Raw genomic sequence first — 288,358 nt, 5'->3', positions numbered from 1 at the left:
TCTTAGTAAATCAAGTACAACTTATGTACATTTTTTAGTTATGTGTTGTGCATTGAACCACATCACTAGGACACTATATTGAACATCTCCATGACCACACACCACTAGACAAGCAACACGTTGTCCATACAACTAAGATCTCTGTCTTCTACTTTTCTAGTCTTCACAGACTTACTGCTATGTTGACATCAATGACAAACATAGTCATGAATGCAACATGTCAATACTCTACAATGCTTGAGATACTCCCCCAATGTAATATCATTACCATGCATGCTAACATGCACATGTACATGTGTGTCTTTTATGTAAGTTACAGGTACCAAGCATCAAATTTAATGAAATTCTAGGATAAGTGTGCCTTATGGCAATAACTTAATGGTAAAAATAAGGAGATAATGTTCAATTCCAATCCTAGAAAAAGCCTAATCATGTGTCTTGAGAAGGAGGACATTTATCTAACTATTTACCATTTAGTAACTCGTGAGTTTTTCTTAGGGTGTGTTATTTGACTTTGACTTTGGTCAATTTTTCTTATGTTACTTTTTTTGTGGGATTGACTATGTGGTTTGCTTGATAAATGTTATAATTGTGATGCTTGGATTAATCTTATGATATTCAAATTATTAAATACTACTTGATTAAAAATAGAATTATTAAAATATGATAATATTTAATTAGTTGAAAATAAATAAAATATGTTCTTTAATTTAAAAGATCTGAATTAAAGTATAAATTAGAAAATTGAGTAAAAAGAGCATTAAAATAATAAAGACTAAATATTGATTTATAATAGGCAAGAGCCTACACTATAATGCTAAATTGTGAGCCTCTTAATTGAGAGTCTTGGGTTTGAATCTACTCGAGAATAACTAATAATCAAAATAATTAATCACAACACATAGTAATAATTAACCTTGGCTTCGACCTCTTACTGGTCAATTTTTTTTATTGATTTATAATAATCATTAAATTAATAATAGTTAAATTAGAGTTACATTTAAATAATGGGCTTTATTTAAATTATTAATTAAAATAATAAATTATACTTCTATGTAAGTGTCATGCAAAATAAATAAAGTGGAGAAAAGAAAATAATTTTTTTTTAAAAATAGAAAGTGATTTGAGTGTGCATGAAAATATTTATTAAATTAAGTTATTTAGTTTAAAGTAAATGGTTTTTTTATTAAAAAATAGGAAACCTTAGTTAGGGTTATGACTCTTTAATTATAGATTTTTTGGTCATTTTAGAGATAGACAGGTTTTTGAGAGAGTAATTGGATGGAGAGATAGAATTAACAGGTTTACACAGAGGTTCATGGTGATTTAACATTGAAGTTAAAGAGTAAATTCAAAGCTTATGAGTATTTTGGATCATGTATTTCTGGTTTGTATTATCTTTGAAATTTTGCTGGCAGATTTGAGGTAGGGTTTGAGAACCTTGAGAATCTTTCCTTTAAATTGATTATCTTCATCGTGCCTGTCAAATTGTGTTGTAGTGATTGTTAAAATTTATGAATAATTTCTATTTGTGAAATTTAAAAGAGAAATTACTTTTGGGTTACATTATTTTTAAGAAAGTAGAAAGAAGAAAAATATTTTTCTTATGTAGAAAATTATGATAAAACCTAAATCTAGAAACTTTTGTTTTAAAATTAGCAAAATTAAGTTGCATGAAATCTATCAAAACCCTAGGTTCTTCTTGAGAAAACATACATGCAAAATAATTAGAAAATATGATTATTCATTCAATTTATAATTTGATTAAGTGTCTTTGTAGATTATAAAAGTAAAGAGTGAAAGTCAAAGATTAACTAGACATTATCATTCAAATTATAAATTAAATCTAACATCTGAAAAATAAATAAAATTGAGAAAAAATATATGTTAAAATATATTTATATCTTATATAAATAAAGTAGAATCTATTTATTGTGAAAAGAATTATGTAAAAAAATATGTATAAAGGTATACCTGCAAATTCATGTAGTTATACGTGTGAAGGAAAATTTACAACTGAATATATTTATGTATGTGAAAATGAATAAATGCATGTTAGAAAAAATCATATAATAATCATGCATGCTTAAGAGTAAATATGCATGTGAAAATAATGACTGCAAGCTTGTTTTTATTTATTTTTTATTAATTTTAAAATTATAAAAAAATTATTAATTTCATATTTTAAAAATAAAAATAAATTATTATTTATTTATTTTTAAAAATTAAAAATTTTTTAAATTACTATTTTGATATGTGAGTTTTAAAATAGTAATAATAATGCTTTTACTTATATAACTAAGTTCACTAAACTCTTCGTAGAATATAATCTTATTACATGTAAATATAAATGCATGTGTAATTATAAGTTTGTAAGTATTTAATTATAATTTAGTTATATTTTAAGTGAAGTTAACTAGATGATCATTTATTTATGGTGAGTAGATATAATAGGTGAACTTATATTTTATTTACTTATAATTATAATTCATGTTGGACTATTTATAATAGAACTATGAGTTCAATGGGAATTAAATATTAATTTTAGACTTCAATGAAAGTTAAAGTAATACTTTAAGAATGATATTGATATCTTTATGATATTAACTAAGACATTTATAGTCTAATATCATTTAAATTAATAATATGATAAAATGTTATGCTCGAAATTGATAAAATATTAATGTAGTTGATATTTAATTAAGAGATAATTTTTGAGTTGAATATTAAGCTATTCAATAAATAATATCATTATAATATTGATTAATCATGGTGATTATATATATATATATATATATATGAAGTATTTATTTACACTTACACCATAGGTATTCATGCATGTTTTGAATATAAACTCTTAAGCCAAACTAAACATTAGAATATAAATTAACTTAGTTGCAAAATTGAACTTGTATTATTATCGTGATTTCTTAGTATATGGTTTTGTTGGAATTTCTTTTACGATGTTTTGGGGGTTATGTAGTTGGTCAAATAGTATTGCACACTAGAGGCTATGAGATTCTATTTTCTATGTGATAACCATTTTATATCTCAGTTAGTTTGTGTATGGTTTAAAGTGTAAGTGTTAGTGATCATCCTTGATCTGATCATTATGTCTTTTAACCAAAAGGGGTGATGACCATTATTTTAATAAGTCTGATTTACCAAGTCACGTTATGTTATTGTTTATTTTGATCTATGTTCTAGATGGTTGTGTTGTGAAGTGTGTTATTTTATGATTTATTCAATAATTTGATTGGTTACCTTTATGGGTGATGTACTCTATCATGGAGATGGATGTTATTGATATTGGTTTATTGTTCTTGTGATTATGAGACTTTATTGATTATTGCTATGATTATGAGATGAATGATTTTTTGAGATGTTATGCTGATACGGAAAATGAATTCTTGTGTAGATGTGATATTCTTTCTCAAGCTCCATTATTTTCCTTTGGTCACTTTCATGACTATGATTTATGAGTATTTTTTCAGTATTATTTGAATTATTTTGAATAGATTATTAGGGTAGGTTATCTAGGTGTATAGGGGGAAAGTGGCTTGCAATGGGGGTTGGGGCCGTAAGTGGTTACCAAGGTAACTCATTGTAAGTAACCTAATTAAGTGATAATACAACACCATAATGGGGTTTTTTAAAAAGAACTAAAAAGATTAAGTTTTCCTCACCCATGTCTTGAGTGCTAGTATAGGCTAAGATGGGAGTGGTTGAAGATGCTTTATTGTGATCTTGCATAGTTAGTTTCCTTGTCTATATGAAAGGATTACTGATGCTGCATAGAGTCACTAGGGGTTCCTAATCCAAAAAGATGGTTAGGATAACTTTAAATTTGACTCGTATGATGACACTTCCCTATATGCATCTTAGGTTTCTAATAAATTCATATTTATATGTATATGTATATTTATTATTTTGTTTTGGGTTGCTTCTAGGATCATCTTTTCGTGTGACTTGTACCACTTTTTGAAGAGAGATTTTAGGATCCTTTCCTAGGATTTGTGTTATTGATTTTGTGGTTTGATTATTCGTGTGTGGATCATACATTATCTCCCTTACACTGTGGGAGTGCGAGCATGATTAAGTGACCATGCGGTTGGGAGGTAGTGACTTCTTACCATTTGGGTTCCTTCTAAGATTGGCAACAATATTGGATGTTTGTTGATGCATTTGTACCATTATCATTCTTATTCTTATCTTACAGATTTTAATTCACATGTTGTATCTATGTATTCATGTATCTTGTGTCGTAAGATCCTATGGGATGATGTATTGTGTTTTGATGTACTTGTATTTATTACTACATAACTTGTGACATGTGCAGTAGATGTGGTTATTTAGATGTGCTTCATTGTATCAGTTGTACTTGTGTATCTTCTTATGAGATTATGTATATGTTATTGCTTTATGATTATGGACATTGTGCTTAAGATTAAAACTAATTAATAAAACTTTCTTGAATGTGACTAAACATGAAGAAACCCTTGAGGAATGGAGATTGTGTTTGAAATTGCATATGTGTAATTGATGTGTGTGTGTGTGTGTGTATTGCTTCTACATTTTTATCTTGATGTTGTATAAACTTTTAAAACTTCTAAGGAAAAAAAATGATCGATAGAATATTTTAACATAGTAGGTTAATTTCTCTTGGGTTCTCAAGTGGGGCATGATGTTTTATCTTTGTTTTTGGAATTTAATATCAATTTCCTCCTCATAAAAATAGAAATTACACATTATCAACTACCTAGAACTCCTCAAAATAGAACAATCATATTGATAGTAGGAATAATGAGGAATATCCTTTATGAATCATAAACATTCTTGATCTTCTCAAATAAGAATTTTTCTCATAATCAAATATTCCAAAATATCCTACATTTTGAAATAACCCTTAATGTGTTTGAATACTAGAGTCAATCCTAAAATTATTGTTTTTATACCTAGAAATTTAAGATGTGTATATAAATGGTCATGACTCTTGGAAGATAGAATTGGATGAAAATCAAATTATGCAATTGTAGAGTGTGAAAAATCAATCTCTATGAATAGTAATCAAAATGCTCAAGAATTTTATTACTAACTATCCATTCAAGATAAACCCTCAAATGACTACAAGCTCTAAGACTATTCACGATTTTAGAGAATGAGTTTTTGATTAATTATATAAATTAACTAAACTATTTAATCTTTAGAGCCTAGAATTGTATATTTTAGAGATCTTTTAGTAGCCCGACAAGCCCTTTGTCTAGAAGAAATGGTGGCTCAAGGACATGTTTTGTATGAACAAACTAAAAATACTACAAAAAGAAATAATATGTAAAAATATAGAATATAATTAAAGTGATAAAATGATAAACAAGAGGTAAAGGAATATTAAGAAGAACTGTGATTAAAGCTCCAATGAGTGGGAAGAACTTCCCCACTTTAATCTGCACACGCAAGACTGATACAAAATGTTTGTGAAAATGTGATAAGATGTTTACCTTATTAAATTTATATTTTGGTGTTTTCAAAGCCTTTAGATAAGATTATTGATAAATAGCTAGAAGAAAGTAATAAATAACGTGTTGATAAGAAGAAAATAGATTAAACGTAGAACCCAAAGGGTCACCCTCCCTTTAAATTAGAATCAATGGAGCTTTCTCGAATGAAGAAGAACAATGACCTTTGAAAATGTAGACTTTTACTAGGTGTCTTAGTAATGGTGGATAACAAGGTGATGAATCTATAATGAGAGAAAATAAATAACATATGTTGAGAATGGTGAAAGAATAAGTTCAAAGACTGCAAGAGATGTCTAGAGAATACAAGTTAAATTAATAAAGAAAAAGGGTATGTTTTTATTGAACATTGTCCTCAAAATCAATACAATTCCAAATTAGTGTTACACTGCCAAATTCAGAAAGTGTAATGTCATCCTACCCAACCCAAACATAGATATTTTTGAAATTCTACCATGGGATACATATGTCTCTACAACACACACACATCTAGTTTTCATCCAAAATTAATGGTTAAGGATTCATCTACTAAAGATGCAAAGGATGGAATTTTAGATCAAAGATTAAGGTTTAAGGTTCATAGTTGTCTCAATTATGACTAAAGGAAAGGCTCAAGTAATATGATATTTCATTATGTGCAATTTCAAATGTTGCACTTTCCCTTTATTTTAGCTAGCATATATGTTCATATAGAAGTTCCAACTAAAGTAGAGAGAAATAGTTTAGAGTATTATCTCTAAGATACAAAGGAGAGTAGAGTATTTTATCTATGAGGGTTTCCCCACAAAAGTGACCTAAGTCAATCCTTCTTGAATAGATGTGTCACCTTTAACATGTTAGTTGTAGACAAAGTCATTAAGTTGAAATTAGAAAATTAGATTATATAGACCTCAAACAATATCAATATGCCTGGGTAGAAAGTTTTTCTATGTTAGGGATGGTATGAAAATGTAGTCATCTCAAGGCTAATTCAAAATCTCTTGTAGGGTCTATTAGAAGTCTAAATGGGAAATGAGATACTAAGAGTGGGGGGGGGGGGGGGGGTGTGGGGAGTGAGGGGTGAATCGAGATCTATAAAACTTTCTCTTTAAACAAAATAACTACTTAACTGCATTCACTCCTAATTCATTTCATAACTTTACTGCTATAACAACAAAGTTCTCATGTTAGGGCTACAATTTTATCACTTTTGATGATCTACCCTGTGAGAGGTCTACTTGGTTAAAAGCAATACAAGACTGTTAAGTCTACCTTGATTAAAGGATTTAGAATTACAATGAAGTAAGCACTTTGTTAGGAGATTTAACAAGGTCTATAAAACCATTCTATTAAGAGATTTTCCCTTATCAACTACTTAGAATGTCTCAATATTTGATTCTTCACTTTTCTCTTACAAAGACAATTACAGATCTTCTCTCTTTAATGTCTAAATCTGGTCTCCTTATCTAATTTGCTCTATTTTTTCCTTCACTGCTAGGTTGCTCTATCTAATCTCTGTATCAAACTTAGCCTTCCTTGCTTTGTCCATAGCCTTTTTGCACATTCATGATCTTCCTTCATATCCCTTCACACTCTTTATCCCATACTTATGATTTAGGGTTGGATCCCTTCTTAAATAGATAATCATGGAAGGTTCTAGATCATAATCAAAGATCCAAAAGAAATTACTTTGTCATTTTATCCTTCTAACTTTCTGATTGGTTAATCTTTCTTTCTTGGGATTAATGCCTTTTGACAAAATGTGTAATTAGCTCCTTAGTTGTCTCTACAATTTATAAATATAGCATAGAAGTTGGCCAAAATGATGTAGATAAGTGTTTGTCTCATTACAAACACATATGTCAAAACTGGTTTACTCAGCAATTGAATGTTCTGATGCTCAATCATAACTAACATTCATGTTGTCTCTCAACTTTTGTAGGCTCGAGAAATACTGACTCACTCAACATAAGCTAACTTTACATTTCTAGGTCTCCATATGTTTTACTCGACATGTATAGTAGCTTAGTCTCTACTGGGGTCCTCAACAACCTTTGACTTTCCCAACATGTAGTGAATTATAAACAAGTCCATGCAGCTCAACTTTCTTAGGATGGTTTGGTTGTAGTGATGACCGACCAATGTTTCCTAGAAAATGACTAAGTGTTAGACACTGGTAGGAAACAAGGCTTAGAGATCAACATGGTCTACCCACCAAAAGGAAACTTTGATAGTTGTAAAGGAAAAGTCATCTGGGTTATACCCATGCTAGACAATGGATAAGAAACTAGATGGACACATATGTTGAGAATTATTCTAAGACAAGAGATATATAATATAAATAGTAATATAGCCCTTACAATGATTTGTGTTATGTAGAGTTGTATGTGTAGAAATGGTGATCATCTAAAAGCTTAGTTTCTCAAATCCTTGAGAACATTTGTATTTGAAACCACCTAAAGATGAATATTATAAACACTACCTGATTAGGAGGATGTCAATGCAATATCTCTGCTTCAAGAGTTTCTAACTACAACCTCTAAATGTGTTTCTTTCTTTCAATCAACTATTTAAATTAACTAAGATTTTCATATCTCAACTCTTATCACTCTAAATGGATCTTCCCATCCCATTCTTTCAAATTTTCATGGGATTTCAACCATATCTAGGGTTGATACATCTTTGCATAATGGATAGATTATTTATGATGTGGGGGATTATTTTTTTGGGTCTCTTCAAGTTGTGATTTTTTTATCATCTTCTCCTAAATATGTCATTTATTTTGTGTCATCTTTCCCTGATTCTATTAGAAGTAGTGTGGAGGTTGATTTTTGAAAGCCTCACAAGAGAGGCTTGAACAGTGATGTCTCACAGGTTTTTTTCGTGTGTGCGTATGTGACAATTTTTAGAATGGGAAATAACAAGGGTTGAAGAGATGACATGTTGATAGGAGGTTTATTCATATCTCATGTCTCATTTCCATTCAGTTGACTAATATGGAGATGGTGGGGGGGGGGGGGGGGGGGGGGGATGTGGGGGGGAATAGATCAAATATCTCTTTTTCCTCCACTCATTGTGTGATCTATCAGTTTAGGGGTCTTTGGCCTCTTGGAGCCACATGCTTCAATCTCACAACAGTGGAAGCCTCTCCTTTTTGGTATAGTTTAAATTTACTCTATGACATAAGGATTTTTTATTGTAAATTTTGAGAATGCTCAAGAAATAAATAAAATTTTGTTTGGTTATTTTTTTAGTTCAAAAGACATTTTTTTATTAATGGTGAAACTATGGAACTCTAATTTCAACCCTTATTTACAAACACTTAATAAGATTTTGATTTAGATTCAATTTTCTTATCTCCTTAATTTATGGGTTAAATATATTTTAGAGGAAGTGAGAGATGCATCTAGAGATTTTCTAATGGTGGATGAAAAATCATCTGATATTCTTCATTCCATTTTTTCTTGTATCCTGGTCGATATGGATGTTTCTAATGGGCTACCTACTAAGATTTTAATCATATCTTCTAGGGGAATACCATGAAGGGATTCCTTTTAGGTGTAGAAAATATTTTAAGACTAGCCATGTGGCAGCTCAATGTAGATTAGAGAAAATGAAAATGACTTCTTTGTGGTTGAAAGGTTCTTTGGAACAACATTATATGATTGAGAAGAAATATAAACCTCATAAGAGTTTTTCCTATGTGATAGAAATTTATTCTTAGTTTCTTGCAACTTTTCTTTTGCTAATTGGGTTATAGACCATGGGATTGTTGAAACTAGACTGGAAATGTGATCTACAATCGTTTCCCCTTTTTACTTAGTCTTGGTGTATGTATCTCGGTGTGCTCCTTTTGAGTGGATATAACTTGTTGAATAGGTGTAACAATTAGTGCATTAGTAGAAATAGCACTCAACAACTAAATAAGAGCTTGGATAGCCTCTTGCTCCTTAGGCCTCTTGGTCTCTTTCTTCTCTATCTTCTTTTCTCCTTCTATGGTGTCTTATGCAGATTGATCTCCTTCACCTTTTTTATCTAATTTCTCACTAATAGCATATGTAGACTATGAGGGAACAATAATTTCCCCTCCCTATTGCTTGGCACTCATGTCAGATGAAACTTGAAAACCATCAGTTGTTGCACTATCAATCTGGGGATAGTCTTGTATGTGTAACAAAATTGGATTGGTGCATAGAGGAGAAGTGTCTAAGGTGTTAGATTTGAAATTTTTCACATCTTCCTCAATTAATGTATTGTGATTCTATGGTGATGAATCAAGAATATCCTCTATGGTGATAATATCATGTTGTTTTCTCACTTCGAACTTCTCTACTGCTTTTTCAATCCTCTCAAGTTCATCATCATCTTGACCTTCCAAATCTATAACATCTCTATCCTCTTCCTCTTTTTCTTCTCCAATCAATGGAACTAGCAATCCAAATTTTTTCTTCCATATTACAATGCTCTTCTTATCAACTTCATCATCTTTATTCTTCAAAATTGTGTATGCCCTCTCTTTAGGTGCAAATTTCTTTGTAAAATCTTTTAGGGTAGTAGACATATGTGTCTTTCCTAAATTAGACATAGTTTGGGCCAATGTAATCTCTCTTATTTTCCTCTCAATGAATAATTCTCACTTCTATTTTGCATCTAATTTATTATATAAATCCTTAGAAATACCTTCACCTAACTGTATAGGTGTATATCTAAATTTTATCATCATATCCATGATTGCTTTTTCAATCTTTTCTTTATCATCTTTATTTAAAGAATCATACTGAATCTTCTTAAAGTCTACTAAGCCAGCTGAATTTCTAATCTTTTCACATACTTGATCAATGGTCATGGGAGGTAGTCTCGATACAATTTGAAATTTTCTTGAATCATCAGGCTTAGTTTCCCCTTCATCTTCCTGCTCCTCATCAGGTGTAACAACTATTTTCTTCTTGACCTCTTGGTAGGCTTTGTTTCCTCTTTGTTGGGATTTTTTTGTCTTTGCAACTAGGGGTTGAGATGCCTTGGGTCTAGTTATTATCCTCCTCTTTGGCTCAAGTTCAAGACGTGTGACTACCTTCTTCACATTTTTTCTTTAGATCCTCCTTCACCTTAGGATCAACAATGATTATTTTCTTTTGTTTTGTTTCCTTGGGCTCGACAACAACTAATTCTTTACCTTTGGATTCTTTGTCATCTTTTTCTTCTTCTTCTTGACCAAATTCTTCATCCTCCCCTTTTCCCTCAATTATCTAGAGTTGTCCTATGCCAAGCTTGCCCTTAAGATCTTCTATCATCCTCTTCCATTTTCTATCCATCTTGGGCACTTTTTTTTACATTAGAGTTTTAATCTTGGTTGAATCATAATTATCAAAGGGCTTGACATTCTTGTCAATTTCCTCATATAAAAATGCAGTGACAACTGCAATGACTTCATCTACATTGACTTCACATTGCATTGGCCTTAACTATGCAACCCTTGGTAACACTTCTAAGCATAGGTAAAATTAGTGTCTACCATGAAACATATATTATCAAAATAGTGATCTACGAGTGATTTTGGAATCCTCATTCTATTTTCATCTTGTTCTTAAATTCATCAAAATAATTTTCCATAATAGCCTCAAAATTTTCTCCCAATTGTGTAAATGAGAACATTATTTTTTCAGTAATAGATCTATTCCTATCCCATACAACTATGCCAATAGTAGGGAATGAACTATGTACATAGAAAAATATACAAACTAACAATTATCAAAACTTACATGAAGTGTTCTTGGCCTTCTGAATCGCTCCAAGATTTTCTAACAATTGTTGTAGTTGCAACTTGGCAAGGGCATAACTGTGATCTTTCTTTAAAATCTTATAACCTAGGTCAATTGCAATACACAACACTATTCAATTGGCTTGACTTATATAGTTTGTGTGTAATTACACACACAAAAAACTCAATAACTATATCTTCAATCCCATCTATTGACATTCATCGGCCTTTCCACTTGGCCTTCATTTGTTCCTCAACAATGTTCTTCATTGCATATCTTATTGTCTTTGCTCTGTCTGAGGTGGGATTACTAGTAACTCAGCGAATGAATGCCTCATTTATCTTTATTAGTCCACCTTCCAACCAAATTTTTATGTCATGTACTTGGCTTAGTATAACTTTTATCAATTCTGCTCTAAATACTTTTGGAAATGATAGGGCACAAGAAATCGATTTCTTAGAAACAATCTTTTTCCCATCCTTAAGAACTCCATTATCACACAACTTTTCATAAGTTTCTCACAATTCATAATCTCCAATTTTTGTAAGCTTGCATATATAGCACCATCAAACATCGTGAACCATCAATACTCTTAGTGGAATTGATGACAGGGTACCAAATGCATCTCCAGTCATCGTAATGTTAGGGTACACCATGAATTTGGGTGGAGGACATTGATCATTCCTCACGATCTTTGCATTTCTCTCTCTAAATATTTCCTTTCCATAAATAGATGCAATGGATGTCATTTTTGCAAGTAGGGTTTAATCAAATTCACTTCAAAAATTTTGATATCAATTTAAATCAGCACTGTAAACCTTACCTACTCAATTCTCCAAATCTTGCCAATGACATATTGTGATTCGCTTGTTCTTTTGCTAAAATTGCCTCTGTGCACTAAAATCACTTGGTAAATGAATATAAAAATTTGATATACACCTTCAATTCATTGTTTTAGATCTACAATAAATGCACTATATTTAAGTAGGTGCATTACAATTGTCTTGGTCTTTACATGTTGTGTTCACACTTCTTTCCTTTCAATACTCGATCTTCATTACTTAGCTTGGTCAATACCATTTAGTTCAGCCATCACATTAGCTTGGTCATTGTAAACTTTTGGTCCATATTGCAATGCAATACAAATAGTAGTACTAATGCTCGACACTTGATAGCATACTTGATTCTATTGCCCAATTATTCTCTCAAATTTTTCCTAGTGCACTTGATTCATGTTGATACAGACTTTTAATCACATCTCTTGTTAGGAACTAGTGTGTAATATATCATTCAAGTGTATAGTTCCTTACATTCCTTCTTTGCTTAGTTAGATGTAGTGTGATCACCTGATCCATTAGATTGAGTGATCTCAACTTTGCTTCATCCACTACCTCTAGGTTCCACTATCTTTTTCTAGGTTGGATTCATGTTCTTCTTTGTTTGTTCCATGTCAATTTTTATTTTTCCTTTGATGTGTTCATTGCTTGGTGCTGGTGCTCGGGTCTTGTATTTCTTACTAACATGTCCAACCTTGTGACAACTAAAACAAACTAAGCTTCCATTCAACCATATATTGTAATTGCCTTTGAAATGTTTTCTAATGCAAATTTTTGGAATGTGACCATACTCTCCATAATAATGATAATTATACCATGTGTTATAATCCTAGTTGTAAGAGTTGCCCTTCTTAGGTACATGTGTTTTCCTTTCCAATGTCCAATTAGATTTTTCTTTGGATCTGCATTCTTGAGCTCTATGTCCATAATTCTGACAGATGTAGAAATGTCCCTCAGATATAGGTATAGTAGGTATACCACTTTCCTTTGACCTTCATCCATGTGCTTTGTGTCCTTATTTCTTGCAATTAAAACAATTTCAAATAAACTTTGGTTTAGGATTTTGCATACCATGCTTGCTTCTACAAATTTTTGTTGTGTATCATGTTAGCATAAATGTTGATGGTATTCCTTTAAGGGAGTATCCTACGAATTCATAAGAATGTAACATGATTGACATGTTGCATTCATGATTGTGTTTGTCATTGGTGACAACATAGTATGGTTTCTATGAAGACTAGCATAGTATCAGACATAGATCATGGTTGTATAGAAAAACTTTTGATGTTTAGGTGATGCACAATTAAGGACATGTTCTAGACTATGTCCTAATGATAAGATCAAGTGTGTGCATAACATAAGTCAAAAATGTACAGAAGATATATGTGATTTAAAAATATTATTACAGAGATAGAGTACCTAATAAGTAGTTTATCATGATTGGATTGTATCATCTAATAGAGACAGAATTAGGATATGAAAATTTACATAGAGAAAGAGAAAAATCTAATCATGGTCTCAGTGATTGTGCAAGTCCTAGAGTCATGTGTGTGATAAGTTGCATAGACTGTGAGTCAAAAATGTTGTGTAGTTGTGAAATAATGAATTATCTTATTGTGATCCTATTATAACTAATTTGAAAAGCATCAAGGCTAACTCAACAAAAAAATTTGAGGTCTTAGTATAAAAGAAAGTATTTTCCTTGGTTGTAAAGTGTGATTGTGGATGTGAATGAAGTGTGAAGTGTGTGAACAAGAGAAGATTATTTTGTAAATGAAAGTAAGGGATCAGAGGGATTATTGGATGTAAAGTTGGTGATCTGGTATCGAGATCTGAAGGAGTAGAAGTCTAGCTAATAGGATAGAAGAAAAGAAAGGAGAAGTACAATTCTATTCTATTATTCTACAAGGAATAATATAGAGATCATTTGGATAGTGGGTTTATTGGTGTTTTTTAGACAATGGGTCCATCTACCTTCTACAACTCCTAACATGGTTGGAATATCCTAATAGGGATTCAAAGTCTCTTAACAGGGACTAATATGCATTGAATGTTTTCATAGACTCCTATTAGGGTTCATCCTCTAACAAAGAATATTTATATTAGTACATCATCTTTGGGTACCATACCCACTAGGGTTTTCCCTTTGATCAAAGGTTTCCCTACTTAATATATCTGGTGTTATTGTGTATGAGTATCTTGTTATAGTTGTTGCTTATATTTCTCATATGGTTAAGGTTTAATAAGGTTGATAATTATTATAATAGTTGGATAAATAATTCACCGCACCCCCCCCCCCCCCCCTTTCCCCCTCTTAGTTATATTAGTGGACTATATATTCTAACAATTGGTATTAGAGCTTCAAGTCCTTGAAGACAAAGCTTAACAACTTTGGGAGATCGATAACAAGTCACTTCAGAAAATATAGTCCTAAGTTTGATGAGATTAACTATGATAGTTGGAAAGAAAAGATGAAGACTCATCTACTATGTATGGGTCCATGATATTGGCTTTTGACAAAGGATGACAAAGAAATTGTGGAAGAAGGCAAGCTTGAAGAATGCAATGAAGTACAAAGAGATATTTTTATGTGTAATATGCAAGCCATAGAAGCTTTAATGTCATATTTTCCTAAGAATAAATATAGTCAGGTAAAGTCACTAGAAACATATCATAAGATTTGGAAAGATTCAGAATCTACTTTTGAAGGGGATACACATACAAAAAGGATAAGATTACAGAATTGGATATGCTTGTTTCAAGATGCTAAAATGATGAAAGATGAATATGTAAGAAGTTATGTTGGTAAGATATCTGAGATTGTTGTAGGAATCAAGTCATATGTTGGATCCAAGAAAGAAGATGATATTGTATGGAAGAACTTGAAAACTTTGACAACACCATTCAAGAGGGTACTGTAAATTATTGAGCTTTTGATACCCTATACTGAGAAGTCCACCAAGGAAACTTTGCTTGGAAGATTGGATGCATGAGAAGCTAGTTTAAGATAGTCAGGGAATGTACAAGAGTGGAGATAGTTTTTAGTGCCTTAAGTATTCATCCATGCTTATCCAGAAGTGAAAGCACTCTTGTAGATTTTGCTAGTAGTAGTAGAACTAGATCTAAAGAAGATAGAAAGATTGAAGAAGGTATAGCCCTACTTGTAAGAAGAGAAACATATGGTAAGAAAATATTTAAATGTTGTATTTGTAATGAATTTGGCAGTTTCCTAAAAGAGAGAAAAAGTATAAAGGAAATCTTAAGCCTAGAAGACCTAGAAATTGTTTGTATGCAAATGAAGATGATGAATCTAACGAAAGAGTTCAGATTGAGCATGATGATGAGCTAGGATTTGATGCCATAAAAGAAGATGATCTTGACATAGAAATTAGAGAAGAAAAAGCTCTAGTTTCCCAAGTCAAAAAAAATTCTAATTGGATAATAGAAAGTGGATGTTCACATCATATGACTGGTGATATGAACAATTTTTTAAAATTTAGGAATCATGATGGGGGTATTGTTAGAGTTGTTAACAATAAAACCTATCACATCATAGGGATAAGATCTATTACTCTTGATGGAAAGACTAACACTGATGATGTTTAATTTTTTGATGGTTTAAAGCAGAACTTGTTGAGTGTTGGACAGTTCGTTGATAAAGGTTACCAGTTGCAATTCACAGAAAAGACTTGTATTGTCAAAGATAAAGATGGTAAGCTGATTGGAACAAGTACAAGATCTAGAAGTAATGTATTTCATTTCAATCCTATTGAGATGCCATGTTTGGTTGCTAAAGTGGATAATAGTTTGTTATTGCATAGAAGGTTTTGTCACATAAACTTTGATAACATAGTGAAGGTTAGTAGCACATTTACAGCTAGAGATTTTCCAAAGATAAGGAAGCCTACTAATGTTGTTTGCAAAGAATGTATCATGGCTAAGAAAAAGAAGGTATATTTTCCTAGCAAGAAGTTCACTACTATAGAGAAGCTAGAGATTGTTCATACAGATTTAAGTCCAGCCCTACCAAAACAAGAGGATTCCATGGAGAAAGGTATTTTATAATTTTTGTTGATGATTTCACTAGAATGATGTGGGTAGCATTTCTTAAAGAGAAATATGAAGCATTTGAGAAGTTTATGATATTTAAGAATAGAGTTGAGAATAAACCTGGTGTTAAGACTAAATGTTCGAGGTCAAATAGAGGAGGAGAGTTTACTTCTAGAGAGTTTAACATGTTTTTAAAAGAGAATGGAATTAAGAGACAATTATCATCACCTAAGACCCCTAAGCAGAATGGGATAGTAGAAAGGAGAAACAGATCAGTATCAGAGGCAGCAAGAGAAATGATATTTGAGAATGGTGTATCCAAGACATTTTGGAGAGAAGTAGTCAATACAACAGTGTACACCATGAATAGAGTATAGATTAGAAAAGGTATGAATAAGACTCCTTATGAATTATGGTTTGGTCATACACCTTCAGTAAAGTATTTGAAATTTTTTGGAACCAAGTGTTATATAAAGAGAGATGACAATGTTGGTAAGTTTGATCCAAGAAGTGTTAAAGGTATGTTTCTTGGTTATTCATTGAAAAGGAAAGCTTGCAAAAGTTTTAATCATAGAACCAAGACAATAGTTGAGTGCACAAATATAAAATTTGATTAGAAGTTTAGAATTAAGGAAAAGATGATGGATCATAATTCTAATGAGGAAGAAGAAAATCCTAGAATGGTTAAAGAGAATGTAGAAATTTTCTTTGAGACTAAAAATAACTTATAGAATGATATACAAATTGTCGAGCAAAGAGGAGAATGAAGATTTGAACCAAGAGATGAGATAAGAGTTGAGTTAGAAAATCTTACCTCTAACAAAAACCTGACAAAGAATCACCCTCCAAAGTAGATAATTGGAAGAAAAGACAAGGGATTGATGACAAGAAATAGGATAAATGAGGAATTATGATTGATTTCTCAAGTTGAACCTAAGAGTGAAGATGAGGCATGAAAATATGATCAGTGGATTCAAGCAATGAAGGAAGAACTAGATCAAATTGTGAAGAATGACACATGGGAATTGGTTCCTAGACCTAAACACAAGATTGTTATAGGAATTAAATGGGTATTCAAAAACAAGATGAATGAACAAGGTGAAGTTGTAAGAAACAAAGCTAGACTAGTGTGCAAAGGTTATTCACAGCAAGAAGGAATAGATTATGAGGAAACATGTGCCCCTATAGCCAGAATGGAAGCAATGATAATATTTTTGGCTTATGCAGAAATAAGAAGTTCAAAGTGTATTAGATGGATGTCAAATTATCTTTTTTGAATAGAGAAATTGAAGAAGAGGTTTATATTGAGTAGTCTGAAGGGTTCCTTTGATAGAAGTCAAGGATATGGTATGTAGATCGAAGAAATCTCTATATTTTCTAAAGCAAGCACCTATTACCTGGTATGCAAGGTTGGGCAGTATTTGGCAAAGAGTGGATTTTCTAAAGGTATGATAAATAGTAACTTGTATTTGAAAAAAAATGAGAATGGTTTGCTGATAATAGTAATATTTGTTGATGACATAATTTTTGGAGGCAATGATGAAGCAAATGACAAGTTTTATGAAGAAATGAAGAATGAGTTTGAGATGAGCATAATTGGTGAGATGAAGTTCTTTTTGGGTTTGCAAATTTTGCAAAAGAGTGATGGCATTTTCATTTCACAAACTAAGTATTTGAAATACTTGTTGAAAATATTTAGCTTAGAAAATTGTTAGCCTATTAGCACACCAATGATAACTGGTCATAAGTTATCTGGTAACAATTAGACACCTACAATTGAGAAGAAGAATTACATATCCATGATTGGAAGTTTGCAATATTTGACTCACATTAGACCAGATATAGAAAATGCAGTTGGGATTGTAGCTAGATTTTAAGTTGATCCTAAGGAGTACCATTATGCAACAGTAAAAATGATATTCAAATATTTGAAGGGAACATCTTATTATGGGATATGGTATGACAGATCAATTATTTCACTTTATGTTCTTATACTGATGCAGATTGGGCAAGTAGTATGGATGAAAGAAAAAGAACTAGTAGTGGAGCATTTCTTCTTGGAGGAAGATTGGTTTCTTGGTTAAGAGAGAAACAATATTGTAATTCACAAAGTACAACTAAGACAAAGTATGTAGTAGTAGCAAATAATTTTAATTAGGTCATGTGGGTGAAGCAAATGTTGAAGTACATTGGGATAGAATTTTCAAAACCTATTATCATATATTGTGATAACACAAGTACAATGAGTATGTCTAAGAATCTTGTATTGCATTCTAAGACTAAGAATATATCTATTAAGTGTCATGTTTTGAGAGATAAGGTTGCAGAGAAAGAGATCAGACTAGAGTAAGTTAGTACTAAAGATCATAATATAGGTATCTTTACAAATCCCTTGCCTAAAGATACATTTGATTACTTGAGAAGTATTCTTGGGGTTATGCCCATGCCTACTTCAGAGTAGATGATGTAGAGATTGCATCAGTCTAGTGGTACAAAGCACTATTGTTTGACTAGACTGAATGTTGATGTTTCTTATATGGGGGAGTATCTATGATGAGCAGAATCACTAATGACTCATGGTAATTGATCTTGAATAGTGTCTTTGGACACTTGAGCTTGTTGAAGACTTAGAGGAGATGATTGACATAATGAGACCTTTGTCATTGATGTCAATGGGAGAGATGTGTACTTGAAAAACATCTTTTCTTTATTAGAGAGATTTAGAAAGATTCATGTAAATAAGGAGAAGGAATATCTCTATGGGGGAGACACACAACATGAAGAGTTATTAATGCCTAAAGGGGAAGATAAGTACAGATTGATGTATGAGGGAGAAGCTAAGATTCTTTTAACATGTGAACAACTAATGCCAATCCTAAGATTTGTTGAATAGAGAAGTGTTCCGGAGGATTTCAAATTTGATTGATGAAGAGGATTTGAAGAAATAAAAATAGCAATAGTTGTAGCAAAGTATTATTTGGTATTCTTGGAAATTAGATTTTTTTCATCTATGTTGCTATCAATGCCAAAAGGGGAGATTTTTAGCATGAATGTTGATGGTATTCCTTTGGGGGAGTATCCTAAGCATTGGTAAGCATGTAGCATGGTTGACATGTTGCATTTATGACTGTGTTTGTTATTGATGACAACATAGTATGGTTTTTGTAGAAGACTGGCAGAGTAGTAGACAGAGATCGTGGTCATACCAACATAGTTTTGATGTTCAGGTGACACACGGTTAAGGACATGTTCTACACTGTATCTTAATTATAAGGATAAGTGTGTGTAACATAAGTCAAATATGTACAAAATATATATGTGATTTACAGAGAGCAATACAGAGACATAGTACCTAATAAGAAGTTTTTTATGATTGGATTGTATCTCCTAACATAGATAGAATCAAGATATGAAAAGTTACACAAAGAAAGAGGATAGTCTAATGATGATGTCAGTGAGTGTGAAAGTCCTAGAATCATACGTGTTAGAAGTTGCATAGACTGTGAGCTGACAATGTTGTTTAGTTGTGAAATAATTAACTATCTTATTGTGGTCCTATTATAATTAATTGGGAAAGCCTCAAGGTTGACTCAAGAAATTTTTTCAGGACTTAGTATAAAGGAAAGTATTTTCCTTTGTTGTAAAGTGTGATTGTGGATTTGAATGAAGTGTGAAGTGTGGGAACAAGAGAAAAGTTTTTGGTAAATGTGAGTAAGTGATCCAAGGAATTTTTAGATGCAAAGTTGGTGATCTAGTATTGAGCTCAGAAGGAGCAAAAGTCTAGCTGACATGACAGAAGAAATGGAAAGAGAAGTATAGTTCAATTCTATTGTTCTGCAAAGAAAAATACAAAGATAATTTGGATAGTGGGTTCATTGGTTTTTCCCTTGAAGTTGTTTAAATAGTGGGTCCATCTTCCTTCTACAACTCCTAACAGGGTGGACACAACTCCTAATAGGGTTGGAATCTCTTAACAAGGATTCAAAGTCTCCTAACAAGGAATAATATGTACTGAATGTTTTCATAGACCGCTATTAGGGTCCATCCTCTAACAAGGAATATTTATATTATTACATCATCTTGTGGGTACCATCCCCACTAGGATTTTCTCTCTGATTCAAGGGTTTCCCTAGTTAACATGTCTATTGTAATTGTGTATGAGTATCTTGTTATGGTTGTTGATTATATTGTTCATACAATTAATATGGTTGATAATTGTTATAATAGTTGGATAACTGATTCACCACACACACCCCCCCACTCCTAGTTATATTTGTGGACTATATATTCTAATATGTACTACTTTTTTACATTTTTACTTTGTATTTCTTTTCTCTCCACTCTTGGATGATTCTCCTTCCTTAGTAGATGAAGTATATTGGATATGTCCTAGACTAGAAGTATCACTGGATGACCTTAATCTCATCAGTTTTTCAAAGTATCTTATAACTTCACTTGGTTTATTCAACATTATTTCCAAAAGTTCTTTTTCAAATCTCAACTCATTCCTTAGTTGGTCACTCTGTGATCTTAGGTTTATAATTAATATCCATGTCCTTTCTATTCAACTCATGATTTAAAAGTAATAATTAATTCATCATGTCAAGTTGATTGTTTGTAAGCTAATGCAGATCATATGACCTTTCTTCAAGTCTAGTAGCCATTTTTCTTTTGTCTTCCTCAACCATGATCTTTTCTTCTTCAAATTTCTTCTTTTGTTTAATTACTTCACATAATCTTACTGATTAGATTTCATCCTCTCTCTTCAATACTCTAACTTCTTTACTTAGAATGTTGATCTTCTCCAATAGATTTTCTATGGTTGCATCATTTTCACTGGAATTTTCACTATTTAGCAATCCTTTGGTATCTACTTCCTTATAAAGCATATCATTCTATTAAATGGCCATATCTTTCCTTTTCTTTAAAGATTTCCTTAGCTCATATTTTGTTGCTTCAAGTTGTTGTTGTATGATATGGATGTCATGTTGGAAATACAATAGGGAAAGTAAACTCTAGTGGGGCGGGGGGGTGCGGGGTAGTGGTGTTTGGTGAATCAAAACTTAAACTTCAACCTTAAAATAATTCACCACACATCCATCTCACAATCTATATATGCAAACTGAAATACCAAATTAAGCATATACATCCATAGCATGAAAGTGAATAAACATTCAGCATGTATGATGACACAAGATATTTGGTTACCCAAAAACCCTCCAAGGAGAAAGTAAAATTGGGGTGGGGATGACACCCACAACTCTTGACTACTACAGTATTAAAGTGTATCCAATGAAGGTTAGAGTGTTTTGATCATGAAACATGATCTACCCTATGAAAAGTCTGCCCTGTTAAAGGCTTACAATATTGTTAGATCTTACCCTATTAAAGGATTTCAACACCTTGTTAGAAGTGTGTTTGGTAAAAGGACTTTGAATTACAATGAAGTAAGCACCCTATTAAAGGATTTATAATAGCCTGTTAAGACTACTTTGTTAAGATATTTAACTGATTCACTTGTTAGAATGTCTCAGCAATCATCCTTTGGTTAGCACTCTATTGCTTGATGACATATCACCTCTTTCCTCATATGTACTTGATCCTTCATGATTAGATGTATCTATATTATCTTCTAATTCCTTTCCTCTATTCTCTTCTAACTGATTATGTAATTTATCTCAATTCACAATTCCTTAGTCACCATGAATGCTCTATTTGTGCATGAAAACTTCTCTCTTTTCTCCTTATCACACACACAAAAATTTTAGGGTTTCTCCTCCTTAAGAAGACCTAGGTGACTTAGGGTTAGGTATGAATCAACGATTGCAATTCACCCATAATGTTGCTTAATTCTTCTCTTTTTCTGATTGGTTACATGTAATGCATAGGGATTCTCAATAAAGATTCATCCTTATCATCTAAGATCATAAAACAATCCTTAAGTCAGCTATAAAATGGTTAACATAGTAGTTCGTGCCATTACAAAAAATTATGTCAAAACTGTATTACTTGGCACTTGAAGTCCCTAATGCTCAACATCAAATGCAACTTCAATGTTGTAATTTGACCTCTAAATGACTTGGCATCCATTGATCACTTGGCATCTAAATAACTTAGCACTTACTATCTGCTCATCACTTGAGTGACTCCACACTCACTAATTACTCGGCACATACTCAATATCTCTCACTTGACATATACTATTTGACAACTTATTCTTGGCATGTATTTTTTTTTGGCACAAACTAAGTAAATGACTTAAGTATATTGTCATTCATATGTCAAAACCAATTTGAGATTAACAATCTCGCTCTTTGACATGAGTACCAAAAATACTTGGTCATGCATGAATAACCTTAGCCTTTCATGCATAACTCAGATATTATCCATTTACATACAAAATTCACAAAATTCAAAACTTCAAAATTTTGCAAAACTTGTGACTCATCAGTCATACCTTAAAATGTAATAACTCCCCTTGAGTTGATTGTACCATTCTGAACTAAAAAACTAAATACTCATTTTGAGTAGATTTTGCATATGCTAACTTGTTGACTCAATTTCTTCTTGATCTTCAAAACTCATCTCTCCTTATCATGCATTACTCCCCCTTTTGACACTTAATGTCATGGGTTGTACACTTATAGTGTGTTTGTCCAAGAAAGTTTTGTGGACCTCAAGTATTATCTTTAGAGCTACATCCCAATTATCACAAGCTACCTCTAATGATTTAATTTGGATGGCTAACTTGGTATAAAGATGAACTAAGCCTTCATGTGTTGAAATATGGGGATCTCTTTGCATTAATGTCTCAGCAAAGGCTAGCTCTTTGTGAAGTATTTCCATGTATGGGGTCAACATTGATTGGATGTTGATCAATGTAGCTTGAATATTTGCATCTTGAGCATGCAAAGCTACCAATTGACCTTGAGAATTCATCAAATTCCTAAAGTGCCTATGACTCTAAGTTGGAGAATGAGGTAGATATGTATCTATTTTCTTCATATTTCCCTCCAAATTATTAGTATGGCACTATAAATCTTGTGTGAACAAAGTTGTATAACACAACTTAGTGTAAAGTGAGAAAATGTTTTCTAATACTTTCTTTACATTGTCAGTCTTGGTTGCTAACTCAACTTGACTAAGTGCAATAGCACTTGATATCTTTTCATTTACCTTTCCTTAAAATTTTCTCTTAGACCATTCAAGTAATTTTACATTGGAATCCAGATCTGCATCGTTTATTTGTTCTAAAATGTTTCCTAACTACTCCATGATAGGCTTGTCTTCTTCAGGTGTTGGCAAGCTGAATGTATCAAGAAATATATCCTTGATGTCTTGAAATTCTTGCTTCTACCTAAGCTCCCTTCTAAGCAGTTCTTGTTCCTTTTTCCTCAGAAGTGCATCCTGTAGTATACCCATTTTTTCAATAGTGATAGTTGCAAGGTCAAACTTTGGTAGAACAATCACTTCATCCAAGTTTATATCACCAAATGATGTAACTACATCTATCTTGGATGAACTAGGAGTAGGTCTTGATGATTACAATGGTGTAGCTTCTACACTCGTCCTATGATGTGTTTGACTTGGAGGAGTAGCAGTTCCTGGCAAAGTAACTTGTGATTATATTGCTAATTGTTCCTCAAGTTGTGGAGTCAAGTCTGACTCTTTAGTCCTCTTCTCTTCTTTCCTTTCAACTACAATTGCACCTTGAACTTGTATTGTAGGTGTAGGATTATCTACCTAACCTATTGAAACTTGTGTTGAGTTTTGTGCTTCTGTAGAAACTTCTGGTACTGATGCAATGTCTACCAATTTGCTGATGTTGGTCATGGATGGCTCTTTTCTTTGATACACTACAAGGGGTAATGTAGGTTGTATCATAGTGAATTTAGGGTTTTGTAATATGCCTTGTGTTTCCACCTTTGTAGATGTCTTCTCTACCTTTGTAAGTTCATCTACACTCACCAATATAGGATTACTACACAATTGTGCTTTGGTGGTGGTGTCTTGCAATATTTTTTACATGTCCTCCTCTATTAGGGGATTGATGTTCTGAGGCACATCATCATACACATCCTTGATCTTTATAGTTTCAATGTTTTCTTGTGTCACATGTTGTGGACTGGCACTCGGCATAGGTATATCTTGTATACTATGTTTTGTTTACTGCTCATCTTTAGTTGTAGCCTGTGCATTTTCATTTATCTTAGTACCTTCCACATGTGCAATTGTCTCAATGTCAACTGTAGTAAGCTCAGTTACTTCTTGTTTATATTTTTTATCATCTACCTCAATAGGTGTATGTTTAATTTCCTTGGGCGTTGTCAAACCATAAATTTCCTTCCATATTTGGGTACTTTTTTGAACATCTTCAATCTTATTTTGCAAAATATGGAGCACTCAGTACTTTGGAGAAAATCTTCTTGCATACTTCTTGATAGCCTTTGTCATCTCAGATTTATCTAAATCTGGCATCACTCTTGCAAGTGTAGTCTCTCTTATATTCCTCTCTATTGTAAGACTATATTATGATATAAATTCCTTGGTAGTGAGTTGGAAATCACAGTTGGAGTCATCTTGAATGTTTCCATCATGCCATATATTGACTCTTCTACCTTATCCATATCTAACTTTCCAAGCTTATCAAATTCAATATGTAAAAATCCATTCAAATCTGCATTATTCTTTATGTTTTCACATAGATTATCCAAATCAATAGAAGAACTATGACTTACCACTTTGAATTGGCTAATATCATCAGCTTTTGTTCTCTCCTCATCTGATTTGGCTAGAGAAACATACTCTCTCCTTGGTCTCTTCTCAGACTCATCATCTTGTGTAGCTTTCCTGGTCTTCATTTCTTTTGGCTTTGCCACTTCTTGAGCTTTCTTAGTCGTAGCTCTTGTGCTAGTTTGAGTAGTTAAAACTACAGGCTTAGGTTTTACAATAGATTTTACAACCTTCTTTAGCTTGCTAACTATTGGAGCTTTGGATTTCCTCTTCTTCTTCTCTATGGTTATAGGTGCTCCGCTAGCTTCCTCTCCCTCGACACCTTCTTCAAGCTTGACTTCCTCTTCATCTTGATCTTCTCCTTGACCTTGAGTTAGGGCCAAGGGTGCTTGAGTAGGAACATTGTTTATTCTACTTGATTAAAATAAGGTACATTGTTTATTCTACTTGATTAAAATAATTTGTGTGATATAATCCTCACTACAAAAGAAATTAGGGGATCTATGATGGTATCAATTTTCATTCCTCTTTTGTTCCACACTGCCCTTGTGTTTTTCTCAATCACCTCTTTTACATCACTTCCCATGGTTTTGGGCATGTCTAGGGTTGGATACCTAGTTACCCTCTACACAATCTTCTTAGTGATCTTGATTGGTCCATTCTCTAACCATAAAGAATTGTCATGAATTATGCTCAAGACAATCTTAATCCATTCTATCTTAAAGATGTTTGGAAATTCTAGGGCACGGGTTAACCCTTTTCTCTCTAAAATCTTGAATTCCTCCTTTAGTACTCTATTTCCATACAATTTTCCATATATGTCTTTAATTTCCATATCTCCTATGCTATCCACCTTGCATATGTAACAACATCTCACATCTTGAATCATTAAGACTTGTGGTGGTATCATGGATAATGCACCAAACAGGTCTTGTTTATAAGCAATGTCAGGAATTGGCTTGAAATTTGGTTGTCTAATCTCATTGCTGATAAGTTGAACATTTAAAATTTCATTTCCCTCTTTGAACTTAGTAGTAGAAGAACTAGATGCCATTTTAATACCTAGGGTTTACACAAATTAAAAACACCACAACTTGGCACACAATAAATACCTTCTCAAATATGATGAATGGTGTCGAACGGTGATTGAATTCACTTTGAAAATATTTGGAATGATCTCTTCAATTTTCCTTTAGCTCCTCATGCTCTTTCCAATTTTGAATAATGTCAAATGAGTCAAAAATTGCTCAAATAGACCTTTAAAATCACATTTAATGCTCAATTCTTACACAATTGTAAGCTCAGCTTGAATAGAATTTTTAACTCACTCAGCTTCCATGAAGTTTCCTTTACATTCAAAAACCACTACGAGCTCAGTCAACACTATTACTTGTGATAGCAAAGCACTAACTATATTTCACTTAGCAACCACAAAGAAACTTTTCATGCTCGACAGTAATATGAAAACTGACAAAACTTAAAGACTTCTTCCAGATTCTAAACAACACTTTTCATCTTTCTTCATGCAAATATAATATTTTTAGAACTAAATCCTTGGAACTAATGTATAATATGTCTTTTAAATATCAATCCCCCACATACCTCTTGATTTCTTAATTGGAGGTTGTGTGATCACCTGACCCATTGGGTGAAGTGATCCCTTCTGAACTTGATGTGCTACAATCTTCCTTCCTCTTCCATGGCTTGTTCATCTAATATTTCACATTTTCAACATCTTCCTTAAATAGCTAAAACATGTGGTTTAACTCAACCATCTTTTGTAATCACTTTTGAAATGTGTTCTTGTGATTTTTTCAACAACATGTCCATACTCTTGACAATAGTGACAACTATACCAAGTATTGTAATCCCAATCATAAGAGTTTCCATTATGCTTTACCTTTGTCTACTTGTTTGATGACCATTTAGGCTTGGATTTGCGTTCATATGTTCCATGTCCATACTTCTGATAGTTGTAGTATTAGCCTTCAAATCTTTTTGTGCTTATGGTCTTGGTTCTACATTCATGTGCTCGATGTCCTTGTTTGTTGCATTTATGGCAGTGACCCATGAACTTCTTATTAGGATTCTGATTTGCAGCTTTGCTCCTACAAACATTGGCAGAATGACCTATCTTACCACAATTATGACAAGTAGGTTTGGGGTTCTTACCTTTGTTACTTCTTTCTTCACCACTTTTAGATGACTCTCCTTTTGTACTAGTATAACCCAATCTAGTAGTATCACTATTGAATCTAGGAGATCTCATCAATTGCTCAAAATACTTGATGGCTTCACTAGATTTTTTCAAACTTTCAACAAACTCTTTTTCTCTTTTCAAATTTTTTCTCAATTGTGTTGAAATTTACAAGTGGGAAGATTTACTTCTAAGCGGGGGGGGTGAATCAGAAGTTCCAAACTTTAACCTCTAAAACTTTTAACTAAGATTATTCACATGCATCTAACATCTTCTAATAAACATGAAAGTAAAGACATGCATAAAAATAGACAACACAAGATTTTGGTCACCCAGAAACCCTCCAAAATTAGAAGGTAAACCTGGGGTGGGGATGACACCTCCAAATTATTACTACAGCAATATGTAACTAATTAAGGTTACAAAATTTGACCACCATCAATGGTCTACCCTATGAAAGGCCTGCCTTGTTAAAGGCTTTACACCTTGTTAAAAGTGACCTGTCTAAAGGATTTACAAACACTCACTTGGAATGTCACCCTGTTAAAGGTTCTACAAAATAGCTGTAAAGCCAACCTATCTTCATATGGTTTTGATTCTCTTAATACAATGGTTAGAAAGTATAGTAGAATGTGTTGATCTAATGACTTACAATCTTCAATTGCTGATTCTAGATCCTTGTTCTGCTCAATCTGTTCTGATCCTTCCTAATCTGATATATCTCTATTAGAAGTGTTGATGCTCTGTTTTAACTATCTTGATTTTGTAAGGTTTCTCTTTTGTTAAGTCTTTACACCCCTTCAAAACTTCACTAGCATTCTCTCATGCATTCCATACAATCCACACGACTCTCTTACTCTTCCACTCACACTCAATTATGGGGTTTTGACCTCCTTATAAAGACTTTGAGACTTAGGGTTAGGTATGAATCCACGAACGATATTCATCAATCTTTTCTCACTCAATTCTTTACACTTTTCTTATTGGTTGCATGCTTTCTCCATTTTTCTTATTGGTTGCATGTTGATTACATAGGGAATGTAAAAGATTCAATCTTATCTTGTGGATCCTTAGAGATTCATCTTAAGTCAACTCAAAAATGATTTACATCTAAGTTTGTGAAGACACAAACTCATATGTTGATTCTATGTTACTCGACACTTACTGATTGTTGATGCTCGACACATATAAGAATTTTGACTTGCTCGACTCCTATAGTAATTGGCCCATCTTCTAACCACAAACTACCATCATGAATCCTACTCAACACAATTCTAATCCATTTGGTCTTAAAGACAATAGGGAACTCTAGGGCATCAGTTAAGCCTTTCCTCTCAATGATTTGATATTCTTCTTTCAAGACTCTATTTTCACACAATCTATCATATGCTTCCCTAATTTCCATGTCTCCTGCAGTACCAATTTTGCAATTGTAGCACCTCCTAACATCTTGCACCATTACTACCTTAGGAGGAATTATAGATAGAGCTCCAACTGGGTCATTCTTATAGGCAACTTCAGGGATAGGTCAAAAATTAGGTTGCTTAACTTCATTTGACACTAACTCAATTTCAAATGGCTCTTTCTCCTAAGGTTTCCTAGGATTGGAGGCCATTTCTTCAAACTAGGGTTTCAACATGAAGAAATTTTGAAACTGCATAGCTCGACACTAGTATAAATACCTTGAAATCAATGAAATTGTGTTGAATCTTTGTAGAAATCTGCTCAAATGCTTCAAACTCTACTTGGAAATCATTCTGCACTCTTCTTCATCTTTGCTCTTTTCTTGTGATGGTGAAAAATGATTCAAAATGCGATCATATACCATTGTTTCATAACATTTAATGATTAGTGCATTTACAACTGTCCACTTAGCTCCTTAAGCATTTCTGCTTTACTCAGCTTCCATTGTCTTCCCAAACACTCGACATGTACTGGAGTTTCTCTTACTCAGCTTCAATACAAATTTCCCTTCACTAGGCATCCACTACTAACTATTGCAACTAACCACTCAGCTTCTACTAACTTTCATAGACAACGTGGCATGTACTATGTTTTCACTCAAAAAACTTGTAATTTTAACTTTCCATCTACGTTCATGTTGATCTTTCCCTTTCAGTACTGACTTAGTATTGGAACTGATGTATGATAAAGCATTGAGTATCAATTCCACATACCTTCTTTTGCTTAGTTGGATGAAGTGTGACCACTTGACCCTTTAGGTGAAGTGATCTCTCCATTGGATGTGTTGCCTTCATCTTTCTTCTTCCATGTTTTATTCATCTCTCCTCTGATATGTTCAACATCAACCTTTTCATTCCCTTTGTTGAACTCTAAGTTGGGTGCCTTTGACCTTGTTGGAAAATTTTTGCTAATGTGTCCAGTCTTCAAACAACTGAAGCATGTAGTTTGGCTCAACCATCTGCTATAGTTTCCTCTAAAATGTGTTCTTATGCAATTTTTAGGAATGTGTCCATATTCTTGACAGTAGTGACAACTTTGCCTAGTGTTGTAGTCCCAATTGTAGTGATGTCCATAACTATTTTCCCTTGCTGGCTAATTAGGTGTCCACATAGGCTTTGATCTGCACTCAAAAGTTCTATTTCCATACTTCTTGCAATTGTAGCAATGACTTTAAAATCTTGGTGTCTTGATAGTTCTAGTCCTACAGTCATGTGCTTGATGTCATTGCTTGTTGCACTTGTGACAGTGACCCATATTCTTAGGTTTGTCATGTTGATGGGTGTTCTTACTCCTGCATACATTAGAGGTATGTCCTTTTTTACCACAAAAATGACAAGTAGGTTTAGTGTTCTTACCCATGTTACTTATTTCTTTTGTAGTCTTGGATGACTCTCCTTTTTCAGTGCTAATGTATCCTAGTCCTGAAGTATCATTGTTGGCTCTTGTTCAAAATACTTGATAGCCTCATTAGGTTTGTTGAAGCTTTCTACAATCTCATTTTCTCTTTTCAAGTCATTTTGCAATTGTTCATTTTGCATCTTCAGTGTGGAGATCTCAATGTCCTTGATATTCAGCTCATGATGTGCATTCATCATCTAGCTTAGGGTGTCTAGCTACATGTTGGAAATTCTTGCAAGCTCAATTGACTTTTCCTCCAATCTATTGGCAAGGTTTCCCTTGTCTTCTTCTATCATAGCCTTATCTTAAATGGCTCTTTTCTTTTGTTCAATTACTTCACAAAGCATCATGGCTTGTGATTCTTGTTCAATTTTGAGAGTTCTGATTTCTTCTACTTGAACTCTATTCTTCTCCATCATGTCTGCTATTGCTACATCAAACTCTTTGGAATCTTCATTTACAAACACTTTTGAGGTGTCAATCTCCTTGTACTATGTATCATTCTCAGCTATTGCAATCTCTCTTCTTCTCTTTAAGGATTTCCTCAATTCTTCCCTGGCTTCTTCCAAAGAATGTAGAATGAGCTATATCTCAATCTCCTGGTCTTCTATGATCTTCCCAAGTTTGTAGACTTCCTTTTCCAAATCTTTTCTCCAAGCTGTAAGGCTTCTCCTTGTGAGAACTTGGCTCCAATACCAATTTTTGGAATTCACAAGTGTGAAGATTTACTTCTAAAGGGGGGGTGGGCTAAATCAGAAGTTCCAAACTTTAACCTCTAAAACTTTTAACTAAGATTATTCACATGCATCTAACATCTTCTAATAATAAACATGAAAGTAAAGACATGCATAAAAATAGACAACACAAAATTTTGGTCACCCAGAAACCCTCCAAAATGAGAAGGTAAAACTACGGTGGGGATGACACCCACAAATTATCACTACAGCAATATGTAATTGATTAAGGTTACAAAATTTGACCACCATCAATGGGCTGCTCTATGAAAAGCCTTCCTTGTTAAAGACATTACACCCTATTAAAAGTGACCTATCTAAAGGATTTACAAACATTCACTTGGAATGTCACCCTAATAAAGGATTTATCATGTTGTTAAAGGTTCCACAAAATAGTTGTTAAGCCAACCTATCTTCATAGGGTTTTCATTCTCCTAATACAATGGTTAGAAAGTATAGTAGAATGTGTTGATCTAATGACTTACAATCTTCAATTGTTGATTCTAGATCCTTGTTCTGTTCAATCTATTCTAATCCTTCTTGATCTAATATATATATGTTTGAAGTGTCGATGTTCTATTCTAACCAACTTGATTTTGCAATGCTGCTCTTCCTCTAAGTCTTTACACCCCTTCAAAACTTCACTAGCATTCTCTCATGCATTCCATACAATCCACACATCTCTCTTATTTTTCCAATCACACTCAATTATGGGGTTAGGTATGAATCCATGATTAGTATTCATCCATCTTTTCCCATTCAATCCTTTACACTTTTCTTATTGGTTGTATTCTTTCTCCATTTTTTTGATTAGTTTCATGTTGATTACATAGGGAATGTAAAAGATTCAATCTTATCTTTTAGATCCTTCGAGATTCATCTTGAGTTGGCTCAAAAATGGTTTACATTTGAGTTTGTGAAGACAAAAACTCATATGTTGATTATATGTTACTTGGCCCTTACTAATTGCCGATGCTTGACACATATAGGAATTCTAACTTGCTCGGCTCTTATAGTAACTCTGTTTCACTCAGCACCTATAGTGACTCGAAATCACTTGTCACTCAGCACTTGAAACTTGCTTGGCATCTGAAGTTCACTCGGCACCTGTTGAATTTTTGGCTCGGCACATACTATAGCTTGGCATCTATATTATACTCAATATCAACTTTAAAATTTTCTTAAGTGTGTTGACACTCAATTGTCAAAACCATTCTTAGACCAACAAATGGTTCATTCTACAACTTGAGTGTTGTGATCTTAATATCTTTACCATTCAATTCATGATTTACAATCATCATTTGATTCAATATTTCCAATTGCATGTGAGCAATCCTATTCACCTCTGATTTTTTCTCTTCTAGTCTATTGGTAAATATCCTTTGGTCATCTTCAATCATGACTTTTTCCTCTTTAGCTTTCTTTTTTAGCGCAGTCACCTCACACAGCAATATTTATTGGACTTCTTGTTCTCTCTTGAGATTTATGACCTCTTTAGTTAGGCTCCATTCTTTTCCATCAGATCCACAACTACTGCATCAAATTCACTTTTTTTTTTTTATCTACAAACAATTCATTAGTGTTAATCTCTTGGTAATGTGTGTCATTCTCTTCAATAGCTATCTCTTTCCTTAAAATCAACACTTAAAACTTCAACCTTAAAATCATTCACCACACATCCATCTCATTATCTATATATGTAAACTAAAATACCAAATTAAGCATATACATCCATAGCATAAAATTAAATAAACATTCAACACATGTATAACACAAGATATTTGGTTACCTAGAAACCCTCCAAGAATAAGGTAAAGTTGGGGTGGGGATGACACCCACAAATCTCCACTACTATAGTAATAAATTGTATCTAATGAAGGTTACAATATTTTGATCAAAAAACACAATCTACCCTATTAAAGGCTTACAAGATTGTAAGATCTTACCATGTTGAAGGATTTCAAAACCCTATTAGAAGTTTTCCTAATAAAAGGACTTTGACTTACAATGAAGTAAGCACCTTGTTAAAGGATTTACAACAGCCTATTAAGACTACTCTGTTAAGACTACTAATTGATTCACCTATTTGAATGTCTGAGCAATGATCCTTTGGTTAGCACTCTATTGCTTGATGATAGATCACCTCTTTCTTGATGTGTACTTGATCCTTCCTGATCAAATGTATCTCTATTGTCTTATAATTCCTTTCCTTTGTTCTCTTCTAACTAATTTTACAATGTATCTCAATTCAAACTTTCTTAGTCACCATGAATTCTCTATTTTTGCATGCAAACTTCTCTCTTTTCTCCTTATCACACACAAATTTTTTAGGGTTTTTCCTCCTTAAGAATACCTAGGTGACTCAGGGTTAGGTATGAATCAATGATTGTGATTGACCCATATTGTTACTTAATCCTTCCCTTTTTTTGATTAGCTACATGTAATGCATAGGGATTCTCAATAAATGTCTATTCTTATCATCTAAGATCACAAAACAATCCTTAAGTTGGCTAAAAGATGGTTTACATAGTAGTTTGTGCCATTACAAACATCTATGTCAAAATTGTATTACTCAGCACTAGAAGTTCCTGATGCTTGGCATCAACTACAACTTCAATGTTGTAACTCAGCCTCTAAATGACTCAACATCCACTAATCACTCAGCATCTGAATAAGTTGGCACTTACTATCTGCTTGACACTTGAGTGACTCGGCACTTACTAGTTACTCAACACATACTGAATATATCTCACTCGACATATACTATCTGACAACTTATGCTCAACATGTATTACTTTTTTGGCATGAACTATGTGAATGACTTAAGTATATTGTCACTCATATGTCAAAATCAATCTGAGACTAAAATGTCAATCATCTGATTCTAAATGATTTGTCCCAATTTGTAAGCCTCCATCTCCAAGATCTGAACTCTCAAGTTTTTAGACTTCTTTCAATATGAATTAGCTCTGATATTGATTGTTGGAAGTCTTATTGGGAAACAAGATACTAAGAGGGGGGTGAGTTAGGATCTATAAAACTTTATCTCTTTAAACAAAATAATTGTTTGACTACATTCACTCCTAATTCATTTCATATCTAGATCTCATACCATATAGCCATGAACTGTAAAACCCAAATAAATTCTAATTATATTTAGCATTCATCAACATGAAAATGTAAATTCATAACACAAAGATTTTGGTAACCCAAAAACCTTACAAGGTGAAGGTGAAATTGGGGTGGTGATGACACCCACAAATCTTTACTGCTACAACAAAAAAAAAAATTGTTAGGGCTACAATTTGATCACTTTTGACGATCTACCATGTGAGGGGTCTGCTTGGTTAAAAGAAATAAAAGACTGTTAAGTCTACCTTGATTAAATAATTTAAACTTACAATGAAGTAAGCACTTTTTTAGGACATTTATCACGGTCTGTTAAAACCACTCTGATAAGAGATTTGCCCTGATACACTAGTTAGAATGTCTCAGTACCTGATCCTTCAATTTTCTCTCACAAAGATGATTACGAATCTTCTCTCTTCAATGTCTAAATCTAATCTCCTTATGTAATTTTCTCTTTGTTTCCCTTCACTCCTAGGTTTCTCTATTTGATCTCTTTATCAAACTTAGTCATCCTTGCTTTGTCCTTAGTCTTTTCACACATTCACAATCTTCCTTCGTATCCCTTTGCACACTCTCTCACATACTTATGATTTAGGGTTAGATCCCTTCTTAAATAGATAATTGTGGAAGGTTCTAGATAATAAGCAATGATCCAAAATACATTCTTTTTTCATTTTACCCTTTTGATGTTATGGTTGGTTAATCTACCTTTCTTGGGATTAATGCCTTGCGAAAAAATGTGTAATTAGCTCCTTAGTTGTCTCTACAATTTATAAATGTCACATAGAAGTTGGCCAAAATGATGTACATAAGTGCTTGTTCCATTACAAACACATCTGCCAAAACTGGTTTACTCAAAAATTGAATGTTCTGATGCTCAATCATAACTAACATTCATGTTGTCTCTCAGCTTCTATAGGCTTGACATATACTGACTCATTCAGCATGCGCTAACTTTACATCTCTTGGTCTCCATATGTTTTACATGGCATGTATAGTAGCTTGGTCTCTACTAGGGTGCTCAACAAGCTTTGACTTGCTCGACATGTAGTGAAATATAAACAAGTCCATGCAACTCGATTGTAGTGATGACTGACCAAAACTACCTAGAAAATGACTAAGTGTTAGACACTAATAGGAAACAAGGCTTACATATCAATAGGGTCTACCCACCAAAAGGAAACTTAATACTTGTAAAAGAAAATTCATGAGGGTAATACCCATGCTAGACAATGGATAAGAAACTAGATGGACACATATTTTGAGAATTATTTAAAGACAAGTGATATATAATAACTATAATAATGTATAGCCCTTATAATGATTTGTGTTATGTAGAGTTGTATGTGTAGATATGGTGATCATCTAAAAGCCTAGTTTCTCAAATCTTTGAGAACATTAGTATATGAAACCACCTCAAGATGAATCTTATAAACACTATATGATTAGGATGATGTCAATGCAATATCTATGCTTTAAGGGTTTCTAACTACGACCTCTAAATGTATTTCATTCTTTCAATCAATTGTTTAAATTAACTAATATTTTCATATGTCAACTCTTATTGCTCTAATTGGCTCTCCTGGTCCCATTCTGTCAAATTTTCATGGGATTCCAACCACATCTAGGGTTGGTATGTCTTTGCATAATGGATAGATTATTTTTGATGCGAGGGATTATGTTTTTGGGTCTCTACAAGTTGTGATGTTTTTCTCATCTTCTCCTAAATATATCATCTATTTTGTGTCATCTTTCACTGGAGATTCTATTAGTGGTAGCATGGAGGTTGATTTTTAAAAGCCTCACAAGAGAGGCTAGAACAATGGGGACCTCCCTAGTGATGTGTCATAGGTTTTTTGTGTGTGTATATGTGAAGATTTTTGGAATAGGAGGAAATAAGTTGAATAATGTGGAGACAAGGGAGGAAATAGATCAAATATTTCTTTTTTCTCCACTCATTGTGTGATCTATTAGTTTAGGGATCTTTGGCCTCTTGGAGCTGCATGCTTCAATCTCACAACAATAGGAGCCTCTCCTTTTTAGTATAGTTCAAATTTATTCTATGACAAAGGGATTTTTTATTACAAATTTTGAGAATTCTCCAGAAATAAAGAAAATTTTGTCCGATTATTTTTTAATTCAAAGGACAATTTTTTATTAATGGTGAAACTATGGCTCTCTAATTTCAACCCTTCTTTAGAAACACTTAATAATATTTTGATTTAGGTTCAACTTCCTTGTCCCCTCCTTTATTTATGGGTTAATACTTTTTCAAAGGAAGTGAGATGCATTTATGGATTTTCTAATGGTGGATGAAAAATCATCTGATATTCTTCATTCTGACTTTTCCTCTATTCTGGTCAATATGGATGTTTCTAATGGGCTGCCTACTAATATTGTAACCAAATATTTTGGGGGAGTACCATGAAGAGATCCCTTTTAGGTGTAGAAGATGTTTTAAGACTAGCCAATATAAACCTCAAAGGAGTTTCTCCTATGTGATAGAAATGAATTCTCAATGTCTTGCAACTTTTCTCTGGCTAATTGGGTTATAGACTATGGGATTGTTGAAATAAGAGTGCAAATGTGAGAATGAATGTGTCTCAGAATGATTTTCTATTATAGTGTTATGGCTACCGATCCTCGTGGAAGTAGTGATATTACTTTACCTATAGGGATAAATTCTGACATAGCCCCTAAGATAGTGAGCATTCTATCTTAGTATGATGGTGGTCCAATTATGGGTTTATTGGCTTTCAATGATGAGGCAATGAAAGTGGAAGATGGTTGCATAACTATTAAGGGAAAGAAAACTAAGATTTTTAAGCCCTCTTTTGACACTACATGTTGTTCCCACATGGGTGGTGTTAACATTAAATCTTGATGTTCTTGATTGTGGGTGGTTGGGTTGTATTTTTTCTAGCCTTTTCATTGATTTTTGGGTTTCTTGTTCTTGTATGCTTTCATCCATATTTAAGTTGTTGGAGCCTACTTGCAAGACTCATATTTTTCATATTAAAAGCCTTTAAATATCATGGTTGTCTAGTGTTCTTAATTTCTTATCATTTGACAATGTTTTGGTTGTGAGTTTTAGATTCATTCAAAATCTTATTATAAAGGGTTTGGATTCCCTTCAAAACCTAATTTTATCTTAATTAAAACCTACATAGATTAACTACAATTTTTAGACTTCAAATACTAAAAGCACAAGCTAGAGAGATCCTTCAGCTAGCTTAACAAACACTCTATCCAAGATTAACATGTGGATCAAAGAATACAGTATGCATGTGAAATCCAAGCATCATGTATAGACATATTATGAAGATTGTTGTAGAAAAATACTAAATAACCTCTATCTTATTCTAAATTATTGATTTTCTCTACAACGAGCTAGTAAATTTGTGTTCCTAAAGTAATTCAAACTCTCAATAATACAAACTATAAATAGTATTATTAACATTGGGGGCATCTCTCAATGGAGGTATCTCAAATGTGAAGCAACATCACACTAGATTATTTTAAATGAACATTTCTCAAACCCATTGTTCTTAATAGATTGACTTAAATATATTGTTTTCAAGTATGTAGATACTTAAAAATCACCAAACTCTATTGTATTGCAATGTTTTTGTCTCCCAACCACAAGAAATACTACATTTGAGTGCTTGAAATTACATAATTTGTCATCCCACTTGTGAAGCAATGAGATTTTCCTAAAAATGTTATGTTTTTTTTTTCTCTTTCATTTTCTGTTTATGTTATTAAGTGTTCATTCATAGGTAAAGTTTCAGTTCAAGACAATATCTAACCATTTACGTTTAGGTATCCACCCAGACACCATTTATACATGTGATAGGTATGTTCTCTAACTAGAGTCTTATGATGCATCAACAACTTTTGGGTCCTAGTGGCATTACTCAATAGTACACTTCCTATTAGCAATGCACAAATGTTGTACTGCCTCTCATGTTTGCATTCTATTCCATGGTTTATTTTGACCCAAGATATACTTCGATTGATTTCCATGTGTATTTGCATATTGAGATTCTTTAGTGCCTATACGCTATTTCGATTACTAGTATCATAGATGATATATGTGTTACTATTCAGTTTGATCATATATTCATGATGATACTAGTGATGTGACATGATGTCTGGTGTATTTTGTATGCAAACATGGATTATGATTTCTGAGTTATCAAATGGATATGTACTAGTATTCCTCTTTGTTTTCATGTGTTAGTTTGACCCAGTTCGATGGGAACAAACGTTTTATGATTTATATGTTTTAATTTGAAATTTTTTGTTAAGTCATGTTGTCAAAATTCACATGTGAGCTTGTAGCTCAAATTTTATTTGGATTTTGGGTGTTTTACCTCATTTTGGAGGTGTGTTTTCAATTTTGTCAAATTCCAAAGTGTTTGATTTTTGGGTGTTTTTCTTATCCCCTCATTTTGTGTTGCTCAAATCTTCTAGGCATTTTGTGACATGTGTTTAGTTCATAGAAATGGAATTTATGTTCGGTTTCCAACACTTCTATGGTTTTACTTGTGGTCATCAATATGTGTCGAATTCGTACTCCTGACAAGATGCCCAATTGAGTTATTTTCATTTGCTTAATATATTGCATTTCTCATATCCAACCCTTGCATTGGAATTTATTGATTGTTGTCATGGAATTGGTTATGAGCACCCACGAGCATGTGTGCATTCATAAGGTAGGATCTTGTGATACACGAACTCCTAGATTTGCATTGGTTGAGTGATTGTTCATCTGGGGGTTGGGTTGGGAACTTGCATTGTCTACAAATACTCATGATGTGGTGAGCATGGGTATGTAGGGTAGACATGTGGAGTGGCTTATCTCATACACCCTAGCTCAGAAGTGGCCGACAAGGTAATGTGAAGAGGTTCTAACAAATGATAACCAAATTAAACAAATGGGATATGAAACTTAATGCAAGATAAGAGAAAACATGGATGGTAGTTGAGTAACTTGAGGGAACCACTGTGGTGGTCTAGTGCTTGGACAGTAGCCAATCTTTTGCAGAAGTTTGTGTGAGGCCTCCTATTGGAGTTGAATTACCACACCAAGTATGAGACCTCCCAAGGGAGTTGAGCCATACCATATACAACTTGGACTTGTTGATGCCAAGTGAATCACACTCCACTAGAATCCCTACATAGTTATCCTTTAGTGTGTCTAGCTAGTGACATGGTGTATTGCACAATCTTCATGATAATTAAGTTGTTGTCTTGCACTAATTGGATGCATGTGTTTCATCATGATGTTGTATTATCTTTGTGATGTAGTAGAGTTGTATTTGGTAGATTAGCATCTTAGAGGAAAATGTTATATTACTTTGATGCATTGATGCTATCGAGTGCCTATTCCTTGAAATGTGTGTATCAAGTACTCCCTGGTGTGGAGGTTTGATTTATACAATTGTTTTAGATTGGTTTCATGTATGCAATATGGATACTTAGTTGTACCTAGTATAGACAACAAATTGTATAATGAAATGATGAGTGGACATTTCATTGCATGTAGTTGGGAGTTGTATCACACATCTCTTGGAATTGTATCGTGCAATACAGAAGGTCATTGCTCCCAATTCAAAGTTTCATCACACAGTTGTCGCAAGTCATTCATTAATTTATCGCATGGCTTATGGAATTCTATCTGATGAAGGGTGTTCCCCTTAATACCATGAACAGATAACAGAAACAAAGAAACAACAACAAATGTGAGAACAAATTATGGACTTCTTATTTTCACCGCAAATGTGGAATTACACAATTCACAAGTATAATATGCTAATCCACATGGGTGCCTTCATTACAGTAATTTGAAAGACAAGCTACGAACTATCACCCAGAGCCATCCTAGACAATGTTTGGGTCTTTCTTAAATAAGCAATTTTATGCTGCCCAGGAAGGTTCTAGACAATGAAACTTAATACCTAGGGCCACAGACCCTAAAAATACATATAGAGTCAAGAAAATACATCTTTGACAATTATTTTAGATATTTTAGGTAGCCCAACTTTGGAAGGCCATAGCTCTCAAACCGTTGCTTTGATTGGCTATTATAACCACTTCTTGGAAACACCAACTATTGATCTATAGGTTCAGAATGGTGCAAGTTCCCTTCCATCGAATTTTTAAACCTCATTCGGGCACTCTAAGGCCTCCAACAATGAGCCTGCAGATTTTTCTGCAAATTTTTCCACCGAAAAGACATAATAAATTCTTTGATACTAAAAAGTAACCACCCTATCTACTAGTCCTTATTAAAATAGAAAATACTGAAAAGAAAATATTTTTGGGTGATGCAAGATTACTCTTACACCCAGGATGCTCCTGCATTAGACACCCAGAGTAATTTGAGAAGTGACCCCATCATGTCTCAAGTGTTCAAAGTGTTGGTGTTTTGAAAACTACCAAGCAACAAAATGCTCAACACCAAAATGACATCACTCATATAATCTAAGGACTAGTCAATTCCTATCAACAATTATTAAGTGCAAACCATTTGGACCCAACTTCAACAAAACCAAGGGTGGTTTTCTACTCTCTAGGCTCTACAAAACCATGGTGGTATACCCAGGGATGATTCAAGACTGGAAAATACTGTATGAGGATTATTTTAGTTTCATTATGATTCTCATCTCAAATCCCTAAATACATGTATAATTCATGACAATTTGATAAACACATCCCATATGACAGATCTGGCCAAAATTATTCTATAGGTCTGCATGTGTTCTTAGTAATAGTGGCTAACTGAAGCTAAAACATTCCATGCAAAAAAGTACAGGCCAACTTTGAAAATCTTCAAGAAATAAAAGTAAAATTGATTATAATTATGCATTTGAAAACCATTTATGACACATATCTCTTCCAGCTGAATCAATTTGACTAGTGCCTAATCCATTGGGGTTCAGAGTCTACTACAAATTCTTAGATCTAATTTGTTGCCTTACAACAAATATTATCAGCAATTCTTATCAGAATTCATCATTCAAAAATCCTTTCCACTACTATAGAAACCTTATCAAATTCATCAAAGCTTTTACTTAATCCATTGAACTAATAGCAGTGATGAACAGATATACAACCTAACTAGATTGCATTCAATTGCACAAGCCTTTACTCATACAATATCAAGATAACCAATTAATCAAAAGGAGACAAAATTCAGAAAGAACTGATACAGGGACAACTCATAATTTGTATTCATTTTCTTTGAAAATTGTATACATTTACAGTAAACTCAAAATGACCTTAGGAAGAAACACAAAGATCATTATATTATTCATCTATTCTTAGGAACTAACAAAGAAAATACACCATAAACTTGCTCCAAACATTGGACCAAAAATAGACTAAGTATATCACTTAGAAAAAATAGAATTCAGACTTTTTCTCTAGTCTTGGAATCTCACTTATATAGTGTGAGATCCAACAAGCTTTAGGCTAAGAGAAAATGATAGGTGTCCTTTACAAGAAATATTTACATACACCTATCACAAAATGAAAAAAATGTGGGTAACAGAACATGTCCAAATCAAAACATTCTTTTTGGTGGGTCAGCTTCTGTCACATCTTTTAACACTGGTGAGTTGACTGCTATTCTAATCCCTCTTTGTATGCAACATCCAAATTAGCCAACGATGAAGCTTGTTCTAATGATGGCACACTAATCTCCACTTGTGGGCTTTCAACGTCTTTACCCTGTATGGTGGGAGTAACTTCTACCTTTGTCTTTTCTTCAATTGTATCAGCATTATGTGGGCCTGGGTCTACAACTAAAGGTGACTGATTATTCTTGTCTTCTTCTTCTAGTTGGGCTTGTGTAGTGATGGTGTCAATGATTTGGATCTCTCCACCCTGCACCTCATCACTGTCAGTTTCATCTTCATCAAACTGTTCACCAAGAACTATTTCTGCCATACACTTGTCAAAAAGTGTGTCATCTGGCCAATTGAATTGCAAAATATCCCTCTGTCTTTTTAATATATACTCAGCCTCATTATCAATAGCAACAAATTCCTATTTTAAAGAATCAAAGAATATTTTTTCCTTCACCATTTCTTTCGTTGTGGTAGCCCACCATGCATGCCCTGTTTCATTTATAACTTGATTCATTCTTAAACAGAATAAATCCTCAAGTTCCTTTGCCCATTCATCTTTGTTTTTTTAATTATTTTTCTTGTTTTGGGCATGAGGAAACAAACTAAATTTTTGGCTCTTGTATTTCTTCAAGTAGCCTACTATTATTCTCTATAAATGAATCCTTTTGTTGTCAAAATTAGCAAGATTAGAAACAATATCAAAGGTTTTTTCAATTTGATCACAAGAATTATTTATAACAGAGAAACACAAAAATGTCATTTCTTTCTCCCTTCTTACCCATTTATTCACGATAGGCTTTAAAACCTCATCATTGGCTTTCAAATCCTCCCAGATATTGATCACCCTGGCCAATTGATCACGAATTAGTGGCCATTCAACTTTGTCCCCCAAATATGTGAGAGCTTTTCTTAGTTTATCTTCATATTATGATTCCAACTCTACATGTAAGGCCCACAGTTTACCCTTTTCTTCTTCAAAATCCTTAGCAATGTAGTACTGTGGCCTTTGGGATGTATCTGGTATTTCTATGAGTGGGGTGGATTTAAAAGGTTCAACTGGGGGACGAGGGTATGTTATTCTAGGCCTAGTGGATTTTTCCAATAGCTTGTTCTCAAGCTCAATTCTCTTTTTTACCTCTTTATTGTAGGCATCCACAATTGCCTCATATTTATTTTGTAACTCAAACATAGCTTGTTCCTCCTTCTTAACAGTGGCCAAAAGAAACTTGGAAGAATCCACATTCCAATGTGTTGCCTGCACATGTGAGGTATCAGCAACCCTTCTTACAAGTATGTTTTCCATCAATCCAGACTCATCTAGTTGCGATGATGTGGCTCTAGATCCTCTTCTCAATGACCAATTGACCAATGCATCTTGATCTTCAATGAATGAAGCACCTTGGAAATTCCCTTTATTTGGGTCTTGCAACTCCAATTTATTAGAAATAGAATTAAAAATCAATGCATCTACAATATCACAATTGGGCAACAATAAAATGTTAGATGTCTTTACCATTTTCCTTCCCTCTTTAGGGGTAATGTTCTGGAACTCTTGCATCATTTGTTCCTTCTTCTTTTTTGGATGGAGGCTTCATCCATTTTTGGATTCTCTATTTTCAACTTTTTACATTTTTTCTCAAACATATTCATGTTTGCCCTCCAGGCAAACTGTTGAAAAGCCCTAGATTTCACAAAACTGTCATCAACCAAAAATTGATGACTTGCCTATTCTAACACAGGGTCCAATTCCCTACCTCTATAGTCAACTATTGTTAGGTCTAGACTTGGGAGGGGAGGTTATGGAGGGTTACCTTCATCCAATTCTGCTCGAGTAATAAAGATGCCTCCTTTTGATCCCATCTACTCAATTTGTTCACCTGTGAGCTGTTCTTCTCCAATCCTCAAAGGGGATTGAGTGGGCGAATATTCCTTAACTTGAGGCCTCTCTTCTCTCATTACCTTTTGCTTCTTGGGACTAGGCTCATCAGGTCTCTCCTCTAGGGTTCTACTAGTGGATCCCATTATTTGTTTGCCCTTATCTACAAGAGCCCTTTTATTTTGAATTATAGTGTAACCAGGCTTCTTCTAAACAATTATTTGACCAACTCCTATATTTGGAGTGAAAGCCAACCTCCTCATGACTTCTTTGGCCTTATCAGGATAAGAATCAATAAAAAATTGTTTCTTCTCATTCATAGCTTCCATTATTTTAGGGAAGTTACTCATGAGCTTATTTATTCTGTCAACCTCTATATTAGCATTATCTAAAGGACTATATTTCTGATCAAAACAATGAATGAATTCTAGGACCCAGGAGTAAACTCTCCATTTTTCTTTTTTAGTTTCTTGTTCCTGTAATGAGAATTCATTCCTTATAATGTCCTCTGGATAATATGAATCATGTTTGACCTATCCGAGTTTAATCCTATGCCTCAAGGTCTGATTGAAAAATCCCTCAGAATCACAAAAACGGGGATGGGAGATAACCATCATATATTGATCCAATTCTTTTGCAAAAAGAGCCAACCCCCTTTGGTAATCACAAACTGATGGGCCACTGTGTAGGTAGGGAAAATTGACCCTAGTTGCCTCTTCAATAGAAACATTTTTTCTACTCTCCTAGTTGCCACAAAACTTCAGTCATTCCCACCTTGAAAGGTACTTGGTAAGGCAAGACATGAGGACTCCCTTTAAAACCATAAATTTTGAAAACAATAGAAATAGAGTAAGGGATGATATCTCTCCAATTATGTGAAACTTTCAAATTATGGGGGCTATCCATAGGCCTGATGAGACTCATTAGTACCTTAGGGTTTCTAGGATTGTCATTCAATATGAGGCATCTCAATTTAGAAGCAAAATACCTATCAAATCTGACAAAACTACCATTATTTGCATCTTAGGTCATATCTGCACTCCCCAACTGGACTGGTAGTACTTCCCCATTTTCCTCTCTATTCAATTACATCTCATTACCAAAATATATAACCCCCTCGAACAAGAACATATGCATTAATAGAGAATAGTGGCCAAAAGTTTTCTCCACTTTGCCTTTCACAATTCTAACTAAACCAATGTGAATTTCTTCAACCAAAAAGGAGGCAAAATCAAAGATAACATCTACACCAAAAGAAGCAATTTGAACCATCATATACATAAGGCCAATGGGCATGAAGTCATGCTCATCTTCACCAAAAACATGGCATAGGGTCCTGTATATCTTTACAGCCCAAGAAGTGAAAAGACTCTTCTTGAAAGGTTCTCTAGAGGCTGCAGTGATTACTGGCAAAGTTCCTATAGTACCAATGTGTGCCCTCAGTGCACCTCGCCTAATTACATCTCTCTTTTCTTTGTATTCATTCTCTAATTCTGACAAATTGATTAGCACATGGTAATTTGACAATGGTTCTAGGTGAAAAACCTCTCTAATTTCTTCAGGGCTAATTAAGACCAAAGGCACACCATCATTTCTTCTCACAACCCTAATAGCTTGGTCATAATTCTTGGCAATGGCTTCTAGCAAATCATAATCCATGAAAATACTTGGAACTACTAGCTTTCCCAAATCAAAATTCTAGATATTAGCATGAGGGGCAAACAACTTCCTTTCTAAAAACCACTTTTTAAAAAAAAACAAGGGTAGTTTGAGTAGTTATTGCATCCCTAACCCAATTCCCCTTGTCATATAAGCCATCAGTGATTTTCAGCTTAGGATTTAAGGAAATTAACCTTTTAACTTGTGTAGGCTCTATAGTGGATTCTAGGAGTAATTCTAATAAATCATCGTGGACATTCCTGTCCATATAATTAATTTTCCCAGAGAATGCTTTCTTAGGAGGCATCTTGATCATAATAATAGGAACTGGAATTTCACAGAGGTTATATATGAGTACTTACTTGACTTGCTAGACTTATTTTTCTTCAAACTTTTGCAGTTTCTTTCGAACAAATGAGGAATCGCTTCACGTCTTTACCAGGCTTAACACAATGTGATCAACAGGTTCTTGTGCTCAGAAAACATGAAATCTTTGTTTGCGTGGGACTAGAATGAATGAAAATCTTCTGTATTATACTTTGTTTCTCCCACACGCGAAGCTTTCATTCATCATAAATGCGTAGAATAGAAAAATAGAGTAGCATCGCACTTCCTTTGAAATTTGTGTCGTTGATCCTTGAAAAATCCTACGATCCAGGAATGAAAACTAGGCTGACTCAATGTTCTTCTTAGCACATTGGCAGTCAAACCAATAAACTACCTCCATCTGTACCTTTCCTTCAAGGCTGGCGTTTCAAATTGGGCCCATGGATGACCAAGGACATGTGTCATCAACTTGCTAACTCGCTATACATAACTTTCGAGCACCTTTCCATAGCGAGCTAGCAATAACCACTAATTTTGCTTTGATCATGTGGCAGATATTTCAAATGACTTTTAAGAAAACAATGGTGGGTCCCTCGCTCGCTACCTCGCTATACATAATCTTCGCACATCTTTCCATAGAGAATTAATGAGCATTGTTGATCTGCACTTGATCTTGTGGATAACACATTACTACAATATTGGTGGGCCTCTATTCACTAACTCGTTATACATAACTTCCAAGCACTTTTCCATAGCGAGATAATGATGGCCGTTGATCCTGGTTTGATCTAACGATCAGAATTCTTTGCAGGTTTTATACATGGGGCATGGGTCCAGGATACTATTGTCACTAAGCTTGCTCAACATGTTGACACACATATATATTTTTTAATCTCTTAATGACATCACATTTTTTTGGCCTTGCCACATTCGTGACTTTCAAGCAAGTCACTACATCGCTACCGGTGAAAATACCAACTATCTGGCTAGCGATATGGTGAGTTCTAACAAATCCAAATTTTTTGGCTTATAGATGCTTAGTAGGATTTTTGGGGCCCACCTTTGAGGATTTTCTGTTACATCACCACTTTTCGACCAATCGCTACATCACTACCGGCGAAATTACCAACTATCCGACTAGCGATACAATGACCTCCCGATAAACATCAAAATCGACGCTAGGAAATAAAACACAACTTGCACAGAAATAAAAGCAAAGCTTGCACAATATTTTCTTCGGGATCCTCACAATCATTTTCTAATTTTTAAAAGAACGTCATTTTTTGCAATGATCGAGCCCTCGCTATGTCACTACTGGAAAGGTGGTGTTATTTTGGCTAGCGATATAGCGACCTTTGACAGATTCTCAATTCTGGTGATGGAGAACAAAAAACACATTGATTGAAAACCTACCAATTAATGTTGATGCCAGAGAAGGTGGCCATGCACATTTAAAAGACTGCACAAGAATTTTCTGCAGTCACATCAACCTTTAAGAGAGCACCACCTTTTGCAAAATTTGGGCATTCGCTATGTCGCCACCGACAAGTCGCATGAATTTTTCGATAGCGACTTAGCAAATTGCTGAAGAAACTTGGACGCTGGTGACACCACTTATGAGTTTCTTCACATGTGTTTATTCTTAACACTGACAAGTCTGGGACACAACACGTGCCATAATGTATTCATGTTAACACAATTCTCGATGCCAGACTTCATTTTTCAAACACAGTCATAGTTATCTGATGGTCGCTACCTCGCTAGGCGTAACATTCGAGCTTCTTGCTTTAGTGAATATGCAACAATCATAGATTCAAATAAGATCTGACGGTGGGATAAAACTTCTTTCACAAGGACTGAACAACAACCTCAACACGGGTGGGAAAAGAATATTCTCTTATCCTTTTTTTAAAAAAAAACTTTTGCGCCAAGGAAATTTTAAAAGGAATGAGACATAGGGTTTTAACAAAGATTTTTCAAAGGCTAACAAAAGGATGACTTAGCTAGAAACCCTATTCACCACTAATGGATCCCAATCTAAATTTTTATACCTAGACAAAGGAATTTTATTATACAAAAATTCAAACCAACACAAAGGAAACCCATGACGGTTAACTTCCTCCCTTGCTAGCCATGATGAATCCTCTATTGGCCTCCCTTTCCATTTGACTAGTTATTCCTCATAAGTTTTTTTCTTGGTACTCTTTCTAACACGATTATCCAGTACCTTCTCAATCTCCTTTGCAGCCGAACTAGCTATTGGAATACTACGGTGCAGTTCTGCAACTTCATCTCCATCACCTCCTTCATAATACTCTATCAAGTCTCAAATATTCAATACTGGTGAAATATTCAATTCAGTAGGCAACTCCACTTCATAAGCATTTCTAGAATCATGCCTTTTCACTATGTTGCATCATCCAAACTTCTTCACTTTTAGCTTATTATATGTACCCATTGGAAAACGCTCCTTTCTCAAATGAACCATGACATCGTCTCCAATCTAAAATTCCTTATACCTCCTTTTCACATCTACCTTAGGCTTATATTGTGTATTCATCTTTATGATGTGCTTCCTCACCTCCTCATGGATGTTCTTCAAATGTTCAACAAATTCTTCTCCTTCAACACTACTTATCTCTCCTCTATCCAATTGCCTCAATTCAGAAACATTTCTGGGACTACTTCCATATACAATTTGGAATGGTGATTTACTAGTTCTACTGATAGAATTATTATATGCAAATTCCATCTATGGTAAAATCATATCCCATCCTTTTGGCTTGTCTCCAACGAAACATCTTAGCAAGTTTCCCAAACTGTGATTCACAACTTCTGTCTATCCATCAGTTGGTGGATGATGTGATGAATTGAATTTCAAATTTGTCTTCAACTTCTTCCACAATGTACACCATAAATAGCCAACAAATTTAGTATCTTGATTTGAAACTATACTCTTTGGTAGACCATGTAGTCTCACCACTTCTCTGAAAAACAACTCTGTCATATGAACAACATCACTAGTCTTCTTGCAAGGAATAAAATGTGTCATCTTTGAAAACTTGTCAACCACCACAAAAATAGAATCATGCTCGTGTGGTGTCCTCGGTAATCCAAGAACAAAATCCATACTAACATCCTCCCACAGCTTCTCTATGGCTAATACAACCCTATATTCTACTTCACTCCTTTCACCATCTGACATACTTTGCAACTCTATACAAACTTCTTTACATCTTGCTGCAACTGTGCCCAGTAATAATTCTCAGCAACCAAAGCTATGGTTTTATCTCTGCTAAAATGTCTAGCCAATCCTCCACTTTGCTTCTTCTTGATGATATTCTCCCTCACTAAACTTCTTGGAATGCACAACTGGCTTCCTTTGAACAACATATTATCTTGGATCATGAAATCCAACCACTTTGTCCTTTCAAGTTTAACAGGTTTTGTACAAGCCTTCCATGCTTCACTAAAATTCAGATCATCTAGATACAAAGTACTAAGTTCCTTGAACCCAACCACCTCTACCTACATTTCTGTTAGCAAAATTTGTCTTCTACTAAGAGCATCTACAACTTTGTTAGACTTCCCACTTCTATGTTTCAAAAAAAATGTATAACTCTGCAAAAACTCAACCCACTTCAAAAGCCTTTGGTTCAATTTTTCTTGACCATTCAAATATTGCAAAGCTTGATGATCAGTGTACAAAACAAACTCCTTAGGAAGAAGACAATGTGTCTAGTTCTTCAATTCTTGAGCTATAGCATAAAATTCCTAATCATAAATAGAATATGTTCTTTTTGCATCATTCAATTTCTCACTGAAATAAGCAACAAGTCTACCTTCTTGGCTCATAACAGCTCCTATTGCAGTACCACTAGCATCACAGTCTACTTGAAACACCTTGTTAAAATCAAGAAGTGCTAAAATCGGTTGCTAGGTAACTTTATGTTTCAATAGATTAAAACTCTTATCTGCTCCTAGAATCCACTAAAATTATTTCCTATCCCCTCTCATTGTTTTGGTCAAGGGTCCACAAATACTACTAAAACCTCTTATGAACTTTTTGTAAAAACTAGGCAGTCCATGAAAAGATCTTACCTCAGTCGCACTCCTTGGAGTAGGCCATTCAAGGATAGCCTTAACTTTTTCTGGCTTCGTTTTCAAACCTTCTACTAAGACTACAAATCTCAGGTACACCAACTCCTTTACAAAACTACACTTCTTTAGGTTTATCAACAAATTTCCTTCCCTCAACATATCAAACACCTTGCAAATATAAATCAAATCATCCTCCAATGTCTTACTAAAGATCAAAATATCATCTAGGTAAACAATGACAAACTTACCCAGAAACTCCTTCAGTATCTCATTCATGAGCCTCATGAAAGTGCTCGGAGTATTGGTTAGCCCGAAAGACATGAGTAACCACTCATACAGTCCTTCTTTGGTCTTGAAAGTAGTCTTCCACTCATCACCTTCTTTGATATGAATCTGATGGTACCCACTCTTTAGATCTATCTTAGTGAAATACTTAGCTCCACTCAAGCACTCCATGATATCATCCATCCTCGGCAATGGAAATATGTACTTGATCGTGATCTTGTTGATAGGGTGAGAATCTGTGCACATCCTCTGTTCTTCTTTGGTGCTAATGTAGATGGTACACAAGATGGACTCAGACTCTCTCGAATCAACCCCTTCTACAACAACTCAAACTCTTCACTTTATGTTGGTGTTACTCTGTGTGTTGCCTTGTTTGGAAAACTAGCTCATGGAGCCAAATCCATCTAGTGACCGATCTTCCTAATCGGGGGTAATCCATCAAGTACATTATCTGATACAATATTAGAAAACTCTCCCAACATATCTGCAACTTCTGCAGGTACCTCCTCTACTTCTTATTTAATATCTTTTGGAATTATAGAAAAATGCATATGCTCATGCTTCATACCTTTAAGAAACTCTTTTCCAACAACAAAAAATATTCTGGTGGCACTATATACCTTTTCGTGTTTCTCCTTTAATGGCTTCAACTTATGTTTCACTCCATCCTTGGTCAGAGTGTAGGTATTTTCTCGTCCACCGTGTATAGAATGTTTGTCAAACTACCATGTGCTACCCAAAAAAATATGACATATGTCCATAGGTATGATATCACATGGTACCTCATCTTGGTAGCTTCCAATCTTGAACTTCACTAAGCATTGCTTATTAACCATGACCTTGTGGTCATCTTGCACCCAAGCAATACGATATGAATGCGGATGTTTTTGTCTCTTCATCTTCAACTTGGTGACCATCGTTTCGAACACTAGATTGTCAGTACTTCCACCATCAATGATCACATCACAACAGTTATCTTCACATTTGCACCTTGTGCAAAACAAGCTCCTTCTTTGATCAAGTTCATTCTCACCACTCAGCAAGACTCTTCTGTTAACTAGGACTTCTCCTCTTTCAGCATCTTCAGAATGTGAGGATCCGGCATCTTCATCAACATATGCAACTCTGGCTTGACCTTCTATTCTTTGATCTATCCTTCCTTGGTGCTGGGAACATTCAAATGCTCTATGCCCTTCTTCTTCGTAGTGAAAACATTTCCAACAGAAGCCTCCTCTTCTAAATCCTTGTCCTCTACCTCTTCCTCTTTGATCTCTATTGTTCTGATCATGAAAATGATTGGAATTGTTTCCCCTCTTGTTATGACTATTACTCCAAGCCTCATCCTTGTTCTTTTGATCATCATTACCGCCACCATAATATCGTCTGCCAGATCTTCCACCACGACCTCTTCCACTATTCTTTGTCAAACTTATTGCTCAGTATCTACTCAATTCTTAGGGCAAACTAGTATGCCTCCTCAATACTGTTCATTTGAACTAGACTCAACTTTTCCTAAACACTTGGCCTTAACCCATTAAGATAATGAGCCACTTTCTCCTCATTAGCTTCTGCATGGGAACTCAGTAGAACTCTTTGGTGTACTCTTGAACAGATTTTCCCACTTGCTTCAACCCTTGCATTTTCTTCAATAGATCAAGCTCATAATCCATGGGAATGAATTGTCACTTCATTTTAGCTATCATCTGATCCCATCTGGTGATTTTGTCCTTTCCCTTTCTATTTCACTCCAACTGAACCTCCTATCACCATATCTTTGCATGTCCCTTCAATTTCACCTTCGCAAAGTTGACCCTATTAGGATCCTCAATATCTTCATACTCAAAGTACTTCTCCAATTCATTGATCCAATCAATCAGCTCCTATGGGTTAAGATTTCTCAAAAATGTGGGAACTTCAAACTTAGGCCTTTTTCCAATCTTGGAGATGGCCCTAAAAAGCCTCTCTTCCTCTAGGTTTAGAATTGTCTCTACCTCAGCATTTTCTTCTACTTCATCCTCATCCTCGCTTTCATCTCTTACGAGAAGATTTATTCCTCTGTACATTTGTTCTTCTAATGCTTGCATTTGTCCTTGGAGGGCTCAGAAATCTTCGGGTGTAACACCTATAGCTCTTTTTCCATGCTCTCTTCATGGAGACGTTTCTCGTGCTTTCACTGAAACCCTAGTGCAAACTGCCTCACAATCAGCAATCTATCCACACGCTCAGCCCAAACCATGGTCCTAGTGCGAACTGCCTCACAGTCAGCGATCTATACACACACTCAAGAACTTTAGCTCTGATACCACTTGATGAAGGGTGCTCCCCTTAATATCATGAACACATAACAAAAACAAAGAAACAACAGCAAATGCGAGAACAAATTATGGACTTCTTATTTGCATCGCAAATGCAAAAACATAGAATTCACAAGTACAATACACTAACCCACATGGGCACCTTTATTATAGTAATATGCAAGACAAGCTATGAACTATCACCCAAAGTTATCTTAGACAATGTTCGAGTCTTTCTTAAATGGGCAATTTTATGCCACCCGAGAAGGTTGTAGACAATGAAACTTAATACCTAGGGCCAACAAACCATAACAATACATATAGAGTCAACCAAATACATCTTTAACAATTATTTTTAATATTTTGGGTAGCTCAACTTCAAAAGCCATAATTCTCGAATCATTGCTTCGATTAACTATTATAACCACTTTTTGGAAATGCCAGCTCTTGATCTACAAGCTCAAAACGACACAAGTGCCCTTCCATTGAGTTTTGGACCTCATTCAGGCACTCTAAGGCCTCCAACGGTGAGCCTAAAGATTTTTCTGTCGAAAATCCACAATAACTTCTCTAATACTTAAGCTGGAGCAATGAGATTTTTATGGTAGGCTAATAACTCGAAAATGAACTTTCATGTAGAAAATGAGAACATTCTAAGCTCATATGAAAAATTTACTAAAAATAACACATTCTCGTAAATAGTAACCACCCTATCTACTAGTCCTTATTGAAATAGAAAAGACTAAAAAGAAAATATTTGTGGGTGATGCAAGATTGCTCTTACACCCAAGATGCTCATGCATCAATGTCATACCATGTTGATAAACAACTATTGTTCCTCAAACAACGAGCATTTCCCAACTTGTTCAGAAGATGTGACCTAGTGTTTTGAGTACCCTTATGGGAGTTGCTTCTTCCCAAATTGGTATAGATTTCTCTTGGGGTGTTTTACAATCATTTTTGAATGTTTTCATATTCCTTCTACGATTTAGACTAAAAATGATTTTGTATGGCTTAATCACTTAGGATCTTATATTTGGGCTTTAAAATGAATATTGTATCAAATGTTAGTATGTTTAATGGAATGAACATTGTTTTGTTAGTTCACTTAGATGAAATATATGCATTGGTAAGTAGTGAACTCTTGGGGATCTTTGGTTGGTCGGTTTATATCTTTTGTTGTGATCTTGTGTGTGTGTGTGTGTGTGTGTGTGTGTGTGTGTGTGTCCTTGTTTCCAAGGATCTTTGGGTGGGGCATTATAAATGTCCTCATCCTCAAAGGTATTTATTATAAATTCAAAGATTGAAACCTGCCTTAAAGTTCAACTTATGGCCTCAGGGTGTTAATCCCTTGAGATCCTTCTGAGTATAACAATGTGAATATGTTTATCTTATTATTCATATTATGGAATTTTAATCCAAACCCCTTGAACAATATATCTTTAATTTATTAATTTTTAAAACTCAACCTTCCTAAAACCATGTCCTCAATTGTTTGCATACCATTGACATACTTCATCCGTGCACTACATACATACACTACTCCAGAGGGGATCAAAACATCTATGGTTTTGTTTATAACTAGGCTTGGTCTAAAATGTACAATGAGTATCCAATCCTTTCCATGGTCCTTGTCACAAACAATTTCTTTGTGGTTGTTACTCATGGTAGAAAGCTCATAAAGAAAAAAAGCTTCATGATGGCTCGTGTTTGCATATTTTCATTTGAGTCTTAATCTTATAATCACCCTTGACGCATGCATCAATATAAATGACCATAGCATACCAATAGAATATATTCAAATAATAACACGTACCCAAAACACTATTTGTGTTTTTTACAATTACACTTGCATATGTCAAATCGTTTAAAAATATCTTGTTATATTATCCAAGGGGAGTTCCCGCCTCTTGGAGTTTGTCACTAGAGTGTCCCTTGTTAATCCTCGGTAGCTCATAAGGATGATGTCACAAACCTCATTATTACATACTTACTAGGATTTTGTATAGAAGCTCAATTGTGATGGCATTACCCATAGATTTGGGTGTGAGTCACCATTTATACCCTATGGTATTAGGTTTTCTAAGTTTTATCTGAGGTTTGCTAACCAACATAAAAAGAAAGAGAGAAAACAAAATGACTTTAACACATGAATCATAGTAAATAGGATTTTGTTGTTTATATTTATGTTGTTGATTACAATGCATTTCACAAAGCATACATCATAGTGCATAAATAAAAGGCTAGATGGTTACAACTAAAAAAAGCTCAATTACAATATAGATTGTACAAAGACAAACTATAAACTAAGTATGCTAGAGGGGTGCAAATCATGGTGAGGCTCCTAGTTCAGAGCCTCTACTAAGTGAAAGAAACAAAATACCTTTCAAGATGGGTTGAAGCACGAACTCTTCTGAATAACTCAACCTTGAGTACTGTGAGGTTCGTATATGAAAAAATAATCACAAGATACAGTATACACATCCAAATTACAAGTGATCAGGGGGGACATTTTTTCAACCAAGTAATCAAGCTACTCAACACAAAATTTAAGATTTTTCATTGCTTGAGTCCGTACTACCCAAGAGCAAATGGTCGAGTCAAAGCCACCAACAAGATTTTGGTGTTGATGATGTACAAGTCATATGGAGTGGAGGAGGACTAGGAAGAGAAGTTGTCATCAATTTTGTGGGCTTATCGTACTACTTACAAGGTCACTACGGGGCATATGACATTTTAGTTGATGTAGAAACAGAGGGTTGGTGTACCAACAAAATTCATGGCCACTAGTCTCGAGATTGCTATTGGGAATAAGTTAGGTGATATGGAAAACCTGGGAGAAAGATTGTATAATCTGAACAAATTAGGCAAGTAGTGTCTCACAATACAATGGGCAACAAAAATAGCACAACTTTGGTGAAAAGTGTGGGATGACAAACATCTTAAGTGAATGAAATTCACACTTGGACACTTAGGCAAGGTTAAGGTGAAGTTGCTAGGGCCTTACAAGGTGTGTGAATTTGGTGACAATGGAGCAATTAAGTTATGGACTCTAGATGGAAAAGAGATAGCATAACCAATTAATGGTTAGAAGTTGAAGATTTATCATCAAAGGCACGAGAGTCCAAGAGGTAATGGCCCACAACCCAAAAGATGAAATAATTTAGACTTTGGTAAAAAAAATTGAAAATAATGAAAAAAAAAATGGAAAAAAAGATACTACCATATAGTATGACACTCGAGGAGCAATAAAAACCACATCATACATTCTCTAAGGAGGGTATAAGTGTTTCATACTACACCATACTGTGATAGGAGGGAGAGTATGTGCGGATAAAGACTATGTAAATCTCAGCGAAGGTAAACACCCCAAGCAAAACACATTGAAGACAACACACGTCTAAAGGCACGAGAGAGCTATCGTACGGTCAGGAGAGGAACAGAATGACACACCGTACAGTTATGACTTTTGGCTGCACCATGCAGCAATGAAAAATATCCAAAGAGAAGCAACTACACCATATGGTCTTGCATGGGTGAATATCGCCCAACAATCCTAGGCAAGTGACAACCGAAGGTTGTAGGCATATTTACCATATGGCAATAGGAAGAGGTAACCAACAAAGTGTTGGAAATATATAAGATAGGCTAAGTTACTAAGAGGGGAGGGGTGAATTAGTAACTAAGAAAACTTAATCCTTATTTACCAATTTAATCCTTCATGTGTTTTCTGATCTAATTGCATGAAAAATTGAAACCATTAAACATTCATAACATTTTGACACACAATTTGGTGACCCGAAAACCTTCCAGATAGAAAGTAAAACTGGGGTGGGCATGATACCCACAAGCTTTAGTATTGCAGTATAAAGTTGGCCTATTAAGACTTACAATGATCACTTCTCATAATTTGCCATGTTAAGAGCAATAAGGATTGCTAGGTCCACCTTGCAAAAGGATTTACAAACATACAATAAAGTATGCACTTGGTAAAGAGATTTACAAAAGATTGTTAAGTCTACCATGTGAAAGGATTTAACCGATCCACCTGTTAGGATGAAATAGTGGTTGATCTCTGATCTGCAACTTGGTTTGCTGAATGAGATTCCTTGAGTGTAATGATCACCTTGTTGTAATAGATAAATCTTTGTTGCTCCTTATACTGCTGTAGCCTTGTATTTCACACTTTTTCTCTTCTTTGCTTGATATCTTACTTCATATCTATATTTTGGATGTGATACAATACATTACATATATACCAATCCAATTTACAAATCAACAAAGTCAACTAAAATACAAGTTTACAAAATACACAAAGTGAGCTCAAACTGTAGGGACTCGAGTTCTGAAGACTAGCTCAGTGAGGTTCTGATACTCAGCATCCATAGTCAATGCTTGACATCGTCATGCATTCGATAGACATAGAAGCTCGGTCCATACTAATTACTTCCAAGTAGTCTGAACTCAGTCTGCACTGGTGACTTGGTGAGTATTATGAAGCTCGACATATAAACTAAATCACTTGATTCATATGGCATGGCTCAATAAATGCTATCACTACGAGCTCAGTAAAAATTGAATCATTTGGTTAACACTGAGTGGCTCGGTCAACACTAGATTCACATCATTGTAATTGCGAACTCAGTAAGCACTGCACAACTCGGTTTGCACTGAGGAACTTGATAAACCTTATGAAGCTAGGTTTACACTGTTGATCATCATTATGGTAGAAACTGCTCAGCACAAACTAAATATTGTCCCTTGGATTCGGTAGCAACTGTAGAACTCAATAGAGATTGAAATGCTTGGTTAACTCTATTAATTGTATAATACACTCGATAGATACTTACAATCTGAATAAGTGTGTGTCACTAATAACAAACATGACTGTAATGTCAACACTAAGATGGTAACTACAATCTTGTATGACCAAGAGAGAGTAAAAGATATTGTAAGGCAAAAAAAGTCCAACAGCACATGACCATTCCTGAAAACAATAGAGAAACATCGCACAACCCTAAGAAAACAAAAAGGGGGGAAATAATACAATACGAAGATGGACACACCATAAGGCAACCCTAGGAAAGTAATAGAAGACACAAAGTGAAATAAAAATAAAGGTGTGGTCTGCATTGATATCAGAAAGAAGTAAGACTAAAAGTTGCAATAACACCTGCCATTTCTTCCAAGGATTATGTGACACCACAATCTATACATTGATTCAAACTCATGACTATCCAAGTTGGCCTTTAGGATCTCAAAACCCTCAAGCTCAAGAAAGTCATAAAAAATATAGTTTTCCTTTGTTGAGTAGCCATCATAAATTATAAAATAGAAATTAACTAATTCATATTTATCGTTGAATAGTAATTGCAATTTTTGTTACAGTGTAAAAAAAATCATATTAAGAATGTGAGGCAAATTATGACAAATCAAGCAAATGCAAAGTTCAAATTAATATGTTTTGAATCAAATAAATCAAAAGAGTACTAAAAATGTTTTTAAGACAATATATTACGAAAATGATGTTGCATTGTTTACAATAGAGGAAGTTGTTGGAAGTATAGGAGTAACTAAGAGGGGGGTGAATCAGTTACCACTAAAATAAATCTCAGATCCCTTAGATGTCAACAATAAACTTTAGACTGAGAAAACTAATTACTGTTGTTACTTGATAAATGCAGAGTGAGAATTACTCTTAGCAAATCTTAAAACATTAATAGTAATTACTTTGCAAGCATAAGAAAAATAACATGAATACATGAGACACCAGGATTAACGTGGAAACCCAATTTGAAAAAAATCACCAATGTAACTAGTTATTGTTTTTCACTCTTCTGAAGTGAGCCTTGTTAGGAGCCAACCCGGTTAAAGGTTACAAAACACATTGTTAGGTGTGACCCTGTTAGAAGATTTAATCACCCTGTTAGGAGTGGCCTTGTAAGAGGTCTTAAAACAATTCAATGGAATTGCTACCTTGTTAGAGGATTTACAACTAGTTGTTAAACCAACTCTATTAAGAGATTTTAGATCATTGCTACAATGGTTAGAGAGTAACAATGAAATAACATGATTGTGATGCAACTAAATTGCTGAATCCAAATCCCTTTTCTACTAAAACTTGATCCTTCCTGATCGAATATTACTTTTCTGCTCCACAAGGATACCTGCTTATCCTTCAATTTCACTCCCTCTCTTTTCTTTTCAATTCAATGAATACACTTGCACACACACTAGAAATCTCAACTTGACCTTTTATTTATACCTTCCAAATTGTCAAGTCGGCCCAAATTCAAATTACAATAACCAATATTCATCATCATAGTCGGCTAGAATCAATACATAAAGTAATTAAGCTTCATATGCAAGAAAAATCCTTCGTAAGTCGACCCTACTCGGTAGAAACTTTGGAACGATTTCCTGTGTTAACCAACAAAAACTCAATTAACACTACGAACTTGCAGAAATCCTTTGGCAACCGAGTGAACCCGATGAATACTAACTCTGTCCAACTTTCCCTTCATTAACCGAGTGAGCTCGATTAACACTCTTTTTCTGCCTCAATTCTTTCAACGCCCAAGTGAGCTCGGTAGATACTGACATATGTTCAGAGTAACCCTGTGAATGCTTAGTAGACAAGGAAAACTATCTTCACTAACCAAGTAAGCTCAGTAAGCATTGTCTGTCAATTGATATGACATTTGTGTAACATCAAAGACAAAACACAATTAATCAATTGTATCCAACAGAAGTGTCAAATATGTTTCCATTATATAATAAAGATCTGCGAGTACAAAAGAAGAAAACAACTATTTGAGCCACTATTTTAGTTATTATTATTCAAGTAGATTATCTTTGATTTTGAGTCTAAGTGAGCAATGGGGTGAATAATATTAGTACACTTTGAGTTGATAATTTGGTAGATTATAGATACAAATTTCAATAAAAATTTATGGCACAAGGAATAATCCCTTTCAATGGGGCAGTTGTTCCTTATATCTATTTGAATCGTTTTAAGGTAAAAAATATGAGCCTTGCTTCAACAAGGATTAGGATAAGCCCTCAAGACTAGGGCGAGACCTATTTCAAGGTATGTATTAATTTGTTTAATACCTATTTAACATGCATGGAATGTTGTACTATATGTCAAAAGCATTAATGTACTATTATTGTACACCTTAAAGACCTAAACCTTCATGCTTATGACTAGCCTAAACGGAATGTAGAACAATTGCATGGCATGCATTTAAGCAATCAGCTTCACCAATTGACAATACATTGAGCCTATAAAGGATATAGGAAATTCAAATATAAACAAAAGAATCCTTCATTTTGATATAAAATATCACTACACTTCATGTTTTTTTACAGCATTGGGAACTGATTTTTATCTTTCCAACATGAATCACTCCACTTCCGATTCCACAATGTCTATATACTATTATGTATATATTTCTACTTCTCACTTGATTACAATTGCCTCCCTTCCTGCTAGTCATTCAACCATGTCAAATCGAAGCTCCAAATTATCACACATTATTAGCATTTGAAAATAAATTTTGTCCCAACCACTAGACTGCCTTTGTATTATTGTTGACAATTAAAATGCTAAAATTCTTTTGAATAATTGGGATTACAAGAATTCCGAGGAAACAAACCTCTTTAGATTTACTTAGTATTTATCATATTGTCTACTATTGTTTCCCCACTAAATTGTGTCTTTCGATTTATATACATAGAAAGCATTGCAAGGAGCCCATGGAAAATTATAGTGTAGAATACAAAATAAACACGTCCCTTAACCATACAATATTAGTGTCAACCTCTTTAGATTTACTTAGTATTTATCATATTGTCTACTATTGTTTCCCCACTAAATTGTGTCTTTCGATTTATATACATAGAAAGCATTGCAAGGAGCCCATGGAAAATTGTAGTAGTGTAGAATACAAAATAAACACGTCCCTTAGCCATACAATATTAGTGTCCTTAACATCAAATGTAGAAGCTATCATAGAACATCTCTAGTTGAATTTCTCTAACAGTTATTAGAAATATATGTCCATTCAAGGTCACCTACCTGCAATTTTGTCTCAGCAACCTGATGAAATATGGAAAATCTTTGATAGTGAACCATGTCCCAGTGGCTAGTGCTCAGTTGCCAGCTAAAAATCAGCAAAAGAACCTGATCAAATAGTGATTTCACCTAGTTGGATTGTCATGACAGGTTGGTGAATCAAATGTGTTTCTTGGGTGATTGGTTTGCAATTTAAACCTTTCATTGAACACTTAAAATTTGTAGCTAGTTCAATCCAGAATTTTTAGAGATAAAATTGTTTGCAGTAGGGGATATTTAATAAATTGCAAGAATCAGGATTTTTTGAAGATTTATGCTTCTCTGGAACTTTGATATGCTGATTGAAATTCACAATGCACCATTGACATTCAAAGCAAAAGAGAAAAGCATTTACTAGCATATTACTAAGCAAAATGTGTTCATCGTATGAGTTCCATTATAGTTACTTTCTAAATAGGCTCTATAGCATACACATTCTTCATGCAACAACAATGACAAAGAACTCCATATAAGAAAATTGTCCAAACTATTGACCATACAAAAACTGCTACAGAAGGAAACATTGATGGGACAAACATGGTAACAAAGTAATCTTCTAGGTGGCCTTTGACATTTCACAGGGCAAGCCTTGCCGTTGAGTTTAAGAAGATAAATAACTCTCGATGAGAGTATCTTACAGTATATAATGCTCCTAACCGACTATTTTCAATATAATTGATCATGCTTTGATGTAAAAGAATTATCGGTTTGCCTTCCAGAGTAGTTTACAAATCATGACATAGCCATTAAAAAAACATATCAGTAGTGCTACTGATTACAAACTAAAAAGCCTGGATTCCCTCCTCAATTCCAAGACCAGAAAAAAATTAATACATTACAGAAATGAATGCCCAAACATCAGACCTTCAATCAAGAAAATGGATCTTCATGCCCTGACTGCTGCAGCTGCTTCCCTAATTTGCTCAATGGTGAAAACACCAAAAAATGAATCATCAGTGACGGCTTTGATGACTGCATTGGCCACATCATCAACACTAACTGGAGGAGCAAAGAACAGGTCTGAGGCTGGTAAAGATTTCAAAGGCCTGACAAAATTTTCATTTGCAAGGAGAAACTTCTCTAGTGGCTCACCAATAGAATCAAGAGGTATTTCAAATCCATCAACTTTTCTCTTTCCATATATAAACCCTGGTCTTAACACAGTGCCTGGACAAATTTGTAATCTCATCATTGAAAAATGTTTTAAGAACCCAAGACAGTGACTGCAACTTACAAAGCATAAAAGGAGCATGAAAGTTGAACTAAAGTAAAGAATACATTGTTCAACCTGAATTAGGAAATTTTGATAGCACCTCTGATTCTGCTCGTCTCTTTCCAGTAAAGTATCCCAAAGTCAGTAAGAATGATGGAAGGTTGTAATCATGAACCGAGATTAATATAAATTTTGGGATTCCTGCATTGGACAAAGATGAAACATGCAGTATGCTTATAACTTGAATGGTAAAAATAACATTAAAAAGGAAGCTGAGTATGGTATGAGATCATCTTCAGAACCTACGAACTTTGAAATGTAGGAAAAATTATTGAGAGCAAAGAAAGGAGGTCATCTATCATTCACCAAGTACATCAATCCAGTCTGCTATCACACAAAATCTAATAAGCTTGGTCTTTGTTTTTTTTTTAAATTATCAATAGTTGGGAAGCATAAGTTGAATAACAAATTGTAAGGCAGATTGTTTTCAACCACGCTGTATTTAACTTAACGTTTTCCCTTAGATTATCATGTGAGAATTAACCCTTTAGTTTTCAGGTACAATCCAAAAATTCGAAGATACCGCTGTTTTATTATTTGTGTTTGAAATTTGTTTATTTGCAATGGACCTCAATTAAGATAAGAATGTAATATAGCTATGGGTTTAATCAACTCTATCAACACCAATATGTCAAGATAAACCATATTATGAACATTATTAATTAATCAATTAATATTAATTCATATGTGAAGATCACATGATTACCTATTTCTTGTAAGTCAACATGCAATAATATTGAAGGAACTGCTCAATTAATTAATAATTAACTACTAATTAATAGCAAGGATGGAAAATCAATTAATAAATAGATATTAAATAACCACTTTTATAAGTGGCAAATAAGGGCAACCCTTAAGGGTCACGATGTGGCAAGATCCGCCATATATAAGAATGTGGTTGAGCACAAAACAATAAGGGGAGATAAGAAGAAAAAGGAATAATTCTAACAGAGAGCATTACACTATAAAAAAATCCATTTAGAAGAACTGCACAATGCATGGGACAGATATAAACGGCAATCAAACCAAAATTAGGAGGATGAAGTGGTCCCAAGGTGGTAAAGACATTTTTTAGCTTCATCCAATAATGAAGGAATGAGAATTCACACATTGTGGGTGAAAGAGTTACACAAATAAATAAAAGCTGACATGGAAGGGAAGAACATATCCTTACCAAGAACATGCAAAAGGACCATCAGGAAAAAAAAAAGTGGAAGTGGGCAAGGTAAGAATCCAATTTACAAACCAAACATTGGAATAAGAAGGAATAGTTCACATAAAACACCATCAAAAGTAAAGGAGAATTAAATCTCCATCCAAACCACCAAATAAGGAGCAATAAGACCCGAAACTATAGGGGTTAAATCACAAGAGGTATGTTATATTAAAAGTAACATGTTTTATTAATTAGAAAAGCTATCCTTATTAGTTAAAGAGGTTTATTATATAGTTTTCCATTCATATTATTAATTAGGATATATCTATATATATATTGGAATTTTCTAGAAGATGTTTAAGTTTTGATGTTATGAATATTGGAAAACTATTTTAATTCAAAGAATAATTAGATATTATAAAGAGTTAATTGTGCTATAAGATATTCATATAACTTCTTATGGGAGAAGTAACATTCCAATTTCTATAGTGCCAATGTAGAGACTATGCTCATCTATAGATGAATGGCTATGTGTCAATGTAGGGTTTGGAGTTGTCTCTATATGAATGGCTAAGATAGGATAACTATAATCTCAGTGTCAGTGTGGATGGTTAGTACAATCCTCGTATGAATAGCTATTGTGCCAGTGCAAGAGATTTGTACAACCCCAAATGAATGGCTAGATGAATGATAAATGGAATCCCATAATGCCAGTACAAGAGGTTAGTGCAATCCTTAAATGAATGGTTATTGTGCCAATGTGGGAGATTAGTACAACCCCATATGAATGGCTAGGTGAGTGATAAATAGAATCTCAAAATGTCAGTGCAAGAGGTTAGATCTGTTAAGTTTTATGCCTAGAAATTAGATAAACACAGAAGAGCAAACCAATACACAAAAGACTCAATACATTTATCCTAGGAGAATCCTTCCACTTGAAGTGAAAAACCCAGCCACACCAACAAAATATCTCTTTTATTGATAAAAAATGTTTAAGTACAGGACTTTCCACTTCATTGATTACAATACACCAAGCAATCACATAAATAGATTGCATTTAAACTCACACGAAGGTCTCTTTGAGTCCCAAAAATAAGACCCTTCATATTTCCACATATTCAACAATTCACATTTTCATATGCATGCCTCTTTGCATGACGTATGACATGTCTTTTTTTATTTTTTTCATAATATTAACTTAAATATAATCACAAATATCTCTTTTAGCTGAAGATGACCATAACAATCATAGCAAACATATCTCATAAAATCAGAGATGAAGATACTCTATCGCAGCTACAAACTTCAACACTCCCTCTTAGCAAGAGAGATATTTAGTCAGGGATGCACACATAGCTGCAACCAAAGATAATAAATTCACATAACATATGTTATCTCAGCATAACATAATCCACTATAGTTACTTCATAAGCACATAGAATGGAGTCACAGACATGACTTTCACCATGCTTGCTTGCAGATGGTAGAACAAAGACTTCATCTCAAAACTTCTCCCAAATAAGGATACATTTCCACCACGCCTACTTGCAGAGAGTGGTCCACCATACCTACTCGCAGAGAGTGGAACGAGGGCTTTCACCTCAAACTTCTCCCAAAGAAGAATGCATTTCCACCATGCCTAGTTGCAGAGGGTGGTCCAGCATACCTACTCGCAGAGGGTGGAATGAGGGCTTTCACCTCAAACTTCTCTCAAAGAAGAATGCATTAATAACTGAGATTTTCTCTTAACAAAGACTCCCTCTTAGCATGGACAGCTTTAATCACCACAATAAGATGGCTAACTATTGCATAAACTTGCAAAGGTTGGACATCTCGCATCTGTCACGTAATCTCACTATGAAGCTGAATCGTCTCTCTCTAAATATGATCTTCCCCTAATAATAATGTTGTGTCGTCAATTTAGTATCAAGACTGCAAACAACATTGCATAATCTCTCACCATCTTACTGCATCCTGCAACCATGTGAGATATTAATAACTCATGACTATCAATGCTAAAATCAATATTTAAAAACCAATATTCAAGAGATATAATCATTAATACTTAGCTAGACCTCCCGTAATTGATCGTCATCGCCCTCCCTGTGCGTGCTTCCCGTGGCCCTCCTCCTTCTCTGTTACCTATTTGTTCCGTGGTCGCAACCATGTTTTTCTGCCGTGGCCGAGTCTCAGTAAAGGGTGTTTTCTTGTCGCGGCCGAGCCCATTTACACGTCACATGATTACAGGTTGCAGACAGGTGTTGGTGCCGTGATTGGGGGTGTTCGTGCCATGGTTTTTCAAGTTTTCAGGCATCAATTTGATTTCCTTTCCTTTCTTGTCGCGGCTGAGCTTCATTCCATTTAAGGGTTACATGTTTGCGGGTTGTAGATGGGTGTTTTGCTACAAGTGTTTCATTTACTGCTACAAGAGAGATTTATGATCGTTGGTTTTGTGATTCCACGGCTGTGGGCCACCCGTGTATTGCAGAAGGGTATTTCTTTTACTGCGTTTTGTTGTGCCTCCTCTGTACCTATACGACTCCAAACCTCGGTTTATACTAGAGGTTACAATGACTACAGGCGACCAAAATCAAACCATCACATATCAGCACTTGTGCGATCGTGTCTTGAAGCTGGAGAATGATAACACCTTACTGAAAGAACGAGTGTCTGAATTGACAACTGAAATTGCAAATCTAAAACAATCCACAAAATCAAATACCTTGAATATTCGACATTTTTCATATACTTTCATCTCTGAAACAGCAAGATTAAAATCCAACATAGAGGCTGTCATTGAACAACTGGACAGACTAGACAAAATCAAAGAATAGCAGACCAAAATGGCAACAATACACTCTTCTGTGATTGCGGAAACTAAGCAGAAGGTGAAATCATGGGCTTTGCTTTGCACCAATACAGATGCTACTACCCCGAGGCTGAGTTTAGACAAGATTGTCCAAGGTAAGATTGATGACAAGTGTGTGTGGCGTGCACGCAAGCTTAACTTGCGTATTCATGGTCTTACACCCACTTTCAACCCTGCTGCTGTTGGACATTCCTTTCTCTCTAATAAACTTGGTATCTCGGATATTAACTTGGATAGATGCTAGTTTGGTACGAGGGACACCCTCTTCATCAAATTCTTCTCTTTTTCAGATAGGCTTCGTGCCCTTAGAGCGAAGAGAAAGTTGTTTTCTCTCCCCTTTAAGATCTATCTGGACGAAGATCTTACTAAGGCACAGGTTACAGAACTCAAACATGCTCGAGGAATTGTGGCAAATGCTAGGCGTGCTGGGAAATGGGTTGTTATCAAAAATTTAAGGGCAGTGGTTTGTGATTCTCCTACTAGTTGGGTAGAGAGGACAACCCCCAAATCGGCATGACGGTCCCGACAGCAGTCTGACAAGAGGAAGCCCCTTTCTCTTCTTGTCAACTGCTGGAATGGTAATGGCTCTTTATGGTCATTACCTGGTCTTTTTCAGGATGCGATGGGGTCCTCAGATATTTTGGCCGTTACTAAGACTCACGAGAGCCCCATGCACCCTCTTCCAGGTTATCCTAGTTATCAGTGGTTGTCAATTTCTAGAGATGAGGTTCGTACTTCTAGTGGGGTCCAGGGGTTTGGAGGAATTGCTTGCTTGGTTCATGATGATATTTTCATTTTTACTTCAGCAGTTCACTCTTATGTCTATGCTAGATTTATGTGGGTCCAGATTGGTCGGCGAAAATACCGACAGAGATATTTTTATTGTTGTTTTTTATTTTCCTCCAACCTCCTCTTCTTATGCCATTCATGACCCGGAGAATGGAGATCCTTTTTGTGACCTTCAGGAGAGCATTTCACGGTTTAAGGCTTTGGGTGATATTATTATTCTTGGAGACTTCAATACTCAACCCAGGGATCTTCAGACTCCTTTGCATGATCGTGGTTCTGACTTGAATTGCACTTCTGAGTTAGACCCGACTAGTATGGGCTTGCAGCACACCTCAGAGGATGTTCTTAGACCGCTCTCAGTTTATGGCTGTCACCTCCTCCAACTCTGTGAGTTTTCTAGATTGTTGATTCTGAACAGTTTATCCTTCCTGGATCGGACCTCTTTACCTGTTGGCCACACTGTGGTGGTGCGAATGTTGTTGACTATATCATTTCCTCTCATTCCTTCATTTCTTCCATTCACATTTTCACCATTTCATGTCTCCCCTCGGCTGATCATGCTCTTCTTAGCATTTCTATTTGTGCTTCATCCCACCCGTCGCACTCCTTACAGTCTTCTCACTTCCCGGATAATACCATCTCCTTTTTTACTCGCTTTTACTACCCTGAGAGTGATGGTGAGCTCTTTACTTATCACCTTAGGAGATTTCTTACACCTACTTGTTTTAGTGAGTCACTTGCTGCCTTTGACATGTTTGATTCACTTGCATCTACCATTTGGGATTCTGCTCTCCTTTCTATTCCTCATTGTTCCCCTCCCTCTCTTAGGGCTAAGCGTCAAAATACTTGTCTTATGAATAAATGGTTTGATACTGATTGCAAAGCTTTCCATCCCTCTATTCGCATCACCTTTGAGACTCAGCCTCTTGCCTTCACCCATTGTTATTTTGCATCCCTTCAGTGCAGAACCCTTTGCTCCACGCTTATTCAGAATCCCCAGATCTTTTGGCGTACCCTTTCCCTGATGCTCCCCCCCGTCCTCCACTCTCGACTACCACTCTCTGACTTCCCATATCATTACGCTTTACAACATTCCTGGGCAGCCACCTCTTCACCCCACTTCACCTCCTTATTGCCATTTGTTCACCTACTCCAGTATTATTGAAGCCATCAGATCTTTGAGATGCAAAAAAGCAATAGATGAAGAGGGTTTCCAAGCAAAACTTTTCGAACTTGGTGCTTTGGTTCTTGGATCTTACCTTCCTACACTCTTTAATAGAGTGGTTTGCACTGGGTTTCCTGGTTTGCACTGGGTTTCCTGAGTCCTGGTCTAGACATGTGGTTTACCCTATTCACAAGTCTGGGCCTACTTCCGATCCAAGTAACTATAGAATTATTATGATTGGACAGACTTTTGCCAAACTGTATGCCACTACTCTGAACACCATGTTATCTAGTGAGCTTGATAGAAGAGGTTGTAGAATTAAAGGGCTGGCTGGTTTTCGGGCAAACTATCAGACTATGGATCATGTTTTTATGCTGCGGGCTATCATTGAGGAGGCTAAGCACCACTCTCAGAAGGTCTATTGTTGTTTTGTTGACTTCCATAAGGCTTTCGATTATGTTCCTAGGTTGGCCTTATTTTAGAGACTTCAAGAGATGGGAATCTCAGATATATTATAGACTGCTATTATGAGGCTTTATGAGAGGGTAACCGGTAGGCTCAAGACTTCGGATGGCTTTTCGGATCTGATTCAGAGCACCATTGGGGTAAAGCAAAGTTGTCCCCTTTCTCCGACACTGTTTGGTTTGTATATTGATGAGTTGGAGGATTTCCTTGTGAATTCTTCTCAATCGAGAGACGAGTGCTATTTGCATCAGGTTTTGATTTCCATTCTCCCTTTTGTTGATGATGTGGTTCTCTTGGCCTCATCTCCCGATAGCTTGTAGAGACTCCTAGATCGTCTGGCTTCTTTTTGTGTTCAGCAGCAGCTTCTGGTTAATCTATCTCAAACTCGGGTTATGGTCTTTAACTGTTTAAAGACCTCTCATCTTCATTTCTTCTTTCAAGGTTAGAAGGTTGAGATTACTTCCTCTTACATATACCTTGGTGTGAAGTTCTCAGGACCGCGCTTTACCTTGAGGCCAGCTATTCAATCCAAAGTTAGTAAGGGCATGGGTTCCCTGGCTTTGCTAGAAAGATAGTGCTTCAGGCATCATTTCCAAGATATTTCATCCAAGTTGTCCCTTTTGGACTCCTTGGTTCGTCCGACAGTTCTCTATGGCTCGGTGATTTGGAGGCCTTCTCTTATTGCTTCTGATTGGGCTTCTATAAAGAGGGTTCAGACGTTGATGTTATGGCACATCATAAGATGTCATAGATTCACCCCTCATAACATTGTCTTAGCTGAGTTTGGAGCTCATCCTTTCAAACTTGCCTCCATTTTTTACTTGATTTGGTTTCTTCATCGGCTTTGTGGTTTTATGGTGTCAAGTATTGACCAGCACAGATACTCTCATCTGGCATACTGTTCTTCTGTTGAGATTTTGAGATCTGACACCTCTACTAGGTCTCGTTGTTGGTATGCCCAAGCCACCTCTTTATTGGGTTCAATCGGTATTGAGATAGATCGTCTTCCTCCTTACCAGTTTTCACTTGATGCTCCTGCTCATCTTCTCCCCTCATGCCAGGAGTTGAACGAGCATGTCAAACAAGATATTTACAGACAAACATTACCACTACCTGGAGTAATCCCCAAGAGGTCTGCAACCTAGGATGGCCTTCTATGCTGAGCATTTTCTTGAGATTCAAGATGGTATTATTGTTTGCCCTGCTTATCTCTATCGGCGCTAGAATCATGCCTTACGATTTCCTTTAGGCTCATTCAGAGTTGGTTCCCACCGCCTCATGGCTCGAGCTGATCACCATATGGATCAGGCTAATAGGATATGTCAGTTATGTACTTTGGTTGAGGTTGAGACTGAGATTCACTTCATATTTCGATGCCCTCTTTACTATGAGATCAGAGGGAGATTTTACTACTTTTTCAGAAAGTGTTCTTCTCTTTTGATGTTCTTCAGCTATATTGATCAGTGGTGTCTTGCACTTTATCTTCAGGAGACCACCCATCTTCGAGAGATTACCCTGTAGTCTTTTATACCTCAGTCGCGTACTTCAAACCAGCGCATTACAGCCTTTTTCTCTCCCTTATCTCTTTCACGGAGTTTGAAGAGACCCTCTAGTACTTCTCATTCCAAATCAGTTAGACACTACACCAGTCTCTCCAGGCAGCGACAGTCCTACGGGGGTTCTACACGGCATTCTCAAACTAGAGCTTGTTCACAGGTCTAACCCCTCTATTACTGATTTCTTTGTGGCAAGGACCCTTAATCCTTACCTTGTCTTCTTTCTTGTTTATGTCTTGTTTTTGTTTCTTCTTAGTCACCGTTTGGTGCTTCTACTTTGGCCGACTCTTCTGTTTGTATGCTCAGTCCCATAAACCTTGTTGGTTTTTCATGGACATTAATATTATTATCTTATCTCTTTATAGTCTAGATGTATAAGAACTCAATTCTATAGCAAAATTTTCTCATGCTAAAGGATGGAAGAATCTTTCATTCTCTTCATCCTCAATTTGTTCAGAAATCTTTCTTGAATAGATTGACAATGTTTGCATTATAAACACTAGTCACAAAAGCATGCCAGGACATGAATAAATAAACTCTTCACTTCTACATTATTTGGTAACTGCATAAATCTTTTCTTGGTTCACCAAATAGACACACCCCGAAGATGATTCATTACTCAACCAACATCAATGCAAAGAGACCACCATATCATGCAAAGAAACATCAGATGAAAGATTTTGGCCACTTCTGCATACATAAAATATCTAATAACCTTCAAAATAAGCAAAAATTGGCCTTCACACATTTGATTTAAACTCTAATTTTGAAAGATTTGAACACCAAGAATGTAAGTTACTGAAAATTAACAAATACAATAACATAGTCTACTAACATAATGGTCTACTAATTCACATAGCTTAGACAAGAATTTCACAACGAACCCAAAAGAACTATTTCATTCCTTTATGGCAAATATGTCTAAGAACAACTATCAAAGCTTATACACTGATTAGGATAAAGAGAGACAAAACTTAGATGCTACTTCAAAACTCTGACCAATAATTGTCGATAACCATTCATATATTGTGATGCCAGAAAACTAGATCATAATGCAAAAATATATCACTTTGAATGCCCAGACGGGAAGAAGAATACAAAAGAATGAATATCGATTAGCAAATTATAATCCACACCCAAAATAGATTCTCAAACCAATAAGGGAAGTTTTGCTTTATTTTCCCAATTTCAGATAAAGAACATATAATAATGTTTACCAATATAGTGTAGACTAAGAATATTAGAGAAATGACCACAACCCAAGTCTATAGCTTATCTGAATACAAGATTCAAGCCCTAAGATTTGAATTTGTAAATAAATATTCCAATAAAAATCATGAATCCCACAATTTGCACCAGTGCTACAACAATGTGACACTCATAATGATCACACCAAGAAGAGAGAATGACTCACAAGCAATAATGTTAGATGCAACCAAACGAAGGGACCCTAAGATACGAAAGCACGAGCTGGCATGAAACACAACAGATGAAAAAATCCCTAATGCTTTAATCTCTACGCAAGCAAACCCACCCCATCTCTGAACCTTGGGAAGACTTCCCTTGATGAAATGGTTTGCCTACTTGGTGCGACTACAAAATCTTTAAACATGGCACTAAAAACAACAAGCATCCTAAAAGAATGAAGAGCGGTGCAAACTTTTGACTTAACAAAAAAATGGAAAAGACCAACCAGCAATATGTAGATGACTCTAATCTTAAGGCAAAGAGAGCTGACAACACTGGAAACCCTTATCAAAGAAGAAAAATGAAGGGATATAAAAAAACTGACAAAAATAATATGAAAGAATCACTATTGAAACAACGCATAATAATAATGAATAATGACTTCTGCCAACTCTTGCGAGAAGAGACTTAAATGGTGCATTCCAACATTATGTTGGCATGAACGCATGAAACAAAACATGCAGTCCATAACAATTATCGTGGACAAAGTTAAAACTAAGAAAGAAAAGGCAACATAGACCTAAAGAAAGAAGAGATTGAATCCACACACAAAGCCAATAACCACAACCCAACATGCATTAGGCATTTCAGAGAAAGAATCATGACATACAAACAACAAAACTTCGCATATAACAAATTCTCATAAAATGAGAAGCGTCACCCATAAAAAAATCAGAGCCTAAAATAGCGATGATGTCCGATAATAATAAAAAGAGCATATGAAATAAATAACTAAATATTGTACGAATGAGAAAGAGGCAAACTCAACAATGAAGGCATAATCCACAAAAGCCAACATGATAAAATGAGCCACAATAAATATATACGATCATATGACCGAGAATGAACTGTAAACATAAGAGGTAGATTTCCTCATTGCCGATATCAGAACCTGGCTCTGATACCATGTTAAGTTTTATGGCCAGAAATTAGATAAACAAGGAAGAGCAAAAACAATACACAAAAGACTCAATACATTTATCCTGAGAAAATCCTTCCACTTGATGGGAAAAACCCAACCACACCAACAAAATATCTCTTTTATTGATAAAAGAATGTTTGAGTACAAGGCTTTCCACTTCATTGATTACAATACACCAAGCAATCACATAAATAGATTGCATTTAGCCTCACAAGAAGGTCTCTTTGAGTCCCAAATATAAGACCCTTCATATTTCAAAATATTCAACACTTCACATTTTCATACACATGCCTCTTCGCATGATGTATGACATGCCTTTTTTTTTATTTTTTTGCATAATATTAACTTAAATATAATCACAAATATCTCTTGCAGCTGAAGATGACCACAACGGTCATAACAAACATATTTCTATCTATAAAGATCTCTATCGCAGCTACAAACTTCCACAAGATCCTTATATGAATGGCTACCGTGCCAATGCAAGAGATTAGTACAATTGTATGAATGTCTAGGTGAGAATTAGATAATGACCAAAATATTCCAATGAGTCAACATATGCATATGTGATTGGCATTGGATAGAGGATGTCCCAACCAAGAAGAACCTTAAGGGGTGCACTCCAAAAAAGATGATGGGGTAAGGGTCAGGAAACCCGATTTGGAGATGTCTTTAAGGTTGGAGATATGATAGAGGGTAAAACAGTTTAGCTAGACTTATTATTGTTTAAATTTTGACATTTATTGTGCAAGGGTTACTTGTCCCAAGTCAACCCTAATAGTGGGGACATTATATTTTTCATTTTTCAATTGCTTTTTAGTTTAATAAAAGTGTTCTTTTTTTGCTTGAAATGTGCGACAGTGCCTTTCAAGTCTATTCTACTATTTTGCACTTGCAATGCCTTAAAAAGATTCAAAACATACCGTCGTCTTTTTTTCACTTGAAAAAACTACAATACATAAATAAATTCTTCTTTCTGCAATTGCAATGACCTCAAAGATTTAAATCACTGCTATATTTTTTGGCTTGCAATTTGCTAAAAATCATAAAAAACTATCAATACGATCCTATTCTGCTAGACATGCTCTATGGGAGGTGAAATGTCACCTCATCTTCCTCCGAGCTTGTGCCTAGTTATCACTAGTGAAGTCATCTCATCTTCCATCCTTACAATAAAACCTAGGAAAACACTTGAGACATTTGGATGAAGTCCTAGGAATCATGGAGGCTCAGTCTTTGTTCGCCAAGATATCCAAGTGTGAATTTAGAATGACAAAAATATTATACCTAGGGCACTTTGTCAGTAAATGTGGAGTACAAGTCCACCAAGAAAAGATTCAAGCTATCTTTGATTGGCCCCTCCAAAATCGCTCTTTGAGTTGTGAGGTTCTTTGGGCTATGCAGCTATTATCGAAGGTTTGTAAACGGATTCTCTTAGCTCAGTTTACCGGTCACAGATCTAACTAAGAAAGGCTCCCTCGAGTGGAATGAAAAGGCACAACACACTTTTGATAAGTTAAAAGAAGCAATGAGCACTTGCCCAGTTCTCGCCTTACCGAACTTCACTCAACCATTCATTCGGGAGTGTGATGCATCCGAAGGGGGCATTGGCACAGTATTGATGTAGGAAAGACACCCCATAGCATATGAGAGTCGAAAGCTTACACAAGTTGAGCACCTATATTCCATTTATGACAAAGAGATGTTGGCCATTGTGCATGACCTGACCAAGTTTTGGCAATATCTGGTTGGTGCCGAGTTTTTTTCTGTATTGATCATAATAGTTTGAGATATTTTTCTAGAGCAACGGGATCGCAACGAGAGGCGACAAAAATGGGTAAGATTCAGGCTTCTGATTTCGACATTGAATATGTGAAGAGAAAGAACAATGTGGTTGTAGATGCTTTGTCAAGAAAACTCACCATCTGCTTACTATCTCAGATTTCAGTTGAGTGTAAAGCACACTTATTGGTGGAATATTCGAAAAACACATTTGGATGTAAGCTAATGGACGACAACACTCAGGACAACTGATACAAGGTGGTGGATGACATCGTTTACCATAAGGATCGGATATACTTAGTGCCTGAATCCAAATTGAAGTAGAAAATCCTAAAGGAAATACATGCCTCACCCTTGGCTGAACACTCGGGGTTCCCAAAACCTATAGACAGCTTAGGGAGAGGTTCTCATGGAAGGGACTTAAAGATGATGTTTTGCAGGACGTACGGGAACATGCACTCTGCAAGCAAAATAAATCCAAACACACCTTACCTGCAAGACTATTGCAACCCTTGCTGATACCAAAACAAAAGTAGGAAAGTATCTCTATGGACTTCATCACCGGACTTCCTAAGGTAAATGGAAGGGATTGTACCTTTGTGGTGGTTGACAGGTTGACGAAGTATGCACACTTCTTCGCCATCTCCTCAAATTTCTAGGTCGTACAAGTAGCCGACTTATTTTTCAGAGAAGATTTTCATCTACACGGGTTGCCCTAAAACATTGTTAGTGAAAGGAATGGTCGGTTTCTTAGTATTTTGTGGGCAGAATTGTTTCCATTGGCAGGAACAGAATTGTCACCAAATACTAGCTACCGCCCTCAGACAAATGGACAGACAGAGATCGTGAACAAGTGGTTGGAAGGCTACCTCTGGAACTAAGTTTCACCACAACAACGGGCATGGGTCAAATGGCTACATCTGGGGGAATATTGTTACAATACAACTAAAACATGTCTATTAGGATGGCACCCTTCAAAGCACTGTACAGGTATGAACCCCATTCATTTATGGACATGGTTTTGGGTGACAGTTGTGCACCTAGGGCAAAGGACTAGCTTCAGAAAGGGCAAGACATTTTTTAGATTCTTGAAGGAAAAATTACAAAGGGCACAAAATCAACAAAAAATCTACACTGATAGACACCGAATCTAGAGAAGTTTTGAAGTGGGTGACTTGGTCTATCTCAAGCTCCAGTCGTACAGGCAATCCCCATTGAAGGAAAAAGGGAAAGAAAATTGAAGCCACGTTTTTATGGTCCTTATCCTGTAACTCGCCACATCAGTGAAGTTGCCTATGAACTAGAACTGCCATAAGGGAGCCGCATCCATAACTTCTTTCACGTCTCCTGTCTAAAGAAAGTTGTGGGCCAGACCATCGCAATAACCACAGATCTTCCGCCACTCAATGAAGAAGAGAAGATCGTGTTGGAACTGGCAAGATCATTGATGTACGAGCGAAGACATTGTGGAACCGTACCCTGAAGGAATACTTGGTACATTGGAAACACTTGCCGTTGGACAACGCAACTTGGGAAAGTGAACACATTCTTCAGCATCCGACATTGCATTTGCTTGAGGACAAGCAAATTTTGGGATAGGAGGACTGTAATGTTCCCATCATAAAATAAATAAATAATCAAAGCTTTGTTTATGGGCCGATTGACTTAGTATATCTCAGACCCATTTTTATTTTTGTTTTTGTTTCCTTAGGTGTTGCCGTCGGCTATCTTTGTAAACCCTTGGGAGTTCCTCCAAAGGGTATTTAAGTAGGGAATGTAGCTAGTAGTTATGCGATTTTGGATTATTTCTTTTATATTGTGAATTCCTACTAGATTTCAGTATTGTTTGCCATTTCGGAAGTGAAAGATCTTCCCTACCTGGCTTCTCGGTTTTGGTGGGATTCAACCCTCACCCTATTCCGTTGTGTTCTACTTTGCTTTGCATCTAACACATCTAGAGCGCCATCTTGTTGGAATATATTTTTGATTGGAATTGCAATTATATCTATCAATTCATTCCAAATCTTTCCAATTTAATAACATTGTTTGCTCTGGCATAGAAGGAAGTTAATGTCTCCACCTCACACCCACAGACATCCTGTATGGCCACCAAATACTCCACCCATCCGGTCTTGACACCCTGTATGGCCCCGACACTCCCAACCTACAGCCAGCATCCATACGGCCTCTAAGTACTTCATCTATACGATCTTGGCATTCCATACGACCCCCAACAAAACCACCGTACGACCAGCATCTATATATGGTCTCCCAGTCTAACAGACCATACAGTCATTCCTCATACCATGCGTTTGCCTCCTAACACTATACAGCCCAAATTTGCGTACAACAAACATGGGAAAAAGGCATTACGCAAAGTCCAGCCTCCAATAGGGGTTCGAAACATTACACGTTGAAATGGAGGCAACCTCGCAGATGGAGACCCCAAAGGGGAAAGAAATAGTGAGTCCCCTCCTCGTGGCCCGAAAATCCTCTCATTGTCTCAAATATGATTAAAGCCATTGGAAAGGAGCTGTCAAGATTAAGAAACATGGCTAATCTTTTTTGTTTGTATGGATTATAATTCTCTTCCTTCTCGTAAACTAATTATGACTAGTTGAGCAATGTATGGGGGAAGAAATTAGGCATATATTTTAGTTTCTATCACATGATGTAGAAAGGGCTTTTTGTGGTGTTCCTCAAAACTCATCATATGCAAGAAAGGGTTCTTAAAAAGGGTTTCTGAAACGTGGGCCAATCACTGTTCCATGCCTTCCCATGGTGGCCTAAGGGAGACCTAGAAAAGGTAGTTGCTAGGTCCTCCGCCAACTGGTTGGAAATTAAGGGGGTCCAACCTGAATTTTGGCTATTTTTTCCACAAATCTTGAAGCCATTGGGTAATGTTCTTCAGGATGAAGAGTCGAGAGTAATCCTTCCACATTTAAACATGAGAATCTCCATTCCATTGATTTCTGACTTGGCAATTCCTGAAAGAGTCTCTCTAGACATTGAAAGAGATAATTTCTCTTAGGATTCATCTCTGCTTAGTAATCTTAACGCTCTTTTACACTATAAGCTCAATGGTCTCACTAGAAAATAATGTCCTCCATTAAAAAGCCTTCAAAAAGGTAACTTTAATGTTGTCATGATTGATATTTAACAGGATAAGCCTAAAAGACCTAATTCAAATTTCAATAAGTAGGCTGAATTGGATTTTTCCGGCAGTGTTTCTCACTATGATAATGCTGCTACTAATAACATTCCTGCTAATAAGGGAAGATGTGAAATAGGGATGTCTGAACAAGGGCTTGGCTCTAAATTCAAAATTTCTTTAACTCACCCTTTGTTTGAGGATGAATTGGATGTCATACCAGCCAAAGATTGCAACACCACCTACTCTCGAGATGGTGGTCGCTTAGCCCCTCCCACAGACAAAGATAAGTCCCCAAAGAGAAACGCCTAACAGATTGCATTGGTTATCATCAATAAGAGAGCAGGGATAGGAGACTTAAACAGAAGCCCTTGGAATATATTGATCTAGGGCCCTATTTGAGTCTTTGACCTCCCTCCTATCACTGTGAAAGATGTTGATAAACTGATTGCTCCTTACAGCCTTGAGGTTATATGAGTCTGGATGACAATAGCCAATTGGCGGAAGTTGTCAGTAAGAATGTGAAAAATAATAGAAAAACTACGGATAGGCAATAATCTAATTCAGCATCCCTTGGCAAAAGCAATAGCAAGAAAGAAGCTGACCTGCTTGATTGTTTTACCAGACTATACAAAAATCAGAAACGGTCTCCTCATGCTAAACAATAAACTGATAAATATTGCCAGTTCAAAAGTCTGGGGACTAGAGATGTTTGATAGGAGATATGTCGAGTAACAAGGACATTGTCTGTCTATGAGAAATCAAAATTGTAGGTTTTCATGTTGCTAGCATTATGAAATTTCTCTGAAAGCATGCCATATGTTTTGTCTAAGATCATGAAAAAGGAAGAGGTGGGACTACAATTCTCATTGAGCCCAGATGGGCTGATAAAATTGAAGCTAATGGCTCATCCCTATGTAATGGAGCATATTGGGTGATCCTCATCCTCACATTCATGGATAAGCTTATTTGCATATGCAATATCTATGCTCCCAATGATTATAGAGAGAGGTCTTCTCTTTGGGATTGGATGGCTTCTTCCCTCCCAAAAGCTCACTGGATAATCACTGGTGATTTAAATATGGTGGAATACAAAGAAGTCTGAAGATAAATGTGGTGGTACCAAAAAAATTTGGAAAGGCAATGAACAGTTCTGCTCCAAATTTAAAACGAGGCTCAGAGTTGGATCCACTGGAGAGGAAAAACGAATTATTTTCTGATATTTGGTATACATGGTGCAACAATCAAGCAGGTAGGCAGAGGTTTTATTTCAGACTGGATAGGTTCTATGCTGACTCTATTGTATTTTCATTTGAGTATAATGAAGATAATATGCCAATAAAGGTTACCCCTGCTACCATATCTGATCATTCCCTGATTTCTGCCTCCAACCTCATTAATCAGGATATGCCTGTTATTCAAAGAATGTAATATCCCTTGCTGGCTTTCACTAATGAAATTGAATGATAATATTGTTCTCACTTGAATAGTCTTGTAATATTTAATTTTGAGAATATAGAGCTCGCCAAATCAGAGCATGCAACAAAATGTCATATCAGACTTAAAGAAATCCCTATGCAGTGAATTTTTTGAATTTTTCCTCTACCACATTTTAGAAAATATATAAAATACTGAAATTCACTGGTAAAAATATCACATCAAATTTCCTTGCAATTTCAATTAAAAGGTCAAACTGGATTCCTTTGCAATTTGAAGATTTTCCTATATCTACTGCTGCAACATGTATTAAGATAATTATAATTGAACTATTATGAACCTGGTCATGATATTGTGGAAAACAATCTGCATCATATTACACCACCACAGTCCATGAACATTGAACCAAGATACGCTATTGATGGTGGTTGACAGAAACTATTGCAGACACCAAGTTTGCCGGAGATTACTCACCCTAACTGGAGCTATCAATGAGCAAATGAGCAGATTCAAATCACCTAGAATAGTGCAGAATATTACAGCCCAGTAGGGTGCTTAATTATGCAGCTCAACCCTTATTGCCAGCACCCAGAATTTGCAAATGCTAGACATTTAAATCTCTTAAAGCCAGACGTCCAATTCCAGATCCTCAACACACCACAATAGAGATTGGAGGGCATCCCCCATGAAAGTAAATAAGTGCCTGGTCTGCCAAGGTAATTTGCAGCCAACAGCAGTTTCAAAACCGCCCCATGTAAAAATGTCCAAATGCAATCAACTCCAACGTCCAACCACAGGCATATATGGACGCTTAGTACAAACTTTGCCCAGAGCTACCCAAAATTAATTTACCAACAAAACTATGAATTTCCTCAATATCAAATCACACAAGTGCAGACAACTTGCAATGTCCCCTCAGCAGATATACAAGGTATTCAAATCAACAACCCAAATCACTGAATTTATTTAGCACCACAAAATCTTCCTAGCCACAGTTACACAGTAATGGAAGATACAAATAATTTCTCTTCTTAGCCACAGTCGGTACAGTTTGAGAAGATTTCAATACCTCAAACCAAATCCATTACACTTCAGCAATGGATTGAAATTCACAAACTTTAGAAACCCTCACAAGAGACATTAAAAAGCAATAAGCAACAGGATGCTTTTCTCATCAAATGAGCCATATTTATAATCCTTCAATGGCACATGTTTCCCAAATGTAACTCCACTTAAGAAGCTTCCTCAACACAATATCATTTTATAACATTTAAATATGATAAAGTGCCATTAATAACGTTAACTTTAATAATTAAATAATAAATAGGAGCACATGCAATAAATAGCCCAATCTATTGCAGGAACTGCCAATGCCACCATCTGCACTGCCAAATATGGCAACTACCTAAATTAAACTTACTAAAAATAGTAAGTCCGTACTTGAGACCCCCAAATCACCCTACAAATCACGAGGGTAGCTATAATGAATTGACTCAATCAAATGCAAGGACTCACCAAAAATGGGAACATTACAGTCCTCCCTCCCCAAGATTGTTTGTCCTCAAGCAATCAAGCATCACATTGAAACCTCCACCAAGATCCATAAGAAGCATGTGACATCCCTATCATCGCTAAACTAACTGCATGCCAATAACATTATCAGAATCAATAACATGACATGCAACATAGCACCCAACACATGCGTTGATGATGTGGAAGTCAAGACATCACTAGAAGACAAGTGCATAGGAGACCTCAGCACACTCTCCTTCACTATACCTACCCAATTGTCCTGCAAACAATCCAACTTAGGCACAAACAAACTCTACACCCGATGCAAATCCTAAACATGTGAGTCAAATAAAAGATTGTAAAAACTCATCACAGTATAAACTCTACTACCACTATGACCATCCCCATCTTCATCCTCAGTCTGTTGTGATGACTCTCCCTCAACAATATTAGTATAAACCCACATGCCCTAGTTCGTTGCTCCCTTCGGCCTCAATGCTTAATTATGACCTTTAGAGAAAGGCCCTTTGCATCAATAGCAAAGTTGTCTCCTCCTCAAATCCTCTCTGGACATATCATCAAACTTCCCTGCTGACTTGCCCTTGTCCTCAACAATAGGCGAGGACTCCTCATCAACAGGCGAAGGAACAGAAGATTTGAAGCAACCTTGCTTCGAGAAGATGACTCTAAGTCACATGCCTTGCTCATCCCTTCTATGAGGAAGATGGGTCCAATGACTTCACCCATCCATGGAGTAGCTCAACCAAACCCTCCATAATCGACATCAAATGTTTGCACTCTAATATATAATAAACCATAACTGAGAGTCTTTAAAACTCATTGATATATCCCTTTAAACTACCAAACTGTCTTAGTTGAGCCAACTCACGAAAGTAAAGTACACCTCAGGATCCTTCCTATCAAGCCTCTTAGGATCCAAGCTTGAGATGTAACTCTTCCGCTACCATGAAAGTGCTCCAAGGTCATCTTATTGGCAACCTCTCTCAAATTAGTTTGTCGAGGTCTATTTCTCAGGTGTCAGCCTCACTCTAGTATGCTCCCGTCTCTAAGTCGAGAACCTATCAAAATTCAAATGCTTCTTTATTACTTGCAGTAAAGCATCCCACTCCACAAAGTGTGCTACACGTTATCAGCAAAATGAGTGGCCTCAAATTCAACATTGATCGCATCCACCTCAAGTCTCAGAAACGTGGGCCTTTGTGGCCTATCATATGTGCCAATTTATCTGTCAACTAATCTACCTCAACTCGAACTCAGTCTTCATCTCTATACCTATCATCATCTCAGGATCTGTCATCAACTTGAGATATATGAGAACCAATAGAAACATCTTGAGCCCTCTCTCTACTTCGTTCTCGAGGGAGAGTTGTCCACTGCAAAGTGTCAGAAAGCTGCTGTAGCATACCTGGCACATGGTGTTGTCCTATCGCCAAATACCAAAATGTAGCCCGAACCTCTCTATCTACGTCGGAACATGTGCCAACATCCTTGTAACTTGTACCAGTTGAACCACCTAGACTACAAACTCCACCGCCGCCCACCGTACCAAACTGAATCCCAGATCCCCATCTCTGGGTGAAGTGCAACCTCTACAGGTGTAATGCATACCAATCCTCTTGTCACCATCCATAACACTAAAAGCCAAATCTCAAAATAATGCACTAATCAAACTAAGCCCACTTATTGCAACCTAGCGGGAAACCAGTTTGATAATACTATAATATAGCCAGCTGATTTTCACTAATGAAATCAAATGATAATATCATTCTCACCTGAATAGTCTTGTGATTAAAAATTGTGAGAATATAGAGCTCACCAAATCAGAGCATGCAACTAAATGTAATATCAGACTTAAACAAATCCCTATGCAGTGAATAACCATGCGCAGTAAATTTTCTGAATTTTTGCTCTATTGGATTTTAGAAAATATATAAAATACTAAAATTCATTGGTAAAAATATCACATCGAATTTCCTTGCAATTTCAATTAAAAGCTCAAACTGGATTCCTTTACAATTTGAAGATTTTCCTATATCTACAGCTGCAACATGTATTAAGATAATAACAATTGAACTATTATGAACCTAGCCATGATGTTGTGCAAAACAATCTGCATCATATTACACCACCACAGTCCATGAACATTGAACCGAGAGATGCTATCAATGGTGGTAGACAGCAATAATTGCAGACGCCAAGTTTGCTGGAGATTACTCACCCTAACAGGAACTATCAATGAGCAAATGAGCAGACTTAAATTGCCCAGAATAGTGCAGAAGATTACAGCCCGATAGGGCACTTAATTATGCAGCTCAACCCTTATTGCCAGCGCCCAGAATTTGCAAATGCTAGGAATTTAAATCTCTTAAAGCTAGACATCCAAGTCCAGATCCTCAGCACACCACAATAAAGATTGGAGGGTATCCAACATAAAAGTAAATAAGCAACTGGTCTACCAAGGTAATTTGCAGCCAACAACAATATCAAAAATGTCTTGTAAATATGTCCAAATGCAATCGACTCCAACGTCCAACCATGGGTGTATATAGACAATACAGAATTGCCCACAGCTACCCAAAATTGATTTACCAACAAAATTATGAATTTCCTCAATAACAAATCGCACAAGTGCAAACAACATGCAACACCCTCTCAATAGTAATACGGGCATTCCAATCAACAAATCAAATCACTGAATTTATTTAGCACCACAAAATCTTCCTAGCCACAGTTACACAGTGATGTAAGATACAAAAAAAATCTCTTCTCAGCCACAGTTGGTACAGTATGAGAAGATTTCAATACCTCAAGCCAAATCCATTATACTTCAGCGATGGATTGGAATTGACAAACTTCAGAAACCCTCACAAGAGACAAATTAAAAACAATAGAAAATTGGATGCTTTTCTCATCAAATGAGCTCACATTTATAATCCTTCATTGGCACAAGTTTCCCAAACGTAAGTCTACTTAAGAAGCTTACTCAACACAACATTTTATAACATTTAAATACAATGAAGTGTCGTATAATAATGTTAACTTTAATAAGTAATTAATGAATAGGAGCCCATGCAATAAATAGCCCAATCAACTGCAGGTGATGACCAACTGCCAGCACCACCATCTGCACTACCAAATATGGCAACTACTCGAATTAGATTTACTAAAAATAGTCAGTACATAATTGAGACCCCCAAATCACCCTGTCAGCTCATGAGGGTCACTATAATGAACTGACTCAATCAAATATAAGGACTTGCCAAAAGTGGGGACATTAGAAAGAATGAGTGTAAGAATCTATTTAAGTTGAACACCACCCTCCTTTGGGATGATAATAATTTGGATACTATAAGGATGGCTACTTGCCTATCCAAATTTTGGAATAAGGACTTTAGCCCTACGGAGCAATGGGAATCTTTGACTGAGTTCTAGAGAAAGATGTTTTAATTGATTGGGGAAAAGAAGGTGAAGGATGGGGGCAAGGTGTTAGTTTTAGTGATCTCCGATAGACAAAACTATTATAACAGATATGAACAATAATGAATATCCTTACTTGATCGATTGCAGAAACAGAGATGCAGATCTTGTTCTTCGAATGGCAATCAAAGTGTCTTGATCTTTAGTCTATAACTTCAATGGAGAATCAACAAATTTGAATGTATTAATCTGCAGAGGGAAGTACGCAGATCGCTGGGAATTAACCTGCAGAGAGAAGTATGCAGATCGCTGGGAATTGTATTGCCATATATTGATATCTGTCCCAACAATTTGCTTTGCATATATATAATATTGTGGAGAGTCATGCCTCTACGGATGCATAACTATTCATTAGTTTGTTTGTTTAAACCATAGTTTGCAAACTCCGACTCAGAGAGTACTCAGAAAGCCCAAAATTTTCAACTCGGCAAAAACTCTTCATATACTCAACAAAAACTCGACAACTCGATAAGTATTAAAATTTAAAATCTCTTAAAGAAACATAAATTCTTTGTAGAATTCAATTACAAATTTGTATTGAATTTTAAATTGCCATCTCAATAGAGAAAACACAGTTTTATAGCAGTAAAATCATGTGAAAAATGCATCTTATCTAGTGTTTTCCTTGCATCGACATTTTTACCTACATTTTTTTACATCTATAAATACGCGAGAGTTAAAGTTGAGAGTAGTCGCCCAGCAAAAAAAAAATGAGAGTACTCGCAGAGTTTGCAAACTATGGTTTAAACAACTTCACACATATCCTTTATGTAATCGGCGGCTTTTATGTAATCAACGGCAGACTATAATGATAATAATTTTCATAATATCAGCCCGATAACTATGCAGATTATTATGTGAATAATTCAAATGTATATATATGTATGTATGTATGTGTGTATGTATGTATACACATGTATTTTATCTAAAGAACAGGATTCACATAAAACATAACATATATATACATATATATATATATATGAATGTATGTATGTATTTATGTATACACATGTATTTTATCTGAAGAACAGGATTCACATAAAACATAACCATTAAATCATTACTTCGACTAATGCTATACATTGACAAAGGAGGGACAGAAAATGAGCTTCAAAGTAAACTTAATGATTTGGAGAGGCAAATTAATGTTAATTGATCTAATAAAGAGTTGGAAGAACCATTATCATTACGCTCTACTAGGATGGAGTTGAGGTAAATTCCAAATCAAAGATTTCAAGAATAGAAAGTCAGGGCCTGAATAACCTAGTTGAAAGGTTACAGGTACAAAATTAATTCTTTAAGCTGATCAAAGCTTTTAAAAAAAGAGGGAGATGATAGATAAAATACAAACTGAAGTTGGGTTATCTAAAGATGTGAATGAGATCAAGAACACATTCTTTGAGTTCTACGAGAAACTGTTCACATCAGAGCACAAGGATAAGAACTATGAGGTGCTAAAAAATTGTTTGAACCTAATTCCAAAAAAAAATCCAAAGAGGAGTCTGAAACCCTTGAACAAGATATCACTGCTGATAAAATTGAGGCTACCATCAGATCTTTGGCCAATGGGAAGTCTTTGGGATTAGATGTTCTGATTCTCCCAGCTGAATTCTGTAAGATAAATGTTAAATAGATCAATGAAGAGTTCATTCAGTTATATAATGATGCATTTCAGCAGGGTTCCCTTGATGAACCCTAGGTTGCAGGGTTCGGACCCTGCTAGGCAGGCCCGGGTCTGGGTCCTCAATGGGTCCAGATTCACCTAGGGTCCGTGGCAGGTTCGCGCAGGTTGGCAGGACCCTGTGAGGACCAGCCTATTTTTTGGCAAACTTGGACGAACCCAAGGGGACCCCGCATGGACCCACAACCCATGTGGCCAAAAAGTGAAATAAAAACAATTGTCATATGATTTTTTTATTAGCTTTTTCCTTCTAACCCTAAAAGGAGTCTATCAGACTACATCGCACTCATTTTATTTCTTATTTTCTCTCATTTAACTATCTCATTTTGGTGTGCCCGTTTTGCAAGTTTGAAGAGAAGGTGCTAGCGATTGATTTTGGAGTCACAAATCCTTCCAAAAATCAATGTTGAGTGTTCCAGGTATGCATTTGATTCTTTCTTTTGGTTCTTTGATAACTTGTTTTATGTTTCTTTATTGTTATAAAAAAATTCAAGTTTTTGTATAAGTTTTAAAATATGGTTTTTTTCATTTCTGTTATAGATGTAAATGTTTTCAGGATCTCTGATAGAGTATTTTTCACAACTTCTGATAATATTTCACTGTGATATAATATAGAACTGAACTGAATAATATATATCAAAGTTATTGTAGTGAGCAACTCAGAATTCTATCAAATCTGTTATGTATAATCATCACTATATAATAATGAATTCAGAATGTATCAATTGCTGCTTGACTGAGAAACAGATCGCTTCTTAAGGTAATATGAATGCCATTTTTGTTATTGATTTGGTTCCCATCGGCAGCGATCAGAATATATACAACGGACAAGGGTTATGTCACGTAGAGACATGACTCTACATGGCTACTGCCACGTAGGATCATGTCCCTACGTGACATGACCATTCATTACTAACGATGGTCTAACAACCATCCAATATGCCTGCCGACAATGATTTCAATCATCCAGATTATCGGGTATAACAAGAAGGCCAATCAGATTATGATAATTACTTTTGGTATGTAATATATATATATATATATATATATATAAATCAATGTCTTTGCACTATATAAATAATATTATATATGTCTATATATATAGAATATGATCTTGTGGATAAATCAAATCGATTGAGGCTACCAGTTTTAACATTAGATTGCAACGACGAGTACTCAGAGCTCAGTGGTATCGTTATGTGGAGCTTAATCAAACTCAAAGGCTACTTTTTTCCCACTTCATTCGGCGCAATTTCCCTCTACACTTTTCTACAGGGGTTTGAGGGTAGGGCCCCCAAGCTAGGGGTCAAGGGGCAACGCCCCTTGCGGGGTCTTGGGGCAGCACTTGAGGCGAGGTCAATGGGTAGCACCCCTTGCGAGGTCCTGGGGTCCATGGCAAAAGGCGTAATACAATGAATTTACTATTGCAAAAGGCGTTGGAAGTTAATTTTTTCTATTGGATGACGTATTCTAGCACTAATTTTGCAAGCAGCAAAAATCTTGTATAAAATGACTTAGAGTTCAATATTTTACGATGTATGATGATTTAGTAGCTTCTTGCGGCGGTATTGAGTTGCAAAGAATTGCAAATCATAATTAGCTTGAAATCACTCAATAATAAGAATATTGAACTCGCTGTTTGGTGGAAGTAGCCCAGAAATGGGGTGAACCGCATTAAATCTTTGTGTCTTGTGTTCTCTTTCGTGTACTTTATTATTTTCTGATATTGCTTATATTTGCATGTAATTGTTATTTATGTCTCTCTAGTCCTAACAAGTGGGTGGGGAGGTCCCAAAATTTAAAAAAGTTCTCCTTTGTGGAAGTTTACAACAAGAGTTCAACAATGTCCTGGAAGGGGGGGTGGGGATTATATGGAAATGTAATTTTTGTAATTCCCAATATAGAAGCTCCTTTTACTGAGTAAACCTTCATTTTCTAGGTCATGTGGGTAAAGGGATCAATATGTATGAGGGTTCAGAGACAAAAAAGTAGCTGCCAACTTCTCAAATAGAAGCCATGTTAAAAGAACAAAAAGACGTTAATCGGTTAGTTTCAAGGGGGAAACAAGAAAAAAGTAAAACCAAAACACCAACATCACCCCCTCAAATAACCATTAGACATCATCCCTTCTTACCTATGGCTTCTAGGGATGAAGAAGATGCTTAAACACCCGAAACCACCACCTACAAGAGAGGCCCATTGGATAGGGCTTTTCAAAATGAATTAAGAGACATTGTTGATATAAAGTTTGGGTGTTGCCTCTTTGTGAATGGTCTTCCATTCAAACTGGTTAGATGACCTTATTGGCGAAAGATGGTGCAAGCAATAAATCATGCGCCTAATGGTTACCAAAGTCTTGGATATGAAAAGGTGAGAACCACCTTATTACATAGTAAGAGAAAAAATGTAGACAACATTCTCAAACCACTAAGAAATTCTTGGATCCAAATGGGAATGACTATTGTCTCTAATGGATGGAAAGATTGCAAAAACCATCCATTAATAAATGTGATTGTTGTCTACCCCAAAGGAGCAATGTTTTTGAAGGCGGTCGATTGTGAAAGTGAGGTAAAAGATACTGAACTTATCGACTGGATTCTCATTGAATCCATAGAGTCTGTGGGTGTTGATAATGTTGTCCAAGTAGTAACATACAATGCAAAAGTTTGTAGGGTTGTGGATCTTTTGGTAGAGGCACGATATGATCATATCTTTTAGACACCATGCACTGTCCACTCCTTGAATTTGGTGATGAAAGCAATTGACACCCAAATATAATGGGTGAAAAAAGTATATGAGGGTGAAGAGATACAAATGTTTGTCACAAACCACCATATGCCACAAGCAATTTTCAAAACTTTCTCCAATTTGGAATTATTGAAGATAAATTTTAAAATCTAATTTATATTTAATTTAGTTTCATTTATCACTTTGTGTCATGCTTACATAATTGAATAAAATGTTTATTATGTTATTTACATCTTTAAAATGTGTTGCTAACTTACAACTAACATGTTATTGTTAGAAAGTAAAGTCCACCAAGATAACTAGGAGGGGGGTGTAGGGAGGGGGAAATCAATTATGCAATTAAAACAACTCTCAATATCATTATTAATTCTAAAACATGTAAACAGTAGATGCAACAACCACAAAAAGATAACCATACACAATAGCACTAGATTTGTTAACTAGGGAAAACCCTGATGGGGACGTTACCCACAAGATGATGTACTAGTATAAAAGTTTCTTGTGAAAGGATGGACCCTGTTAGGAGTCAATGAAATACATTCACTATATATCAGTCCTTGTTAGGAGATTTTGAATCCCTGTTAGGAGATTCAACCCTATTAGGACTTGTGCCAACCCTATTAGGACTTGTTTAGAAGACAGAAGAACCCGCTGTCCAAACAGCTTTAGTTTATTCTCACTTAATAATACAATTGTACATCAACACTGTCAACAACAACTTCTTTGCCAAATATAGTTTCTTGTAAGCTCATCATGCCTCAACTACACCAATCACTTCTCTAGTCCAAAAGATATTCACATGTAAGTTCACACAATACAATATCTCACTGATTACACAATATTTGCACTGGATGATTTCAACCAAAGAAATTATCTTTCCTTTATACAAAGTCCTAGAATAACTTGAGGCTTTCTCAATTTACAATAATATAGGAACATCTTAAGATATTACATTTAAACATTACATTACAATATTACATCATCTCACAATTACACACAATATGTTGGCTCACAATCTTTATAACTCTTTATTCATTGCTCATCTGAATGTGTGTGATTAACCACAGCAACCTCAACATGTCTCCTACCTCTGTCCAAGTCTGCTTGACCAGATTCCATCTCTATTAGGAGATACAATCCAAAAAACAATACCCACTTTCAAGAAACTTTGTCTAAAAGTTCCCTTCACAAAACCATCATAACTCTATCCAGTCTTCATATTTTCGTGCTCGCTCTTAACTGTAGCATCTAGACATACTCTGGAACATTCTCCCAAGTGCACATAAGTTGATCTTCAATTCTCGAACTGCGCAAAGCCAAACTATGTCTTCTGCTCTGTCAGTCTTCATAGAATAACAAGTATGTTGACATCAATAACAAACTTTGTCGTGAATGCAACACACAACCTCTGAATCATGTCTCCAGCACTGCTAGTACACTCCCCCATAGGAATACCATCAGCATTCATGCTAACAATCTCCCTCTTTGACATTGATGGCAATATAGATGAAAAACATCTAAGTTTCATGAATACCAAATTTCTTTGTTGTAACTGCTCCCCCATTCATGTTGATCATCAATGTCAATTGTACTGTAACCATCATACACAAAAAAGGTGTTAATCTCCCCCATACAATAGCATCTTTTCAAATCCTCTTCATCAATCAAATCTCTCCTTCAGGAATATCTCTCCGCCAAAGGATAGCCTCCTCTAAATCTTCTTCTCTCATTGACATCAATCAATACACGATCAAGGATTTTTCATGTGTTACGCTCCCCCATTGATATTAATCAATATACAAGGATATTTTTCATGTATTACTCTCCCCCATTGACATCAATGGCAGGTATCATTATGTCAATTCTCTTCATAAGATCTGCAATAAGCTCAAGTTTCCAAAGGCATTGTTAAATACCAGTTACCAAGAGTCCTTAATGACTCAGCTCAAACATAGATACTCCCCCATAGAGGAAGCATCAAGCATCTGATCCAGATTAAAGAAATAGTGTTTTCCTACCACTGGACTGATGCAATCTCTGCATCAACTACTCAAAAGTAGGTTGGGGCATAACCCGAAGCATACCTCTCAAGTACTCAAATGTGTCCTTCACCAAAGGTTTTGTAAATATGTTTGTTATCTGCTCCTTTGTGCTAACATACTTCATTCTATTCTCTTTCTCTACAACTTTCTTGCTCAAAAAGTGATACTTAATAAATATATGCTTTGTCTTTGAATGTAAAATTGGATTATTTGATATACTCAATGTGCTTGTGTTATCACAGTGTATGATAACAGGCTCTGTAAACTCAATCCCAATGTCTTCAAGCATTTGTTTCATCCAAATAATCTAATTACAACTATTTACTACTGCTACATATTCTACTTCTGTTGTGCTCCGTGATATACAATCTTGTTTCTTGCTTGGCAAAGAAACCAATCTTCCTCCCAAGAAAAATGTTCCACCACTAGTACTTTTTTTTCATCTACACTTCCTGCCCAATCTGCATCAGTGTATGCACATAAAGTGAAATCATTTGATCTATCATATTATAATCCATAATCACGTGTACCCTTCAAATATTTGAAAATTCTCTTTACTGTTGTATAATGTCTCTTTAAGATCTGCTTGAAATCTTGCAACAATTCCAACTGTAAGAGCTATATCAAGTCTAGTGTGTGTCAAGTATTGCAATCCACCAATCATAGATCTGTACTTTCTTTGCTCAACAGTAGGTGTTTCATCTTTACTAGACAATTTGTGACCAATTATCTTAGGTGTTCCAATAGGTTTACAACTTTTGAAACCAAATATTTTCAATAGGTCTTTAAGATATTTAGCTTGTGAAATGAAAATACCATCTTTGTTCTGAACAATCCACAATCCTAAGAAATACTTCATCTCACCAATCATACTCATCTCCAACTCTTTCTTCATTTCTTCTGCAAATATCTTACTTGCTACATCATCTCCTCCAAAAATTGTCATCCACAAATACCTCAACAATCAGTAAGTCATTGTCAATCTTTTTCAAATATAAGTTTATGTCAACATTACCTTTTACAAATCCTAAACTTATTAGATACTTATCTGACCTTGCATACCAAGCTCTAGGTGTTTGTTCCAATCCATACAATGCTTTCTTCAATCTGCAAACTATATCCTCTTTGTCTGTTAAAGGAAAACCATCAAGTTGCTCAATGTCTACCTCCTCTTCTTGTTCACCATTTAGAAAAGCTGATTTGACATCCATTTGATAAACTTTAAAATTCTTGTTAGCTGCATATGCCAAAAACATTTTTTGTTGCTTCTATTCTAGCAAGATATGCAAGTGTTTCCTCAAAATCAATTCCTTCTTGTTGTGAATATCCTTTACATACCAATCTTGCTTTGATTCGTACAACCTCACCTTGTTCATTCATCTTGTGTCTGAATACCCATTTAGTTCCAATAACATTCTTATCCTTAGGTCTAGGAACCAATTCCCATGTATTGTTTTTCTCAATCTTCTCGAGTTCTTCTTTCATAGCCTTAATCCAAAAATCATCTTTACTAGTTTCATCGGCATTTTTAGCTTCAAGTTGAGAAATTAAACATAGTTCTTCTTATACCTTGTTTCTTGTCATAACTCCTCTGTCTTTGCTTGCAATGGTTTGTTCAGCAAGGTGATTCTTGATCAAGTTTCTGTTAGGTGTCACCGCTTCAAACTCTAACTTCAGCTCTAGGTTCTTCTCTTTGTGCTTCTCTCTGAGTTTCATTCTGCAAATTAGTGTCAGTCTCATTAAATAATTCTTGTTCAGTATTTTCTCTATTAGGCCTTGGATTGGTCTCTTCATCAGAATTGTAATCACGAATCCTTTCCTGAATTCTAAACTTTTTCATCAACTCTCACATTTGCGCTCTCAACAATAGTCTTAGTTCTCTGATTAAAATATGTATATGCCTTACTTTTCAATAAATATCCAAGAAACATGCCTTCATCACTTCTTGAATCAAACTTTCCAATATCATCTCTCTTAATGTAACATTATTTACTTCCAAAGATTCTAAAATATTTAACTAAGGGTGTATGTCCAAACCAAAGTTCATAAGGTGTCTTACCAGTGCCTTGTCTAATTTGTATTTTGTTCATAGTGTACACTGTTGTATTCACCGCTTCTCTCCAAAAGATCTTGGATACATTGTTCTCAAACATCATTGTACTTGCTGTCTTTGTCACTATTATGTTCCTTCTTTCTGCCATCCCATTTTGTTTAGGTGTTTTAGGGGCTGAAATATGTCTATTTATACCATTATCTCCACAAAAATTGTTAAACTCATATGAAGTAAACTCTTCTCCTCTATTAGATCTGAGACAGCTAATCTTCAAACTAGATTCATTCTGAACTCTACTCTTAACTATCTTGAATTTCTCAAAAGTTTCAAATTTATCTCTAAGAAATGCTACCCGCATCATTCTAGTGAAATCATCAACAAGAATCATAAAATACCTTTCACCATAGAATGCTCTTGTCTTTGTAGGACCACTCAAATCTGTGTGCACAATCTCCAACTTTGTTGATGTAGTGTATTTCTTGCTTGGAAATGAGTTTTTCTTATGTTTTGCCATTACACATTCCTTACACATCACATTAGTAGGTTTCACAATCTTAGGCAAATCTCTTACTGCAAATGTAGTACTGACCTTCACAATGTTATCAAAGTTGATATGACAAAACCTCTTAAGCCACAACCAACTATCATCAACTCTAGCAACTAAACATGTCATCTCAGTAGGATTCAACTGAAATACATTACCTCTTGTTCTTGTATCAATACCAATCAATGAACCATCTTTGTCTTTGATAATGTAAGTCGTCTCTGTAAACTATAACTGATATCCCTTGTCCACTAGCTATTCAACACTCCAAAGATTATGTTTCAAACCATCCACAAAGTAAACATCATCAATGTTAGTCTTTTCATCAAGTGTAATAAATCTTTTCCTTTTATATGACAAGATGCATCATTTTCAACTCTAACAATTCCTCCATCATAGCTATTGAATTCAACAAACTTTTTCATATCTCCAGTCCTGTGATGGGAACAACCATTATCAATAATCCAATCAGATTTCTTCCTTTCAACTTGTGATACTAATGTTTTTTATTCTCTAACTTCTTTTTTTCAAGGCTTTCTTCCTTAATAGCAACAAACCCTATCTCGTCACTCTCATCATCACTTACACTCAAAAATTCTTTTAGTCAAGCATGAAATTATTCATCATTAGCAAAAAGGCAATCCTTAGGCATTCTTCATTTATAGGGCTTCTTATACTTCTTTACTCTCTTAGGACATTTAGAAGAATAATGACCAAGTTCATTACAAGTCCAACACTTAAAGATTTTGTTACCTTTAGGTTCTCTCTTCATAAGTAGGGCAAGACCTTCCTCAATCTTCTTATCTTCTTCAACTTTTTTTTTGCTACTACTGGCATAATCCCCACTTGCACTTGCACTCCTTGTCAACATAGACTATACGCTTAATGCGCTAAAAGTAGTTTCAACTCTTGCAGTTTTTCACTCTGTTTCATCCACATTTTTGTTAATTGTAATCTCCCAAGAAGAGTCTCTCTTGTAAAATAAGATGATAAGGGAATAACTTGTTCTATTATTCGTGTTGTCTATGTGTATGCAAGTGTCAAAGTTTTCAATATCTTCCATATAACTTCATCTTTAGATTTCTCTCCTCAACAAGTCTTAGCTCCTGCTACAATTTCTGATATTCTACCAAAGTAACTTCTTACAAATTCATCTTCCACCATTTTAGCATCTTGATAACAAACATATCCAATTCTGTAATCTAACCTTCTGAGCACGATTATCACCTTCAAATGTACTTTGCAAAGCTTTCCAAATCTCATGAGCTAATCTTAAAGATTTTACCTAAGCAAATTCAGTTTCAGGAAGAGATGATAATAGTGTTTCTCTAGCAAGCATATTGAACATGAATACCTCTTTTAGAGTTTCCTCGCAACCTTCAAGCTTGTCTTTTTCAATCACATCCTTTTGACTTTTAGTAATCAACCAATAACACAGACCCATGCATAGCAAATGTGTCTTCATCTTCTCCTTCCGACCGTCATAGTTAACTCCATCACTCTTTGGACTTTCTTTCTTGAAATGTGTCATTGATCTCCTTAAGTTGTTAAGCTTTTCTTTCAAGGATCTGATGCTCCGATACTAATTGTTAGAAAGTTAAGCCTACAAAGATAACTGAGAGGGGTTGGGAGGTCGGTGAATCAATTATGCAATTAAAATAACTCTCAATATCCGTATTAATTCCAAAACATGTAAACTATAGATGCAACAACCACAAAACAATAACCATACAATAACACCAAATTTGTTAACTACGGAAACCCTTTATTAGAGGGAAAACCCCGATGGGGATGGTACCCACAAGATGATGTACTAATATGAAAGCTCCTTGTAAAAGGATGGACCTTGTTTGGAGTCAATGAAATAAATTCAGTACATATCAGTCCCTGTTAGGAGATTTCGAATCCCTGTTAGGACTTGTGCCAACCCTATTAGGACTTGTTCAAAAGACAGAAGGACCCACTATCCAAACAGCTTTAGTTTATTCTCACTTAATAATACAATTGTACATCAACACTATCAACAGCAACTTCTTTGCCAAATACAGTTTCTTGTAAGCTCATCGTGCCTCAACTACACCAATCACTTCTCTGGTCTAAAAGATATTCACATGTAAGTTCGCAAAATACAATATCTCACTGATTACACTATATCTGCAATGGATGATTTCAACCAAGGAAGTTATCTTTCCTTTATATGAAGTCCTAGAATAACTTGAGGCTCTCTCAATTTACAATAATATAGGACCATCTTAAGATATTACATTTACACATTACATTACAATATTACATCATTTCACAATTACATGCAATATGTTGGCTCATAGTCTTCATAACTCTTTACTCGTTGCTCATCTGATTGTGTGTGATTAACCACAGCAACCTCAACATGTCTTCTACCTCTGTCCAAGTCTACTTGACCAGATTCCATCTCTGTTGGGAGATACAATCCAAACAACAGTACCCGCTTTTCAGAAACTCTGTCTGAAAGTTGCCTTCACCAAAACCATCATAACTTTGTCTAGTCTCCATGTTTCCGTGCGGACTCTTAACTGTAGCATCTTGACATACTCTGGAACATTCTCCCAAGTGTGCATAAGCTGATCTTCAATCCTTGAACTGCGCGAAGCCAAACTATATCTGTTGCTCTATCAGTCTTCACATAAAAACCGATATGTTGACATCAATGGCAAACTCTGTCATGAATGCAACCCACAACATTTGAATCATGTCTCCAACAATACTAGGATACTCTCGTATAGGAATACCATCAGCATTCATGCTAACAATTATTAGGTGGCTGAAACTCAATTTGCTTCACACATGGAGATGACTTGTGAGGGTGAAAGATGCATTGTCCCAGATGGTTATTAGCAACCAATGCAGTGTTTGAAAACAAGTGAATACAACAAGAGTCCAAAAGGTAAAGGCAATGATCTTGGATGATGATTGGTGGACTTGGGTGGATTTTGTATTAGAATTCCCCAAGCCCATCATGTCTATGCTCTGGTTTTCTAACATTGAAGAGCCTTATTTGGGGTACATCTATGGTGTCATGGACACCATGCTAGATGTTGGAAAGTTAAGGTGCTGAGAGGGAGGTGAATTAATGCCTTCTAAAACTTTTAACCTTCAATGGTAGATCATAACTTGAATCTATGAACTTATACTGCATGCATAAACTTAATAACTCTTGTTGAATGAAAGTAAACTTAAGTAAACAACTTCAACCATAAACACATAACACACATCATGACAATTGACACAATATTTTGATTACGCAGAAACCCTTGTTTAGAGGGAAAACTGCGGTGGGGATGACATCTACAATCCTTCACTACAATAGCATAAAGGTTGCTCGGATAGTGCATACAAAGATGTCACTTCTGGTGACTTACCCTATTAGGAGCAATCAATATTGTATTTCAAGTACTTACAAAGACCTATTAAAGTCTCGTCAAGTGCGCACTTGGTTAAGAGATTTACAAATAAAGGGCTTGTTAAGGCCTACCCAAGTGTGGAATTTAAGAATACAATAATCAACAATGTATTCCTGCAATGACTAATCTGGAATAGTGCATCTACATGTATGCTTGGTCAGATCCTCTAAGCTTTGTATTGTTCCTTCACCTTTCACTTAACTGATTTCACCAAATCATCGCCTTCACTGCTTGGTAGCACTGTCTTCTCTATCTCACCTTTTTCACTTCCATTCACCAACTCTGATCTCTTTTTGATGATCCCTTAAATAGTAATCATGTAGCTCCCTTTGTACTTGACCTAATTAGGGTCTGGATCCTTCTAGAATGCTCAGATGATTAGATCTGTGTTCCATATTTATTTCCTCTTTCGAAGAAATATTTGCTTCGTGTTAATTGGTTCAAACTTTGTCTCGGGATCATATACAATCAGGTTTCAATCCCAATAAAACTTACCTAACTTTCTCCTCGATCTTCGTAAATCGTTTTCTTGCTTGATAGAATCCAATCAGTTAATATTTTGTAGATTTACAAACCTTCATGTTCATCTTGTGTCTCTTGATTACCTTTGTTGATTTGCTCGATACCTTGTTGTACTTGTTCGGTAATACACTTCCTCTGTAAATAAACATGCTCGATAACCATGATTGCTTGGTTAACTATATACTTGGTAACATCATACTGCTCGGTATCCACTTTGTTTAGTAATCAATCTACTCTATGCTCGGCAACTGTTCACCGACCAACTCTGACTTCAGTTCATCAAATGACTTGACTTACTTCAAAGACCTGATTATTCAACATAACTCTTCACTAATGACAACATTAATACATTTAGGAGTAACAACTAGAGAGTGATATCCACAAGTTTAAAACAAATTATACAATCCTCTATCCTTGTTTATTGGGATATTTTAATTTTTTATTTTTAATTAACATTCCATCAAGATAACTTACATGAACATTATTTGCCATCCCAGGTCATTCATAGGAGAGAACATGATCCTGAGGACATCTTGTACAAAATGGTGGAGTCAATTGTTCATCACTAAAACAAGATTACAACACCTTTACACCTCTTGGCATATGCACTACCTCCCAGGTATTACAGCATTGAGATCCTTGTTATTCCTAGTAGAGTGCCACCATATAGAGATCCTAAGGTTGCTAGTAGGTATAAGATGCCATTCAATAAACTCTTTAGTGATCCCGAGGTGGCACTAAATGTCAAGAAAGAGTTTACAGAGTTTGTCTTAGGAAAAAATGCAGACCCTGATGCAATTAATAATCAAAGTAGAATGGATGGTATTAGATGGTGCTACCTACATGGGAAAGACTATATGTCCCTCCAACCTTTTGCCATTAAGATCCTATCACAAGTAAGGTTTTAAGTTTTTTTTTTCCTTTTTTTATGGCCACTTACCTTGTAGAATTAACACTCTTAAATTTATATTGTATTTCTAAATTTTTTTAAAATTTGGTTTGTTGTCTCTCTAGGTTGCAAGCTCTTCTGCTGCTGAGCGGAATTGAAGTACATACTCCTTTATCCACTCGGTGAAGCATAGATAGTTGGGTTCCAAGAAAGCAAAGGACTTGGTAATCATCCACAAGAACTGGCGCCTCCTATCATGCAAGGTTCCAAAATACAAGGGCCCAAAGAAGTTGTGGGATGTAGCACCCAAGTTTGTTGACTTCGGTATGACCATCTAGGATCTAGCTAGAGGTACCTTGCTGGATGATGATGATATAGCACCATTTGGGGGTAGTAAAACTAGTTTGGGTTCCAATGGTGAGGATCTTGATTTAGTTGTAGTCAAGGATGAAGCCACTGATCCCTCATTTTTTGATGACCCATTCAACCCTTGTAGGGCATTGATACAATGATAAACTATTAAACACTTGTCATAATGATTTTCATTTATCTTTATTTTTCAAAAATTTATTATTTGATGAGCTAATCTATGTTTTGAAATTTTATTTTGCAATTCAGTAATTCAATGTATGATTTCCTTTAGAATAATGAACATAGATTAATGAATGAGTATTTAATGTTTATCTTTGATATTTGGCATTGCAATGATCAAGCAACATATATTCATACTATGAAATGATTTAGTTTTGAAATTACGCACGTTTCTCTTTTTTTTTTTGTATATATAATGCATATATGTATATACACTCTCACTAACCCCCCACGAAACCAAAGGGAAAAAAATTGCCTAAACCCATGAACCCGAACCTAAATCCGTCCCCAAACCCGAACCAACACATCAATATATCCTATAAAATCATTTGAAAATCCCTTGTTAGAAGGATTGGAGGAATTTTGGGCAAGATTGTATTTATCACACACACATGTTTCATTAAACGGAGGTACATATTGGAAAATCAGATCACTAGTTGGGAGGCTCTTCAATAGGCAAAGGAGGGTAGTCAAAACTTTGCCATGATCCTATTGGACCTTGAATGATAGAATTGAGTCGCCCTTTGTCCTTGCAATGCTTAAGGCATTTAATTTCCCTCCAAACTTCTATAGGTGGATTGATATCTTATTCAACTTCTTGGTTTATTGTAATTTCTATCCGCTCAAACAGGTTTTTTTCACTCGATTTACCTTCAAAAAAATCTTGAAAATTTGGGAGAAATGCTGGCATTCTTTTTATGACCTATTTCCTAGTATTTTTAGCTTATTTGTAACTCTAAGTATGAATGATAAAATTTCACATTATTGGGAATTCAGAGATGATATGAATTCAGAGATGATATGACATTTAATGTTTGAAATTGAATTGTGTCTTTTACATTCTCCAAATGCATTAATTTCTTTTTATTTTTAGTAAAACTACAACTTTCTTCTTTGTCAACTTCTAAAAAAATTGTCGAGACCTAGATCTAAGTCGTATTTTGGGCTGCCAAGACCGAGTTTTCAAACTTTGATATGATCATTGCACAATAACAAAAGTAAAGGCATCTAAGACAAAGTGGCGGAAGAAAGTGAAGGAGGTGATCAATGATGTGTTTTCGTTCCTTGGTTTCAGTGATATCAAATTTGGCAATCACAACAATAGTTCCAAACCTTCAAAAGATCTAACCACATCGATAGCATACTTGATTAGATGAAAGCCCACAATTAGTGAGAGGGGGCCTAGCCTATGGTTCTACCAAGAGCATATTTAGCTCATCAATCAGCAAAGGTGAGAAAAGCTTAACACCCCTCCATGCATGGCTGCATATGCACAAATGCAAACACAATACAAAAATGTAGGGATTGGCAATTTTTTTCTATTAGTTTATAACTTTACAAAACACAATGCACAAATGGTAATTTGTTTGTAAAATTGTCTTATTCCAGCAGCCTTTACATTTTGGAAATAATATTTTTTCCTAATGGCTCCTAAACGTTGACCTAATCTTAAGCGTAAGATGATAAGAAAAGATAAGAGAATTCTATCAAAGTCCAACAAGAGACCAATAAAGGGTCTAAGGGACTATCAAAAACAAAGCAACAGCCCATTGGGTGTGCGATAAACAATTATGTGGTTCTTGACCTCTGTGTGTGAGATGAACAAAGTACGGATACACTAGATCTGTGGGCCATACAGTAGTGCTGGTTATGGAGGGGAGTACGGATGATGATGGAGGCTGTACGGTCGTAGAACAAGGTGGTCATATGATGGACACCTACAGGCCATACGGTAGCAGCCAAGGTGGCCATATGGTAGGCACCTACACGTCGTACGGTGGATTTTGTTGTACAGTGGAGAAGTACGATGGAGGTGGATGGGTGTGTAACAAAAGGTCATATGGTCAGAGACACTATGTAGCAAAAGGGTTGTACGGTCACTTATACTGTGTAACAGGAGTCCATACAGAACACAATGATGTAGTACAATGGTGTATTGTTCTTGTTCGACTATTCTCCTGGAGTACGGAAAGATGAATGGTGTGCAGATGGTGGAAACTCAATCATGCAATCTAAACTTCGAGATCTAAATTCAGCAGATGGAATTAAACAATAATGGAAATTAGGACACAAATAAACTTCAATTAGTATTTGCCAAAAGATGGTGCTCCGAACAGATCCGAGCGAAGTGTTGTAGGCGACGGAGTAGGGTGAGAGTCGAATCCCACCGAAACCGGAAAAGCCAAGTAGGGAAGATCTTTCACTTTCGAAATGGCGAATTACAAAGAATCCCAATAGGAATTCGCAGTATATAGAAATAATCCAAATAAAATGCATACCTAAAGACTACCTACAAGCCATGCTTAAATACCCATCGAGAAAACTTTCCAAGGATGTACAAAGATAGGTAACAGCGACACAAACTACGGAAACAAAATAAAAATGGGTCTAAGATATATTAAATCAATTGGCCCATTAACAATAGTTTTATAAATGATTTATTTTATAACGGGAACATTATAGTCCTCTCATCCCAAATTTTGCTTGACCTCAAGAAAATGCAATGCCAGGAGCTGAAGAATGTGCTCGCCCTCCCACGTCGCGTCGTCCAATGGCAAGTGTTTCCAATGCACCAAATATTCCTTCACCATGCAGTTCCGCAGAGTTCTCACGTACTTCGATGATCTCAGTTGGTTCCAATATGAGCTTTCCTTCTTCATTAAGTGGTGGAAGGTGTGTGGCTATTGTGACATTCTGCCCTACGGCCTTCTTCAGGCATGAAATATGGAAGACATTATGAATATGGCTTCCCTCCATAAGTTCCAGCTCGTACACAACTTCACCAACGCGACAAACTACACGATAGGGGCCATAAAATCGTGGCTTCAATTTTTCTTTTCCCTTTTCCTTCAATGAGGATTGTCAATATGGCTAGAGCCAGAGATAGACCAAGTCCCCTACTTCGAAACTACTCTACATTCTGTGTCTGTCGGCGTACATGTTCTATTGATTTTGTGCCCACTGTAAGTTTTCTTTCAAGCATCTCAGTATTTTCTATCCCTCCTAAAGCTAGTCCCTCGCCCTTGGTGTGCGGCTGTCACCCAGAATTATGTCGATGAAGAAAAGGAATTTGTACCCGTATAAAGCTTTAAATGGTGTCATTCCGATGGACATGTGGTATGTGGTATTGTAGCAATATTCCCCTAGATGTATCCATTTGACCCACGCTCATCGTTGTGCCGAAACGTAGTTCCAAAGGTAAACTTCAAGCCACTTTTACACAATCTCCATTTGTCCATCTATCTGCGGGTGGTAACTAGTACTTGGTGACAATTTTGTCCCCGCCATCCGAAATAGTTATGTCCAGAAGATACTAATGAATCGCCCATCCTGATCACTGACAATGTTTCGAGGTAACCTGTGTAGACAAAAGACTTCTCTAAAAAACAGATCGGCAACTTGTGCAGCCTGAAGATCTGAGGGGATGGTGAAGAAATGTGCGTACTTTGTCAATTTGTTAACCACCACGAAAATACAATCCTTTCCATTCACCTTGGGAAGCCCCGTTATGAAATCCATCGAGATACTTTCCCACTTATGTTCTGGAATTGGCAGAGGTTGCAGTAACCCGACAGGTAGAGTATGTTTGGATTTGTTCTGCTGGCAGACCGCACTCTCTTACATACTGCAACATGTCTCCTTTAAGTCCTTTCCATGAAAACCTCTCCGGAAGACTCCTGTAAGTTTTGAGGAAACCCGGGTATCCTACTAAGGGTGAGTTGTGTACTTCCTTCAAGATTTTCTGCTTCAATTTGGATTCTGGCACTAAAAATATCCAATTTTTATGGTAGATAATGTCATCCACCACTTTGTACTGATCATCCTAGGTGTTGCCATCCATTAGCTCGCAGGAAAATGTCTTTTTGGAATATTCTACCAACAAATGTGCCTTCCAGTCAGCTGAAATCTGGTTCAGTGAGCAGATGGCGGGTTTCCTGGACAAGGCATCTGCAACCACATTGTTCTTTCCTTTCACATATTCAATGTCAAAATCAAAAGCTTGAACTTTGCTTACCCATTTTTGTTGCCTCTCGTTCAAGTCCCGTTGCTCCAAAAAATATCTCAAACTGTTGTGATCCGTACGGATGACAAACTTGGCACCCATCAGATACTGTTGAAACTTGGTTAGTGCATGTACGATAGCCAACATCTCTTTGTCGTAGATGGAATATAGGCGTTCCATTTGTGTAAGCTTCCTGCTCTCATAAGCTATGGGGTGTCTATCCTACATCAGTACCGCACCAATGCCTTCTCCAAATGCATCACACTCCAAAATGAATGGTCGAGTGAAATCAAGTAATGCAAGTACAAGAAAAGTGCTCACTGCCTCTTTCAAGATATCAAACATGAGTTGTTCCTTTTCGTTCCACTGGAAAGACCCCTTGTAAGATACATCAAGGGTGCGCTAAGCTGAAAGAATCCTTTAACGAACCTCCAGTAATAACTGCACAGTCCAAAAAATCCTTGCAATTCTGAGAGTGATTTTAGGGGAGGCCAATCAAGGATAGCTTGAATCTTCTCCTGATGAACTTGAACTCCATATTTACTAACAATATGCCCCAAGTACAATATTTCTATCATACCGAATTCACACTTGGATTGCTTGGCGAACAAAGACTGTTCATGATCCTTAGGACTTCCCCCAAATCCTTTAGGTGCTCCTCCCATGTCCTATAAATAAGATCAAAAAATACCAATAAGTACTTACACAATTGTTTGTTGAAGATCGATTCATGCATGATTGAAATGTAGCAGGTGCATTTGTCAATCCGAATGGCATGACCAGAAACTCATAATACCCGTAGTGACAACAAAAGGCCGTCTTTTCTATGCCTTCCTCCCTCATGCGAATCTAATGGTATTCGGAACGGAGATCTATTTTCAAAAAATAGACTGCGCCATGTAATTCATCCAGCAACTCATCTATCCTTGGAATGGGATATCTATTCTTTATTTTTTTTTGTTCAATGCACGGTAGCCCACACACATGTGCATCATCCCGTCCTTTTTGACCAATACCAGCGATGACACGAACGGGCTAGAACTAGGACGAATCCATCCTTTCTCTAGCAGTTCCAGAATTGTTTTTTCAATCTCATCTTTGAACTTCTTGGGATGGTGGTACGGTGTGGGTATGACCGGTTTGGCTCTTGCTTCCAACTCAATTGTATGTTCAAACCCTCGATGCGGTGGTATGCCAACAGGAATGTCTATAAAAACTTTATCATGGTTGCTCAAAATCTTCTAGAGATCGTCATCCTGGAGAGGTGTCTGTTGCCCTTTTATAGTTTCTGTCGAAACAAAAAAATGTACAGCACAAGCAACGTTATCACGTCGAAAAATTGCCTCCATCTAATGCGCTTAAACTTCCTTCGGACCCTCATTTGTCATTCCACGTAGAACAACCTTTTTTCCATCGACAACAAAAGTAAAATCCATCCGTTTGAAACTCTAAGTGTATTCGTCTCCATCCACTGTATGCCTAGAATAACCTCCATATCATCAAGGTCCACTATAAAGAAATCTTCGGTTACCATGTGATTCGCCATTGTGATACTTAGCTAAGGAAAAAGGTGCATGCATGGCAGAAGAGTCCCTTTGGCAACCTTGACCTAATATCCTACGTGCGTCTCCGTAGGTAGACCTCTTCGCTTCACCAGAGATGAGTTTATGAAATTTAGAGTGGCTTCGCTATCCAGCATCACTGTAACCCTCTGTCCTTCAAGGGTACCCTATACACGAAAAATTGTGCACCTCAAGCTACCCGCTAGGACAATAGTTCCTCCGCGCCCTACCAAAGTTGCAATCCTTTCTATACGGTTCAAACTAACTATGTCGGTGTTGTCATGATGTTGGTTGTCTTCGGCGAGCGTTTCTTCCTGTTCATCCTCATCATCAGACACGACCTCAATGTAGTGTATTTTTCCTTTTCCGAGGCATCTGTGGCCAAGTTCCCAAGGTCCCTTGCAGTTGAAACATAATTTCTTCCTTCGAAGTTCTTGTCTGGTAGCTTCGTCCAATGATGGCTTCCTAGGCAGAGGTTTATTATCTTTGTCCCTTGAAAATGCCAGTAGTTTGGGGTGTGAGTAACTTTGAGAGGATGACGTCGATGATGATGCCATGCTCTATGCCTTCTTAATAGCCTGCGACAAGGTGGCAGGATTGAGCCCTTTTACCCAACCTTTCAGTGGTTCTGTCAGTCCGTCCATGAAGAGCACTCTCTGTCTTCTTTCAAAAATGTTCGTGACCAAAACAGAGAGTTTCTGAAATTCCGCAATGTACTGGTTGACCGATCATGTTTGTCTCAGTTGTGCCAAATTTTTTTTAATTGAGTTCCCGATCTTTACCATCAAATCGCTCTATCAATCTCTTAGTGAATTCTGCATAAGTAGTTATTTGATCATGCCCCAATGTGATGGTGTCGTGATGCCACCATTCATGCGCAACTCCCTCCAAGTGCAACGCCGCAAATTTGATTGCTTCTTCTTCTAGCATAGGATTCAACTGGAAGTAAGTATTGGCCTTCATTACCCACGCTTGCGCAAATATGGATCTGGATCCATCAAATGGAGACAGATTTACTTTACTCAACTTTCTTCTCAAATCATCGTTAAAGTATCCTCAGTTTCCGCCTCCCAAATATCTCATTCTTAGATCTGCATAATCTTTGTAGGATATATCCTCTTCAAAATTCACATGCTTCTAGTCTTCTCTTAGTTGTTCTTGCATCTCTTCAAAGTTTGGTTGTTTCCTCCGTGTGGTGCCTCCCTCCGTGGGGGAAAAGATGGCATGGAAGGTCAAAAGCGTATTGGATGAGGGTTTGATTTACCCGACACCGAGTTTGCGTTGTGACCATTCTGTACTTCGGATATTTTATTGTCTGCCAACTTCTTAAGAGTTTCTTTCATGAGTCGCTGAGTATCAGTGATCTGTGCCTGATTCTTGGCAAGTTCTCTTAGTAGTGCCACGGGTTCGGCAACTATTGGTTCCAATTCGACAGCCATTCTATCAATGGAATGCGTCCTCTTTTGGCTATAAACTCTCATTCACTATCCACAGGTTGGCAGGATCGAAGCTCTGATACCACTATAAGGTTCCCAACCTCTGTGGGTGTGCGACAAACAATTGTGTGGTTCCTGACCTCTGTGTGTGAGACGAACAAAGTACAAATACACTAGATCTATGGGTCATATGGTAGTGCTGGTTATGGAGGGGAGTATGGATGATGATGGAGGCCGTACGGTGGCAGAACAAGGTGGTCGTACGATGGACACTTGCAGGCCATACAGTGGCAACCAAGGTGGCTGTACGGTAGGCACCTACAGGCCATACGGTGGCAGACAAGGTGGTCGTACAATGGATGTTTGTTGTACGTTGGAGAAGAAGTATGGTGGAGGTGGATGGGTGTGTAACATAAGGTCGTACGGTCAGGGACACTGTAGCAGGAGGGTCGTACAGTCACTTATACTGCGTAACAGGAGTCTGTATAGAACACAATGATGTAGTACAATGGTGTATTGTTCTTGTTCGACTATTCTCTTGGAGTACGGAAAGATGAATGTGTGCAAATGATGGAAACTCAATCATGCTATCTAAACTTAGAGATTTAAATTCAGTAGATAGAATTAAACAATAATGGAAATTAGGACACAAATAACCTTCAATTAGTATTTGTCAAAAGATGGTGCTCTAAATAGATCCGAGCAAAGTACTACAGGCGACAGAATAAGGTGAGGGTTGAATCCCACTAAAACCGGAAGAGCCAAGTAGGGAAGATCTTTCACTTCCGAAATGGCGAATTACAGAGAATCCCAATAAGAATTTGTAGTATACAAAAATAATCCAAATAAAATGCATACCCAAAGACTACCTACAAGTCATGCTTAAATACCCGTCGGGAAAACTTTCTGAGGGTGTACAAAGATAGCCGATGGTGACACAAACTACGGAAACAAAATAAAAATCGGTCTGAGATATATTAAATCAATCAGCCCATTAACAATAGTTGTATAAATGATTTATTTTACAATAGGAACATTACAGCATATGCACAAATGCAAACACAATACACAAATGTAGGGATTGGCGATTTTTTTCTATTAGTTTATAACTTTACAAAACACAAAGCACAAATGGTAATTTGTTTGTAAAATTGTTTTATCGCAGCTGCCTGCACATTTTGGAAACAATATTTTTTTCCTTATGGCTCCTAAGCATTGACCTAAGAAAAGATAAGAGAATTTTATCATAGTCCAACATGAGACCAATAAAGGGTCTAAGGGATTGTCAAAAACAAAGCAGCAGCCCATTACAAGTCAGGAGCACCAAACAATGTCTAAAGAAAGACAAAGTGAAAATCAAAGAACCAGACAACCAAATAACCAAAGCAAGCAGGGGCCACCAAACAAGGCAACCTGACCAACTAGCTAGTCTGATCCCACAGATAGGCTGTAGGACAGGAGATCCCAAGCTATCTTTGAGAGCCCCTGACAACACTAGTAGAAGAAAGTCGTTGCTGATTGGAAGTAGATCCGCACTATCTCATAGCTCATTGAGGCCCAAAATAAGGTCCAATGTACACTTGGTATCCAAGATAGGGGAAACCACCGTGAAAAAGGAGTTCATGAGCTAGTCGGACTATGACCTCCAAGGGAGAAGCCAATGCAAGGTGTGGTCCTAAAGCCTCTGTGACTCCTGGAGGTAGAGTGAAAGGCATCTCTGGTCCACATACATGAAGAAGGCCGCGAGAGACTGAGCCTCACGAAATAAGCAGTAGAATCTCCCTCTAATCTCGTAGAATATGGGATAGTAGAAAATGAAGTGACCCTTCGTCTCAGTCACACCCAAGTTACAAAGCTAACAAATCTTATTCCACCTATCCAAATGGTGATTGGTTTGAATGTGAAACCAATGGGAGCCATCTCTGAAAGAAGCAAGAGAGATATGGAGAGCATGAGACCAACCGTAGGATAAGGACATGGGGTGTACAATAACCCCATCCTATAACTTGATCAAATGCTCCACATAGAATGCCATCCAAGGACGAAGACCCCTAGGGGGACAAGTCCAGGTAGTACAGATATACTGTGTACAAATGTTTGTCCTAATATGCTTGTTCAGCTCTTGTCAAGATGGCAAGAGATGATACAAGACGTCCAAGGAATACTGGAAAGAGGGAAGGCGATCAATGTCAATCCTAATAAACCCCAATAGAGCCAATGTCTAAGCAACCAACAACAAGCCCGACCAGTAGGGTTCGAGAGAGTGATGGCCTCTGAAGAAAAAAGGGCTAGATAAGAATATTTGTGGCACCCCTCTGAGGAATTTGCAAAGCCTCGCAAGCGATGAAGGAACTAGTCCAAATAAAAAATTGTATCAAGTCTAGAAGGATGGGCCCCAAACTCTACAAGAACAATGTTTTGTGCAGTATACTGACTACATTTGTTAATACGTCGGAGAAGAGTGTGGACCCACACCATGAAAGCACAATCTGACTCCAATAAAGATGACCCAAAACCACTAAACCATAGGGCACAATTAGTCTAATCAAAGCGTGCAAAAGAGTCATCTTGGACCCATGATTTGAGTGAAGCGTTGTCTCTCAACAAGGGCAAGAGAACCATATGCCTTGTTGATATGAGGCTGAATCACTGGTCACAAACTAAAGAAAGGGCCCAAAGACCTAAACCCCCAATTTAGTATATGAGGAAACAATCTCAATCTCCTTACCCTAGAACAAAAAGCAGAGGTGAGAGGTCTTGGGACAATTGAAGACCATCACCTTGGTCTTGCTCAAGTTCACAGTCAACTGTCATAGCCTGCAAAAAGAATCAAGGCTATCAAGGAGGTTGAAAGCCTTTGAGAGAGGAGGGCATGAGGACCACATAATCCACAAAGAGTGGAATAGAAACCAACACCTGGTGTAAGTAGCAGCCATCATCGAGGAGGGAGTGTGTCTAAAGGAACTCCTCCAACCCATCAATGTAGAATTCAAATAAAGTGGGAGATAGAGAGCAGCCTTGCTTCACCCCAATCATGTTGTGAATGAAGTCAGACATCTCTTAGGGGTTCCTGATGCAACCAACCACAGTTTCATAAAGTCTCATGGTAGCACTTAAGAGAATTGTCGAAGTGCCAATATCCTGCAATATCTGGAAAGGGGCCATCCTAGAGATGGAGTCATAAACACCTTGCGAAAATTCACAAAGCAATAGTATACCTTCGAAGAGCAATGACAGTCTCCTCAATAATAGCTCAGAGTCAAGATATGGTCCATAGTATGAAAATATGGTCAAAACCCCACCTGATCCCTAGCTTGAACATGTCTCTGATCGAGCTCGCACAAAAGAATGTCATGCAAAACTATAGCGTACAATTTAGAGAAAGTATGCCCAACCATAATGGTCATGTAGTTATTGAGGTCTAAACTCATTCCAGCCTTACGGATTGGGTGGATGATGTGATATGACTAGGAGGGGAGGAACCTAGTGCAAATGACCCTATTAAGCAAATCAATGAGAAAAGGACCTAGAACTCTGATGCCAAGCTTGAAGAGTTCTGCCTAGAACCCCTTTGCATTAATTGCTCTGTTGTTGTTTATGGATCCATCCGCCTTGCAAATGTTGGGCAAGGTATAAAGGTGGCAGTAGGGGAGAGGAGTGATGGTGAACGAGGGCTTCCCAGGAATATCATAAAGGGTGGAGGTGTGGGAAACTAAGGAAATGTGGCCTAAGGCTAGGGGAGTGAGGATCTTCGAGGGAAGAGAGCCCGCCAGAAGGCTTTGGGGGACTAAAGGAGGGAGGTGTAAAGGGACCAACTGTGATACGAGATGAAGGCACGCTTCTTGTAGTGAAGGAAGTGGCAGCAAGAATCCATTAGCCATCTAAAGGAGTCTAGATGGAGGGTGGTGGAGGTCATGCGGAACTTGTTGTGGAAGGATTTACAATCATCATCATACCAGTGATTCATGGGACAAGTGCTCCTACAAGCGAGGGACGAGGTCTAATGCGAGGTGCAATAAGGAAAAGAGAAGAGGGCAGCCTTCCAAATGGAAGTGGCAAGACAATCAAATTAGGAAGAAGAGCTCTCCTGTGGAGGGAAGTTGTCTAGAGGAAGGAGCCATTTGAGGTGAGTATGGAAGAGGTCTTGGTCTCCCTCGTCAAAGCTAAGAGTGCAGGAGGGAGGGGGCAAGGAATTGGGGGGAGAAGGGTTGTTGGGACAAGTGAGGGTAGCAGGGGGAAGGGTCGTTAGGACATAAGAGGAGGACCTAAAAGGTGATGCGAAGGAGAGCATGGTCGACAAGGCAAAAGGCTGAAATTTTCTAAAGGAAAAAGACCTTGGCAAAGAAAGAAAACAATTTTGACTTCATGGAGCTATTGGTACTCTATTTATATGTATCATCCCAAGAAGCTCCAATATCTCATCCCGATACTCATGGTCGCGAACCTGCAATTCTACTATATGCTTCAATCTCAAAAACATCACTTTTGTAGCCCACAAAATCTTTGCGCAGATCCCAGGCAGCCAAATACAAACTGGATGTTATGTCCAAGTTCCAACCGATCTTCTTCTTCCTCAATCAAGTCAGGTTGCCTCACAGGTTGTGGACTCTCATTCTAGAAGTCATTTCTTGCTGGTAAGCCCATGATCACTATTGTACCCCTATTGTTTTGCACCAAACAAATATACCTTGAGTTTGCTATATATTGAGCTCTCTTGAATGTATTTAAGCCCTTGAGAGATGTCTACAGCCTTTAGAATGTACAAGTGGGATTACTAGGGATTTCTTTCTTGCAATACGATTTCACAAGGACTTGGTAAATCTAGACTATATACAAGTTAACCATACCGTGGCAGTTGTATTTCCTGTATCATTTATTCCAGGTATCTTGAGCAAAGGAGCCGTTAGTCTTGTTTGTGATACATCCTTTGTCAGTTAATTGATTGGTAAATGTAATTTCAGCAAAACTTTCATTGTGACACCAAATATTGTCATGTAAACTGGCTGATGATCCATACAAACCAGCATGTCTACCCGATACGTATTTATTGCAACATCCTTTCAAAATCAAGTTGATATGACAACGGTCACACCTCAGTATAGGGCCTCCTGATAAAGTTACTCCTTTTGGCGCCATCAGTATAAGTCAAGTTGATAATCTCATCGGGTGTCGGTGTAGTTTTCGAATTGTTATCCTGCTTGTGTAATCTTACTCTGATGATCTTGTATTGATATACCTTATTCCGATGTTCAATTTGTCAAAATGGCATGTGTTCCTCTGATGGTCTTGTACTCCTGTGCTCAACATCTCCATCGCCATTACATATATGGTAACATGCCACCATAGGTTATTCTTATAAGCCTGTCGGGTATAAGAGAAATGTTTATATTGTTTGGCCGACTTTGTTAGCTGTTCTGATAACTATTAACAGGGAGACATTCTCCAATGATCTTATTTTCTCATTTGGGATATCCATCGGTGTAAACAATTCAGATTTGACTTCATCAGGTGTCGATGTGATTCCAAATTTCTTTCTCTGACAGTGTTATGCTACTCTGATGACTCTATCGGCATACGTTTTCTCTATGTTCACTTTCATTCTATTGTTGGTATATGTCTTCTGGATATTTTGCATTTCTTGCTCCTGTACATCTTATTGGAATATGTCATTTCGATTGTTCTTCCCACCTTGGTTCATCTGCATTTTATTGGGTTAGGTTTCTCCAATATTAAAAGCTTCATCAGTATAAGTTATAACTACAGAGGAATCCCCATGTTTTGATTCAAAGACCAAAGATGCTTATACCAGCACCTAGATTCCATGCCAGTACCTTGATGCTACCCCAATGGGATGAACTTTTAGGCTTCACCACATATAGAGCCAATGCCTTGTCAATTATCCATACCATTCCATTCCTGCACAGGGATAAAACTGCAGTAACTGTTCTTGTATTGAAGACAAATGACATTAATCCAGTTGGGCAAATACCAAAATTATCTTAAGTATGCCAAAATAGTCGAATCTCGTACAAAAACATAAAAGCAAAACCAACTGCAAATTTGAGTGCTAACAGGTGATACCATCATATCCCTTGTTTCAATTTAAACAACCACCTGCAATTACCCCATCTCTGTTTTGTGCCCATTTTTTGAGCTTTCTTATGACACAGAAAAATCACTTGTAATTCAGTGGACATACAACCTAGGAAGAATGAGGAACTCAGAAATAAGTATTCAACAGTTACTAACCAAATCTACTGGCAGCATCTACAGCCACAACATTAGCTTCTCCATTTATTTTCTCCATTTGTTCATTTGTACCAAAGCCTCCGATGGTAGAAACAACTGCAGTAACACCACGAAGTAAACCTTCCCAGTTGGCATAGAAAACATCACCTGCAAAATTATTTTTGAATAAATATTAGATACTTGAAACACTGCACAAAATGCTGGTAAAGACGAATTTCTGCAGATGGTAATAGATATTATACTGTCTAAGAAATTCGCTTATACTGATTTTTCAACCATGCCTAAAAACAATCAAACCAATGATATGAAACTTTTCAGTAACATAATGATGAAAGCAAAAGATTTGGAGAAATGACATAATCAGGGTCATTTATGAAAATAGGAAGAGACTGCCAGCATTGCAATATAAAACTCCATCATGTATTAAACTGAGAAAGAAAATGAACAAGATTACACAGATTGAAAATGATGTGTTGATCTAACAATAAGTTTCTCTTCCACTTTCTTTTCTATAAAGGAATGAAAGTTTAATTTGTCTTAAATTGGATATAAAGTTTAAATGTATAGTGTAATTTGTCTTAAATTAGATATAAAGTTTAAATGTATAAGATAGGAAATAAATATAGTTGGCAGACTCTAACTTGGCAAAATGTAATGTCCCCTTCCAGATTTGCCCTAGAATCACAACCCAAACAAGTTAGGATTAGGGACCAGGGTTACATCTTTACCAAGTATAATACCTTCTTAAACCCATACAGTCTGGGATTCAGATCCTGCTATCATAACCAAAGAAACATATGCACACACACCCATAGGTCTGCCCAAAGCCATCCGAGACTAAGCCCAAGAGCAAACACCTATCCCCTTGGGCTCCAGTGAGCAGACAACATGTACACTCACTCATGGTGGCCTACTTGGTAAGGTAACTGAATCTGCTTTCCCTATCTATGCCTCATTGTAGAGTCGAAGAGGAGATTGTAATGGGGGCTTCTTGAGTGTCCTATGTAAGTGTAAGAACCCGTTCCTGGTCTGTCATTAAATTATCAGTCTAGTAGTATTGATATTTTGTCAAACAGTTACTGTGTAAGTTCTGATTTATTTTTCCATGCTCTCAAGCATAGTTTGCAAACTCGGACTTGGAGAGTACTCGACAAAGCCAAAATTTTCAACTCGGAAAGAACTCGGCATTTTCTTAACAAAAACTCGGGGAGAACTCAGCAACTCAGAAAGTACTAAAATTTAAAATCTTTTAAAGAAACATATTTTTTTTGTAGAATACAATTATAAAATGTATTAAATTAGTAATTGACATTTCAATAGAGAAAATGTATAGTTTTATAGTACTAAAATGATGTGAAAAATGCATCTAATCCAATGTTTTCCCTGCATCAAGATGTTTACTTACATTTTTTAACATCTATAAATATGCGAGAGTTAAACTTGAGAGTACTCGCCCAGCTAAAAAACTTGAGAGTACTTGGCAACTCTGAGAGTACTTGGAGAGTTTGCAAACTATGCTCTCAAGCAACAACACATAACAAACTACCAATTCTTGTGTGATTTTTGTTCCATATGTCACCGATCATCACACTATGAAATAGCTGCAATTTCTGAGATAGATTTTCAAGGGAAATCACACAAACATTGAGTAAACATTACAACAAACAGTTGCCTGACACTCAACAGATTCTCAGAGAGCATTTGTAGTGTACCATAACAAACAAGTATTTTGCAATCATTCTAAAGGTAAGCCATCTTTAAATGTAAATGTGCTGCCCAGAACAACAATGGACTAAGGAAATATGTAATGTCCCCATTTTAGCAGTTGACCAAGTGTGTGTGCGTTAGCCTTGTTCTACATGGTCCCGAGGGCTAACGAAGGGTTTAATGGGATCTTGGAGTGTTTTGGCCTAGTCATTTCCAGTTTGGGCCAAAACGAAGTTGATTTACTCAGTTTCAGGCATACTTACTATTTTTAGTAAGTCGGCAGGACACAGTGCAGGTCAATTTTGGTGATTGGATTCGATACTCCTCGGTGAGAGCTTTCCGATGAGCTATCACTTGCATTATTCGGAGTTCGATTGCTAATACATTTTAATGCCTGAAGTTTTATTAAAGTAACGTCTAATTTAATTGTAAAATATTAAAGTGTTACTTTAATATTTATTTTATGGTGATGTGTACCCAAGGGAGACATAAGGGGTATTTTAATATATGTTTTATATTACACATCTTTTATCCCACATTGCCCATATGAGTTGAGCGGACCCGTGGGAATAGAATAAAAGGAAGCATCTGTGGCTTCATTAGGCAGGTTGAATATGAGAAGAAATTGGTATGTGAGTTGCAGCTCAGTTCTTGGCATTTGAGGACGTCTATCCTCTCTTGTAACATTCTAGACGTCATTCCCTTAGGGTTTGGCCTTTGGAATTCTTTGTTTTTGGCTTCATTATCAGGCAGTTTAGTTGCATTTCCGGCTACAGGCAGATTTGGTATTTTGCTCATATCTTCTTCACTACTTGTCCGACGCTTATGCCGCTTTGAGGGAATGGTATTACGAAGGTAGTGGACTGATTGAAGGACAAAGTATTGTAGCAGCAAGTTCGTAAGCATGGGCTGGAGTATTATGACAATATTGCTGAAGTAATTAGTGAGTTGATAAATCTGCCATGTATTTGGTTTTATGAATTCTGAAAATAACATTTTATTAGCAGCAGTTCATTTCCACTTTGCATATTATTGTAGTTCCTTTCTTGTTTATGTTGTATGATACCAATTCCATGCACGAAACACAACAAACAATAAATGTTTGATTTCCGGAATTATAAGGGGTTTAAAACATTAAACGGAGAAATAAGAAGTTGAATGCAAACTGTTTGACATAATTCCTTTCAGCAATTTGGTTTAGTTTTTTGGGACATCCAAGGGTGCCCACTACAGTGGTATCAGAGCTATAAGTCCTGCCATCCTGTGGAGGTCTTATAGGGAATTTGGAACAGCCAGATAGAGGGAAAAAGTAAGTAAAAAACACAGGCTAAGCATTTATGTTTGAGCATGCGACAGGGGTCTTATAATTTTCGCGATACCAAAGCAAGACAAAATAGGATTTCAGACTTGCAAAGCAAACAGTCTAGTACATCCGTGCAGGGGGACATTGAATTCAACCATACAGACATAGAGGAGATATTCTGTGATCAGGACAATAATATGGGTGATCGAGATGACAGGAATACAGGATTAGGCGGAGGCAGAAATGCTGGTCCAGATCAGGAGGAGGTACTGTTCCGACAGTTACTGGATACATTAGAGCAGGGGCAGCGTATGCAGCAGGAGCAGAATAGGCGAATGGACATGATGTTGCAGCTCATGGCTAGACAGATGGGTGTCAATATTAATCCAGGTGATGCCAACAACAGAAACAATAACAACGAGGGAAACAATAACAACGGGGGAAACAATAACCATGAAGGCCAAGGCAACAACAATGGTCCTGAGAATAACATTAATGGTAATAATGGACACGGCAATAATGGGAATGAGGCTGATAACTTTAGACACGTTGCACGCCCAGCACGGACTGCGAGCTCGAGACCTCTTCTACCCACTTTTCCACCCAGAGATCCGGTTCATCCAGTAAACGAACCGCAGATTACCGAGTTACAAGATCAGTTCAGGAGGGACTGGGAGGCTAGTGGACCAGAGTTTCAGGCGGATATTTCTCTTAGAGATTATATGGACTTGAGGATGAGACACATGCCTAAAGCAGGAGGGAGGAATCAAAACTTTGAGCTGAGGAAGAAAGTTGGAAAACTTTCTTTACCTTATTATGATGCTTCAGGGAAGATGACTGCACGAGCTTGGGTGCAGAAGGTAGATACATACTTGCAGCTAAATCCTATGCCTGAGGAGGAGGCTATCAAGTATGCGGCTATGCACTTGGATGGCATTGCACATGAATGGTGGCATCATGGCATGGTGACTTTGGGGCATAATCAGATTACATCCTATGAGGAATTCACTGAAACATTGATTGGGAGATTTGACACTAAGGATCCCGAGTTACATTTCAAGGAGCTAGCACAGTTAAAACAGTCAGGTTCTGTGGATGCTTACATTGCCGAGTTTCAGCGCTTGTCTGTACTTGTTACCGATATCTCTCCTAGGAGATTGGTGGTGTTATTTTGTGATGGTCTTGCTGATCCATTACGAGGTTGGGTGAAGGGACATGATCCACTCACATTAGCTGAAGCAACTAAAAAGGCACGAGATTTAGCCCCTTCGGTATACAAAGGAAAAAACCATTCAACAGATTCTTCCTACCGCAAGGACAAAGACAAAAAATCATTTCAGAAAGAGTATAGCAAACCCAAAGAAGGATCAAAAGGACTAGACAATGAAACCTTGAATGAACTTCGAAAGAAGAAGCTGTGCTTCCATTGTAGAGAGCCTTGGGACTTATCTCATAAATGTTCTCTCAAGGCTAAGGCAAATCAAATGGAGTATTTTTCAGCAAAAGAGTCAGAGTCAGAAGGGGAGGATCAGCACTCCGATTCAGATGAGGGTAACACTATAGAGGAGAGCAACATTCCTAAAGATGATAGATCGTTGGCACGCTTGACAGGGGCCCAAAAGGCAATCACATTTAAGGTCAGGGGTACTATCCAGGGGCAGAAAGTGATATCTCTTATTGACACTGGGGCTACACATAACTTCATAGATGCACAGTTGGTAGCCAGGAGAGGGTTACAGACAGAGGAGCATGATGGGTTTAGAGTCATGGTGGCTAACGGTGATAAGTTATTATGCACTCGGAAGATATCTAATCTTCGCATCAGGTTTGGAGATGGCTACGAGTTGGAGGATGAGTTCTATGTTGTGGACATGGGAGATTATGATGTCATCCTGGGCATGACATGGATGGCTTCACTAGTTGAGTTCACACTCAATCTAGCGAAATTGGAGATGAGATTCCAGCATGAGGGGAGAACTGTGGTACTTAGAGGGCTTTCAGATGGAGGTTGCAGAATAGTGTCCTTGAGGAGAATGCAGAGATTTTTTCGTCATGATGACATAGAGTGGGCGGCAGAGTGCCACATTATGCCAACTTCACCAGAGCCACAAGAAAAGAGTCATCCACTAGATGTCCAGAAGATACTCGATAGACACGCTAAAGTATTTAGCGATATTCCTCATGGGGTTCCTCCTGACAGAGGGATGGAACATGTTATTGAGCTCGAGGAGGGAGCCAAACCAGTTATGATTACTCCCTATCGTCATCCTAAGAAACACAAGGATGAGATAGAGAAGGCGATTAAGGATTTGTTGGAGATGGGGCATATCAGGCCCAGTAAGAGCCCTTTTGCTTCAGCAGTAGTATTGGTAAAGAAGGATGGGACGATGCGCATGTGCATCGATTACAGGGCACTGAATAAGAAAACAATTAAAAACAGGTATCCCATTCCTAGGATTGATGAGCTGATTGATGAGTTGCATGGGGCATGCTTCTTCACCAAAATTGATTTGCGATCCGGATATCATCAAATCAGGATGAGAGCAAAGGACATTGAGAAAACAGCCTTCCAATGTCACTATGGCCACTTTGAGTTCATGGTTATGCCATTTGGTCTAACCAATGCACCTGCTACATTTCAAAGTTGTATGAACCAGGTATTCAGGAAGCAGCTGAGGAGATTTGTCTTGATCTTCTTTGATGACATCTTGGTCTTCAGTAAGACCTGGGAGGAGCACTTACATCATCTAGAGGAGGTGTTCTCTATTCTGGAGAGAGAGTCATTGTATGCCAAGGAATCTAAATGTGAGTTTGGCATGACTGAGCTCCTTTACCTGGGGCATATCATTAGTGCAGATGGCGTTCGGGTTGATCCCGAAAAGATTAGAGCTATTGTAGAATGGCCTACTCCCACAAACCTTACACAGCTTAAGGGATTCTTTGGTTTATGTGGTTTTTATAGGAGGTTTGTTAAGGGATTCTCACAGATTGCTACACCCTTGACAGATCTTACCAGGAAAGGAGCCTTCGTGTGGACAGGGGCAGCACAGAGGTGTTTTGAGCATTTCAAGCAGGTAATGTCTTCATGTCCAGTTCTAGCTCTACCGGATTTCACGAAGCCTTTTGAGCTTCATTGTGATGCATCTGGTGATGGGATTGGAGCAGTATTGATGCAGGAGAAGCATCCCATTGCATTCGAGAGTAGGAAGCTCCGAGGAGTTGAGAAAAGTTATTCTGTCTATGACCGGGAGATGTTGGCCATAATGCATGCATTGGCCAAATTTCGATCATATTTGGTAGGTGGACGTTTTGTGATCAAGACTGATCACAACAGTATTAAATACTTCATGAGCCAGCGTGATCTTAATGACCGGCAACAAAAATGGGTGACTAAATTGCAGGCTTATGACTTTGACATAGAGTTTGTCAAAGGTAAGAAAAATGTGGTGGCTGATGCCTTATCTCGGAGACCTCACTTATGTGCTCTGGCAGAGATTTCAGGAGATTGGAGAGATCGGATTATGGCAGAGTATGTCGGAGATGCTTGGGCTTCTGGATTGATTTCAGGTACCATACAGGATGATCGCTATGAGGTGATAGATGGATTGATCAGAGTTCAGGACAGGGTTTATTTGATTCCATCATCACATTTGAGAGAGGCGATACTGAAGGCATTTCATGATGCACCCACAGCTGGACATCCGGGGGTCTTCAAGACCTACAGGCAGATCCGAGAGCGGTTTTCATGGAAAGGGCTCAAGGATGATGTTCAGAGGTATGTCAGGGAGTGTGTGGTTTGTCAACAGAATAAGGGAGAACACACATTTCCTGCAGGTTTATTACAGCCCTTGCCCATTCCTGATAGGAAATGGGAAAGTATTTCGATGGACTTCATCACTGGTTTACCACGAGTACAGGGAAGGGATTGCATCTATGTGGTGGTGGACCGCTTGACGAAGTTTGCTCACTTCATTGCTATTCCGTCCACTTACACAGCAGCACAGGTGGCAGAGCTTTTCTTTAAAGAGATATTCAGGTTACATGGGTTGCCCAGATTCATTGTCAGCGACCGGGATAGTAAGTTTATGAGTGTTTTTTGGCAAGAGTTGTTTAGGTTGTGTGGTACAGATCTTACACCTAGCACTAGTTATCATCCGCAAACAGATGGGCAAACAGAGATTGTGAATAAATGGGCGGAAGGATATTTGAGGAACTATGTAACTACACAACAAAAGGCTTAGATCAGATGGTTGCATATGGGAGAGTATTGTTATAACACCACTTATCATATGTCCATCAAGATGACTCCTTTCATGGCACTCTATGGTTATGAAGCACCTAGCTTCATGGATTTAGTTTTGGGGGACAGTAGAGTGCCCAAAGCCAAAAACTTATTGCAAGATAGTCAGGACATCCTGAAAGTGCTCAAAGAGAATATACAACAGGCCCAGAATCAACAAAAATTGTATGCTGATCAGCACCGAATAGAGCGTAGCTTCGAGGTAGGGGATATGGTTTACTTGAGGCTACAACCATATAGACAGTCATCGCTCAAGAAGAGCGGAGCTGAAAAGTTGAAACCTAGATTTTATGGTCCATACAGGGTGATTCGCAAAGTGGGCAAAGTCGCCTATGAGCTTGAGCTTCCAGAAGGCAATCGAGTGCACAATGTGTTTCATGTGTCTAGGCTTAAGAAAGCCATTGGTCAGAGTGTAGTGCCTTCTGCAGATTTACCCCCTTTGGATGAGGAGGGGAAGCTTGTGTTAGTACCTGAGGCTATTCTGGATACCAGAGAGAGGAAGCTTAGAAGCAGGATAGTGAAGGAGTATTTGGTCAGATGGAAAGACCTGTCGAAGGAAGATTCTACATGGGAGAGTGAGCAGGTTATTCAGCAGGCTGGACTGAGATTGCTTGAGGACAAGCAATTTCAAGGGGGGCGGACTGTAATGTCCCCATTTTAGCAGTTGACCAAGTGTGTGTGCGTTAGCCTTGTTCTACATGGTCCCGAGGGCTAATGAAGGGTTTAATGGGATCTTGGAGTGTTTTGGCCTAGTCATTTCCAGTTTGGGCCAAAACGAAGTTGATTTACTCAGTTTCAGGCATACTTACTATTTTTAGTAAGTCGGCAGGACACAGTGCAGGTCAATTTTGGTGATTGGATTCGATACTCCTCGGTGAGAGCTTTCCGATGAGCTATCACTCGCATTATTCGGAGTTCGATTGCTAATACATTTTAATGCCTAAAGTTTTATTAAAGTAACGTCTAATTTAATTGTAAAATATTAAAGTGTTACTTTAATATTTATTTTATGGTGATGTGTACCCAAGGGAGACATAAGGGGTATTTTAATATATGTTTTATATTACACATCTTTTATCCCACATTGCCCATATGAGTTGAGCGGACCCGTGGGAATAGAATAAAAGGAAGCATCTGTGGCTTCATTAGGCAGGTTGAATATGAGAAGAAATTGGTATGTGAGTTGCAGCTCAGTTCTTGGCATTTGAGGACGTCTATCCTCTCTTGTAACATTCTAGACGTCATTCCCTTGGGGTTTGGCCTTTGGAATTCTTTGTTTTTGGCTTCATTATCAGGCAGTTTAGTTGCATTTCCGGCTACAGGCCGATTTGGTATTTTGCTCATATCTTCTTCACTACTTGTCCGACGCTTATGCCGCTTTGAGGGAATGGTATTACGAAGGTAGTGGACTGATTGAAGGACAAAGTATTGTAGCAGCAAGTTCGTAAGCATGGGCTGGAGTATTATGACAATATTGCTGAAGTAATTAGTGAGTTGATAAATCTGCCATGTATTTGGTTTTATGAATTCTGAAAATAACATTTTATTAGCAGCAGTTCATTTCCACTTTGCATATTATTGTAGTTCATTTCTTGTTTATGTTGTATGATACCAATTCCATGCACGAAACACAACAAACAATAAATGTTTGATTTCCGGAATTATAAGGGGTTTAAAACATTAAACGGAGAAATAAGAAGTTGAATGCAAACTGTTTGACATAATTCCTTTCAGCAATTTGGTTTAGTTTTTTGGGACATCCAAGGGTGCCCACTACAAAATATGCAATTAGGCACTAAGCATTTGCCAGAAAATTACACACATCAGACATAAATAATCTCTTCAGTTCTGATTTCTCTTGTTACGGAATAACAGAGATTTACAAATCGTGTGCACCTGTAGCTTCAGCTCCATAGCTTGATTTGGCACTCCTAAATTGTCTGTCATCCTAGAGTCAACAATTCCATCGGTTTATCAAACCCTTGTTGCCGATATAACATTTGGCAGCACTTTTTAGCTCTGACACTAAGCCTCCCGAATCTCCTAAACAAGTATCTTAATTCAAATGAAGGGGAGAATGCTGTAGCAGTCTAAAGTTTCAATGTGTTCCATATACAATATGTTCATGCTCATGCCTAGAAAAAGTCTCCTAATTATCGTCCTTGCTAGGGCACATTATAAACTGATAAGCTGTCATGAAAAAACCCTTTCAGCTCAACACAAAACTTCACGCTAGAAACAAAGCTGAATTCATAAATAAATCCACCTCTCAATGAAGGAGTCGTTTCTGTCCAGCCTTCACTAATTCCAAGCATTTTTGTCCATAGAATATCCAGTCACTGATCCAGCAACAATGGAGAAATAGTTTCAATATCCAACTATCATTACATATCTCAAGCAAAAGGATAACCTTGCTTATATAGCTTTTTTAATTAGTGAATGCTTGTATTTTAAGCAATGTGTGATGAAACATGCTTTGCTTTTAATTCCTCCTTATGATGTAGCTTCTCGAACAAGTTGGAGAGCTTTAATAACTAAACTGACTTTATATTATAACTTCATTATAGTCACTCGTAAATTCCATTAATAATATGCACTTAATAATTATAATATTATTACTCCATCATTATCATCCCAAATAAATTCCATCTTCACCAAGAGGTTGCCCACTGCTAACCACGGTGCCTTAATAAAAATAGTAAGGATCCATCTATATCACCCTTAGTTTACTAAAATTAGTAAATTTTTGAATACCTATTCAAAACAGAGGTGGCAAAGGCCATCACTGCAACTGAGGCCAGTCCAGATGCCCTGCCAAAGATAGCAATGTTGGATAGATAACTTACTATAAATAGTAAATGTACCAAACTAAACCAAACAAAGAGCAATCCTGAACGCTTTTGTACTTCAGACGGGAAAGAGACTCGTTTTCGGCCAACTAGGTACCCTCTAACCATTTGACTTAGCCTACAAGGGACAACAATAGGCTAATCCAAATGATGCTCGTGAAAATTGAGAGATTACACTAAGAGTGTATCTTTTCCCTCTTGGCCCCAAGGCAGGCAATGTGGACATCCCCTCGAAGTGGCTTACTTAGATGAGAACCACATAACTCCCCTCTTCCTTACACCTCCTTCCTTCCATACATGATTGAATTTCAAACAAATTTATTAAACACACATGCAGTTAATACATATTCTTGCATATGTATGGTAATTGTCAGCAAATAAAATATAATCAATAATTATACTAAATGAGCCAATCTTCTTTTTTAAACAAAAGGCATAGAGCCTATATATTAGATATAAAATATAGAGTCAAATACAATAGACAAAAGTGGCAAAGCCAGAGGGTAAATGCATCAGCTGGGGAAAAGATCCTAAAGCAACATAGAATCAAATATGAAAATACAGTATTAATATGATTAAAGCCTTATGAAGGCTGACCATGATCAGACATTCAAAGGTGAAGAGGGAGGTGAAAGCCATATCTCTCGACTTTTCATTAGATTTAGTTAATTTATATTATTTCTTTTATGTTTATTATCATTTATTATTAAATGCTATTTAGAAAGGTAACACACTTTCTACAATATCCTCTCATTATAAAAAAAAAAAAAAAATAAGCATATATGATCTATTATCAATAAATAATATTTAAAATAATTAAATAGGCAAAAGCCTACAACACAACGGTAACTTGTGAGCCTCTCATGTGGGAGGTCTTGGGTTCGAATCTACCCTTGCCTAACATATAATAATAATTCCAACTAATAATTCCAACAAATAATAATAATTAATCCAAGCTTCGGCCGTTTACCGATCAAAACATATATATATATAATTAAATAACAATAAAATTAAAATGAATAAATAAACAAATAAAATAAATGAGAGGATATTGTACAAAGTGGATTACCTTTCTAAACAGGATTTAATAATAAATGATAATAAACATAAAAGAAACAATATAAATTAACTAAATCAAATGAAAAGTCGAGAGATATGTAATAAAGAGATGTAACTCTTTCAAATTAAGATGAAAAAGGGATGAGAGTTCATTTGAAAGGGGAGGAAGAGGAAAAGAGAGGAGTTTAAGTAGGATTAGTAGAAGAGCAAAGGAATGTGAAGAAGATAAGTAAATTTTTCAAAAGTGACAATGATGAAAGGGTGTAACTCTTTGAAAGGGTTATAATTAGGAAAGGTTGTGACTCTTCAAAAATATTGTAATTATGAAGGGTTGACTTTTTTAATGGATTATAATTATAAATGAGAATATAAATATAATGGGCTTTCTTCAAAAGGAGAAAATAAAGAATCATATACGACTCTAAGATATATTTATTATTATATCTACATTACATACATATTAATATATATGAATAGTGATCATATATCAATAAGTATAACTATTGTACAATTAATATCATTTAAAATATTGAGATTGTAATAACAATTTTAATAGCAAAATCAGAAATATATATCCACATTTCAATCCTACTACTATATGGCTAAAAAGGCAAGACTTAAGTGTTACCAAAGAGGGGCTTGTATAAATCCAAGCTTATGGATCATATCCCAATAGATGGTAGGGGTCAATGATCCGTAAACCTTTGGAAGGAGGGACTTGGACCTGTAAACTTCGAGGGAGTCCATAGTTGGTGTCTAGGCAACTTAGATAGCATCTATACCATCTATCCATAAACCAAATAATAATATGATTGGGTGATTGGAATAAATATTATGGACATATTCTTAGAACTTGTATACATTACGATTGACTAAATATGTATCAATCATGACTGGCCCCAAAAAGGGACATTACAATTTGTCTTGCTTTATTGTGAAATATCCCCCTAGGATATTTGCTCTAGATTTTACCAAATGTCCAGGAAATTAACCAAACAATTTGCATGCAACTAATTCCTTATTCATCCAACAGATTATCATAAAATATCAAACTGAAATAGTGATATGAAATATGAAGATGTATCATTATGACCTTATTTTCCAAATACGTATTAAATACCTCTATCACTACAAGTTTATCTTCAAAAGAAGACTTCACAAATTTGCCCAACCAAAAACTCCATTGTGAATCACAGGGACAAGGTGCTTACCTCTCTGCAAAAATTCCCAGGTTCTGGTAGACTCTTGATAGATAATTATTCAACAGTAATTCTTCTTCATACAAACTTGTGATCGTCATCTTGTAAAGAATGTTATTAATTATGTACATATTTGCTTTTTTTTAAATCCATTTTTGGTATGTTTGTATATTCCTACTCTTTTGATATTCTTGCCTTCTATCTATTTTATGATATTTGCCTACTAAAATAACACAACTTATATGAGACCACTACTTCGACTAACATGGAATTACATACCCAACAAACTTGGGCCTGAACACAAATTGCAATATGAAGTAGGAAGCATACAGAGCAGTAAAGAAAAAAGTACCACAATTAAATTTGGACAGAAACTAAAAATGTTGTGAATTTGGTAAGATAAAAGGCCTGAGATGAGGTGCAGAAAGCATGCCTGCTTCCCATGTAACTTGGTCTATCCATGAATCTGTATACGAGGGTTTCCCTGACCTGGATTCACAGCAAATGGTTCAAGTTTTTTGTTAGAACTCTTCTAAGATGATGCTGCAAAGATAATTTACACACCTTGCTACACTTCTTAGTGTCAATTCTTAAAGATGTAAGCTAAGGTAAAGGTAGGTTTTTAGGTCATTATTAAGCAAGACACGAACTTTGGTGTATGAGAACCACCTTACGGAAGCCCAGAAGCAGATTTTTTTTCCATGTACCTGACAAAATTTTTAAGGAGAGATACAACACTTTCCTATCCAGGTTTGAACTCATGAATTTCCCTAGGGAGTACACATGTCTTTAACAAAAAACCCACTCACGTAGTATATGTGACATTTCTAACAATATATAGAAATTAACACAACAAACGATGTAAGACAGCACTTTCATGCACCCTGCTTCATGACATCACTATTTAATATATTGGAAAAATTTCAACACTTCAAAATAAGTTAAATAAAAATTAAAAAAACTTAAGCATACAACTGTAGAAGATACCTGCTGAGGCCGACAACTTCTATGCCCCTGGCAACCGCTGCTTTGCAGATAGCTGAACCAACAAAACCACTGCCTCCCAGGACTAAAATCTGCATCCCAAAGGTTTTCATGTATACCATCAGCATTCAAAAAAACCAGTTAGAATATACACGAGCTAAGAATTAAAATTTACACATCATCACCCACCTTCTCTGTCTTGACATCAGCCACAACATCAATGAGGTTAGATGAATAGCCAGGCTCACTGCCACTCTCAGTAGAATAACTACATTGTACATTCTGCCTGCACTCACACTAAATATGAGCATTAACTTAAAAACAAGTCATTGACTAATGAACGGAATAGTTACACGTTTTCTCTAACCTTCTCTCACAAGTGCAGTTCTCTAAGTATTATTATCTTACACATGAAATTTATGAACAAAAAAAAAGCTGCAAATCCAATATACTGCTCCCAGCCTCTAGATTTATCAAGTTGGAATCTGACAAACAGATTAACAATAGATTGAGGCCCTGAAATTAGGCATCTTAGAAGTTAGCATACTGATAGGTTGGGGTTGCATACAATTTAGAATTACTAGTTGGAACCAAGATCCACAATGCATGTCTCAAGACTGAAGAGAGTGGGAATCTGTTTGCTACAATTTACGACCAATAAAAGAAGATGGTTCACTTCTCTTTGAACCAGTACTATAATTGATGAAAGGGAAAAGAAACCTCATAACAGAATAGCAAAGAAATACTTCATAATGTGTGTTACATCCCAATTTTTGGCTCAATTTTAAATGTTCCTATATAGCCGTTGAGGCTTCATGCGAAGTTGAGTAATTGCTTAAATTAGTTATTCGTTATGGTTTCATGTGAAAATGAAGTGTTGGTTAATCGTTATGATTTCATAGAAAATGGAATATTGGTCAATCGTAATAATGATATATGAATTGGAAATGGATGGCTAATATGATTATATGCTATGGTAATTCAACTTCGTAAACCGATGAGCAATATGTTGTTACCATGATAAAAATTTCACTTGCAGGAATGCAATGAAGGGGGAAAGCATTGCCAAAGAAGGAATTGGGGACGAGGGCACCACCTATCATTGAGCAAATAAGCATGAGTCCTAAACCACCATCACTAAGGGTGACAACTAGGCAACCAAGAGTATACTTTGGACGACCACGAGCTAACCAGGTCAATATGTGCATATTTTTAAATAATAAAAGTATTTATTTGAGCTTGAAGCAAACTAAGAACAATCATAATATATGTAAATATAATAGAGGTATCATTATAAAAAAATATAAAGAATAAATTTATTATCTTATTCCTTATGTCAACGTCTTATAAAGCTATCACTATTATTATTTAATTTCCAACCTTGGCAAAGGTTTTATTATTATATCATGAGTGGCCATATTTCTATATCCTTCCATTGGGCCTTATTTGTTTGGTGGCCAAATTAATAATGTTACCACATACTTGTGTCAATGGCCTTTTGTATTGTAACTCCTCGCCACCTTCACATTTCTTGCTCATAATTGAGCATGCAACTGAAAAGGCAAAGATTTATGGTGCAATAGCTCTTTTGGAACAACATTCTTTTATCATTGGCAAAGTAAATACCATCACCTAAGATTAGCAATATTTTCATTCTATTTTTGCTTCACATTCTTTTCTCTGCGAGTTCCACACATTCTTCAACAGATGCATACTATCCGCTATCTCCACTTTGCATTAGATAGTGTTTCTGCCTTATTCAAGTGTTGTTTTGTTCATATTTATTATTTCAGTGTTGAGCTCCTGTACTAGGCGATTGTAATCAATTTCTACTATCCTTGCACTACACATAGCAACTAGTGATCGTGATCACCAGCATTGCTCAGGAACCAATCGACCATTTCAAGAGGCGACCTACCATCAAGTCATGAAAATACCTCTGCTGAATTTTATGCTTTTAATTTGATATAGTGAGGCCGTAGTTGTAGCCTAGATTGGAAAGTAATATTAATGTTGTTAGAGCTCGATCAAGATATGATCTACTGTCTTATAAAATATAGTAAGATTGCTCCAGATTGAGCAAGACCATGGCATTTTACATGTAAGCAATTTCTTTTTAGAATCATATTTAACTAAAGTAATGTCCAAAGTGCAAGCTTATACAGAGATATCTGCAATATATTCTTTGAGATAAGAGACCGTACCATTAAGAATCAAGAAATAAATTTCATGAATTATTTATCTTTAGCAATACCATGGCCTAGGTCAAGCAGATGCAATGGCTGTAATTATAAATTCTTATACATCCACCCCAGTGATTTATCAAGGAAGACCAACATGGTTGAGATGAAAGATGTGAAATGGAAATCATTGGATATGGTTTATTCTTGCATGATAAAGAAAACAACAATCAATAACATAAGCAAGTAATAAAAGATGTTTAAAATCCGTCTCAGCTCATGGCAGTCCATTGTATGGGTCTTGATGTCTAGCGGAGCGGTGGGTTGATACTCTAACACCATGATGCTCAGTGGCTAGATAGTGGCGTCCCAAGTCTAATCCCAGGGTAGGGAGGGCCTTTCTCAGTAGAGATTGTGTGCGGTTGGGAGGTTAAGCCCCTAACAATGCTTCTCCTCTCCCCCAGATGCCAAGTCTTGCACACGACAAAGATATGATCTACATTCAAATATCTTCTAGTATCAGATATTTTACTTTTATGAAATTGAAATCTCAAGTTGAAGATATGATAGATGGTTAAAAATGGTTATTTCTTTTTAGTTACTCTATCATAGCCAATGGTTCTCTTCCATCTGAATGTGTAAAGTAGCTGTAAAATTGTCTTCATTTAAGAAGTAATGTATCTTTATTAGCAGAAAATATCTCTCTTTCCATTTAGTAGTGGTTAGTTATGATGGCAGCTATATATGTTTTATTTGTTGGTTAAATGCTTTTTCAATTGTTGGTTAAGGCAATTCGGTTAAGCCGGTTTGATCTCTTCAATATGAACACGTAATATAGTTGTTATAACTGCCTTCTCATGCTCATGAAAATGAAATAGTAATTGTGTTCAATGATATGATATCTATTAGTCAAGGCTGGGAAAAAGGAGATGTTTTATATGGTATCAGAGCTCTGGGTTTGACAATGAACTTGGGCTCAGCACTGTTTCAAGGAAGCTAAAAATGTAGTATTGAATGGGGCAGGTTGAGTATTTACTTCGCATAACTGAATGTTTTATAATGTAAGATGGAAAATCACACCAGAGATCATCTAGGATAGCCAAGAAAGGCTAAGATGAGTGTGGTAGTCCAGATGGATAAACCTGCAAAAATCATAAAGATGATCAGAACTATGAAAGATAACATAATTGGAATATAGTATGTCAAATCGAGTGGGTGGGTGATCGAGCACATAGTGTCCATTGGAAATCCTTGGCTAAGGTAGGTTTAGTGGCATGCTTGCTACTGTGATCACTAGAGGTCAAGGAGCTAGCAGTTTGGCAGATAGGTTGATGGAAGGTATTTATAGCCTAGTTAGTTGTCTAGCCAACACTCTAACACCAAGATGCTCAAGTGGCAGGACCAGATGGTGTACATGTACCTTATCCCAAGTAGGGAGGGCCATTCTCAATAGAGAATGAGTGAGGATTACATTAGGTCCAAATGCCTAGACTTGCACAATACAAACCAGTTTCTACTGCTCTTAATGCAGTGTGATCTAAATCTTGTTAGTAACTAGTTATTTCTTTCAAGTTGCATGTCTATCTCAGTTTCGGCATTATACTTTATGCAATTACATTCCTATTCATATGAAAAGGTACTTAAGATTTTGTTATTCATTTTGGACTTGATTTGAAAATTGCAAACCATGATTTTGAGATTTCTTTGATCTTGAAGTGGCTAGGGGTGCCTATATGTAAACTAATGTTCTCTTCTAATGATGATAAATAGCGAGAAGGCCATACATCACATTTTTGTTGCTGCATGGAGTAAGCACACTTTGCATAAATGAAACTATCAATGTTTATTTATTATAAGACATAACTTTAGTTTGACTTAATTTTGTTTTCTTTGCTTTTGAGACATTTTAGTGACGAGATGGGCAAGAAAGCCTAGGTCACATGAATGGGAAAAGTGGATTCCCTAATCTTTATAGCTGATTGGCGAACATGCCTAGATGATCTACCTATCCGACGAGAACCCTATGTTAGATGGCAAATATGACTAGCTTGTTTCAAATACCTATGCTGAGTTAAGAAATTTCAGCTTCAAAGGTAATGTTTTTCAATATGGAACTTGATTGAATGGATTACGAAGAACTTACAAATATTTTTACTTGCAACAAGATATTTGAATTATTTCCCAATTGCTATAAATGATCAAACTAAATTAGTTTGCACATAGGTGCATAGATTGGAAACGCAATGTATGAAATAAACAAGATATATGATATACGTTGATGCTATGAAGCATTTTATGGACCCTCATGGGAAGATGGAATTTTTGGAATCCATCTCTATGAACTTTTTTAACGATATGAGACATTTCATGAAACCTGTGATATCAAAGCATATTATTATGAACTTGATTGTGAATAAGCATGGGGAGCCAACCCCCTATGGTTGGGAGTTCTAGGCAAAATCCTAAGGAATGTAAGTTTTGTGGATAGATCTGACCCAAGGTTTGAGCCATAGTTGGACTGTTTTGTGGATAGAACATACAAGCATTTGGGCCACACTCCCATCTCAAGATTTGCATGTGGACGTGTATTCCAATGGCATAGGAGACTGGGATACAAATAGTGTGGTACCATGTTTATTATGACCTCGATGGTTTTGATTGGGTGTATTATTATCTTTCATGGTATATTACGGTTATCTTTTTGGATGCATTGTTGTAGATTGCATAGTACACATGTTGTATTGATTCCATATGACAATAAATTATCATGATGTATTGGGATGCTTATGTTTATAATACGCACACTTGTATTAAATTGATGTGATGTGAATGTTTAATCATATTATGATGAAGAACTTGTAGAGCTTATATCATTTCAAAGATGAAATATATTTCCATCATGACATGATATATAAAAATTCTATTAAAATATTATTGTGATAAGATGGGCATGAAGGCCCAGGTCACATAAATGGAAGCATGGATCAACTAACCCTTTCACATGATTTGTGAGCCTCCGAGAATGATTTCTACTCATTTGATGAGTACCATATATTAGATGGTGTGTATGAGTGATTTAATTACTTGTCATCAAGTCATGAACTAGAGCATGCTAGTTAAAGAATTGCAAGTCTTGGAATGATTATCTTTGCTCTTGAATATTGAACATTGAAAAGTCTATTAAACAAACTACTAATATGAGAATTGAAAAAAAACATATTGTAAGTGTCTACATGAATGTGACATGATTATGAAACAGAATATCCTAAAACATGATCAATTCAAAGTGATGCTGAAATGAGCATAGGAATGGTTAAGTAAACACAAGTATGTGTGTGTTTCGCTTTTGATTTTATGATATCATTTTTCTGAAAACATTGAGATAAGGGAATGATAGACCTTGATTTTGATCATGGCTTATATTTGATTCAAATTGGAATGAGATGAATTCATGATGCTCTCTCTCTCTCTCTCTCTCTCTCTCTCTCTCTCTCTCTCTCTCTATATATATATATATATATATATATTATATTCTTTTAGTATTTAAAATTGCAAAGTTCATTTAGAACGATGAAATACAAGGGCGAGGGTATGTTATATCCCAATTTTTGGCTCAATTTTAAATGTTCCTTTATAGTTGTTGAGGCAACGGTGAGGGTATGTTATATCCCAATTTTTTGCTCAATTTTAAATGTTCCTTTATAGCTGTTGAGGCTTCATGCGAAGTTGAGTAATGGTTTAAATTAGTTATTCATTATGGTTTCATGTGAAAATGAAGTGTTGGTTATTCGCTATGATTTCATAGAAAATGGAATATTGGTCAATCATTGTGACGATATATGAATTGGAAATGGATGGCTAATATGATTATATGCTATGGTAATTTCAACTTCGTAAAATGATGAGCAATATGTTGTTACCATGATAAAAATTTCACTTGCAGGAACGCGACGAAGGGGGAAAGCATTGTTAGAGAAGGAATTAGGCACAGGGGCACCACCTATCATTGGGCAAATAGGTATGATTCCTAAACCACCATGGCTAAGGGTAACGACAAGGCAAGCAAGAGTATACTTTGGACGACTATGACCTAACGAGGTCAATATGTGCATATCTTTAAATCATAAAAGTATTTATTTGAGCTTAAAGCAAACTAAGAACAATTGTAATATATGTAAAAATACTAGGGGTATCATTATAATAAAATATAAAGAATAAAATTATTATTTTATTGTTGCATCCCAATTTTTGACCTAATTTAAAATATAGCCGTCGAGGTTTACATGAAGTCAGTTGGCAATTTGATTTGTTATAATCTTGCGAAATGGTAAGATGGTTGGTCGTTATAATTTCAAATGAAGATAACAAGCTAGTTGATCATTTATCACGAATTCATGGAATTGAGATGGTTAACCATTATGATTAATTATGATTAAATAATTCATTATGATAATATAATTTAACTGTGGAGAATTTCCTTGCAGGAAACACATCGAAGGGGTGGCAGCATTGTTAGAAAAGAATTAGGCACAGAAGCATCACCATCACTGGGCAGATGGGTTGAGGACCTAGCGACTTGAAACAGGATACATTTGTGGGACCCACATGAGCTATTTAAATAAATAAATTAAGAAACATAAATAATTGGGTTAAAATATAAAAGTACCTAAAAGGATTTAATTTATCTTTCACCTTATTATTATAATAGATATATCTATATACGTACATATAGATATAAAAATGAGATAGCGTCATTTTATTATAATAATACAATGATGTCACCCTATTAATATATTTACAGGTACATATATAAATATAAGATTATAATAATATTCGAAATATAATCTTCCAACTCTATTTCTTTCCTTTTTAATATTCTTGCTTTTAACCGATTAGCATTTGGCATGATAAATCGAATTTAAAACATTTGGAAATCGAATGGTTTATAATCTTGAAAACCAGTGGAAGCCAAAAAGTCTTTTTAAGACCTTATTATATCTTGAGTCGGGTGGAGACAAGAGACAAGAACTCTCATCCCCAACTTCTATATTCATGGCATCCAATTTCCTTTCTATCATTCACGACTTCCTTGTTTATTTCCGTCTACCATCTAGACAAGATACTTTGCATAACATCCGAATTTCTGCATTTCCAATTGAAATCTCTGCAGTTTGTAGCAGCATTTACAAGTCTTCCATACATTGTTTATCCTTGATGAAGCCATGTATGGAAGACGGACATCTTTTTAATCACACTCGGCTACCTTTCTTTGCTACGTTTTCCTTACTCTTTCTACCACCCTCAGGTTCCGATTTCACATACTTTCTTGTGTCGAGATCTTCTTTGTTTTCTAGTCTATACTTCCATTTGCAAGCAGCATCTCTACCATATGTGTTCAACTCGTTGAGGATTACTGTATTATACACTTTGGATTCGTCTGCAACATCTGAAGAAGGGCAGATATCAAAACAACTCCAGGCTTCAGACCTATTAAACATCTACATCAGCTCATGATATTATCTCAATATCATTTCATAGCTTTTCCATGATAGCCAATTAGGCTAATAAAAACTCTGTTACTCCCAGATTTATTTCAAGTTATGATATGAGTTTTGCTGCATATTCCATGTCCTTTGTTATCATTCCTCTTCTTTAAACCTTCATAATAAATTAGATACAATCTTTATGGAAGCGTTTTTCCAAATTCAATAAAATCTGGAATGAAATATACTATCCAATGATATTTTCCAAATTAGTCTCAAAACATAATCTTCTGGTCACAGTTGTGATAAGCATACTAAGCAGCAAATCTATGCAGCAAGTTTCAATATTTATCATGATGCTATCTTGTTTGAATTTACAGATTGAACTTCTTTAAATTAGCCTTGTTCATGATAGGTGATAACCAAGTAACCATAGTATGGATCCTTATGCCAATGGATATTAAAATTAAACAATCAGTTCTGAAATCTTTAAAGAATATAATCTCTCAAATCATAGATTGTGATAAGCTGGAATATATGTTAATTATGAAACAATTGAGAATCAACAAAAAGAACTGGTTGTTCTGAGAATTCCGAACACCTGGGACTCACCCAGTTCTGTAGCCAAGGAAATGGGTGATGAGGTGAGAGAAAGGAATCTAAAATTACATGAAACAAAATCAAATATGACATATCAATGTTTATCATTTTTAGTTTGAATTATTTAATAGTTCATGCATGATCCTATTAATTGTATCCTCCTATTGTCAAGTTGAATGGTGTGTTTAAATACCAGGATGCTCAGTAGATGACCGATGTTCCAAGTCCAATTCCGGGTAGGGAGGGCCTTTCTCATTGGAGATTGTGTGGGGAATAAGTTAAGGTCCGAGGTTGGGTGGTTAAGCCCCTAACAATGTTTCACCTGTCCCCAAGTTGTCGGACGTACAATAGACAAAGATAAGCTAAACATTCAATTGTTTGTCGGAAACAAGTATTTTACTTTTATGACGTATATGCAAGACTAAGGTAAGATTAATTGAGTTTTCTCATCATTACAGTTATTTTACATTTAGTTGCAAGAAAAAGATTTATCTAATGGAATGTTTTATCAATCTTTCATTTATATGAATAATAACTATAAGCATATCTTATAAACTTATGTTATTGCCACAAGGAAAGGAATGATACAGTGGTATCTGAAGCCTTAATTGAATTAGTGGTATCTGGGCCCTAATTGAATCAGTGTTATCTGAAGCCCTAAGTGATACAATGGTATCTGGAGCCCTAATTGATTCAGTGGTATTTGAAGCCCGAATTGATACAGTGGTATTTGATGCCCTAAATGATTCAGTGGTAACTAAAGCCCTAAGTGTTACAATGGTTTCTGAAGCCCTAAATGATCCCATAGTAATCGATGCCCTAACTGCTACAATGGGTTGTGATGCCCTAATTTTATATAGTGGTAATTAATAGTAATCGTCATTTGATTTTGATATAGCGGTATTGAATGATAGTCGTTATATGATTTTATTATAGTGGTATTAGTGGACTAATCTAGGTGATTACAGAAGCATCCCTACAATGATTTCTGATTTCGAATTCCATGTTATGTGGATTTTAATTTCTATAGTAATTCATTTGATGGTGTTTTAAGTTCTTAGTTAAGAAATTTTGTTTAACTATTTTTTTTAAACCGTCAATCTCTTTCATATAAACAAAACCGATTTAACTATCTTCCTATGAAAATGAAGTAATATATGTATTTCTTTGAGTATATTAGTTGTTAATTAAGACTCGGGAAAACTGGTTGTTACATTTATTCCTTATGTCAACATCTTATAAAGCTATTATTATTATTTAATTTCCAACCTTGGCAATGGTTTTATTATTATAACATGAGCGGCCATATTTCTATATCCTTTCATCGGGCCTTATATGTTCAGTAGCCAATTTAATAATGTAACCACATGCTTGTGTTGATGACCTTTTGTATTGTAACTCCTTGCCACCTTCATATTTCTCGCTCGTAACTGAGCATGTAGCTGAAAAGGAAAAGATTTATGGTGCGATAGCTCTTTTGGAACAACATTCTTATCATCGACAAAGTAAGTACCATCACCTGTGATCTGCAATATTTTCATTCCATTTTTGCTTCACATTCTTTTCTCTGCGAGTTCCACACATTCTTCAGCGGATACATACTATCTACTATCTCCACTTTGCATTAGATATTGTTTATGCCTTATTCAGGCGTTGTTTTGTTCATATTTATTATTTTGATGTCGAGCTTCCTACACCAAACAACAAGAATCGATTTTTACTATCCTTGCACGACACATAGCAACCAGTGACCGTGATCACCAGCATTACTTAGGAGGGCCGACCGGCTCGCCATAAACCAATTGAGCATTTCAAGAGGTGACCTACTGTCAAGTCACGAAAATACCTATGCTGAATTTTATGCTTTTAATTTGATATAGTGAGGTCGTAGTTGTAGCCTAGATTGGAAAGTATTATTAATATTGTTAGAGCTCAATCAAGATATGATCTGCTGTCTTCTTTACTATATAAAATATAGTAAGATTGTTCTAGATCGAGCAAGACTGTAGCATTTTACATGTAAGCAGTTTCTTTTTCAGAATCATAGTTAACTAAAGTAATGTCCAAAGTGTGAGCCTATACAAAGATATCTGCGATACATTCTTTAAGATAAGAGATTGCACCGTTATGAATCAAGGATAAATTTCAAATTATTTATCTTTTGTAATGTCATGGCCTAGGTCAAGCAAATGCAATGGCTGTGATTATAAATGCTTATACATCCACCCTAGTGATTTATCAAGGAAGACCAACATGGTCAAGATGAAAGGTGTGAAATGGAAATCATTGAACTCTGGTTTATTCCTGCATGATAAAGAAAACAACAATCAATAACATAAGCAAGAAATAAAAGATGTTTAAAATCCATGTCAACTCATGGTAGTCCATTGTATGGGTCTTGATGTCTAGTTGAGCGGTGGGTTGATACTCGAACACTAGGATGCTCAATGGTTGGACAGTGGTGTCCCAAGCCTAATCCCAAGGTGGAGAGGGCCTTTCTTAGTAGAGATTGCGTGGGATACTTAAGGGTCCGCGGTTGGGAGGTTAAGCCCCTAACAATGCTTCTCCTCTCCACCAAAGGCCAAGGCTTGCACACAACAAAGATATGATCTGCATTTAAATGTCTTCCAGTATCGGGTATTTTACTTTTATGAAATTGAAATCTCAAGTTGAAGATATGATAGATGGTTAAACCGGTTATTTCTTTTCAGTTATTCTGTTACAACCGTTGGTTCTCTTCCATCTAAATATGTAAAGTAGTCATAAAATTGTCCTCATTTGAAAAGTACCGTATCTTTATTAGCAGAAAAATATCTTTCTTTCCATTTAGTAGTGGTTAGTTATGATGGCAACTATATATACTGCATTTGTTGGTTAATGCTCTTTGAATTGTTGGTTAAGGCAACTCAAATAATCCGTTTAACCATTGATCTCTTCCACATGAACATGTAAAATAGCTGCTATAATTGCCTTCTCATGCTCATGAACATGAAATAGTAATTGTGTTCAATGATATGATAGTTGTTAGTCAAAGTTGGAAAAAAGGGGATGTTACAAAGTGAAAGCCACTGCCCAAAAAATGAAGCTTTTTGGGAACCTAAAGAGGTACGTGTTAGAGTAATATTTAGTTTGCTTACTACTTAAATCATATTGATTTAATTAATTAAGTTATTACTCTTTAGTGCTTAAGCTTTCTCTTAGGTGCATTAATAATTAATTCTTTTATTAATTATTAATGTGCAACCAAGCTTTTTTTACGCTTTAGGGTTTTGTTCACCTTTATAGGTTGAACCTTGTAATTCTTTTTCTTCATATAACTTAGATCATAATTTTGCTCACTTTTTGAGTAATTTCTAAGTTCTTCCTTTTTCTTCTTTTTGCCTCTCCTGTAACAGGTTATTTGCATGCAGGTATTCTTGGTATTCTGTGGATTTGTATCTCTCAATTCCTACATGGTATCAGAACTCCCCTACTGCACTGTGTTCTAGTGTGTTTTTTAAGCAAGCGCTACAGTTCTTTCAAGGTTTTGTCATCAATCTGGAGGTGACGGTTCTTTTGAGCATTTTGAGCCCAAACAGACCTCACCATCGTGCTCAGAAGGCCCGAGAGATTCAATTTTCATATAAAGTTTGTCTTTTTTGGCCATAGTAGCCTCTGGGGAAAAAAATTCCTCTCCTAGGCCGTACAACACAAATTTCAAAAAAAAACAAAAACCTTGTTTTAAGGTTTTTTTAGCGCAGGCAAAATGCACCACCCACGAGCAGCTAGCGCCCCGCCCACGCCTAGCCCGCGGCCAGACTGTTGCCTATCCCCGACTGGAGCACCACCTCCGCCCAACAATGTGACCCGCGCTCCACCCACAAGCCGCCAGTTGAGACTACCCCTTGACGTGCAGACAGTCATCAATTTTTTTGTCTCTATATTTTTCCAGAGAACTCCTTTTTCAGAGGTACAGTTGGCTTTTTAGCCATAACTTTGGCATACGATATCAAAAATTGAAGTGTCATATATTGTTGGAAAGCTCTTTCCGAGCCTGATCCAACCATGCTGGTTTTATCTTCAAATTTTGTCATTTGATCAGTTGTTTCTGGTGTCAAAGTGGAGGCTTTGTTTTTTCATTCCTCTCTGCATCTAGAAAACAAGTTTTTTACTTGTCTTGTGTGCTTTCATACTTATTTGAAGTGTACGGGAGATTGTATAATATTTTGTGGCGGGTGCAAATTCTCTTTCTGTCATTTATTTCAAAGAGATCCTTCTACTTCTGTCTACTTTCTCTCAATGGAGGACTCTTCTGTTGCCTGCCTTACACCTCACAACTACCACACTTGGAAAGGACAGATGACCAGATTGCTTATGGCAAAGGGGTTATGGTCATGCCTTGATGAGGCTCCGCTAGTTCTACAGAGGCCTTATGAGACTCTTATGTAGAGAAATAGGATGGATGAGGCAATGAGCCTCATTGCACTAAATATTTCAAATGGGTTGTTCCATCTGGATGGTTTGACCACACCCACGGCTATGTGGAACACGTTTTCCACCTTGTTTGGCACAATGAATCAGTTCAGGGTTCTACAGATAGAGGCAAAGTTCACCTCCTTGGTACCTGAATCATTCACTAGCATTGAGGACTTATTGATGAAGTTCAAGTCTCTTCGATCTATTTTACAGGTTGCTGGAAAGACGAAATCAAATGATGAGTGTATCTTTCTGATACTCTCAAAGCTTCAAGGTCCTTATCAGATTTTCACTTCTACCTTCTACTCAACTATGGATGCACTAGGTGCACAACATGTTATGCTCTCTTTTGAGACATTCTATGACAGGTTGACTTGTGAGTAGTCCAAGCTCACTCAGATGGATTCATTTACAGGTTCACAATCACAGGCATTGCTTGCCAAGACAACTCAGGGTACATAGAAGCAGAAGAAGAAGCAGATATCAAATTCCTCTTCTCAGCACTCTACTGGCCCACCATCTTCTTCTAAGAAGGAGAAACAGAAGACTGAGAGCCCTACATGTTCCTATTGTCAGAAGGGACTTCATGATGACTCACATTGTTTTCAGAAAAGATTTGATGGCTATGAGAAACAGATTGCAGATTTGCAAGCTCTTCTTCAGAAGAGCACTGTTTCCTCTCCATCCTCTTCTACCTCACAGGGGTCTGCTTTTCAATCTTCTTCCATATCTTTGACATCTAGATAGGATTTTGGACAGAGTCATACATTACGAGCATCCATTGCATCCCCTTCACAGGTCCCTTGGATACTAGATTCAGGTGCTTCTCACTATATGGCATCTTCTCAAGGGGTTTTCTCTATTGTTGAGGTTTCCCCCATTTCTTATATTCTCATGGGGAATAACATTGCGCTAACAGTCTGTGGGAAAGGTTCAGTAGGCATTCAGGATGGCAAATTCAATGATGTACTATATGTTCCATCTCTGTATGTAAACCTTCTCTCGATTTATCAGATTACACACAGTGGATCAGGGAAGACAATTGAGTTTACTGCAGATTAAGTCTTCATTCGGGATAGTGCGACAGGAGGCCTTATTGCTAAGGGACAATTGATCATACCACCCGTCTCTACACCTTCTCACACTTTGGTCCACCGTCTCCATTGTTGGAGCATAGCTCTTCTCTTTCGCGAGAGCATCATGTGGTGCAGTCAGGACGCTTGAACCTTTGTATTATTCCTAAGATCACTATTTTGACTGCCACACCGCATCCTATTGAGGTCTTTTCTCTTCAGCAATATTCTTCTTCAACACTGCCTGACCATCCAGCTCCATTCATCGAGCCACTAGGTGCACTTGTTGAGGATTCTACAGAGGACATTCATCTTCTCTTTTATGAGAGTGTCAGCACACCTGTCACACCACTTACATTGGGGATTCCCTTTAAGGATCCTCATGTTTTCTCCTTTGAGCATCAGCTAAGCCTTCCAATTTCACCTCTCATTTAGGGGTTTCCTTGTTCGATCATTTCTACAGGGGCTCCATCATTCTAGAGGGCTTTGGTGTCTCTTCCCTCTCTCATGGGGGGCCTAATTGTACTTACGGTTTTGAGAGAGTCTCTTGAGCCATTTCTTTTTTTGCTTTTTTCTATCTCTTTTTGGAGAGGAGTTTTACCCACTGGGTTTTCTCCTTTGTCTACGGTTTACAGAGATTTCCTTGTATTGGGTACCCGATTAGGCCTTGTTGTCGAGACCCATTTCCTTCTTTCATAGCTGTGCTAGGTTAGCTTACCCCTTACGCTTAGCTTTAGGGGGGGTGTTAGAGTAATATTTAACTTGCTTACTACTTAAATCATATTGATTTAATTAGTTAAGTTATTACTCTTTGGTGCTTAAGTTTTCTCTTTGGTGCATTAATAATTAATTCTTTTATTAATTATTAATGTGCAACCTAGCTTTTTTAGGCGTTCGGGTTTTGTTCACCTTCATAGGTTAAACCTTGTAATTCTTTTTTCATATAACTTGGTTCATAATTTTGCTCACTTTTTGAGTAATTTCTGAGTTCTATCTTTTTCTTCTTTCTACCTCTCTCTTGTAACAGGTTATTTGCATACAGGTATTCTTGGTGTTTTGTGGATTTGTATCTCTCAAATCCTATAGTGTTGGGAGGATATTTTGCAACCGACAGTTTTGGGAAAAAATCCAATCGCAAAATAGGATGACCACCCACAGCATGTGAGACAGAGTCTCTCATACCTTAAAGGGAAGGCTCCCCCTTCTCACCGTTCCTTGGATTAACTCAAGGTAAGCAATAAGTCGAGAGATTTTATAAACAAGGTGTTACTAATATTTTTTCTTCTTAACTTTCAAGAAAGGATCCACTTACTCGTAGAGAAAATAATGGGCAAGTTGAATCTCTAGCTACACTTCTATCAAGAGCTGGAAACAGTGATACCGATAAACTTTTACTAACTCAAAGGCCAGCTAAAATGTACCGGTTTGGCTCTATGTCCGGTTGTACTTCTATATGGAAAAAGCTTTTCAATTAGGGCACAAAGACTCGTAAAAGTAAAAATACTTAGCTATTTTACAAATTAAGAAGAAAATATAAGCTACAAACAAAGCTTCTAGCTATACACTTTCACAATTGCTCCGGGTCAAAGCTCTGGCTTCAATTGTTTCTTAACTCTTTTTTATTCAATTCACTAGAACAATTACCAATAACACAAGACAATATGAATCAAAGACAACTTGGATGAATTATAGACAAAGCTTACAATTCACACAAATAACAATTTCACTTAATCAAAGTTAAGCATCAAATGCTCCTTTGTATTCACTTTCTCTCAAAATAATGCTCACACAAACAAAGTTCTGCTGGCACAATTTCTCCAGAGTTCTCTTGCATAAAAGATAATGATCATTTTACAATGAAAGGGTACTTCTTTATATAGGCACAGGAGTTGAGAAAAAGGTGGAGGAAAAAATGGGAGCAACTCAACCAACTTTGATCTAGTCTAACTACAGAAGAAAATATAGGGTTACATGCAACTACACATGCAACTTGCATTACATCTTTTACATACACATGTAAGTCGCATTACATGTAATTACACATCTTCATGCAATGCATCCTCTTCAATTACAAACATGGAAGAAGAAGAAGAAGAATAAGAGAGAGAGATGGAAAAGAATTGAAACAATCCTAGGGATTGTTCTGAAGGGCCTTGTACTTGACAATGCAATCCCGGATGATCACAGGATTGGGAGTTTTTGTATTTTGTACTGCTGCATTCACCTTTATAACCATGGTGTTGTGTCTTTCGATAACCTCTAACTTTGATGAATTGTCTGTTGTCATGTGGAAACTTGAAATGATCCAACTTTTCTTGTTCAAGTTGTTGTGAATTCTCCTTTGTAGATTGGCACATTCTGAATTCTCTAACACTTTGAAAACCTTCTTGACAATGTCCAGATGTAAACTCGGAATAGCTTTCCATCAGCATCTTTATCTTTTTTTTGACATAAAATGCTTGGCACTTGGGAATGCATGCAAATGGAGAGTGCTGATTTCCAAAATGTGACTTGGGCTTTCAAGATGTCATTGCACGGAAAATGGATTGCATGTAAATACAACATGCAACAAAGGATGAAGGATGAGATGGAAAGCGAAGGCGAATGGTGGATGAGCTTTTACATGTAAGTGCAAATGGAAGAAATGCAAAGCATGTACTGCCATGGGAAGTGGAAAAACATGTATTTGCTCATGGAAGCGTGAATGCATATAGAGACGCAAGAATTAAAATGGAAGCGAAAAATGGGATTACATGCATGTGCGGATGGTGAATGAGATGGAAAACATGTAATTGCATTTGTCGGATGAGATGTTAAGTGTTGTGACATGGAAAATGGAAGTGAAACGCGATGATGCTTTTGCATGAAGTGAAGCAAAAAAGTTCTTGGGAAAGAACTTGTAACTTCTCCAAAGTGGAGAAAACCGACAAGCAAGCACAAAGCACGAAACAAACACATGCCTTTGGCAAAAGACTCAAACATGTCAAGATGCAATGCACTTCAACACTTAAATTCGAATTTGGAATTTGGGGAAATTACAAAAGTGTAAAAATAAGAGTTTTCATCATTTTTAAAGGCAAAATGCACTTTTCATGGCATATATATGGACAAATGTGCACTTTCAAGCTAAAATATGCATGGAAATAGCAAGATAAGCACAAATTGATGAGCAAGTTTGAAAATGTCCACTTACTTGGAGGTTAAAGAGCCAAAATAGCAAGTTTTATAGACTTGAAAACCAATTCTTCCTCAAATTCGGTTTTTCAAAAACTTGTTGACTTTTTTCGTACTTGCATTTCACAAAAATTAATGAGCAATGAAGGGTCGAATTTGACATGAAAGTGCCAAATACATGGTCTTCAAAGACAATATCATGAATCTAAAACTCAAAAACAATCCCTCTTGATCAAAGGTATAGGCTGGAAATGTATTTTTTTGAGTTTTTTGAACAAAAACATGACATTTTTCTGCAAAAATCTGAGCCATTTTTGCTAAAACGTGGCCAAAAGATGCATGTTTTTGAATCATTTTTGACTTGTGAATGCAAAAACGACTTTCCCAAATGCATACACATGGATCAAAATGCAAAAAAGTGGCTTCAAAATGCATAAAAGTGGATTTAAACCCCAATTTTCCGGGCATATTAAGCAAAAACGTGATTTATAAAAAGACATGAAACAAAAACGTTTTGGCTTCTAAAGTTGAAAATGTGTATCATAATGCCATGACAAACACTTTAAAATGCCAAATCGATTTGGATGGGAGGAAAAACATGCATTAAAAATGGATTTTTTTGCATATTTCTCCAAAAACGTGATCCATCATGAAAGTTTCAAAAACATTTTTGAGGCAAATGAATCCATTTTAGAAGCAAGGAAACTCATTGCCATGCAAAAACGTTTCAAATGGAACAAATCTCATGCAAATCCGTTGATTAAAACTCAAGTTGTGAGCAAAAATGAAGGAATTTGGAGTTTTCTTCAAAAACGTGCCCTTGGATTGATCTCCAACAACAATTTTCAACATGCTAAATCCATTCTTGATGCAAAGAAAATCATTGCCAAGGAAAAACATATTGAATGAAGAAGATTTCAAGCAATTCCACCAAGAAAATCTCAAGTTATGGGCAAAATCGGGTTCTTGGAGGCTGAATGCATGCTTTCCTCTCAAAATCGGACTTTTTGGGATGCATAGCATATTTTAAAACATGTTTTCCTTCCGAATCGGACCTTTTTAGGTGCAATGCATGTTTTAAAATATGCATCAAGTGAAAATAGGACCTTTTTGGGTACAATGCATATTTTAAAATGTGCTTCCAAGTGAAAATCGGGCCTTTTGGAGGGGAATGTATATTTTAAAATGCAACTCACCTTTTAGATGCATAAGCATGAAAAACTCCATTTTTCATGTCATAGCATCAAAAAGGTCCATTTATGATGAACTTTTGATATAATGACATGAAAAATGTCTACCAAAGACTTTATATGCAATGGCATGAAAAAAGTCCACTTTTGATGGATTTTACATGTAATTGCATATAAAATGTCCACTTATGAAGTCTTTAAGTCATTTAATTCACTTAAAATTATAAAAATGTTACAAAATGGGTCAAAAACAATATTTATAAACATCATTTTAAAGTAACATTTATAAGTATTTGATTTTTAAAACCAAAAATTTAAAATGAAACTATATAGTTATATAGTTACTTTAAGTGAAAAATTAAAAAGTAACTCAAATTAAAATTATAACATAAAGTGTACTATAGTCACTCTAAGTTATAAATTTAAAGTAAAAGTAACTTAAAAACATAACAAAAAGTGAATATAATGTTATATTTTTCAAAAAGTGAATGTCAAATTGAAAATATAATATCATATTTTTAATTTGTGTTGTTGCACCTAAAATGTTCACTCTTGAGGCACTAAAATGGGCATAACTCTTGACTGACAACTCCAATTGACCTCTACGTTAGACCGAATCAAAAGGAAAAACGAAAAGCATGACATGAGCAAAACCAAAGGACTAAAAACAAGCAAACGCAAACTCAAAAGCAAAGAACGGACTATGAAGACTTCAAAAATCAAGCAAAGGCTCGACAGAAAGCAAAATGAAAAAGACTTGATGAAGGCCTTTAGTAAAAGGATTCATTATATCAATTGGTACTGATTGGTTGATTAATACTAACCAATTAAATAACGAACTCAACTTAGAGAAATGCAAAACTAAGCTTGAAAAAGTTTCCTACTATTACTTACATTTTGTGGTGACAAAATGCAGGACAACATATAGTACGTATGCATCATCCATTGCTTTCCTGAACTTTAAGATGAATCTTTTTAGGAGAGCAAATATTGTAAAAAAAACTCGTAAAACAGTGTGCAAGTTGCCTTGCACTCCCATCAAATAAAGCTACTAGATGTAATTTGTAAACGAGTTATGGAGGCTAGGGTCAAGAGGAAAGCTGCAAGTCTCCAACTTTACCATTAAATAAACTTGTTACATTTGAATGACATATAAAGATGAAGAATGGAACCAAATGACATGGTTAACTTTCATTATAATCAAATAACATTGACATGATTAAATGAGTTGGGCTAAGATGAAGCTACCCGCTTTACTAGCTCTTCATACAACCATTGGCAATAAAGTAGTGGTTGGGTTAGGAAACAGGATAGAGTGCGGTTTAATGTCAACCATTTCAGATTTTCTTGGTGACCACTTGATGTGGATCTAGTTCGAACTACATCTGCAATCCATCCAGTTCCCCTATCAATTCTAATAAGGTGTGTGCTGAAAGGTTCGGGTTTGCCAACAACATACCTAAGTGAACTCAGGAAGGATCCAAATAGATCACACTGAACCGATCACTTTTCGGATAGAATCTTAAATTATTCTATTTTGTGTATTCATGTTTGAACTTGTGTATTCATGTTTGAACTTGAATTGGTCACCCTAAAACAAATTCCCAACCCTAAAAATGTCAACTACAGCCTTTTAAACACTAAAACAAACTCATTTTAACTCGTTTTGATTGCAAAAGACATTCCAAAAGGTTATATTTCGCTCTTACTTTCCATTCAACAAAGAAAGCTAAAGATTAATCATTGAAGGTTCCACAAAAACTGCATTGTTATTCCTAGGCATATATATACAATCGTCCATTGGCTGCCAAGAAGATCATAGGAAAAAACATGGAAAAGTGGTAAGTCTTCTATTCAAACATGAAACAAACTCCCTTGCTTTGTTTTTCTTTCATATTCTATAGTTGTATCACTATGCTTAAATTTTTAAGAGATAGGTTTTACATATATATTCTTTGTTTTTGTTTGTTTTGAACGTGTTGTTTATAAAATTTGTCGCCATAGGAATTACAAAAGCAACTAGTTCTAACTCCATAGACTGACCTAAACTCAAAACAAATCCAAATTCTCCTCTTCAAAAGTATGTTACTATAATGGTAGGTTCTAGGTGGTGAGAGTTATATTTGGATTGGCAATAAGTGTATTGTCAAATATTGAAATTCATTCAGTCAAATGAAAACCCATTTATGTGGAATCATTGGATTAGGCATCCAATTCTACCTTGGAAAGAATAGTATACCTGTGTCACCAAAGCAAGTGATAGCATATGTTAACAAAGAAGAGCAAACAAATGAAGTAGCAAAGCCATAGAGAAAATTGTCTTTTAGCAAAGAGAAGATCAAAAGGAATTAAGCCCCCTATGGCCTCTATCTAATTATAATGTTGTAATAGAAAGCCATTGATTTTTGCCACTCCTTAAAATTAGCTCACTACAAATAAGAGACCAAAGTGACCTTTGGAAATGGCAATTTAAAATGGAACTTGGTACATTGCCAATCAACACCTAGATACATTTTTGCAAATGGGTTGCTATGATGCCATTTTTTTTAAAAAGGGTTTAATAACAAATAATAATAAAAATAATATAGTGTAGACAAAATTTGATTATGTTTAGTGAATGTTCAAAAGAGATGAATGAAGAATTGAGACTCCCTCAAACATGAGATATAAAAGGGCAAAGAGTTCATTAAAAAGCAGATATGGAGGAAGTAAAACAAATGGAGCACATGAATCGAGAAAGAATTAATGGAAGAAAAAAGAGCAGGAAGAGAATACGGAAGTGACTCCTACAAAAGGCAAAAATTATTAAGGGTTCTTCTCTTTCAAAGGGTAATATTTGTGAAGGGTTGTGACTCTTTCAGAGGGTTGAAAACTTGAAGAGTTGTACTCTTTCAAGGGGGGCAAGTGTGAAAGGTAGTGACTCTTTCAAAGGGAGAAATGATGAAGAGTTGTACTCTTTCAAAGGATGATAATTATGTAAGGATGTGACTATTGCAAAGGACGGACATGATGACAAGGTGTGACTTCTCCCTCACATTAGATGGGAGAAGGTTTTGTTTGAGGAGGACATTCAAGGGAGATTCTCAAAAGGCAGCAATAGACAGTGGTGACCCAATTCTTATGGATGGTGGTAACCCATTTATCAACATATTATAAAGGAGAAATCATTTCAAGCTGTAATTCAGCTTTTTTACCTTGACCAAATTTATTGTCATCCAAATGATTTTTATATTAAATTTAAATGTCATCTATTTATTTGGAATAAATTTCTAATGTCAATGTAGTGTATATATATATATATGCTCATTTTGATTATAGGTATAATATGGCTATGATAATATGCAACAAATATTTAATGAATAAACATTAGAAATATTAATGTGCACAAATTAATTAGTCAATGAAACATCAATAACTGTGAATTCATATACATCTCAATATATATCCGTGAACACCAAGAGAAGAATGCTATCCAGCACGCAGAAGATCAGTTACAAGTTTCAACTTTCCAGGCAAGAAACCACTCCAGGAGGAAACAAGTCTTACACAGATACCCACATACCTTCACAGTATGAAACACATGCATCACAACATGAAAATAGCACAGCCCTACCCAGGGCATTGTGTGCCCCTTCTTTGATGCCCAATGCCCAACCAAAGACCGTAATTTTTCCCTTTGGTGTACCATGTTAACTCTCTCTCTCTCTCTCTCTCTCTCTCTCTCTCTCTCTCTCTCTCTCTCCCTCCTAATTGATTGCTTTAAATAATATCCCAAAAGAAAAAGTCACACCCTTTCATAACTATAACAATGTTTCATAATTACATCTATTTTAATACTCATTTGTTAAAATATCATTACATGGTAAAAAGTCCCATAACACAAAGCATTCAATGATCGCTCTTGAATCGGCAAAAGCAATCATCAATTACCAAATCAAGCAAACAATCAATCGGCAAATCATTTTATCTAATCAGAATTCATTCAAACATCATTGACCAATATATTAAGCCAGCATTCAGTACCTTATCAATCCTCTAATCAACAATCACTTAATCATCATTCACCAATACCTCAAATCAAACAATCAAAGGAATTCATTCAATCAATCAATCATTCACACAAATATCAATCATTTGACACAATCCGTCAATCAAATGAAAATTAAATGATCAAGAAAAATAAGCAGAAACAGAATTGAAATCAGAACTGAATTATATTAGCAGCATTGCTAATTAAGAAATATAGTTGATAGATAAGAAGAATTATAGATCTACAAATGTGTTCATGCAATAGAGATATCTGCATAAGTTATTGACCTTCGCAAGTAATGTAAATGCTCGTCTTTAAGGGATTTTGTTTAATAATCTGTTTTGAATTTGAAGTAACAGATTGCTAATAGGAAGGACCACCAACCTTATGAGTTCATGAGACCTAACTACACCACCCTATGATAAATGTTATGCTAATGGGGCCAGGGGGCTTATTGTGCCCTTGGACTTGAGGTCCCATCAAGTACACAACCCATGGATGTAATGGGCAACCAGCCTCCCTTACCTGCCAGCAACATGCAGGCTTACAGAAGAGGCCTACAAGCCTGATTACAGTTTGAAAATCCAGACTATCCTTCAGTTTGAGACTTCAAGTGTTCTCCTAATAGTTCGCTACCCTATCAAAGATCAATTACATCAAATATATAGAACATCACATGCAACGAGTCAGCCATGAAGAATCATATTTTCCAAGATGAGGAAAACGTAATACCAAATATAGGTCAGGACCCAAATCATGAAGAACACGTCCAACAAGATTTCAGATGAAGCGCAAACCCATAGGTATGTTGGCCAAGAGCTTACGAACATTGATTGATGAGCCACAAAGCTTCACAAATCAGGGAATTGCTCCCCAAGATTGGAAAAGTCCAACTAGCCATGAAACATGAAGAACAAATGGTTCCAAGCAAGATTCCAAGAGATCTCCACCAAGAACAAATGGATCAAGGCGCGAACCTAGACGTAGATCCCAAATGATGCTAAGAACACTCCAGAAAGTTCACAAGAGCAACTGATCCAACTCAAAAGAATACCGAACGAAGCACAAAACTAACCAAACAAAACCAACTAAAAACAAATTTTTGGTTGATGCAAGATTTCCATGAACCCAATGATTCTCCTGCAGCATAAAAGCAATGTAGGAGACTGTTGAACATAACAATATCATGATACCTGGCACATAAACAAGAGTAGTTCGACATATACATGTACATCCCAAGTGAAACTCAGAAATGTCAAATAATACAAGTTGTGAAAGGTTCACACTATAGGAACCCTTCTGGTTGAAGCTCTGACAAACACTGCATTTTTTAAATGAAGAAGTTACAATGCATGAAAGTTCAATAGGAAAGCATGGAAAGACAATTTACAATAGCTATTCTTTAGCACACTTATTGGAAAATCCTCAAATGAAATAATTATGACACACAATGCATAAGAAATTAATATTACCAACTATTGGGAACCTGTACCAACAACATGCATTCAGATTGACGTCCTAACTTATATCACAGCCCTTTGTGAACTGTAAATGTTAATGCCTAGACTTGGGATTTGAGTTTGTGGGCACTGTTGACCCAAAACATGCCCCTTAATATGTCAACCTCTGCCTCTAAGAACAAAATGCAGGCCCTTGTAATAAATTGCAGACTGTAAACAAGAGTGTCGTGCCTCTATTAATGTTGTGGCTGCCTATATTCCAAACACGGGCCTTTATAAAGCTGTGATCTGCATTTATAAATCATTCCCCAATCTTTCCAAACATTTTTTGAGATAAAATGTTGAGTTCTCTCAATTTGATCACAATTTGAAACACAATGATGGCTCTAATTGAAACTGCCTCCAAGCACAATTCACTGGTATCTTTCAACCAATTCAAAGTATAAAGTCACTGAAGAAGTCACAATTCTTCCAGCTCTTGATTTCTGAAACCCTTGGCACAAACTCATCACACAAAATACCAAATTCACAAATGCATAGGGATGGTTCATTTTTCTTCCTCATGGTTATATATCTCCTGAATACATATCAAGCTTACACCTTGTATGGCTTAACATGTGTGCCTTTGTTGCAAGGATCGAAATATAAAAATTTATTACTTGTTAATGGTGGTAGCTTCAGTTGGATAAACCCATGAGACTAGACTGAAGATATATGTGTGTGTGTGATAAAATATATATATAGTTAAATAATTAATTGTTATATTAATCAAATAATAATGAATAGACATGTCCCATGAAGGGACATGTCTCTCCATCTGTTTTCCTCAATATAAGAGAGAGAATGTTGCTCTTGGAAAGCATATACCATAGAGGCAATGTTAATACATTTGCAACGATCCTGAAAACTAACATGGTATCAGAGCCGAACTGCAAATGTATAAGTGAATAATAAAAGATTGAATATATTAAGGAATAGATATAAAATGTTAAATATGCATCGCAGATTATCGATCGGAGAGAAACACTTTGAACATGACAAAGATGGTAAACGTGAAACCCACATTGCTTACGCCATCACAAAAACCATGTCAACGGTCCCTAGGTGAACCACAAGATGTGAAATGGAATAGAGTCATTGGCCACATGGGGGAAAGAGGAAGATAGAGGAAGTGCTAAATCCCCGCCAAACACCGCATACACAATCGTGAAATTTAAGGAGCAAGTCCTTACGTAGAACATGACGTGATAGGAGAATCCACAAGGAGGGTCACAAGTGACAAGGTGACAACGTACATCAGCACCAGTTCCAGAGAGTTACATGGATAAGCAGTTGATTATCATAATCAAGTAAGATGGACACTTTGAACAGATTGCTGGCATGGCCAAGGGAGGCCCCCATCAAGTTAATTCAAAAGCGAAGATAAATCGACAGTATTACAACAACAAGATATGAAACGCAAAGAGAATCTTTTCTTCAATGAATTTCCAACATCAGGGGCACGTGTGTAATATCCCTGCTTTCCTCTTAGGTTTGAATGTTGTAACCTACAACCATTTGTCAATATAATATCGAAAATTGTATGTAAAACATAGTAGAAATATTCGATTTAAGTAAATACTAATCTAAATACTGCCCAAGCTACCCTTCCTAATCCTTCAAGAGAGTTCCTTTCTCCAACCACCTAACCCTCTAGTGAGACTTTATCTCGATTAGGTAATTGTCATAGAAAGAGCTACTCCCTTGGCCCTCCTTGGGATCTTTGGTACACTACTTGGTAGAGATCCCACCTCTACCAAGTCTCTTATCTCTGACATACGCATATGTTTGACCACTACAATATATATTGTCTCTAAGGATTCATAACAAATCCTTCTCTAGATTCCTCTTTGGAATCTCAACAGCCATTGAAATATCCTCTAACTCTGACATACAGATCAAAGGCTCCCTGCCAAGTTTCTACTTGATCTCTATGAAATACAAATTCAACATTTTAGCAAACCTCTATTTTGGCAATATTAACCCTCAAACACTCTTGTTTCTTATTGGCTCTAATCCAATTTGAGTTGCTATGTGTTTTGGTCCTCTCCTTGGCACACATTAACATAATACTAAGGCTTAGAGATTGTCTTAGCCACTCAGCAATGATTGAATATTTGACGTTTTTTAACCAATTGAACTATAGGCATAAATGCAGAGTTCTTGTGAAGAGTTATGTGTGTCCTTGTAAAGACTTGTAACTTGCGTGGAGTGTCCTCATATACTTATTTTCCACTCTAACTTCAAGAAGGTAATTCCACCTTGTGCAACTATGATTCCTTGTGACTTATTCCAATGAGTCGCCTGAAGTTACATGCTCCTTTTGATTTGGCTTCAATACTTCGCGATGAATTGGTTGGCTTGGGATTGGCGGATTAAATTATGACCTTCCTTATAGTATTGATCAATTATTACATTGTATTATATGTATATTCCCTATAGTTTGTCTATCATGGCTGAACTTACATGATTTATTTATTCTATTCGATCCTTCCTTCAACCTGTGTGGTTCACCTTCTGTGTTGGGCTCTTTGCATCAATGAATATATTCTTGTATTTTCTATGTTTATCTATCACTGCTCTCTGCACTTGCGCTGAAGGAGTAGATTTCCTTATCTGCTATTCGAAGGCATAATGTTTCGCTTTATTTCTGTGCTTTCTATATATCTTGGTTTATTGTTTAATGCATGACTGTATCCTCCCTAGTACTTCTTCCGTGACTGGGCAATATTCTTTGCCGAACATATAGATTGAACAATGTCCTCAATGATACTCAGTATTGGAGGATGGAGATACATTCTGTTCGATCATGTTGTCTCCCTTCATGGTCTTCGCATTGTTTGACATCAGTATTGTGATCATTAATTGCTTATTCGATGCCTTCATACGCAGAAATTGCCTTCTTTTCTATTCATGAATATATTTGTTCATTTGATTCCTTATTCTGGTACATATATAATATTTGAGTCAATTTCAATACTCAACAATGAGTTTGTTCTTTCCTTACGATTTCGAAGGCGAATGTGTAACTTGAATGGTTATGGTTTGATGATTTATTTCTACTTGGTTCCCTACTTTCCTTCCCTTTCCTCTTTTGTTCAATGCGAGTGTTTATAGGTGACTTCCTTGGCTTGACCCGTCACATCTCTTGCATAGGTGACATTTGGTCATAGTCGGATGTTTTCTTAAAATGCAAAACCATAGATTGGTATGTTATTTATTATGATTGTTCTTTCTCATTGTGTATTCAAATACATCTTATGATTGTAGACTATTTATAGATTAGAAATGTTAAGTAATTTTAAGAAAGTATATTTTATTATTATTATTAAAAAGATAGATTTGCTAATATCAATCTATTTTTACTATTATTAACAATATTATACTATTATCTTTCTATTTTCATTGTCAAGTATTGTTTTATATTTCAATTTTATATATATATATATATATATATATATATGATGATGATGATGATGATGATTTTATTTATAACAATAATATGTCTTATATATGCATTTGCATGGATAAGGTCTCTATAACTTTTAACATGCATTAAAATAGATTTATTTGTATGTCATTTAAAGGTCACGACAACGTGGTCAGACTATGAAGCGTCATAGAAGAGCATTGCAAAGTCATTTGTTTTCCCGTTTCCAACTAAGGTCAATTAGACCAATAAACAATGAACATAGATGATGTCGAGCTTAGTTGGCAATGTTATGATCGAGAGCCTATGTTTTATGGACAATTGGATTGCCAACAAGGTGGATGTAAATTTCTTGCAGAAGAGCAACCCAATGTAGAGATCCTGCGTTATCAAAATGAATGGCACCCAAGGATATTGGAAGTGATGAGAAGTAACGTGGTTAAGTGATCAGGAATGCAACGAAATGAGATGCGAGATTTAAAAGACAGAAGGATAACTAAACGTCGGGTTCCACACAAAAAGTAATGTTAAGTCACAATGGTTTCGTTTGATACCTTTAAATGGTGGACCCATCACAACAATAATTAAGGTGGGATTAAGAAATAAAAAGGAAGGAAAATAATATTGTACGTCAGTTACATGCATATAAAAGGTAACTATATTATCTTTCAATTGTTTATTTATATTGTAAAAGGAATAGTGTGAATATATGTAACAAATGTTGAATGAATATTAAATATTAATTTTTAATAAGCAAATAATATGTTTAAAATATAAATTAAAGTATATACATAGAAAATTGAATATATGCATATATACTCAAAGTATATTTTTATCTATATTTTATTGGAATGGTCTTATATTATTATGCAGAATTATTGAGTATTATATTAGTCTCTCTTATTATTTCAATATGTACTATAAGAGCTATTTGCCTTGATCTTGTCCTCCAAGAATATTCTTGCAGGAAATGGGAGATCAATATCAAATTCAAAGGGAGTCTAATACTTCTTCAAAGGCAACTTTGGATGAAGAACTCAAATGATTGATATTCAAAGGGAGTTCAAAAGTCCATATGTGTGACTATATGAGTTTAATGGGCCTACCCCCTATGTACATCATGAGGAAGTGACAACTTCCAAATGATTATCACTTGTATTTGCAGAAGTTATTGGAAGGTGACAATCTTACAATAACTTAATTCGTGATATACATTTTATGTAACGGTTGAAATAGATCATGATAAATTATATCTTGTAAATCAATAACTAAGTGTTAGATGTCATTCACTTGACGATCTCTAAGTTGTTTGTATAGATATATGATAGGTATTTGGTGAATATCATATGTTGATATTCTGCAGGTCATTATCATATTGAGTACTTGGTGACTATCATATATTTATATTGTGCAAACCATTACTCAGATTATTTGATGAATATCATATGTTGATATTCTAGAGACCAATACTCATGATATCAAATGTGATATCAAAATGATAGATATCTTCTGATCAAAGATATCCTTAAATTTTGTCATTCTGTATATTACCAATGGCGTAGTATCTTTGTGTTTATCCTCCCTACCTAAGAGGGAGTGTTAATATTGGTACTGAACCAATGAAACTAGAGTGCAGATATATATATTAATGTGAGATAATATATATAGTTAAATAATTAATTTTTATATTAATTAGATAGTAATGAATAGACATGTCCCATGAAAGGACATGGCTCTCCATGTGTTTTCCTCAATATAAGAGAGATTGTTGCTCTTGGAAAACATATACTGAAGAGGCAATGTTAATACATTTGCAACGATCCTAAAAACTAACATTACTTTCCCATACAAACCTTGGTGCCTATATTTAAACATATAATATAATCATTAAAATGCACTTGCCAAAATTTATGATATAAGCTTTAATATAGTCATTAATTAAGTGAAACTTAATTAATGATTATAAACCAAATAAATAGTTTATTAATTCCTTCAAATAAATCATTCAAATTCCAAATGCCCTTTGCCCCAACTTGACTCCAAGGTTCCCTGCCAAAAATAGCAACTAGTTATAATTGACTTACTATACATTATTAAATATCAAGTCTCAATACAAAAGCTTTGCCAATGTCCCCACGTATCCATGCTACTACCAATTGTCCAAGTGCCATACTAAGAATAGTGACCTTAACAATCACGAAATAGTAACTTACTATTAATAGTGTGCTAATCTGACTCAAATGAAGAGCGAATGTAAACATCCCTAACCTCTGGAGAGAGAAAATAGCCTCTAGCTCGACCAATTAAGACCCTCTATCCAATTTATTAACCTACGAGCACCATTGATAGGCTAATCCTCATTGCAACTCAAAGTGAGCTACAATGGGGACATTACAGTTCGCCCTCCCTAAAATTGTCCCCAAGCAATCTCACATCTGATAGCACACTGGACTCCACCTAAAAGAAAGTCGCACCTTTGTCAGGATCCCAAGGATAAAAGAGTGTACTGCACTTGTCATCACCAACTAACTCCTATAAATAAAACATCATGTAATCAATAGCTTGCCAAACCAAACTCAATGCCACAACAGGTGATGTTGAAGCCAAAACATCACATAGATACATCTCTACAAGAAAACAAGATTCGCCCCTTTATCCTATGCCAAATACGCTATCATACCAATCATTAAGCTCAAGTAGATATCTTGTACATGAGAATCAAATGTAAAGTTGTATGCACTCCTCATTGTTGGTATAGTTAAATATTCACGGATTACACTTTACTTAAGCTTACTTAGGATAGTGCATTGCATGGTAGTTTGTCATTGAGACACCTAAGAGTTTGCACCTCAATTAAGTACACAGTGTTGGAGAATTTCACCCTAGGTGATGATAGTCGTTATCTCAATCCACCTTTAGTGCACATATCACATTATCATCTTCTCATTGCACATACTCCATTGCATAATGGAAGATGATCTACCTTTGGTGGACATGTGATTCCATCTTGTGTAGGTGATAGGTCATCTTCTCCTTATCATTATCTCTTATCGCCTTTCCTATATAAGGAAGCCTATTATGTACATTTCAATCAATCCATTGGACTCAATCAATCATGTCCATGTAATCAATTGATGTTCATTATTGTTGTGAGGTTTTCACACATCGCCCCAAAATCTTGGGGACCCCCTTTTTAATCGCCTTTAGGGCCAGTGGAGAAGGTTAGATGTATTTTTCACCCGGTTTCAACTTGATTTTCCAGAGCTATCAATTCTATCCTTAGGCCGAATAAGTTCAAAATTGATTTCAACTTGGCAGGATAAGATTGTGAATTTTGTACTTAGACGATTTCTTTTGAAAATTTGGATTTAATTGTAAATTTGAATGATTTTCAAATAAGGAAATTTTTCGTTAGACTTAGGTTCTTGGAAAATCTTATTTTTTTTGGTGAAATAGAATTTAATTTTGTAAGATGAAGTTAAATTGCAAAATCGATTTTTACTCTAGAGGCAATTTTATTTTTTGTCATAAAATTTTAATTATTTAGCAAAATCGATTTAGAGAAAAATTGCAAAAATTGGCTTTAATAGATTAAATTTACCTTGAAAGCTTTTGGTATTTAATGAAATTGGTAAATTAATATTAAGAAATGGCTTTTGGTTAGCCAAAATTCAACTTCAAGGATGTATTAATTAGCAAACCCTCATTAAATAGAAATTTTAGCATCCCCAAGGCACCATTCAATTTCGTTTTGCAATTTGTGGTTAATTAGTAAATTAAAAGTGCAGTTTTCATTTTAGAAAATTAAAATTTTGGCAAAGTATTTAAAGTGGGCCACTAACTTAGCTTTAATTTTGTTTTTTTTTTCCTCTATAGGACCAAGTCGGCCAGCCTGGGAGGAAGGTGAAAGCTGCTATAAAGGGAGTCCCCTCCCATTTCATTTTCATCAATTCATTTGCTCCTCATGCTTGGGCAAATTTGAAGCAAAGGCAGATTTCCAAACTTGGGCGAAATTGGTGGAAGGCAATTTTTTGGCGATTTTTGGGCAATTTCTCCATTGCCATTGTTGGGCGATTTGTCTAAGGGCCAGATTTTTTGCGTTTTTGGGGATTTTTGCTCCACTTTGTGGGCTGCGATTTGTGCCCTAGGTGGCAGATTTTACAGATTTTGCTCCTTCTTTGCTTGGGCGAATTTTGTGGAAGGGCAGATTTTTTTCATGCTTAGCCGAATTTTGTGGGAGCCGAATTTTGTGGAGGCCGAAATTTGTGGAAGACAAAATTCTGATTTTCTAGAGGGGCTGCAATTTTTATATCAGATTTGGGCAATTTTGTTGGGAGAAGAGATACATAGGAAAGTTTGATTTTTGCATAGAAGGCAAGTGTTGGATAAGCTTAGAGGCTTTGTTTTCTAATTTGCAAAGGGATTTGTAATTTTTTGATGTCATATCCCGGGTTCCGAAAAGTTGCTGTAAGATTATTAGTTAAGGTGAAAGTCATCATCTAGAGTTGCAAGGAGTGCTTAAGCTGACATCCATTCTTTCGCTCTTTTCTAAGAATTGCACTACTTGGTTCTTCTTGCCTTTTGGTCCACCACTCTACCATCCCGTAATAGGGCGACGAGCATGGAGGATGATAGTGCAAGTAAGAATCCCAAGCGGGCAAACGCTAAGAAAGACAAAGAGGATATGACGCCCAAAACTTCCTTCTTCTCGAAAATGAAGAAAATAACCGATACTAATATCGCTACAGTGGACATGATACGGATGAGGGACAGACTAAAGGATAGACAATCCCCCTTGGCAAAGAGGATATACAAGAGCGGAATTGTACATGCAGCAGCTTTTCCTCCTACTTTGCCTTGTCCGGAATTGATTATGGAGTGTGCATCCAGATTTGATCTAGATAGTAAATCCATCATTTTTGGCGAAGGGAAGAGAGTGTTGGCCAACATTGGCGAACAAGCAATTGAAGAGACATTTAATATTCCCCAGAGCAAGGGCATGACAGTTGTAATGGTGGATCAAGCGGCCAAATCATTTCAAGGTAACCAAGAGGCCTACTTCTCACATCTAAAGCGGAATTGGATACACGAAGGAAGGAAAGGAGTTAACAAATCAACAAGGCTTACAGTGGCAGATTTCAAGCCGGAATATGGCGATCTCATTGTTCTTCTCAGCCGGATCATGGGCCTAGCTCAAGCTATGCAATTCGAAAACTGGATGTACTTCTTCATTGATGAAATTGAAAAGGGAAAAGGAAAATTTGATTGGGCTAGGATCATAAGTGAAAATTTAGAGTTGCAACTTAGAACAGTTCAAAACCAAAGGCAATTCTACATGGGATCCTATCTGTTTTACTTAATTGCTAGATTGTATGAGAGTCCAGGACTTGGGGCCTTAGGAGAGATTGGTAATGGGCCGGGGCAATATTTGGTGCATGAATGCTATCCGCAGCTTCATTTGCACAATAACAAGGATTACAAGATGTTTTGCGATGCATTCGCCATGAAGACAGTAAGGGTATTACAAGGGGCGCCTGCTAAGAGACTTTCATCGGAAGCAGAAGCAAGGATTAAGAAGTTTGGGAGTTGGTTCATCCAATTCCCGCAATTCACATACATTAGAGTGGCAGGAAGTACAGTTTGTCCCAAGAGGCTTCCAAGATACCCGCCCGACAAGGTAGTTTTGATGGAATTGGCTAGGCAGCTTGAGCACTATGATAGAGTAATGAGGAATGAGGGGAAAACAGGCGTTTCCTTCTCAATTATAATTGGCAATGATAGTTGCCCAAATCGGGCCACCTTTGAGGCTGCGGAAAAGGAATTGGAGTGGTATCATCTAGGATGGTACAGAGCAAGGCGAGGATTCGACCCTGTTGGTCTTATCAAGGCATCTCATGGAAGCGAATTTAAGCATGTTCCCACTATAGAGGACTTTTGGGCCAATGCAAAGGATGATTTTCACGTGAGAAAGCTAGCTTTCTCGAGATTGTCGGTGAACATGATGAGAGATATCAGATGGAGAGGCCTTGATATTCCCGATCAATTGGAGGATGATCGTAGTGTGTTGAGAGAAGACTATGAGACAGTAGTTGGAACAGAGTTGAATCCAGTGGATTGGGACGATCATCAGGATCCTTCCTTGGAGGTAGTCACAAGGACAGTAGATTTGCATACCGAGTCATGGTATAATGCCAAGTTGAGAAAGCTACAAAGACAAAAGGTTCTCCTTACTTATGAGATGATGAAACCGAAGGAAGGTCTAGTAGAATTAATCGGACAGAAGGGTGAAGGAAGTGGCCGGCAATCGGAGGCAGTTAGAAATAGCAAGAAGAGGGCTTTGGAGGTAGAGAAAAGCCAAGAACATTCGGAACCTCCAGCCAAGAGACAGCAGGCAGCGCCGTCAAGGGAGAGTATAACTAAGGCTAGAAGCCAAGAGGTCAATTCGAGTGATAAAGGGGTCGCAGTGGAGGTGAGCTCTGATTCGGAATCAAGTGGCTACAGTGAAAGTACGGAGTACTCCCCTCTCTCGGAGAACCAACAAGGAAATATGGCAGAAACTAGTAGAGAAGAAGATGAGCCGATTGATATTGAAGAGATAAGTCAGGCGTCTAAGGCCGTTGGTGATGCTTTGTTGGTCAAACCGAATCCGGATTTGGGGAGATGCACTGCACCACTATGGTTAAGGCAAATGCTTATGCCGAGAGGCGAGGTGGTAATGGCTCACGCAGTTGATGATATCCAAGGACTAATAGAAAAGGATGATAGCGAGAACCAAAAACAGATGGCAAATACGGTGGCAAGGGTAATCAGAAGCGACAGTGATGGTCACCGAAGGGTTCAGATTGCTATACCAACAGTCAATAAGGCAGCGGATGAGATTGCAGCCCAGGAGTACGAAATAGTAGAACATAATTTGGGAAGAAATACAGATGATATGGAATGTGAGGAGGTTCAGGAAGGTATAGCATCAATCAGAGAAAGATTGAGGAAGGCAAACGAAAGGATAGTAAAGTTGGAGGCCGAAAACAAATATTGGAGAGATTGCCAGCCAATCCAACAGCTGCATCAGGCAGCCCTTCCTCAGGACAGCGGGAGCAATTCAGAAGAGGTATCAGCTCAATTACATGAAGTAAGGGGTTGGATCTATGATACAATCCAAGATGGGCGAAATTTCTTGCCCTCCTTCATCTCAACATTCCAGTCATTGGTGACTGTTAGAAACAAATTCAGATTATTTGAAGAGGAATGGAAGAATTTTCTTCCCATCAAGGATTTGGTTATTCCTAGGCTGCAGGCGTTCATTAGGCTACCGGAGGCATATTTGGAAAGAGCCCGGTTGGTTGATGAGAGAGGATTGAGCATAGTTGAATCTTGGTATGTCGCATTAACTACTAGATTCAGAACACTTGAAGAAATTCATGATGAGATTGCACAACACGGCCCAAGCGTCGACACTTCCATTTCGACCATGATGAGCGACGTTGGGGTGGCGCTTGATTTTGAGGGTATTAGAGAGGAGGATGTCAGTGAGACAGGATTTGGATCGAGATTGGATGAGTTAGGAAAGGCTGCCGTCAAAAGGAAGCATCTGAACACCCTTTCCTCACTCAATGCTTTTATTGGGTTTGCAAAGGAATATGAGAAGGATCACGAAAGGATACTACAAGCAGCAAACAGCGTGGCAAAGTCAGCAGAACTCCGAGCGAAGCACACACCTTGTCCTCCTATGGAAGAAGTTAACGAAAGGCTAGCTAAGTTCATTGCCTTAGCTAAAAGAACAAAAGAAAAAGGAAGAATTATATTAGAAGATCATCTTATGTAAGCCCAAGTGGCAACTTTCTCTTTCTTCTAGAATAGGACAAGTGTTTGTTTCTGATTGGCCACCATTTTGGTGCCTTCTCATTGGTTGCCACTTTTGCACTTTTTTCATTGGTCCATTGATGAGGTGGCATCTTCTCATTGGCCGATGGGGTGGCAACCCTAATTAGGGTTTTTGGATCCAATCTGGATCGTCGATCTTGTTTTGATCTCTACCATCCATTGTATTTTGGACCTCTATATAAGGCCATTGGCTCTCATTTGTAAAGGAGGGGGGTTGGAGAAATTGTTGCGAAAATAATACCAAAGTGCTCTCTTTTTCATTGCATGTTGACTAAGAACATTGGGTGTTATTGCATGTTTTCTACTTCCACATAGTTAAATTTTCTTTTCAAGTTGAAGCAATTTCATTTCAAGTTGTCAGAGTAAGAGTAAAATAAAATGGATTGTTGCATGGTAGCTTTGGTAGATGTTTGATAGGGGTCAACACTAGGCCACTAGCATCCTAGCGGCTGGTTGGGAGGCTTTGTGTGGTGATCTAGTTTACTTTCCTTTGAAGCGTTGCATCTATGGAGGTAGGGCCGCTGGTTAGCCTTCATTAGATTCGATCCCCGTCCATCTACTAACCTTCCATTCTTAGGAGTAGGAGTAGTTGAGTAGCCAAATTTCATGCTTAGAAGAGGTTAGTTAGAGAAGTAAACCAAAACATCGGCATTCTCACCTTCCATCGCCATTCACCCTACATTGCCATCATCACGCCATCAACATCATCTAGCATTCACACCGAACCACCATCTCCATTTTCTCACTAAGATCCAAATTTTTCTCAAACAAGAAAACGTAAGGCCGCCTACGTGATTACTAGCAAATCACATTGATAAAACTGAGCGAGTATCCAACGGTGTAAGGAACATTGGAGTTATACTCATGTCCCATGAGAGATAACTTTTCAAGAGAGGAATTGTGTATTTGATATTCTGTATCAAGCATCCAATTACTAATATGTTATGTAGTGACACAAAACTCGCATCAACAATTATCAATAATATCATTCTTGCATTAGAATGCAATTGTCTTGTCAATCTCTTGTGGAAATTATCTTGGCCTTTCTTTTGCAATAGATAGAGCACTTTCTTTTGATCCAAGAGGTGTTGGGGAGTCACATAAAGCTCTAACATGGTATCAGAGCTCTCAAGGTGTCAAGCCCTCTTCTAGAGAAGAAATTCAATCTTGACTTGATCTAATTGTAGAAGCAGAATTTGGTAATTTGGACACGTCATTGCATCCAGGAGACTATTTCGATTAAAATCGACCATAAATACACTTATATCCAACGAAAGTCAAAATCGAGGCGAGAATTTTTTGCAGACTAAGTCGAACAACCCAATCTACAAATCCGGTACACTTAATCAAAAGAAAAAAAATCTGTGGATTTGTTATTTATTTTTCACAGTCTTTATTATTATATTTGTGGGCAAAACTTTGTTGGGATCCTGCCCCTATTTATATTTGTTAGTCTTGCAAGCACATCGAGAAATTGTCAAATCTCAACATTCATCATAGGTTTGTAACTCCAACCCACTACCACTTTGCTTAAACTTCACTCTCGGAGCTTGTGGCATAAACACATATATATTATTATTTTTCAGCACATGTGGGATTAAGTCCCAAAAGTTACACCCCAATTACTCATCCATTTACGAGCACCCACGCGTTGGCTCCCCAAATCCACAAGCAAATCTCGTGTTGTACATTCCCAATCTCTGCGGACCGCACCAAGACCGTGGACCAACCACACAAGCCCAACACCCATCTCTGCAGCTCCCAGCATGGTGCACCAAGATCCCACGCAACATCCACGATCACCCTTGGCACTCTAGTCCACACAACCTGCCAAGGGTCCTAGTGCCCACATCCGCAGCCATTCACTATGACATCCAACCATTCTGGCCTCCGATTCACGATGATATCCACAACCATTCGCAATGACAACAACAGCCCTCCACTGGCGAAGCGATGACCCATAGCAAGCCCATGTGACCTAGCATATGCAGTGAGGAAAAATGTGCATGCAAGCTTGATTGAACAGTGGAATCAAACACATTATTTGGAGTCAACCCAAGCACGTTAGATCCACCCCCTCTGCAAGAGCTTGCACCAGCAAATCGCCACACAAGCCCCATCAACGCGAGCCCCTCCAAATCAAATCTTGCCCTACGACGCAAGTACCACCTTCTATGAACACCATCTTGACAAACCAATACAGCCTGCAGCCAAGATTGGGTCAAAACAAGTTTTCTATCAACTTCTGATCCTAGTAGATCACATGGCACATTTGTTGTTCACATCCCTAAAAAGTTCGACTCCTTGCCAAATCACATTGGCTATCTCAGTTCGAAGGCCTGCCTATAAAAGGTTTTTTTGCTCCAAGCTACACAACACATTCAATACTGCCCTGAGACTCCTACTAGGAGAATCTTATCTCGTGACCTTTTCCTGGCCTCGAGCGGATTTTTCGATTGCCACATTAGACATCCACTTGCACAATTGGGAGAAAACAATTGGTCACATGACCACTACCACATAATCAGTTTTTCCATATCAGCATACGGTCATACACCCAATCAGTAAGCATTTTTCCCACAAATACAATTTTACTAGCATAAAATTGATGGTTGTTTGCATGTCAAATAGGGCTAGGAGGATTTTTTTCCTGCAATTACCATATGGACATCAAATTTAATCAATGTGTTTTTTGACGTCATCAATAGATTTGATTTCTCTTCCCCTTCACCATTGGAGTTTTCTATTTTGCAGTCTAACTTCAAACCCCCATATCTTGCTCAATTTTAATCCTTTTTTTGGGTAAATATTTTTTATTTGAGGTAGAATTTCCTTCAGTCTCCAGTCGTAGTATTGGTTTTGCATTTTGGTGGCCAATTTGATCACAATTTGCAGATTTCCATGACTATTCATGTCAAATCCTAGATTTGGCAACTTCCAAAGCTTCTCTTGGACACATGTGATAACATTTTCAAGTGCAATTTTTTTTAAGTGCATGATTTTTTCTCTGCTTTCCAAATCTGCAATCAGATTTCAGTGATTTGGAGTGGACATATCACTTTCAGAAATAGGTCATTTTGAGACTATATTTGCACTAGGTTAATACTTGGATTTCAGTTTTCTGATTTGCATCAGTGATTTGAAGGAGTTATCAGTTGCTTTCAGTCAATATTTGGTTTCATGGTTGACTTTTTAAAAGTCTCAATGCTCACTCCATTTAACTATCATGAGTGTAAAGAATCACTTGTTGAGTATTAGATTACTTAGAATGGTTCTAGGATGGGATCAAGAACCAGATTCAAGTGTTTCAAAAAGGAGAAAATGGTTTGATCGAAGGGATAAGGCACTTGGCACTCTTAAATCTATCATCTCTTACAATTTGTTATATCATATTGTATCTTGCACACATTCTCATGATGCTTGGACAACCTGGGAAGGAATCTTTGGTAAATCTGATAGAATGAGAAAATTCAGATTGGAGAATGGCCTCATAGGTATAAATCCTTGTCATTTTGACAATATTCATGACTTTTTCTCTGAGTTCAATTCTATTAGATTGGAGTTTTCTAGTTGTGGCATTACTAAAGATGATGAACAATTGATATTATCTATTCTTTCCAAGCTAGGTCTTGAATATTCAATTTTTGTTTCTACATTCTATGCTACTAAGAATGCTCTTTGTAGAGCATACAAAATGTCTTCTCTTGGTGAATTTTCAGCTTGGCTCACAAGGGAACAAGCAAAGTTAGCACACATGGGTCAATTGAAGCCTTCAAAGCATCAAGATCCAAAGGCAAAGGAAAGAAGCAAGATAAGGATCCTAAGCAGCATGACAAAGAAGGTGATGATTTTCAGGTTCACAACAAAAGTCTAGATCCAAGTCCTATTCAAGAGAGGAAGCATCTAGAAGAAAGAGAGATAAATGTGCACATTGTAAAAAGCTAGGACATGACGAGCATAAATTTTTACACAAGAATATGATGAGCTCACTCACATTCTCCAGAAGAACAATATGTTAAATTTATTGATCTCCAAACTATCATAGTTTGACAGAATTTCTGTACTAAAGTGTGTAGTAATCTGAGAGCAGATTTACTGAATATATATAACTAATAACCTTGACTGTATTTGATTAAATATGACATATAAGTCTGTATTCTGAAATATATATATATACCTGATTTAGACTGAACAGCAGACTTAGTATTCGTTGACTAAGATATACATTGCCTTTGTGATTGATGTTTCTCTCAGCCATGAATAGGATTATATATAAGTTGAAGAGGTATAGCCCATTTAGGGGCATGACTCTACATGGCATGACGGGTCATGACCCTACGTGGGTATGATTCACATATACGAGTTGTTAACAGAAGACATTAAAAGATTGCAGTTCTGTTATGAACCGATACTTAGGCAAGGTTAACATAAGGTAATATGAATTTTATGTATATGTGTGTGTGTTGACATATATATATATATATATATATATATATATATATATATATATATATATATATATATATATATATATATATATATATATATATAAGAATAGAACTTGCTTCAATTCACTATGACGCTAATTTTCAACACTCCCTCTTTAGCAAGGAGGGAATTGAAGTAGATATAATACAAGATTAAACACCACCTTAAGTGTGGTCTAAGATAGATTTATGTTATAGTGTTTGGCAAGATCCAACCCGAAGAACCATAACAATTTAATTTCATGCTGTCCGGCAAAATCTGTCCCGAAGAACCATGATGAGTTGGTTATCAAGGTGTTTGGCAAAATCTGGCCCGAAAAACCATAATAACACTATTAAGATAATATCTTTAATATTTTTATGAAGATATTATCTCCTTAGTTAAATACTTTCTATAATGGTCAACTACTTGTCCATAGTCCTTCTTTCAATCTATTTTGTCTTCAGTCCAGATAGGAATGTTTCCTATCCTATCTTCAGTTTTGTTTCTAATTTCGTCTTCAACCTACGTTGTTTCTTGTAATTCTTTATAAGGAACACATTTGTTCCTCTGTTAATCAATCAATCATTCGGAAATCTGTTAATCTGCCAATTTTTGAATTTTGTAACATGGTATCAAAGCCAATACTTCAAATTTCTTCGACAAATTTATAATTTCTTTCGAAATTATTTGTTCAAATTTTTTGAAATTATTTCTGAGATTTTCTCTACAACCCGTATAGGGTTTCCGTTTTTGCGAGGAATTCCTCTATTCACTACCTTGTTTTCTGGCTAGGGTTTTCAAAAGACAAGTTTGCAAATCACGTTTTTTCAAGCTTGGATCTGCCAAATCAAGTCTGAAATTCGTCAATTTTTTGGCTCCAAATCAAATATCATCCTATGGTTTTTTCGACTGCTACAGTTGCCATTATTCGGATCTTTCATGTTTCTTGCAAAAAACGCCTCTTTTGTGTGCAAAATCCGCCATTTTCTCTACAAATCAAGTGCAAAATGCGACCTGCAAATCGTGTTTGAGACCTTGGAAAAGCTCGCAATTTGCAGTTGGAAAAACTCGTTTTTTTTGTAGGGGAATCGTGATTTTGATCAAAATCGTCTTGTGGTATTTGGGCATCCGTTTTCCAACCATCTGCGTGCCCTAAATTGCCATTATTTGGAGTTTTCTGCAGCTGACTGGTATTTTGCTCGAAACCCTAATTTTTGGGCTTGGAAAATTTTTCTGATTAGAAATTCTTGGTGGGTTTTTTGAGATCTCAAATGGGTTGCCGTCAAATTTGTCTGGGTGCCTCGATTTTTGTGTCTCAATTTTTGAGCCAACGGATCCGGATTCCGACAGCATATTATTTATAGGTTTTTCAAGCTCTCTTCTAGGCACTTCTCCAATTTTTCCAGGTCTTTCATTTTCTCACCTCGAAGTTTGTGCCATTTGAGATATTCACATATTATGAGCATCTATATCAGCAACATTAGAAGTCAAACTCAATTAAAAAGCAAGCCAATGCTGCCCAACACTCAGAGCAGAAAGAATCTATGTACCATACCTTTATGGCCAACATACCTGTAGATCATGTGAAATCTTCTGCCTGGTACATAGATTCCGGTGCCTCCCGACATTTCACTCACAGGCGTGATGGGTTTGTTGATTTTCTCCTCAAAAATCATTTCATGTTGTCTGTAATACGCAAGGTTGTGTGAGATTCTAAGTTTTACCATTTTTTCCACAAAAACGGAGTTTTGTAATTGCAATCTACTTTGAGTCATAGCACTCTTCTAGCAAAGCATATTGTTTTCAGCATTCTGTAGATCAAGGGAGGGTCTCAGTTATCACAAAATGTTCCGACATCCGTACGTTGACCATTAAGGGAGGGTATTAAGATAATATCTTTAATATCTTTATTAAGCTATTATCTCCTTAAATACTTTCTATAATGGTCACTACTTGTCTGCAGTCCATCTTTCAGTCTAGATAGGAAAGTTTCCTATCCTATCTCTTTTGTCTTCAATCCAAATAGGAATGTTTCCTATCCTGTCTTCAGTTTTGTTTCTAATTTCGTCTTCAGTCTACATTGTTTCTTTTAGAAACAACGTCCTTGTAATTCTTTATAAGGAACACATTTGTTCCTCTGTTAATCAATCAATCATCCGAAAATCCGTTTATCTGCCAATTCTTGAATCAAACACTTGCTCCAACACATTTGGTGTAAGGAGATAGATCAACTATTGATAAGGTCGTCACCCTACAATAGTGATCTCACACATATGAAAGATCGTCACCTTTCATAACATAAATTTGCAAACAATCTAATTTTCAATTATTCATGAATATATTAAATTACAAATGTATTTACAAATTTGTCATACCAAGTTTACCTCTGAAGTACTCTATTTTCAACCTTGCAAGAGGCTTGGTGAAATGTCAATAAATCAACTTGATAACATTTATATCAACCATGTCTCTTATGTAATAGTATGGAGTCCCGATGTGCTTTGATCAAATGCGAAAGACAGGATTCGCAAAAAGTTTGATGCATCCCTAGTTATCATAATGAATCATTGTAGGAATTAGTTGTTTTCCAAAAAGTCCAAATAATAGTTTTCTCAACCATATTGCTTTGCAAGCTCCCATGGGCTGCCATATATTCAACTTCGGTGGAATTTAAGGCAATTGTTGGTTGTTTTCTACTGAACCAAGATATCATTGTTGGTCGAAGATTGAAGCAACATCCTGTAGTACTCTTGCAGTTTATGGAACAACCAGCCCAATCAGAATCAATATATCCTTCAAGTTTAATCTCAACATTTGTGTACTTCAAACCAAGACCAATAGTGCCACATAGATATCTCAAGATATGTTTAACAGCCATCAAATGAATCTTCTTTGGTTCACACATGAAATGACTTAAAACATTTGTGGCATAGCAGATATCAAGCCTGGTATTTACTGGATACATAAGTGATCCAATGATTTGTCTATAGAGAGTGGGGTCAGTAGACTTTGAATTCACAGCGTCTTCTTTTAGCTTGTGTAGATTTGTTTCCATCGGAGTTGCTAGTGGATTGATGTCCATCATTCCAAATCTAATCAAGATGTCATGGGTGTACTTCCCTTGATTTAGAAAAATATGATCTTTCTTTTGACATACTTCTAGACCCAAAAAAATAATGTAGTATGCCTAGATCCTTCATTTCAAATTCAGTGATAAGATCTTGTTTGTATCTTTCAATTAAGTGATCTTCACTTGTTATCAATAGATAATCAACATATAAAACAAGTATTAACATGTCACCATTAGATATTTTGAAATATATGTTAGGATCAACTTATTTTTTGGAGTATCCTAGTTTGGAGAGGTAGCTATCTATCCTTTCATACCAAGCTCGTGGTGCTTGTTTGAGGCCATAAAGAGCTTTCTTTAATTTACATACATATAGATTCTTATCTTTTATAACAAAATCTTCAGGTTGTTCAATATATACTTATTCATTAATGACACCATTCAGAAATGCGGTCTTGACATCCATTTGATGTATCTTGCATCCTTTGGATGCTGCAATCACAATAATTGTTCTTATTGAAGTATATCGAGCAACTGAAGCAAAGGTTTCCTCATAATCAATACCTATCTTCTGGGAAAAACCTCAAGCAACAAATCTTGCTTTATGTTTTTGAATACTATCATCTGAAGCATAATTGATTTTGTATAACCATTTTGATGAAACAACTGAGTTGTCTTTAGGCCTAGGTACAATATCCCAGACATCATTTCGTAATATGGATTGATATTCTTCGACCATAGCATATTTCCATGCTTGACAAGATAGGGCTTCTTCAACAGTGGATGGTTCAAACTTTGTAAGCTCAGTTACTAGTGCAGTGTAACACGATTTATTTTTGGTTTGCTTGCTCTTTCTGGAAATTTCATCTGGTTCAACATTATTTTCTTCAATCATTTTTCTTGCCCATAAAGGCCTTTTTTTGATATTAGACATGTCTCTATTTTCAGTGTTCGGTAGTAGTTCATTCTCTTCTAATATGTTATCCCTTTGATTTTCAGTTTGCAAACTTTCATCTAATTCTGTGATAGGCTCATCTTCTGTACTTGCGAATAGTTTTAAAGCAGTGTTTTCTTCAAATTTGACATCTCTGCTAATTTCAACTCATCTCTGCCCAGATATATAGACTCTGCACTCTTTGGTGTTTTCACTATACCCAAGAAATATTCCTTTCTTCCCGAATGGTTCTAACTTGGTTCTCTTTTCTTTAGGTATGTGAATGTAAATGGGGTAGCCAAATATTCTAAGATGACTTAGGTCAAATTTACTTCCTGTAAAGACTTCTTCAAGATTTACGTTTTCTAGGATCGAGTGTGGCATCTATATTGAATATATACATCAGTATTAGTGGTCTCCGCCTAGAATGAGAAGTGTAAATTTTGATCATGAAGCATGGCTTTTGTTGCTTCAACAATGGTTTTATTTTTGCTTTCTGTCACCCCATTCTATTGAGGATTATAAGGTACGGTATACTCTCTCTTAATCCGAATAGAAATGCAGAAGTCTTTGAAATTTTCAAAGGTATATTCACCCTCATTGTTTGGTCTTAAAGTTTTTAATCTTTTTGACATTTGATTTTCCACAATTGCTTTGAACTCTTTAAATTTTAATAGAACCTCATTTGACTATGAGAATAAAGATTATGTAGTATGAGAATCCTCCTAGGGAAAGTATTGGCATAGGTCCACATAAATCAATGTGGATTAGTTCCAAAACTGATTTAGACTTGTGTTTGTTAGGAGGAAAAGGTCTTTTTACATTCTTTCCTAGAGCACATCCTTTCCAAATGCCTATATGGTTTGAATTTTAGGTTAAGTGTTCCAGTGGTGATTTTTTCTATATTTGGTAGTGTGCTGAATCTAATATGTCTGAGCCTTCTATGCCATATTTCATTAGGATTTGTCACTTCGTGACTTAGGGCTTACTTTTGAATGTTACACAATTTATATAGGGTTCCATCTCTAGTCCCTATGGTGATAACATTCTTGAGGTTAGTATTTTTAGGCCAGTACTAAACTTTGTCTTCATTAAAGGTGACTTGATACCCTTTATTAGCAAGTCCAGAGATGGATACTAGATTCCTTTTTATGCCAGGTACAAAAAGAACATCTTTCAAGATTAGAGTAACCCCAGTTTTTAGTTGTATAGAACAAGTCCCAATTCCCTTTACTAGATAGGTGGAGTTATCTCCAGTGGTGACTCCTTCAGTGATATAACTTCCAAAAGTTTCACACTTATTTCTCAATCCTTATGTGATGAGATGCACCACTGTCTACTATCCACACATTTTCATTGGATTTCATTTCACTTGATAGAGCTGAGTAGATAACAGATTTCTTCCTTTTTTGTTTCGGCTAAGGAGGCTAGAATTTTTTCCCCTTCTGGACAATTTCTAAAGGTATGTCCAAATTTCTCACACTTATAACATTGAACTTTGGAGAAGTCATTTCTTTTGCAGTTATTGTTTCCTTTTCGTTTATCATTTTTCTTTCCTTTGAATTTTCTCTTCTTCCCTCTGTTATTAGAGACTGAGAAAAGAGCTTGATTTTCTCCCTCTTGATTTAAAATGATCCCTCTTGATTTGAAATGATTCTTCAGAGGTGCAATCATTTTTAAGTTGATCAAAAGCTGGTATTGACAATCTGTTGACGACTTGGATGAATGCTTCCCAAGATATAGGTAATCCTCTCAGTGCTATTATGGATAATTCTTGATCTTCTACTTTGTTTCCAATAGAAGATAGTCGATTTTTTATTTCGGAGATTCTTCCAAAGCAGGATGAGATTGACTCTCCTTTATTCATTTTTATATTCATAGGTTGATTTTTTAATGTAAGCAATCTACTTGAGTTGTTGATCTCAAATGTATCCTTAATTGTTTTAAATATTTCAAATGTTTTCTTGAGGTTCATATGGAAGGAAGAATATGATCTTTTACTGAAACAATAATGATCTTCCTAGCTTTGTTATTTTGCCTTTTCCAAGTGGCCTTTTCTGCATTGTCTTCAGGTATTGAAACGTCTATTTCAATGAATGATTCCAAGTCCAATTCTTCGAGAACAGGTGTGATTCAAATTTTCCATGAGAAGAAGTCTGTTGCTCCTTCAAGTCTATCCTCGACTCTAACATTGTTTGTCATGATGTCACTTTTATTTTAAGAATTTAGTTTAGCACTCTCTCTACCAATTTGGCTCTAATGCCATGTTAAATTGATTGATCGAATTGGTGGAGATTCAAACTATCTTAGTTTGACAGAATTTTTGTACTAAAGTGTGTAGTAATCTGAGAGCAGATTTACTAAACATATATAACTAATAACCTTGACTGCATTTGATTAAATATGACATATAAGTTTGTATTCAGAAATATATATATTCCTGATTTAGACTGAACAGCAGACTTATTATTCGTTGACTGAGATACACATTGCCTTTGTGATTGATGTTTCTCTCAGCCACGAATAGGATTATATATAAGTTGAAGAGGTTTAGCCCACGTAGGGTCATGACCCTACGTGGGTATGATTCGCATATACAAGTTGTTAACGGGAGACATTAAAAGACCGCAGTTCTGTTATGAACAGATACTTAGGCAAGGTTAACATAAGGTAATATAAATTTTATGTATATATATGTGTTGATGATAATAATAATATATATTTATATATTTATGCATATGTATATATATGTATATGTATATGTATATGTATATATATGCATAATCAATCTTACACCTATTAAACTTTTATCAACACACACACACACACATACACACACACACATATATCAATCCTCTAAGATTAGAACTTGCTTCAATTCACTATGAGGCTAATTTTAAACACAATATCAAGTTGCCCTCGACAGTGTCTATTCCTTCTACATCATCATCCAAAAATAAAGGTAAAGGACAAGCATTCATTGCTTCCCCACATCCTGAGCAAGGTAAATGGCCTCTTGATTCATGTGCTACTATGAATGCTCAATTTTCAATTTTTGTTTCTACATTCTATGCTACTGCGAATGCTCTTTGTAGTGCATACAAAATGCCTTCTCGTGATGAATTTTCAGCTCGGCTCACAAAGGAACAAGCAAAGTTAGCACACATGGGTCAATTGAAGCCTTCAAAGCATCAAGCATTGGTTGCAAATGACTCCACTCCAAAAGCTTCCAAAGGCAAAGGAAAGAAGCAACATAAGTATCCTAAGCAGGATGACAAAGAAGGTAATGATTTTCCTTCACAACAAAAGTCTAAATCCAAGTCCTATTCAAGAGAGGAAACATCTAGATGAAAGAGAGATAAATGTGCATATTGTAAAAAGCTAGGACATGACAAGCATAAATTTTTACACAAGAAGATTGATGAGCTCACTCACATTCTTCAAAAGAACAATATCAAATTACCCTCGTCAATGTTTGTTCCTTCTACACAAATGACAGCTTCTACATCATCATCCAAAAATAAAGGTAAAGGACAAGCAGTCATTGCTTCCACACATCTTGAGCAAGGTAAATGGCTTCTTGATTCATGTGCTACTATGAATGCTCAATTTTCAATCTTTGTTTCTACATTCTATGCTACCGTGAATGCTCTTTGTAGCATACAAAATGCTTTCTCTTGATGAATTTTCAGCTTGGCTCAAAAGGGAACAAGCAAAGTTAGCACACATGGGTCGATTGAAGCCTTCAAAGCATCAAGAATTGGTTGCAAATGACTCCACTCCAAAAGCTTCCAAAGGCAAAGGAAAGAAGAAACATAAGGATCCTAAGCCGCGTGACAAAAAAGGTGATGATTTTCCTTCACAGCAAAAGTCTAAATCCAAGTCTTATTCAAGAGAGGAAACATCTAGAAGAAAGAGAGATAAATGTGCATATTGTAAAAAGCTAGGACATGACGAGCATAAATTTTTACACAAGAAGATTGATAAGCTCACTCACATTCTTCAAAAGAACAATATCAAGTTGCCCTCATCAATGTATGTTCCTTCTACACCAATGGCAGCTTCTACGTCATCATTCAAAAATAAAGGTAAAGGACAAGCATTCATTGCTTCCACACATCCTGAGAAAGGTAAATGGCTTCTTGATTCATGTGCATCACATCATATGGCATCTTCTATGTATATGTTTTCTTCTATTGAGCCTTTTCGTTCTCCACGTATATTAATAGGTAACAACACATACATGAAGGTTTGTGGGAAAGATTCTATTCCTATGGTAGAGGGGGTATTTAATGATATGTTTTGAGTACCATCCTTGACCACTAATCTCCTTTCCATTTACCTGATTACTCATGGGGCACAAGGTAAAAGTTGAGTTCACTACTGATTATGTCTACATTAGAGACATCAAGACTAGAGATGTCGTAGCTATGGAAGTTGTTGATCATGCATCATGGTTGTATTCTTTGTCACATTTTTTCTTACAGTTCTTTTATATATATATATATTGGCCTCGAAGCCACAGTAGAGAGGCTTTGGCCTGTATGTCCACATGTTATTCTCTCAGGGCTTGTCCCCTATACATATACATATAAACCTAGGCATATACATATATATGTACACTATACATATACCAAATCGGTGTGCGTGTTAGGCTTAAACCTAAAAATGCACCTACTTGAATACCCTAGAAACCAGATTATTTCTGGCGATTGAGGATTCAACTTTAAAATTCGTGTGAAAGCAAAAGACCTTTAGCTACATTGTAATCAAGAGCATGTTTTTTAACGGCGCCAATTGGAAACAGTCAAGCTTCGATACCACAACAATGCTTTCAATGCGTATACTTTGATTCAAATCCCAGGAGATATGAATGTACAATTAGCTATAAGTGATATAATATAGAATCAGCTTAGGTGATAGGAGGATTGCAATTTATATAATAGCGCCCCAGGATCACCCCAGGAGATATAAATATATCATTTGAAATTTGTTATATAACTGCATCTTCCGCCCAAAAAAGAAGTGAGTTCGAAGAAAATTGAACTAAGGAATACAAGATATTTATTCCAACAAGCAAAAAAATTACACGAACTTTGGAGAATCCTCCAATCATTCGCAGTCCAAGTAAGATTTATGCCGAAGAACGCAGAGACGGGTCTAAAAATTTGCAGAAAACATATTACCTTAGGCTACGAAGAGAAGACAAGTTTGGACGGAATGGGCATCGAAGATTTGATTTGGGCAATGAAAATGTTGATACGGAATGCAGATGAGGAGGAGCTATCATGGCCCTCTTGTAGTGATTTGTGATACATTTTGAAGGAACTGCCATTGACATTGCCATCGCCATTTACACTTCCCAGCAATCACTGCCGTCTTGAAAATCGACGTGCCTTCTAGGGATTAGGCTTGTTTGTTGGCTATACGTGAGCAAAAATCTCTCAATCTTGCCCAAGCCACAAACTACATTGCTCCCTGAACAACCTACGGCTGAATTCATTTTTTGTGCAAAACTTTTATGTAAAATGACGAAAAGCAATTATCAATTGATGAGCTTAAGGGGCTTTCTAATAAATGGTTCATAAGGCACAACACTTGGTGAAGGTTTTGCAAATGGGGTTGCAAGCTTTGGGTTTAACTGTGAAGGAAACTTCGCAGTTAAGCGCGCTCAGGCTGGAGTAGTACTGGGATGGGTGACCTCCCGGAAAGTCCCGGTGCTTCACCCCTGTGAGCATCACCTAGATCCAATGAGTGCTAAGTGTTCCATTTATTCTCATGAGAGATGGATTCATGTTGAATCACTACTCATGAAACATGGGTCATCGAGTTTGACTCAAAAAATCACACAGTTAAATCTTGATATTCACATCACAATTTGACTAGCTGTGGAAATCATCTCCTACTTATCAATTGATGAGCTTAAGGGGCTTTCTAATAAATGGTTCATAAGGCACAACACTTGGTGAAGGTTTTGCAAATGGGGTTGCAAGCTTTGGGTTTAACTGTGAAGGAAACTTCGCAGTTAAGCGCGCTCAGGCTGGAGTAGTACTGGGATGGGTGACCTCCCGGGAAGTCCCGGTGCTTCACCCCTGTGAGCATCACCTAGATCCAATGAGTGCTAAGTGTTCCATTTATTCTCATGAGAGATGGATTCATGTTGAATCACTACTCATGAAACATGGGTCATCGAGTTTGACTCAAAAAATCACACAGTTAAATCCTGATATTCACATCACAATTTGACTAGCTGTGGAAATCATCTCCTACTTATGAAAAGCAATTAGCCAACCTCCCCTAGCATTATTGCCTCCCACTTAGAAGTGCTGGCACGTTTGGAGATTTTTAATAGAGTTCATTGTAAATTTAATAATAATAACTACTAATTGTATCTTAGATTTTTAATAGTTAATTTATATTAAATTAAATAAACTGTATCAAATTGTTTTTCTTGATTAGAGTATTTTAAAACAAGTGGATCATTGGAGATATCCTTTTGCTTTGATTGAGATCTTATAAGCAAGTTGAGAATTATTTATAAACATTATTCATAATTAGGTATTTTTGAATTAGAAATAAACATATATTAGAAACGCAGATCAAATTAATATCTTTGTTTGAAACAAATTTAAGATGTATTGATCATAGAAGCAATAAAGTAGGATGACTTGATGAGGTGTCCTAGTGACCCCCTTCATTAGACTCCAAAGTGGTGGTATTATTCCTCTTGGCCTCATGTGTCTCATACCATCCATATAAAGGGATGTACCTAGTGTAATATTGTGTCATTGTTTCCCTCAGCCTTGTTACTTCTACCTTTCCTCTGATGATTGAGTATGTATATGCATTTCTTTACCATGATAGAGGTTATGAGGAACATTGACAATGGCGTGCCCAAATAATCTCTCCTTCCTAAGTGAAAAGGTAGTCCCTTTGTCCCCCTTTGGCCCCATGAGATTTCTTATTCTATATCATGAGGTGACATGCTTAGAGGGTGACCTCATCATCATTACCCTTGTTATGTGATCCCTTCATTTTCCCTACCATGGTTGATATTCAAAAAGTGCATATAATATTTCACACGATAAACCTTATGATAAAATAGACATGAATTGTCAATGCAATATATTAAATTGGAATTATGCAACTTATCTATACAAGTGGATCAGCATACGAAGAATCACATAATATCATAATTACACATATAATTCAATAAAGGCAATCATAAATAGACTTTTTAATGTATTATATGTGCCATGCAAAATTTGTACCCGAATTATAGGTATGAATTTATAGTCTTTGCTTCTCTTATTATGTTTGTCCTTTCATTTTTATGATTAAATGAATGGCTATGTTTTGATGGATTGACACTTAAATGATTGATGTTTAACTGATAAAAGATTAATTTGATGATTGATTTATGATTCCAAGATGTGAATTAATTGATGATGATTTGGTCACTTGTTTATTTACTCTTTTGATTTGATCTTTACTAATGATAGATTGTTTAATTCAACATTAGTCGAGTTATGTTGCTTGATTTTGTGATGCGTTGATAAGTAATGATGCATTGATGTTACTTAGAATGATATTCCCCTTGTAATTTACAAGTGACAGGGTCATCCCTCTCATAAAGTTTGAGTCTTCAATTTTTATTATTTCCTTTGAGAATGATATTTTTGATCCTAATTGATCTCCCTTTTTTATGTCTTCTTCTCAAATGAAACCTTCCCCCTTTTATAATGATGGATAGTTGTACCCCTTCATCATGTTTGCACCTTTTCAATGGTCACAACCTTTATAACAACCAACCTTTGGGGGAGTTGCAACCTTTGTCTTTTAAAAGAGTCACTTCCTTGTGTTTCCTTCTTGATTAATTATTTATTGATTCACACCTTTAAACCATGCATTATCTTTATAGTTCTCCTTTAAATATGCATAGGCTATCCTTCTCAATTTGCATCAACATATTCTTTTTTGTCTAGATGCATACCTCCTTTATATATGTATATACTTTTCATACCATTTTGGTTATAAAATTATCATACACTTATGCCTCTGACCTTTCTTTGATGATCTTCTCATTTGAAGATTTGCAAATGTAAATCTGATAAAAACTCTTGTTGCCCTCAAATGCATCATACAAAATCTTAATATATCTTCCAAAGAGTGGTGTCTCCTCCACATTTTAGTTGCCCCTTGACTAATATTCATTGTTGATTTTTCTTTATAATTTAGGTTTTTTTATGGATTCTTCTCCAATTCTAACATCATTATTCCATTTTTCCTTACTCCATTCATGTACCCTTTCAAATGAAACCTTCTCCACTTTATATCCTATGTTGAGGTGGTCACAATTCTTCACTAAAAACTCCTCAACCTTTCATTAAACTTAACGAATTTGTAATTAGGTTTTATTGTTATTTTAATTGTATATTAATTTTCTTAAATTATTAATTATTATAATATCCAATTTTAGAAAATGAGACATTATAGTCATTTAGAAAATAATGTTGATTATGCAACAAAGGTCTCAATGGAGAAGTAATAGCTTCTAATCAACTATACATTGAGATTTGGCATAAAGAGATTGGGACATGAAAAGAAAAAGTATTTGACACAAAAGATAGAGGAGAAATGAACGAGAGAGATGGAGATGGATAGGGAGAGGGAGATGGAGAGAAAGAGCGGGAGAGATAGAGAGAGAATATAGAGCTAGGTATAGATAGAAGAGATGCATATTTACATGCACATGAATTATGTATATGTTTATGTAGATCTGAATATGCATATGTATATGTAGGGATATATGTAGGGGTAGAGAGATGGAGAGATAATGAGTGTTGATCTCCAAGTCGTGTTGACTATCAATGTCAAACACTTAGTCATTTCCTAGGAAGAGTTGGTTGGTCATCACTATGACCTAGCCATCCAATGAAGGTCAAATAATGTATTTAGACTTGTTTGCATTTCAGTTTGAGTCGAGCAATTCTTAGGTTGTCGAGCACCCTTGTATAGATTGAGTGCCAGTTTATGTCGAGTGAAGTCAACAGATGTTGAGCAAAGTAGAGTTAGTTCATGTCAATTTTCATAGACAATGTCGAGCATACAAAAGCTGAGGGATAGCATGAATGTTACTTATGACCGAGCGTCAGGGTATTCAAGTGTCGAGTAAACTAGTTTTGGCATATGTATTTGTAATGGCACTAACACTTATGTAAACCATTTTGGCCAACTTATATACGTGATTTAAGGATTGTTGAGATAGATAAGGATTTGTTTATGCATTTTTTTAGAGATCATTGATCCCTATGCAATCAAAAAATTGGAGGGACTAAGCGACAAAAGAGAGAAATATGGATCATTGATTATGATCTAGAACCTTCTCTAGATGTTTATTTAAGGAGATTCCAAACCCTAAAATAGAGAGAGATTGTATATGCGCATGAAAGACGAAGGAGAGATTGAAGAGTGAAGTGTATGAGCAAAGGAAGGCTATTTTTTTATGTTTAGAAGCAGAGATCAGACAGAGAAACCTAGTAGTGAAGGGAAGAATCAAGTTTATCAGATAAGGAGATCAAATTAGAATTGGAAAGAGGAGATCTATAATCAAGATAAAAGTGCTAACAAAAGGATCAGGTACTAATACATTCTAGAAACTGAATTAGGGTAAATCTCTTAACAGAGTGGTTCTAACAGACCTATTTCAAATCTCTTAACATAGTGCTTACTTAGTTCTAAGTATAAATCCTTTAATCAAGGCGAATAAGTCTTGTAATCTCTTAGCAAGGCAGACTCCTCAGAGGATAGATCATCAAAAGTGATCAAACATTGTAGCCTTAATAGCCACACTTTATTGCTATAGTAGTGAAGATTTGTGGGTGTCATCCCCACCCTAATTTTACCTTCACTTTGGAGGGTTTGATAAACCAAATCTTGTGTGTAATGTATTTACATTTACTTTATGTTTATGGATGTGATGCACACTTAGATCTATTATAGTCTATGGTTCTATGATTCATGATGCCGATATGAGATGGATTAATGGTGAATGCATTTCATTTGTTTCAAAGAGTTAAAAGTTTTATAGATCCTGATTCACCACCCCCCCACCCCCCCGCCTCCCACGCCCCCTCTCTTGGTATCTTACATTCTCACTAGACTTCCAACAATTAATATCAAAGTCTTGTTCTCTTAGAAGAAGTCTAACAACTTGAGACTTGAGATCTTGGAGATGGAGGCTTATAAGTTGGGAAAGATCATTGAGAATCATAAATTGGACATCCAGATCATACTGCAACAACTTGAAGCAACAAGAGAGGAGTTGAATAAATTCGCGAAGAGAAGAAAGGAATTGGCTATCCAATAGAATGACACTATTTACAAGAAGAATACACTGAAGGACTACTTGACATTGGCAATTCTAGTGAAAGTGATAATCAATAGCAAACCTATTGGAAAGAAACAACACACTATGAAGAGGAAAGAGCACTAAAGAGACAACATAAAATTCAATCAGTAAGATTGTGTGAAGTGACTTAGTAGAAAAGGAAAGTTGAATAGGATAAAAATCATATATCTACAAGAATTGATGACAAGAACAGTGCAGTGCAAAGGCTTACTCAAAATCAGTTTGATATGGCCAATAGACTACTCCTTAAAACTAAGAGTTCAGTAGAAAGGATGTGGAGATTGCTAATTTGAAATCTGAGAATGGGCATCTGAAGAATGAACAAAATGTGAAAAGGAATTTATTGAAAGATTGAACAAACCTAAAGAGACTGTGAGATACTATGAAGAGCCGATGAGATCACAAAGAAGACCCCATGGCACATCTAGTCTAGGCTATACCAAACACCTATCTAAGGAAGGATAATCATCAAAGAGTGGAGAACAAAGAAATGCAAACCCAAAACACAACAAACTTTCTTGCCATCACTATGGGAAACCAAGATATATAACAAATATCTGCAAAAGTAAGAATGGTAAAAAAAACCCTAAACCAAAGTTCAATGGACATTATTTTAATTGCAAGAATTAAGGACACCAAGCACATGAATGCAGGTCAAAGGCTAGCAATGCACTAGTTGCACCTAGATTTGAAGGTCATTGCTACAACTGTCAAAAGTATAGACATAGAGCTCAAGGATGTAGATCCAAGGAAACATCCAATTGGACAGCCAAAAGGCAAACAAATTCATCCAAACAAGGTAATTCCTGTAATTGGGATCACAGCACATGCTACAGTTTTCATTATTATGGTGAATATGATCATATTACATAAAACTGCATGAGGACACATTTTAGAGGCAAATATAAGAATTGTTTGAATGGAAATTTGGTTTGTTATAGTTGTCATGGGATTGGACATGTAAGAAAGAATTACAGGACCCAGGTACCAGGACCTTACAATGAAAAAATCAAAGGAAACGACAAATTTGATACAAAACAAACAAGGAATGAGATGAATCAAACCTAGAGAAAGAAGGAAGTAGAAGGCAGTAGTGGAACAGTGAAGTCGAGGTCACCCAATCCAATGGATCAGGTGATCACACTACTTCTAACTAAGTAAAGAAGGTATGTAAGAAACTATAGATTTGAATGCTACAACATACACCAGTTCTTAACATAAGATATGTTAAAAATCCATATCTACATGAATTAAGATGCACTAGGAGAGATTTGAGGCAAGAACTGAGCAAAAGAGATCATGTGTATAATTGATGTCGAGTATTGGTATTAGTGTCTATAGTGACCAAGTATCACTATATGAATTGGGCTTCCGTACATATCAAGTTGATATGTTGACTGAGATAAGTATGAAAGAGTAATATAGACCAAGTAGTGGTCTCAGTCGGGCGATGGAAGAAATATATTGTCTTAACCGAGTTTTTTTTGTTGAGGCTGAGAACAGTTGTAATGCACCCACCATAGTACGAAGCATGTATTGAAGACCTAATTTGACTGCCTAAAGCTATATAGAAAAATTTGGAGATTATTTCTACTCACAGGCAATTTTAGACTTGTAGAGTGGTTTGTGCGAAAGTTTGTGTGATTCTACAGTGTGTCGTCAGTAGATTGTAAAGAGAAGTAAGAAAAGTTTGTGAACCGATCTCAATTATTTCATGAAGTTACTATATTATTTCAAACCTTAGTTCAAAATGGCATCATCTGCATCTAGTAGTGGAAAGGATTTTTTGAAAGACAATAATGCATAGATTGTGAGGAATGATCAATGCCCCCCACCAAAATTTAGGGCATATCCAGATGTTGCAATTACTAGAGACACATCAAGCACTTTCTCATTGATTCCTCCAAGATTTATCATGGTGCATGACGTGCAGTCATGATATATGTGCAAGATAGGGGAGATTGGAGATTTTGAACTCAAAAGTGCATATGACGAACTATGTGAGAATGGAGTACTAAAAGTAGAGAATAAAAATGTTGTCGAGAATGAGCTTACCCATGTCGTAGTTTTTTCCAAAGTTTTCAAAGTGGAGTGGATAAAGATTTTTTTGAGCAGGGTACACGACATGAAAATGTGGTTGGAGAATGGACTAGTAAAAATAAATAAGGCAATAATTCATCGAGTGATAGGGTAGCCTACCCTAGATCGAGTAAAAACCACGTGATGCTCAACCAGGAATGTTATTGAAGAACATACAAAGACCAAATGGAATGGTTGAGGAATGTCTATTAATGGAATTACAGATCCTATCATTGAATTTTCAATATGTGTGATTGCACACAAATTATATCAATTGAGCCAACTGAATAGTGTGACATGCATTGCAGTAGACTTAGGATATAAGATTGTGAAGAAGAACCACAGTTACGACCTTGTCGAGCTAAAATTGATCTAATTAGCTAAGAATGTTGGAGCCATCAGGACGGCTAAAAATACTTCATGTAAGTTTGGATCACTCCTAATGTGTATATTCTTCTATGTGCAAAATTTATTCCCTATTATTGGAGAAGTTACGTGGAATAGAAACAAACCAAAAACTGAGAAAATCAATGATTTCATTAAGAAATTGGGAGAAAATTTTGAAACTATTTTGGATGGATACTTTGATGAGTTTAAAGATAAAATGAAGAAAAAAATTAGGATCTCGAAGTCAATTTTTGATGAATACTATGGTGACATTTGTTTCATGGTGGACACTAACTATACTTTGTTAGAAATTTGTTCAAGCTCCCTTCAAGATTTGTGATAAGGGCTTAATTGCCTCTTGTGTATTATAAGTTGAGTGGTTGTATCAAACATTAGAAGATTAGTCTTTTGGTGCAACGAAAACCTCACTCTAACAAGTGGTATTAGAGCTTGGTCACAGGTTTGAATCCTTAGACCCTCAAGTAACGTTGAGGGGGAGATTGTTAGAAATTTGTTTAGAGCTCCCCTTGGGATTTGTGATAAGGGCTTAATCACCTCCTATGTACCATAAGTTGAGTGGTTGTATCAGGCATTGAAAGATTGGTCTTTTGGTGCAATGACAACCCCACTCTAACATACTTATGCACAAGCTATTTTACCAAGGGTTGCATGGCTAAAGTGTATGCAATATGAGGTAAATATTGACAAGAATGTTGAGCCATTCGACAACTCTGAAACAACAAAGATCAAGATGTTAATACAAACCAAAGTGCCCAAGATGGATAGGAAAAGAAAAAATATGATTGCAAATCTTGAAGGAAAACTTGGAGAGCGACCCCTACAAATTACTAAAGGTAAAAGGGAAGATGAGGATAATGAAGAAGATTAATCAAAAGGCAAAGAGTTAGTGGTGACCCAGCCTAAGGCAACAAAATAGAAGAAAATAGTGATTGTAGATCCTAAGGTAAAGAGAAATTTTAAGAAAGGTGTTACACCTCCCACTGTTAGAGTAATTAGTTGTTTTCACTTATTAATTAAATCACTTTGATTTAATTAATTAAGTTGCCTATTACTCTAGTTTGCTTAAGCTATCTTGTAGGTACATATAATTAATATTTTATATTAATTATAATGTGCAACCTAGCTTTTTTAGGCTTTAGGTTACTCTTTTTGGGTTTCGATCTCCTTTTATAAGGATTGATCTCTTTGTAATTTTATCCATTCAGTTTTGATTATAGCAGTCTACTTTTTTGCTCATCAAGAATGTCTCATCTATGGATCTTGCAATTCTTGCCTCCATAGCTTTTTATTCTCTCTTTCTGTGACAGGTGTTTGCATGCAGGTGATTCTTGGGAGCTGTGGGGTTGATCTTTCATCAACTTCAATATGGTATCAGAGCTCCAGATCTTCATGCCCCTGTTTAATTTATGAGAGAATTTTGTTAGCTTTCAAAACTATGCCTTTTTTTATTTCAAAGGGTTTCAGTTTTTAGAATTATTTTGTATTGGATTTGGGGCGCCGGGGGGGGGGGGGGGGGGGGGGGGGGTGGGGGGGTGTCTCATTTGTTTTGGTGCTTTTTGAGCCCAAATGAACCTCACCGTTGGATTCGTAGCACCCAAAAACCCCTATTTCCATATAAAATATGTCCAATTTGCACACATTTGAAATTTGAAGCAAAAATTTGCTACCAGATTTGGGCATGCTTTCCAAGGAAAGGATTTTTTTTATTGAATAAATAAATCACAAAATCAAAAGGCTTTATTAAAAAAAAAGCTCATGATTTTTTTTTAAAAAAGCGTATGCTTTTTTTACAAAAAAATTTCAAAGATTTTTGTTTTTTGTTTTAAAAAAAAACCTTTTTAAATCTTCCAAAAAAGGACTCTACATCAGCAAAGTACTGACACAATAGTGACATCGGCAAGGTGCTGACACAGGTCTAACAGCCGCAGGTGCTGATTTCATCTATCTTTGGGCTGAAATTTGACGGCTTTCAAACCATCATTTATATAATTTGTTTTGTCTTAAAAGCTATCTGTGGTTTTTTAGCCGTATCTTTGTCATACGGAGGTATTTTTTGATGAATCTTATATCATCGAAAAGCTCTTTTCAAGCCCATCATGATGGTGCTAGTTATTTGGATTTTTGATGCAATTTGGTTGCCTATTTTGGTAGTTAAAGCTAGATATTTTTTTTTCACTCCGAGAGGCGTATCTTGAGCATCCAATCTCCAATTTTGGACTTCTTTATATCGTTGGAAAGTTGTTTCTGCACTCTTTCCAATGATGTTGTTTGTTGTTTTAGATTTTTCTCTAGGAAATTTTTATTCAGTCTTATGCATTTTTGCATTCTGGTGGATATCCTAGTTGTTTCAGGTCCGAGGATCGATTTTGTTGCTTCAGATGCTTTGTTTTGGCTTGTACTTTCTGTTGTATCAATCTTATGCTTTTTCTAATCATCGTTTATATTCATTGTAAGCATCTTAATGCAAATGCACTGAGATAAAGTGTTGCTTCTTGTGTTTTAGGATCCTTTTCATCATTGTGGTTTGTTGTACTCGCACTATTTTATAAAGTGTCGTGGGGGGGGATAGTTGCGTGTCGATTTTGTGCCCTCTTCCTCTTTTGCCTCATGCAGTGTCGGTGACACGTGCCTTTATAGGTGTTTGTACCTCACTCTTGATGTGTTTGGTTCCTATGTTGTAGGAGATTTTTGGCCCACTTTTTTAGTTGCCTGTCACCTCACCCCGTCTACATTAAGGGGTTGTTGGTTCTAATGCTTCCTTGGTTTGATGGTTTGTTAGTGTGAGCTATGTATTTAGTACCTGATACTATATATTAGGTGATTGTAGTGGCTGGCTACCTATGCATTTTGGTGAGATGGATCATCTACCATATAGACACACTCGGTTTATGCCTTCTATTTCCATGGAGGTTCTTCAGATCAGCACCTTTTGACAGAGTTTTGCGGCTTTTCATGATTTAGTGATTTTCTTCATGATCTCTCTTTGTTCCTATCTTCTGGAACATTCTTTGCTATCTCTTTTTGGAGTAGGGTTTTTCTCATGTGGTTTTCTCTATTTCTCCAGTTTACAGAGATTTCCTTGTATTGGGTACTTGATCAGGCCTTGTTGTCGGGACCCACTTTTCTGCTTTCATAGCTGTGCTAGGTTAGCTTACCTCCCCAGCTTCACTTAAGTGGGGGTGTTAGGGTAATTAGTTGTTTTCACTTGTTAATTAAATCACTTTGATTTAATTAATTAAGTTTCCTATTACTCTAGTTTGCTTAAGCTATCTCATAGGTACATATAATTAATATTTTATAGTAATTATAATGTGCAACCTAGCTTTTTTAGGCTTTAAGTTACTCTTTTTGGGTTTCGATCTCCTTTTATAAGGATTGATCTCTTTGTAATTTTATTCATTCAGTTTTGATTATAGCAATCTACTTTTTTGCTCATCAAGAATGTCTCGTCTATGGATCTTGCAATTCTTACCTCCATAGCTTTTTATTCTCTCTTTTTGTGACAGGTGTTTGCATGCAGGTGATTCTTGGGAGTTGTGGGGTTGATCTTTCATCAACTTCAATACCCACCTCTACACCTCAAAGAATAGTAACAAGACAAGGATCTAAGGCAACATGTCCTGTAGCTAGAGCCAAAGAAAGGGACAGTAAAGATCACCAATCTAGTTAAGAGCAAGTCCTCACATAAGAGAAAATCAACAGCTAAAGGGACTTACCAAGGTCAAAAGAAGAAGCCAAGGAGGAAACTATTTGTTATGCTTGATGATGAACAGAATTGAGGAGAAAGAATATAATCAGATGATATGAGCAAGTTTCAAATTGTTCCCAGACAACCTCCTCAACATATTGATAAGGTATGTGACAATATCAAACATTTAGTAGGAATTTAAGGATTTAAACAAGTTATATATGATTCTTTAGAGAGGATAGATAAAGAAAAGGATGAGAAAGCACTACTAGATATGATGATAAGGTTCAAATACATGCCTATAGAGTTAGACAATGCCATCCCTGAAAAATTATACAATAAGATGGATACAAAGTGGAATGGGCATTGTCTATAGAAAGACAAATAAGAGAAACAATATTAGCCCAGACTATGCTAGATTTAGGGAAGACAGTAATGCCTATAGCCCTAATGGATTTTGCTAAGAAGGTTGTGCCTAAGACAAGGGCGTGTAAACTTTTGAAAAATAAAATAGAAGATGTTGTACAAGAAAGTATATTTATTGGAAGAAGGCATTTGTGATGTTAATCTCAACAAAAATAGGAGCAAAGGAGGAAGAATAAATAGAAGTTGAATTGGACAATAACAAAGATTATGATGAGCTAGATAATCTAGAGAAACTAAGAAGAGAACATCAGCAAAGATAGGTATTGCATGAAATAAAAGACATTTTTGTTGATGCATTTGAGATTCATAATGTTAATGAGAAGACACCTATCATATATCAATTAGTTCATATTGTTGAGAAGGTCAACAATGATGATATTGAGGCAAATGACAAGCTCATGAGGTAGTCTGAAAATAAATTTAAGACCAAAGTTTTGGAGAAAGTTTCAACAAAAAATGCTATTAAATAGGTTTAGCTTTCCACCCTTGTACATACTTGATAGGAAGTTATACAAAATGTTTATTATTTGTGTAATAAAATTTGTGATGTTGAGTTCTTCACCACGAAGAATCAATAGTCTATTAATAAGCTTTAGTTAGATTTGAAGTCAACTGGACATTCATTGAGCATGGACGTAAGTTCTAGCTCCATTCATTTCAACAGATTAACTTTTACACAAGAGAGATTAGATGAGTTAATGGATAAAGATCACAAAATTAGAGCCAAATTGATCTCTATCCAATCTATGTTGCTACCTCATTTGGAGGTGATGCATAAAGAACTAGCAGTTGCAAAAGATTTAGTCCAAAGAGATCTACATCTCTCAACAAAAGATAGTTTAGTAGATCTAGCTACTCAACTAGAGATCAAGATACAAGTTTTGGTATATATCAAATCTAGTTGAGATCACGCATTGGCCACAATTTTACAGATTCATAAATCATTTTTGGAAAAGTATAATTTTACCCCAACAACCCCAAAGCCACAAGTGACAAAAATAAGGGGGAAATAGTAATCATATATTCAAGGAGGGAAATAAGATGAAGAAAGGAAATAGGAATAGATGAAGCTAAAAGATCAAAGGTATGACAATGTAATATTACTCATTTTTGGAGACATGTATATATAATGTATAAAGACTAAGTCATAGTCTAAGGGGGAGTGTTATTTTGTAATTTTGAATGGAATGATCAGTCATGAGAAAGTTTTTTACCACTAATGTCAAAGGGGGAGATTATTGATCTCCAAGTCATGTTGACTATTAGTGTCAAACACTTAGTCATTTCCTAGGCAGATTTAGTCAGTCATAACTACAACCAAGCCACCCAATGAAGGTTGAATAATGTATTTAGACTTGTTCACATTTCAGTTTGAGTCAAGTAATTCTTAGGTTGTTGAGAACCATAGTATGGACCGAGTGCCAATTTATGCTTAGTGAAGTGTAGACGTTGAGAAAAGTAAAGTTAGTTCATGTTGAGTTTCATAGGCAGTGTCGAGCATACTAAAGCCAAGGGACAATATGAATGTTAGTTGTGACCGAGCATCAGGGTATTCAAGTGTTGAGTAAACTATTTTTGGCATATGTGTTTGTAATGGAACAAAAAATTATGTAAACCATTTTTGCCGACTTCTGTACGCGATTTGAGGATTGTTGAGACAACTAAGGATTTGTTTATGCATTTTGTCAGAGATCATTGATTCCCATGCAAGGTGATCAACCAATCAGAAAATTAGAGGGACTAAATGACAAAAGGGAGAAATATGGATTGTTGATTATGATCTAGAACCTTCTTGAGATATTTATTTAAGGAGGGTCCAAACCCTAAAATAGAGAGATATTGTATATGTGTGTGAGATACGAAGGAGAGATTGAAGAGTCAAGTGTATGAGTGAAGGAAGGCTATGTTTTGATGTTTAGAAATAGAGATCAAACAAAGCAACCTAGAAGTAAAAGGAAAAACAAAGTTTATTAGATAAGGAGATCAAATCAAAATTGGAAAGAGGAGATCCATAATCTAGCATACAAGTGCTAACCGAAGGATCAAGTATTGGTATATTCTAGCAAGTGAATCAGGGTAAATCTCTTAACAGAGTGGTCCTAATAGACCTATTTCAAATCTCCTAACATAGTGCTTACATAGTTGTAAGTTAAAATCCTTTAAATCAAGGTAGATTGATTAAGTCATATAAGCTCTTAGAAAGGTAGATCTCTCATAGGGTAGATCACCAAAAGTGATCAAACTTTATAGCCTTAACATGCACACTTTATTGCTGCAGTAGTGAAGATTTGTGGGTGTCATCCCCACCCATAATTTTACCTTCGCCTTGGAGGGTTTCTAGGTAACCAATCTTTGTGTTATATGTTTACATTTACTTTCATGTTTATAAATGTGATGCATAGTTGTATCTATTATAGTCTATGGTTATATGATTCATGATGTTGATATGAGATGGGTTAATGGTGAATGCATTTGATTTATTTCAAAGAGTTAAAAGTTTTATAGATCCTAATTCACCCCTCCCAGTATCTCACATTCCCAATAGACTTCCAACAAATGAGATGGATATAAGATGAAATAACAAGTATATGAGATAGAGATATAGAAGCAAATAGATGCAAATACAAAAGTATAGAAAGAGGGATAAAAATGTATTTGTAGAGATGTGATATATCTAGATGTAAAGGGGAAAAGAAGAAGGTAGAGTGAGAGAGGAATATGAAATCAAATGGGTAGAGAGGTGGAGAGAGATAATAGAAGATACAAAATACACACACACACACACACACACACACACACACACACACACACATATAGAGAGAGAGAGGTGCATGTATGTAAAAAAATATATAACTTGGGAAAGAAAGAGGGGTGGGAGAGAGATGGAAGGAGAGAGGAAGAGGGAGAAATAAATCTAGGAAAATGGAGACAATGATGGATGGATGACAAAGAGATAGAAAGATAAATATAGAAGAAGTGATATATAGAGAGTGAGGTAGAGAGAGTGAGAGAAGGGGCAAATAAGAGAGAGAAATATAAAGATAGAGATAATGAGATGTATAGATTGTTTGATTCAACCTTTGTTGCATATTTTTTTTTGATTTTGTGATACATTTATAAGTAATAATAGATTTATTTTTGCGTGGAATGATCTTCCCCTTATAATTTACAAGAAAAAGGTTCATCACCTTTCATAAGATTTGACTCTTTGATTTTCATTGTTTCCTTTGAGAATAATATTTTATTATCCCAATTGATCTCCCTTTTTTATCCTCTTCTCAAAATATTTTTCTCCCTTTTATATCTTCCAACATGAGGAAGATCCATATCATTTCATCATGTTTGCACCTTTTCAATGGCCACAACCTTTTTCAACTATGAACCTTGGGGGAGTAATAACCTTTGTCATTTAAAAGAGCCAATTCCTTGTGTTTTCTTCTTGATTAATTATTTATTGATTCACACCTTCAAACTATGTCTTATCTTTATACTTTTCCTTCAAGTTTGCATCAATTTTCCTTCTCAATTTGTATCAATGCATTCTTGTGTGTGTGTGTGTGTACCTCCTTTATATTTCCATATACATCCCATATGATTTTGGTTATAAACTTCTCATACAATTAGGCATCTAGCCTTTATTTGCAATGATCTTGTCATTTATCTTATCTTTTGGAAATATGCAAATGTAAAAAAAACTCTTGCTCCCCTTAAGTGCACTCTACAACTTCTTAATATATCTTCCAAAGAGTGGCATCTCTTCCACTTTTTAGTTTCCCCTTGGAAATATTATTGTTATGAGTTCTTCTCCTTTCTAGTGTCATTATTCTATATTTCTTATCCAAATTTCCTTGATCCATTTATGTCCCCTTTCAAATGAAACATTCTCTACTTTATATCTTATGCTTAGGGAGTCACAACTCTTCACTACAAACCCCATTGACCTTTCATTAAAATTCTACTACTAATTTGTAATTATATTTAATTATATTTATTTATTATATTTTAATTTTCTTAATTACTAATTATTATTGAATGCTATTTTGTAAAATGAGACATTAAAATCATTTACAAAATAATATTGTTTGTGCAAAAAGGTCTCCATGGAGAATTGATGGCTTCAAATCAACTATACATTGCAATTCAACTTAAAGGGATTCAAACAAGAAAGGAAAATGTACTTGAAGCAAAAGATATATGAGAAAAGGGAAAGAGAGGGTAAGGATATAGAGATAGGGAGAGAAATTGGAGGAAAAGAAAGTATTTAAATAAAAATATAGAGGGGAAAGAGCAAGAGAGAGGGTGAGGATATGGAGATGGAGATCAAGACAAAGATGGAGATGGAAAGGGAGAGATAAAGAGAGAATATAGATCTAGGTATAGATAGAACTTAGAAGAAATGTATATGTGCATGCACGTGCATGTGTATGTGTATGTGTATGTGTGTGTTGTGTGTCTATGTATGTGTGTGTATGTGTGTGTCTGTATGTATGTGTGTGTGTGTGTGTGGGTATGCCTATGAGTCTATATGTGTATGGGTATGCATATGTGTATGTGTGTGCATATGCATATGTGTATGAGTATGCGTATGTGTATGTGTATCTATACATATGTATGTGTATATGTATATGCATATGTATATGTATGATGTAGGAGCATCCTTGGGTCATTGGCAATCTTGAATCACCCAAAAATATTTCCTTTCACTTTTATACCTATTTTATAGTTTTAATGTTTTAGGTGGAAAACCTTTGATCTATATCCTTGGCTATTGTGATCTTAAGTTTATCACTTATGTTCAATCTTTGTTTAGGATCATATCTCATTTGATTTCATCACATTCAACTTATGTTGGATTCTTCTCAAGCTAGTAGTTCTTCATAGTTTCTCAATTGTACATATTTTTTGATCTCGCAATGTTGTTTTTAGACTAGTAAAATGTGTCGGTACATATCTTGACATTTTTGGATTTGGTGTGGGATTATATGTTGGATCCCAATGGATTTCATGACTTATGCAATAAGATCTATGTAATTTAGGCATTATCTTATATTTGTATTATGTTTTCCTAATTATTAAAGAGTATAATCTATTATTGGGCAACCTGTGTGTTGTGGAGTATTTATAAGGCTTGTAATTGATCGCACAATAAAGAAGCGGGGAGATATGTGGATGATAGCCTAAAGTAAGGTTTTGAACTTAAGCTTAGCAATAGGTGTTGGACTAACTGCCAACATTTCCCTTCAAAACTTATGACATGGCTTAACTGCATCACGTGTTCTATAAGTCTAGTGATTGTATCAAGAATTGGTAGGTCAGTCTTTTGGTACAACAAAAACTCTAGCTTGTAGCAAGTAGTATCAGAGATTTGTCACAGGTGTGAATCCTCTTGAGTAACATTGAGGGGGGGATTGTTGGACTAACCACCAATGTTCCCCTTCAAAATTTGTGACGTGGTTTAACTACCTCCTATGTTCTATAAGTCTAGTGGTTCTATGAAGAATTGATAGGTCAATCTTTTGGTGCAATGATAACTCTAGCTTGCACAATAGTAGGATTTTCTATTCGTAATAAAATATATACACCTAGAATGTAAACTATGTGTTGAAGGCCAATTTGATGTAAAGCCTTAATTCTATGATAATGCAAATATCAATGTAGTATATTTTTTTAATCTATTCTTGTGTCTAAGATTGTTGACTCCATTGAGTTGACTCCAATTGCATGGCTTAGACCATCTTCTTTGCATAAAATTATGCTAGGAGTGTGTTAATGTGTATGTGTATGTGTATGTGTATGTGTATGTTTACATCTATGTGCATGGGTATGTGTATGTGTATGTGTATGTGTATGTTTATGTGTATGTGTATGTGTATGTGTATGTGTATGTGTATGTGTATGTGTATGTGTATGTGTATGTGTATGTGTATGTGTATGTATGTGTATGTGTATGTGTATGTGAATGTGCATGTATATGTATATGTATATGTATATATATGTGCATGACTATGTGTATGTGTATGTTTATGTGCTATGTATCTATGCATATATACATATATGTATATGTAGAAATAGAGAGATGGAGAGATAATGAGATAGAGAGGAATGTAGAGTGAGAGAGGAAGATAAAATCATATGTATATATGTATATGTATAAAGAGAGAGAGAGAGAGAGAGAGAGAGAGAGAGAGAGAGAGAGAGAGAGAGAGAGAGAGAGAGAGAGAGAGAGAGAGAGAGCACCATAACTCTACCATTCACAAATATGATTAAGATTATCTTATTTTCTTTAAACAAATCTAAATAAGAAAAGATAAATTATCAAATTTTATACATTAAAACTAATTAAATTGACTTCCACATATGTTTTTTTTTTAAATATTAAACTTTTAACATCTTTATATTTAACAAATGTTATACACTTTTTAAATTATTTCTTTTAAAAATTAATAACAAAATCTAAACCATATCAAATATGTAATAAATAGGATATATTAACTTTTCAATTACATATAAACTCATATGTTTAAAATTGAATTTATGAAGACCTTTCTATTTATTTTTTTCAAATTAACCAAATGCAAATGTATCTAAAGAAAATATTAATTCATAGTTAATAAATATTAAGAATAAAAATTCTCAAATTTAGACATTAATCAAGTATAAGTCGTACATACCAAGATATAATTAAGGACAACAAAAATGTTTTAATAAGGATGCAACAAAGATGATATTTATAGTCATTTTTTGAATTGTAGATATTATATGGTCTTGATTTCTTGTTAAAATATTTTCTCTGATAATTCAAGGGAGACCTTATACAATTAAACATTTCAATTGGTTAATCTAACAATGATCTTGGTTAGGAAATAATGTTTGCAGAATATTTTACAGAGACATGCAAGGAAATATGTAGCAATAAAGGGAAGCCATAACCATAAAAAGAATTTAACAAAGTTACAAAGGCCATTATCAAATAAATAATGCAATCTGGGAACTCTTAATGATACAAATATGAGAATGCTCCTAAATTATTCATGAACTATGTAAATGGATTAAGAACTCCCTGATTAATCATAGGAACCATGTAATTAATTAATTAAAGGTTCTGGCTTAGGCCTTTTACTGATTAAAAAATAAATCTATAAATATTATAACATTTTAAATATATTCCTAAATTATCTTTAACTTTTTTATTTTTTTCTACATAATTAATTTAAAAGTAATTTTATAAATTATAGTTTTTTTTTTCCTATTAAATATAAGGAGTCCAGTACAATAAGAGTAACCATAAGTATCAAAGACAACACACAATGGGTAACATAAAGTTATCAATCCATGGTTTGTTCATATCATCCATTTATAACATCATACGAAACACATAATTCACAAAAAAAGAGTTTATCTATGTCCACATACCAGAACTAGAATAGAGATACAACTAACAATATAATCTTCCATCCACACAACCCATGGGAGGGATCCATCCACTCATCTCAATATCTTGTCCCCATCATGGATAATAGTTGAAGGAGTTATCATCAACTCTTTCCATGGCAAGGTTGGAGCAATAGGTATGACATTAACCTTCAAGCACGATGGTCTTCCTTCATTAAATTCAACAACATTCTCAGTTACCATTATCATATTTGGTGCTTCCAAGTTGTTTTCTAGCTTATTTACAAATTGGCTCATCCTTGATCTGTTGATAACCCGTCTAGTTGTGTTGGTGTCAATTTGGAGGGTAGTATCCTATTGATTATTCAGCTTGTCTAGTTCCTTCCTTAATTTGATTTGGTCAAGCATGTCTTTGAGTGTTCTATCAAAGTTGAATGATTCTTTGTCACTAGTACTGACTTGAAATTGGATACACTCTTGCTTGATAATCTTGGTACATGAAATGGAAATCCTTATCATTTGATTCATCGTTACCTTATAGTTGATCATCACCTGCATGGAAATTTTATGCATTATGAGTCTCTGTAGAGACTCGATAAGGATTCTATTCCTACTCTTAAATACATCATCATTCCTAACTAACCAAATAAACCAAAGTAAATAATCTAAAAGAGTGGCCTAGAAGATGTTAAGCTCTTTAGGGATGCCATTAACTTTACCAAAAAAAAACATGGAGAATGTGGAACTTATGGTTGAATTGGATACCAAACTAGCCCCAGATCTCTTTGGCAAAGTTAAAATAAATAAAAAAGGTTTACAATAGACTCAAGTTGAGAGAAAAAGATATAGGGATAAGGATCCACATCTAGTTTAGACAAGGGCAGTTGATGGAGAAGGGTTATCCAAAGAAAGCACTAGATTTTAGCTCAAAATTTTAGTGCCAAATGTAGGAAAGGATCTTAGACCAGTAGTTGGAGTCAAATTGACAAGACCATTTATAGTTAAAAGAGTCCAACACTTCATTTCTATCTAACATCAAGTTATATAGGTACTTATCTTTAATTTTAAAAAGAGGAGACCCATCCGACCAATATAGGAGGGTAAGTCTATCAACCTCCTCTGGACAATCCCCTAGGAGATTGACCTTCTGCCATGCATCCTTAAGCATAGAATAAGTTCTTTTATGAGTTGGGGGGGGACACTGAATCTGGAGGAGATGTCATACCATGAACACAACTTACCTCCATAAACAAGGTCATTGAATTTACTAATACCCATTATATTCCATGACTTGGCTGAACATCCTTGCAGGAGAGCAAGGGGTTTTCCATTCCTTTCCAAGTTCCACCAAGGGGACTTCTCTCCACAAATTTTTATTTATTTATCTAAGATCCTGGTCCCTAACACCTAGACCCTCACCTTCTCCCATGCTTTATAAATAGCTTTAAATAAAACTAAATCTTCAACCTTGACTTTCAACTTACCTAAGAGGAGGTCATGAATATGTATACCCTTCCAAGACTTTCCCATGGCTAGGACTCTATGAGAAATATTATTTCTCATTAGCACCTTCCAAGGTTCATTTCCCTTAGTGGATTTAGCAATCCATTTGGCCGCAAGAGCTATGCCTTGCCATCTTAGGTCTTTAAGCCCAAGGTCGCCTAATTCCTTCCTCATAGCACACCAACTCTACTTGACAACATGTCTCCTTCTAAGTCCTCTACCAACAGAATATAAGAAGTCCCTACTACTCTTTTGAACATAGTTGATTTGGTTTTGGTTGAAGAGCTAGGCTGAGGAGTAATACACTATATGGGCTGATAGAATTTTATGACAAACTTGGACTCTACTAGCAAGGGATACACAGTTGTTATTCCACTTACCAAGTTTACTCTCAATTTTGGTTTGGTTCCAATCCCACATGGAATTAAGATTAGGTGAAATAGAGAATGGTATGCCTAGATACTTGACTCTATGAGTGGGGCCTCCCCAGGAAAAACCAAATGAACTATACCATCTAAGAGGGTGTTCATCCCAACCTAGCATAACATACTCAAAAATTGATACTTTGTCGCTTGATGCCTAACATAAGATATAAAGTTTAGTACCACGTTTGAAGATGTTCTCTTCTAGTAGTTCAATAAGTAAGGAGGTATCATCTACAAATTGTACATTACATATTTCCTCTAAGTTAGGTAGAACAATACCTCTAACTTTAGGAGATAGAGTTTCATCCCTTAAGATACAGTGCAAGTTGTCAGTAGCAATGGGAAAAAGAGAAGAGGCCATAGGGCACCCTTGCCTGATGGATCTAGATAGGGGGAAAGGGTCAAATCTAGAACCATTTACTTCCAAAATTTTAGAGGCATCTTCCATTAGAAAAAACACCATTTAAATGAAGCCTTCTAGAAACCCTAAGCACTCTAGAACTAGTTTGATAAACTTCCATTCTACCCTATCATATGCCTTTTCATAGTCTATGAGGAACATGGCTGATCATTGTCTTGAGTTCTTTGCTCAGTCCATAGCCTTCTATCAAGTGATGAGGTTCTCCAAAATATATCTACCTTTAACAAAACCAATTTGGGTAAGGTTGATAACTTAAGGAAGAATATCTTGGATTCTTAAAGCTAGAACTCTTGCCCATATCTTATATGAAACATTAAGGAGAGTGATGGGCTACCATTTTTTAATCAAGGTCTTTTCTCCATCCTTGGGAATAAATTTGATCATCCTTCAGTTGATCTCTATGCCTAAGGAACCATATTCTATAGCTTCTTCATATAGAAGGAGAAGATCATACCATATCTAGTCAATGTGGGTTGTGTAAAAATCTACTAGGATTCCATCTATTCCATGAGCTTTGTCATTGCTCATGTAGGTGATAACAAAGATAATATCTTCTCTAGAGATGGTTTGTGCCAAATTCTCTTTGTCTTGTTCCAAAACTTTTCTTCGGATTAGATTCCTACTTCTATTTCTCTCTCGTTCCATATTAGAGCCAATATCCTCAGAGGTAAATAACTTCCTATAGTACTTTGCAAAGTTTTTCAAAATCTCATTGTTCTCCTCAATCAATTTATCACCTTCTCTAATGACATCTATTCTATTTCTTGCTTCCTTGTTAATAGTAATTTAAAGAAATATTTGGATCCCTTATCTCCATGATCAATCCAACTGATCCTAGCTCTTGGATCCTAATTTGTTAATCCTTCTCAAGGCATCCCTAACCTTGGATAAAATAGATTGGAGGATAATGTTACATGGATCTAACAACAATCATGTTTCTGCTCTTACCAAGGTATTATGCAGGTGAACCTCTTCCCTTCTCATAGCTTTGATTTTCTTTCTTCCTACTATTTGAAACACCTTCTTCCAACTACTAATCATAGTAGTCCACCCACTAGAGGCCTTGGGGTGCTTGACAATACTATGGTTAAACCATCTTATCATTACAGTGACAAAATTTACATCAAGATCTTTGAGCAAGGATGTTTTGAGAGAAAATCCAATAGGTTTAGGACTAGCAACAGGCTGATGGATTAGCCAAAATATGGTAGCAATGATGGGGTGGTGGTTAGATAAAGTGAAAGGATAAATTAGGACATTGGACCCTTCCTTAGAGTTTTGAAAATTAAAGGTGTTTCTATTCATGTAAAATCTATCTAGTCTGTAGCATACCTTTCCCTCCCTTTCTAAAAATTGGACTAAGTGTACTAGAGACCATTATGTTTATTCTTAGTTCCAACAAGGGGATCAAACAAAAGGTGTTTATTTATCATTTTAGTCCAGAAGAATTTTTCCTCCCCCTTCCATTCAACTCTATAAGCTCCCACATTGTCCTATTGCATTTCAACCATATTAAAGTCTCTTGTTAACACCCAAAGGATATCGTTCAGGTAGGATAGCCAATTCCATAGTGAGATTCTATCCAGATGGTCATTTGGGGCATAAACTAAACATATCCCAAACTCTTTGCCTTGATGTTTTAAAGTGACCTAAATTGCTCTATTGCAAGGAGAATCCCCCCATCCAACCAATGCATTTTTCCATTAGGGCTAATGAGGATGAAAATACCTCCCCCACCTCTGGGGTTATTGGTAAAAAAGGGGGTGGCATCTCTCTAGATGTTTTTTAGGGCAATGTTTAGTTGCAATCTAGTAGCTTTGATTTCTTGAAAAATAAATGTCATTATGGATTCTTAGGAGTCTCTTAATCACATATTTTATGTAGAGGGATTCAAGACCTTTCACATTCCAAGAAACGATTTTGGCCAATTATAATTACGAGGAATGGTGAGACTTATTCTTAGGGGATTTAAAGCTCTTAAAGCATTTAGGTAATTTACCCTTCCAGATCTTAAAAGGATTAGATAGTGTGTAGGACATTGAGGGCCTCCCTCTTTTATTTTTAACTATCTTCTCTTCCTCCCTAATGGTAGACTCATCCAAAACTAGTTCACCATTATTCTCTATAGATCCTTTCCTTGGCCTCTTGATCATCTTCTTAGCATTAAACACAAAGGTGCTAGAGTTCAAAGAATTTCACTTATTTTCAATTTCTTCCTTCATCATCTACTCTTCAAATTCCTCCCTACATGGTATCTTAATTTCAAACCCAATCTTCATAGAGGTTTTACCAATTTCCAAAAGGATGAGGGTTGATTAAACCAGCTAGGATCACCACTAGATCAAAATTATTGAGTTTTTTTCTTGAGTGATATGACTCCATAATGACATTCAACCCATCACTACTATTATCTTGATTAAGTTCCATATTAGGGATACTTTGAGGAAGGAAAGGCTTTGGAGTCTCGCAACTAGAGTCAATATCTTTACCAATCAAAATTTCATTCACTTACTCTGGGGGGGAGGGGGGAGGATTGGGTATTGCTTACGCTTTCTCCTGAATTTGTGTCCAGAGAGTTTTGATTCTCTCCAAAACAATCTATTGTGAATTCATGGTTCTCTATTTTGGTTTGTCTGGGTGTAGCCCAAGAGATTTAGGAAAAGGTGGGGAAGGTTCAATGGCAAGAGGTTCCTTGGAAAACACAGAAGGATTCACCTCATTTGGATCCTTGAAAGAAGCTTGTAAAGCATCTAATTTGACACATAGGTTAGCAGATACACAAGGTGAATCAATATTAAGGGTAGATGACTTATTAGAATGGGACTTTTTTGCCTTTGGCAGTAACATTGCTTCCAGACAGGTCATTATGGCTAGATTGGTGGTTATCAGAGGCATGAGGGTCCAACTTTTTAATAGGAGGGCATTTTTTCTCGACATTTCCCTCTCTTCTGCACAAAAAGAAAGAATTAATCCCTCCCAGGAAGGAAATGGGACAAACATAGTGGTGCTCAAGGATAAGAAAAGAGATGTCTTTGGGGATATCTTTTCCAGGATCCATGGAAATTAAGACCTTAACATTAGTATGTGTTAGCAAAGTGGAAGATTTTTCCATACGAATAACTTTGCCAATAGGATCCAGGGCTTGAAGTATAAGGTTCCAAAGAACTGAGGGGGACATTGCCCACTAAGATCTATCATGGTGATGAGAGTGCTAAAACTTCAACATTAGCAGCATGTGGGGACTAAGAGATTTCACAAAAGGTCGAGTTGCCAATATTCTAAAGCTGTCTTTTGACAAATTTTTTTTTTGGGATTTGTGGTCCTAAAAAAACTAGGAAAAGACCACGTTGGATCATTCTAAGTAATGAAAAATAGAAACCTAATTTCTTGGACTAGTTATTATGAAGCCATTAATTGATGTAAGATCTTACCAGAACTTTCTTAAGGTCTTGAATGGCTAGGAAAATGGTTGTATCCTTAATCCTAACAACTGCATGCTCAATTACTTTGTTCATATGCATATTAGGAATGATGATGCAAGAAGAGGAGGAAGAAACGTTACCTGAATCTCCTCCTCCCTACTTGTCGATGCCACATCCTTTCCTTGTGCGCTCAAATTTTTCTCCATCTGGTATAACCATTTTTTTCCTTCAAATCCCATGTGAACATTTGTGGAGTGGTAGAAATCTGTGAACGTGAATTATGCAGAGGATTTTTGGGTATTTCTTGCAAAATACCATTTAGAGAAGATAAGTTCATAGGCATAGTTGGGAACTTACAACATTAAAGACCAAGATGATGAGGAGTAAGCCTTTCACCTCTCGAATAACCTCCGAATTGATGAGGTTGTACGATTTGACGAAGCATGTTGTAGAGTGATCACACAAGAAGTTATAAATTATAGTTTTACAATATAAACTCTTATATATCTTATATAAAATCAATTCAAATAATATGATCTATATATTTATATTTCATAGTTTATAATATATAATAACAAGCTTGTAGAGTAGTGAAGTTCCAAACAAAATGCTAGAAGGGTTGCTTGAATTATGTAAAAAGATTATATTGCATTTAAGTGTCTTTATAAATGTAATAAAAAGTGAATCCTAGTCTATCGAGTTATAAGTCTTTCCTATGGACATTTATGTAGAAGTCATAGAAAAAATGTAAAGGAATTAAATTGGTCATTCTATGTTTTGTTGATTAATGCTTTTTGGTTGAGTTGGAAAACTATTCATTTAAATCTTGTAGACTATGATTATAGCAAAAGCATTACGTAGTAATTTAATTAAAAATTCTTTATAATACTTTTATTCTCAGTAATAGTATTTAAAAAAATAAAAATTTATTGAATATTATACCAAGAAAGAGTTTTGGCCATCACACCAAAAAACCTAGCCACCCATCTAACAAATACTGGAAGATAAAATTTAGATTATTCACTTATACGTCCATACCAAAAAAAACAAACTAACCCCACCCAATAATTATATTGACTTGCCGCCAGTATTGGTTCATTACACTTTTCAAACAAAAATAAGCCCTAATTACATATTTCATTAACAAAATTATTATACAACATAAGGCAAACAAAAAAATGCTAAACAAAACACTAAAATTTACAATTTAAACTTTAACTAGAAGAAAGAAACCCTCATTGTGTTTTTTGTCATTCATGAGCTCACTCACTTATCATTTTTTTCTACTTCCATCAATGAGGCATCACTTTAATTTAACTATTCAATTTCTTTATCCAATTCTTTGATGGCTAGAAAACATAGAACCCTGACCTATCCCTTTCTTGCCTCCTTGAATCTGCCATGTCATTTCCCTTCCTTAAATTGCCAGAAAAAGGGTGTGTACTTCATCTCCTCAATCACTTCTATGTGGACCAATTCATATACACATTTAATTCCAACCCCTAGCTATGCCCTTGCAAGTAAAGGATCTGAATCCCCAAAGAAATTTGTTGGAACTAATTCAATCATCACTAATCTTACCACAACCACAAAAGATCCAACACCATTATCATAAAGTGGATATTTGATTTTGTTTGGATTTGATTCTTCAACTTATTAAAAGTTTCCCCCAACAACACAAGTGCAAATGAAAATAATTTTTGGTTCTCAATATTGAAAAAGACCCTTTAATCTTCTTAGGTCATTGCCCCATGAAATGGTTCTATACTTCCCTTAGTTGCAGGGTAAAGGAGGTCTCCATTACCATCACATACCCACTTCCCAATACTAGTATATATGATCACAAAAAATAGAATGTTGGAATTTTGTGTAATTTTGGAAATACATCTCACACAAATTCTTACTCCCCCATTTCATCCATTGACTCTTCAATTAGAGAGTATCATTAAATGTTCATGTACATTCTAGGCTGCTACCCTGTTAACTACCTCACCACCTTATGTCAAAAACATGATGCACCTATTTTAATTAAAGGCACCATCAATTAAGTCCCTAAAATCTTCTATTGTCACTTCATCCTCTTTAATTTTGATCACCAAATTTGATAGAATGTCAACCTCCTTATTACCATGTCTTCTAATGTGTGTAACTTCATATGTTACCTTGTCTTCTAATGTGTGTAAATTTTAGATGAAGTTACCCACATTCTAGGCTGCTACCCTGTTAATTTCATATGTTAACTAGGAACATTTAATCTCATTCTTTTAGAAATAATATTTATGAAATGATAATTGTGTTTGCTTCCTAGGCTTGTCAATGTCTTATCCTCGATTTAGAAGACCCAGTAAGAATCTTCTAATGTCTTGCAATATCATTTAAAAAAATATTTATTTGGTCAATAACAAGAAGTAATATTTGGTTTTTCAAATTGAATTAGTTAATGTAAACAATGCTTTCAATTATTAAAAATATATAGTATATAAATTTAATTAAAATAAATAAATAAATAAATATTTTAAAAAAAGTAATAATTTGTTAAAATGAATTTATTATAAATAAATCTTTCTTTACTAAACTAAGAATTACACAAGAACAATCTATGCACAATTATGAAAGAAAAGTTGCATGACGCCAAAATCATCTAATTTCTAGTTAAAATACAATTATTATATGCTTAAGAACTTAAATAGTTGTTTTTGTCACCCACTTAAAAATTCATCTACTTTACAAGTTGGACACTAAAATTTATTTATGCATGAGATAAAAAAACTTTTAAAAAAAAAATTTATCATTTAGGTTTTCTCATTTGTAATGTTAAATTTCAAAATTCCTTTTTTGAATGATTAATTCCCCCCACAAATAATTATTTAGATTCATCGATCTAGATGCAAAAACCATATACGGACAAAAAGACAAAAAGGGAATTCTAGAGCAAGCAAAACATTCTTCGAAGAAAGCAATGATCTTAATATACATGTGGACAATTTTGGGAATAATAGAGTTACAAAATTGTTGATGAATGCTTCCATGATAAGAGTGAAATTGTTATAGCCCCCTACCAATTGAACCACATTTATGAATTTCCATCTTAAACATTTTTTCAATAACATTGCACAATTTCTTGGTTATGACATTTTTCTTTTGCATAGTAACTAAGTTCAGGTTCGCTCCCGATGAGTGGTAGTTGAGATACAAAATAACATACATTCATATGTTGAGAAGTCAGTGGAAAATTTTAACATGGTATCTATATTATACATCTAAAAATAGAATTCAAATCTAACATCATTTATATGTTTAATGTTATAATGTTGAAAAATAACTTGACCTCCTTAAGGATAGAAATAGTCATTAATAAAGGACTATATTGCAGGTTACATTGCTTGCTGAAGAGACAACTAGGCTTCAGTGATTCCCAATAGTATGAATCAAGGTTTCTATACATGTAGGTTGTCACTTAATTGAGAGATTTTATCCTTTCACCATTGGTTGGAAGAGGACGTTAAGTACAACAACATGTCTTCACAATACCAATGCTTAAAAAATTAAAAAAATCAAGAGTGTTGCATCAACTTGGCTCAATTTAAACCAAAGTTAATAACTAGGTCTTTGCTAGGAAGAAGTGAAATAAATATCCACCATTTTAGATCCCACATGAGGGTAGGATATGTACACCTTATTTGTAGAACGTTTAATTACCTCTCATAAGGAGTACGAGCTAGTCCCATATTATTGTCACTAAATTTAGACCCAAAGATATATGGTTGATGTCATGGACTATAAAAGGACCTTACATTTTCTTTCCTTAAATTGGAGATATTTGTTGATTAGACAAAGATCACCTAGTTTGTAACCACCTCACATGATCATATTAGATGTCACAATGACCATATCCCACAAAAACCATGCATACCCCTAAAACATCTTTATCTAACACAAAGCATAAAAATGCCAATATGAAATTTTTGCAATCAATCATATTTTAGAAAAGTAAATTTTAATTAAGCTTTGTTATAAAAAAATTACATGTATACTATAATGAAAGATAATATTTTATAATAATAAAAAATATACTTAATTTGATTTGTCTAAAACACAATTGCTAATCACTAGTTAAATTCAGTTCATTGCACCACTTGCACTAGTGGACATGATTATTGTGATAAAATATTAAAAAGGTCATTTATGTCATGACAAGTGGATGACTATTTTACTATTATTTGACTTTTCCTTTTAATTTTTTAGTTTTGGGAATTGAGACTTCAATCAAATATATTAATAATACATAATCTACTATTAAATACATGAATAGTAGTATGGATTAATAGAACTAGAAAGATATAATGAGATGTTATAAAAGTAATCAAAATATAAATTATATGGTGTAGATTTTGTTTATTTATTTAGTTTTCTTTTATACTTATAAGGTTTTAATTTATCTGTCTTTGCATCTATATTTATGATATAGGTTTTATATTTGAGAATATGATATAAAACTTATGTCATATAGATTCAAGATCATAATTAAAATGAGATATTTTATATTTGGAGGATGACTACCATTAACATATAGAATTTCAATAAAGCATGTGTGAGGAGGAAAATAAGTGGTATGAAGGTGATTTAAAAAATAATAATTATAAAAATTAAAAGGTAACTAAGAAGTAAAGGAAGTTAATCTTCTAGTAGAAAAAATGATGAAGTTGATGAAAGCTCAACCCTATAGCTCCCAGAATCATCTCCATGCAAACACCTATCATAGAAAGAGAGGAGCAAAACCTATGGAGGGTGGAATTCTTAGATCCATAGTTGAGGCATTCTTGATGAGCAAAAAGAGAGATTGCTATTATCAAAAGTGAATGAATGAATGAATTACAAAGAGACCAATCCTTATAAAAGGAGATCAAACCCTAACAAGTAACTAACCTAGGTTGCATGATAATAATTAATAAAATAATTAATTATCAGATGCCTAAAGTTTAGCTTAAGTAGAATAGAGATAATAAGTGACTTACATAATTAAATCAATATGATTTAATTAATAAGAAAATACTTTATTACTCTAACACCTCCCCTTAAGATAAACTTAGGGAGTAGCTAAACACCTAGAAACTAATATTGAAAGTAAATTTGGGTCTTGACAAACAAGGCCTAATGAGGTACCAAAGCACAATCAAATCTCTGTAAAGAGGAAAAATAGAGAAAACCACAAGGGAAAAACCCTACCCCAAAAAGAGATGGAAATAATGCTAAAAAGAACTAGTGAAGGACTAAAGAAGCCTCCAAACTAGGGAATGTCCCAGAAGATAGGAACAAAAGATGATCATGAAGAACATTACTGAAGCATGAAGCTGCAAATACCTACCAAACTGTTAATATGAAAAACCTCCACTGTATAGAACATGACCAGGTAGAGAAGACTAAGTCTAAAGAGTTGATCAATGGAAGATGGAAGGTATCTTCATGGCCTCTTGAAATAGGAATGAAAGAATGTCTATATGGTAAATGATCCATCTCATCAAAATGCATAATTATCCAGCCACTTCAATCACCTAGTATATAGGATTGAATACTGAATACATAACTCACTCTATCAAACCAAGAAAGCAATATAACCAACATAACCCCCTATAAAGCTGAGAGGTAAGACATGAATACTAAAACTAAATGCAATATCTCCTGCAGAAAGAAGAACCAAGAACATCGAGAGTGAAAAAGAAGTACAAACATCTATAATGGCATGTGTCATCGACACATTATGAGGCTAATGTCATGGAAAGATCTCAAAATGCAATAGAGTGACACTTTATCTTAATGTGTCTGCAAACATACTACAAAAGGATGTAAAAAAAGATCAAAAGTGACATAAGGTTGCTACAATAGATAGTACAAACCATGAAAAATTGTCTATAGCAACAAAATTGATCCCCAAACCTAAAGCGACCAAGATATCCACTAGAATACAAAAAAGAAAAAAACTAAATAGAATTTTAATGGAGTAGAATTTGGAAAAACAACTCGCATCAATGGAAAGAGTAGAAAAAGACCTTTCCAATGATATAAAGAATTCCCAAATTGAAGATTAGATGCTCAAGATATGTCTCCTGGAGTGCAAAATATAACCCCTCATTTTGACAGTAAAAACAAGTACCATTATGGAGTAAATTACCAATAGAACTTGAACTATTGTGTTCGGCTTGGAATCAACTTTCCAAAAACGTCTTGTTTGCAGAAAATAGTCTGTATGCCCAAGATATGAGCACAAATGTGAAGGTAGGTACAAATAGAGTCAGAATGATGATAAGAGGTGAAATGCTTCAATTTTTGTACCAACATGCCTCGATTTCCATACCAACTCGCCTTCGTTTTTTGTACAAGTGTACATCAATTTCCATGCCAACATCAATTTCCATACCCAAAAAAATTGATTTTCATTCCAAAAACCTTGATTTTTGTACTAGTAAATCTTGATTTTTGTACATAAAAACCTCAATTTCTATTCCTAAAAAACTCAATTTTTATGCCAGAAAACCTCAATTTCAGTGCTAGAAAAACTTGATATCTATGTGAGAAATCTCAATTTCTATGCCAAAATACATAGATAACCACCTCAGGAAATGTGCCCAATTTGGGACCAAAGTTTTTTGCCCAAGATTCCAAATTTGTCCAAATTGGATGTGCCTTATATAGAAATAGGGGTGTTTGGGTGCTACAAGCTCAATGATGAGGTCTATTTTTTGCTCAAAGTGCACTAGAAATTAGTGATCTCTAGATCCAAAAAAAATGTTTTGAAGAACCAAAACCCTCTACAATAAGCATAGATCTGGAAGCCAAGCCAAACCTCTCAAAAAAATAGAACAGGGGCATGAAGATCTGGAGCTCTGATGCCATGTTGAAGTTGATGAAAGATCAACCCCAGAACTCCCAAGAATCACCTGCATGAAAACACCTATCACTGAAAGAGAGGAGCAAAAGATATGGAGGTTGGAATTCCATGATCCATAATTGAGACATTCTTGATGAGCAAAAAGAGAGATTGCTATTATCAAAAGTGAATGAATCAATGAATTACAAAGAGATCAATCCTTATAAAAGGAGATCAAAACCTTAATAGATAATTAACCTAGATTGCATGATAATAATTAATAAAAGAATTAATTATTAGATGATTAAAGTTTAGCTTAAGTAGAATAGAGATAATAAGTGACTTAACTAATTAAATCAATATGATTTAATTAATAAGAAATAATTTATTACTTTAACAAAAATAATATATAAAATTATGATACATTGTAAGATTGATTGATATATAAGACTAGGTGTTGATATGTTAAAACAAGTACCACGTAGTGCCTTGTACTTGCCTTTTTATTATATTCTTCTTTTTTTTGTGAAAAAGGGGTAAAAACTTATTTAATAAAAAACAAAGGAAATAAAAAGGGCCCCTGGCCCAAAATAATAAGGAAACCACACCACAACTACTCAACCTATCCTCCCCCACTAACTGCTCCAAGATCTCAAGATAATTAGTCAGTAATCTACACTATATCCCATCCATCTCAATTCTTTGATGCCCATTTAGCCAAAACATCAGCCACTCCATTTCATTCCCTATGAATATGACAAAAGGAGATGAACTCCACATTCCTACAAAGATACAAGATTTCTTTGACAATAGAGGTTGATTGCCAGTTTACATTAGCCACACTCTGGCTATTTAACATATCCACAAAATTTTGAGAATTTGATTCACATATAATCCTCTTCCATCCAAAAGAACAAACCCTCTTAGTAGTAGTCTTAATAGCAAAGGCTTCCATAAAATTATTTGAATACTTACTTTTGTAGATAGAGAAAAGGAAGATAACCTCTCCACCCTTACCTCTGCCTATGCCTCCAATACCAACATGCCCATGATTCCTTTGAGAGGAACTAAAAACATTAATTTTCAGGATACCAAAAGGAGGAGGATGCCCATCCCATCTCTACAAACCCTTCTCTTGACCTGATGAGATCACTTTGCACCTCTATTGTCCACTTTGTTGTCTTCCAGGCCCAAATTCATTATAATACCACAATATTTAGGCTAAATATTCTTGGACATATCACACTATTGATCTCTAAGACTAAGTTTCCTATTAGTGTCTAACACTTAGCCATTTCCAAGGCATTGTTGGATGGTCATCATTGCGACCAAGCTATCCAGATAAGGTTAAGCTATAAAGGAGTTGTCTTCATTTCATCATAAGCTGAACAAGTTAGAGGTTGTTGAGCACCCCAGTAGAGACCAAGTCAACATACAAGCTGAGAAACATAGAAGAGACCAAGCATTTAGGAAGTTAGTTAATGCTGAGTGAGTTAGTATATGCTGAGCATATATAACCTGAGTGACAATATGAATGTTATTTATGATCGAGTGTTAGAACACTACAGAAGAGACCAAACATTTAGGGAGTTAGTTAATGCTGAGTGAGTCAGTATATGCTGAGCATATAGAACTTGAGTGACAACATGAATGTTAGTTATGATCGAGTGTTAGAACACTCAAGTGCATGAGTAAACAAGTTTTGACATATGAATTTTTAATTATAAAAACACTTATGTAAATCATTTTAATTGACTTCTACATGATTTTTGACAATTAAGGAGGAGATTACACATTTTGTTAGATGGCATTAATCTCTAGAAAAATAGATTAACCAATAAGAAAATCAGAAGGGAAAATGACAAAAGGATGGATTATGGATTGTTGATCTTAATCTATAACTTTCAAGGATTATCTATTTAAGAAGGGTTCTTACCCTAAATCAAAGTGTGAGAAAGTAGAAGAAAAGTGAAGGAGCATACAAGCTAAGTATAGAGCGAAGGAAGGCTACATCTGTAAGGAGATCAAATAGAGCGACTAGAGTAGTAAAGGGCAAAACATAAATATCAGATAAGAAGATCAGATTGAGATTTTGAAGAGAGGAGATCCATAATTAAATTTCATAGAAAATCAAAGGGCTAGGTATTGAATTAGTTTTAACACATCGAGTCAGGGAAAATCTCTTAACAGAGTGGTTCTAACAAACCTTGTTTAAATCTCCTAATAGAGTCCTTAATTTATTGTAAGTGTAAAATCCTTTAATAGGTTAAGACTTAACAATCTTGAACATTCTTAGCAGGGCATACCCCTTACAGGGTAGATCATTTGATATGATCAAATTGTATCCCTAATAGTCAAACTTTATTATTGTAGTAGTAAAGATTTGTGGGTTTCATCTCCACCCCAATTTTACCTTCAACTTGAAATGTTTTTGGGTTACCAAAATCATTGTGTTATGTGTTGATATTTTACATGGATGTTATGCTTAGATGGATTTCATTTGACCATTACATATTTATGTTTACAGGGTATGAGATCTGAAATATGAGATGGACCAGGTGTGAATACAGTTAATTATTTAATCAAAGAAAAGTTTTATAGATCCTAATTAACCCCCCTGTTAGTATCTTGTTTCCCATTAAGATTTCCAACATGCACTTGGCATAGATAGTCTTCTGAAGCCTTCTCATAATCTTCTGCCACATTTAAGTAAATCCTAGTTTGGAGTTACATAAAACCCAACAATTACGTTCCAACCAAAGATTCCAAATAATGAAGGTAGGCCTAATAGTCCAAGCCACCTAGAGGAAGGATGTTTTGGGTGGAGGTCTCTTTCCAAGAATTCAATTAGGGAGGTAGCATAAATACAACCATGATGGCACACCTCCTACCACTTATGACATAACTCCCTCAAGAAGGGGAAAATAAAAAATAGATGATAGACACTCTCTTCATTATGCATATAGAGGAGGCACAGAGAAGGTCCTTGGAATCCTCTCTTTTTAAGGTTATCCCAAGTATGACACTTCTTCTGACCAACTAGCTATAAAAGAAAATTACATGTAGGCCACAAAGAGCTATTCCAAGCCTTTGTCTACTAGGGAACATCATCTAATCCATGCCATTGTTTATCTAAGCAATCATATCCTTCAATGACATTAAATTTTCCTTTAGGAATTAGGAAAGAATATCCTTATCTTAAGCAGAACTTTAGAATCTGCTTTTGAAGATGTTAGCAAGCTCGACTTGAGTCTCCATAGACCCCCCTAAGGCCACTTATGAGGGTCCTTCCAACAAGTCACATCCACCAACCCACAATGTTTAATAGTCTTAAAATGTTCCACCTTAGTTCACTATCAGAGCCAGTGTTTCAACACTAGGAACCTTAAACCATTATGCTTCTGAAACTTAAAACTAAACATTAAATTGTGTAGGATGCCTCCTATTACTCGAAGCAACCCACGAGGTAGAGGTTGTAGGGTGAGAGGTGGTAGAGCAGGACATGGGGATGGACCACCTCCACCACCACCTCCTCCACCTCCACCACCACCTAACCTAAACCAGGACATTATAGATGCACTTCAAACTTTGATCAGTGTAGTTCAGTAGAGAGTAGTACCTATAGTTTAGCCAGTTTAGCAGATTCTAGTAGTGGAAGTAGAGGGACCCGGAGGAGGTGGGCCCAGAGGCAGAGAGAGGACTAGGAGTCCCCCACTGAGACAAATAGAGGGGTAGGATGAGCATGAAGGTGATTCAATACACTAGAGAGGACCCCCATTTGACAGACCTCCTAGACATGTAGGATATGATATCAGGGAATTGATTTAACTTGGGCCACCATTATTTATGGGTTCCACTGAGGGGACAGTAGCAGAGGCATGGTTGCAGAGCCTACAATGGTGCTTTGGATTACAACCCTATGGGAGTAATTTAAAGGCACGCCTAGCAGTTCATCAGTTGAGAGGGGATGCCTCCAATTGGTGGCATCAGGAGGAGATCATAAGAGAAGTGAGGATGGATACCCTCACATGGGAATCATTCTTAGAAAGATTATGAGAGAGGTACTTGTCAGAGCATTTCCAATAGAAATAGATAGAGGAGTTCCATTCTCTTTATCAAAGACGTCTTACAGTGGCTCAGTATGAGAGCAGGTTTCTCGAGCTCCTTCCTTATGTGGAATACATGAAGGATGAGAAACTACGGGTACATTGCTTTATCATGGGTTTGAATTTCTCACTTTAGGGTCGAGTTCGGATGGCCTTCCCTACCACCTTCAGACAGGTAGTGGAGATAGCACTAGTGGCAGAGGATACTCGAGGTAGACAGGAATCACGGGATCGGTCTCAGAATCGAAACTCTACTCGGCAGAAATCCCCTTGGAAAGGGAATCAAAACTATACACCAGGTCCTCTAAGGGCCAACAGTCTTAGTAGTAGCAATAGGAACTCTCACAAGATTACCAGGGCTCCGAGCCTAAGCAGTGGCATTTATAGCAGGATCAGAAAGTACATACCCCACAGTCACAGTCAGTGTAGACTCAATAGTCTTCCAGGGGTGGATACAGTGGGTCTAGTAGGTCAGGAGGCCCACAACAGTCAGGATCACAGGACACATGATCTTATACTCAAGGGCCATGTTACGCTTGTGGTGGCATGGGTCATATAGCTAGAGAGTGTCCGCAGGGATAGTCATCCAGTGGTCAGAGAGGGGCCTTTTTAGAATCGACAGTTGGAGACATGGGCAGGTCCCACAAATTTTTTACAGTGGTTGACAACCGCTAGACTGAGCATCAAGCTACAGATATTGAGGCTATAGGTGGATTTGGTCAGCCAGTTAGCACTAGAGACTATCCATTTTATTGCCCGACAGACCCTAGCTCCTCGAGGTCGAGAGCTGGACCAGGTTAGGGTCCCGTGGGATTGTTACGATGAGGTCATAGTTTCTTGGGAGGATGCAACACGAATGCGATCTCTAAACCCTTATCTTTTGATGAACTCTAGGAGGAAGTTCATGCCTAGTGGGGGAGGATGTGAGGCCTCACCCCAACCCTTCATAGCCTTAGATGTTACCTTATCATTTTGATAATCATGACTCGAGATGTTGAGACATTATCTGATGCTTAGAACATATTATATTATTTCATGCTGTGTGATGTTACTTCAAGATATTTGATGTTAATCATTTAAGGTTTTAGGTATATGTATGTTGATGAATTAAGGAAAATGTAGGATTAACACATTGATTTTGGAATCTTTATGATTAAGGATATAAGTAGGATGAAAGAAACCCTAATTGATGTATGTTTCAATTTATGTGAATTTTTGATACGTATATATACATATGTACATGTAATTTTTGGGACTACTGATGTGTGCAATGAATGTGCAGATATTTTAGCCGAGACAACCGATGGAGGAACATAACTGATCTCTATGTGCTAGTTTTTGGAAACCTTGTTGTTTGTAATTAAATTGAGATGTATGTATGTATCTCTTTGTGTTTAGTGAATGTTAATGTTCGTAACTATGTTCTTTTAGTGTCGCTTGACACTCGTGAATTGTTGTGCTCTTTAGCATGCTAGTTAGGGTTAGCATTGTAACGCATGGACCTAAGTCGGTTTAAGTTAGCGTCAGTTTGCTAATTGGGTTCTTAATCGAGTTTAGTCATCCTTAATCCAGATTAGTGCTTAATCTTTTTTTTTTTTTGAGTTGTTAGATGGTCCCATTTAATTCCTATCTTTTGTTTGGCTCTAAACCTATTCCTAAGGCTTTAAAACATGAAATATTTATACCCAAGGGGTATGGGTATGGGTTGGGGGTCTTTTCCAACCCCTAAGCCCCTTTTGTTGACTTTTGAGATCACTCAAAAAGTCTCATTTTACCTTTGTGCGAAAATTGCAAGTGGTTACCTTGAGTTGCCTTACCTCACCTCCATTTAGTTTTTAACCCTAGTGTGGGTTGAGTTAGGAGCTTCTAGATGTGTAGGTGGGCGGGTGAAGTTATTGATCCATTTGGTGGTTGAGTTTGAGGCTTATTTAGAGGCCCTTCTTGGACTAGTGGAGGTTGTTACCCAATCTCTACATTTAGAGAGGAGTCTTGGAAGATTGGAGCAAGGAAGGGGAAATCTCTACTCAAACTTGTTCATTGCCATTACCTCTTTGTGAAGGTAGGAATTGTCTTCTCCCTTATTTAGATTTCATTCTTGTTTTATGCTTATGCTACCTTGTTATTGTTGGAATGTTTTTATGTTTGTGGGTATGTTGGGAAGATTTTAAAATCATGTTACTTTGGATGATTTCCTTTCTTGTTTATGTTTGCAATTTTGAGATTTTCTTACATGGGTGTTTTGGTATTACTCACCCTTGGATAGGGCAGAAGTGACCAATTTTGGGAAAAAGGTCTATTTAGTTGGACTCCAACTAGTGTAGAGTCTCTTCTCAGGATGAGAAGAGGGAGAAAGGGTAGGGTGTTATGGGCCCCTACCTGTAAGCACAAACCTTGTATGATTGTGGTATGTTGAAATGGAAGAACGAAAGTTCTTGGTTTATAGCCTCGATTGGGCATCTGTTTGGGGTTCTGCTTGACTTCTCCTGGTTGGAAGAACCCACCTTTCCCTAGTTTTGATTCATTGTGAGTCCTATTGTGAAAATCTTGTATGAATACGCATGTTTGATTGTCTCTTGGTCATGCTTGTTGTCACCTGATCAGATTCTGTTCCCTCCACGGTTCTTAGAAATGCGATGCAGAAAAAGATATATACACCTTGATAAAGGCCATGAAGGAAACTTATATTGGATTGTTGAAATTTTGGAGATTGGAATGCATATTGTTTTTTTCAACTTTGTTGTAGTGGCCATGACGTCGGGTTTTCTTCCTAATTCTTTCACGGCTGAGCCCTTGAATCAGATTGTCAATAAAATAAGTGATTGAGAAATTTTTGATTTTCTTGAAGTTTTCATTTTTGTTGTTGTTGTCATATGAATGTATATCAAAGATAAGATGAAACCATGATATTCAATTATGCAAGATTCAATTTTTAAATGTATGGTATCTCCTTTGAGTTCGATATGATTTAGTTCATGGTTGGTTATGTTGAAAGTAACTTTTCAAGAACATGTAGGAAAGAATTATGTCAAGATAACCAAACTTAAATTTGAAACATGATAGAGGAAAGAACTTTGTGAGTTTTGATACTCCCTTTAAAATGAATAGAACCTTATCATTCTGATCTCCTTATTTTCTCAATTGCCCTAAGATTAGTTTAGTTACTATGTTATTCAATTATGTGCTCCATCAGTTATAATAGATAGTTAAATGAATATGTAGATGATTATTCTATGTAGTATGGGTATCATTGATATGCATAGCATTTGAGGTTCATGGAAATTATTAAATAGGAATTCATAAGAGATTTACGTAGATTTTGATGATCTTGCAATAGTTGATTTTGTTGAGCATGTTGCATAATAAGGTGATAAGTTAATATCATTAAGAATTTTAACACCCATCCTAAAGATTGCATAGTAAGACCTAAACCAACAAGTAAGTTTCAAAAATACTTTAAAAAAAAAACCTGTAGAAGCATATATATCATTCTGGAAATTGTATGGCAAACAAAATATAGTCCATACTAATACAGACTAATATAATAATAGACCATCAATAAAACAAAACCAATACTTTATAAAAACTTAAATATCCTAACTAACTAATATCTTTTCTTACCATATAAACTTTAAGCTTTTAATTCTTGCATCCACTTGACGCCAGCTCTTAGGAAGGTTATGATTAGCCTTTTTGCATAGTGGAAATGTCAGTCTAGGGTGACATCACCTGTACATCACCTCTTGACTTTGTGCAGGGGTCGATTCTCTCTCTTGGGGAGTGCGCTGAATTTTCTTGTTTAGTGTTGAAAGCATTTTGGATGTGTGACCATTTGTCTTGGGCATCACCCTCACCTTTTTGTTGTGTCATGCGCATCTTCCTTGGGTCGACCTATCCTTTTATAGCATTTGCTTGCAAGTTGGGAGCTGATGTGACGTGGGTAGTTGCGCTTGGGTCTTGTTTCAATTTAGTGCAAACTGCCCTCTTTCCTTTTGGTCGCCCATATCCTTTGCAGTGGTCAGCACTTGGAAAGCGCATGGGTTTTGAGTGGTCGATGTGACATGTTGGGGGGAGTAGGGTAGGATGTGAGGGGTGAATAGGTAAGTTAGTGTTAGGATTTAATTTTTTATATGTTAGTTTAGGATAGTAATTTGTTAGGATAGTTAGGATTTATTTGATGTTAAATTTTTTATTTATTTAAAGTTATAAGTTAGTTAATTGTATTGTTTAGTTTAGGTTTTAATTATGTTAGTTTCTTTGTTAGTCAAGTTGTTTTATTGGTATTTAATTAGTTTAGTTTAGATTTACTTTAGTTAGTGTTTTATATTATAGTTTTAATTTTAATTATTTAGTTGTTTAGTTATGTTTGTTTAATAGCTATTGGTTTAAAATTTTAAATTTATGCTTTCAAAGTTTTAATAAACTTATTGAGAGCTATTATCTTGTTTTATTATGTTAGTATATGTTAGACATATAGAAAATGTTAAATTGTCCCTATTTATCAATTAGTCAAATTTAAGTGTAATTTATGTTGTAAATATCTTTGGAAATGTTTAATTTCTTAATAGCATTATGAGTTTAAATAAAATTGAGATGAGTAAAGTTAATTAAAGTATATATATATGTATGAGTAGACGTAATGTTTCTTTTAATTAGATCTTTGATTAGATATTCCAATTATTTTTTTACCCGAATTCATTTAAATTGTTATTTAAATAATTTTAGTATATTGTTGTGAAATTAATGTAGTAACATAACAATTGTTGATATCATTTTAATAATGAAAATTCAAATCTTATCGATGTATTCCTCCACAAGTTTATAACTTAAGATGTAATGTAATGAACCCTTTTCCTTCATCGGAGATCACAACCTTATCAAACTTAGAGTTTTTTTAAAAAATTAGTATTAAGAAAAAAAAATTGTTGTGTGTTTTTGCCCTCGTAGTTTGGGCATGACATTCATCCAGCCTCAGAAAAATAATGGCAAAGAGGCTAGAGATGGGGATGAATACAAAGAAGAAGAGGATGGCCATCCCAAGAGTCCTACCAAAAAAAAGAAAACTATCCCCCATTACATATCCAGAAATGATTGTCTTTGATAAGCAAAGATCCCTTTTTAAGAGTATCTCAAATACAAGAGCCTTTCCCAACCAGAGCTACTCTTGGGATTTCCTGATAGTCAACCCATTGAAAATACTTTTGCATGAGAATCTTGGCCCAATCCCAATCTTGATTATTGCAACATCTCCAATATAAATTAGTTGCCAGAGACATACACTTGAGCCCCAGATCTCCAGCAGACTTTGGCAAGCAAAGAATTTCCCACTTGACTAAACTCCACTTAGAAGAGAGAAGGTTCTATGCCCAAATAAATTACCAATATAGAGCATTAAATTCTTTTATAATAGAATGAAGTGGGGGAACTTGCATAAAACACCTGTAAATGGGAAAATACTAAACCACTATCTTAAGGAGAATCACCCTCCCAACTAAAGAGAACCACTTGTAAGTCCAATGGTTAACCTTACTCTAAAATTTATCCATTATCTCCTAGCAATAATTCTTGTGTTGAGCTCCTAGATCCTAAGGGACTCCTAGATACGTCAAAGGAAGAGAGCCAATATGAAATCTAATAATCCTGACAATCTTGTATCAAATAGGCTAACGATTATTAAAAAAATAAATAGAGGACTTATCTTCATTGATGTTCTTTCTAGAAGCTTCCAAGTAGGTGTCCAAGGCTCTTCTGAAATTCCTTGCTTCATTGATTGTAGCTACACCCATCAATCTACTGTCATCCACAAATTGAAGATGAAAATAAGACGAGAGATTATTATTCCATTTCCAACCCCGGATGCACCCCTGTCTAAGCTAGAATTTAATAAATTTTCCAAGGCTCTTTTCCATAATGATAAAAAAAAAGGAGATAAGGGATCCCTTTGCCGAAGTCCCTGGGAAGCCAAAAAAAATCTGTAGATTCCCCATTCATAAGAATAGAGAAGGAGGGAGAAGTCATACAACTAAGGATCCAATTCACCCATTCCACATCAAAACCAAAAGCCAAAAGAATTCTACTCAAGAAGTACCAACTTACTCGGTCATATGCTTTAGCCATATCCATCTTGATAAACATAGCCTTTTCCTTGGATGTAGCCATAGAGTGAATAACTTCTATTGCAATTACCACACCATCAAGAATCTATCCATCACAAACAAAGCCTCTCTACTCCCCAGAGGTCAAAGTACCCAAAATAGGCTTGAGTCTTTCAACAATCAATTTGGTGATGATTTTATAAGTAACATTGCATAAGGAAATAGGCTTGAATTGAGCCAATCTATTGGCTCCATCAATCTTGGGAATAATAGAAAAAAAGGTACAATTGAAAGACTTGAGAATTTGTTTGTTGATGTGGGACTTTTGGACCACTATTGAAAAAAAACCTTTAATTTAATAATCTCCTAAAATTCCTAAAAAAATAAACAAGGAACCTATATGGACTAGGGGCCTTACCTTTCTTCATAACCGATACCATTTTCTCCAGGTCAGGTAATGATATGGGATGTAAGAGAGCCATATTCATTTGCTTAGAATCTAGATGAGGGATACAATCTAAAATATCCCTTGCCTCAGCCATAGGAGTGGGTTCTTCCCTAGAAAAAAGAATAGAAAAGTGTCTAACGACCTCCCCCATACTAGCTTCCTAGGTGAAAAGATGAGCTCCAATATTCAAGATGAGTAAGGAAATAGAGTTTCCAAACCTACAAGCCTTAACTGAGTTATGGAAGAAGATAGTGTTCATGTCTCCCTCTTGAAGCTAGTTCACTTGAGACTTTTGCTTCCAATAATATCCTCCCAAAGCTTCCATTCCTCTAACTCATTAAGTGTCGAAGACTCAATAGAACAAAAAATTGAGGTTATCCCCTACTCTTGAATTCACTAACTGATGCTATCCAACCTAGACTAATCCACCATATTTTGAACATGTAGATTCCCAAAGCATTATTTGTTCCACCTTTTAAACCTAAATCTCATAGGCTGAAGCCTCTTCTCAAAAGTGAACATAGAAATACCATGCATATGCATACCTTCAAGCCACTACATTGTCACAAGATCTTGTAGAGAGTGATCCCTTAACCACATCATTTGAAATTTGAAGGAAGGATTTTTGGTGGCCCTTAAGGAAGTGATAGAAAGCTTAATAGGCCAATGATTAGAGCTCCTCCAATCTAGAATTTATGAGCTAGTAGACAACATGAAATTCATCCAATAACAAGAAACCAATAACATATCTAGCCTCTCAGAAATATCCTTAGCCCTGCTTCTCTTGTTATTCTAGGTAAAATATTGTTACTAGTTTTTACATTAATAAGATTCAAGATACCAATGTGATCCCTGAGCATAATTGAGGAAGGATTCAAGCAAGAAACCCCACCTATTTTCTCATCTAGATTAGAAACAACATTATAATCCCCAACCATAATCCATGGGAGAACTAGATCTACAGAGCAAGTAGAAGTGATGTGAGACCATAGAAGAGCCTTACCGACCAAATTACTGGGCGCATAAATATTGAAAACATGCACATTTCCCCAGTCTGATAGTGAGGGGCAATTAGATAAATAGATGACCTTATCAAAATCCACCACAAAGGTGAGACCATCTTTGGATTCCAAAGAACAACAATCCCACCAAAGCTACCTTGAGCACCCACTCCTAGCTAGCAGCCACAAGGCCACAACTTTTAAACCATCAATTATAAGCTTAGTTTTCTCGATGAAAACAATATTTGGAGAATAAGACTGAATTAATTTGTGAACAACCTTTTTGTCTAGGGATTCTATTCAACCCCCTAACATTCCAAGAAAGAACAATAATTTAGTGGGTTGAGAGAAATGGGAATCAATAGGCTTAACAGACCCCGACTCAACTAAAGTCTCTTCCATCATCTTGACCTTCTCTTGACCAGTATTCCTTCCACTCTTGGATGACTTCTCTAAAGGCCCCTTTTTAAAAGAATTTTGTTGCAATCCTAAAGTGGGTATGACTTTGGTACCTCTCAAAATATCCATCATCCCCTTGTGAAGAGTGAGAGTAGAAGTAGAATCATTTGTATCCCACACAATTTGTACCTCCCCAAGAACACTACTATCTTGCTCCAAAGATGGCTCCATCATAATCATTTGTCACCCTATTGACCTTTTGGTGGCTAAACTAAATCCCTTGTCTCTTTATCCTAGCCTCCCTAATGAGCCCCACCACCTACTAAAAGTGCCTTCGTTTTGTTTGTCCATCCAGGTTCTCTTTTTCCCTTTGCCCTTATTTTGAGACATCACTAGGACAAAACCCTCCTTATCTACAAGGTCATCAGGCAAAGGGGTATTTCCCTTATCTTCCCTAGAATCAGATGTAGAAGGGCCTAAAGATGGAGCAAATTTATTTTTCAGACACCCGTGTTATAAATGTCCATATACATGATAGATCTTGCATATGAATGGTAGGGTCTTATAGTCCGACTATTGGATCCATGAGGTAGAGCCCAAAAAAATTCCATAGAATCTAACTAAGGGTTATTTAAATCTACCTCAACACAAATGTGAGAATAAGAGATTACTTTATGATCCTATTCTAGGTAGCTAAACCTATTGATTTCCCAACAAGAAATGAGATTGAATGAAGGATATCTTCTCGCTGAAATTCCAGTGGTAGCCTTGAAAGATGAAACCACATCAAGACTCAAGAAGGGATCTCTTCTGTATAATTAAACCCTATGTGACACAACTTGATAAAAACTCCCACTTGATTGAAGAAGTATGGGAGCCCTTCAAAAACCTTATTTTTTCCATCATATTTAAGAAAATAACTAGGAAATAATTGTTACCTGCCAAGAGAATCTCCATATCCCCCTCGGGGTTCCATATTCGATGTGCCCATGATTCTAATACTAGAAGAGAAAAGTGAAGGCCCAAAAACTTGTAGATAAGTGCATGTTTTCCCTAGTATTCAATGTCCTTAGATACTTTCTCTAGCTAGATGACCAACATAGTCTGATTCTCCAATCTCTCCAGGAACCCATTCACTTTTTAATACTTAGCATCTCTTTAAAAGAAGCATTATCCACCCTATATTGAGGATTACTAGCATGACCTTTGGAAACATTTTTCCTAGCCTAAGACAAATCAACCATCTCCAAGTCCACATGCAAAACTTGAGAAGAGGGAAAACCCTGATGTCCCATAATAGACCAACAATGAGGACCTAATTGATGCAATAACCAACACCCAAGTTGTGCACACCCTACACAACGAAGTGAACCACAACCTTGCCCAAAGCCCTGAACCCTATCCACCTAGTAGTCTCCCCACCCAGCAACACTCATGATGAGAAAAACAAAGTGCCTAGGATGAGCAGAAAACCTCCATGGTGAGCAGAATAAGCCTATGCTTCCTTTATAGCCAAGGTACCCCAAACACCTAGCCAACCAGTTACTGAACATAACAACCCAAATGCAAAGGGAATTGCGAGCTAGGGCCTACCCTCCTTAGCATCAAACAAGACCACCACCGCAAAATGCTGAACCATCAAGAAAATCCACCATTGACTTGATTTCTTTCGACCTTTTTATTATATTCTATTAAAATATTCTATTAGTTAATTTTTTTAATTAAAAATTTAATATAACAAAAATGTAATATAGATATGTATTGAAATTATGTTAGATAGTATTAATTTGTAAGAATGTTCAAAGTAAACTTTAGTAAGATGTCATTCTTTTATAAAAGCTATATGTTTTTATAAAAATTACCTAAGGAAACATTATTAACTATATATGATAAGTAAGATTACTAATGTGAACCTTAGGATTATTATAATAGACAAGTAATTTGAAAAGTATTATAGAATATATTATAATTTAAGATTATATATATATATATATATATATATATATATATATATATATATATATATTATAGAAGATAAAAATAATAAACTAAATCCAATATCAAAATATATTATAATCAAATAATAACAAACAAAATAAAATTGCAATTTACAATATTTAGGATCTATAATATTTAATTTAATTTAAGTTGGTAAATTAATTAATGTCCATTTAATAAAAGTTTAATATGATCATATCATTAATTGATTTTTGTAATGTGCATTCCCAAAATCTTGGCGAACAAAATGCAATATGAACAAACTTCTAAAAAAAAGGATCTTATAATGCCAAACCAATTAAACCAATCATGTTTGAAATAAATTTATTGTATAATATATAAAATTCATACATACATACATACATATATACACACATACATATATTAAAACTTTAAAAACATGTCAATTACAAAGCATAATTGATTATGATTGGTGTAAAATAAGTAATGAATTATATTAATTGTGCAAAGACAACAAGCGTTTTTAATATAAATCTAGTTTTAATTTAATAAATTTACTACAGTAGTTCATTCAGTTGAAGCTGAAAATTTTGGAATAGACTTACTTTATAGAAGATTGTTTAAAAGTATGTTCTTAGGTGACTTGGAAAAAGTGTTGATCAACTTTAATAAAGAACGTAGGATTCCAAAATCCTGTAACTATGATAACAACGTATTGAGAAGGAACAACGTTTTGCTTTTTCCAATAGTCTTTTTCGAAGATCATAGAAGACTTCTTAATGTACTTCTTGCACATTAGATTTCTTCTTGAATTTGGATGGATAGATCAATTTATGATAGAATATTATGTAGGTCTCTTGGAAGATTTAGAGAACATAAGTCTCGATAACATACTATCTACTGAACCCTTTGATGAATTGTCAGAATCAAAATCTTCTATGGAATAAATTTCTTTTCTTTTTCTTTTCACTTTTGCATCATCTTAAGATTTTCATAGTTTTCTTAAAAAGTTTAATGTTTTCAAGTGAAATAATACTAAAAAATTAAAGTTTTATATTCATATTCATAATTAAAAATATCTAACAACTTGATCTTAATCAAAATTTATTTGCAGAGAAGTCTCAAATATGGTTGCCAAAAGCAATAAAGATTCATTATTATAAAAGAATTATGGGCCCTTAGGCCTTTTATCTATAAAATAAAATAAAATAACTACAGTATATAAAATAATTAATAAAAAATAATCTAGAATTATAAGATTTTTTTTATTATAACTATATAAATAGTCATTAGTTATTAATTGTAATTTAAATCTTAATTTTAATTCTATTTATAAATATAATTATTGATATATACTTTATTGCATATATATCATATGGTACTATAATATTATAAATAAATAATAATATTATGTAATAATATATTTTTTTAAATGATAAAATATAAGTATATATAATTTTAATTTTTTTAATTGAATGAAAAAAATACATTCTAAAAAATATAATATTAAAAGTGTAAAAATCTAAACTAACTTACTTATATTTAAAAATATTAAAAATATTTTGATTAATAAAAAAACTAAGAGCCTACAACAGAACGGTAAATTGCGGGCCTCTTAAAGAGGTCTTGGGTTCAAACCTACTTGAGCTTAATAAATAATAATAATAATTAATCATAAAAAATAATAATAATTAATCTTGGCTTCGACCTCTTACCAATCAAGGGAAAAAGAAAACTCTTAAAAAATATTATGTTTCACAATCCATGAAATCCCATAAGAGTTAAACTCTAATCAAGTTATAGAAAAATATTTTTATGAAATTAGTAAGTTAAAATATTGCATTTATACTATGCAATATACTAATAATAAAATTAAAAAATCATTAATTCTAATTGACCTAGAAATGAAGAGTTTTAGTGTATCGACAATACTAATAAGTAAAAGAAAAAGATTTAAGAGAAATAGTTTTCATATTGCTAATTGAATTTAGAAATTTAAAAAAATTGTTATTCACATATAGTTATGTAAGTAACAAAATTATTACAAAAATATCTTATAATTAAATACTTAGTTTGTAAATGTTTAGAAATCCTTATCAATACCCATCTGAATAAAGGAAAATAAATAAATATTATAATTATTACTCTTTCATTTATAAATATTGATAAGAATTTTAGATATAGTTAAAATTAAAATTACATTTAATTTCTAAAGTACTTATCTTATTATATCTAAAATAAATGAATAAAATAAAATAAAATATATTTAAAAAAAAAATTATAACATTTTATGATTTATTGCTTGTTTTAAAAAATTTGAAATAAAATTTCTTTAATTTTGTCCATCATTAATTTAATAAAAGTTATGCACTATTCTTTCTTTGATAAGAAAGAGGTTGAAGCCATATGTTAAATTGAAAAAGGTAAATACAACCCAACTCAAGTGGCACTGAGAGGACAGAGGTGGGTGATAGTCCTTCAATATCGCCCAATATCAATCCATAACCACTGGATAAAAGTAGAAAAATAGATCCAAGTCCATAGGAGCAAAGACCTTCAAACTCCTCTATAAGGATATCCATGCTTTTTGAATGACCTGAAAAAGACACAAAAACCACCATCCAAATAGACAACTCTATACTTTTTGTTAGGGGTTAGAGAATCTATGAAAACCTTATATAGTCACAAAGCTATTCTACAACAAAAAAGATTAAAAAAATGGAATAAAATAAAAAATAAAAATAAAATAAAATAAATAAATTAATAGTTTTCTCTCAGAGCTGTCAGCTTTGAATCTATAGTTTGCAAGACAATTTCCATGTTCACTAAATATTTTTATGAAACAAATTACTGCATACATTTATCGTTACCTCTTTGTCTCTTCCAAAGAACATTGTCAGGGCTAGGAACACAGAGGTGATGTCAGACTCCACTTTCATCCTATTGGTGTTTTCCAAATATTCTTCCCAAACATCCTCACTACCAGAGAATGAGGAAAACAAATTATACCCCTCGATCTCTCCTTTGTAATAGAAACCTTAACCTTCGTTTGCAATTCCTATCTATTAGTTTTTACAATTAAAAAATATGACATTCTAAGGTTTCAAATGTTTTATTTTTAAAACTATATTACCTTGTATATGCAGATTGGTATCCATATGTACTATAGTCACTGAAAATGTTTATTTAGTTTCCTTGTTACTAGCAAAGGCTTGAAGATGGTATGATTTCAAGGTGATATCTATCATAAATAGAAATAAATAATCCCTCTCCTTTCATCAAAATGATGGAAAAGTACCTTTTACCATAAATGAGATGACATATATAATATAGGGTATTATAAAATCCTATCTACAAGCATCATTTCCTTATATCACAAAGATTTGGAGTGTGTGAAGGGGATCATGAATCAGAGAAAGATTAGTCTAAATATTTTTAAACATTTATTTCTACTCCACACTTCCCAGGGTCATTCTAACCAATAATTCTAATGGAACTAAAGTTGTGATCTTATACATTGGTTACTAGAAATGCATTAATCCCCAGGCTAGCTAACTCATCTGCTCACTTATTTCACTCTCGGTAGATATGGTTAATAATAGTTTTATAAAAAAATTGCAAAGTTCTAAAGCTTTTACCAAATTTGCATCTAGTCTCCAATTAGGCAGGGCTCATTTTCTAAGAGCATTAATTATTAGGGAAAGATCTCCTTCCATTTCCAAATTTTAAATACTCATTAATTTACATAACAAGAGGCCTTCCGCTAGAGCATATATTTCTACCTAGTTATTAGTAGCTTCTCCAATAAATTTGGATATGTTAGCAACTTCTTGCCCTTTTTCATTATGAATGCAACATCCTATACCTGCTTTACCAGGGTTTTCTCTTGAGGCCCCGTCAAAGCTAAGCTTGAACAAACCTTCTTTTGGAGTTTTCTAAGCACATTCTTCTTTTTTCAATTTTCCTAGAATTTCCCCCTCACTTAGACAGGGGGGTATTGTTAAACCAAACCACCCACCTCTCAGTTTTTCATCCCAATAAGACATCTTAGCTAGTTTGATATGAGAGCTAAGCAATCTATTCTTTATCAATTCAATGATTGGGATTTCAATCTTAAGCTTAAGTTGATTAGCAACCATCTTTCTATCTTTGAAAATTCTTTTGTTTCTCTCCTTCCATAGTTCCCATAGAAACATGGAAGGGGAGGAGATCCATAGGCTATGGAAAATACTATCTGATCTCAATAGAGGCCAAGAAGACAACATATTGTTGATAGAACTAGGAAAAGCCATCGTCACACCAATTTGTGAGCAAAGCCATTGCCAACACAAGCTCGAGTAAGGACAATGAAGGAAGAGATGATCCACACATTCTTCTGCTAATTCACATAAACGACATCCTCTTGGACCCTTAAAACCAAACTTTCCAGGTCCATTTGGTGTGAGGGTCCTTTGGTGAAGGACAATCCAAGAAAAAGAACCTACTTTGGGAAGGAAAAATTTATCCCAACACAGTTTGAGAGAAAGAAGAGTCTTAGAAAAGCCTTGGAGTGATTCTAGATACCTATAGCCCATTTTTTAATTATATTATGTATTATTGCTGTCATCACAGATGAGGTAGTCTTTTCCCCCTTTAACATAGATGTTCTTCGATCAAAGGATAGAATGAAGAAGAGTTTTATCTTCTAGGGGAATATCTTTGGAATCAAAATCTTTCCATTTCCAAATCAGCTTGTTTTCCTCAAAGACAACATAATCCCTTACCTTTGATCCCCACTTGGATTACAAATAAGATTTAGTATGCAGAAGGGATGTATATTGATCAAGGGCCTTATATCCCTCTAGTGCCTACCCCTAGTTTTCATTTAGTTATCATTGTCAAACTCTTTTATTCCAGTTTATGTTTATGCTTGACGATCAGTGACATTGTTTTCTAGATTATTAGTTATTGTTTTTATACTCAGTTGATTTTATGATGAGACTACCTTGGTAATAGTTACTTCATGTATGCATGATTGTACTTTGATAATGATTATTCACAGTGATTTCAGTTACTTAAAGATGTTAGTTAGATGGATTATTTATACATGTTTTCTATGGATACTTACCCCATACTTCATGTGTATGGTGTGCATTTATGTTTTCTTTATGTATGATGTTTTTGATGTGGTTAAGGAAGGGAGTCGTAGTCACCTGCTAGTCGGGATTTACACGATGTACCACTTCCTACCATTGCCTATTTATTTTAGAATATATGTGTTTGTACATGCATGAATTTTATGCAAATTGAAGGTAACGGGTATCGACTTTCCTAAATTGCCAGGATGAGCGTACCCTATCACAATATCTCAATGGTAAGAGAGGGGAGATAAATTCTTGAGTCCAAATCCTAACCTTTAAACCAATTTTCCTAGAAAATTAGGACAAGTATCTGAGATGATTACCCTTTCGAATTCGTCATATGACGTAAATTCATGATTTTAATCCTTGAGTTTGATCTTGTATGTGGTATTTTATGATGGGTTTTCATATTTTGTCTTGTAGGTCTGTGGTGATAGTTTTGTTAATTAAGTCAAATTAAAAGATTAATTAATGATTTAATTTAATGGAAAATTATTAAGATAATTTCAATATTTAATTATATTTAATTAATTGGGAAATTAATTAAATAACAAGAATTAAATTTAAAGAGAAAATTATAGTTCTAATTTGAGAGCATAATAATATTTAATTAATTTAATAATAATATATTTGGGAGATCATTTTTAAATAAATGCTAAATATTATTATTACTTAATAAATATTATATTAAAAACGCTTCAAAAATTAATAAGAGAGAGTAAGCAATTATTTAATAAAGTTTATTTTAATTAAATTGCATAAAGGTTATGCATGAGATTAAAATATAATAAATTAATTAAAAAAGAGAAAGCAAATAAATTTAATAAAGATATTTTATATTACAAAAACCATGCATGAAAATATAAAAGATAAGTAAATAAAGAGTTAAAGAGTTGTGATCAATGAGTTCCCTCGGTGATCGCACAATCGGTGCCCCGAATTTAGGGGAGAACTCCTTATCAACAATTTAGAGTTCATTTACCAGGGGAGAGAGAACCAAGATTTTTGGAGAAGAGATTTTCAGAGAGAAGGTTTTGAGAGAAAAGGAAATTCTCTCACAATCTTCAAGTGGTTATGTATTAGCATCAGACTCAAGTAGGGTCTTGTGTTTTTGTTCACATAATGAATTACGTTTGTCAAATTTCCTATCTACATCATGTTTGTTAATTTGTTTGTCCAAATTTTGTTTGTTTGAATCTTTCAATCTTTCATTATGAATCTATTGATATTCTTATCGAATTCTATTTGTATATCAAGATTGAAAAACAATTAGAAAACCCTCGTTCTGTAGATTAAAAAGTTGTTAATTTAATCGAGAAGGGTATTGAAAAGAAATGGAAATTTTAAAATATAAATTTGGTTGGTTTTTCGTATTTTCCTTATTCGAGTATTCATAGATATTTTATAAATAAATAAATAAATAAATAAATATATGTACATATATGTACATATATGTACATATAGACATATATATATACATATAGACATATATATATACATATAGACATATACACACACACACACACACACACACACACACACACACACACACACACACATATATATATATAGATATATATGTGTATATATATATATATGTACATATGTATATGTATATGTATATGTACATATATATATGTATATATATGTATATATGTACATATGTATATGTATATGTATATATATACATATATATGTACATATATACATATATATACATATATATATATATATATATATATACATATATATACATACATACATACATACATACATACATACATACATGGAGGGGCTATTTTGAAGTCGATTTATAAAAAAATAATGTTTATAATAAAAAAAAGTTAATTAAAATTTTTTGGGAGGAGGTGGGGCCACCAAAACCCCACCTCCCCTTTACCCTCCTTGCAGGCCTTAGTACTGCTTGCGTACACAAATTGTACTACTGGCCACAACAACAATATTTAATATTGCTGCGTATGACAGCTGTTAGCCTGTGGCCACAAGGCAACAGCTTGCGAAGGCCAGCTGATACGCCTAAAACACATTATCATTATGCGATCTTTTAAAAAAAAAAGTTACATTAAATGTTATAAATGTTATTAAATTAAATTTTAATTATTATTTATTAATAATTTTATTAATAGTTTTTATTATCATTTTAAAAATTAATTAATGATTAATAAATATTATTATTAAAGAATTTTATTAATAGTTTTAAATTAATAATTAATTAATAATTAATAATTTAGTAATTTAGATTATTATTGATGACATCAATCAATAATGTTAAACATATTTGCTTTACTATTATTTAATAAATTGATTATTAATAGAATCATGAGTATTATTTAATGATCAATATTTATTATTTTAATAATTTTGATAGATAATCATTTTAAAGTCATCTTGTGATATTTAATGCGGATCTTTGTAACTTCATAAATTAAGGATAAATTGTGCAAATTGTTCTAAAACGTGAATGGGTTAAGTTGTAAGGATAAACTATAAAATTCATATATTCGAAAACTTACATTGAACAAAAATTTAAACTTTATTGTTAATTTAGACTATGTGTTTTCAAAATCAAACCAAACTGTGAAACTACACTGTTAATTGTATGTTGTCTTATGTTTTGGGTTTGGGTTGACTAGAGTGTTGACCAGTCTTAGGATGTTTACTAGAGGCTTGGGAGTTCTATGTTTGTGATGTCTTGATGATTATTTGATCTCGATCTTTTATACTCAACCATGGTAATGTGTCTGGTATGCTCTATGATGAGTTTGTAATTATTGTTCATTTTGCTTTCTAGTGTTCTTGTGTGAAACTAAGGTGAATGGTGTGACCTATTTGACTTAACCTTTGAGTCTTTGATTAGCTATTTTTGGGATGTTCTCCAATTGCTTGTAAAGAACTGAGGTGTTATTGTGGATTATCTTTTGATGCTTTCTAGTCACTTGTATAGGACTGAGGTAAAATTGTGATTCTTTGATTTATACTTTTATGAGCCTAGGGTAGGTAATATGTATGTTAAGTTGGGAAGTGACTTGCAATGGAGGCCGAGGCCTAAAGTGACTACTAGGGTAACCCATTGTAAGTAGTTAATAACTGAAAACACTACACTAAATGAGAGTAAAATGAACCTAATAAGAGTCTTGTCTTTCCTCGCCCATGCCTCGAGTGCTAGTACAAACTAGGATGGGAGTAGAGAGGACACTTGGTTGAGACCATGCATCATTAGTATGCCCTGTCAGTAAGAAAGGATACTAGTGCCACATAGAGTCACTAGGGGGCCAAAGGATTAAAAGACTAGCTAGGTAAACCTACGGCTGGTCCATGCGATGACACTTGCCCACTAGTAGTATAGATTTCCTACATGTCTTTGTTTGCCTTTGGGTTTAGATGTCAATTTATCTTGGAACCTTTGAGTTAGATTACTTTTAGGATTTTCCTTGACCTAGATATTACTTTGATTTTTGAGATTGATAACCTGTTTGGGACTTGAGACTATCTCCTTAGTGCGGTGGGAGTGAACCTTTTTGGGTTACCACGAGGTTGGGTGATAGTGCTTTTTACTTTTGCCATTGAGATCCATTTGTTCATGTCATGGCTAGAGTTGCTTGTTCTGCATTTCCTTTACTTCTTTCTTTGTGTATTATGATGGATGGTTGTATTTATATGGTGGATGATTTTACTTATTGTATTGTAATTTGTTTCATGGATTGGAAAGGGATGATGTAATCTATTTTATAAATGTATATCCTTTCAGGCTTTCAAACCCTGTGACATGTACAGTGGATGATTGTGTATTCCAAATTTATTGCCAAGTGGCATTCAAAACAAATGTATATTATTTAAATGGACTAGACTTGTAGTTAGTCTTTCATGTGGATGTGTTGTTTATTTGACTTAGTATTAATTAAAATTAAATGTGACTCAACATCTTGGGATCCTTAAGGAATGTAATATGTTATGTTTGCTTATGTATGTTTATATGTTATTGCTTCCGCTACTTTATGACCATTGTACATGTTATTCTTTAAATTTTTTTTTTTTTGGCAAACTTAGTAAAACTTTAGGTTGATTCTTTTGGATCCCTTGGTGGGGCATAACAATCCCCCTAGGAGTCATTCCAAAACAAAGCTTCCCTTTCATCCCCAAGATTCCAAGATAGTTTATCTTGAATAATAGATCTACATTTCAGGAGGAAGTTCCAAAATCTTGATCCCTTAGAAGGGTTGGACTAAAGAGATTGACTGAACCAGGGGAAAATAGATATTTGTGAGTTAGAATTTTGACCCATTTAAAGTTGGGGAATCTAATAATTTTCCATAATAACCTCACTCCTAAGGCAATTCCTTAAAATTTAATGTTCTTTATGCCTATTCCTCCTAGATTTTTAGTGTTAGAATTGCTTTAGAATAACTTGGAGGGGGGGAGTGAATCAATTATTCAAGGTCCAAATGTCTTGTTCAAACTTTTTACTAAGTGTAGTGAAACCATTCAACCATTCATTCATCCAAGCTTTAACTTATCTAATCAACAAGTTACTATAAATCAACATGCAAGCATAACACATAAGAAATCAACACATGACACAATGATTTACATGGAAACCCAATTTGGGAAAAACCACCAGTAACATGCTACTCAATTCTCACTCTTCTGAAGTGATGCCCTATGAAAGGCCTGCCCTGTTAAAGGCTTACAACACACTGTTAAATGTGACCTTGTTAGAAGATTTAACCACCCTATTAGAAGTGGGCTTGGTTAGAGGACTTTATAACATTCACTTGGAATGTCACCCTGTTAAAGGATTTACAAATGGCTGTTAGGCCGCTTAAGTCCATAGGATTTTTAGGTTTAATACAATTGCTAGAGAGTATTAGAAAATTTTGACCTGACTACAACATACAACTTATCTTGCAGATCTCAAATCACTTCTTAGCTCACACCCTTGCCTGGCCTTCAAACTTTGCAACTCTTGACAACTTGCCCTTCTTTCAAGCTTAGTCTCCTTGAGTCTCCATAGTCGATGTATCAGTGTAATCATCTCTTCATGACCACTTGTAGAAGCAGAGTCTCTGTGCTCTTCCTTCTCCTAGATGTCTCCCCCTTTGACACCCTTCTAACTACTTCGTAGATTTAGCTCTTCAACAACAACAATATCAGCAGCTCTTTGCTTCTTGGTCTATGACTTCTTAAATAGAAGTCTTGGAGTTCCTTTTCCTGCTTGATTCTTCCATTTTTCAATTTCTATTCTCATGGATTAGGTAGGATTCATTGGATCTAACTCATATTCTATTTCCTCTAGAAACTTCTTGAATAATCCTTTAGAATTTGCCCAAAAATGGTTTACATAGGATTCTGTGCCACCAACTTGTCATCCTTATCTTCCAACTCATTCAAAAAATTCAACGTAGCCACTATGTTGGCTTAATTTGGTGAATCTTCATCTTTTGAAATAATGCAATAGCTCAAAACTATTGAAATACTGGTGCTCGACACATACTATGTTACTCGACATCAACTATGTTTTTCCTGATGCTCGGCACCTGAAGATCACTCGACACCAATTGAATTTTTTTTGATGCTCAGCACCTAATCTTCACTTGGCATATGAAGATCACTCAACACACACTAGAAATTTCTATTACTCGGCTTCTACTGAGAATTTTCTCGGCTTCAACTAACTTGCTCGACATCCACTAAAGATCTTAGTTTAGGCTTTGCAATCAATCTTGTTACAACTTCTTCCTCTAATGTTTCTAAGTGTGACCAACCTCTGTATCCTTGAGTATGTCATCAATACATTACTTAACTATTGTTTTAACTGATCCTTGAACTTCATTACAACATCATAACTCAACCTTTCCCTTAGGTGCTCTTGTTACATCTTGTTGATCAAATCCTTTTCATCAATCAACTAAGTTAAAATACTTGGATCTTATAAGAAAATATCATCCCTACAAATAGCAGGTTTGACATCAATGACAAAACAATGATTGAAAACATTATTTTACAACAATCTCCCTCTTTGATCTTCAACAACAATGAAATTTTCAATCAGATTTCTAACAATCTCCCTCTTTGGCGTTGATGGGAAACCAAACTGATCAACCATAAGGCTAAATTATTCAACCAAATGCTAGCTAGGTTAGAACAATGAGTCAAATGCCAAAAAGTAATTTTTAATATCACATCTCCTTCTACTATTCTAATTGCTTCATTTTAGGTTCTCCCTCTTTGTTGCTGTATCAGTGATCTTTGTCTTTCTCCCTTAGTATTACTTAACTTCTACTATTTTGATCAACATCTTACAACTTCTCCTTCTATCTTCTTTGATTAGTTTTAAACATCTTCTCCCACTTTTTTGATTCTTTATCTTCAATAGTTGTTGATCAGTTGTCTACTTCTCCCTCTTTGACAACAATGCCAAAGACATATTAGCATCTTTAATATGCAAGTGTAGCTTTTACAGGTTTATTCAATGTCTCCCTCTGTCACCTTGCTTGTGACTAATTTGAAATTTCAGCACTTCTACTACTTTAGGCATGGATCCCAAAGTAAGCATCCTGTGCATCAATGTTTAAAATCTTCAACATTTAGCTTATTTGATGCAGGGCATACTTGCCTTTTGGTTCAAGTAGCCTTAGCTAGGGGTATCACCCCTAACTTACCTCTAAGATACTCAAAAGCATCTTTTGGTAGTTCTTTTGTGAAGATATCAGCAATCTATTCCTTTGAGCTAACATATTCCATCTTCACTTATTTTTCTTCCACCAGCTCTCTTACATAGTGATACTTGATTGCAATATGCTTAGTTTTAGCATGCATTACTAGATTCTTTGATATATTGATAGCACTTGTATTGTCACAATAAAGTATCATAGGCTCAATTACCTCTTCCTTCATACCTTGCAGAAAATGTTTGATCCATACAATATGGCTGCAGTTTATAGCAGCTGCCACATATTTAGCTTTAGTAGTAGACTATGATGTGTAGCTTTGCTTTTTGCTGGTCCAAGTAATGAACCTTTTTCCTAAGAAAAGTGCTCCTCTACTGGTGCTTTTTCTATCATCAATGTTACCTCCCCAATCTACATTAGTGTAAGCTTTCATTTCAAACTTCTCATTTCTCTTGTAGTATAAACCAAAGTCATCAGTTCCTTTTAGGTATCTTAGTATTCTCTTTACTGCCATTAAGTGATTTTCTCTTGGATTTATAGAAAATCTTGCTACTATTCCAACATCTAATGCAATGTTTGGTCTACTATGTACAACATATTACAGCTATCCAATCATTGACCTATACAATGTTTGTTTTACTTCAACAAACTCATCATTCTTGGATAGTTTATGGCCTATTGCCATTGGTGTGCTGACTGATTTTGAGTCTTCTAGCCCAAATGTTTTGAGTACTTCCTTGATGTATTTGGATTGGGTTACAAATATGCCATGCTTCAACTAATGTACTTGTAATCCAACAAAGAATTTGATTTCTCCAAACATTGACATCTCAAATTCATGCTTCATTTGATCAGTGAAATATTTGCATAAAACATCTTTTCCTCCAAATATTATATCATCAACAAATATTTTTGATATCAAAATGTCTTTACCTTCTTCAATTTTGATGTACAAGTTGTTGTTGTCATCTGTTCTCTCAAATCCTATCTTCACAAGATATTTGTGCAACCTCTCATACCATGCTCTAGGTGCTTGCTTCAATCCATAAAGTGTTTTGTGTAGCTTATAGACCATGTCCTTGTTCTTCTCATCAACCAATTCCTTTGGTTGTTCTATGTAAACTTCCTCTTCCAGTATACCATTTAGAAAAGTAGACTTCACATCCATCTGGTAGACTTTGAAACCTTTAATATGTAGCATATGCAAATAATGTTCTTACTCATTCCATTCTTGCAACATGGGTAAATTTCTCTCCATAATCCAATCCTTCTTCTTGTGCATAGCCTTTGCAAACTAATCTAGCTTTGTTTCTTGTTATCTCACCATTCTCATCAAGTTTGTTTCTAAACACCCATTTCATACCAATCATATTCTTATCAGTTGGTCTAGGAACTAGAGACCATGTTTTGTTTTTCTCAATATGATCTATCTCTTCTTCCATGGCTTTATACTAGTCATCATCTTGTAGTGCATCTTTTACTATTTTAGGTTCATCCTTGCTTAACAGACATGATTCATTCTTGAGCCTATTCCTTGTCATTGGTTTGGCATCCTTGTCACCAATGATTTGATCTGTAGGGTGATGTCTTCTTACATACTTGGCTAATATGGGTTTAATCCTTCTTTCCACATTTGATCCTTTAGCTTCAGAGTCATTTCATTCTTCTTCATCTGGCATTTCATCATTCCTTTCTTGCATACTGTTTTCAAAATCAGAATGTGCATTTTCTACATTCAGAAGCTCTGCTTCTGAATGCAGCTCAACATTCACAGGTTGAGACTCGGCAGATACTGAAGTTTGTTGCTAATTCCCAACTTGATTTGTAGCATTGTCTTCAACTATCATTCCTTCATAGAAGTATACAAAAGATCTATAATCCTCTATTTGATTTGACTTATCATCTTGAACTTCTGCATGCTCATTAAAATTTACATTTGTACTCTCCACAACTTTGTTAGTGTTAGTATTCAAACACTTATATGCCTTACTTCTACTGGAGTATCCAAGGAATATGCCTTCATCACTTTTTCCATAAAACTTGCCATTTCCTGTATCTTTTAGAATATCAAATTTACAACCAAATAATTTGAAATTTTTAACATTAGGTGAATGACCATACCATAATTCAAAAGGTGTTGCATTTGTACCTTTCTTGACTTGAACTCTATTCAGTGTGTAGACTTCAATACTTAACAGTTTCTCTCTATTACTTTAGTGCAACATTTTTCTCCATCATCAAGGTTCTAGCACAATCAATTACTAACCTATTCCTCCTTTCAGCAATGCCATTCTGTGGTGGAGTTCTTGGTGCTGATGTTTGCCTTTTGATACCTTTGTCATTGCAGAATATTTCAAACTCTCTTGATGTGAACTCACCTACTCTGTCTAACCTTAGGCATTTCAGGTTCTTTCATGTTTCCTTCTCAACTCTAGCCGAATACCACTTAAACATTTGGAATGCATCATATTTTTTCTTTAAGAATATAGCAGTCATCATTGTGGAATAATCATCTACAAGTAGCATTATGTATCTGTCTCCTAGGTAGCTTTGCACTTCTATTGTGCCACATAAGTCTATATGAACTAACTCTGGTACTTCATTGGAAGTGTATATTTTTCTTTTGAAACTAGACTTAGTCATCTTCCCTAGTTGACATTGTTTGCACATTGTGTTTTCAGGTTTCTTCAACTTGGGCAATCCTCTGACTTTTTTTTTCTTGCTTATGCTAATCATATTATCAAAGTTAACATGACACATATTTTTATGCCACAACCACAAATCATCAAGTCTAACAACAAGACATGTTGCATCTTCCATATCTAGGTAAAATAGATTACTCCTAGTTTGTTCACCCTTTCCTATCAGATTTCCATCAATATCACAGATCTTGGCAGTTTTGTTTCCAAATTCAATTTTGCAACCTACATTGCCTAACTGTGATACACTCAACAAGTTGTAGTTCAATTCTTCAACATAGTATGCATTATCACATGAAATTTTCTCTATAAGTTTAATAGAGCCTTTTCCTTTGATTTGACATGGGGCATCATTACCAAATCTAACACTATTTCCATCATATTTAGTAAAGGTAATGAACTTACTTTTGTCTCTTGTCATGTGATGTGAGCATCCATTATCTATGATCCACTTGTCATTCTTGTTCACATAGGTAACTAATGTTGTTGCTTCATCTTCATCTTTGTCTAACTCATCCTTCATGGCTACATAGACTACTTCATCATCATTCTCATTAGAGTCTTCTTCAACAATGTAGCATCTCTTGCCTTTCTCCTTGTAATCTTTGCTGTCATCTTCTCTTTTGTTCTTGTACTTGTTTCCTTCTTTATAATTCTTCTTCTGTGGACATATTGTAGCTATATGACCTACTTCATTACAATTAAAATATATGATAGGGAGCCTACCTTTGAATTTGCTTTTACCTCTATGGAATCTCCTAGCCAGTAGTGCTTCTAACTATTCCACATCTTCCTCATCTATGCTACTATCACTAGATGCATATTTTCATTTTCTTCTTCTCTTGCTTGATGTGTCCTCCTCAATCTCTTTTATTGTCATCTTGGCCTTGAAAGAAGATTCAAGGTTCTTAGGTCTGTAGTTGTCAAAATTGGATAGCTCAAATGCAGTAAGTCTTCCAACTATTCCTTCAAAGGTTAGTGTGTTCCCTTGTACACACCTTAGCTCTTGGATGACTAAAACTCTAATAGCATAGATAGGGAGCAGAGTTCCTAAGTATTTGTTGATTACTATTTCTTCTTCCAATTGTCCACCTAGACTTCTTATTGAACTCACCACTTCTTTCATTCTTGCAGCGTACTGAGCAACATTTTCACCTTCTTCCATCTTCATATCATCAAAATTTCCTCTTAGGATTTCTCTCTTTGCTCTCTGGAAATTTTGATCTCCTCCATAGATTTCTGACAAGGTTTTCCATATTTTGAATGCAGTATCACAGTCTTTAATGTCATCATGTTCTGCATAGTTAAGTGTAGAGGCAATCTCCAACATTGCTTGGTTATGCTCTTTCCTTTTATTCAAATCATCTATAGTAAGAGGTCCTGCTGGACTTACATGTTATGTTCCAATTGAGGTTTGTGCATAGTCACCTATTGATCCAAGGTGCAATTTCATCAAACTCTGCCATCCAGCAAAGTTGTCTTTGTTAAGCTTGGAAACTTCTCTCTTGGAAATCTTGATCTTTCTGCTTCTAGTACCTTGAAACTAAATCAGTAGATAGCTCTAATACCAATTGTTAGAATTGCTTTAGAATAACTGAGAGGGGGGGGGGGGGGGGGGGGGGGTGAATCAGTTATTCAAGGTCCAAATGTCCTGTTTAAACTTTTCACTAAGTGTAGTGAACCCATTCAACCATTCATTCATCCAAGCTTTAACTTAACTAATCAGCAAGTTACTGTAAATCAACATGCAAGCATAACACATAAGAAATCAACACATGACATAGTGATTTATGTGGAAACCCAATTTGGGAAAAACCACTAGTAACATGCTACACAATTCTCACTCTTCTGAAATGATGCCTTGTGAAAGGCCTATCCTATTAAAGGATTACAATAGATTGTTAAATGTGACCTTGTTAGAGGATTTAACCACCCTGTTAGAAGTGGTCCTGGTTAGAGGACTTTAGAACGTTCACTTGGAATGTCACCCTGTTAAAGGATTTACAAATGGCTGTTAGGCCAACCTAAGTCCATAGGATTTTAAGATCTAATACAATTGCTAGAGAGTATTAGAAAATCTTGACCTGACTACAACATACAACTTATCTTGCAGATCTCAGATCACTTCTTAGCTCATACCCTTGCCTGACCTTCAAACTTTGCAACTCTTGACAGCTTGCCCTTCTTTCAAGCTTAGTCTCCACACTCAATGTACTAGTGCAATCATCTCTTCATGACCACTTGTAGAAGCAGAGCCTCTGTACTATTCCTTCTCCTAAATGTCTCCCCCTTTGACACCCTTCTAACTACTTTGCAGATTTAGCTCTTCAACAGCAACAGTATCAGCAACTCTTTGCTTCTTGGTCTATGACTTCTTAAATAGAAGTCTTGGAGTTCCTTTTCCCACTTGATTCTTCCATTTTAAAATTTCAATATGCATGTATTAGGTAGGATTCATTGCATTTGACTCATATTTTGTTTCCTCTAGAAACTTCTTGAATAATCCTTTAGAATTCGCCCAAAAATGGTTTACATAGGATTTTGTGCCACCAACTCATCATCCTTATCTTCCAAGTCATTCAAAAAATTCAATTTAACCACTATGTTGGCTTATATTTGGCGAATCTTCATCTTTTGAAATAATGCAGCAGCTCGACACTATTGAAATACTGGTGCTCAGAACATACTGTGTTACTCGATATCAACTATGTTTTTCCTGATGCTCGGCACCTAAAGATTGCTCGGCACCAACTGAATTTTTTTTGATGCTTGGCACCTAATTTTCATTCGGCACACACTAGAAATTTCTATTACTCGACTTCTACTAAGAATTTACTTGGCTTCAACTAACTTGCTCGACATCCGCTAAAGATCTTAGTTTAGGCTTTGCAATCAATCTTGTTACAACTTCTTCCTGTAATGTTTCTAAGTGTGACTAACCTCTATATCCTTGAGTATGTCATCAATACATTACTTAAACATGGTCTTAAATAATCCTTGCACTTCATTAAAACATCATAACTCAACCTTTCCCTTTGGTGCTCTAATTACATCTTGTTGATAAAATCCTCTTCATCAATCAACGAAGTGATAGTACTTGGATCTTATAAGAAAATATCATCCCTATAAATAGTAGGTTTGAAATCAATGACAAAATAATGATTGAAAACATTCTTTTACAACATCTCCCTCTTTGATCTTCAACAACAATGAGCTTTTCAATAAGATTTCCAACATTTAGATCTACAAACTTGGTCCCAATAGAGAAGGGAAAACTTTTTCCTTTCTGTACTATGTTGCCAGAAAATAGTTCTAAGATAACTATTAATGTCATTTAATTTATTACTTGGAAGGTCCATACAAGAGAGCTGGTAAATAGATTAGGAAACCAAGCGTGAAGAAACCATGGTTTTAAGATGAATTAACTATGCACTGAGTTATTTATTGATAATACACCCTTTGATCTCTTTCCTTATTCACTGACTACACAAGATGGATTTGGTTGCTTTTATTATTATTATTATGATCATTATTATTCTCTATCTTCTTTGCTAACAAATTGGTCTCTTCATTTACATTTCCTAACTGCTATATGGAATTGATATCTGAAGGTATCCGGTTAAGTGCAACTCTGTAAATTTGTCAGCAAACTTTAAATACCAACAAAGAAGTAAAATTTTGCCTCCTTCCAAACTAGAGCATTCACATTTTTTCTAAGCATTGTTTTTTGAGTGAGTTACAATATATAGATTGGATATGAAATCTTATCTAGCAAGATTAAAGCTCAGATATTAGATAGATACCAGATCTTCTCTGTATTACACTAAATTAGTAAATATGAATGTAATTCCCTCTTCTATAATATTTATTATCTTTGTGATAATACCATATTTTGCGATAAATTTTCATATGCAATAATAATTTCTTCTGCCTGAATGGTTTTCATGTGTATTAGATCATCGCCTATTAATATTTCCTAGCCTATCCTTCAAATTGTCTTTTTGATTGTGGAAAATTTCAATTTTTGTTGGAAATTTTGAGTAATGGATGCAATATTCAAATTCTGATTTCCTGTATAATTGAATATTTTTTCCCTCTAAAACTCTTTCCAATATTTGTGTTTTCATTCTCATTTGCATGAAAATATCGCTGAGAAGGGTTTAAGAGAATTTTGAAATTAAAAAAATGATCTATAATCCATACTATTGAAGTAAGAGATTTTTGAGTTCGACACAAAATCTTTCCATTTTCAAATCAGTCTGTTTTCCTCATAGACAACATAATCCCTTACCTCTAATCCCCACTTGGATTACAAATAAGATTTAGTATGTAGAAGGGATGGATATCGATCAAGGGCCTTGTATCCCCCTAGGAGTAATTTCAAAACAAATCTTCCCTTTCATCCCCAAGATTCCAAGATAGTTTATCTTGAATAACAAATTTACATTTTAGGAGAAAGTTCCAAAATCTTGATCCTTTGGGAGGGTTGGACTCTCTAAATAGATTGACTGAACCAGGGGAAGATAGATATTTGTGAGTTAGAATTCTAACCCATTTAAGGTTGGGGAATCTAATAATTTTCCATAATAACCTCACTCCTAAGGCAATTCCTTGAAATTTAATGTTCTTTATGCCTGTCCCTGACTTTTAGATCTACAAACTTGGTCCCAAGAGAGAAGGGAAAACTTTTTCCTTTTTGCACTACCTTGCCAGAAAATAGTTCTAAGATAATTGTTAATGTCATTTAATTTTTTACTTGGAAGGTCCATACAAGAGATCTGGTAAATAGATTTTGAAACCAAGCCTGAAGAAACCATGGTTTTCCTTCCTACCAAGGATAGCCATTTGTTGTTTCATCCAACCACTTTCACTTTCAGTTTCTTTGCTAGGGGATCCAATAGCTTTGAAATTTTTTAACCCAAATTAAGTGGAAGGCCTAGGTATCTACAGGGAAATGTTCCCTTGTTAAAATCCAAAATAGCATAGATTTGTGCTTCCATACTAGATGTAGTATTGAAGAAGAAGATCTATTCAATTTATTTGTGTTAATCTCTTGACCTGACATGTTGGTATAATTGTTCAAAATGCCTTTCAAGGCCGAGGCTTCCCTAATCGAGCTTTATCCAAATAACATGATATCATCAACAAAATGCTGATGTATATAAGGATCCTCTCCACTTGTTATAATGATGCCTTTGATTTCCCCTTCTACTTTGGCTTACGAGATTGACCTTCCTAACACATCAACCATTATAATGAAGAGAAAGGGGGAGATAGGGTCCCCCTGTCTTAGTCCATTAGAGATACTAAAAAAATAGACTGGGGTAATATTTACTAGAACAAACATTTTTGGAGTGGAGATACATTCAAAGATTAATTCTACCCATTGTTTTGAGAAACCATATGCTTCAATACATTTGCATAAAAAATGCCAATTTACCCTATCATATGACTTTTTAATATCCAATTTGATGAGCATACTAGGGGATTTGTTATCCTAGATTGAATGAATAGGTTCTTGGGCTATTATAAAACTATCATATATCGATCTGCCTAGGAAAAACCTTGTTTGTTACTCACTAATAATGTTAGATAAAATATTCTAAAGTCTACAAGACTAAATGTTATTAAAAAGCTTATAAAGAGTATTGCATAGAGCTATGGGCCTAAAGTCATTAAAAGAATCTACACTATCCTTCTTAGGGATTAATGTAATAAAGGTATCATTGACTTCACACAACAATTTTCCCAAGTTATTTACTCCTTCCAAGGCCTTTGTAATGTCATCTCTAATGAAGTCCCAACATTTATGAAAGAAAAAAGTAGGGAAACCATCTAGTCTAGGTGGCTTGTCTAGATTCATTTGTTTAAGGGTCGATTCAACCTCCAAGTTAGTTATTTTCTACAATAGAAGCTTATTTTTTTCCTTAAAGACTAGTCTTGGAATGTTTGAAAGAACACTTTTTTGGGTGGATAGGTTAAAACTTATTCCACTATTGAAAATTCCATTGAAATAAGAGATTGCTTCAAGGTTTATTTCCTTAGAGGGGTTCTTTGTGCTACCATCCATTCCTTTGATGGAAGTTATTTGGTTGATTGCTCTTCTTTGTTTAGAACTGTTGTGATTTATTTTTTGTTGTCCCCTTCTTCTAACCATACCTCCCTCAATTTTTGCCTCCAAAAGAGCTCTTCTTTGGCGAGAACTTCATATTGTTGTATTAGCTTTTTCTTTTTTTTTTTCTTTTTTCTTTTAGGAACTATGTCTCCCCCATTCTATTTTCCAAAACTTCCTTATTGAGGGATTTCAATTTATCTTCCAAAGTTAGCTTATCCTCAAAGATATTACCAAAGAATTCTAAGTTCCACTCCTTCACTTACATTTGATTACTTTCAATTTTCTTACTATTTGGAACAATTTTGATCATCATATTTCAGTTTCCTCCCACAATTTCTTTATTAGTTTAATTTAATTATCATATTTGAGCCAAATTTCTCAAATTTGAAAGGGCAATTGCTGGGATGCTTATTTTCCAAGATTTTCAGCTCAACAGGATAGTGGTGCAATGATGATATTGGTTTTACTAATGACTGAAATGATATAGAGGCAAATGACAGATCTCCATAAAATAAGAACCTATCCAACTTTTCTGCAATATTACTAAAACCTTTCCTCCTATTGTTCCACATAAGGGTATTGTTTGAACAACCCAATTCCATTAATCCTAACCTATTGATCCAATTAAAGAACTCTTTTGTTGTAATCAAGAGGGAATTACTGCCCCCCCATTTTTTTTGAAGATAGAAGGATTACATTGAAATATGATCCTAGAATGGATAAAATTTTTGTTCTAATCTTAGCCTATCTTTCAAATCTTTCCATAGCCTCGATTTATCCCTATTGCTAACTAGATTGTAGACATTAACAAGCTTATAACAAAAACTAGATCTAATACTTTTCATTGACCCACTCATCCAATTTTTATGAGTTTCTATAGATGAAATAGAAATAATTATGGAGTCCCATACTAGGGAAAGCCCTCTTGAAGTCCCTTTTCATGGGGAGTCTCTTACCTCTTGACAACCTAACGATCTCCTAAATTTATTTATTTCTTCACTATTAAGTTTTTTTTTGGTTGAAGACGAATAATGTAAGCTTTTGTGTTAGTGATGTAATGTTTTAGGAGCTGCTACTTGTTAGGGGAATTAAGGCCCCTAACATTCCAAGTTATGTCATTCATGGCACTTGGGGAAGGATGGAACTTGGGGAAGGACCTTCCCCTTCCCTTCATTAAGAATATTAATGATTTTAACCTAGCCTTTAGCTATCCCATCTTTTTGGCTCAATTCTTGCAAGGATTTTCATTCTCTCTTTCTTAACACTTTTTCCAATCTAGACCTCCTTTTCTTGGGAGGGAAACCCCTAAATCTAGAAGGCCTGCCATATCCTTAAATATCTTTCTAGAAAAACCCTAACATTGATGGGAATTGTTTCCCTTTCTGTGTTGTCTACTTCTTGAATTTTAGAAATCAAGATAGATTTTTGTAACTTTAGCTCCTCCTCATCACAAATCTCATCAATAAAAGTTGATTGATTAGATCATCTACTACCATATTATTCAAATATTCTATTAATATATTAGCTTTCACTTCCATTCTTTCCAGAGTTTCACTTCGGGGTTCCTGTGAGTGAACCATACTATTGGATAATTCTTTACCATTCTTTGAAACTTGGCCACTTTTGTCTATTTCCTTGAAGGGTGAAACCTGCAAAGGGTATACTTCCCCATCTTTATTCAAACTAACAATAATGTATTTGAGATGGGAGGGAATTACATAATTTCTCCTTCCTCTATCATCTCCTAGGTGGACTGTGAACCCCCCACCCTTATCATTCAAGATAGTGAGTGAACCATACTATTGGGTAATTCTTTACCTTTCTTTGAATCTTGGCCACCTTTGTCTGTTTCCTTGAAGGGTGAAACTTGCGGAGGGAATACTTCCCCATCTTTATTCAAACTAACAATAAAAAATTTGAGATGGGAGGGCATTCCCTAATTTCTCCTTCCTTTGTCATCCCACCTCCACCCTTATCATTCAAGACAATTTGAATGTTCCCTGAGACCTCTTGATTGACATCAATATAAGGTCTGGACATCACTTGATCTGGATCTACGATGAAGAGACCTTCAACAAGTCTTGGTTTACTTGAGATAGTTTTTCCATTAACATTTATATATGGGGTTTTGAAATCCATTGTATTTACATATTTTTTAACTATAATAATTGGGATAGAGACTGCCAAATCTGATTCTACCAATACTACATAGGTTCCTAATTGGGAGCCAATTATTCTAAGTGCATCCTTAACAAAACATTCAATGGGAAGATTGGGAAGTAAAATAGCTTTCTCTTCTTTGAATCTTGCTGATTTTTTTGGATAAAAAAGGGGATCCATTCTAGAAATTTTAAAGGATAACTATTAAAAATAAAGGTGTTTCCATACAAGAGCTCATTTCTTAGATCTAAACTATCACAAGCTAAATATATGAGTTTATTTTCCATGATTGTTAGATTTACATGCTTACCTAGGAAACTTTTCAGCTACTTTGCTATATGACATACCTCCATCCTAATACCTATCCACAAGGCAAAAAGTCCTCAATCATTACATCTCTTTTGAACATATCCAACTGCATGTTTTGAAAGATGAATTTCTTCTCAATCCTTCTTCTTATCTTTTGTGATGTGCTTAATAGTTTTCAGAGGTCTTTGAGTTAGGGTATTCTTCCTCTTGTTTTGATCAAAGAGGCAAATTAAAGATATCTTTATTTACTACCTTATCTTTAATCTAGAGAGGGCCGAAGGGATTTGATAATCACTTTCCTCCCATGTCTTAAAATTTTTCTAAGGGAAAACACTATTTCCCATCATCAGGTTTACTTCTATTCCTCTTTGACCTATGAGAACAAACCTCAATCCAACCTTCATCCGATTCCTCACAATTTGGAAGCTGAAGCAGTGTTTTGTAGAAAGGAAGGGCACATTTTCTTCTCCAAAAATGATCGTAGTATCTGTAGAACTTTCATGGATTTGGGCAAAAATTAACCTAGTTCAAAGGAACAAGAGCAAAGTGTTGGAAATATTCAAGACAATGCTAAGTTACTGAGAGGGGAGGGGTGAATCAGTAACTTCTAAAACTTTTAACAATTTCAAATCTTAATCCAATAAACCATTTAGCATTTAATTCATCACATTTGATCTAATTGCATGCATGAGAAATTAAAAATATAAAAGCATCCACAACACTTGAACACAATTATTTGATGACCCAGAAACCTTCCAAATAGAAGGTAAAATTGGGGTGGGGATGATACCCACAAACTTTAGTACTATAGTATAAAGTTGGCCTGTTAAGGCTTACAATGATCACTTTTGATGATCTGACTTGTTAGGAGCAAATAGGACTGCTAGGTCCACCTTGTGAGAGGATTTACAAACATAAAATGAAGTATGCACCCGGTAAAGAGATTTAGAAAAGACTGTTAGATCTACCTTGTTAAATGATTTTGACTAGTTCACCTATTAGGATGATGCAATAGATCTTTGATTTACAATTGAGTTTGCTGATAGAGATTCCTTGATGTACTGATCACCTTTCTATGATATATTTGTCACTCGATGGCCTTCATAAATCTTTATTTTCTACTTACATTCACATTCTTGTATTTACATTACACATTCATTACATTCCATTCTACATTGGATATGATACAATACATCACATATATACCAATCCAATTTACAAAATTACAAAGTCAACCATGACACAAGTTAACAAAATTATGACAAAGTCAGCCCATATGAAGATACTTAGGTTCTGAAGACTGACTTGGTGAGGTTCTGATACTTGGCATCCACTATCACTACTTGGCATTTTCATGCCCTTCATGAACGTAGAAGCTCGGTCCATTCTGATCACCTTTAAGTAGTCTTGAACTCAGTCTACACCGGTGACTTGGTAGATATTGTGCAACTTGGAAAACACTGAATCACTTGGTTACCATGGAGTGGCTCAGTCAACACTACCTTCAGATGACATGAACTAAGAACTTGATAGACATTATAATTCTTGGTAACCACTAGCTTTGCATCACATGAATTGCAAACTCGGTAACCACTGATAAACTTGGTATACATTGAACTGCTCAGTTTGTATTGTTGAACTTCACACTAACTGAATCTGCTTGATGACCACTAGAGTTGGTCCAAAGGACTCAGTAGCAACTGTAAAGCTTGGTGGCTATTGAATTAAATGGAAAACACTATAAATTGTTCAATGATCTTAGTAGCTATACATAATCTTGTTAGGAATAAGGTGTCTCAACCTTGTATAATTCCTATTCTTATTATTTGTTTTGTAAAATGTATTTCTTGCAAATAATGTTGATGTGTTGACATCTTGAATTGTGTGTAAGGAGATCATGACTAAAATGGTTATGACAGATTCCTATGACACGTAAGAGCTATGTTAGGAAGATTCAATGACAGGTGAAGACATGTGGCAACTAAGATATTTGAGTACTGTATACTCTACCCCAATAGTGGGGTGAAATTTTTTTTGGGGTTCCTATTTTCTCGGAGAATGGTAAAACCCTAATACGGTTTACCTTTTGGGAGTAGCCCTAAAGTGAAGCACATGTTATAAGCATTTTTAGGGTTGCGAAGAGATGAGATGCGAAAAAAGGTGTATTGTTGGTACTGCAAGTAGCTATTGGAGTCTTCTGTTGTTGATGTTGAACTTGCATTGCAAGTGTATTGTAACCTCATGTTGAAGATAATACATTGTGCAAGTTCTGAAGGGGTGGGGTTGTTTTACCGAAAGGTTTTTCCCCATAGGCAAATCCTTGTGTTATGTGTTTCTTTCTCTGTTTATTTTCTGTATGCATGGTTGGCTGCAATATTGTTGTTTACATGATATTGAATTTGTAAGTGTAGAAGATTTTAATAGGATTTGCATCATACTTTCCTTATGAGATTAGTGTAGGAAGCTGTTTCCGCACCTGAGTTTCCTTACAAATCTGAATAAGTGTGTGTCACTAATAAAAAACTTGACTGATATGTTAACAATCTCCCCCTTTGGCATTAGTGACAAAAACACTTATTAGCCCAAAACTGAATACCTTATATTCATCACCATGTGATAGTAGCTTGGTCTATTTTTGAGATTTTTCAAAATTGATCTTTGTAAGCTATATATAGAGTATATTTGCATCATAGCATATATCTCCCTCATACTATGTAATCTACTATGTACATGATACTTTTATCTTATATACAATTCTCCCCCTATAACTCTGCTCTTCTCATATCTCATCTCCCTATTTAATTATGCTCTTCTCCCCCTTTTTGATAGTAATGCCAAAGATTTATTCTAACATATTTACATGAAGAAACAAAAATGAGATAATAATTTAGAGTGTACCTTGAGGTTAATTACCAATGTTTTATCCCAATTTTCTTGTAGTACATGTTTGAATGGAAATTTGTACTTCTATTGAGAGTTCAATCATGTGATCAACAACAAAGAAGTTGTTATCATGAATTAGGGTTTTTGAATAAAAAATGTGTTTCTACATAGAATCCATGATGGGAAGGATCATATTTTGGATATCAACCAGTGTGGAATGGATCCTTGCTTCCTCTCTTAACAACTCTACTTGCATATTTGACAAAAATATGATCTTCTTAAAATGTGCAGAGATTGAGCTAGGGTCAAGTTGCAATTGTTGAGCACTTGCCTTAAGATCAATATCAATTTTTGATAATTTTTGCTTAACTTCTTTGGTATACTCAGTGACATCACATAGCTTAGCAAAAATTGATAACACATTAGAACATAATGCCTCAAGATTGACCAAAATCATTGATAATTCAACTTGATTAATAGCAATTTGTTGAGCAATGTGCTCCAACACTTTATTATTGAACTTCTTTTTTGCCTTTTTAATCAATTTCTCTTGTCTCTCAATGTCTTCTTTAAACTTTTGAACTGCCTCTTCAAGCTGAAACAAAATAGGTTAAGAGGAATCAACCTCAACTCCAATAGCCTCAATCAAAATGATCTTAGCATAATCTAATATCTTATATTCTCTGTCCCTTTCTTCTCTCAATGTTTACTACTTGGCCTTTTTTTGAAGATGTTCACCAACTATGTGCATTTGATCTACAGAAAGATTGTAGAAATCCCATTTGGGAAATTTCTATTTCCTCATCTAGATCTATATCTTCTTCTATTTCCTTTCCTTTCAAAGACTTTGTACTTGGTTGAACCTTAGGTTCAACTATCCTTGTACTTATTAACTTAGTACCCAGAATGGAAACAATGGTAGATATACTCGAGCTTGCAATAAAAACTATTATAGCACTGACTGGTGGAATACTTACAGAGATGCAAGAAGAATCCAAAATTGTAGAATCCAAAACAGAAGTAGACAAAACTGGAGTGCTTACCATGGATGAGCTCAAAACTGAAGAAGTCAAAATTGGAGAGGTGATGAATGAAGAGCTTAACTTCGAAAATGAAGGAGTGACTTGCAGCTTGGTTGATGAAGTGGAAGTCACTTCTATCAATGATATGTTTAGCTGTGTAGGGGCAAAGAGTGATTGGACATTTGATGTATCTGTAGTAGTCACAACCACACTTGCTGAAGCTGCCTCCATACTTGATGTTGTCAAGGGTTTGCTTAGGGAGTGAGGAAGTGAAGCAATGACTATAGCTACTATCTTTACTGGGTCATTCTCCTCATCATCTTCCTTATCTTCCTCCGTAGCTTCTGCACCTTGCTCCTCTCCATCTTCCTTTTCTTTAGCTTCTTGCTCCTTATACTCTTCATAATCAATAGTAACATAATGAGTTAATCCTTCATCATCCTCTTCATCCTTACATTCTTCTTCATCATCCTTTACATCCACCGGGAAGTCACTTGGTTTATGAAGATGATAAATGTTCTTCCACATGTTTGTAGCATTCTTAATTACATGCTCTATATCTTTGATCAAAATTAAACATGTATTAAACTTTAGAGTCATTTTATCTTCAATTTTCTTCAAAGACTCTTTTACCTCAACATCTATCATGCTCGGTAGTAACTACCTTAGGGTTTGTGCATATATGTCTTTTGTTGTTTGCATGGAAAAATCCCATCTTGGCTTTATTTTCTCTAATAATTCATTAGAGATTTGAGAGGCGATATGGTCTAGTGAATACTTCCATTTGCCCATTTTGGTCGGCACTAGTTCTTCAACTTGTTTCTACTTTGCTTGTGTGCTTGTCTCATACTTCAAAGATTTGAAGTTTGTTATACTAGCACCTTCTTCCATCTGCTTCAACTTTTCTTGAAAGGTGGGAGGAGGTCTGCTAAGAACAATGTCACTTCCTTTCTTCCTGGACCTCCTTGTGAAGACTGCAGTGGATGCCTTTGGGGCTTGGTGATGATCACCTTTCCCTTTTTCTTCAAAGGATCTTCTTCTTTTGTTTCTCCTTTATCCTCTACTTGCTCTTCATCTTCACATTTACCCTCAGTTAACATGAGAGGTGCACTAGATTTTAGTTTGGCTATCCTCCTCTTTCCTTTGTTAACCGCTTGAGGTAGCTTTATTTCTAGCTCTATTCTTGCCTTTACCTCTTCATAAGTGCCAAAGTTAGGGGCCTTGGGATCCATAGGTTCATTATCAAGGGCTTCAATGATATCCTTGGTCTCATCAATATTTGCTACATAGCCAAGAGGCTTGACCCACACAATTCTAGCCTTGACTGCCTAGATGTATACCTTGTCACAATCAACCATTAATCACACATCATCCTTGTAGTTCTCAACTAACTTCTTAGGTATCTTGAACCTATTTTTCATTTTGTCTTTAAACACATTGAAGTAGTTGTCCATGATGCTGCCATAGTTTTCTCCCATTTTTGCAATGTATTCATTTATATGATACAATACTGGCACATCCTTTCTCCAGACCACAATGCCTTTGGAAGGGAAAAATTTTGCACATAAAAGAATAAATGTGTTAACAGAGAACCAAATTTTCATGGGTTATTCTTGGAGGTTCCAATGCTTTTCATATTTTTGTTGAATTACCTCAATAACAACTCGGCGAGGTCATAAGACAAGTTATTCTTCACCACTTTTTTCGCCAAGTCCACAGCTTCACATGATACACTGTTGAGACAACTTGAACTATATATCTTAAAAGCTATAACATGAATACCAAACTTGAGTTTTGCATCTGTGACATTGCTTATTTTCATGCCTTTGTTGTCCCACTCAGTTAGGGTTTTCTTTTCCAACTCAGCTCAACCTAGGGTTTTGGTGGTTTTGGCTTTGGCGAGCATGGGAAGGCCAACGACTTGATGAATCATCTTTTTGGTTATCAATATTGGCTACTCCAACCACAATTGACCACTGTGCACCCAACTAAGAATATACCTAATCCATTTAACTTGAAACTCTCGGGACATATGGGGAATGTGAGTTAAGCCTTTCATTTCCAAATGTTGATGCTCGGGTTTTAGGGTTTCATCAAGACACAACTAAGCTAGGGAATCATCCATCTCAAGAGTACCAATTTTTTGAATTGCACATTTTAAATGAGTTCTAATGTCATTAACAATGAGTACCTTGGGAGGGATTTGCAATTGAGCTCTGCGAGGGTCTAGGGTTTCTGCAATTGTAGGCACGAGCTTGAAGTTCAACACCTTCCACTCAACACCACAAACCAACATATCACAACCTTTCTTTGTTGTGCCACTTTTTCTAGATACCATTTTGCTTGGTAGCTTGAGAGAACTTTGAAAACGATTGTAGGAAATTTGCTTAAGTCACTTGATCGCATAGAAAATAGCACTTCACAATAGCTCTTTGAAAATTCATGGTGAGAAATGAATTTTCTTTCATGCCTTTTGTTAAAATTTCACCATTAATGCTTAGTACGGTGGTAAATGAGTTAATGCTTGACAGGCTATCATCCACTACTCTGTATTGATTGCTTGATGAAGTCTTCATGATTCGGTAACCATAAGTGCCTATGTTACTCCTGACCTTGCTCAGTGGAGTCTATGACCCAACCTTATTTGGTAGAGGAGGTAACTTGGTAATAACTGATATAAATCTTGCTTAGTGATCCCTTTGTATCTTCCATATGGATTTGGATCTTTGTCACCTTTCCAACTGGAACTAGTTTCGATGTCTTCTTTGATAGCCTAGTTCCAGTTCTTCCTTAAGAACTTAATTAGAAGTGGTAGAATCACCTAGTTCTTGAGTGACTTGACCATTATTACTTGGATCAATATCCTCAATAGACATAGGAATCCATTATTGTCTCATTTGCTTTCGAATGTTATCAGCTTTTGCCTTCTTCTCATCTTCAATCTTACCAGTATTCATACAATTCTTGGCAATATGACCAAGTTTTGTACAATGTAACATCTTATAGTGGTATCTATTTTCCTTATATGATGTTTAACACAATTCATACCAATGTGTCCATATTCTCTATAGTAATGACATCTACACCAGGTATTGTAATCCCAACTAAATATTGCTTTCACAATTTGCTTTGTAGGATTCAATGTCTTTGTTTTGCATTCTGATGCCTTATGTCCATGTTTCTTGCATTCATGATAGTTGCCTTCAAATTTTGGTTTCTCTTTGCATTCATTAGCCTTGTGACCATGCTGATTGTAATTGTAGTATTTTCCATTGAATTTTCCTTTTCTATTACTCTAACATTTATTAGATGTATGACCTATCTTACCACAGTGATTGCAAGTAGGTCTTTGATTCCTTTGAGCACCTTGTTTGGAGGATTCACCTTCTTCTTTGTATCCAATTCCTACTTTTCCTTTTTTCCTATAGAGGTTTTGCCCATTCAGTTGAATCATGTTTGCTTGAGATTTCATCATTATTTCATTGGTTTGCTTCTCAGTGTTTAGGTCATCTTTCAATCTTTCAATGATTTTCTTTTTAGATCTTAGCTCATTTCTTATTCTTTCATTGATTTGTATTTAAAAATTTAGATCATTTCTTAATCTTTCATTGATTTGTCTTTGGCTCATGATTTCCTCATTTGCATTGGAGATTTGATCCATAAGGTCTGCATGGTGAAGGGATTGGTTCTAGATCTCATTTTTCCTTTCATCCATTTCTTCTTTTACCTTGTTCCTCTATTCCAAGGTTTCACATAAACTTACTGACTAAATTTCTTATTCTCTTTTTAGCTTTCTTACTTCTTCTTGCATGGAACCATTCTTCTCTAGGAGTTCTTTGATTGCATCATTTGCTTCATCTGAACTGCTTGAAGGGAAAAAATCTTCAATTCTTTCTTCAATGTAGAGATGATCATTTATTTGATTTCCAAGTTCCTTTCTTCTTTTCAAGGGTTGGGAAAGTTTCTTCTTAGCTTTCTTGAGTTGTGCAATGGCCATTTCTAGATCCAACTTTTCATTGTCAAGTTTGAATATCTCCATATCCTTGATCTTTGCTCAAGCTGTTAAACTTTCTCTTGAGAACCACAAAGTTCTAATACCAATTGTTGTAAATATTCAAGACTATTCTAAGTTACTGAAAGGAGAGGGGTGAATTAGTAACTTCTAAAACTTCTAACAATTTCAAATCTTAATCCAATAAACCATTTAGCATTTAATTCATCACATTTGATCTAATTGCATGCATGAGAAATTGAAAATATAAAAGCATCCACAACACTTAAACACAATGATTTGATGACCTAGAAACCTTCCAAATAGAAAGTAAAATTGAGGTGAGGATGATACCCACAAACTTTAGTACTGTAGTATAAAGTTGACCTATTAAGGCTTACATTGATCACTTTTGATGATCTGCCCTATTAGGAGCAAATAGGACTACTAGGTTCACCTTGTGAGAGTATTTACAAACATACAATGAAGTATGCACTTGGTAAAGAGATTTAGAAAAGACTATTAGATCTACCTTATTAAAGGATTTTGACTGGTTCACCTACTAGGATGAAGCAGTAGATCTCTGATTTGCAACTGAGTTTGCTAATATAGATTCCTTGATGTATTGATCAACTTTCTGTGATAGATTTTTCATTGCTGCTCCTTATGCTAATATGGCCTTCATAAATCTTTATTTTCTACTTACATTTGCATTCTTGTACTTACATTACACATTCATTACATTCCATTCTACATTGGATATGATACAATACATCACATATATACCAATCTAATTTACAAAATTACAAAGTTGGCCATGACACAAGTTAACACAAATATGACAATGTTGGCCCACATGAAGATACTCATGTTCTGAAGACTAACTCGATGAGGTTTTGATACTCAACATCCACTATCACTGCTTGGCATCGTCATGCTCTTGGTGAATGTCGAAGCTCAGTCCATATTGATCACTTTCAAGTAGTCTTGAACTCGATCTACACTGGTGACTCGGTAGATATTGTGCAACTTGGCAAATGCTGAATCACTTGGTCACCATGGATTGGATCGATCAACACTACCTTCACATCAAATGAACTAAGAACTTAGTAGACACTGTAATGCTCGATAACCATTGGCTTCACATCACATGAACTAAAAACTCGATAACCACTGATAAATGTGGTATACACTGAACTGCTCAATTTGCACTGCTAAACTTCACACTAATTGAATCTACTTGGTAACCATTGGAGTTGGTCCAAAGGACTCGGTAGCAACTATAAAGCTTGATGGCTATTGAATTACATGACAAACACTATAAACTATTCAATGAGATCGGTAGCTATACATAATCTGAATAAGTGTGTGTCACTAATAACAAACTTGATTGGTATGTCAACGCAAAGCCCATCACTAATCTAACACAAAACTAATTGAACCAATAATCTAATATCTCTTTTTGAATTAACTATGCATTGAGTTATTTATTGATCATGCACCCTTTGATCTCTTTTCCTTATTCATTGACTACACAAGATGGATTTGGTTGCTTCTATTATTATTATTATTATTATTATGGTTGTTATTATTCTCTATCTTCTTCGCTAACAAATTGGTCTCTTCGTTTGTAGTTCTTAACTGTTATGTGGAATTGATATAAGAAGGTATCTAGTTAAGTGCAACTTTGTAAAATTGTCAGCAAATTTTAAATTCCAACAAAGAAGAAACTTTTTGCCTCCCCATTCCAAACTAGAGCATTCACATTTTTGCTAAGTGTTGTTTTTTTGAGTGAGTTACAATATAAAGATTGGATATGAAGTCTTATCTGGCAAGATTAAAACTTAGATATCAGAGAGATACCAAATCTGCTCTGTATTAAACTAAATTGGTAAATATGAATGCAATTTCGTCTTCTACAATATATATTATCTCTATGATAATACTATATTCTACAATATATTTTCTGATGCAAATATAATTTCTTCTACTTGTATTGTTTTCGTGTGTATTAGATCATCATTCATTAATATTTCCTAGCCCATCCTTCAAATTATCTGTTTGATTGTGACAAATTTTAATTTCTGCTGAAAACTCTGAGTAATGGATGCAATTGGATATATTTTCCCTATGAAACTCTCTCCAATATCAGTGTTTTCGTTCACATTCGCATGAAATGAAGATCGCTGAGAAGGGTTCGAGAGAATTTTGAAATTAAGAAAATGATCTATAATCCATACTTTTGAAGGATATTTTTAAAGCTTTTTATTCAAATTTTATATTTTAGAGATTTTTGAGTTTGACACAATGAATTAGTAAGTAGGTAGATTGAAATAAAGAAGAGAAAAACAAATTTTCTCCTAGCTCAAGTCTACAACAGCAACAATAAAATTAATCAGAGCAGAGTCATTGGTGAACTTATAAAATTTCTTCATACCAACAATTTGAATTGATCATAAGCGACGTCCAAAGATCATACTACGAAGTTCATCTCACAATATTTTTCTACTTTTGTTATTGTACTTGCGATAGATAATGTACTATTGCATTCACTTTGTTCAAGTACTAATTAGTTTTCACCAATTGGATAAATTGTTTTTGTGTAATAGGAGCCCTTTTTCGAAGGGTTCTACAAACTTTTAGCTATAGACAAACAAAAGACCTTTAATCTTATAGATTATGAAAATTTAATTACATTGACATATTTACATATCTAAATTTATATTTAAAAATATTATCTCATATATCTTAAAAAACCTATTTTCTAGTACATGAATTATTTATTATAAATTTAATAATAATATATTGCTTCATATAAAATTGAGATTTTAAAAATTAAAATAATAATGACATTGATAGCATTTACATTTCTAAATTTAAATTTTAAAATATTATCTCATATAGCCTAAAAACAAATATTTCAATTTATTATTACAAATTTTAAAAACAATAAATTGGTTCAAATAAAATTTAGATTTTAAAATTAAAATAAACCCCTAATTGTATTTTTTCCATATCTTTTTTTACCTTCAATAATTTTTTAATTATAAAAAATTAACTATAATAATATATAGGAAAATAAGTTTAATAGGAGCTTTTGTTTTCTATAATTTTTTATAACTATTTTATAGTGCTAGTCTTTTATAATTTGTAATTAAATTGTAGACATATAATACTTCTATGATTTGTTTATTATAGATAGAGATCTTTCATATTTTTGGTTGAACTATTAATATTGTGATATTCAATATTCAAAATCTAAACATATCAATTACGAGTGCATATGTAATTGGTCCAATGGATCTAGAATAGAACAAAGAATTTAAATAGATAAGAACATTTAAAAAAAAAACTAATTATATTTTTAAGTCTTCAATAGCATTAAACAACTATTGTAATTAAAATCAACTTTATTCAATAAAAAAACATTTATGTTTTATTTTTCTATGTTTATAATGATAAACTATTATTATCTAGTTGAATTTTTTATTATTTATATAATAATTTATTTGAATTATTCAAACTTACTTTAGAAGTTGTTAAAATTCATGTAACCATGATGGGCATATTATTCTATTTTAGTAAGATATATTATACTTTTCATTGTCAAAATTTCTCTACAAACAAACAAAAGAAAATTTTAGTTTTAAAACATTAATTATCTAAGAACTATTTTCCATTACATAACCTCTTTATTACAATTTAAAAATAAAATCATACTTCAAATAAAATTAATATACAATTAATGTCATGAAATGAAAAACAAATTTTATGAGTTTTGAAATAACTCTTCACTTTCTATTCCTATTATAATTTTCTATACGACAAGTACATGCCACTACATGACACTTGTTTTAGTTAGGCATTGTGATTTTTAAATTTTTGTTTAATTTCATAAATGTAAATTAGAATCCTTGAAGAATACATTGATGTCTGATATAAACTTAATGTTTAATGGATACCCTTTCTTATTTTTTGAATGGTACCCAAATTTTCATTTCTCTACTTTTTCTCCATTGACAGTTCTCAATGGGTATAATATAGGGCACATTCCTCTAGAGTTAATCAACTACTAAAATCTTTGAGCTATTGGGAACAATATGGGAGAAGTTAAGATCCATATAGAAAGTACTTTTATCTATAGAAACAAATCCATTAAATTATCAATAGAAGTGTTAAATCATGAAATATCTCAAAAAAATAGAATTAGGTTTGATCGATGATGCTAGGGTGGTTAATCCAAAAAATTCTCATCCCCTGAAGATATTTTGAGAATAACATGATGTTTACTAGACAAACCAAGAAACTTTGCTAATCCTTAGCTCATTATAGCTCTTGAAGAAAATAGAGAGGCTTTGAAGTACATTCAATCCCAGAATCAAGAAACTTAAAAAAAATATGCCAAATATCCAAGAAGATAATAATAGACCCATTATTATACATAAGACTTCAAAATTAGGTCTAAACTAGGAAGAGGTAGTAAATAAAATTGAAGCAAATATATACTGCCTAGAAGACCTAGTTAAATCCATCATAGAGATATATGATGAAGTAAGTGAGGGACTTTAATTTTGGTATGAGCTTAAAAACAAAAATGTAGATTGTAAGAATTTTCCTTAGGAAAAAATTCACCCAAGAACAAAGAACTCAAACACAAGCACAACTGTAGACCACAAAGAGTATGATCAGAATATCGATATGTATTCGATTCAATGTCAAAGTACACTAGGAGTGCCTGTATATAAAGGCCTCTGAGATGCATCTAGAATGCCTAAGAATCAACATCATGATAAGTCATACAACTAGGCACATGTCCACTAGATATGGATTATCTTCCATTTAGCACAGGAGTAAGTGCGATGATGAGAGGATAAGCCTACAAAGGTGTATCACACAAATTTATGTTGTAGACACCATGTGATAAATTAGGAGTGCAAATAACTATATTGTCTACATGATAACTCAGTGAATGATGCAAACTCCAGTGTTGTAGACACCATGTGCTGAATTAGAATTATGTACTTCTATGTTGTCAACATGACAACTCATAAAGGTACAAAAACTCCTAAGTGTCTCACAAAATAAATAATAAAATAATGCATTAACCTAAGTAAACTTAAGTAAGTGTAAATAGTAAATACATATTTACACCAACACCCCCCTTAAGTGCAACTTAGGGGAATGCCCTTAAGCTTACGAAAACTAGGATGAAATGCAAGATGGGTCCCGGCTACTAGGCCATGTTAGGTACCCATATACATAATGAAGATACAATCTCTCATAAAGTGGAGAAAGAGGGAAAACCTCATGGGAAAAACCCTCCCCCAAAAAGAAAGATGAAAAAACTAGATGCATGGATGGATGGAGTAATCAAGACCCCCCCATTACGACATACATCAAGTATATACAATAATGAAGAATGAGAAGAAAAAAACCTCATAAGAGGAAAAAGTCCCCCCCATAAGAAAGAAAAGGAAGAGAGACAAGGTAGTCCCTCCCCGCCCCCCCCCAAATGAAGAATGCCGACTAGTGATTGTTGCTCCAAGGAAGAAGCTGGTCCATTAGTGTTGAATGATGTTCCTCCCCTTTGGAAGAAATAGTGGTAAAGGCACAATCCTGAAGATGTATGGTGGCCCTAAAACCTACTCAAGTGTCCCTGTGTCGATGCTAGTGGTTGCTCCTTCCAACAATGCTAAAAAGAATGAGTGCAGATCTAGCAAGGATGTCTGTAGAATCTTTCCCAATGAACCATCTATCTCCTCAACTGATCAAGAGACCTGTGACAACTGCTGTTCATAAGGATCCATAATCACATCAACCTATAAAGATAGATCACGTAGAGAATGGACATGAGGGTTAGAGTGAGACCTTACAATAATTGTAGAAGGATCATCTTCATCAAAGAGAAGATGTAAATCATCAAGGTTGTCTCCCAAGTCTACTATGTGTGACTCCACGAATAAACCTACAATGTTTGCCATGTAGTCATCGACTGCCACTAGAGCTGGAAGATGATGTGTAGCCTACTCTACTAGACCTATCATTGTGGCAATCTATGCATGTGGACTATATTGATGTCGTGAACTCTCACTAAAATTTTCAATAGAACCCCGTATGTCTGAATCTGTTGAAGCAATATCACTAGTGTCACTATCAGTCTCCACAGTGTATGAAGTGTGGAGAGGATTAGAAGATAATCTGGGTGAACTTTCCTCAAAGTGAAAATTTTTCTCCACAAAGATCTCATGTGTCTTAGGATCTATAAGTCTGTATGCCTTAGCATTGTCTTCATAACCGATGAAAGTACAAGGCCTAGATGGTGGTGCCTTACATCCCTAGGAAGATAGGTTTGCCCTTGCTGGATAGCCAAAGACTTTGAAGTGACTCACAACTAGTTTTCTTCCACACCATGCCTCAAAAGGTGTCTTTCCATCTAAGGCAATATGAGGAGACCTATTAAGTATGTGAGTGGCACTGCTGATAGCTTCAACTTCTAATGTAGGATCAAGAGACTTGGATTGTATCATGCAACTTTCCATGGTCTTAAGAGTTCTAATCCTCAGTGCTACAAAATTTTCCTTGTGTAGACTAAATGTTGGTGGATTCTGAAGATCAATTCCCTCAACTTTGCAAAAGCCTTTAAGTCTTTTGTCCACATATCTGCTTTCATTGCCCATCTATAGAACCTTGATGGCTTTCCTTGATTTTTGTTCAACATGACTCTTGAAGACTTGAAGCTTATCAACCGATTCATTCTTATGATGAAGGAAGTAGGCCCATGTGAAGCGGGAAAAGTAATCAATGAAAGTAAGGATGTAGTAGCCTTGGTTGACTGATGTCACTACAAAAGGACCTGCTAAAACCATGTGAACGAACTGGAGAACAAATGGTGCTCTTGAAGACTTCCCTTTATCATACTTCTCCTTGAGATGCATATCCACAGAACATGATGAACACTCACCTTAAAAAAGTTGATGTTATGTAGACCTTTGATCATGTGTTTTGAGCAAAGTTGCTGAAGATGGTGGAAGGCTAGATGACCAAACCACTCATGCCATAGTTTGATTTGTGGATTAGATTGAGTTAACAAGGAATGTGAAGGAGACTTAGGCACAAAGTGGGAGAAGGAATAAAGCCTCTTGTCATGATTGGCTTTCCCCACTGCAACCAATGAATCATCTTTTAGACTTTGCACCATTACTAAATTTGGAAGGAACTCAACTTTGTTGCCATCTCCTAGGTGAGTGATTTGGTAAATTGAGAGGAGATTAGAGCCAAGGTTTGGAACATAAAGAACATATTTGAATTCTCCATTTTCCATTTCCACATGTCCTTTCCCTTCAACATCCATTTTTGTATCATCTCCCACAAAGATGTGCGGTACCTGTGACTGCTTCAATGAATAAAAGTCTCCCTTTGAAGAACCCATATGATAGGAGGAACCTAAGTCAAGAATCCATTTTGATAAAGAACTTGTATTTGCCATAAGTGCTTTCCCTTTTCCTTTTGAAGTGGGTGGAGTTGAATCCTTGGAAGTACCTGGCACTTGAATTTTGTTCTTTCTGACTAGGTTTTCCAACTCATCGATTCTTTTAGTCTTGCAATGATGCTCGTCATGATTTGGATTTTTGCAATATGCACAAATTTTTTGGTCCTTCTTTTCATTACTTCCCTTCTTGTTGGAAGAAGAATTGCCTTGCTGTGAGGAGGATTGTTGTGTCTCAGATTGTGATTTTTGCTTCCACTGCTTCTTATTTTTGTTGTTAGAACTTCTTCCTCCTTGACTTGATTGGTTCTCATCACTAGCCACCAATGCTTTGGTTTTTAATGTTGTGAGAATTCCCAAATCTATCAAGTGAGATTGTTCAAAAATCAAAATCTCTAAAAATGCATCAAATGTAGGCTTTTGGAAAGGACTTCCCATGGTTAACCTGTGAGTTTTATAACTTGAAACAAAGGAAGCATACTTTGAAGGTATCCTCTTCTAGATGTGATGAATCAACTTTTTATCCTTCATGGGATTTCCACAATCTTTAAGTAGTGCCATATACTCATTGGCTTTATTGATGTAATCTTGAATTGTGTCAAAGTTCTTTGGATACAAGAGAAGTAGATCATCCTCAATCCTCAATCCCTTTTCCTCATCCACCTTACCATACAATGCTTCAAGTTTTTCCCATGTAGGTTTGGCTTCCTTGAAACTACAATGTGAAAGAGGAGATCTCTATGTACGCAATTCCTGATAATTCCTAAAGCCTATTGGTCTTGTTGTTCCTAATTAATGAGTTCTTTAGCATCAATGGGTTTGGAAATTGTACCATCAACATAAAGACTATAACCTTTTTCCATTAATCTACTCCATGCAATATCTTTCCATCTAGAATAATTACGTGAAGTTAGAAGTGGACATTTAGGTGAACCCATGATGTAGAAAATGAAAAGAGCACACAAGAGAGACACATAAGTAAAATACACTCCCCCCCACTTTTTCACTCAATCAAAAGACCCCCCCCCCCCAAAAAAAATGCTTTTGGCACTTTATATGTAGTGTGTGTACAATAGGCCACTTGTCAAAAATGTACAAAGTGGACTTTTTATTTTGATTTTACAACTACCTTTGAGGCCCAAATCTATCACTAAGCACTATAGCTCATATGTATAACAATTCTGAAAAGTAATCAAAGCAATACAATGCAGAAAATGCCCTAGTTCTAAAAGTGAGATTTTTGTCCACACAATCCTAGAATCTAAATGTAGATCTAGAAAGTAGACAAAAAATAATGCACTTTCAAAAAAAAATGGAACCTAAAAATGTGTTTAGATGGGCTCGTATGGAGCATTTGAAGTTACAAAATATAGGTTTGAATAGGTACAGTCGCCAAAAAATGCAATTTTTAACAAATCCTTGCATTAAAACTAGAAAAGAACACCACCAATAATTTTTTTAGGAAATTCCACCCAAAATAAAAAAAAATCACACCTGATTTGGAGTTTGGATGACTAAGTTATGACCTCTCAAAGTCAAGCTGCCAAATCAAAAATCAATCTAGAGAGGGGTATGGAAAGAAAAATGCGTGCTTAAATTTGACAGTCAAATAGCCATCACAATAGTTATAAAATGCCTAGAAATGATAGTCAGACAGTCATCAAATTTAACCTTGTGTATGGCTGATGTCAGTGAAAAAGCCACCTAGGGTGACATGGCAGCTGATTGGATGTACTGTACTATATGGATTTTTGATATGTGGCAGTACAAAAATTTCCATGTGGCACTTGCATGTCATAGATGATGTGTTTGGGTTTGCGTGTTGACTGGGATAGTTGCTAAGGTGGCAGCATGCCACGTGTTAGGTATATGAGTAGATGTGTGACATGGACCATGAGATGTGGGGCGTTGAGGTGGACCAGTCACTCCATGACATGTGGCAGTGTTCACGTGGCTGAGTTGGCAGAGGGTTCTGACTTGCACAATCACCAAAAAAGATAGTGCGGTGGTTGAAATACTAAAATCACTATTGGGGGCTGGTGAAAATGCAGCACTGGGAGGAATGCAAAAAATGTTGCCAGTTTTTGGTCACCGCAAGCCAGAAAAATGTGAAATGCCGACTGCAAAAGATGATCACTAGGAAGCAAATTGCAGTCATCACTACCAAATTTGTGTGGGTTTAGTCCCACATTAGTTGTGGGATGACCCTCGTAGCATTATAAAAGACTGAACCTACAATGTTGAAACAAAGGTCTGCTGAGAGATTGTACTCTTGCCTGGCTAGTGGAGGAAGGTTGTCGGATGCCTTCACCAGATTTTTTGTAGTGCTCACTAGGAAATTGGGTGTAGTCAAAATTTGTAGAGTGTGCCCACCGAAAAAATAAAGAATATGCCGTGATCCCAAGGAATATACATTAAGGAATATTTTGCAAAATATTCAAGGTGCAGGGCTGAGGTGTGACTACTCAGTACCTGTACCCAAAAAAAATTTCTCTGCTGCTCAACTGGCCAATTTTCTCTCTGAAAAAAGTAGAATTTGAAAATATAGAGAAATAATCATATCTAAAAATTAAAATTGTAGATCTAAAAGATAATACCCGAACTTGCAAATCGGGGCCTTCGAGTGCCGATTTGCAAATTTTTTTGGCCTCACGATTGACTTTGGCCTAGGGTGGGAAATTTATAGTTGATTTGCATTGAATTGATATTCTAGACGTAATGGCAAGGTCTGTTCTAGCTCTAGACACTCCAAATTTTTGCGATACTCTGGATTTGGGTCAAGGTACTGAAGCATTAACAGTCTCAAGCAGCTATGTGAAGACAAAATTATCCAAGCTCTGATACCATGTAAGAATTTGCCTTAGGGAAAAATTCACCCAAGAACAAAGAACTCAAACACAAGCACAACTGTAGACCAGAAAGAGTATGATCAGAATATTGATATGTATTCAATTCAATGTCAAAGTACACTAGGACTACTTGTATATAAAGGCCTTTGAGATGCATCTAGAATGCCTAAGAATCAACATCATGATAAGTCATACAACCAGACACATGTCCACCAGATATGGATTATCCTCCATTGAGCATAGGATTAAGTGCGATGATGAGAGGATAAGCCTACAAAGGTGTATCACACAAATTTATGTTGTAGACACCATGTGCTAAATTAGGAGTGCAAATAAGTGTGTTGTCTACATGACAACTCAGTGAATGATGCAAACTCTAGTGTTGTAGACACCATGTGTTGAATTAGATTTGTGTACTTCTATGTTGTCAACATGACAACTCATAAAGGTACACAAACTCCTAAGTGTCTCACAAAATAAATAATAAAATAATGCATTAACCTAAGTAAACTTAAGTAAGTTTAAATAGTGAATACATATTTACATCAACATAGATAATCAAAATATGTAAATTGGAGAAAATGCTTAGGTGCAAAAGAAGAGGTGGGAAGAATAATCAAATATTATAATATCAAAAAAAGAAAGGATAACCAAGAGAGTAACAAATCACCAAATGCGTCCTCTCAAGATAAGAACAATGGTAAAACAATTCTAGTTCCTATGGAGTTAGAAACAATTTGTGAGGTAGTAGAAGCCAATGAAGAAACTGTAGACAAGAATCTTGCATTAGAAGAAGTAACCTCGCAATTACAAGAAGTAGCAGATCAAGAATTCTTCAAAGAAGAGAACAATAATGAAGGAGAAAGTCAAGAAAAAGTCTACAAATGAGTTTCAAAATGATGGTTCTAGTCTTAGTTTGGAAAAGATATACAATGACAAGGAGAAACTAAACATTGGGAATTCAACAAAAAGAAGGGGAAGGAAATATATAGCACAACTAGTTTTCCAAGATGGTCAAGTTGAAAATCAAGCCAAGATCATTTCATTATTCCATGTAGGGAAGGGGAAGAGCCTTCCCAATGAGTCATGAAGAATATAACATAGAATATAAGGGTCTTAAATGTCCTCAACAAACAATGTGTTAGTGTAAATAATTATTATTTACACTTTACTTAAGTTTACTTAGGGTAAATGCATTATTTTATTATTTATTAGGTTAGACACCTAGGAGTTTTCATACTCATTTGAGTTGTCATGTTGACAACACTAGAGTAAGCAACTCTAATTTAGCACATGGTGTCTACAAAACTAGAGTTTGCATAAACAACTAAGTCATCATGTAGACAACATAGTTGTTCACACTCTTAATTAAGCACATGATGTCTACATCATTTTATATGACACACCTTTGTAGACTTATCCTCTTATCATCGCACTAACTCCTATGCTTAATGGAGGATAACCCATTCCTGGTGGACATGTGCTTAGTTGTGGAGCTTATCATATTGCTAACTCCTAGAAATTCTAGATGCATCTTAGATGCCTTTATATATAGGCACCTCTAGTGTACTATACAATGAATTGAATATCATATTTTTATTCTAATCATACTCTATTGGTCTATTTGTGCTAGTTATTGTGCTTCTTGGTCTTGGGTGAATTTTTTCCTAAGGTAAATTCTTACATGGTATCAGAGCCATAGAGGCATCATTTCATAGCCATTGGAGATCGATCTTACTTCACCTCTTTAAGGACACCTCGATCTAGATCCACAGTATCCATAGATATTGGGAGCATCTAGAGGCAAAGTGGACCTCACCATTGCATTTGAAGTATCAATTCGGTGAAAATTGACCATAAATTTGCTTGTATTGGACAATAGTCAAATTTGAGCAAATTTGTTTTGCAAGCTAGCACCCGAAGACCCAATTTGCAAGTATGGTATGATCTATTAGATCTATAATTTATTTTATTTTTAGATCTATATTTGTGATATTGCTATCAGGATTTAATTGTCTGATTTTGAGTCAAACTCATTGACCCATGTTTCATGAGTAGTGATTCAACATGAATCCATCTCTCATGAGAATAAATGGAACACTTATCACTCATTAGATCTAGGTGCTGCTCATAGGGGTGAAGCACTGAGACTTCTAGAGTCACCCATCCTAGGTACTACTCCAGCCAGAGTGAGCTTAATTATGGAGTTTCCTCCATGGTTAAACCCAAAGCTTGCAATCCCATTTGCAATTTATTTTTCTTTGTAATTTTTTGGAGTATTTTTTCAAAATTTATTTTGGGCCTACTGGGCCAAAAATGCAATGTGGTCAGCCGGTACAGTTATATGGCTGTCGTATTTGATATTACATAGGTGTTTGTTTTTAAACAACACTAAGTTTTGCTTAGGCATGCATGTGGGACTAAAAGTCCCACTACACATGCCAGATTATCTCCTTTGGCCACCCCACAACTCACTACCAGCCAAAGGATTAACTTCCCCCTCCCCAGTGGACCCCTATAACTACTCAGCCACCAGTGCCTATTCCTCTAATTGACAACTAAACCAGCACCAACAACTTTAAATTCGACATGACATCAATTAAATCCAGCACCAAAACTAATTGCACCACTAATCTAATATCTCTTTTTGAATTTAACTATGCACTGAGTTATTTATTGATCATACACCCTTTGATCTCTTTTTCTTATTCATTGACTACACAAGATGGATTTGGTTGCTTTTATTATTATTATTATTCTCTATCTTCTTCACTAACAAATTGGTCTCTTCATTTGTAGTTCCTAATTGCTATGTGGAATTGATATCTAAAGGTATCTAGTTAAGTGCAACTCTATAAAATTGTCAGCAAATTTTAAATACCAACAAAGAAGCAACTTTTTGCCTCCCCCTTCCAAATTAGAGCATTCACATTTTTGCTAAGCGTTGTTTTTTTGAGTGAGTTACAATATAAAGATTGGATATGAAATCTTATTTGGCAAGATTAAAGCTTAGATATCAGAGAGATACCAGATCTGCTCTGTATTAAACTAAATTGGTATATATATTATCTGTATGATAATACTATATTTTGCTATACATTTGCTTATGCAATGATAATTTCTTCTGCCTTCTTGGTTTTCGTGTGTATTAGATGACCGTTCATTAATATTTCCTAGCCCGTCCTTCAAATTGTTTATTTAATTTTGGCAAATTTCAATTTCTGCTAGAAATTTTGAGTAATGGATGCAATATTCAAATTTTGATTTCCTATATAATTAGATATTTTTTCCCTCTGAAACTCTCTCCAATATTTGTGCTTTCGTTTGCATTCACATGAAAAGAAGATCGCTAAGAAGGGTTTGAGAGAATTTTGAAATTGAAAAAATGATCTATAATCCATACTTTTGAAGGAGATTTTCATAGATTTTTATTCAAATTTTATTTTTCAAAGATATTTGAGTTCAACACAAAGTAAATCAAGATTCTACGAAGTGTGAAGTACATACCTATGCAATAAATTAGAATTTGGGATGATTTTTCATATTAAACAGACTCTAAATGTCCAATTTCTTTACTTTGGCTGGCATATGACTCTTCTAAAAAACTTATTCAAGGAAGAAATTGGAGTAAGGTGAAAAAATCAAAGAGCAGACATGAGGTGCAAATTTGCAAATAAAATCTCCAATTCATTAAACAAACTCATCTCATTAGCCAGTGATTTTGAAGCATAATAAAAACTTAGTTTCAAAGATAGGCACACATTGCATTAAATGTAGAGGTGAACTTCAAAAAAGATACAAAATCAAGATAATTCAAGATCACATACAAAATGCATCATTAAGAATATAGAATGGAGCAAAATTATTGAGACTTGGTATTAGAAATTTTGAAAAAGTAGTCTTGTCTCTTCAAATGAGAGCAATAGATTAGCAATAGGAAAAACTATAATAAGGTTCAAGGGAAAAATTTAGATCTAAGGGAAAAATTAAATCAATATTCAGACCCTAAGGAATTCAAGTTGGACCAAAGGGCATAATTGGAAATCATATTCAATCCAATTCAAAACACTTAGGTGTCTTGTTTGCGGCACATAATAACTTTCACTATTTTCTATCAGAGATATTTGTTATGGGACGAGACTATCCTTCCTAAAAATTGTACAGTTGACCAATTTTCAAAAAAAATAAAAACACCATATATTTTTTCAAATTTTTTAGCATTTGATCTTTATGATCTACATAGTTTGTAGTTGAAAACAACAAAAAAATTTAATAAAAAATCACTATATTTTCATGAATCTTGAAAAAATAATAATTTGAGTTTGTTTTGACTTTATTGCATTTTTTCTGGAGATTAGCCTATCCCTTTGTTATCTGGTGGGTTACTTTTATAAGCGGCATCCAAAGATCATATTGCAAAGTTCATCTCACAATATTTTTCTACTTTTCTTATTGTACTTGCAGTAGACAATGTACTATTGCATTCACTTTGTCCAAGTACTAATTAGTTTCCACCAATTGGATGAATTATTTTTGTGTTATAGGAGCCCTTTTTTGGAGGGTTCTCCATATTTCATTTTTCTTGACAGACTTTTAAGTAAAAGGGGGGTAAATTTTTTATTGAATACCAAAGAGAACAGAACAATAGAGGAAACAAAGAGCACTAAAGAGCTTTATCCTGGCCCACAAGTTGTGCCAGCTTCTAAGACTATGATAAAAAATGTTCCAATCCAATGAATGCTTGGAGGCCCATTTAGCTAGGCAATCAACCACACCATTCCACTCGTGAGGGATATGCATAAAGACACATAATCTAGAGAATTGCATAATTGAGTGATTTTTTGAATAACCAGAGCCAAATGCCAATCCACATCCACAAGGTTTTGTCTACTCAATAAATTCACAACCACCTGGGAGTCAGTCTCATAGTTAATTCTTCTCTAGCCATGTTGATAACACTGTTCCACTCCAACCAAGATAACAAGGGCTTCCATGAGGTTATTTGTATGGTAATCCTTGTAGATAGAAAACATAAATTGAACATCACCAAAGCTATCACACCCAACTCCCCCTATGCCAACCAGTCAAAAATTTCCTTGAGAAGAGTCATCAGTGTTGATTTGAAGAACTCTAGCCTTGGGAGGAATCCAATGCCCCTCATGATTAATACATTGAGAGTGTTTCCTAGCTCTATTCCCAGAGCATCTATGGGGGAGAGAGGGAGCACCACCCTGAAGAGGAAAGGAAAGATGTGAGTAAATACCAACATCTCCAAGGTCCAAACCTCCACCAAAGTCAAATTTAGCCAAGAGTGTTTCATGAAGAGAATTAGCAATTTTCCCCCTTAGGTGCCTGATCCCCAGCTACACATCATGAAAGATCCTCCTATTTCTCTCAAGCCAAACATGCCATAAAATAAGGGAAGAGCCAATAGTCCAATCACTTTGAAGAAAAGATGTCTCGGAAGGGGGATAGCCCAGATGGTCCCAAAACTCAGACAAGGAAGAAACATGCTAGCACATGCATCCCCACACACTCCACCAGAAGTGCCAAATCTTCTTGACAAAGGGGCATTGGAAAAAAGGTGGGAAATAGTATCTTCACTATTGCGACATAAGAGATAGATGGAGGGCCCTAGGAAGCCTCTCTTGCAGAGATTCTCCCAAGTAAGATAGCAACTGTTAACTATAATCTAGAGGAAAAAGTTACACTTAGGCCAAGAAAAGCTATTCCAAGCTTTCTTCCACCAAGAGACCTCCACCTCGCTAAACAGTTGCCTAGTCAATGCAAGGTACCCTAAAGAAACATAATACTTGCCAGAAGAAGCATCTCCCCAAGCCAAAACATCAAGTTCCTACAGAGAGCTGCACTCCCTAGAAGCCAAGATCTAAGAAAGCTCCAACTAATCCCCTAGAGAGCCACCCGAAAGAAAATTGAAAGAATTCTCCCATCTATAACCAATAGCAAGGCCTAGATTATGAGCCTCCTTATAATGGGCCACCTTATTCCATCTAGTAGAAAGGAAGAAATCACAAAGAGGCTCTAAGTGTGGATGAGAGGACAAGAGAGGAGGATTCCCATTCCAAGAATCACTCCAAAATAGAGCCTCAATGCCTCTGTTACAAATCCAAAATAGACTTCTCTTCACCAGGTGAGCACCAATCTTGAGGGTATTCCACACCATAGAGCCTCTTCCCTCAAGAGGAAGCCTAGAAACATCTGAAGGTTCAATTCCAAGTAAATACTTGTGTGACAGGATAAGGGCCCAAAGCTAAGATTGACTGGAGCACCAATGCCAATAGATCTTGGCAGTAATAGCTTGACTGCACAAGATAATAGAACAAAGGCCAAGGCCTCCTTCCTTTTTTGGCCTATAGATGGTATCCCAATTGACGAGGCTCCATTTAGTATTTTGCAAATTGCTGCCCCAAAGAAATTGGTGAGAAAGAGCATCAAATTCCTTAAGAAAATACGTCGAGGCAACCTGAATTATGCTTCTTTATATGGGAAGGGCCTGGATCACAGATTGTAGGAGAGTCAACCTGCTAGCAATAGAGAGCCACCTATGAGTCCAATGATTGACTTTTTGTCAAAGCTTGTTGAGCAAGCTTTGCCAAAAGAGCTTGGGTTGTCTTCCCACCATAATAAGGGCCCCCAAGTAAGTAAGAGGGAGAGACTCAATATGAAATCTCAAGATATTAGCAATCCTCCATTGGATAGGCTCAGGAGTGTTGAAGAAAAAAATAAAGGACTTGTGGTCGTTGAGTTTTTGACCAAAGGCAACCAAATAAGTATCCAAGGTGAACTGAAAGGCTTCAACTTCTCAAATTTGAGCTCTCCCAACAAGGGTCGTATCATCAACAAATTGGAGGTGGGAAAGAGTGGGAAGACCATTTCCCCATTGCAAGCACTGAATCAAATTTGGGGAAACATGGGATTTGGTAAGTTTGCCAAGTCCCTCAGCCATAATGATAAACAAATAAGGAGAAAGAGGATCCCTATGGCAAAGACCCCTAGAGGCCCCAAAAAGCTCTGATGGTTCACCATTAAGAAGGACTGAGAAGGAGGAAGTAGTTAACACAACTCAAAACCCAACTAACCCATTCTTGACTAAAGCCAAAAGCTAGAAGAACTTTCTAATACAAACAAACAAAAGACCTTTAATCCTATAGATTATGAAAATTTAATTACATTGACGTAGTTGCATTTCTAAATTTATATTTAAAAACATTATCTCATAAATCTTAAAAAACTAGTTTTCTAGTACATGAATTATTTATTATAAATTTAATAATAATATATTGCTTCATATAAAATTGAGATTTTAAAGATTTAAAATAATAATGACATTGATAGCATTTACATTTCTAAATTTAAATTTTAAAATATTATCTCATATAGCTTAAGAACAAATATTTCAATTTATTATTACAATTAAAAAAATAAAAAATTGGTTCAAATAAGATTTAGACTTTAAAATTAAAATAAAGAGACAAATGCAAATGCAAATATACCCCTAATTGTATTTTTTCCATATCTTTTTTTACTTTCAATGATTTTTATTATCATAAAAAAAAACTATAATAATGCATAGGAAAATAAGTGACTTACTTTAATAGGAACCTTTGTTTTCTATAATTTTTTATAACTATTTTTTAGTGTTAGCGTTTTATAATTTATAATTAAATTGTAGACATATAATATTTATGTGATTTGTTTATTAAAGATAGAGATCTTTCATACTTTTCTTTGAACTATTAATATTGTGATATTCAATATCCAAAATCTAAACATATCAATTATGAGCGCATATCCAATTGGTCCAATGGATCTAGAATACAATTAAGAATTTAAATAGATAATAACAATATTTTTAAATATTAATTATATTTTTAAGTCTTCAATAGTATTAAACAACTATTGTAATTTTAATTAATTTTATTCAATAAAAAAATATTTATATTTTATTTTTTCTATGTTTATAATGACAAACTATTATTATTTAGTTAAATTTTTTATTATTTATATAATAATTTATTTGAATTATTCAAACTTACTTTAGAATTTGTTTAAATTTATGTAACCATAATGTGCATATTATTCTATTTTAGTAAGATATATTATATTTTTCTTTGTCAAATTTTCTTTACAAACAAACAAAAGAAAATTTAAATTTTAAAACATTAATTATCTAAGAACTATTTTTCATTACATAACTCTTTATTACAATTTAAAAAAACAAATCATACTTCAAATAAAATTAATATACAATTAATGTCATGAAATGAAAAACAAATTTTATGAGTTTTGAAATAACTCTTCACTTTATATTCCTATTACAATTTTCTTTACGACAAGGACACGCCACTACGTGGCACTTGTTTTAGTTAGGCAATGTGATTCTTAATTTTTTTTTTTGATTTCATAAATGTAAATTAGAATCCTTGAAGAATACATTAATGTCTAATATAAACTTAATGTTTAATGGATACCCTTTCTTATTTTTTGAATGGTACCCAAATTTTCATTTCTCTACTTTTTCTCCATTGATAGTTCTCAACTGGTATAGTATAGGGCATATTCCTCTAGAGTTAATCAACTAAATAAATCTTTGAGCTATTGGAAACAATATGGGAGGATTTTAGGTTTTGAAAAACCTAGATACAATATGGGGGAAGTTAAAATTCATATCTAGAAAGTACTTTTATCTATAGAAACAAATCCATTAAATTATCAACAGAAGTATTAAATCATGAAATATCTCAAAAAAATAGAATTAGGTTTGATCGATGATGCTAGGGTTGTTAAATCCAAAAAATTCTCATCCCCTAAAGATATCTTGAGAATAACATAATGTTTACTAGATAAACCAAGAAACTTTGCTAATCCTTAGTTGAACAATGGTAAAGCACTTCTAGTTCCTATAGAGTTAGAAATAATTTGTGAGGTAGTAGAAGCCAATGAAGAAACTGTAGACGAGAATATTGCATTAGAAGAAGTAACCTCACAATTAGAAGAAGAAGTAGATCAAGAATTCTTGAAAGAAGAGAACAATAACAAAGGAGAAAGTCAAGAACAAGTCTAGAAATGAGTTTCAAAATGATGGTTCTAGTCTTAGTTTGGAAAAGATATACAATGACAAGGAGAAACTAAACATTAGGAATTCAACAAAAATAAGGAGAAGGAAATATAGAACACGACTAGTTTTCCAAGATGGCCAAGCTGAAAATCAAGCCAAGATCACTTCATTATTCCATGTGGGGAAGGGGAAGAGCCTTCCCAGTGAATCATGAAGAATATAACATAGAACATAAGGGTCTTGAATGCCCTCAAAAAATAATTCTTACTAAAGAATTCACTAAAAATAATTAAATTAGACATTGTACTCTTACAAGAAACCAAATTGTTAGATGAAGAGGTAGACAGTCTAAAAAGAAAACTTGGGTCATGGCAAGGAGAGTTAATCAATCACGAGAGGCCTTGGAAGAATAACTATTTTATGGGATCCAAGGAAAGCAAGCTTTGAAACCCATATATAACCATATTTATCAAGATGATTGGGTAAAAAAAACACAAATTGATTTGAAGTTCTTTCTTATCAATGTAAATGGGCCCATTTCTAGTGTTGCAAGAAAATAAGTATGGAATGAAATCAATGAATTTTAAAACCAAGTTAACAACCACCATGGTATTCTAGGAGGAGATTTCAGCATAATTCTTAATATGAATGAAAAAAGGGGATGTGTGAACTATGAGCCACAATCATTAAGAGACTACATAGAATGGGCAGAAAATAATAGTATGATGGACATTCAAATGAAGAATGAGACACAGATCTAGATTAATAAATGAGAAGGGTAATGTTTTATAGCTAAAAATTTATACAAATTATTTTATAAAGGAAATATAGCCTCATTAAATGGTTCTTTTTCTACCTCAATCCTAATGATAGGAAGATGAGACCATCTCCTGGTAGCACTTGAAATTGAAGAAGATAATAAGCCTCAACACTGTCCTTTCAAAGTTGAAAAAATATGCCTCCAAAATGAGAGGTTCTTAGAAATGGTGGAGACATAGTGGAAAGAAAGGATTTTTCAAGGATCAAATTCATTTTGAATCGTGTATAAACTAAAACATACCAAACAAAGAATCTTAGAATGGAATAGGGAAAATTTGGTAATATCTTCTTAGATAAATTAGAAACATAAAGGGAGCTAGCAGAGCTTAAAGAAAAAATTATGAGAGAAGGTATGAAAAGGGATATATACTTTAGAGAAAATGAGTTGTTCTTAAAACACGAAAACTTGCTAGCTAAGGAAGATATCTTCTGGTGACAAAATCTCATGAAACATGGTTACCTTAAGGTGATAAAATCACAAACAAAATTCATAACAATACTAAAGGAAGAAGAATGATGAATAGGATACTCAAGTCAAAGATGAAAATGGATAAATTATAGATAACCCTATAGAACTTAAAAAAGTATATGTAGAATCTTTTCACAAGGCCTTCAATGAACCCCTGTAGTCAGATATGGAAGCGTAAACACATCTTTTGAGAAATATCCCAAAGATTATAAAAAAAGTAGATAATAATTTTCTAAATAAAAGATTTTCTATTAAATAAATTAGGAAATCCCTTTTTGATATCCACCTAGATAAAACACCATAAGCATACCCAATGAATAGAAAGAAAATAGGGTTTATCCTCAACCCTAATTTTTAATAGGAATGATCCAAATTGATTAAGCACAAAAAGTGATCAAGGCACAAATGGATGATGTAATGGAAAATAAGGAGAAAGGAGTTTCTATGGTCTTCCTATTTTGAAAAGCATGTGCTTAAATCTTGAAATAGATGAAAGACAAATACTAACCTTAAAGTAGGATAAATTTGGAAAATGTTGATTTCTAGTGTTTGTGTATAGTTTTAGGGATCTCTATAACCTAATTCGGATTAGAAATGTTGAGATAGGAAAAACCCAATTTTTTTTTGTTCTTTTGAAGGGAGGTTGACCTTGACCCTGATAGCGAGGCACAATCTTACCTTGGGGCATAATTGTACCCTGAAAAGTTGACCTTGACGTGCATAGCTTTGACAAAATTTCTATTCACAAATCCAACAAGTTTGACGAAAAGGGTATCCAAATATTAACTTTAATTTGTTGTTCCACACCTGCATTTGCAAGAAAAATGGTTTTGTTGTTTGGATGAGGGGTTTGCCTTGGTCAAACCCTAGTTTTGAATCAACCTTAATAATAAAATTGAAATAAGGAATGCTAGGAAGTAGTAGAAGTAAATCTAACAATGAAGCTATGATATTCAATAGATATGCAATTGTATTTGAAATGTAAACAAGTATATTAATATGAAAGCTTGAACATAACATTAGCAAATGTAAATCAAAACCTCCATAATTGTATGCTTAGAATTCACCTTGATAAAAGAATGAATAGATCTTGAAGATGAACAAAGGATCTTGAAGGAACATCACACCACCATGATGGCTAGATCTAGGGTTTTAATGATGCATCTTGAATGCTTGAACCAAATCTCTTCAAAGGATTGAATTCTTCAATCTTTGATCTTCAATGGAAAACTTGAATTCTTGAACGATAGAATGCTTGATAATGGATTGTAGATGCTCTTCATAAAAAGTAGATAATAAATTCACTCATAGATTGTGGATGCACTTATGGATTATGGATAGCTTGTAGATATTCCTTCATAGAATAATGGATATAGAAAAGTAATAGTTCGCTTGATATCACAATGCACCTTAGAGAAAAATGAGAGGAGGCTTCCTTATATAGAGATCTAGGGCACAAACTCCTAGAGAAGGTCAACATAGGAGCATTAAATCCCATTTAACCTTAATCACTAGAAGTGGACAAAGATTAAATGTAATTTAAGAATCTACCATTCTAAAACTCGAAACAACCGACCTGGAAGTGAGAAAAAGAAACTTTTTGAAGCCTAATGTCCCAAAACTCCAGGAAATTAAAAAATGGACCTAGGGTTAGGGATGAGGTCAACCCTACCCTAGGCCAAGGTCAAGGTTGTCCTTGACCTAGGTTAGGGTCGAGGTTGACCTTGACCTAGAAAGTCAAACTCGTCAGTTTCGTAGAGAAAGTTGTCAGAAATAGGCTAGAAATAGAGAGAGAGAGAGAGAGAAGAAAAAAAGGGGGAAAACTACCAGATTCATGCAAAGAACCATTCAAGGTACTTGGCATGACCCCAAACCACTTACTCAGAGGGCTAAACACTCTTAACATGGAAGTGCTTCCATTTTAAGACAATACATTTAGCCCCCACTTTAGCAAGAGTATGGACTCGATGCAAACTCTTGGTAAAGGTGAAGAAAAAAGAAACCCAAGTGGATTCACAATGAGATAAAATAACACTTAGGTAAGATAAAAAGCCCCCAAGCTAAGGATTCTAACTCAACATACACACATAAGGGTGTGAAAGCTAAAACAACATAAAAGAAAAGGTTAGTACTAAACAAACTCAAATCAACTAGCACAAGAAGCCTCACTAAGAAATATTTCTCATACTAATATTATATTTGGAAAACTATAAAAAAAAAAATGATTACATACAAAATACAAGAGAAATACTATAAGTAACATAGCTTCATGATCCAATCCCACTAGCATGAACACAAAAAGAAAGAAAAGAAAAAGTGATTACCTTGCCTAGTAAGATGCCCATCTTACCACAAATCACCAAGGAAGACGGAGAGCCAAACAGGTAGATAAACAACTTCTAGAATACTCATAGATCCACCTTCTTGTATCACTATGAATATGAAATCTTGTGTTACCTTCAGAAGATTTAGCATATTGAAAATTGAAAAATGAGTATCTCTTTAGGATTTAGCAACTTATGTGCATTACCTTTAGAGGATTTAGCAATGCATGTCGCTTTGGGATTTAGCAACTTATGTGCATTACCTTTAGAGGATTTAGCATATATATATATATATATATTGAAAAATGCATGTCTCTTCAAGATTTAGCAACTTATGTGCATTACCTTCCAAGATTTAGCATATAAAATTTTAAAAAAAACTATAATAAAAGGGATACCCTAGATATGCCCCCCCTCGTTATTGTGACTATCTACTAGACATGATAAGGAAGAGGAAGAAGATACCTACTTCACAATGGAAGGAAATATCTTGTTTAACAACAATGTATACCATATTCTTAACGAGGATATTGACCCCTACATCCAAGAGCATAGATAATCGTGACAAGGATATGTCACTTATGAAAAAAGGATCCTCAAAGAAAGAGATCTTATCACCAAGAAACTCACCATAGAGGAGTGTTTTTAGATAAAATATCATCTTTAAAAAAAAGGAACAAATATTCAATCATCAAGCCCCCTATGAGGAAGAGGAAAAAAAATCTTTGGATTGAGGAAAACAACTCTAACACCAAAGCAAGGGTAAGAGTGTATAAAGAATCATAATTTGCAACATAGAGAAGAGGTGATGACCTAGGACAACAACCTCTCATATAAAAATATTATCCATAGTCAAAACATCAGCCTATATGAAGAAATAATATTGCAATATAAATACGTACCACTAAGCTAAGGAAAGTAGTTCCCTAGACAAAGAGAAAGAATGAAGAACCTTGCCCTCCAGGAAGGAAGACAAGGGACGCCTTTGCAAAACAAATGTCTTAGAAAATATATCTTGAACATAACATGATAGAAAATAGGAAGAAAGAATACCAACTAAGCTAAATAAAAGGCCTAATGGATCCTAGGAGACTGGATGAAAATACACCTCTTGCGCCTAAGTCTAGAGACAACATGAGAAGATATCTATATTATATCAGAAGGTGGGGAAACCCCTATGTCAAAATTATGAAGGAATTGTTAAACTACACTAGAGTAAGATAAAATTCCAAAAGAAGCTCGTTCATGAACATACAATTTGAAATGTCTACAATCATAAAGTAAGTGCATATTATGATAATGAAAAGGACATTTGTACTTGGATAAGCCATCTTTTAGCAAAGGTTTAAATATTTATTTTTTGGAATTCATTAATTCAACATACACTATTTTAGCCACCTCTTGACGAATATCAAAGTTATCCAAGGCAGGTGTAGGGAGAAGTTTATGAAGAGGAGGACGATGATTAACATCACCTTCCTTAACTTGAGATTTCAAACAGCCAACACCATGCAAATCTGGTTTAATACCATGCTCATTAACTCCAAGCCCTAAACCTTTATAACCTTGTTTAGTTATCAAAATATATCTTGTAGTGTACATATCATGTAAATCTTCTACAGGAGGTGATTGTTTATCATGCTCGTAAGTAAAGATTGGATAAGGTGGAATAATAGGTTTTGAAGAAGTGTCTTTAACCTTTCCTTTAATATAATCATGAATTAGAGGAGAAGATAAATCAAAGAAGTCTTACACATCCACATCTTGAACTATAGCTTGAATTCCATCATAAGAATGGGAAGAACGAGGATTAACAGATGGAGAATTAGGCATCAGATTAGGAATAATAAGATTTGAATGAGGAAGATTGAGAGATGGTGTATCATCTACCAAATCCTTCACATAATCCAAAAGAACAATAAGTCTACCACATGAATTCTAATGACAACTCTGAGTGTAGGAAGACTAGTATTGGTTAAATTCACAAAAGAATAAGCGAGAATAAAATGAAAGATCATGAACATAATAAAATGAATGAAACTCTCATAAACATCATAATTATGGTAAAGAGATGCTAAAAGAAAGGTAATAAGAAACATAACCACACACCAAAGCATCTTCATAATCTTCATAGTAAATGACATGCAAGAAATATTTTTGTACTTTTATTGAATACATAGATTTTTTTGTATTTTTGAATTAAAGATGCAAGAGCATAAACTAAATCTAATCTTAATGCAAGAAAATACCTAACAAATATGAAATGAAATTTAACACTGTAAAACACAATAGGGCATGTAATTTCACAAAAGATAGGGCATAAGTGTGTTGGGTTCACCAAAATGAATATAAAGAAAATAGGGTTTATCCTCAACCCTAATTTTCAATAGGAATGATCCAAATTGATTAAGCAGAAAGAAGTGATCAATGCACAAATGGATCATGTAATGGAACATAAGGAGAAAGGAGGTCCTATGGTCTTCCTATTTTGAAAAGTATGTGCTTAAATCTTGAAATAGATGAAAGACAAATACTAACCTTAAAGTAGGATAAATTTGGAAAATGCTGATTTTTGGTGTTTATGTATTGTTTTAGGGACATTTGCAACCTGTTCCACATTGGAAATGTTGAGACAGAGAAAACCCAAATTTTTTTTGTCCTTTTGAAGGGAGATTGACCTTGACCCTGATAATGGGGCACAATCTTACCTTAGGGCACAATTGTACCCCAAAAAGTTGACCTTGACCTACATAGATCTGATGAAATTTTTTCTCATAGATCCCACAAGTTTGACAAAAAGGGTATCCAAATCTACTCTTTAAATCGCTATTCCACAATTGTATCTGCAAGAAAAATGGTTTTGTTGTTTGGATGAGGGGTTTGCCTTGGTCAAACCCCAGTTTGGAATCAACCTTAATAATTGAATTGAAATAAGAAATTTTGACAATGAAGCTATGATATTCAATAGATATGCAATTGTATTTGAAATGTAAACAAGTATATTAATATGAAAGCTTGAACATAACATTAGCAAATGTAAATCAAAACCTCCATGATTGTATGCTTAAAATCCACCTTGATAGAATAATGAATAGATCTTGAAGATGAAAAAATGATCTTGAAGGAAGATCACACCACCATGATGGCTAGATGTAGGGTTTGAATGGTGAATCTTGAATGCTTGAACCAAATTTCTTCAAAGGCTTGAATTGTTCAATCCTTGATCTTCAATGGAAAAATTGAAATCTTTAATGATAGAATGCTTGATAATGGATCATAGATGCTCTTCATAAAAAGTAGATAATAACTTCACTCATAGATCATGGATGTGCTTATGGATTATGAATATCTTGTAGATATTCACTTCATAGAATAATGGATGTAGAAAGGTAATAGTCCACTCGATATCACAAATAGAGAAAAATGAGAGGAGGAGGCTTCCTTATATAGAGATCTAGGGCACAAATTCCTAGAGAAGGTCGACATGGGAGCATTAAATCCCATTTAACCTTAACCCCTATAAGTGGACCTAGATTAAATGTAATTTAATAGTCTACCATTTTGAAACCCGAAATAGTTGACCTAGAAGCAGGAAAATGGAACTTTCTGAAGCCCAATGTCTCAAAATTCCCAAAAATTGGAAAATGGACCTAGGGTCAAGGATGAGGTCAACCTTGCCCTAGGTTAGGTTCAAGGTTGTCCTTGACCTAGGTCAGGGTTGAGGTTGACCTTGACCTAAAACGTCATCCTTGACCCAGAAATTCAAAGTCCTCAGGTTCATAGAGAAAGTTGTTAGAAATAGGTTGGAAATAGAGAGAGAAGTAGAATAGTGAGAAAACTACCAGATCCATGCAAAGACCTATTCAAGGTGCTTGAAATGACCCTAGACCACTTACTTAGATGGATAAATACTCTTAACATGGAAGTGCTTCCATTTTAAGATGATACACCCAAAAAGTAATCCTTAGAAGTAGTAGGAGATTTTAGGCCTATAGCTCTATGTAACACCATTTATAAGCTTTTGTTTAAAGAAATTGAAAATATATTAAAAACCTTCAAAGATATATAATCTTTGAAGAATAAATAGGTTTTGTGCCTGAAATGTCTATTTTAAATGGTATATTCATTGCCTAAGAAATGTTTCACTCTGCTAATTCTAGGAGATAACTAAGTATGATAATTAAATTTGATATTGAAAAGGCATATGATAGGGTGGATTGGAAATTTCTATGTAAATATTTTGAAACCTATGGTTTCTCTAAGAAATGGATTAATCTAATCTCTAGGTGTATTTCCACACCACTAATATCTATATTGATAAATGAGACCCCAGAAGGATACTTTGGAATTTAAAGGGGATTGAGGCAAGGTGACTCTATCTCCCTCTTTATCTTTCTCATCATTGTTGAGGCATTTGGAAGAAGCATTAAAAAGGCACATTCAGAAGGAAGAATATTAGGACATAAGGTTACAAGTGAAGAAGATTATATAAATCATGAATAATTTTCAAATGATAGTATATTTCCAACCAACAACAATATTTCAAAAGTCAAGGAATGTGAAAAGCATTCTCAATTGGTACCAGAGAGCATCAAGACAAAAATTTAATGGAGAAAAATTTAAAATTTTATTTTTTAAACACCCTAGTAAGGTTAGAAACTAGACATTTCTAGGTATTAAGATTTAATAAAGGTACTTTCCCCTATAAACATCTAGGTATGACTATAGAAAAAGGGGCTCATTCCTCTAAATCTTGGGATAAAATATTATCTAAATAAGAAGAAAGGATAAATGGCTAGAAAGGCAAATGACTCTCTAGCATGGGACGAGCAACAATGATTGAGTGTGTTTTGTCAGTTGTCCAAATCTATCAAATGTCTTGTCTCTCTCTATCTTAGACGACCATGACTAAATTAATTGAAAAAACCAAGAACCTTCTTTTGGCAAGGTATCTTTGACCAACATAAATTGTCTCATTTGATGGGATAAAATTTTGGAGCCACATAATTAAGGATGTGCAGGTTTGAAGGATATAGGTATGCAAAAATTGGTACTAGGGGCCAAAATAGTATGGAGATTATATTAGGAACATAATAGGAAATAGGAAAGGATTATCTACAACAAACATATGTATCCTAATGATATCCTAATTATCCAACAAGTATATTTCAAACAAAAATTCCTCCTAAGGGTTCTATGGTGTGGAACTTCATGTTGGAATGTCAAAATATTATACTAGAAAATATAAGATGGGACGTAGGAAGGGATGATTCAACACTATTTTGGGAAGACTCTTGGGGAGGATATATATCATTAGAACAACAAATTGCATATCAAAGAGTTAAAAAAATCCTTAGAGACCTCTAAGGGGACATTATTAGTCATTACATAGAAATATCTATGGGCAACCAATCATTGGATGGATTTGGAAATTTTTAGAAGGTACACCTTTGAGTCGAGAAGAAATATAAGACCTTCAAGAGATCCTCAAACTTAATAATATTTTTATTAAGTATAGAGAAGACATTATCAAATTAGTTAAATATAAAACAAGAGAATACATAATAAAAGAAGGATACAATCTGATTAATAAAAATCATGCCCCTAATAATCGAAAACTCTCTTTATATGTTTGCTAGGATAAAAGTTGTTTGCCAAAGGCAGACTTCTTCCTTTGGGCAGCAATGCAAAGCATGATTTTAACTTTAGACTATTTCAAGAAGGTATTTTTTAAAGGGCCCTCAAGATGTTTACTATGTGAGAATAATGAAGAAGATGTGGACCATATTCTTTCGTAGTGTCCCTTTGCTCAAAAATGTTGGCAATGGCTTTGACAAAAATTAGGATGGAAATCAATAAATCTACAACAACTCACTAACTTGATTCAATCATGGACTAATCCACATAATTATTCTTTGTATAATAATAGCTCCCTCAATAGTGGTTTGGGAATTACAGAAATAAGGAAATACAAGATTATTTAAAGGAACAAAGATGGAAATTCCCATTCTTATCAATAAAATGGAAGAAAACATAGCAGAAGTAATGAACAATAGGGTAATCAATAGACAAAAATTTTAGGATTTTTTTCTTAGTGGGATGAACAAATCAATAAAGAATGGTTTGGGATTAAAGTTCAAAACTTAGTAGGAAAATGGAATAAAGAAAGAAAAAATGCTAGAGAAAACTATGAATGGACTCTCCCTCAAGAAGGTTGTGTTAAATTAAAATTTGACGTGGCATCAAGAGGAAATTCAAGTATAGCTTGGTGTGGAGGCATTATACATGATAGTCAAAGTAGCATGCTAGTAAAATTTACTAAACCTTTAGGAATAACATCTAACAACATAATTGAAATTCAAGCTCTTAAATATAAGGTGTCAAGCTTTGTAGTAATAAAGGGTTTCCTAATCTAGAAATAGGAAGTGATTCACTCATTACTATTAATGCATTAAGAATAGGAGCAACTCCAAATAGGATTCTAAATTAAAAATTAGAAATCACTCTTGAACTATTAAACTTATTCATAAATGTTAAAATAGACCATATTTATAGGGAAGGGAATGAATTAGCTGATAAGCTATCCAATCTAGGGGCTGACATGCATCTTATTATGGAAAAATTTGATATAAGGCTTTTATATAATGGGACAACTTAGGTACTAGAGACCCAAATTCATTTTCATTATATAACTTTTGCATGCAGAACTTTATCTAATAGAAGTATAGCTTTATATTATCTTGGTTATATAATTTGGAGAACCCATGCTATGTTTGTATCATTATTTGATTTGTAGAACATAGTTGTTTGTGTTATGAGGTAAATATTGTGGTATATTTATTTGTTTGTGTATCTACATATTGATGAAATATAAATACATTAGCTCATTACATTTAACACCTAATAATCTACAAATTAATATCAAGTTCAATTAATATCTATTTATCTATATTGCTAACCCTGATCTTGGTTAGGAAGAAGGATTTTGAAGAAATCTAAAAAATGATTAAACAATAAAAGAAATATCAATAGGAAAGATATAAAGAAGAAACAAGTATCCAAATCAAAGACATAGATTTCATTTGTATCAATTTTGAATTATGGAAGAACTCATGAAAGAGATCAACCTAAGGGCTAATCAAATGAAAGGTTAGAATGTATCTATGAAATATGGGGAATGTTTCATAATAGAATTGAGCTGATCACATTTCTATATAATAAGGAGAATGCACCTTAAAATACTGTAACTGAGTAATGTATCTATGTAGCATGGGGAATGCCCATGAAGACCCTAATGTAACCATATGAATATGTGTTAGACCTTGGGTTTTCCCTTTAGTGCCCGCACTAAATGAAAGTCCCAAAATGTAAAAGTAATTTAAATTCATAAATTTAACATAGGCCTAGTGCCATTTATTGATAAAAATAATCAAATATATACCAAAATTTTTAGTAAAATTAGATTTTTCTTTTAAAAATATAATTAAAATAAATAAATTATACTTTAGATAGGTAAGAGGTTGTAGCCAATATTTTTATTAAATAAGTTTAAAATTGTACGTGTCATTCAATGTTGGCACAAGGAGGAAAGAATGTAATAAATAAAACTTTTGGTATAACCTAGAATTTATAAAAGTTTAGACAATTAATAGTTTACAATTCCCTCTTTAAACACCAGGTCAATGATGATAATCATTTGTTTGCAATATTACATCCATAACCTCATTTTATATTCAAAGCTCTATATTATAGATTTTATGAGCCTTTATTGAGGTGGATGAAGGTAGAAGATTACATTCACCTTCTTTCTCCTTTTGTATTTTACATACTACCCTTTATACAAACTTTTGGAATTTCACTTATATTCGACCTCCTCTTATATTTTACATACACTACCTTTGACATATTTAGAGATTCTCTATCCTTTGTGTATTGATTGAGCCTTAGATCACCTTCCTCCATGTTTGGTAAACCTATAAAAACTTGGCAAAAATAAGAAACCCTCCCACTTCTAGCTAATAAGTTAGCAAACCATTTTTCATTAAGATATCAAATAATTCCATCCTTTTAAGAAATAAAATCAATCCCATGAGAAAATACATTGAGATACTTCCTCTTTCTTTCTCACAGTATCCCCTCTAATCCATTTCCTTTTTAAAAAGCTTGTGATATCATCACAAAGAAAATACCAAACCATATATCCTATTTAAACATTAACATGCCTATCATATCTCTTCATTGATTTGTAAGTTTCCACTTATCATAAATGTTTTTTGAAACTAAACCTATTCCAAGATTTTGAAAGAACACAAATTAGTCTGCTATAACAACAAAATCCATTATATAATACATTTTTATTTGTCAATCATACTTAAGAGTTAGTATTTGTAAGAACCAAATTCCACTCAACCTTTGATATATTATGCATAAAACACTAGTCAAGAAACAAGGGGACTAAATCTTCAAGACAATATTTTTTTCCCCAATCTTAGGCATAATAAATCATAACAAAGTAAGGCAAAATCAAGCAACATATTTAAGCACCCTGACATTTATGAAATCACATGGAAACATAATAATGATGGTCAAAGGATTCTCATTAATATAATATCAATAAATACATACATAAAGATGTATTGTAACATAAAAATTAAGGGCATAATGAATATGTGAGGTAGAGATTAAGATTTGTATATTGAACCCCTAGTTTTAGATGTACATTAGGGAAAGTGAAGAGGGACCTTTCAGATAACCTAGCAAAGTGATGCGGGAGCATCCTAGGTTGCCTTGTAATCTTGCACTTTTGTTCATTCTACCAATTGCTGCCAAGTTCTAGTTATTGCCAAGTATTTAGTTGATGTTGAGTTCTTAGTTGCTTCTGAGTGATCCTTTGGTTTCCGAGTTCTCTGTGGTTGGCAAGTGTTGGAGGATGTCGAGTTCATAGTAGCTTCTGAGTGATTCCTTTGGATGCCAAGTTCATGCAAATGTCGAGTGCCAATATTTTACAAAGTCTTCATTTGCCAAGTAGTCTGTGTTTGGTTCTAGTTTGGGCCAAACTTTGTTGCATTTAATTTTGGTATAGGTAGTTATTGTGAGCCAAATTGTGGCTCTTAAAGTATTTAATATTTGGTTTTAACATTTTGGGCTGACTTGTGGCTTAGATTGGTATAAGTAAGGGATCTTGGGTAGAGTCTTAGGAAGAATTTTGGTAGATGAATCTTAGGGGGAACAACTTGGAGTAGAAGTTCATGTATGTGTCCAAAAATCCAAACGTGAAGATAGATCTTGGGTTTGAATGTATTTTGTATTTGGCCATAACCCTGAAAGCCTTACAACTGGGCATGTATGGTGATTATTTGATGAATATATAAACATATTGTTCTCTATCTCCTTGGTGTTGTTCTCATGTTGTATTTTCTGCTGTGTTAAATCTTGTAGGGTGATTTGGATAGCTGGGTGTGCCATTGGCCTTAGTTACTCACATCTCCCTATTTTAGGTGGTAATAGAGCTTGGTTTTTCTTGAGTGTGCGAGTAGATCATTCAAGTGTGAGGCAATTTGTACCAGGACTTTGGATCATGTAGAACCCTATTTTAGATTTGGTTGTAGGGTAGCAGATCTGTAGATTTTGCCTACAACTTCTAGAGGGCTACGATCTTGTAGGAACCTGATTTGTAAAGATGGTTCAAGTTAGAGGAAATGCTAATAATGCAATATTGGATACATTGAGACAAATTACAACCAGATTAGATATTTTGGAGACAACCTAGAGGAGAGGAGCACATCTTGATAATGAAGCAGTAGCACCAAACCTTAATCTAGAACCTAAAGAAGATCAAGATGAGGAAAGATTGTTGAGAGTATTATCTAGGGCACATTTGAAGCTTGCTGTAGAAGTAGTTCCTTATAATGGAAAATTGGATACCAATGCTATGTTAGATTGGATCTTTGATATGGAGAATTTCTTTGAGTATGAAAACACCCCTAATAATAAGAAGGTGAAGATTGCAGTTACTAGGCTAAAAGGTCATGCTTCACTATGGTGGGAGCATTTGTAAACTGATAGACAAAGGAGAGGAAAGGAGAAGATCAGAACTTGGGTGAAGATGATAAGAAAGGTAAAAAAAGAAATTCCTTCCTACTAATTACCAAGTTAGCTTGTTGAGAAAGAAGTAAAATTTGAGGCAAAGAGACATGAGTGTGAAGGAATATACTAAGGAAATCTATAGATTGGACATTAGATTTGGACATGTGGATGATGATGTTGAGAAAATTGCAAGGTATATAAATGGGTTGAGATCTGGAATTCAAGATGAAATAAGTTTTGTGAATCTGGAAAGTGTAGAAGAAGCATATCAATATGCCTTGAAAGTTAAGGAGATCTTGACAAAGAAGCATGAACAAAGACAAAGAGGTAGAGGTGGTAGATTCCAGAGAGGCAGAGGTAGATCGTATGGTGAAGGTTGTAGATCTGATAGTTTTGTGCAAGATAAAGGTAAATTTGAATGGAAGAATGATGATAAAGATAACAACGAGTGGAAAGATGGTGGTTCTTATTGAGGATGTACTGGTTCTTACTAAGGAAGAGGTAATTCTTATTCTAGAGGTGGTTTTCATGGTAATTGTTTCAGATGTGGTAAAGAAGGACATAGATATTTTGAATGTAGATCCTTTAAAAGTAGGCAAGGTAATAGAAATGTTGTGATTCAAGGAGATAATGAGGGTTCACCAAGTGGACCTGAGAATGGTGAAAATTTAATGGTGAGAAGAACCTTATGTAATAAAGGGAGTGATGAAGAACCTATTTTAAGAAGAAGTCTTTTTACGACAAGATGTAAGATGGCTGGAAAATTATGCAAGGTAATGATTGACAGTGGAAGTTCTACAAATTTGGCATCAAAAGAGTTCGTTACCAAGTTATAGTTGCAGAGGCTTAAACATCCCAAACCTTATCATGTTTCATGGATCAAAGAGGAGCATAAGATATTGGTAAGTGAACAATGTGTTGTGAAGTTCAAGATTGGACATTACTTTGATGAAGTTTTGTGTGATATTATGCCTATGGATTGTTGTCATATTTTGTTGGGTAGACCTTGGAAATATGAAAGTTATTCTATACATGATGGAGGATTGAATCAATATACTCTTAGGGTAAATGGGAAGAAGAAAATATTACTACCTTTGATTGAAAGTCTAGATGAGGTTAGTTGTATTGCAATAAAAAGTTTGCATGGTTAATGGAAAGCAATTTGAAAAGGAAGTAAAGAAGAATCAAGTTTGTTTTTCTATAGTTCCTAGAGGATCGATTGTTGGTAGTAATGATCGAGCAATAGAAGCTGGTAATGATCGAGTGACAACAAATAGTGGTAGTCGAGTACCAGAAGAAATTAAAAAATTGATGAATGAGTATAAGGATATTGTTGCTAAAGATATTCTTGATGGTTTACCACTAGTAAGAAGTATAAGTCATTATATGGATCTAATTCTCGGAGCTAGTTTTTCGAGAAAAGAACCATATAGGTTGACACCTACAGAGAATGAAGAACTTAATAGACAAGTGCATGAGTTGTTGGAGAAAGGATTGATTAGAGAAAGCTTGAGTCCATGTGTTGTACCTATTGTATTGGCACCTAAGAAGAATGGAGAATGGAGAATGTGTACTAATTCTAGAGCTATTAATAAGATCACAGTGAAATATAGGTTTCCTATGCTAAGGATGGATGACATAATTAATTGTTTTAGTGGAGAAAAGTATTTTACCAAGATTGACTTAAAGAGTGGCTATAATTAGATCAAAATCAGAGAAGGTGATGAGTGGAAAACTACTTTCAAGACAAAATATGGTTTGTATGAATGGTTGATTATGCCTTTTGGTTTGACTAATGCACCTAGTACTTTCATGAGGTTGATGAATGAAGTTATGAAAAGATTCTTGGGTAAGTTTGTGATTGTATATTTGGATGACATTCTGATATTCAGTAAGACAAAGGAAGAACCTCTTGAGCATATTAGAAAAGTATTGCAAAGGTTGAAAGAGGAAAAGTTGCTGATTAATCTGAAAAAGTGTTCTTTTATGCAAGAAGAGATTGTGTATTTGGGATATGTGATTTCAACTGGTGGTTTGAGAATGGATCCATAGAAGGTTAAAGCAATTTTGGATTGGCCTAGACTTGAGAATGTGGGTGAGGTAAGATCATTTCATGGTTTGGCTAGTTTTTATAGGAAATTTATAAAGAATTTTAGTGCTGATTGTAATGTTATAACTGAGACAATGAGAGGAGATAAAAAGGAATTCAAGTAGACACATGGAGCTGATAAGAGTTTTGAGACTTTGAAACAAAAAGTTGCTGAATTGTTTGTATTGGATTTGCCTAATTTCAATAAGGTATTTCAAGTTGAATGTGATGCAAGTGGTAGTGCAATAGGAGCTGTACTGAGTCAAGAAGGTAAACTTGTTGCTTCCTTTAGTGAAAAGTTGAATGATGCTAAAAGGAAGTATTCTATGTATGATCAAGAATTTTATGCTATTGTTCAAGCCTTGAAGAAGTGGACACATTATTTGATTCCTAAGGAGTTTGTGTTGTATACTGATCATAAAGCTTTACAATACTTGGGAAGTCAACATAAATTGAACCAAAGACATATGAAGTGGGTTGAGTACTTGCAGAGTTTAACATTTGTTATCAAGCATAAGAGTGAAGTTACTAATAGAGTTGTTGATGCATTGAGCAGAAGACATTCTTTGTTGATTGAAATGAAGGTTGAAGTTCTTGGTTTTGATGAAATGAAAGAGTTGTATGATGCTGATCCTAATTTTTCTGAGGCACGGAGAGAGTGCAAAACACCAAATTTAACATATCACATCAGTAAGTATGATGAATATTTCATTCAAGAAGGCATGTTTTTCAAAGGTATTTAGTTGTGTATCCCTAGAAGTTCTATGAGGTTGAATCTGATTAAGGAAAAGCATAGTGGTGGACTAGCTAAACATTTTGGAATTGATAAAACATTGAGTTTTCTGAAGGAGAAGTATTATTGGCCACAAATGTATAAGGATGTTCAGAAATTTGTGAAGAGTTGTGGAATTTGTCAAGTTGCAAAAGGAGTAAGCCAGAATACTAGATTGTATACACCTATTTTTATTCCTGAGAAACCTTGGAGTGACATTAGTATGGATTTTGTTCTTAGATTACCTAAAATAGTTAAGGGATATGATTCCATATTTATTGTTGTGGATAGACTTTCTAAAATGGCTCATTTCATACGATGTAAGAAGACATCAGATGCTAAGCATGTTGCTGAACTTTTCTTCAAAGAAATTGTTAGATTGCATGAACTACCAAGAAGTATTATTTTTGACAAAGACAATAAGTTTATTGGTTATTTTTGGAAGACTTTGTGGAAGAAGATGGGTATTGAGTTGAAGTTTAGTTCTACATTCCATCCATAGATAGATGGAAAGATAGAGGTTGTGAATAGAAGCTTGGGTAATTTGTTGAGATGTTTAGTTGGAGATAAGCCAAGTAATTTGGAGATGGTATTGGCACAAGCTGAGTTTGCATATAATAATTTTTTGAATAGGAGTACAGGGAAAAAACCTTTTGAGATTGTTATAGGAATGTAGCCTAGAGGATTAATAGATTTGAGAGACATTGCTGGTGAAGAAAAGAGAAGTGTTGTAGGAGAAGAATTTACTGATATTATGGAGTCTTTGCATAAGGAAGTGAAGTTGAGGTTAGAAAAAAGTAATCATAAGTATAAAGAGAATGCTGACAAGTTTAGAAGACATCATGATTTTCAAATTGGTGATGAGGTGATGGTTCATTTGAAGAAGGGAAGATTTCCTATTGGAACATATAGTAAGCCAAAGATGAAGAAGTTTGGACCTTGTAAAATCTTGAAGAAGTTTGATAGTGGAAACACTTATGAAGTTGAGTTACCTGATGACATGGATATATCTCCTATATTCAATGTTGCTGATTATATAAGTGTCATGAGTTAGATGATGAAGTTGTTGTATCATAAGATTATCCTAAGAAGCGAATTGAAGAAATTGAATAGATATTGGATCAGAGAGTTGGTAAGAGCACAAGAGGAAAATATTACTATGAATATTTGGTGAAATTGAAGAATAGGCCAATTGAAGATGCTATATGGATTTCTCAATTTGGGTTGGATTTAGCTCAAGTTGTGACACTTGCATGATTTATGAGAATCATTTCTTCCCACCTTGGTTGTCTAATGCAGGAGCATCCTAGGTTGTCTTGTAATCCTACACTTTTGTTCATTCTTCCAGTTGCTACCAAGTTCCATTTATTGCAGAGCATTTAGTTGATGTTGAGTTCTTAGTTGCTACCGAGTGATCCTTTGGTTGCTGAGTGATCCTTTGGTTTTCACTGTCAAGTTATTCCTTTGGATTCTGAGTTCATGCAGATGTAGAGTGCCAGTATTTTGTGAAGTCTTCATTTGCTGAGTAGTTTGTGTCTGGTTTTAGTTTGGGCCGACCTTTATTGCATTTAATTTTGGTAAAGGTAGTTATTGTGAGCTAACTTGTGGATCTTCAAGTATTTAATGTTTGGTTTTAGCATTATGGGCCTACTTGTGACTTAGATTGGTATAAGTAAGGGATCTTGGGTAGAGTCTTAGGAAGAATTTTGGTAGAGGAATCTTAGGGGGAGCAACTTGGAGTAGAAGTTCATGTATGTGTCCAAAAATCCAAATTTGAAGATAGATCTTGGGTTTGAATGTATTTTGTATCTGGCCATAACCTAGAAGGCCTTATAATTGGGCATGTATGGTGATTATCTAATGAATATATAAAAATCTTGTTCTCTCTCTCCTTGGTGTTGTTCTCGTGTTGTATTTTCCATTGTGTTAACTCTTGTAGGGTAGTTTAGATAGTTGGGTGTGCCATTAGCCTTAGTTACTCACATCTCTCTATGTCACAAAGAGCCTAAATCATATTAGCATTACCCAAAGTGAATGTAAGGGGTGTCAATGCTAAATTTAATTCCTTTTTTGAGACGTATCCTTAAAGGATCTCTTTCTATAGGATGTTCTTTCTCCTTAATCTTGTTTTATTAATTGATTTGATTATGTGTTTGTTTAGTGCAAGTAATGTAACAATACATATGATAGCTAAGAACATGAAAGGATCATATCTAATACATCATAGTGAGTGCTATGAAACAAAAAATAAGGAATCAAACTCCCCTTGAGGACCAATAGGAGGGGTTGCTTCAAATCTAAAAATTGATTGTTAAATGGTGATAGAATCTGGAATATCGCTATATCTAGGACCCTAAAACCGAGATATGTTGATTTTAAAAATCTTGAGTTCTCAAGTAAGGGACTACTTCTGGGTCAAGGTCAACTTTGGTTGAAGTTAAGGTCAACCTCCACCTATTCTACATAGAAATATGAGATCTGAAATGTCTGATAGAAACATAATTAAACCCTAGTTCAAAAATCCAAAATTTTATTCCAAAAATCTATAAATTTTCCCGTATTCACATAAAAAAATGGATTTTGTTGGGGG

The 288,358-nt window shown here is 35.2% G+C and overlaps 1 protein-coding gene across 1 annotated transcript; it reads right to left on the bottom strand.

The window, feature by feature from the left end:
* Positions 1-60,631: 60,631 nt before the first annotated feature.
* On the bottom strand, positions 60,632-173,258 carry LOC149575161 (NAD(P)-binding Rossmann-fold superfamily protein). Its single transcript, XM_089815018.1, has 7 exons — positions 172,949-173,258; positions 124,483-124,579; positions 124,297-124,385; positions 123,743-123,798; positions 110,893-111,039; positions 61,379-61,504; positions 60,632-61,257 (listed from the first exon to the last, which is right to left on the bottom strand). The coding sequence occupies exons 1-7, from the start codon at positions 173,113-173,115 to the stop codon at positions 60,977-60,979; spliced, it is 963 nt and encodes a 320-aa protein (XP_089671144.1). The 5' UTR covers positions 173,116-173,258; the 3' UTR covers positions 60,632-60,976.
* Between the last annotated feature and the right edge of the window lie 115,100 nt (positions 173,259-288,358).

The sequence above is a fragment of the Cupressus sempervirens genome, chromosome 2, assembly GCF_028749045.1.
Source record: "Cupressus sempervirens isolate cs-2001-9-10 chromosome 2, ASM2874904v1, whole genome shotgun sequence".
NCBI lineage: Eukaryota > Viridiplantae > Streptophyta > Pinopsida > Cupressales > Cupressaceae > Cupressus > Cupressus sempervirens.
Note: the sequence above shows the minus strand (reverse complement) of the source record. Positions and strands in the feature narration are given on the sequence as shown.

Coding starts and splice junctions, on each gene's coding strand:
- LOC149575161 (XM_089815018.1), bottom strand. CDS start 173,115: ATGGCGATGGCAATGTCAATGGCAGTTCCTTCAAAATGTATCACAAAT. Junction 111,040..123,742: donor CCAAGTTACATGGGAAGCAG/GCATGCTTTCTG, acceptor ATAATTTTGCAG/GTGATGTTTTCTATGCCAAC. Junction 61,505..110,892: donor AGATGCTGCCAGTAGATTTG/GTTAGTAACTGT, acceptor TGTCCAATGCAG/GAATCCCAAAATTTATATTA.